The following is a 288358-nucleotide window of genomic DNA, read 5'->3' on the forward strand; positions in this document are numbered from 1 at the left end:
AGACTGTGTAATCTCGGAAAGCCCGCCGCCCGCGCTGGCCGTCTTAGTCAGGACGGCGAATTATGCGGACAAACGCCCACTCACGAAGGATACAGACACGCGCGCGCGCGGGGTACCACGAAAGTGCTCGCACAGCGCACACGCCGGACCGCGCGTGCATATAATTACGCGACCGCAGAATCAAGCTGAAATGGACGGCAGGAAAAAAATAATAAAGAAACGAAAGAACGAGGGTAAGGAAGTCTGTAAGAGAAACAGGTATACGGAAGAGGCACGCTTGAACGCTTTCGTTTGCCACGCTGGCTTACCGCGACTACACCAAGGAAATTTCTTGGCGAGTTTCATCGACCAAGGAGCAGCGCTTTGTCTCGCGTAAAGTGCGCGTTAATTATTCTCTGACGCAAGAGACTGAAAAAAAGAAAAGGAAAAGAAGCTAAAAGAAGGCAGGAAAGTGCAGACCGCTTTCCTTGGAGGTCGTGTTTGCTTTTCGCTTCAGAATAACGTACCCTCCACTTTGAAGCTGGAGGAGGACAGGACTGTGTCAGAGAGAGCGCAAGGCGCGCTCACGAGCGCGCGCCTGAAAGACCGTTTGCCGGAGCCCGGCACCGGGTTAGCGCGCAGTATTGAGCGAAGCAAACTTTATTGACAACAGCAGCTAGCCTCCTGCGCGCGTGCGCCTTGTCTTTCTTCTCGTTATTTCCTTTAACCTTTCATTTGCCGCGCTCTCTCGTGCGGCCAGCACAAACACGTAGAAGGGGTTTCGTGAGGGTGCTCAATGGAGCGTCCTCGGGTTCGTTAATTAAGGGCGCTACCGATGTAAACAAAGCCTGGTGGGCTCACTGCCGTCCGTGGCTTTTAATTGAAGGCTCTCGTCATGCGGGCCCGCTCGGCGGCGCGAGTACACCTCGCCACACAAAGCAGCGGCCCCATGCGCGGCCTCCGGGTTCGACAGCCATGAGTCGCGCCCGTTCATGCTCCCGTGTGCGTTCGTCGTCGCCGGCCAATGGCGTTCGTCGGTCGCAAAGTTCGTTCGTCGTCACCGGGGAGCCAGACGGGGCTTACGCTTCTCTGCGGCGACGCTAATGCAGCACTGCGTGGGAGAAATATGGAACCCCGCTGATCGGGAAGCGCATGTGTGTGTCGGAGATCCTCGACGTTCCAAGCTGGTCACTATACTCACGTTCTTGCCTTGCACAATGCTTGACGGCTGTCGTTATAGCTGGCTTTTCGTGTCGCAGATGAAACAGTGTAGCCATATTCTCCAGCGCTCCAACTTATACCAAGGTCTTGCTTATACTCCCTTCTTCGCATCCTTCACGGTGCCGAACGGCCGAACCCGATGATAACGGTGGTGCGAGAGCGGCCGAGTCAACGATGAAAGGCAAAAAGAACGAAAATTGAACGACAGCGTCACAAAATGCGATCCCAGTATAAAGCGTTTGCTATAGCGCAGTAATGGGGGACTCCGGATTAATTTTAAACGCCCGGGGTTCTGTAACGTGCGCCCAAGGCACGGTACATGGGCGTTTCTGCATTTCCTCTCCATCTAAATGCGGGCTCCGCAGTCGGGATTTGATCCTGCGCCCTCGGGCAACGCAACGGCAAAGCGACTACTCCACAACGGCGGCCACATTTCCCGCCATTGTCGCAATGAATGGTATGCTGATTAGGGTTTCACGCCGTCAGGACCATGCTGTGGACCTCGCCGTTCGTCGCGAGGTCCACAGGCCCGCTCGCCATCGCACCAGGGTCGTCAGTTCCGCTTTTGCAACGTCACCGCTCTCCGTCGCCAACTTACTCCGGAATCGTTCGGTAAAGTAAACGATACAGCTGCATTGACGATCTGGACCAAAAAATCACTGCCGATCGTTAATCCCACGCCCAACTTGCTTGGTGTTCACGTCGATGGCCCTGACCGTTGCTGCCGCTTATCGACCCTGGGGCTCGTATATTTGTCACAAGCCATTTTTGACATCGACACCACTTTCTAAATATAATTTCCCGAAGTGTGGAACGAAATACATGGGCGTTGCAGTTACTTTTGTGCTTGAATGCATAAAAGAGCGTTTTGTTAAAGAAGTAAGTAAACAACAGCGCATCTTTCGGGCAAGTTTGATGGCGCATATCTCCAAATGGGCGTCATTCTGAAAATTCATTCCAAGTGGATACGCCTTGCAATCTCACCGGCTACAATTCGTAAATTGCAATATGTGCCGTGAAGTAATTAATTCGAAAGATAATTAGTAGATTTTGGGAAATTAGCTGAATATGTGTTTAGATTTCTTCTGTAAGTAATGTACGCCTCTCTGAATAATCCAGCTCAAGGTCTAGAATTATGTTATCCTGTAAGAGGCTCTCTTTAAAAATTCCACAGAACTTAAAATTGATTACCCTAATTCGATGTCAGGAATGTCGATGTCGATGTGGCGGTTTCTCAATCACATTCTAAACAACATACTCTTGGTCTTACTAGCGTAGAATAATCTTTCTTTATTTAAAACGCGGCGCATGATGACAGGAACACCATATGTATCAGTCTTCTTTTTTTTTTTTGTTGCCCACACCAAATGAAAAAAAAAAATGCCTGTGGCAGATAGCACAATTTTAGCTATTCAGCTAATTCACACAATGAGGCGGGCATTACTACTACACGAAATCAAGATGTTTATTTGAACATTTAGGATAATGAGAGTAATTAGCTTAATAATTAATTACCTCATGGCACATATTCTAATCTAAGAATTATAGCCGGCGAGTTCGCAAGGCGTATCCGCTTGGAACTCAAAGTGTCCGACGAAATGCATTGAGGTTCCAGCTACTTTTGTCCGTCTGTGCATAACACAGTGTTTTCATAAAAGTTTATGTGGAGCAACAGTGCATATTCATGGCAAGTTTGACGGCGCATATATCGAAACCTGTGTCATCCTCAGGATTTGTTCTAAGTCGATATGCCTTGGCAAACTCACGGGCTGCAATTCGTATATTGAAGTATGTGTCGTAAAGTAATCAATATAAAAAAGTTAATTAATGTAATGATGCCAATCATTCGATTAAGCGTTTTTATTTCTCGTAGAAGCAATGGCCGCCTCATCGAGTGATTTAGCTCAAGGGTTAAAATTGGGCTATATACAACAGGCATGTTTTTTAAATTTGGTGAACATAATAATAATAATAATAATAATAATAATAATAATAATAATAATAATAATAATAATAATAATAATAATAATAATAATAATAATAATAATAATAATAATTACAACAGGCAGCGCGACACTGCAGCATGCTCATTAACGCGGAGCCGAGGCATGCTTCAGGGTCAGTTGAATACATTCGGCGCGGCCCAGAAAGTTATCGTTGTGGTACAATATAAAATTTTTATCTGAAAGAATGCCAATAAATTAGCAATGTTTCAGTCCTCTTCTACCAGGCGGGGCTTCATGAGCTCTAATAGTCGAGTTTCCGGCGATGACTGAAGCAGTCACGCATAGCACTACGTGTAGTCAATCAATAAACTCAGCCGAGCAAAGTAGAAAAAAATTCGTGAGGCCGCAACATTCATATGGGGACGGATAACCAGAGAAGCTGTTTAGGCTGCATACATGGGCTGCATGTATGGGCTGCAAACATTATGAAATCATAATTTTTTTTTTAATACGGCACCGCTCTACGCCGACACACGGTCACCGCCCTTCCCATGCGTACGCCGTAACCGCTGCTGCAGCCGCACCGGCACCTCCGACGCACGTGACGTTATAACCACCGAAGCACAGGCCACGTGCGAAGGCGCCGTCGCCACACTCTTTCCCCCTCTTCCCTGCTCATCTCCATTTCTGTCCACGCGCCATGTCCCCGATACAGACGTAAGCCACCCAGGGTACCTCCCCTGGGAACGCATGCGGTTGATGCATACGGGGGCTAGAGGTAAACAGCGTCGCGAAAAAAAAAAAAAAAGCCCCAAGTTTACCGCGCGCCGGTATCGAGCCATTGAGCACACGTCCGTCTTATAAGCAAATTCGATCTCCGTTCATCGAGAGCAGTCGCTCCCGGCCGTACAAAACGTTTTTGGTAACCCGCACATCAATATCTATCATTGCACACATCATTTCGTAGCTGCGCTGTGAGGATAGCAATTATGGAAAAATTTTTGGGCCGTTTCAAGACGGTTGGTTAAAAACGAGCTCGAAGCGGAGTTTTTTCAAGCTTGCAAACTCCCTAGAATATATAGTCACCCTGGAAATACTCACTGGTACAGTAGTTTTGCAGAAAATCGACCTTGAGTACGCAATATGTCCTCCAAATTTCAGCAGATTCTATAAGCTCTCATTCTGCAAACTTCGCGTGCAGTTTGGAACGAGTGTTCTGTCACGGAAAGCAGTACCGCTCATTTAGGATGCAGGGCCAGGCTTAGCTCTATGATCTTTTTTTTTCCGGTCATCTTTAAATGATGGCCTTCTTGATGAATAATTAGCAAAAGAAAAAGAAAAATAGAGAAACGGCTGTTTCTCATAGAAACATGCTCCTCTTTGCACTCAGACACGTCGTAGGGGCGCAGTGCCTGGCATTCTGCTCCTTCGCACGAGGTGTCATGGGTTTGATTGCCGGCTACGGCAATCGCATTTCGATGGGGGCAAATTGCATAAACGCTCGAGTACTCATATTTAGGTGCGCGTGAACGAACCCCTACTATGGCGTCACTCATAGCCCCAGTGTTGCTTTGGGACGTTAAATCAATCAATCAATCAATCAATCAATCAATCAATCAATCAATCAATCAATCAATCAATCAATCAATCAATCAATCAATCAATCAATCAATCAATCAATATAATTAATCAATCAATCAATCGTACTTCCACTCATGACCTCTAAGGGGCGCTAGTTGTTGGTGTCCAGAATTCCTGTGCTTGACTATGCCGTAAGTTGTCTCCTTTATTCAAAGTGCCCGTTCAAACGGCACAAGCCCTGCATGTCCGCACATTCTGAAGCACAAGGCGAATCTGTTCGTTGAAAAAGAGTGACTCATCAGCTTCTTAAAATCATCCATAGTGCAGTAAGACATTCAAAAGTTGCTTAAGACGTGGTACATGCTCCACAAGCCTAAATAAGAGCAAAATGACCTCTTGAACTTTGACTTCTTGTACACAGCCAGGCCCGAATAACTGGCTGGTTTTCAAACGAGCCCCATGTCACAGAAGATCGTACAGGGGTTTAAAAGAGCAATCTTAAGCTTGAAAAATTCCCCCGTCTATATGAACGTTGCAGTTTAGTTCATCAAGTTCGCGTCCTACGGCTCGTTTACGGGTCGTTTACGGCTCGCTTACGGCATGGTCCCGAGTCAGCGATAGCTCCGTCTCCACCATGTTCTTCGTAAGAGCTGCGTGTACCTGATTTCCTCGTAGGTATGCCGTTGTTGCGGCGATTTCGGCGTCGGGACCCTTGTGAACCAACTTACGTGATCTATTTCGCTATTCACGTATTATTGGAGTTTCGTCACCATCGCTCTCGTATCACCCAGCAATTGCTGTGCGCCCGTTTGTGGCCGCAGATATGGTAACGAAAAAACTACTTACGCCGTGTTTTTTTTTTCTTTTTTTATCTCTCGTTGTGAACACATTTATGTGGTCAGATTTGTCATGAGCGAAAATGTGCTAATGAACGCTGCGTATACGGCCCTAGATGTCCACGTCCCAAATCCTGCTTCATTTATGTGGAGATGCAAGCGCAAATTAGCAATGGCAGTTCGGGGACAAAAAGCTTAAAGAAAAGAAGAGCAAGGAAAATATACGCACCATCGGATCTTGCTCACATGTGAACGACCGATAAGTGATTGGGTTTTGTTTGAAACTGAGGTTATATTTCTGCTTATTTCCTTTCTGTTTATTCTTGGGAGAAATGAGAGAACCTTCTTTGTATACGGACAACATCTGGCGTTACGCAAGCGATGTGGTGTTACGTAAAGGCGTTTTGCCTTCATGTGCCGTCTCAGTGCTTTCATCTCCCCTTCGTCTGGCTTTTCTCAGAGCCTCGCTTTTCAAGCGGAAGGCTCGTTATGCTAAGGGGTTTTCACGGCATGTCTCGTTCGTTTGACGGCGAGCGCTCTGACGCGTGAAGCTCTCTATCACAATGTGCTCTGCGCTGTCCCCTCGTTGCTCCATTATTTGCTCGGGCTTTTACGCATCCATTCTTTCTTTTCTTTTGTTCGTTCTTTCGCGATACTCTCGCAGTATTTTCTCGGTTGACTTGCGTAGAGAGGCTGACGTCTCTCTCCTCCGCATCGCTTCGTGTCTTTTACTTTCTCGCTTCCTGCAGCGCCGTCGCAAGCCGCCGACGCGCGTACTGTCCCTGGGAAATGACCTCATTACAAAGGCGTTAGCGCCCCAGCCGATACTTGTGTTGGCGCGCAGGCTTCTTTAGTGCGATCGAAGCTCGTACACGAAGAGGCAAAAGGCGAACTGCACCTGATGGTTGTCATCAGACGAAATCATCGCGCCGTGGCTAAAGTGAAACGAATGCGCACCGGGCGCACTCTGGAGAACGAAAAAAAGAAAAGGAACACGACGCTGTCCGTAACGCTCAATGGAGCAATGAGAGCGTTGAAAGCACCCGCCCAGCTGTAAACATTGTCGCGGCTGAGGCGTCTCTGCGAGACTGGGGATGGAGTCAAAAGCGTGGGCCTCAATATCTCCCTGAGGGACTAGAGCTCGCTAGCAAACGATCGCTGCCATGCAAGGAGACTCAGAAGAAAAAAAGGGGGGGGGGCGGGGGGCGGAGACGGGACGTTTTTGCATTCTGTGTCGATTGAAATGCGACCGCTATACGGCTGGGAATTGAACCCGTTACCTCGTTGTCGGCAGTAGTAGGCTGTGTAATAGGAACAAAGGATCGCCGTGGGCATTCCTTAAAAAAAAAAAAAAAGACAGGGTGATTCGTGAGTGACTGCAAATCTCATTTTTCCAGACGCTCAGTACACGAGGAAACCGTGGGCAGGCGGCTTATGCACACCAGTTCAACGCATTTATATTAACGTCCCTGCCTTTCCCTTATTACCTCTCTCTCTCCAATTCGCAGAACACAGCCCACACACACACACACACACACACACACACACACACACACACACACACACACACACACATATATATATATATATATATATATATATATGTTGCTGTCAGATCATCTTTGTTTGGGTCGAGCAGCGATAATAACAGCACACGTGTACTTTCCACGACACGTCGAAAGCTCCCGGCGATTATTAAGATAACAACATCCATCCAACGTGCTATCCGGAGGGGTGAGCCCGAAACGAACCGCTTCTTTCCCGCCAAGACTTTTCGATGGCCCTGCTATACCGGGGGCGCTAATGACTAAAACACCTCGATCTACGCAAAGACAACTGCCGGCAGCGCTTCCTGTATGTACCACGTCCGCCGCCAAGGTCTGTGAGTGGTGGCGCTGGCTAACACTCCCAGGGTTCTACTAGGACACATAAATACCCGAGAAAGTGGATGGGGAAACAGCGCCGCGGTAGCTCAATTGGTAGAACATCGCACGCGAAATGCGAAGGTTGTGGGTTCGGTTCCCACCTGCGGCAAGTTGTTTTTTCATCCACTTTAATTTCCATTAATTTATCGTTTCATTATTTCATTTATTAAGCACAAGTAATTTTCCCTATGTTGTCCTTGGTGTCAGTGTTTGTCGGCTTCTTATGATATATATATATATATATATATATATATATAAAGTTCCCTACCGAGGACTCAGCTAGCTAACCGCGCACTTGGTTAGAGAACTAACTCTGGTCGACAGCGGCCCGCGGATGTGCCACTGTGGACGCATTCTAAAGATCTAAGGCGATCCCGAAGATAATGTAGTCTAAAATTTTGAGTCCATACCGAAGATAGTGCAGTAAAAATATTTGAGAGTGCGACGATCCTCCTACTTTTCTCAAATGTGGGATGACGTGTAGCTCTTAGCACTGACTGCGCCCCTATCTCATTCCCGAGTCGCCCAAGAAGGCTGTGTTTCATCTACTTCAAATAGAAGTTTATTCGCCTTACCACTTTTCCCTTTGCGTGAAGAGGAGGAGAAGAACCCGGCAACTGCGAAAGCAGTTATCGTCGAAGCCGTATCATATTGAAGGGCACGTGTGGGTGCAAACGTGCACGCCGATTGAGAACGGAGAACGATACGTACGAGGCCGGTATACGTACGAGGCCCGACCAACTGCTTCTGGTCCAAACCAGGGGGCGCGCTGAAGTTATCTTGAAATGGCATAGCTCGGCAGCGAGATGAAAACCTTTCGCTACTTTTTGAAGATCCACGGGCTTTAGTGCGCATGAGCGCTTAGTCACACGGTAGTCACAAGACGCCGTATGTACCTTGCTGGAAACATCTCATTTTGACACCTCTTATGATGTTTTACGACTCCCTAATTGAAATCTTGACAATTACAGCATCAATCAAAAGTTCGTTAATTAATTATAATGGACTAATAGGATATCAGTCTCTAACAATATACTTACTGACGTTTTTTCAACTGGACTACGAACCACATGCACCTACCTGCACGTGCACGTTGTTACGGTTCACTTTGAGGAGCAATGAATGGAGCGAATGCCAAACGCATGGGACACGGCGTGCCGAACCGTCACGCTCGTCAACATGAACACACTTGTCTGTCGTGTGTGTGTGTGTCGAAATGCGCAAATCCGACTCTCCTCGTTCGGACGCTCAATCCCTCTCCGCCAAGGGGCGGACTCCCCGCGCGCCACTCCGCCTGAGTTGCCCCGATGTGTCCTGTGTCCTGACGAGGCCCTCTGCAGTGGAAGCAGCGGAGAAGGTGAATGCCCAGATTGTGGAGAGTATAAGAAAGCCAGCAAACCACCACAATTTTCTCTGCCCTCGCGTGCAGGTGCCCGCACGCTGAACGTTATTATATATATATATATATATATATATATATATATATATATATATATATATATATATATATATATATATATATATATATATATTTTTTTTTTTTTGAGCACACCGCACACCCCTTAAACTTCTGTTGTTTGTTTTTACGTCACATCGTCTTTCCTGCAGAACCCTCTTCGATGGTCAATCTGGTTCGAGCTCCAAGCAGACGCTGTTGAAGATTCACAAACCCCGCCCCCTTAACAACATGCACCAATGATCCGTCTTCTTTTTTTTAAGCTTCGTGCTGGATAGTTGGGGCACCATGTATATGTACGTGTGCGTGCGTTTGCGCGCGCGCGTGTGTATGTTTGTGTGTTTGTGCGTGTAACTGGGGGGGGGGAGCACAGCACTAACTTTGTCTGACTAAGGTCGAATCCCATGGGCACTGACAACTGCTACAAGAATTGGGATAAAAGATATGCCAGTTCAATGTTTCTTATAACTGTCTACATCTTCTAAATTGCGCCTTGGCTATGGGAACTGCAGCTCGCGAGCTAGATAAATAGTCATAACTAATTTGTTGTCAACAGAAAGAAAAAGAAAATTCACCGACGATTACGATAATCCCTTATGCGAAATTTGAGCGCCGCTCTATTAGCCCCGAGATCTTTGAGTGGCGCCCTCTCGCGTGTGACGTCAGAGGGGGGACTTCGCTGTCGCGTCTTGCGCGCTTGCTCGCTCGCTACGTGGAGGCAGCATGAAGCTGTCGGCCGTACCAGTGTGTACGTAATGTTCTAGGGCGCCATTCCCGGCGAATTCGAGCGCAGTAGTCTTCGCCACGACGGTCAGTGTGGATTGCTCCTGGCGTCGTCTGCTAGTACTGCGTTGGCTTCTCGCCACTGCTGTGCAATTTTCAGGGCGCACTCATAAAGGTTTGTGGGCCCTTCTTTGACAATGAACTCCGGCATTTGGCGTTCAGCTACGGTGTCTGCACTGAGCGGTGTGTCCACTCGGCGCGTGCTGCGCGTTCGGTCGCCCACTCCGTTTGCCACAGACATGACGGTTTTCTTGCTGCCCAGCGAGTTAAGCATGTCATGACGCCATTCTCAGGAAACTAGGAGGTCACTGCGGTGCATTTGTGCATGCACTGCTTTAGCGGCATTGCAGCAAAATGTGATCTGGTTCGTCTGATAGAAGGACGGACAAAATTAGTGAGCAAAACAAAATTACGTAGTCTTGTGCCGCTGTACTGACCTTCGCATACGCTTTAATTAAAATGGATTACTTCCATCGTGACAAAGCTTACCCCTGCATGTTAATCGGCTCAGCGTAACCCTTTCTTTCCTTGCTCCTACCGTGGATAGCGTGTACATTCCGTGGGCTAGATTCGTCCAGCGATGAGAATTATTGTTGTCACGCAACAAAAACAGGTGACAACCTTTTTTTAGATCACCGTTTCCAATATATTTTGTTCTGTAAGCGGGTCATATGTATTTAAAACAAAAGAGAATTGATAAGTTAAGGTTTGCTGGTAATTGACTGACTAAGTCGCTGGAACCGCTAAACACACAAAGAAAGAAAAAAGAAAGGCTGGGGGAGGGCAGACGTACAAAGGCTGAATGTTCACAGGCTTTTCTGCATTTGTTAACATAGTATTTTTGTATTGTTACGCTGATAAAGTAATGTTTTACGAGTGTTTTCCGGTAGTCGGAAAACGCATTGAACAGAGATAGTATTATGCTAACCTAATCGAGCAGAAGTTTTTTCTGCATTAGGAAGTGATAATGAGATTTATTTAAAAGAAAATAGTGCAAAGCTTGCTTGACAATTGGGAACGATAGCGCGTGGTGCCCCACTAATGTTCAAGGTAAACAGCTTGTCAGCAAAATAACGAGACTTTTCTTGTGAGAAAATGTTTTACATATGCAACACCAATTAGCTGGAATTATGAGCGAACTGCGAAACTCGCATTCAACTACAACGCCGCTTAGTCAACGCGAAATTTTGCGAACGAGCTCTGCGATCGTGCTTCATTTACAAAGCTGCGTAGACATCTCATTTACTCGCTTGGTGCGGTCTTTTATGACTGAATCACGAGATCGTTTCCCTGTCCGCGAGAGATTAGTTCATACGGAAAAAAAGAATACATATATATATGAATATATATAATTCTGATATTTCACTTGCCAAAGCCATATGATTATTAGGCACGTAGGGGAGTACTGGGTATTAATTTTGACCACCCGCGGTTCATTACCGTGCACCTGAATCTAAGTACAAATGAGTGTGTTTGCATTTCACCCCCATTAAACCGCGGCCGCCGCGGAAGAGGTCGAGTGAGCGACCTGGAGTTTAGCAGCGCAACGCCATAGCCACTGTGCCATCACATCGGGCGGTTATATGGAAGATACATTTAATTTAGTTGTCCTCTTAATGCCGGTAATAATAAAAGCAAAACTAGGAATATATACAGATAATAATTCGAGAGCCCCGTGCTACGCGAGCACGCAGTCACAGTGCGAGCAAAAGCAGGAAAATGAAGCTATTCTTGCCGGAGCGTAAGAAGACAACAAAGGCGAGTCTCCCGTCTGACGTCACGAGAGTGCCGTTCGCAGCGGTGCCATCGGTCGCACACGAGGCTGAGGCGTGTTTTCATTTCGCGATATATTGGCTGGCGCCGACGATGCACGTTGCAAATGGAGCGAAGTGTGGTGCGACTGCCTCGATAATCTGGGAATCGCGTAAGCCAGCGCGTGGGTGACGCGTGGGCGCGATTCACAGCAGCCGCCACCGACAGACCTCCCAGACGACGCGTGCTAGTCTGGCGCCATCGTTGCCGCACTACGCTTTACTTCTCGTGCTTTCACCATACCCTCCTCCTCCGCTCTCCTCCTCGGGTATTTCATCCCCCGCTGTACTCCGCGTTCGCTCTATCATCCTTTGCTTTGTTCCTTCACTCGGTTACGCCGACGCTTATTGGCGGATGATCATCACTACTGTGAACAATAGGTACTTCGTTTTTCGCGGAAAATGATGCATCTTTTTTAAAAGTTTGGTGCATGACATTTGGCACACTATGTATGTATGTATGTATGTATGTATGTATGTATGTATGTATGTATGTATGTATGTATGTATGTATGTATGTATGTATGTATGTATGTATGTATGTATGTATGTATGTATGTATGTATGTATGTATGTATGTATGTATGTATGTATGTATGTATGTATGTACTACGTTGTAGTGTTTCTTTGTTGGAGTAAAGCAAATTCGCTAAGTACATCGATTTAACTCGGATACAGTTCATAGTGCAGCGCGTCGCGTGCAGGATAATCGACATTTTAAATGGGGAACATATCTGTCGTACTTAAGCCGACACAGTCCCCTGCTCGCAATTTTAATCACTGAAGCAAAAATGAACGGAGCGCTAGCCTTCCTCAACAAACGTCGCAAAATCAAGTCAGTACAGTGTTCACGGCAAAATCATCGTGCTCACGTTGTGCAGTGCTATTGCATTAACAAGACATCGTGATGAGCTATGCGTAATTTATGCACATTAAAGTACGTACCGATATGTTTTGGATAGCATTGGCTCCAACACCTGTCAAATCTGCGTGATTTTTTCCTCGTGAGCTATTCAACTGCATGCCTGTGCTTTATGCACACGCCCCTAACACCCCCAATCCCCCGCAGGAGGAGCCAGACACCACCCCAACATTTTTTCGAAACATTCTTCTCCCAGTTGTTTCTCCTGTGAAAGAGAAAGTAAGAATGGCCGAACCTGTCTTTCTTTTATGTTTTTTTATGTTGTTTATTTCTTTGACGACTCGCTCTAGCGCATTGAAATTTTTGTTAGCCGATGCTTTCATGTTAATTAATCCCATATAACACTTTTTACCACAGTACATACGCTGGAGCAGTAGGCGTACGACCTTTTACTCGGACTGAGCGACTCGGTGAAGACACAGCGCAGTCCACGATGAGGTTGATCCCACACACAAGCGAGTAAGAGGAAATAAATACGGCTAATGGCAATGTAGAAATAAGGGGAAGTACATAATAATCTCTGTGTGTATATATATATATATATATATATATATATATATATATATATATATATATATATATATATATATATATATATATATATATATACGCCCAGGGTTCTACTAGTACACATAAATGTCCAAGAAAGTGGATGGAGAAACAGCGCCGCGGTAGCTCAATTGGTAGAGCATCGCACGCGAAATGCGAAGGTTGTGGGTTCGGTTCCCACCTACGGCAAGTTGTTTTTTCGTCAACTTTAATTTCCATTAATTTATCGTTTCTTCATTCCATTTATTAAGCACAAGTAATTTCCCCTATGTATTACTTGGTGTCAGTGTTTGTTGGCTTCTCATGATAGGACTAATAAAACTCGGGCCCCTCGGTTAACCCCCTTTCTTCTCGCTCACTATATATATATATATATATATATATATATATATATATATATATATATATATATATATATATATATAGTGAGCGAGAAGAAAGGACACCGAGGAACCCAATTTTTATTAGGCTTATCATAGGAAGCCAACAAACAATGACACCAAGGACAGCATAGAGGAAACTATTCATAGTTCTTAATTGAATGAAAGAAATTATAAATAAATGAGAATGAAACTGGATAAAAAAAGTCGCAGTTTCGCTCGAAAGGCGCAGCATTGACTGCGATAGCAAGTTGTTGTACAGCTATACGAAGTAAGGATATTAGTTTTATCGGCCGTACGAACTTGTAAACAGTCATACTAACTAAATTAACAAGCATGGTGTCCTGCGCCGAAAAGCAAACATGAACACACCTCACTCGATGACCGCGGAAACTCGCTATCAAAATGCTAGAGTTAAGAAGCGCGGCAGCAGCAGCGAGTGAATTGACCTTCGCACTGCATCTCGCATCAACGCGAGCTAAACCGAGAAAATACAGCGCACGGCGGACTCTGCGCCCGTCGCAGATGAATTTCAAGATATAGCGGACCGGACGGGCGCTCGCGGTCGCCCGCGCCGCCCCCATGTTTTCGTAGCGCTCCTTCAAAACCAGAATCCAGAATCCTGGATAAAGGCTTGGTGTACAATATGTGGTGTTTTAGATACTCATGAGAAAATTGGATACTTCTTTGCATAGTGAGCTACATTGCCGCAGAGCACGCTTTACAGGAGAATATATGCTGAGTTGAGTTGAGTTGAGTAGTTGTAGGCTACTGGTGGGATTAGCCTTGCAGTTGCTGCCGGCAATTGCTCCACCGTAGCGACACTTAAAATAAATAAATCGCATAATCAGACACAGACCTCCCAATTACAAATGGTCACTCCATGGTCACTCCACATGGTCACCATGTGGAAGCCAAATCCGTGTCCTGGAGGTAATTTAACAGAAGGCGAGAAGGCGCTGCGCAAAGGTTCCTGAGTTTTAAATCCGGAGTCGGAAAATGATTAGGCAACTTGACCGCTGTGGTAGCAGCCATCTTACCAGAAATCATTTTGTCTATGACATCACCAGAAACACATCCAAGTTGTTCCCTGTATTTGTCCCAATTAACGACATGGCTAATTTTAGAGCCGCGCATATGGAAGTCGGCAGTAAACACTAAAATTGGATAGTGATCACTTCCCATGCGGTCAGGTGCAGTTGACCACTTCACGCGGACGTCAGATGAATGCAAGGTTAGGTCTATGGATCTGGATGAGGCTGGAGGCCGGAAGAAAGTCGGACTTCCGTCACTGGCCACGGACAGGTCCAAACTGTTGATAACTTCTACAAGTTTGCGTCCGCGGGAATCTGTGTTCCTGTCACCCCAGACAGAGTGATGGGCGCTGAAGTCCCCGCAGATAATTCGGGGCGCTGGGCAATGGTCACAAAGCTGCTGGAGAAACAAGTCCATTGCTACCTTCTTCCGCAGAGACACGTATACGGAGGCAACAGAAAGAGTTCGGAAGCCAAGCCGTATCCTCACAGCCGCTACCTCAATACTATCGGTGCAAAGATCGGTGACGTTAAAAGCCACATGAGGAATCTCTCTTCGTATGTAAAGGGCGGCACTTCCCGCGGGAAATGACTTTATGCTGCAATTCTTATGGGCGACATATCCAGTCAACGATCTCCCGCTTGGTAGGCCAGCCTTCGAGAGGGCTAATACTGGAACACACGTATCTTTCAGAAATAATTTAAGTTCTGCTAATCGACTTATAATCCCAGCGCAGTTCCATTGCATAACGGCACTTTTCGGTGATTTTTTGTTGCACGAGGTTGAAGAAGACTAGCCATATTATAAGGTAAAGGTCGCTGCGAAGGTGGTAATCATGGGCTCAAAGGAAAGAACGAGCTGAAGAAAGTTCTTCAGGGTTCCAGTCTCCATCGCTTGAACATACGAACGCAGGACTTCGAACAAAACTCGCAGAAGGTCGGACAGGTACTGATTTTTGAGCTCCTTATTTTGCTGTACACACTGCCTCACAACTTCAACAAGGGAAGACGACGCTGTTCGATCTTTTGTCACCTCCGCTCTGTAATTTTTGCATAGGTTTTGCTATTCATCAAGTGAGTTATTTATATCCTTGGAAGACGGCCGCATCTTTAAGGCGGTACTGTCCCTATGGGAAGAGTATGGCTGCTCCGGCGCCGGCATCTTTAAAGGGACAGCGCCATCCGAAGGAAGCCAGCGTGGCGGAGGCGGCCATGGCCTTGCAAGGTGTGGAGCTGCCAGACATCAGGGACGATAAGCAGTCCAGTGCGTCGTCATCGATCAGTGGGGGCGACACAACTATCGTCGACCCTGACGAGGAAGTGGCTGATATGGCGGAAGTGGACAGCGACGGTTTCAAGGTGGTGAGTCATCGGAAGCAAAGAACGGTCGGAATCCCAGTGATAGTTTTGCCAACAGAGAAAGGTGTTGATTTGAGAGAGCGGAACCATATCAGGCTCTTCGAAGCCATTAAAGTACTGCTGGGATCTGCCCCGATTCGCAGCCGCTTCACATCGTAAGGCGCTCTTCATTTAGATATCGCAACGGAAGAGCAAGTGGACATTCTTCTCCGGTGCTCTCAGATTGGTGACATAAGAGTTAAAGCCCGGCTGCCCCACTCCTACATGACTAACACATGTGTTATTAGGGGAGTACCAGTGTGGTATTCGGAAAGTGACCTTCTTGACTACTTGAAACCGCAAGGTGTTCTGCACGTGAAACGTCTCATGCGCCGAGTGGAGACTCAAGAAAAAGAATGGGCAGCGAAACCTACTAACTCTGTTGTGATAACGTTTGCTCCTAACACCGAGCGCCCCGAAAAAATTGACCTCGGTTTTACCAAGCATGCAGTCAAAGAATTCGTTGAACCTCCTCCCCGATGCTTTAGGTGCCAACGCTTTGGGCATGTAGCTGAAGTCTGCATCAAAGATCAACGTTGCAAACGATGCGGTGGCGCCCACGATTACAAAGCCTGCAAGGCAGATTTTGCTTGCGCTAATTGTGGTGGTGACCATCCAGCGAGTTTCGGTGGCTGCCCCTTCCGTGTAAGCGCCTTACACCGCCGAGTGTCCTTCATTAGTGGCCCCAAACCACAACCTACTGAGAAGCGGATAACTGGAAGTGACGAGTTCCCGGCGTTAGATTCGGAAGTTGAGTTCCCTGCGTTAGAGTCGGAAGTTCGTAGCGTGGTAACCAGCAACGTCAGTGAGCGACCTGAGCCTAGCAAGACGGCAAAGTCCTCTGTGGGTGAGTCGGTCGTTCGATCTGCTGCAGCAAAAAGTGTCCAAGTTTCTCAGCGACAAGACTCGACAGCCAGACAGCCAGACAGCCAGACAAGTTTCACAGCCAGACTCGACAACATGGAGGACATTCCCTCGCCTCAAAAGAGATGAAGAAACCAGCTGCAGTGGCCAAGAGTGGGTCCCAGTCCGCAACCTTTGTTGAAGTTGTGAGAATATATGTTGGCTTGGACTAGCACACGCAAGCTGCGGTATTTTCAGATCACTCATCACACTGTTTCCACAGTTTCACAGGCCTCCACAAAGGCTTGCGCCCGGCTGGACTCGCCCAATGGCGCTGTCCGCACGAAACATCGGGTGATGCGAATCGCCGAGAAGCCTGGCCACACTGTCTGCCTCGCATGGATACCAGGCCACGCTGGGGTAGCTGGCAACCGAATGGCCGACTCTCTGGCAAGGGAGACTCTTTCCTACCCTTCAGACTCGGCCATAAGTGCCTGACGACCCACATGCAATCGACCCGGACAAAGTCCTGGCAGAGGCGAAGGCGGCTCGAAGGGCTGCGCTCCGGAAGTCCCAGAAAATGTTACGTCTTTGCCCATGCTGTTTACCCATGCTGGAAGCCACATGTTTGCGACGCAGCGTCAGGGAGACAGGAGTGACACCAGTCCGCCGCCCCAGGATGCGCCTCCGGACCTGGCAATCAGACACTTGCGATTCCTGTCGAAGGAATCAGCTGCTGGATCAGCAACATATACTCTGGGGCTGCTCGGCGATCGCCTACTCTGAGGCCTAAGGATTTGGACGCCTGGCGACTGCCCACTGATTCGCCTGAGAGCCGGCGCCTCATATTCCAGTCATTATTTCAATTTCTACAAGACTCAAAAATGATCAATAATATCTGAACTGACCTCCTCTATTGCCCCTCTCGCGCCCTCATGGATCCACTTAGTGGGGGCGGAAACTTTTTATGGTTATTTTAGTAAACATTTTAACAACCACAACAGAACCAGTTTGGTCGTACTACCGAATCGTCGTACTCATGGTGAGTGGCACTGTACATACTGGCATTATCATGTGCCCTACTTTCACCCAGATGCTGAATAGGCGCGCAAGGAGAGACTTGAAGTGAAAATCACGCAGATTGACTGCAATTTTGCGTACGGAGAATTTCAGGCATATTCCTCCTAAAAGAAAATTACAAAATAGAATGAATTGCTTTAGAGGATGACAGGATTTATACAGTAAATGTGTATGCTAAACGCAGTAATTAAACAAGTTCATTGGTTATTTATGTTTGTCAGTGAAATGATAACTGTAACTTATCGTGGAAAGTATGTAGAGTCGCGTGCAATACGACTTGCTACACCCTTGTTCGTTATCGAAGGGGCTCCAGGGCTGCGCGGTGGCTTTGACATGCGAAACAGTGGTTTAATAAATACCACTAATTGAAGCTGTGTTTAGGTCTGGAACTTACCCTGTGTCTGCGCAGCCGTACAGACTTGGAGCCCGTTCGACCAGGGGCACCGGTATTGCAGGTCATATTGCCCGTGACTGTACGTATGCCCGTCTTAATTCCAATGCAAATGCGTTGTTACGCTATCTACGTAAACAATAAAAAAAAAGAAGGTGATTCAACTTCCAGTTGAAGTCAATGAAAGACAAAGACTTCCTGAGCTAGTTGGGGGTGAACTAGGGACGTGGTAATTGCGCACGGCGCTCTATCACGCTAGCCATCATATCAGAGGAGTAGGAGGAACGTCGGAGTCTTAAATGTTTTGGCTGCCCTGTCTTCGGGGTCAGCCCACAGTATTAGAGTGCACATCGTTCAGTATCGGCATTACATTACAGTATTACATTCTTAGATTTCACTACTTTCTGGATTGGCCCACATAATGACGTATGATGACATTTTAATTAACTTTAAATAGTAATTTCCTGGGTTTTACATGCCAAACTTATGATGATTGTGACACACACGGTTGTGAAGGAAAAGCGTTCGTTGCGTAATAGTGACAGCATCGCACTTCTGTGCTTGAGATCCACTGTTCGAATCCGGCCGCCAGGCAATTTTACCGATTTATTTATTTTAAATACTGTCATTTTCGCCCTAAGAGGGAACCATTCACAGCGATAGCAAGGTTTAGCGGTTGTGCTAGGAATCCTCGGACAGTGTTCAAAGTCATACGCGGGTGCGCGACATCTTGGTGCGACGCAGCACTTGTGGCGACTCCTGCTGGATAGAAGTAATAGCGCCCTGCGAGCTACGAAACGTCTGACAACACTGGCATGATGAAGAGCGCCTCCAGTGGGTTTGCACGCGTCGCACATCGACGGTGCACGAGGCGAGACCGACGGGAATCCGTCCGCGTTCGGGAGACGCACCAAGCGTCTCCACGCGCTGGCTTGTATGCGCGAAGTTTTTAAGGACGCTCTATTCTGCCTCTTGAGCAATCCTGTGTGGCGTAATGGTTAGAGAAGCCGACTTTTGCGCGCGCCTATCGAGACAAGTAGATGGAGAATTTCTCCCCATACGTGGGCCGATCCCTAAGATAGTGCAATACCGGACCGACCCGCAGTGGAAGTGAAGCAGGCTTTAAGCACTCCGCCAACTTGCAAAAATAAGTTGAATATCTTAGGTCCAAATATAACAGATACTACACTTTGACCCGCGTCGGCCATGTCTACGTTCGCACCGCCCTCTCTTTGTCGGCGTTCCATGCGCTTGCGTATCTCCTTTCCTTTTCTTCTGGTCTCCCGTGGTGGCACTCTTGTAAGCGTGCTGCCCGCCAGGACCACGAAACGGAAAGAAATGCGAACCGCCCATGTGGCCCCGATCCCGCAAACTTGAAACGTTTCACTGGAGCATCGGCCAGGGTTTTGTTGACCTGTGTTGTGTGTGACCGCTTGTGGTTTTCGAGTGACATCACAACCATTACTGAACTGCGGGACGTCGACCAACGCAGCGTCGCCTTGGCTGTGGTGAAGCTGTGTGTGCCCTCGGACTGCGGTGGGGTGCGCGTCTGTTATACGCACCGGGATTCGTTAGTAATAGGTATCGCGCCGCGTTTTGCAACAATACATGGGTATGTGTACTCCCCAGTGCCTCATCATCTTCGTTTGACGGTAATGAACAGTTCACCATTAAGGGGCCCACATACGCATGTTCACTGGTCATCCACCTTCGCAGAGTGGAATGGCACTGAATTTTTTTAAAGAACGCCAGCCTTTATATATCCAGTCCAGAAAAGGCATGCGTGCACAAATCATCTACTTACATGATCATAGTCAAAAGGCTATCTCTTTTTCTGGCAATGCAAGAGAGGGCACGCTTACACGTGATTGTGTCATCTACGTGTATACATGTAGATGACACAATGGAGTCTAGGCATGTAAATGACACAATCACGTGTAATCGTGCCCCATGTTGCGTTACCAGAAAAAGAAATAGCCTTTTGACTATGATTGTGTAATGTACATTTATTTGGTGGCACGCATGCATATATTCTGGGCTGGATATATAAAGGCTGGTGTTCTTAAAATAAAAATTGAGTTGGCAGTCTGCGCTTGTTCTGCAGTATTTCGTTCTCTGTGTGTCCTTGTTTCAGGCGCTCAGAGCTGAATTCTGGGGTTTTACGTGCCAGAACCACAATTTGATTATGAGGCACAGGCTGTTTGAGCATAGTTATAAATGTGGTAACTCAGAAAAACTTCGCGTGTAACAACAGCTCTGAAGCCTAAGAAATTCCTTTATGCAAAGCACGGAAATATCAATAAATGTCCAGTCATAAATGAAAGTCGCAGTTTCGCCCGAAATGCGACGCATCGATTGCGATAGCAAATTAATCGACAGCTATACGAAGTAAGGAGGCTAGTTTCATCGGCGGCATAAACTTGTAAACATAGGCACACTATCTAAATTAACAAGCATAGTGGCACGCGCGAACGAACAAACATGAACATATCTCACTCGATGACCGCGCAAATTCGCTATCAAAACGCTGGAGTGAGGAAGCCCGTAAGCAGGAGCGAGCGAATTGACCTTCATGCTGTCTCTCGCTTCAACGCAAACTAAGCGGCGAGAACATAGCGCACACGAAGCTATCGGCCCTCGGTGTGCCTAGAATCTTAGTATTTTGTGTCTATCGCAGATCGCTTTCAAGATAGAGGCCGCGCGGCCTTACCATACGCAGCAGCCGCCGGAGTAGAGCACTGCCGCCCTCTCTCTCCTTCCCCGGTGCTTTGCGCGTGACGAAAGGCGACGCGCTTCATACCTGCTTGTGTCATTCGCGCGAGCGAGATTGAGCCGCCATGGTCGGCTCAGCTTCGCACGCTCAACTCGCACATACAGCATACGGCGCTCGGGGACGATGTTATCGACTTTGGACTTTATACGGAACATCACGGCACCAACGACGGCAGAAGTGCGCCTGGAGTGTCAATATAATTGCTATCGCAATAATAAGTTAAAACCACGACCTCTACTCAATGTTCTTCTTCCCTCAATATGCTCAAGCCTGTTGAAGTGCAGTCCAAAAACGCGGAGTCGGCCTTTTGTGACAGAGAAGGAAATGATACCGATGAGGGTTGGTACAGTTTAACTAGCAGTAAAAATACACGAACTCGGTAATGTCTCAATAATAGAATAAGCACCAACTATCACAACTTTGTTCTCTAGCGGCGATGGCGTAACAGAACTGTTTGTTGGCCTTGTTGGTATTTGCCGACGTCTATGTTTCTTTTTTTGTATGTGTCTTAACTTGTGGCAAAAAAAAATGGTATAACAGTTAGCGACGAACATCGTTCTTACGAGCGCGAAAGAAACTTTGCGAGTGCGCGGCTCCTGCTTCATGCCCGTGTTTCGAAATGTTTTGGTTGTCTCGGGATCTCCGAGCAGTGACCGAAAGGGCCGCGGTCGACGAGGATTCTGAGCCCGAACCACGGGCGCGTGCATGCCGCGGATGGGCTCCCGGCGATCACCGAAAGCGACCGCGCGCAATCTTAACGGCCGCGCTGACACGAGCGCATGCTCGCGCCGACCCACGGGATATATACATATATACGCAGTTTGCATACGTAAAACAGCTCTTGCGACGTCGGTCGCCTTCGCGAAGCTGTTAATGGCCGCCTTTCGCCGCTGGGCCTTGTGCGAGGCGGATCGGCTGTTTATTCTCCGCTCGCCGCGGGCAGAGGCAGTCCGAAATGGCTCAACGCCGTTCCGAGCCATTAGAGGAACACAACTGCGTACCTCACTGCCGCGTTGTTCTCTTTCTTTTCCGTTTCTTTAAAGAGGAGTAAAGGGAGGGGGGAGCGAGGGGAGGGGTTACGACGACCGGCTTGCTTTGATTGCAGCCTCTTGGCGGTTTGGTGCTGCCGCGCTTTTCGCACCCTGCGTGGCACGCGCGATCGCCCACGCCGTGCTTGCTTAAGGCTCACGTAATCCTGGACGGGGCTTTTCAGACCGCATCCAGACCATCATCGCTTATGTCCGCCACGGCATTGCATTCTGTGGTACTACACTCAAGAGTATACAACGAGATTTCAGGCGTGCTTTCGTATTTACTGTTGCGATAGCCACAGAACAAGCACAGTGAAAATGAAGCATGGACAAGACACGTGAAACAAACGCTAACTTCCAACTAACGTAGGAAGCCCGCGGCGAATACAACTTTGAACACACGCGCAGCAAACTATAAAACCACCCGCAAAAATAAAATCTATGCGCCAGCTTTGCTTTACAGCTACTTTCTACTCTGCAGCTACGAATTTTGCTTCTTACCTCTGTCATCCTCCATATATATATATATATATATATATATATATATATATATATTTGGCGCGAGTGAGCCGCCCGACGTCGCTTTCTGCGGATACTAACCTCTTTCTTTTCTTGAAATCAACATAAATATGTCTCTCACCTTTTCACAGGACCACGAATGCTCCTCGTATTTGCACATTTTAATGCGACAGCGTTAAGGGCCCCGTGTCGCAAAATATCCGATGTCGGCGTCGGACGTCGCTTGGCAAAATATCATTCCAAAGCACAACCACGCGGGCCCTCCACGTGGAGCAGATGCGTTATTGAACTAATTGAATTCTTCAAAGTAGGATATGTAAGAAGTACGAGCTAAACACAACCTACAGACATGATAGCGTCGGAGTTTAATTTGAATATACCAGCAAACATTATTCGGTTACGCGGAAGCTCAAACACAAACCCCTTTACCGAGCGGCGCGGCCCTCTCTGTTCGTTGCAACGCCACCTCGCGCTCGTCTCCACGCATCCGCAAGAAAGCTGCGGTTGCCGGGAAGCGTGACAAGCAGTCAGGGAGCTTTGAAGCCTCTCTTAAAGGCGAAGCTTAAGCGTCCTCCAAATTTTCGAAGGAAATGATGGAGTAGAAAAAGCAAAACGCTATATATAAAGAAAAAAATAATCTGGATCAGGCGCGTGGTAATCGCAACATTGACGTAATGCGCGCGGTCGTATTGGACAGCATGGTGCCCTTCCGCGACGCACATATTTCCAGCTGCGCAAAAGCAACTCTGTAAGCCGCCAAATATGTGCTGTAAATAAGTCGCAAGAACGGAAAATGCCTCGAACATGAGCACTTACAATTCGTAGCAGTGTAGAGAAGCACCATGTTAAACACTTCAGCCCATTGGAGTAATAGTGTGTTGATAGCTGTGGCGTATACAGGGTGGTTAGAAAGAAGAGTGCAGAACGGAGCAGCAGCGTTCAATAATATAGTTTGAATCTGAGAGGTAGCTCTGTAGAAGCTACGCGCTTGTAGCACCCCTTGAAGTGTATGCAGCGAGAATCCTACACCCATAGCGCGCTGTTCCTGCAGCAGACAATGCAGATCCGAGCTAGTTTATAGGGACTGCTTTCTCATTAGATTCCGGTTCTATTCAAATCTTATCATCGATCGTAGTGGTAACTCTGGTAGGGCGCCATAGGCTCTCGTTAATCGCTAAGACTGAACAAATACATGCAAAAGAGTGCTATAGTTTCGACTGGTAAATTGAATCGTACTTTTCGCACCATAGTTCCTGTAACAGTATATTTTTTTCAACCACTTAATCGAGCGCTGCCTAGTTCGAACATTTTTCTTCCTAATCACCCTGCGCCCATGTGTGTGCTGATCGTACGTATACGCAGGAAGAAACAGAGGGACGTCCTTGATTTTAATGGTCAATGGCTCAAAGAATACATGAGTCACGGGGCGAATTCAGATGACAACACTTTGTGCTGTAAAAACCGGCAAAGTGACTAGAAAAAAATATAAGCCGAACAGGGCGGGGAAAACAGTCGCTCGTCTGCGCGCAGAGCGTCTTCGCATCCGCTGTGTGTCACCATACACTGACACTTGCACCAACAGGTCAACGAAGGGTCGGAGAGCAGACGCACACGGTCACTACAACAGGCGCCTCCACGCGGCAGCTCCGTAAGTGTCCGTGGTGAAGGTTTATGCTTGTGCAAGAGACATATTTACAGGCGAGTATACTCTGAAGGCGTAGCTCTTCTTTATCCTTCCACCAAAAAACAGCGATCGGTCACAGCCCTTGGACGACGGTGACCGGACATATGTTCAGGCTTATGTACAGTAACAGTTATGGACAGCATTGCGACATATCTATGCGTACATGAAACACTCAATGGTTGCGTTCCAGCGAAAGCCATGAAGAATCGACTGAAAATTGAATAAAATAATGTCAGTCGGGTAAGGAGCGATGAAAAAGTTGTTTGACAAATAAACTTTGACAAAAGATGAAGTCACTAGCATATACAGGAAATAAAAAGGAAGAGGTTTGAAGTTTTAAGGGCATTCTCACTAGCCTGACCAAGATAAAACAATGGCAACGTCACAGGGAAAGCCTTTTCGCCACATTTTTGCATGAATAAGTGTATCCTGTTCACTGGAAATGCATGAAATAGAAATCAAAGCAATGTTAACAGGATTCAATTTTCTCAGTGCGAAAACAAATTTTCAACATACTTTTGAAACTTCTTCAAAAATCGGAAAAAGCTAACGAGACTAAACTTTATCTTGACATGGCAGACGGGACAGTTACACATGTTCCTGCGCGAGTTAGGCGGTCTCGCAACCTACGCTAACAAGCAATCCCACATTACCAACAGTTTCATCTCATAGTTACTGTAGTTAACCAGCCAGGTTATGCTTTAGGCGGGCTTTCGACAGACCACAATGCTGCCGGAGGCATATGCTGCCGCCTGACTAAAATTATACAATGCGATATATTAAACCAAAAAGCTAAACATCATTACACTTAAAGGAATAAGAGTAAGAGAGCAGTCACAGCAACATATTCTGGCCTTCTTTTTTTCCCGTGGGCTTCTGGACATTGAAGAGGATTAAAGATGCAGAAAATATGCGCATATGGGTCGGCAAGCTCTCTGAACGTATGATGACACGGCTATAGCTTCGTTTCAGTTTGGTTTTGACAAAAATGGCATCCTTTGGAGTAACTACTTAAATGCATCCGTGAAATACGCCGCGACGAGCTTTCGTTCATGCAACAATATTTCTTTTTCTATTTCATATCTTTAATGATACAAGCTTGAGAATGGGACAACGTGCTGCCTCGTGACACAGTGTGGTTCGTCTTTAATGAAGCCGCCGCAGCATAATTTTCTGAACCACAGGCAGAAATCACGTTGAAAAATACCACATATGGCCCTGTATAGTGGTTTTTCATGGCTGTACCGATTGTTCACAACTGTGGACCACAAAATAATTAGTTCACTACAGTCTTTTGAGAGCAAGCACCTAACAAAAGCCCAAGACATTTCAATGCACTTCGCATCACACAACGGCGCGTGCGTTAGAAAATAAGTCCTACATTCACCGGGAATGTTGACGTCGCTTTTGCCTGTTTAATATTATAGTCAGCATAACTCTAGTGACCGGGTGGGGAAAGTAACAGCGATTAAGTAGCCAGCCAGTGTCAACCGCAAGCCGGTACACCGCGTACCGTGTTAAAATGCGGTTACACATGATACTTTTCTTCCTTAGTCAAATTTGGCCTGAGATACAGGTTCAGGATTTCTGATCCCTCCCTTGGCAGAAGGAAAATACTCACGCTTTGATAAATATATACCTATCGCTGGTTTATACCCATCGCCGGAAGGTTTGCTTCCAGTATTCACGAAGTAGGAATGTGGCTACGCGTCTTTTGACGACCACCCCCCGCATTAAAACACCGAAAAATAAAAAAAAAATTAGCCAAGTGCTTTCTTTCTCAGATAGTACCAACGTATGAGTAAGTCGAAAGCAACATACACGGGGAATGGGGCATGCTACCATGCAAGACAGTATGCACCGGAAAAGTTTTGACGGAAAACAGAAGTCGAATAGTGAAGCCCTTGCCGGCAGCCATGCGAACAGTGCCATTCATGCCCTTACAAACACTGCAGGTATTTTTCAGTCTGCTGTAAGTATGCGCCCTTTTCAAATGAACATGTTACGCGTATATCCGAGGGAATAAAAACCGCGGAATGTGTAATATTTTTTACAACCACTTGCGATTAACGTATTTGAATCGCACGTCACGTGTTAACACGACCAACGATTCAATCTCGCATTTAGGCCACACCGTTGAAATATAGCATACAATTTTGCAATTGAAACACAAACAGGTCACAATGCCGACAAAGTCCTTTTTGTTATGGCGTAACGACGCGACACGGTCATTTCTAACTTTCAGTGTTCGCTGCACGTAAGCCGCGTTATTTCTTTTTATACGTTCCCCAGCGTAGGGTAGCCAACCAGATGCCTTCCTGGTTAACATCCCTGCCTTCTTCCTTTCTTTCTTCCTCCTCCTCTTTTACGTTATTGAAGCAAGAATAGCTGATTCAGAACAAGAGTTCGAAGTTGTGGTGCTCTCGGAATCCCTTTTCGAACATCTACTGCTTTTTTTTTTCTCTTTGAGTACGTGAGATGCTATTCCAATTCTTTGTCTTTTCTAGCTTCGTTAGTGGTCGGAGCGGCGCTCCGTCTGCGTTATCGCCGGGACGTACGGACCGATAGCGAACGGTGAATGATAGGAAAGAAACAGAATCGAGCGAAAGAAATCCTTACATTACAGGGTTCATTTCGCTCGATTCAATTCCTTTCATATCACCCCCCCCCCCCCCCCCGTTCACAGTCACTGATAACGTAGGCGGAGTATGGACGTCAATTAATACAGTGACTGGTATTCAAGCTATTTTCAATTGATCTTCTTCGGCTCGGACACAGAAATGCGCACGCGCTTCCTATGGCAGCAAGTGAAACGGGAAAAAAAGGAAGAAAAAAACTACAAGAAGCCGTGCATCTCAGAAGACAAACCAATTGTAGCTGCCTCCTAGGCTGACGATGGCGTTCTCACATTTTCGCAACTCTCATAATTAGGCGCTGTTCACGGCTTGTCACTATGAAATCCTGAGGCAAGAAAAAAAAAAAGAGGTTTTCTTTCTGGAAGAAGCAGATGTACTCGGCTGGTATGCAAAATACGGAAAAAAAAGGATAGAAAGAAGGAGATAACCTCGGCAACAACTTTAATGAACATCACTCAAATTTAAGCGAAGCAGAGTTCCACAAAACAAAACACGCCGCGCTACCCGCCGCTATCCACATCATAGCCCGAGAGTATTTCCGCACCAAAAAATGTTTCCTGTTCCTGCGAATATTTTTAATCCTCATGCACCCTCCTCATCGCCACAGCTGTTTTCCCGGCGCTCGAGGCGTCGAACGCGTGACCGCTCTCAATTAAAGCTGTAAAATCAACACTTCTAAGATTATAAAGACACTTTCAACGGTAAATTCTTATAGCGCGGAGAGTCTCCCATGTGTGTTTGCGAAGTTTTAAGCAGAAATTTGTTGTTTTTTCACAGGAACAATTCTAAAGTTGATCTTCCGGCTATTTAACTGCCCTAGGGGTGCTTTAAAGGCTTTGGCGATAACTTAGAATTTTTACGGCGCTGTCACTTAATCTAAAACCCTATAATTTCTTTCAGTATGTTTATTATAATGGACAATTTGCTCCTACAAAACTTTGTCTTCATCTGCGCCGTAGTTCGTTAACTGCAAATGTTTTGGTCCCCAGGCAACAAACGAGAACCCCGACAAAAAAAAAATATCGTGTTTTACGCGCCAAAACCACTTTCTGATTATGAGGCACGCCGTACTTGGGGACTCCGGAAGTTTCGACCACCTGGGTTTCTTTAACGTGCACCTAAATCTATGTACACGGGTGTTTTCGCCCCCATCGAAATGCGGCCGCCGTGTCCGGGATTCGATCTCGTGACTTCGTGCTTAGCAGCCCAACACCATAGCCATTAAGTAACCACGGCGGGTGAACTACAACTAGCACAACTTAGATAATTTCCTACTGCACCTCCCCTAATACAAACTTTGAAATTTCTCCAGTGCATTTATCTCTAACGGACGTTTTACCGCTAGCAACTTTCATCTCGATGTGCCCGATAGCTCTGAAACACCGCACTGTTGAGAGCTTCAAAGTGTGCTGAACGAACATTTGGTAAAATTCACCACAAATTCCTTAATTATCTCACGCCTTTTTCACTTCGCCGACGCATCCATTACCAGTGACATGGCCATTATTCCCTCTAACTTTTATTGGATTGAGCTATCTCTATTTCTTGTTCTGAAATAATGTCTACCGGTATTTTACGCGCACGTTTGGATCGGAAGTTTGCGGCGGCCGCATTTCAATGGGGGCGGAATGCACCGTGCATTCGGTGCGCGTTAAAGAACCCACAGATGGTCAAAAAAAAAATAAGCAGTCCCCGACTACGGCGTGCCTCCTAATTAGATCACAGTATTGACACGTAAAACCCCAGGATTTAATTTCATAGGAAGCCGTACACCGTATCTATTTGCAAGAACAGCTTCGCTGTGAAAAAAGATAAAAAAATAAACAGAGCATTAAGAAACAAGGGCTGGCGGGTTAAGGCTGCTCCCAGCTCACTGCCTCTAATGCTGGCCTCGCTCGTTATTTTAGGCCCTTGGCCAGATGTTCAATCGAGTTTCAAGGCCATCCAGGCATTACTGAACTTTTTAACGATTACGGGCCTGGATTGCGGACTTTGAGCATGCCAAATTGCTTGCCATATGTTCTACATCTTCCTTCTATCGTCATCGTGACCCATCATGCACCTCTATCTTCCCTCTTTCTTTCCCTCTTCCCCTTCCCCCAATGCCGAGTAGCTGGCTAGAGGAATATACCTCAGGCCGACCTCTCGCATGTCGTATCATTAAACTTCTCTCTTTCTCTCTCTTGCTCGTGTAGCTGATATTGTCGACAGGGCCTAAAATCTGCAAATAATGCAGTTTCGTGAACGTATCGGGGCCACATCCGGGGAAAATACTGACTGTTCACTCACGTGCAACGTTCTTTCTCCTTTTCTGGCAGACGCTTTATGAAAGCCCCATGGGCTGCGCGCCTGTTACGAGATGGATTCGTCGAGCGAAACCATGGACTTTTCGAAGCTTTAGCAAGTCATAACGGAGCGCGTAGTTAGCCGCAGCCAGCAATAATATTTTTTTCGAGTAGACAGTGTAGAACGCTGCAGCTTTATGACGTACCGAATCGGCAGCTATGGCTTTTGCCTGTAGTGCTTGCTTCTGCTCTCTCTCTCTCTCTCTCTCTCTCTTCTTTTTACAGACGGGACGGGGCAATCAAGTTTCACGGCAGGCAACACCTATCAATTCTCGTTTGTAGGAAACCCGCCATTCTTGACGTTATCTTGGGGTAAAATGGTAACACACTACTTTGAGGACAATTATTTTGCCTTCCATGCCGCCCTTCTCTTAAAGTCTGGCTGGGTGCCAAACTCACTGCAGACCTCGAGTCTGCAGCCTCTTGCGAAGATATAGAAGGGTCGCGAGGTGAACGTGGGCAACAGCGAAAATGAAGGTGGTTTCCGGGCATTACAAAAAAGGACTATAGAGAAGTACGGGTGCCGTTGGCACAACCATTGCTCCTCGAACTTGAACGCTGTAAAATTCGTTATTACAATTTGCGCATGTCCCGGCTGTTTTAAAAATAATCTCCCTGTGAGGAGTCGAAGAGTTCGTGACAGTAAGCCAGCTTCGCAGCGCGCACTCACCTCCATATACAAGCAATTATAACTGTGACGCCATTGTCCTAACTGGTTTAATTAAATCTCAACGACTCTCCTTCAAGCTGACGACCAACACATGAATCCCTTCCCTACACAAGTCTTTAATATTTTTTTTCCATGGTGAATCTTTTACAGATTGACTCTGTGACGTTCTTCAACGTTGCTGACGGTATAGAGAAGAATGTACGATATATGACGGCCGCTTTGCTTGCTAAGTTCTCCGTGACATGTGAAGGCATAATGAATTTCTTTTATCTGATATGAACTGTATATTTGGTACAGCCTAACTCTTCATAACAGCGACATGCCTGGTCAGCTATCAAATTATTGCTATATTTTCTTCACCTCATATTCTCTGCTCTGGGGTCTCGCGCGGACGAGCAGTCAAAATATCTGTTGAAAATTTTCACTTTTTTTACCGTTCGAAAGCCGCCGCCTCGTGGTTATAGATTGCAGGGCGCTCGCCCTACACATCAACGTCGATTTCTGTCGTCTTCTGCTCTGAGATGGCCGCAACGTCGCAGACTCTGTGCCCTTCCTTTGACTTTGATTGATAAACGTGACGAGCATGCGCCCCACTTTGTGCCGGTAAAGGCAATCACACGGCATGAAGTGTACAATCATCAGAAAACGTGGATGTGTGCAATGTTTCATGCTAGCGCCTGCATAGTATAGTGCAACTGATACTCACACGTCATATTCTCTATTCTTCTGAAGATAGAACATCGCACATGTCACGTTTAACGAGTATATGCATTCACAAATTCTCTTGCATGCAGGCACTCCCCTCATCCCCGGCATGTATATAGTCATTTTTGTTATACATATACACTTTGCTGGGATGAAGCTGAACGTAACTTCACAGGGAAAGACTTTGGAGGAGAGGGGCTCTTACTTATCCTCTTTCTGAGTTGCATTCTTTGCTACGCAAACCTTCTTATAGCTCACATTTTTGAATAGTTAATGAACACTTTACCTTCGGCAAGTGTGACGCGCTTACACTAGATGAGCTAAGACTGGCGTATGCCCTGTCGCTTGGTAAGAGATGAGATCGCGACAACGTCCAACAAACGCCGCATCCTAAAACCACCAGGACATTCATGTCCCCAGATCAGAAATGCATCCGTAAGCAGCAATAGATCTCGAGGATCGCATAACGTACTTTGTTCTTTGCTTCCATTGTACTATGTAGAACGAGGCGACATACCTGTATATCATTCAGAAAGTCAAGCCGGAACACTTCTTTGGTGCGACAGATGGTGTCAGCTGTATCAAGGGCTACCGAGGCGCCATAATGTCCGGGATAGACACACGTTGCACATAAACCATGGATCCGTGTTTCCCGCTTCACTTTACGACCAGGACAAGTTGCCGAATCCAACGCATACCGGTCGACCACAATCAGTGGTGTGGCAGTGAATCACGGTGTAATAAGTGCGATTGTTATTTCATACATGACTGAGAACTTCAGTTAAATTAAACAGACGAGAGAAACACGTACACACCGGGCTTTCTAGTACCGTGCCAGTACCGTGTAAACATGGAGGAAGGAAAAAAAAAACTGAGGAGCGGTTAGAGGTCATGTTGTCGGGGCTCAATGGAGGTTTTGTTATGGTGGTGTGTGCTCTCGCGTGTACTGCCCCGTAGGTCTCGTACCGTGGCAGAGGCTTTGTGTGTGCAGGTTTGCGTTAGTCTCCGTGTTTTGTTCCGCTGTGTTATCTAGATTGTGCTCTCCCGGCTGTTGTGGCTAGATGGGACTGGAAGAAGTAAAAAGCGTGAAATGAGCGCGCATCACACCCCGTACACCATATATCATGCCTCGGACGAAGGGCGATCTGGGAATATATTTGCTGTCTTCCGTGGATTAACGCTAACGTGTCATCACAGACTGAAACCGCTGTGCTACAGACAGGAACCGTCTGTGCTCTCTTGCAGTGCATTGAGAATGCACATATTTATTTTAAGAAAAAGCGGCAAAAGTTTCTGGAGACTGGCCTCACAGTCTAATTTGCGGAGTTCATGATGAACTCCTTTCGACGATAGCGCACGAAATGACTTTGGCAACGGTATCGGCGATGGTACACCGCGATTCGATCCATTGCTCGGATCAGTACGGCTCGCACGTCTGCGCAACCCAGCGTGGTTGCGCGCTGAAGGGGACAAATGTAATGAAGAGAGGAAAATCTGCCCCGACAATATGGCGGAGTAAGGCCAATTTCCGTTATCACTGAGGGTCACGAAGTGTGACGTCAGGGCCTCTCCAACAGTTTTTCCTTCCTCCACGTGTGTGAAGGTGTTCAATTTCTTTGTGTTTTTTCGCCTTCAGCGAGTTGTTACATACGCTGTCGCTCAAAATACCTCCTTACTAGCATTAGGTATTTTGCGAAGCTGGTATTAAACTTGATAGACTACTGGACGAAGGGTTTTGGGTTCATTCGAATGGGTTACTTGAGATGAGACTGATAGGACCTAAAGCCTTCATGCCACTCTAGTTTTCTTACGCTGAGATCCTTATTCTGTTGGCTGGCACCCGTGTTTTTATCCCCCATACAGGGCTCACAGAAAATTTCCGAGAATGCCCAAGAGTATTTACCTTTAAGAAAGATATAGCGCAGTAATAATGCGAAATGGAGAACAACGACAGCAGATCACCACGCGAAGTCCGGTTAAGCACATCCGGTGTGTCCACGAGTGTCCAAGGTGTCTCACTGGCACAGTCCGCCGTTCGGGCACTGCGACAGCTCAGGCGTCCCTCCCGTGCACGGCTTCTGCGGCGGAACGGGCGAGCACTTATCGAGCCGTGCCGCTTCTTCGTCCTGAACCACGAGCTTACTCGAGGCGGCCTCAAGGTGCTGGTAGTCCGCCGCTGGAGCTGGTTTGTCTTCTCGAAGTTCGATGCTCCAGAACGGCAGGCCGGCTCTTGACCGCCGCCTAAGCCGGTACCGGTACCAGGTGGCGCCGCCGGCCACAACCAGCAGGAAGCATAAGGTCGCCAGTACCGACACCAGTGCCACTGCACCGGACGTCAGGCCGCTCTCTGCAAAGGCAATACGACGTAGCACAAGATCAGAAGCTGTGTGCCATCTGGCTCGCTCGCACACGCAGTGCACCCTACCCGATATCCTTGTTTGCTTGCCAAAGCAATTACATGATCTGCAAAGGTCAGCAACAAACTCTCCTAACGTTTCCAACACAATCAATCAATCAATCAATCAATCAATCAATCAATCAATCAATCAATCAATCAATCAATCAATCAATCAATCAATCAATCCCCATTAAAAGACCCAAATACCCCATACCATAATCCTATATGGTCATACGGGTTTGTATGGGAACGTACGGGTTTTCATACAGGTATAAACCTGTATGATCATCTAGATTTATGGATGCAGGGCATGCGACACCACCATCGCTTTTTTTTATTATTTTATTCGAAACGGACGTAGAAAAAATGTGGGGCGTGAAATGACGTGGCGTTAGCTACCAGCTACAAACAAAATAAATATTTACTTTCTGTAAATGCAATAAAGTTAGATCGAACTAGAACCAGTCGGTCAAAAACCATACAGTATGGATTAAATTTAACCAAGATCGTGTTTAGTAATACTTACAAAGTCACGATGCTGAGTACAAGCAGAGTACAGCTAGAGCCGAGTGAGAGCTGGCTGCGTTTTGCGTTGACACATTCATCTGTCACTGCGGTTCTATAGCTATATCGTAGCCCACAACCAAGAACAGGCACAAAGAAGTGCAAGCATATAAATCACTACTGAAATAATGATCGGTTACGTAAGGTGCGGTCAGCGCCTCTGATAGCTTTACATTTATGGAACTAACTTCGGTAAAATGCTATTCTTGCCGGTGAATCTTGGGGCTTGTTTTGAGACGTCACCAAGTTCGACGCCTAAGAGAAGTGGCACCCAATCAGCTATGAGCGATTGTACGTGTACGTGTAGAGGTAGAGAGGTGGGTGCTGGAGGCTGCAAGGGCACGAAGTTTGGGCCTAGGGATGAGGCGTGGGGGTAGGGTATGGCGCTGTCAGATGTGGCCGAGGGGGCCTCCTATACAGAGAGGCAGCGTAACGAGACAGGGTGCCGCATCATGAGCCCGGTCCCTCTGCTGGGCCCCGGGGCAGCTGCGCCTAATGCTCGCCACGATTTGCACAAATGGTCGCGAGGGGCGGCCCGGTGGGGCTTCACACGCAGGCGCGCCCGCGTGTTTCGGGCGCAGATGACGCACTTTCTGTTGCTGCTGCCGCAGCCTAGGCGCGGGTTCTGCCGCGGCCCCATGTTTATGCCGCAGGGCCAGATTCATTCGCGCCACCAAGCGACACAGCCAGCGAGAGGGCCGCTCCTGCTGCTCCCGCGGGCATCGCCAACTTAATTGGCTCGGAGATGAAAAAGATGTGCCGGCCGCACAACATACTACACACCGACCGCTTTCTTACGACGACGAGTCTCTCGGGCCGCGGCCGCCTCACAAAGAAAAAATCAGCAGCACCGACACAGCGAGCTGGCTCGAAAAACATTGCCAGGACCACGGCTCGGTCGCACACTGCGCTCGCTCGTTGTGATCAGAACCGCGGGGACCACCGGCCGTGCTTGCCATCGCACTGCGCACTTCTGGACGACCGAACGGTGTCGCTGTGTGGCAGCAGCAAATTTCTATGAAGTGTGTATTACCTTCCCTGGGACATGAAGAAAGACGACGGGGGCCTTATCGACTGCACTGCCATCGCAGGCACCATTGCTGCTGGCATTCAAGTACGGCGTCCTTCTTTCATCATACACGACTGCGGGGACGGCAGGTTGGACGTGCTGGGAACGGCGGTTTCCAAGCGGCCATTGCTTCCGCCCTGCTGCGGGATGCGGTCAATTCACGATACTCGCAATGTTCTCACGCAATGTGGACTCTGCACCGCGCGGTGTGGTCGATTTTTAAACGTGCTATGGTCTACATTATTGAATAGCCCAAAGAATAGTATCCACAGAGCTGTTCGGAGGATAGAAAAGTTCGTAACTCACCGGTGCTCATTCTATGAATAACTATGATAGTCGATGGTACGACACCCACGGCGTTCTCAGGAACCTCGACCACATTAAAAATTAAGGATACGAAGAAAAAAAGCTGGTGAGGTGCAGCGTTTCGAGCTTTTTAGCCAGGACAATGCTGAATTATTAGTATAAAGCTATGACACGAGAGTAAGCTTTCCAATGTTAGCCCATCCGGGGAGCTGTCTTTTTAACCATCTGGTGCGGTTTAGGATTATCTACGGGCTAAGGCAACAAGGCGGGAAGCACTCTGCTTTCCGCTACTTGATTAAACGCACGTGGTTGTATACTATGCAGAAACGCAACACACAGCAGCAGGAAACACGCGCGAGAAGTGAGATGTCGTTATACTGAGACGCTAATATTTGCTGATTAACTTTCGAACTTAGCAATTATGGCACATCTTTAAATTAGTAACGTGAAAATGATCGTATCTGAAAACAACTCCATCTTGCTTGAATTTTCTAGAACGGTTGCGTTTCGATATATTTATGCACAAATTTGACACTCATGTACTGCAATTTTGCCTTCAGAGGCGGGAGTCTCACCACAGACAAACCCCGCTGATGACGTAGCAGATTTAGTATAGCACGCTAGCATAGAATCTGGCCGGACTTGATAACAGCGGCGTCCGTGCTTTCGGCTGGCAAAGAGAAAAGAAAAAGTGCCGATTTTCTCTTTCCCGCTCGATAAGTCATATGAGGAGCTTGTCTTTTTGTCAAGGCTCCCGCATTTGAACGTCAAGAGTCCCACAAGAAATATTTTTAAACACAACCGCTCTGGAAGGATAAAGAAAAATGGAATTGTCTTCGAATACGATAATCTTGCCAGGGTGCAATTTACAACACACTGGATTCGTTCTGTGGCTGCATCGGTTGTGATTAGGAGTTGTCTTCACAAGGCTGACACTTTACTCTAATTGGAATTACCGAAAGTAGTGCGTGGGATGTCTGCGTCTGCAAAGAGAAGATCGAACATTTTTTGTGCCACTGTGCTCGATTTTAAACGCAAAGACAATGACTCTCAAAAGCATTGTGGTGACTGGATGATGGGCCGCCGTTCGTGCAGGCGCTTCTTGAACGACGTTCGCAGTCTCGAGTCGGCCCACAAGGCAGTGAAGGCACTTCTGTGCTTCTTGAAGCCGCCTGGTCTGTGCGAACGCCCTTGACTGTGTGGCGCCTTCTGCTCACCCTCACTCATTCACTGCCTTATTTTTCATCTCATCTTTGTATTCCTTGTTCTCCCCAACGTATAGGGTTGCCAACAAGACGCTTTTATGGTTACCATGCCTGCTTTCTCCCGTTCTCCTCTGGTTTCAACTGAGCACTAACGAATTTATTTTCAGCCTTTTTCAAACAATTTATTGCATTATCATTCATAAAGTTAAACGAACACCGTGTTTCGAGGCGATAATGAATTGGTTCTTGTGTGAGAGTTTTACGCTTGAACTACTGTGTTGCGGGTGCAATCTATTCGTGGGCTCTGAAGAGTGCCAAGGCCGCGGTGGTACCCGCGCTCAACGTCGCCATTTCAGTGGAAACAAATCCGTGTGGCAAGGTGGGCATTGGTCTTGACTTCCTGCCCATCGTAATCATCATAATCTTTTATACAAAAAGAATAACAACCATTCCACTCTGTGAAGATAGAATGGCAGCTAAAGCCGACAACAGTCAAAGCTCTCAAACTAAAATCAAAGTGCTTTCACTGCCATTCCAGCTTCAGAGAGTGGAAACGTTGTCATTTCTTCCGTTGCGAGTCTGGCGTCGTTGCTCGTTGGGAGGTGCCGGGGCTCGCGATTGTCGTTGTTGTTCAGCTACGCGGGAACGTTCTTCGTCGGTGGTCGTTTCGCGCCGGCGCCGTTTACATCTTCGTTGCTGTTCCCTCCGGCACACCTCGTACGCATGTTGTTCTTCGGGTGCAGGAACTATACGTGCCCGCCACATCGATAACGCAGTTTTTTTTAGCACCGATATCTCTCCTGCTTATATATTGCGGTAACCTAGACGTTACGCTATCGTTCACGGCGAGCGTTCTAATCTGTTCCGCATTTTGACATCTGCGCCGTCGCACGGCACCCGTATGGGTTTGTTAGAAATCGCTAAGTCCGTTTCTGTTGCCGAACGCCGAAAAAAAAAATACGGAAGGTTAGTCATATACGCAATAAAAGGTTGTTTTGATGCGGTGAGGGCCTTTCAATACTAATTTGAGCCGGTGATGAGTGTGCGCTAAATTACAGTTCATGCTGCGGCAGAGTTATGGCAGCGGGAGCTCGCGCTAATGCACCCCCCGCCCCCTCTACGTGCGACTATTTTTCTCGTTCCCCCCTTTTCCATGAAAGTGCGCTATCCTGGCACAGCGAAGAAAGTACTCCTCCGCCCGGCCGCTTCGTTTAAGCAGGAGCTCCTCGGAATCGAGCCGCTGTCGGGTTTTCTCGCTGTGCCGTATTGTACAGATTAGAGCAACACCCAAGGAAGGGAAGTCGCAAGCACGTGCAGCAGCAGCATCGATTAGAAGGCGACGCACGCCTTCAGCAGTTCTTGGGGGATGGCGTTGACTGACTCGCAACATCCGATCCTGCCCTAAGCGCAGCCGGCGGTGGTGGCGATAAGGGGAGTGGGGGGGGGGGGGGCAAAAACGCGCCCGGCGTTTGTTGCGTCCGATCTGTCGTCGTCCGCGCTCGCCCCTGCTGCTCATTGTTCGCTCGCCCATCGCCCGGCTCAGCGCCCGCCGTCTTTATCCACCACCTCCCGAGAAATCAGGGGAGGAGGAAGGGGATCGCTGGGGGAGCAAGTTTCTTTCGGGACATCTCTCTCGGCGGGTGCGCCGCCTTTGGAGGCGCGCGCGGGGGAGATAGCGGTGCCTCCGGGCCCCGCTATAAATACCGCCGCCACTTTAATCTCTGGGCCGCATCTGAGGCAGGGCCAAAAAGCCCGATCGATCACAGCCGGCACAATCAACTGCGCGCCCACCGCTGTTGCCGCCGCTACGAGGCACACACGGCCTAAGCGGCCCTGAATGGGCTCCCTACTCTTGCGATCCTCTGCCCCCGCCGCATGCCCTTCTCCGGCCGCCAACGCCGAGCTCAATGGCCCACCTGCTGTGGGCGCGCGGGACTCGGGATCAGTACGCCGTTTCTTTGCGCAGAGCCGCTGTGTTTCTTTGAAGGAACTGTTCGCCCACGGCTCTCCTAACCGCGGGATTACTGATGGTCCGTATACAGAGCAGTGGCGTTTAATCACGCGCACGAGGGTGCGCACGGTAAATTTCATGTTGTCGCTGTATGCCCTATGTACGAGTTCTAATTTTTCCCTGTTGCTCAGGAACGAGCAGGGCAAGACGAAAAAGTCTGCGTTGCTCGCCTTCGCTCAGAAATGAGTGCCCAACAGACCGCCTACAACGTCTGAAACAGACGTGTGGCAGGCAGGTGGTGTATACTTGCTTTTAAACTTCCCTTCCACAACTTGGGGCGCGGCAATCTGTTAATATTTCGGCTGCGTGAAACTATTCCGTGCGCCGTTATCGCCTAAAGCATTAGCGCTGTATATACCCACGGGCGTCGCCGCCATCAATCATCGGCCCTGACTTCTGCTGTCGGCAGCTGTTCACACTCTCCTCCCGCATCGATTTCAATTCGGCCTCCTCCTTGGTCGCAATTTTCTCGCTAAAGCCCAGCCATGAACGCAGGTCGAAACAGGAAATTACGACCCGCGCAGTGCCGCTCCTGTCGAATCGAACCTGGCGTAATCGAAACCGTGCACCAGTCACTACGTCCGAGTGCGATCGCCCGCCATTTCTCTGCCGAGATTACGGAGGCGTTGATCCCGGCGTGAACAAATAGGAGCTGCCTCCACGGTGGCTGGCCAGACGCGGGGTGATTACTTCGACGTGCGCAGAGCCTGAACGGCTCGCGCGCACCTTTGCCCGGGAAAAAGACGCCGAGAGTTTCAACTTGCCCCGTGCTTTGCAGCGGAAGCTGTTTAGTTGGCAATTGTAAAAAGCTTCGACCTCGCGATATGCCGAGCTGTTGCCCAATTTATTCGGCCGTTATCTGTCGATGAGATGCCGTAGTTCAACGTTTAATCGCAAAAAGCGTTCGCCCGTTGCTACGTTGATGGTTTGTTCTCGATTTATTGTCGTGCTGATTCATAGCGCCCGTCGTGGTACGAAATGCGCACAGCGCTTGCCGACAGAGAGAGAGAATAAAAGGCAGAGAAAGGGTAGGGAGGTTAACCAGAGGTAGTTCCGGTTGGCTACCCTGCACGGGGGAAGGGTTAAGGGGGATAAAAAGAGAAAGAGAGTGGAGGGGGGAGATAGAGAGAAAGAGAGACGAGCACGAACAAAGCGCGTGCACTATAGAGCGGTAGGGGACGGCGTTCTTAAAATCTATCGTGAAGCCCCGTAGACCACAGGAACTTTAATAACGCGAGTAAGGCCTTCAACGCGGATGTTCTTTCGGAGCACTGGCCTAAAGCTTTGAGTTCTGATAGTGGACGATTGTCTAACTGGTCCAGTACTCTGCACATCACTTGTCTCTGGGCACTATATCGCGGGCAGACACAGATAATATGTGCAAGCGCCTCATCGATGTTGCGTGTGTCGCGCGTAGGGCTGATGGCCATTCCAATGAGGAAAGCATATGAGTTCGTAAAGGCAACGCCTAGCCACAGACGGCATAGCATGGTCTGTTCACGTCGTGGTAACCCAGGCGGGAGGTGCATCCGTATGTCCGGAGACAACGAACGCAAACCACACATGGTGAAAACTTTCCAGTCTCACAGGGGCAAAGTACAATCACGGGACATCAATCGCAGCCTAGCCGCAGCGTCTGTTCGCGAAAGCGGAATGAAGACTCGTTGACCACTTTCATGTGCAGATCGGGCGGCTTCGTCGGCGTGGTCATACCCGCTGATGTTTACAGGGAATCTCCATGTCCGACCGGAGCTGTTGTTGAAAAGCCGCGGAGGGGCTTCTGTGGTATAAGCCAACGTAGTGCGAAATGGGTACGCGAGATGTCGCCCTCCACACCTGTTAACCGGCGCGTGCACGTTACGGCAGCCTGGGGCGTTGGCTCGGATCGGGCTCCCACGGAATCGCTCGGAAACTTTGGACAGAGGAGACACCTGGTGTTGCAGACGCCGCAGGCGTTTACCACCAGACTGAGCAGACACTCACGCACGTGAGGGGCGGTGCACAGCAGAACATCTTAGCAGCCTTTCGCGCTGCTTCAACGACGCATTAACAGCCCGTGCGCTGCGGTCAGGGTCGACCCTAAGCGCTGGCTACCGTAGGAACCCATTTGGGGGCATGAAATTCGTGTGACGGAGTCTCTCATCAAACGCTTCTGCATTCGATGCAGGGCTTTTGTTAAGCGAATCCAATGTTCTTGCCTTCCTATATCTGTGAGAAAGGAATGTCGAAATTTTGGAAATTGCACAATCCGTATTCGATTCCGCTCTAACAGGATTTTGTTATTGTTATATCCAACGTTCGGATGATTGCAATTTGCGGTGCATTTGTACTTTGGTGTTGTGAATGATCTGTATATTGTACCTTTTTTTGTACGCTTCCTTAATGCCGCTAATTTATGTCTAACACGTTAAAGCAACGGCTCACATGTTGGATTCTCTAGATATCGCCTGCAGTTTTCCATAGCCTATTAGTCAGGGCCGCAGACCCTATAAAGCGCTCAGCGGCGTTTTGTCTACGGCCCATAACATTATTCGTGTTGAAATGAAGGTAAATTAATAAATAACAAGAAAACGCGCTGGTGAGAAAAAAAAAATAAATCAAAAAGTTTATTAGCCTTGCAAAGTTATGTAAGCAGATACTACCACTTAGGTCCTTTCACTTCTGCATGCTATTCTCTAACGTTTAAGTCAGTTACAAGCACGTTGTTCAGTCACAGACAAGGTATAATCATCTCCATCAGCTTAATTAAACCGAGCGCAGGACAATCGCCTCTTCCAGAGATCTCGAACTACCCTTATGCTGTGTCAACTGAAACCACCATAAAAAATAGCCTAATAGCCTCAGTCCCTCTAATTCTCCGTTGCCCCCAAGTGCGTTTTCCTTTCCTTGGCGCCAATTCTTTCAATGTATAGTTTACTGCTGGCTATCTCTTCTGCGCACTACACAACCTGCCCAACTGTAACCAACGATGTGTGTGCCGTGTTATGTGCCCTCTATCTCTTCTCCCCATCTTTCATCCCCCCCATCCCGCTCCCATGTGTAGGGTAGCAAACCGGTTAGGCAAAACTGGTTAACCTCCCTGCCTTCCTTCTCCACTTTTTCCTTCCTTCCTTCCTTCGATCTCAATGGACTCATCCTCTCTCGTCGGGTCACTATAATATATACTGCTGCTTCTGATTGTTAACGTTCATGTTTCTGGAACGCGTGCACGCTAGAGCTTCTAGCACTCTTCGTTTGAGGTTACTTAAGCGAAACAGCCGCAGTACCTTTTCAACTGTCACTGACCGGCTGGGTTGCGAGCAGCATTTTACTATACGTTTTGGAACAGTGCGTGGGTGATTTCACAGAGTAACGGGAAGATTTTCAATCGCTGAAATCGCAATTGGGCTCCAAAATGAACTGGCGCCTACAATCGATATAAGGGCTTCTAGATGATTCGGGAAACCAAGAGCTACCCACATAACTTTGGCAAACAGCCGAAGAAACGCAGAAACGTGATAGCAGCGACGGGAAATATGACGGAAGCGCTTTTGTGATGCTTCAAATATCGAGCTGGAGAGCTGCTGTGGTCATGGTCTGTGCAACGAGCTACTGCATGTGCCAATAAGAAAAAAGGAAACAACTTTGTACGGCCGACATTTGACGGAACCCGAGTGGAAGTCGCAATGATGGTAGAAGCATTCAGCGCTAAGATCTGAGAAGCCCGTTTTCGCTGCCGCCAGGTCTTATCGAAGCGGACGGCTTGCTTTCCGCTTCCGGCCATCCTTTTATTTGGGCTGAACGAGACGGAGGGCACCGGGGCTTCGGGAAGACCGGGAGATGCCCGACTCGCATGCGTCCGAACATACGCGGAGCCCTTGAGGAAAGAGGCGTAAGTCGTCAAAAAGCCGTGTCGCGAGCACATGTTCAAATGCGGAGTGCTCGAAAGCCCTTCGTTTGAGCGAGCGAGCGAGAGAGATATCAACTTTATTTACAAAGCAAGCGAGAACTGAGTGAAAGACAAGATGACAGATGGGCGTCCAAAAACAAAAAAAAAGAAAGGATGTATGCTTGAAACACGATGTAATTCGTGCCATAAGAATACAAGTAGAAATATACGTCATATAAGATATAGTATAATTATCGTGATACCAGGTCATAACGTGCGCGCTTATAGCGAATTATGCCCTGCACCTATCGACGTAGAATGCATTATTGTTTATATCGAACGGGGGATCGAATACTCTATCACGTTCTGAGCACATTCTGTTACTATCCAAACAAGCCTGCCTGCGTCTCTACCAGCAGTGTTTGCTCATTAACATCGATATTTGAGCGCGACCGAAGAAACCTTGCTCAGTCGCTACCAACAACGTGTTTGGTCTCATACTTTTTTCGAGCGCAGTTCGTTCACGCCATTGTCTGCACACGCAGTGATTTGGTAGACTGGAGAGAGGGGAAAAAAAAGAAAAGAAAGTCAGGGAGGTTGCACTCGGTTTTCTACTCTATATTTGAGAAGGGGAAAACAAGGAGAAAAGGAAAATGGAAAAGGAGGAGGAAAGGAGAAACAAATGATGCGCGTTCACCGCGCATCCAAAGGCGGTCGCAGAGCTCAAACGTCTTCAAGAAGTGCAGCAGCGCGCTTGTGGCCCGCTGCGCAGAGGACGGTCACTGGCGGATACTCATCACTCTGTAGATTAAAGAAAGTCATCCGTGGGCTGTAGGGAAGTGTGCGATATTTTAGCCCATTCAATGCAAGGATCACTGCGCAAAAGAAGAGTAACCTTAAAGAAAAAAAGAAATAAAGAACACAGTATCAGGTTATATTCAAACGTGGCACCATCTTTCTACCTCAACAAAGGGAGAGCTTAGCTGGTGCCAGATCATAAGAACAAATTATGCAGGAACCATGGAAGATTATTGTCGAAGTAAGTGAAGCTGCTAGCTCTTCCCCTTTAGGATAAAGCAGCTTCACGTGCTGTGTCACTCTTGACTGATCGATGAACCGCTCCATTTGTAGGGAATCTTTGTAAGGTTACACAACGCGTCAAACAAGACTTCTGGCCCCTGATTGAGGCACGTCCCTTCTCCCGCGACTGAGCGCATGCATGCAGATATGCATCCGCACCGCCAGGGATGACATCATGACTGACGCAAATATTAAGTCGGCGCCGGGCCCTACACATATGCAAGCCTGTTCTCCATCTCACTCCTCTCAGAGCCCCCTCTCGATAGCCCTCAACTTCTGCACTACAGCCCTTTTCTCTCTTATGAGTCCTAGCACCATAGCATCAAAACTCACCCCGCTCTGCAAAGAAAGCTTCCATTTGTAATCAGATTACGTCAGACTGTGATCGCAACACCGTAATGAATAAGACGCTTGCCTTCGATGGTTGCTGCGGTAACTCTTGCGTATTGTTAGGATTTGGGGCTCAATCCGACCGTTCGTGACCAGTTGTCAAGATTGGAGTCGGGCATGAATTAGAAGGTAGCTGGCCCATGTTCTCATCAAGAACGAGGAATATGAGTTTATTTACAGTATCTACATCAGTCTAGCATGACTGCGAGAGAAGGTACATCAGTCTAACATGACTGTGAGAGAAAGTTCATCAGTCTAACCTTACTGCTTGAGAAAGTGAACTGAGCAGCCGCACAACAGCGGTTTATGAACACACGGTCCTCCCCCGATAACCCAGGTGACGGAAACGGCCGACCAATCATCGTGAACAAGCCGCCTGTCTGCGGGACGGTTTACACACACACACTCACACACACTCACACACACTCTTCCTTGCGCGAGTTCCCGTCAGGAAAGGTGCCTTTTATTCCCCGTGCTGACCTCTGCAGCGCGGCCGGGCGCCCATTGTCTTGCGTCTTGGACGGCACGTGGGAAGGAGCCTCGAACTAGGTTCCCGCGAGCACTCCCCCGCTCGCGGCAGGCCAGGGCGGCGGTGGCGGCTCAGTAACAATAGTTGGTCCGCTGATCGCATTCAGTCACAACGGCGACGAGGCTAGGGCGTAATGGTGGCGTTCCAGCAAAAGTTGCCGCCACTGTCGCAACTGGCTGGCAAAACTTGCACCTCAACTGGGCCGTTCTTAACAGTATGTGACTATTGCTAATTTTTTCATACAGGACAGGGGTACACAAGAAGATGGAGACTTTAGGTCATCGTCGGAATTCGGACAAGTCCCCTTGTCAAAACTTTGACTGCAGAGGCATCCCTTGTTCGTCCGCTTATTGCTGGTGTTTTTTTACACCAAATCAGCTGCTACCTAACTCCCAATGCACAGGTGTTCTTTATGGGCTGGTTCAAATATATAGAAGTACTTACGAAATCGAGCAATTTTTTTTTATTCAGCCAGGAGTTCGTTAGAAGCCGCTTCGACTGCATGAGAATCTGTTGAGCTAAATTGCTTTCGCTACAAAAACGCTGAGACAAAAACTAAGCTCTCCGACATAAAGCGAAAACCTGCGCAGCTGATAGTAAGAATGTACAATAAAGTTATTTGTATTAAAGAAGTATAAAAAAAAACGCGTGTGTATGGAGCAAGGCAGTTGTTTTTACACTCTCAAGCTCGATGGAAACGGGTAAGCTGGACCGGGTCACTCACGAGCGGGATTGGTTTTTCCACTTTTTCGCTCTTCAGGCAGGAGTACATGGTCCAGAAAACGGTCTCAGAAAGATGGCACTGGCTCACGTAGTCGCAATTTCCCGCACAAGAAAGCCGCATGCATCTACGGCCAGGACACTATGTGGCGATTCTCGCAATTGTGCTGCGTTCACCGCAGACAAAAGCTTTCGGACCTGCGACGGCCACCGAGCTGCCTAAAATTGCCGAGCACGCCACGCGGGAGAACGGAGAGCGCGAGCGGTACTCTCTTGAGCAAACATGGCTGCTTCTGCGCGCAGCGGGAAGCAACGCTCGCAGAACGTGCCCCGCATTCTCATCGGCTTGCTGCCGGCGGCAGTGACGCGGCCTAACTCGTGGCTGGCCGCTGTTACCGGTGAATTCGTCTCCGATTAGACCGCGCATTTCTTAGGCAGCATGGAAAATGAGGTGCCGACAGCTCGACATCGTGACTCGATGGCTCTCGCCGCTCTTCAAGAACCATCCTGATGCGGTGAACAGATGTGTCGAAGCGAACGCGCGCACTCCGCCGAACTCAAAACGTCTCCTGTGTCGTTCAAACGTGAATTGTAATTCTTGCGGGGGAAAAAAAAAATAAGGAAAGGACAACATGGCGGCAGTTGCATGTGCCAACCCTTTGTTTATGTTTGAGTTCAAATGGCAATGCTGGTTTTTGAACATCCCGACATTTGCCCACTTAAATGAACGTTCACTATTTGGCACGAGCGTCGCTTGTCAGGCTTGTGGCCATAGATTAACACTTTTGATTAAAGCCTGCATCAGCTCTCGTAGCCTTCCCCCTCCTGTCGCTATCGCTATATATATCTCTGTGAGTAACGCAATGACGCTCTGTGTCTCACGTTTACGGTTAAAAGAGTGCTTGAGCCGACGAAGCATCTGAGGCACCCATCATCGTACGGACGTGCACCAGGCACGGACGGGACAGCACAGCGCCTCTATCGCGCAACAGGGCACGCCATCCGTGTTCGCCGCACGGCCTGCGCGGCGTCCAGCTATGCCGCCTATGGCAGCGCCCTTTCATTCCGCGGTGCCCACGGGTCGCCGCCACCTTTCCCGTCATCGGGTCGCGCAGCGGGGCAATTTTCTCGGACCACGCGCGCTCACGTCAGCTGGGAAGCAAGAAAAACGAGCCGTGGCGAGGGAGAAGTCGTTTGCCCGTGAATTTGCATGAGAAGCGGCGTAAGTGTAATCGATGCTCCCCACCATCGGGTGCGGCTCATCCTGGCCTCGTATTTGCATGATAAGCGCTCGCTTGCGATGGGGACTCGGCGGCGCGGCCGACGCGGTGCCGCGCACGTGACTGCTGAGGCCCAGAAACAATGGCCATTTTCTCATAGTTTTGTTGCTCTTCGCCTCTTAAACTGCCGCCTTTCTCGGCGACTCAAACCGGAGCGCGCTCTCTATAAAAGCGCAAAGCACCAAGCAAGCTAGTCTCGGAGCTCTTTGGACGCACCTATTGGTATGCTGCTGGTTGCTCATGCTGGCGCAGTATACAGTGAGAGGTAGCGTTCCCTGCAGCACTGCTATTCGCAGCCAAACGTTGTTTTCTTGATTTCATCTGTAAACTCTCGCCATTCGGTAACGTTGATGTCAGTAGACATGACCACACCACTCCCCCCTCTTCTCTCTCTCTCTCTGTCTCTCTCTCTCTCGCTCACACACACACACACACACACACACACACACACAAACACACACACCTCTTTTTTTCTGTTGCCACGTACGCACACACGAAAATACGCAATGGCTGCGGCCGTTTTCAGGCCTCGAATGGTCGGTTTGAGCAGAACGGGCGCGCGTGGGTTTCTTGAAGAGCCTTAAAGAACGAGTATGCGGCTGAATAGACAAATAAGAGTGAAATTCGCCCTACCTCCGCGAAAAGATTTAGTGCTCTGTTTCTGTGTTGCTTTTTTTTGTGCTTGAAAACCATTACCACGACAGATTACATATTTTTAGCAGATTGCATAGATTATAAATGATGATGACGTATTGGCGTCCCCTTTGAAACAGGGTGGTGACAAATAGTCACCTAGCCTGCATGAGTTACTCAGGTATGCTATACATGCTTTTCATTCTAGCATTTTTGTATACATCTTTTTTATCTTTTTTCTCTTACTCAAAACTTGTCTATCTACCATGTACCGCTACCTTTGCCTGTAACGGATACGGGCATATCAATCTCTTCCCCGCTTTTTTTCTACCAATACTTTAAACGTCTCTTGCTTATCTCGACTGCTGACCGGTTGATGTTTCTGTACACTTTAAATCCAAGGGTTTCTGGAAGGTGTACGTTAGTTACGGGTCTCACTGGATGAATCCCTTCGCATTACATTAGGGTGTGCTGAGTGGTCTCGGGATTTTCGCTGCAGCACACCCATGCCTCATCTAGTTGCGAACATTTGTTCCGGTATCTTTTGTCCTTAGGCAACTAGCTCGAGCCTCAAATAGCAAAGCACGTCCCTTCGTGTTATCGTATAGATTTTCTCTTCTAATTTCTTTCTTTGTATTCTTGTAAATTTCCATGGTGATTTTTGTTGCCATCCTTTTCATCCTATTAACTGTCTTTGTTGTAGGAAACCGTCTAGAGAGCGTCTTACAGCAAATATTTCTTTTTTCCAGATCGGTTCCTCATTAAAGGATATAGAAGAAATTAAAATGTCGCGTTGCCATGGCGCTAGGAGGCGTGCTTAAAAGCCACATTGTCCTACTCATTCGACTAGCATCCATAAACAGCTTCTACCGCCCCCACTCCCACCTGCTTTCTCCTATTCCAGAGCTGAGAAACCACGTCACATTGACGTCGCGAGCCCCGCCCTCTTTTTCCTTTCCTCTTCATGTGTTTGCCGAGCGGCGCATTCCCAGTGGCGGCATTGCGCATTCTGCATTGGACGCTTCACTGAGGTCACGTGTCATAATTGGTATAAAATTATGGGGTTTTACGTGCCAAAACCACTTTCTGATTATGAGGCACGCTGTAGTGGAGGACTCCGGAAATTTCGACCACCTGGGGTTCTTTCACGTGCACCTAAATCTAAGTACACGGGTGTTTTCGCATTTCGCCCCCATCGAAATGCGGCCGCCGTGGCCGGGATTCGATCCCGCGACCTCGTGCTCAGCAGCCCAACACCATAGCCACTGAACAACCACGGCGGGTATTATAATTGGTATATTGCGCTAGGTGAGTGTTACGTAGCGGCATTTGTGCGCGTCACTTCGACTCTGGCTCTCTCGAGAGGAAGGGCGCGCGGGTTGAAAACGGGCAACGCGACATTTTAATTTCTCCTACATCCTTTCATGAGGAACCGATCTCGAAAAGTAAAAAAAAAAAAAAAATTTGCGGTACGCCGCTCGACTAGACGGTGACCTACAACAGAGACAGTTAATAGGATGAAAAGTATGGCAACAAAAATCACCATGGGTTTGAAATGTCAGTTGTTTACGCGCTGTGTAGGCGCTTGATACTTTACAGTCGCGATTTACACCGTGTGATCTAAACACTTGCCGTGCGTGTATGTTTGTAATGCCTGAACCTGGTTAGGGGCCCTTTCAATAACGAACGATCGAGTGGGTCTGCGGAGGCGACGTGCAACGTGTATGCACGTCGCCTCCGCAGAGCCGTGCATACACGTGCACGTGCGGGTCGTCTACAGTCGACCTGCGCGTGCCTCGCGATCAGACCTTGCGAATGCGGGCAGGCAACTTGTATTTGTTCTTACAACTTTGCTATAAAGGCCGCCATAGGGCTATCCTGATTCTTATTGATGCTATTGGACGAAAGCTTATAAATACCACACAAAATAGTTAGAAACATGGAATAGCAATTGTCTCCTGAAGGGCACGCATGACCAACTGGTAAAGAAAATAAGTGAGGAAAAGAAAGATGAGGAAGACACTGCGCAACATAGTCGTTTCACCGCCCCCATTCATGGCCGACCCCCAGAGTGGGCTGCGCCGTTTCCCTAAGCAACAAGAATATCGCATAGCGAATGGCAAAGTTCACAAGGAGATGAAATTTGAAGTTCGATAGGCAAGAACACGTGATGAACAGTGGTAGAACTAGGAATGCTGATGGGCAGCGGCGGCAGCGGCGGCGGCGGCAGCGGCAAAATCCTCTTTTCTATCAATATCACAGCACACATAGACGGAGGGAAGTGCTGCGGTCACAGGTCTATTCACGTGGGTGAGAAAAAAAAACTTTCAGAGCTCTCTAAGCCTCGTAGTGACTTGAAGCTTGGTCTTTTTGGTATAACGAGTCAGTGAGCGAAGATCGTGGCAGACCATGCTGCCGAAGCTTTCTCAGCAGCACATAGCGCGGACTAATGAGAGTTGATCAATGTAAATGCACATCTTGAAGCGTTTCGCTGCTTTTTCCACTAGGCGGACAAGAAAGGTTCGGCACATGCGCCCTTGCTGGTGTACGGGACGTGCAACATCAACGCACACTACGCATAACTTAAGCAGAAGGTTTATAGCGCGGCGGGTTAAACCATAACCACATTAAGTGACCCGTGTCTCTCGCTTAAATGATAAATAAAAAAAGAATTTGCGTTTGTCCTTGCTTTGTTCTTGCTCAAATTTCGCATTAAAATCCCATTATATATATGTTCGGGATCGTCCAAGGTAACACTTGGCACTGTTACTTGCCTGTTCTTATTTATTTTTCCTGTAATAGAAAAATAATCCGAATTCGCCTTTGGTCACATCGCAACCCACCGCAATTAGTAAGAGCTAAGTTTGAAGGGCTCGGCGTTGCCTTGTCGTACTGCGGACGCGTGAAACGACTATGCTCGCGGACAACTGCCAGTGGCAATGAAAGGAAAGTTACGCAGGCAAAGCGCACACAAGCGAGAGCGCTTCAGAAAGATGTCCCGCATTCTCATCCACGTTAGCCTAAAACGGAAAAGCGGAAACGTAAACGTCTTACTCACAACAGCAAAATAAGACGAAATAGAGTGCTAAATTTGACCTATTTTAGGATATATCTTTTTCGTGTTTAAACAAATACGAAGCCGTCGCATGTGGAAGCTACGCTGATTCAGTGTCTGCTCCAGGAAAATAAAAGCGCTGTCATACGCTGCCCGAATACTTGGCGCAGCGACACATGTGTAGAAGCTCCGCCATTGCAGCTATTCCTTTATTACCACAGAAAGTTGCCCGCAAGTATAGGTAATACCAAAGTTGCGATGTTGTAGATTTCACTCACTACGAGGAGCGCGGACGAATGTAACTTCGCGTCTTTTTTTCCTTGACGAACAGGTCAAGTAACCGCCAAGCGTTGCATTCAACGATCCGGACTATGAAATGCGATCTCACTGTGAAACTTGAGCAAAAATGAAAGCAGGTGTAAGCGCAAAATGTTTTTTTTTTCAGTTTTAAAGAAAAAAAAAGAAACTTAGGTTACTGTATTTATCTACACGGTGCAAACCCCACGCGGCACGGTCATCTGGGCGTGAAAATTGTAGGACTATTCTGCAAGTGTGCACGAGGTACGCAACGTTCGGACGCGAGCCACCAAAATAAAGAGAGAGAGAAACAGAGAAAAAGAAAAGCATCTTTGGACGTACGTTTTTTTTTTATTGTGTCCGTTCCTTCTAACACTCTGCTTATAATAACCGCCCTGTTCCATGTTCCATTGACATCTTCTGCTCGTTCATTTGTCGGCGTAGAGCCGCGCAGCCTAATTTAGCTGCGAATCCGTCACAGCTTGCCCACCTTTCAGTCCTTCTTCAAGAGAGAGTGCTTCTTGGTGTGTGCTCTGCGAATTTAAAGCTAACCATATCCTTCATTACTCGTGAGGCTACCTTCTTTACCAAACCTAGAGTGATATATATATATATATATATATATATATATATATATATATATATATATATATATATATATATATATATATATATATATATATTAGGCGCAGCGATATTGTCACATTTGACGGTCATTACCACGCAGCGAAGCACAAAGAAGGAAGAAACGCAGAAAAAACTAAACTAAATATGTAGCGAATGCACAATGGAGCACATACGAAGGCTTTACTATTCTAGTAGAGCGGCAAGTTGGGCTATTTGGTGGAAGTTCATCTTCTAATAAAGCGGGTACTGCGCTACAAACACACGGACAACAGAAGCAGAAGCGGAGGGGACGCGTGCCCTTTCCACTTCTACTTCTGCAGTCCGTGTGCTTATAGCGCAGTACCTCTTATTACAAGATTTACTATTCTCAAAGGAGCCAGGACACCATTGGACATTTATAAAATCTGTATTTCAGCGAAATGGGATCCATCTGCAGCGGCAGTCCTGATTGTGCGAGAGGACTTGCTTTTCAATACAACGCGCGCCCAAGACCGCAGGCGAAGTGTGTCGCGAAGAATGTTCGCATCAATAGTGGCCTATTAGTAAGCCCAAGGGCGCTCGTAGCATGACAAAGAGAAATTAGACAAGGGAACAACATTGCGTGGGCCCCATTGCCAGACCCTCGGCCTCCAAAGCTGTTCAAAGAATTGCTTGTGCATTTCGCCCTGATACAGACACCAACAGGCATGAGCGAATACCTGCGCTCTGAGAAGTGTTAACGCGCAAGAGCGGTATGCGGCATCAAGGGACAAATCACATTTGCCGTGACGACAGTGTAACTGAGACACAACTCAACTTACCATGATGCCGTGTAAACTCTTGGTTTCTTTCTTTGCTTGAGCGAAAAGAATATTTTCCGCGAGGCATGCCGTTCTCATAAATGTTCTTCCAGTGCATCGTAAAGACATAAATAGAGCGACTAAACTCCCATGGCTCGCTGTTGAAGTTGGACGGAGCTGCTGCCAATAAGGAACGCACATGGCTGCTTGGGTGTATTCATGTGCGCGTTGTCGATGGCGTTCCAAGTGTTTGCTCACGGTACTTGGATAAATAAATAGTATTCGCTTTGATATATATACCGGCGTTATACGCTGCTGTAAGTGAGAAGTTTGTAATATTTATGCTGAATGACAGCCCAATGTTAGCATACTTAGCAGGAGCCGACGAAATCTGAGCTCGTGTTCACTTAACAATTCTCTTAAGCTAGTGCTCTCTTACGCAAGTGACAGCGGTTAACCCGCTGATTGCCGCCATGAGGGGTGGGTGTACCAACGCCGGTCAATAAAGAAACGCTCTTACGGAAGTGAAGTTCTGTAAATGGGGACCCTTAATATTTGAATATCTGGATACGACCATGAAAACACACCAGTACGAGAGAACTGCCTCGTAGGAACGTCGCGATTCCATGTTGGCGCGTCGGAGTACGTTTGAAGAAGTTATAATTCAAGCTGCAATTTTAAACACGAGCTCAGTTACCCTCTCACTGTTTGCGGTAGCGATACGACGAGAGAAAAACAAAAGAGCAGGAACGACGGTGAACTCGTGGTGAAGGGCGGGTGGCAAGAATGGCGCCGGGTGCTTCTCGTCTCATACAGATTCTCGTCTCATACATACAGATAATAAAATAACAGGACTGTAGTAATAAGTTGGTGCCATTCTTCGAATAGGGAATGAAATATACTTCGTATTCTGAAACTTCTGTGCCTATTCCTGACTGATCATAATAAAAAAAAAGGATTTTCTTTTCTTCTGTAACTCCACTTTAATGAGAAAGTAGCAGGCCTTAATCAGGTTTAGTGCGCAGTAGGCAGCGCTCTAATATGTTTTCGAGTTGTGCTGCCCTAATCACTGTGAAGAGTATGAACATACACTTACTAAGAGCTTTGGGGATATGCTCCAGTGCGGCAGGACACAGACGGCGCAGCCTCGTTGCACCGCGTAGCTTTGGCAGCTACGAACTATGGGAGGGATGCTACTCAGGTGGGAGTGTAGCAATCGCGCAGTAATGTTTATGAGTTCTGTCATTGTCCCTCGAAAAGCTTAAGCTTACATGAGTGCGCGCTGTTAAGTCAGCATTCACAAGCGAGAGTGGGGCTCTAAGAACTGGCGCGAACCGTCTTTTAACGCGAGAGAGAGAGAGAGAGAGAGAGAGAGAGAGAGAGAGAGAGAGAGGAGAATTCAGGAAAGGCAGGGATGTTAACCAGTCAATAGTCTGGTTGGCTACCCTACACTGGGGGATGGGAGAAGGGGAAGAGAAAGAAGGGAGAGAGAAGGTGTAGATACGCGTACGGACAGCACTTCAGTTAGAGTCGCTCGAGCAAACCAGACGTTCTGAGAAAACACAAAAGTGCCTTCACTGCCTTCTGAGCCGATGATCGGTCGGGACGGTGCTCTAATATGGTCTGTTCACTCAGAGGACGATCGTCTAGTTTCCTCAATGTGTTGGACAAAGACTGTCTTTGTGCTTGAAATTGTGGACAATGGCACAATAAGTGGTCAATGTTCTCCTCGCATCCGCAAACAAGGCGGCCCGCGAATGCTATAACAATTAGTGTGCACGAATGGTTTACGTTTCAGCTCCCGATTCTTCGAAGCAAAGCGGAGGCTTCCACGTAATAATGTACCCGGCAGGGATGCTGTCGGTGGTGCTGTGAAAACTGTGCAGCACCGACGTCTCGAACGGCAGATTACTGCGAATGAGGCAACCGACGAAAGGACGCCGTGCTGCACCTTAGCTTACGGTAAATGCTTTAGCCTTAGAGCCAGGAGGTAACATGAGTGCAAAAGCTGTCCAAAAGAAGGAAGAAAAAGAAGGAAAAAAAAGAAAAACTTTCTTGATGGCCCGCACTGCAACTTTATTTAGGCTATCATTATCATGACCATTCTATGTCCATTGCCCTACGAAGGCCTTTCCCAGCAATCTCCAAATGCCCCTGCCTTGCGCCACCTGAGTCCATGCTACGCCTGCAAATTTCCCAATTTCATCACCCCACCATAATCTCTGCCGTCCTCAACGTATGCAGTCGTTTATCCGAGATGGAAGTCACGATCAGCTCACGTGCAAAATCGTGGAACTTATCCATCACCTGAGAAAAAAGAAGCTATGTTATCTCTTTTAAATGAATATCAGGCCATTGCGGTATCACTTGAAACGATGATGCAGATTAGGCAGCTCGGACATCAAACCAAGGAGACCGCTGCGTCCCCATTCCTCTCTCGAGGACAGACGCATTGAGACAGCTTCGCATTCTAGCACGCACACTCTCCTTAGCTGAGAGGAATACCGCGTATACAAGGTGCACCAAACTGCAGACTAAACCCTTCGCTGCAGGACTGCACCGACGCGAAGTGTCTCTTCTGTGTCGATTATGGTTGGGAGTTGTCTTCACGAAAGCTTATTCAGCACTAATTAGGATGGCTGACAGCCCTGCATGTGATGTCTGCGGCTGCGAGAACATTGACCACCTATTGTGCCACTGTCCTCAATTTCAAGCACAAACACAATCTATGTCAAACGCATTCCGGGAACTTGATCGTCCTTCGAGTAACCAGACAATACCAGAACACCGTGTTCACCGATCATCGGCTCAGAAGGCAGTGAAGGCCCTTTTGTGCTTTCTGAGAACGTTTGGCTTGTGCGAGCAGCTTTGATTCCGTAGTGCTGTATGTGCACGTCTCTCTACCCCCTCCCTCCCTCCTTTCTATTCCCTTTCTTCCTTCCCCCAGCGCAGGGTAGCCAACAGGACTCTTGACTAGTTAACATCTCTGCCTTGCTTTCTCTCTCCCTCTCTTTCTCTACTGCCCTTTCCTTCACTTGGCACCCATTCTGCAACTCTAAAAGACCGCCATTTATCTGCCATACGCATTATGTGGCTTGCCCAGCACCATTTTTTTCTCGTATTGTCAGCCAGAATATCGGCTACCCCCGTTTATTATCTGATCCATACTGTTGTCTTCCTGTCTCTTAACGCTACGCCTAATTTTTTTTTGTTCCAGCACTCGTCATGTTCAATCGCTTCTCGTCATGTACGCATGCCAATCTTACGGCCTGTCTACACGGACATCTTTCGTCAAAAGTTTGCAAGACCACGGCGTGCTTCACCAGAGTTGTTGCTGGGTATTTTTGTGCGATTCCTGCGGCAGCAATACTGCAATATGAAACATGGGATGGTATGAAGTAGAAATTCTTTTCACTCTCTTCTATGTGTTTCTGATGATCCGCCATTCACGGCCGGCCGACCCCAGTTATAACGATGAACGATGGCAGGGATCCAAACGGAATAGCATTGTAATAGAATTGCTACATTATCTTGACCATGGTTATAGTGCTGATGAAGACGAAACACAAACACCAAGAGTACTAGGCGGTTTGCGTTTGTGTGTAGTCGTCCTCAGTGCTGTAACATGTTTCATGACGCAGCTCACCCAACTTTCAGCAATAATGGCAATCCTGGAGCTACAAGGCTTGAATGGAATGTTCCTCTGTATATCCGAAAACTTGGAGCATCACGGTTGCTACTGAAGGCCTGCCAGATTATCCGACGACATCTATGGTCATGACAGACGTGGGAGAAAGGGTGTACATTCGTTCTTTAATTAAGGTGAACGAGTTTTCTTTAAAGCCGTTCTCATCCACCCCTAAAACTTGGTGAAAAAAACAAATTCCGCAGGTAGCGTACGCTGCTGCCAACATCTGAGCAAAATTTTGCATTCGTGAGCGGCGCGCGGGCTGACGAGCCGAGCGCGAGGTCAACATTTTTCTCAAACACACTTTTTTCATGAGAACTCTTCTCCTCCTTCGTTTTCAGGCTGCCGGCCGCTGCCATATTTCGTCATACAGCAGATTTCCATACACGGCTGCTATTTAGCTGACATCAAAAAGCATGAGCCGACTATCGTCTGCCCATGCTCGGCCGAGCCCGACCGCTTAGAAATGAAACATTGACCCCACTGAGTATAGGTACCTTAGCCATCGCGTCTCGCTTATTTCGATTAATCCGCCGACGCGTACGCTGTGAGTGTCGCGCCTCGCCATGAATGTCAGTTAGCACCTACAGGGGACGCGCGTCTGTGCGCGCTCACTTCCAGCCGCTCCTGGCTACAGACATGCTACGCACTGAGCTTGGTATCCGTACAAGACAAAGCCGGTACGCACCACGTAGCACGGCAAGGCTGGAGCATGCGAGCGCGCACTCCAACCGTACCGTGCACTTACAGTTACGTGTAGCTAGCTGTGTCTGCTGCGTAGCGTAAATACTGCGGCAACTGAAGGGTGCCGTTCCGAGCCATCACCCGTGACGACGCAGGCGGGACATCGCCACTCTATAGCCACCGGCGTTGCGGTAACAGTGAATGCGAAAGGTAAATATTGAGCGCTTGAAGTATCGACGCTCGTACAAGGTCTTCTTGAAAAATTACTTCGGTAATATATTCCCGGAAGGTACCACAATCGTTTCAAGGGGTTTTAAGGCTTCAAAGAAATGTGGTTTATGGCCCTTTTAAGTACGCGTCTTCGTACAATAAGCTCTATACTGGGCTCGAACTGCTTTTATATTTATTTAAAAATACGAATAACGTCGTTGGTGAACCGAGACGTACGCAGTAATTAATTACCGTACTCAAATCATTTTCACGTGAACTGGAGTTTCCTCATTATCCGCCTTAGCTTTGGGTGTAACGTTCAGAGCCAGCGTCGTCAAATAGAGTTTTGCCGAATAGAAAGCGGGTAAACTTCGTAATTTGGGGCCATTAATGCAGAAACAGGACACTGAATATGCCGTCAAGGTGGATCGTTCACTGTTGGCATACAAACTGCGAAGTTGGCTGAAAAGGTTGCTGTTAACGGCCTGTCGCATTCAAGATGGTATTTCCTGCAGACCATAGAAGTCAAAGTGTTACAGGCGATGGCGTTAAGCACCGTCGCAAGTGCTTTCGTTCACCACGCCGCCGCATGCCGTTCGTCATATTGCTAGGGTGCTACTGCCGTCATCATCAGCTTTTAATATGCGGGGCGCATACTAGACGCTTTTTCGTGAGGCATAACATTTTCTTCGTATTCAAGCATCCGATATCCTGGCGGTGCAATTTGTGTCGGAACCAGCAGTACTTAGGCTTGATTCTGTCACTCGCCGTGGTTGCTTAGCGGCTTTCGTGCTGCGCTACTAAGCACGAGGTCGCGGGATCAAAACCCGACCACGGCGGCCGCATCTCGATGGGGGCTACATGCAAAAACACCACACTTGTGTACTTAGATTTAGGCGCGCGTCAAATAAGCCTAGGTGGTCACAATTATAGCAGAGTCCCCCACTACAGCGTGCCTCACAATCAGATGGCGATTTTGGCACGTAAAACCCCGTAACTTAATTTTATGATGATTCTCACTCACGCACTTTGTTCTATTTGTTTCTTACCTACTTGAACCGACTTACAGTTAATACGGTAACATTCGTGCTCCAAAAACTTCCAGTATAGCCAGTTCAAAACTGTTTAAGGCTAGTAGCGCAGCTCAGGACGAGCAAAAAAGGAAAGAGGTAGGGGTAATCAAAGAGAGCGGAAACAGGGTGAGCTGTTTTCCGCTCCCTTTGATTACCCCTACCTCTTTCCTTTTTTGCTCGTCCTGAGCTGCGCTACTAGCCTTAAACAGTTATGACATACCAACTCGCCCAAACTGCCACGCTTTTAACCAGTTCAAGGACATGAATAGTCAAAGCGGGCTTCACTGCAAGAAGAGTTTTGTTGTGGAGAAGCTAATGTTGAGAAACGATTTTAAAGCGAAGTTGTATTTGCCTATCTCCCTGCGATGTGGCGTGTCTTCCTCGTCGTCAGCTGTCTCGCTGATTAGAAGTTCTCTGGAATACCATCACTTTCGGGAACTTTCGCACCATACACTTCGGCGTACGCGGCTGCCAAGCTCGCTATCTTCGCACAGTGACAGGAACGCTTTCGGCTCCAGTGCCGAGTCACGATAAATCTTGCGAAGCAGATAGTATTGCCGAAACTGATCGTCCGAGAATACCGCCGCTGAATAAAACTTACCTTTGCTCTGCAATGCACGCCAAGGTGGCAAATGACCGTTACGGGGCGAGTTCGTCTCCGAAATCCGCTGCGCTGTTCTTACTGTTATGCACCCTTTTGGCTGGCTGACTTACCAAATTATGCACCCGACTCCCACAGTGCGTGGGATCTGCATTAACTTTTCTATGGTGTCGCGCCTTCACGGCGCGTCGCAACTACCGTATACACTACCGCACGTACGATAGTTCGAAGTGTGCGTCGCGCACGTACCCGAGCTCTTTTGAGCGACCGGTGGCAGACTGTTCTGGACGAGGTGGCAGTCCCGGCAGCCCGGATTGTCGGGCTCGCGGGCGCACATGGCGAAGCTGAGGCAACTGATGGGTTCGCAGCGCTCGCCCTTCCAGTGGTAGCCCGCCGCGCAGGCCGAGCACAGGGGACCCCGGTGGCCCGGCAGGCAGGAGCGACAGGAGACGCTCTCGCTTCCAGTACCCGCCTCGCACTCTCCCGTAGATGTGGCGTTGCTGCAGGGGCAGGCGGCACACCGCTTGCCCACCCGGAAGAAGCCGCTGGCGCACGACTCGCACCAGCGGCCCACGTAGCTCGGGAAGCAGCTGCACGCCACGTCCTGCAGCGCCGACCGCGTGCACGCCACCATGCCTTCCTCGCTGCAGTTGCACTCTGCGCGGGGGAGAAAAAAAAAGAGGGAACTGTTGTAACCATCAGATTACGGCTAGAGAGAGGCGCTCGCTCGCCTGTGCACATCCATTCTCCGCCTTTCCGTACACTGCCCGTTTTTTGAAAAGCATGCAAGCCCCAAAGCAGCTTAAATCTATAGCGTGCTGAAAGACCTTTATAGGTAACAGTTTCAGCTTAGCAGAGTCGTGTTACCGCCCTTGCCACCTGCCAGCTGTGCGGTCTAAGCCACGCCACTTCATACATGCGTGGCACAGATCACTATGCTAGAGCAAAGCTGACATGTGGCTGAGATGGTAGCGGTGCTACTCCAATGCCGTGGTGATCTCCGCAACGTTACAACGCGCTTGCCGCCAGTGTCAACTTCATGAAAGTTGATTTTCTACGTAATGTATAAATTTCACTCCTGTAGGCTTCATGGCCGCCGCAAAATATGATGCGGTACATACACGGTACTACTGATTTCTGAAAGCGGCTCTTACTGTGCTATTTGTACTTTTTACCCCACAAGACATCCCGCACAAGAGCATGCTCAGTGGAGATGTCAATTTGACGCGGGTAGCTTCGTTACCTTAAGTACCAGGGTCCTCGTAGGCACACACACACAAAAAAAAAGTTATTACGCTAAACCTGTAAGAGCAGATGCCAGCCAATCGCGATGTCGGACATATTATTAGCGAAGGCCGCCATGCGTGCCAATGACAAGCACTACTGACTAAAAAAAAAGTTTGCGAGATTAGTGTCGGTTTTGTGACAGATAGGTGTCGCAGTTCCTGGGGAAAATTTTGACTGTGGATGACATGCATTGAAGCCGACACAAGTTTTTTTCAGTAAACGAATTTGTGTTGTCCGAAGCAAGATAAACGGACCCCTGGGAGCGTGTGGTCGAAATGCAGCGTCGCGACCCTTAGCGCGGTGCAGTGCGCATGTTCGTCCTGTATTACTCACTGGTATGAGCGTTCGCGCTGTTCGAAGCTTCGCGCTATCGTTTTGTGAGATGCGCCTCGGAGAACACGGGCTGACATGACGCGTCCGCTGACACAAAGCGGCCGCCGCAGAGGGCCATGACTCGGCCATACTTGGTGGGAACCAGTGGCTCGCGCAGTTCAGAAAGCGAGAATCATCCGGAGAAAAAATGAAAGGACACCTAAGCACTTATGAGTTGTGAATGCGAAAGCATCAATGTCCATTTTAACGCCGCTGAGCGGTCCTCCGAGTTTCGCCTTGCGAGTACCGTAACATAGTGCTACGTGCTGCCTGAGCCAGCAGGCAGAAGCAGCCTGCGAAGCCAACGCCGCTTGCCACCAACGTCCTGCGCGACCGACGAGAGATCGAGGAAGCAGCAGGGGCCACCAAGGCCGGCAGGCGCGCGCAGTAGCTAATCCCAGTGGGGGCGACCGAGAGAGATATGAACCGCGCGCCGGCTTCCGAGAGCGAGGGTGACGTGCATGGCGTCGCGGCGATGCCCTATGCCTTCATTCAACACGTGGCGCGCGCAAAATGTTTCCTTTCGCCCGCTCTGCTCCGTCAAGGCGCGCTCGTGACGTGGCGTCGCAGCCAATTGGAATTTAGGTGCCGTTTCGCCGCTACAGACGACAGACGCCGGCTTTTTCGCTCCATGGGCCATTCGATGCCTGCGCATCAAAAAAAAAAAAAGAGAGAGCAATTACGCTGGCGAGAAGTTTAGGACGGGAATGCTCATTGCGAGTGGAGGTCCCGACAACAGACGAGCACGAGCGCTACGGCCACAGATGTCGCGGTGATGCATTTCGGCACATGTTCGGCACGTGCTCACAAGGGCCTGTTCATTTGTTCACAATAGTACAAGTGTAGAACAAGGGATCGTCCACAGTTTCTAGAGCACTCGAGTGGCGTTCAACGGTTGAAATAAAGCTATATTTGAGCTTCTTTGTCCTTGGGCTAATGCCTGGACATGGAAAATAGATTCTCTAGCGTGATGTCGACAACACAGACGCTGTTCTTGAAGTTCATGTTTCTTTTTTTCTTGCTGTGCAGCGCTGGCGTGCTCGTGCAGTACAATCAGAAGTGCACATCCTCAGGAAACGCTGGATAAGAAAAACATATAAAGTTCTCTTTTCCCGCAACTGCTTGACGACGTACCAAAGTTCATTGCAAAGGAAGTACAATTGCAGAAAAAGGTGATGGTAGTGCCTATTCTGCCAGCTTGCGTATGACAGCCAAGCGGCACGTCGTATGGTCTTCTCCAAACTTTCCACAAATAGAACCAGCAGGCTGGCAGGCGTTAAAGCACTGATTTTATGTCAACATGTAAACATGTTAGAGCGGAGAACTAGGGCGCATATGGCTCGCTGTCTTCTCCTTTCCGACGACTTATATATAATTTTTTTCCCGGTAACATGACTGGCTAAGCCTAAGCGAAGTTGTGGTGTGCCCTGCAGTTTACTTAGAGCAGTACAGCTTTTCCACTGAAGGCAAGTGGCAGCTCCCACACAAAATATTTTCTGTGGAAATACTGGCTATTGAAATCTACCTAACCACCGGGATGATTCATTGAATATTTATTTATTTATTTATTTTATTTATTATGACTTGGAAATGCTGGTAATATATACAGTTTGTCGCTACCTTCTCCCAACGTGATATTGTTAAATGAGTAACGATAAGTGAAGAGAAACATGTTAGATATTTAGCAGTTCGCAGCCAAATGCAGTGCAGTCAATTGCAATTAGAAAGGCAGGAAATAAAATTAAATCGCCTCGAGGTGGCGGACTCAACTCTCGGCCGAAACGGATGCATTCATATGAGAGTCGAATGCCAAAGCACCCGCGCCCTTACAGTTAAGTGCACGTTTGAGAACTGGGATTAATTTCCTTTCCTGTGGTGAAAGCCCGGGCTCAAAATAATTCAAAAGCCGTCTACTACGGTGTGTCTCCTAGCTCACTTTATACGTATGTTTATTGATGCGAAAGCATTATATGTCCAATGAGACAGAAAATACGGCGTGATCAAGCGATGGTTGGGAAAATACAGCCGACGGCGCAAAGTGTACGAACACGTCAAGAAAAGAAAAGCTCGGATTGACGTCGTATTTCTCACGCAGGTTCCCCTAAACAAGGTAAACCAAATGGCTTTGAAGGGAAAATTTGGCACATTTGTATCTGGCTGTGAATCGAACCCGGTCCTCCGGGGAGCGAGACGAGCACGCTGCCCAGACGCCACGGAGGCTCCGCGGTTCTGTTTGACTAAAGGTGTGCCTATAGTAGGATACAACTTAAAAAAAAAAAAAGAGCAGCAGTTGGCAACCAAGGCACACGGACCACGAGGGGGTTGTTACTCGGCCAGCCAACCACAGAAGCAAACAAAATCGTCGTGATGCGACCATTTCAAAATGGCGTCGCACTTGATAGCTGATGCCTGCTGTTCTTGAAGAGTCTTTTCATCGGTGGAAGCGATGAGGTGTGCACCAGACATGGACAAGTTTATGGAGTCTGAGCATTTCACTCTTCAAAAGTCCGCGGTACAGTTCATTTCGCTGCTGACCACGTTTTACTCCTGAAACTTCATTGCCAAAGAAGTGAAACTTGACAAGAAATAGTTGCAGCGAAGCAATGCGTTTTATTTCAGCTCAATAAAGAATTAGGCTTTCACCGTTCCACTATAATAGACGAGTAACAACGTACAAAATTACGCGCTTATAAATTTATTTTTGTGGTTACCGTCTTATTTAGGTAACAGGGAAAGGTTGAAGTACGAACTATTTGTAGCCTCGCGGAGGAACAGTGGCTGGCGATTATGAAGGCGTGGGCGGGGTTTCACTGCAGACTTGAGTTGTGTCCGACTATTGTGCGTGCGTCATTGCACACGTCACGTCGCAGCCACCTCGTTGCGACGTTAGAATAAGGTGACTTAGGGTGGGGTAAAGTGAATTAAGGCGAAGTAAAGTCAATTAAGGTGAAGTAAAGGTATTTAAGGTGAATTACAGTGGAATAAGGTTGGTACAAATTAGAGCAAGGTGGGTTAAGGTAGAGTTGTGAAGGACACGTGGCAACGTATGACGTTACGTATCATGGACGTAACTAATTAATTAGAGAAGTCAAAAAGCTTTCACATTCAAATCACGTAAGGGTACATTAGTGACTTTCACTTTTTTTTTTTGATCCTCTGCTCGATCTGCTAAGCATACCAAAAGCTATGACGCAGAGTGTCCCCTTGACAGGTTTAAGAAAATTTTGTGCATTTGAATATAGACGGAGTACTACCGGCCCGTTCAAGCGCAAGTTCGATTTATGCCGCAGAATTACTTTCCACTATTCTCAGCATACAGAAAACTTTGGATATGCACCGCCGTACGTGCATGCAGTTCGACTGTTAAGATTGTGGTCGCGCGTTCAATTACGGCATAAATGGTTGTCATTGAGATTTCGGCTCAGTTTAAAAAGCGCGGAGAAAAAAAAATCATGTCATCTAAACATAGGGGCAACGAGGGATGTCCTTGCGTGGCTTTAGGAATGCGTAAGCACGCACTAACAAACTATACGAGGAACTGCTCTTGAAACTGAATATAACCAGTGTTTGTCGGCCTTGCACGCTGTTAAATTACCACGTGGGAACTACGTTTGCACGGCGCGCCTCGGCCACCATGTCTGGCGGCAGCGGAGCTGCCGGACGCTTGGCGAAAGACAATAATTCGATCATCGGCTAAGGGCGAGAAGCACCCGAAACGCGTCGAGGCGGCCACGCGACGCCCCATTGAGCCTTCATGGCGTCATTCCGCGACTCGCCGCGGGCAATGGCCCGGTGATTATTGCTTTTCCGGACGAACCATGCCGGGGCTGCGGCTATCGAACGTGGCGTTGGACGAACAGCGGTGGAAGCTGCTGCTCCTGTGCGAAAGGTATACGAGGAAAAAACTGGTCGAATGCATGTTTTAGAATACGTATTTTAGAATACATAACACTAGCATACATGAAATAATGATTTATAGCATTATTTGAAATGCTTCCGAATTAAAACAAACAAACGAAAACGTGAATGGTATGCAGAAAAATGAGAGAAAAAGAAAAGCTGGGAACGCTTTACACCCAATCGGTGCCTCGTGCTTCTGTCATTCGTGAGGAACTCAGCTTCGGAAGTGAAGAATGCTGCGCCGGCCTGGAGAACGTTCTGTATAGAGCCGCTACATCGCGCCATATCTGCGCCCCCAACTCATGACGACTGTATGGCGTCTGCTTCGCCGTGACGGAAAATGCACACCTCTCGTCGCGATGCTGTCGCATTCGTTCTGCGGGCGCTCTATCGAGAGTTACAGGTACGGCTGGTGTCACAAGTCTACGGACTACGAAATGCGCGGAAATGTTGAATACTATAGTACACGTAAGAAATCTGGGCCCGTATTCAGAAACGTCTCCTACGCAAGAGTTGTTCGTAACAGCAAATTTTAGCCAGTCATGATGCTGCACATTTTATCAGCGAAGGCGGCTGGCTAATAGCAAAGAGCGCTTACGAACGAAAAGCTTTGTCAATTCGTCCCCCTGGGCACGCAGCCTGGGCTGCGTGCCCAGGCTGCGGAAACATTCAACTTTTTCTCGCACATTGTGATGCGGAAACATTTGACGCCGGAGGTACTGTTGTGCAAGTAGTCATTGTTAATCATCCTTATCGTGGCCAGAACCCCCCACTATATATAACACCACCACCGACAACAACAACAAGTGCACGAGACACTATAGAACGTAATTGGCTCGTGGTTCCGTGAAGTGTCGTTGTTTACACGGCCACTCGCCGAGGCATTGAATTCAGAAATAAACAAGAGGTAAACGAGGAGCGGAAGAAATAAGCAAGTAGTCACTGGTAATGAGTGCGAAGCACCATTTAGGTAACATTTATTTTTAAGAAATGAAATAAAATTTGAAGGTAGGTCTCTTTGGTGCTGGCTACCACAAAATTTCAAGTACCCTACTCGGAAAAGAAGAAAAAATCAAGGAAGAGTAATACGAACGTAACGACAAACACTGCGCACTCTATCAATAGAGTCACAAACATGCAAGCAATGTCAATACTGTTACTACAAGCATCATGCAGCACTGGAATCACGGTGTAGTTTTTTGCTATAAGGCAGCACATTATCTAATATGGAGAATCCAACACAACTCGTACACAGTATATGCGGCATTCAAACTTTCACATAAACTTAATAAGCGGGAAAAAAAACTCGGAATCAGCGCTCAGAAATACAACAGGCAACTAATACTCTGGTAGTCAGGGGCAGTCCATACAGGAGGACCCCACTGTCTACTATGGAGTCACGAAGGCCACTGATGGCCCACCTCTGTCTGTCAGGGCACGACCACAATCCAAGCACTTTGCTCACTGATAAAGGGCGTCTGTCAAGAGGAAGACCATAATCGGCAGCATACAGTGCGTTTACGTGTTTTCCGTTCCCTCTGCCACTGTAGTGATACGTCTCGGTAGAGGGCGTGCTGAGCGTAGACGGTTATCTCCGTTTGTGCACAACACTTCTAAGACAACAATTTCTTCGACGATGCAAGAGGTGCGGAGAGGCAGTACGCTCCTCGAACAAGTATGTCTGAAACGAGAGATACACGAACAGATCGTGTTTCTGTAACTCGGAGTATTTTTGTACCTTGTATAAGTGCCGGTTATTAATGCAACGAAAAGTAAGCTGGAGAAATGGATAGACTCCTTTCTGAAACAGTGTGCCGACGCGTAACCGTCTATTTTAGGAAACACTAAGCGGGAACAGTCGTGAATCTCACAAGTACTGCTTTTGTTTTTTAGCCTCGAATTGTTTCACTGGTGCGCGCGCAACTGGTTTCGTGGGCCGCTCAGATTTTCTTTGTTTTTCCCAATACACGGTGCCTGTGAATTTTCCTACCTTCTTGGGAAAGATGGTTTCGGTGTCCTGAGCTCCGCTTTTTGGCTGACGAGATTCAACGCTAAGCGACTTCGCACCTAACTTCGTACAAAGATATCACTCGTTGCGTAAAAAGAAAGAAACAAGTAGTAGAAGAAGAACCGCCTTCATGGCAGGAAAATTCTGAAAGCCCACAGTTATCCAGTGCATCGTACGTATTTTTTTTATTATGCACCGAGCGCAGACCACGGAACGTCGCACGTTGTATGCTCTTGGGAAGAGATTTACGCGTCATCTTTCCGGTCTTAAGTGCGCTATAAAGCGCAACGCGAGCCTTTTCCTCGGGAGTGCGCGCTGGCCTCCTCGGCTCCGACCGAGAGGTCTTTCTCGGCACAGGTATGCGCAGTATACAGCGCTGGCACGAAAGAGTGGCAGCCTTTTTCGTGTCATTGGCGCGCCTTCAACGACTTACCCGTAGCCGGCAAATGCGTTGAGAATGGAGCAAGGACGAGAACGGCACTCGCCCAGGCTTAACCTGCGTGCCCCCCAGGGAATGAGGAAAGAGAAGGAGGGAGGAGGGGGGGGGGGGGCTCTCGAGATGCTGGCTCCTTCCGGCGCTCGCCCGATCGGCCCCCAGTGGCAGCGGAATTTCCTCGCTTGCGCTGCTCATGTGTCCGCGCCTGATCCCAGCTTGCGACGCGAGTCAGGTGTGACTATCACCACCTTAAGATCATCGATACTATATATAGGTAGGTTACCACCAAGCGCTCCCTACTCAAATAAACGGTGAATGAATACTAAAATATACTGAGAGGCGACTCCTATGGAAGACCTCTTGTTGTCTCACGCTCGATCCTCTGCATTTCTGCGCTTCTTAATCACCGTAATACTTTTCGTACGCGTTTGGTATCGGGGACTCGGAGTCACGTCTTTCGGGATGTAGGCTACCGTACGTGCGCTAGTTTTACGGCGGAGCTGTTATACGCTAGGTTCCCGAGGTTTGTGTGCGTAGGCATAAAACATGGTGGCCACCCCACAGCTAAAAGTGCTAAAGCATAAAGCAAAAGCGTATCGCCGGGCATGCCCCAGCTGCGTTTAATCGCGAGAAGTGTCAAAACGTATTATGATAAAAAAATATCGTAATAAAGAAAGTAAAACTAGAATAGGCACTGTTTAGTATGGGCTGCGGTTTGACGTCACGGACTCTATAGGCAAAACACGTAATCTTATCTCAGTTACCTTGCACCCATGCAATGGGTGGAAAGGAGGACTGCGCAAGAACAGCGCGCCTAATAAGAACACCATCGTGAACAGAAGCGGGAATGTTCGAGGCGACGGCGGGCGGCACGTAATACGGACGAAAATCGTGCCGCAAACGCCAAGCGTATGCACCTCTGGTTGCATCACACCTACCGACTCCACGCCCATCGTAATTGTGGGTGATTTCAACATAGACGTGTCTCGGCCAGACGGAAAGTGTTGGTGGCGTTTCTCTTGGAAAGGTTCGGCATACAATGTTGCACGAACACCAGTGTGCCCACGACGCGTCATCGGTCGTGTATAGACCTCACGTTGGCCGAGAACCTTTCCAGTGTCGCCACAGAGCCACTGGCCGTATATCATAGCGATCATAAAGCGATAGTCACCTTGGTGACCACACAATAAATCCAGAAAAGGAAACATAAGAAGATTCAAAATTTAAAAAAAGCAGTGAGTATGCAATTTAATAAAACAACGAAAAATCATGAAAAAAAAACGAAATTCGTTGTGGTATGTGTTTCATTTTCAATCAACGTATTTATTATCAACATATTTATGACCATATCTACAGCTCCGCTGGTCATCCACCTTCACGGAATGGAATGGCTCTGAATTTTTCGCTCGTGCAGTGAATCAGAATGGGTTGGTGAGAGCGTGGGGCGAAAAGGATGACGAAATAGAAATGTGTATGCATAAGCGACGGGGGGGGGGGGGGGGGGGGGGGGTAGAATGAGCGCTGCAGCTTTGAGTTTTCGAAAGCTAGATTTATATTCTCAGGTGTTGCGACTGGGCCAGAAAGAAACACAAACTAGAAAAAAAAGAAAATAAAGGAAGTAAATAAAGGATAACACAAATTGTGATCTCCACACTCGCCGCTTTGCGCGACAATATCGGTTTCAATCCCGAGAAGCTATCGAAAGACTAATATAGTGAAACCGCATCCCATTTTCATGCAATCACGCTCAAAATGCGTTGGTTGTCGATAGCCCTTTTGCAGTTCACGCTTCATTTTGGCCTGATTGTATATAAACTGCACCAGGCTCGATCTAACGCGCGTTCAGTGATGCGCTTTCACCAACTCGCCCAGGAGAGATAAGTATACAGGGCATGGGAAAAATATAGATGCCCACACAAGAGGTGTTGCCTTGAATGTGGTTTTCCAGTAACGCTTCCACGTGTCTGCCGCTTATGAAACGATCGAGCCCGCAGGTTTTTAGGTTGGGGTTGGGAAAACAGGAGCATCTAGGATGAAAAGCTATAACACACATGTGTAACAGAAATTTAGTACTTCTATTAATTCAGGTCCTCGTACTCTCTTGTCATTTTGTAACGTCCCTTACTCAGTGCTCCACCTAAAGGCCTCTAAGGTACGTTGAATGAATGAATGAATGAATGAATGAATGAATGAATGAATGAATGAATGAATGAATGAATGAATGGGCTGAAATGCACAATCCGGCGTAGTGCTTACATAGAGTCATCCTCCATCTAAGCGCTCGTTTTGGTCGGCTAGTCCAGCTGATAATTATGATGATTTATTGGCATCCCCTCTGAAAGGCGCCGGGGACGAATCGTCACCTAGCCTGCTTGAGTTACTCAGGTATGTTATCAATGCTTCTCCCCCTTCTAGCATTCTTGTATACAGCTCTTTAACCTTCTCTATCTACCTTGTACCGCTGCTTATACGTGTAAGGGATCCGGTCGTATCAGTCCCTTGCCTGCTTCTTTTTTTCCCACCAATACTCTAAACATCTCTTCCTTATATCGACTGCTGACTGGTTGATACTTCCGTCTACATAAAATACAAGCGCTTCTGGAAGTTGTACGCTACGTACTGGCATCGCTGGGTGAATTCCTTCGTATTCCATCAGGATGTGCTGAGTGGTCTCAGGATTTTCGCTGCAGCATGCAATTGCCTCATGTAATTGCGAATAATTGCTGTGGTACATTTTTGTCCTTAGGCAATCAGCTCGAGCCTCAAATAGCAAGGCACTTCCCTTCATGTTATCGTACAGATAACACGAAGGTACTTTAGTGAGCGCCACTTTAACAAGCTGTTCGAATAAATTTTGGCAGCACAGAGCATCGTCGAAACGCGTGTTGCAATTTGCCGAAATAACTTCCATTGAAACAAACTTGCGAGTGTAGTAAGGCACTATTTTCAGTTTTGCCATGGCGTATCACGGAAGATTGCTACATTGCATGCCACATTAGCGCACCTTAATTATAACATCATGTATGACTGTAATATATAGAAAAGGTACGAAACATACAAAACTACGCCGAATTAGGAACAAGAACAACAAAATTTGAAACGACGACCCTTAATCATGTAGGCACCAAGCTTCTGCTACTCGAATTAATTTTGGTGTCGATCAGCTCCACCGCTTTTATTATTATTATTATTATTATTATTATTATTATTATTATTATTATTATTATTATTATTATTATTATTATTATTATTATTATTATTATTATTCCGCGTGATATTCTCTGCAATTTACTGAAGCAAAGTTTACTGATCTATATGCGCACATTCCCGAAGCCAGTCTAGCGTTGCCCCGGCAGTCAGGTCACGTGAGGACCACAATTGGAAAGAAAACGGTTGCAGTGTTGGGTAATGTGCAACTCAGTGATAGACAACGATACTTGGCGCATGTTACGCGTACACCCTCTGCCGTACCACAGTTTGTCAAAAGCATTCGATGGGGCCAGTGGCGTAGCCAGAATTTTTTTTTTTTCGGAGTGCGGCGGCGGGGGGGGGGGGGGTGCTGACCGGGGGCAGGGAGGAGGAAGAAAGGGGAGGTGGGATGGGAAGGCCGCATTCAAACACAGAAATTTCAGGAAAAGGGGGTGAAAGGGGGTGAGGGGATCGCACACGCCCGGTGTGTCACTCCCTGGTTACGCCAGTGGATGGGGCTCGAAAATAGATCGGCATTCGCTACCTATTTTTTTTTCCTCTCGTGTCTTGCGAAGGCTTCCTTGCTGCCGCTAGCTTCGCTTCACTTCCGTCACCTCGGTGCGAGTTCATTATTGTATCGTGCAATGTAGCGAGCATTGCAATCACTGCATGGTGCTACTCTTAATCCCGCTTTGTCAATGTATATTAATCTTCGCGAGGTACTTATGCACGCATGCAACCTTGATTTGATTTGATTTTTATTCAGAATACCCCTAAAGGCCCTCTCGCAGGAGGGTATTACATAGAGGGGCGGGGGGGGGGGGCAGTAACGCCTACAGATGTGACAAATGATTAATAAGTCGAAACAAAGGTGGGAATTGATTTTAATTGCATACCTAGTGCATACCCGGCACTAACTGATGTTAGTGCCAGGTATGCATTCGAAGGCACTCTCCCCAATATAGCATGAGCACGGAGTTTGATAGCAGATCTTGCCTTCGTGGGGTCATTGGGTCCATAGATAAGAGAGCCACTAGTTAGCTCGTCTGCAGATGCTTTTTGTACTATACTCATGGAATAAAACGTATCAATTTAGAAGAACCTAATGCGCGTACTTTCACCGCCTCCAGTTCATGTGATATCAGCGTAACTCTGTCTCGTACACATATATCGGACTCCGCATCACCTTTAGCGATCAGGGGCCGCATTCGCAAAGCGTTTCGTTCGCAAGCGCTTTTCGCCCGTGGTCATCCGCCTTCGCTAATGCGTAATATGCCCAGCCTCAGGATTGGTTGGAATTTGCCATTCATAGCAATTACAACGGAACAGCTTTTTGTAAATACGGCCCGAGATACGTACTGACGTGCCATGGCACTCCTGAGTAATGGCCGATATGGTGTGCTATACCTTGACGTTTCCCTGACGCGTTTATTCCTGTGAGTGCATGCATGCCATTTATCTACTGTGCAGTGAACACTGCGAAGGAAAAGAAAAAAAATATTGGTGACAGTATTCAAGGCACAAATTTTAGAATGCCCCCAGTTCGGACAACAGCTCAGCTCAAAATTGCCCTTCAGTATTGTTTTTTCAAATCATATCAAATCAGGTTTATTCATTACAAAAAAGGAAACGGTTACATTTTTGTTTTACAGACGAGGGTCCCGAAGTCGAAGACTGTAACCGGGACCCTCACGTATCATTGTATCATTGGTACAATTCAATTATAGTTATCGATAGTGGGCAGCTGCTCAAACAGCAATTAACGGCAACACCGCAAGTGCAGCTGTAAATTCTCTTTACCAGCTATCGTTGCAGCATCAATCAATCAATGGATCAATCAATCGATCAATGAAAACACAAGAAACAAACAAAGAGAGAGACGCTCAGCCAGTATCACTGAAACATGGCGGAAACATATTTTTGCGCACGTGCTGGTGGGCGAGTTGGTTACGCATGATTACAAAGACGGCGCCAAATAAAACAACAGACGAAGTAAGGAGACACGAAACAACCACGTAGGCGCATATTTATGAATGGCGCAAAAGAGCCGTTTCGTTCGTCCATCGACCCGCCGTGGTAGCTTAGTGGCTTTGGCGCTGCACTGCTAAGCACTAAGTCGCGTGATCAAATCCTGGCCGTGGCGGCAGCATTTCGAGGAGCGTGAAACTAAGGAAAAAAAAAGACGCCTGTGTACCGGGCATTGGGTGCACGTTAGAGAACCCCAGGTGGTTCAAATTAATCAGAAGTACCCCCAATACGGCGGGTCTATCGTGGTTTTGGCACGTAAAACCCCAGAATTTAAATTTTCTTTCGTCCATCCTGTGTATTTTGCGCCGTTCAGCGATAAATGTGCATCAGCACCAACTCACCCATTTTTCTGTATTACCGCGCTTCGGAAACTTCGACAAAGAGGTAGTGCATGTGCGTGCTCTAGTCTCGGCTGGCAAGCAGGTTCTGTACAAGAGAGCGTACTCACGGATCTTATTGTCCAGGTAGGAGTCGTCGCCGACAGGCAGTTCGGCGACGGGCAGTGCGGTGCGGACGGCGAGCTTGGGTGCGGCTGCCGTCTGCACGTTGGGGTAGACGGCCGACAGGACCACGGCGTACTCGGTACCCTCACGCAGCCGCGTCACCAGCTTGGACTGGATCACCGCCGGCAGCATCAGCGCCTTCTCCTCGCCTGCGCCACAAAGACGGGGTGCGTGTATGCACAACAACTCTTCTGCCCCCTGGCAAGAAACAGCGCTTGTCTGCTAGACCTGGTCCAAAGGGATAATCGTGAAAGCTCACACAGGACTGTCTTTATATTGCATTAGTGGACTGGTTTACCGCTGCACTTACCGCTAAAATGTATTAATGTGCAGCATTGTTCTCCTAGTGCAGCCTATTTTTTTTGCGGGCGGCCAGGTTATCTCACCGTTTCGGTGCGCCGATCCCGGTCATAGTGCAGTCTAAAGTTATGTACCACAGCCGCGAATGGGCATGTGCACAGGTACGTGTACTGAAGCCACTGGGTGTGCATGTGCCACTGGATATGTACAATTGGGTATGTGCAATTGGGTTTTAGTTTGCTTTCAATCTTATATCTCGCCATTAGAAACATTCTGTATTACTTATTGGAAATATAAACACTACATCATCTAATCTCTACACAGCCGTTCACTACTCGACAGTTACGTTGTTCATACAAGCGTTCTCTACAAACCGTCAATTCTTCGTATTACGTAGGTGTAAACTACAGTTGAGTCTGCCGAATTGTTGTTTATGAAGAAAACAAAAAGAAAACAAAGTACAGCAGTATTGTTTGGCGCCATTTCATCGTAAGGTCACTACTCAATATATAGATATTGCGCCATGAAAAGCGCAAGAATTGAACTGAAGGCTTACAGGGCATACAGGTGTACAGTGTGAACGAAGGCAATACTAGCGTCACGTTGTTCGCCACGTCTATAGTTGTCGCTCGGGTAGTGAGATGAACTGAGCTTATGATATTGTCGCGAGGAGGAAAGAATGCCCGCTATTGTATTTCCGGCTCAGCACCAATTAGTATAACTACGCTTACATTGCTACAAACGTACAGCGTCCGGAACGATCAAAATATTTCTAGGCCGTGATTTTTCCTTAAATCGGCGGGATTTCCCAAACTGTCGCTGCCGATGGAAGCCAGTTGAATGCGTCACTCGTAACATGGTTCGGCATTTCGAAGCGTCGGCCCTGAAACTCTGCATTTTTATGAACTGCGACTCCGCGGACGAAGTATTAATGGCGGAGTTTTGTCGCTGCAGGCTTCTTTCGCGTTTTCTTTCCAAGCACCGGGATGAGGAAACAAAGCGCAAAAGCGTGAAGATTTATCCTCCCAACAGCGGGCCCGCCGAACCCATTTCCCGTAATGGAAGGAGGCGAGGACGAGCGTACAAGCAAACATGCGCCGCCCGCGCGGCGAGGCGCGACACAAGAGGGGAAAACACGAACGTGTGTTGCTTTCCCATGCAGAGGGCATCCTCGAGCGCAAGTGATGGAGGTTGCGGCATCCCGAGATTAGAGTGGAAAGACGAGAAAGAGGAGCGCTCCGAGAGGCGAGCAAGCAGCCGCTCTTTCCAAAATATGAGGCGCCAGCGCGAACAAGAGCAGATAAGGCGCTTTGGAAGAACGGGCCGGCGTAAGCGCCTAAGAAAGTGAAGGGAAAAAAATAAAAATAAAGGCGACCTCTTAAGCCCGCTTCATCGAACGGCTTTCGCGAACGCAGTGGCTCCGCGCGGACTCTTGGACGGAAGTAGGGGACACAGAGGAAGGGACACTTGAGAGCGAAAGCGAGTATATATATATATATATATATATATATGCTAAAGAAGTATTCGTGGCGAGCGGTGTTGTAGGACGCTGCTCTCGCAGCGACATACGGAATACCTGTCTCCCTATTTTCTCACGCTTCTTGTAAGAACAACCCCTTTATGGCAGAATAAGGGCAGTTCACAAAAACCCAAGGGGCACCCGCACTTACTGCACGTATCTTGCATTTCTTTTTCCTTGTGAAACCCGCTTCTGTCTGTTCCCCGCAGACTCCTTTTCGTTTTCCTGTTGGCCACGCTTCATCGTTTTCTCTTTCTTTACCCTCTTCTCCTTAGTGTACTAGAACAAGCCACCCGTGGCAAACTTCTATTATTCTGCCATATACACCTACAAATCTTTCCGGCCGCTATATTTTATTGCCACTCCCTTTCTTCTCTTCCTTCCCCCTTTCCGCTCTCCAGTGCATGATTCCCCGGCGCGCCGGCTGCGGCAGGCTGTGCAGCGCGCTCCAAGTGTGAGCGCGCGCGCTTGTTTGCTCGGCCTCGCGGGCGGCGGGCAGTGGCCGGATTTTCCTATCTCGGATCTCGCAAGAGCCCGAGTCGCAACCGGTACGGAGAATTCGTGTCAGATGTTTATGGCCCCCGAAATCGGTTGAACACTCCCCGCCTCTGCCCTCCCTGCACGGTGGCTACACCCGGCCGCGCGCGCAGCGCCCATCAAAGCCTCCCCAAAGGCGCCGCCACGGAAGCTTCGATTGAAGCCGTGTGCCGATATCCGCTTTGGTCGGTCTCTGGAACCCCCGAGTTCCGAGGCTGCTCCGCTATAGCGCTGAAGCGGGTCGGAAAGAAGGGGAAGCGGGTACTCGACACACTTCCTGTGCGAGAGGTGGCGACCTGGCTGCACCTCGGCTGCCGCTATATAGTGAGCAACGAGGCCGTGGTTGCAGCCACCGCTTACGGAGCGAAAATTCTTTCCGCGCAAGAAGGGTTCGGCCGTGAGGCACCAATTCGCAAACCGAATTGCTGGGGTGCCCTAAGAAGAAGCGTTACAATGACGAATGCCAATGTATTACTGGAATGTGACTCGCGACGCTCCGGGATAAGCGTGACCCAGTAGACCACCCTGTCCAATGTTTTTGTTAAAAATTACCTTTCTTTAAAAATCGAATCAAGGAAGTTCAGCAGAGACGCTTTTCTGTGGGCTCTAATGCGATTAATGTTGTCAGTTATGAGTCATATAAATGAAAATGTAAACCAGTGTAACATACACTATGGAACACACTGTAGCGCGCACACACACGCATGTATGTATGTATGTATGTATGTATGTATGTATGTATGTATGTATGTATGTATGTATGTATGTATGTATGTATGTATGTATGTATGTATGTATGTATGTATGTATGTATGTATGTATGTATGTATGTATGTATGTATGTATGTATGTATGTATGTATGTATGTATGTATGTATGTATGTATGTATGTATGTATGTACGTCTAAATGGGGTGGAAACAGCGGAAAAACGACGACACGTAGAAGAAGAAACATACATCACAGGCGCTGACTGACAACTGATGGTTTATTGCAGTGGAGCAAAAAAAGAAAGCAAGAGGGAAGGAAGGAGAACAACGAACTCGTGATCAGCAAGCCGTTGTCGCGCGTTAAAATAGATGGGGTGAGAGAGCATCCGACTAAAGAAGTACATCTAAAACAAAGTAAAAGAAGTAAGCTTAGAAACACGTGTACTGATTTCTTATACACTTTCAAGGTATCTATACTGCGTTCCATATACATAGCAGTCAACGCTGTAGAAGCTACGCAAGAGGTTCGGTCAAGAAAAGTTATCACTCCACGCGTTCCGTCTATGCTTCGCTGGGCGTTCCACGCTTCGCTGCGCGCCAACAGCGTTCTCTCGCACCATCATGCACGTGAGGATCCTCGCGACGCCTAACATCATGCGTGGGTAAGCTAATGAAGCGCATCGTGCTAGACTTCTTAGTCACCTTGAGCAATCACAACACCTACCCCATAATTTGATTGGATATAGACATCACTTATCTTCTCAAGACGTTCTGCTGCAGCTACACGAAGAAATCACGAAGGAAACAAGCAGCGCTCAACTTAAAGCTATTCTTGCCATAGGCCTCAAGAAAGCTTTTGACTATGTTGACCACGATGCTATGCAGCAAGAGCTCGAAGCTACTGGCTGCGGAACCAAGCTTTATAACTACATTAGGGACTACTTACAGAGTCGCACGTACACGCTACGAGTAGGCGACATCACCTCACAACAGTATCCCCATCCGCAGAGAGGTATCCCGCAGGGTTCCGTGATTTCGCCCACACTCTTTAATCTTGCCATGTGCGTAGTCCATAGAGCACTACGAGACATCCCCGACATCAAATATGCGACCTACGCAGATGATATCACCATCCGGATCAACACGGCTTCGCCAGGACATATCCAAGAAACTCTCCAACAGGCTATGAACAGGGTGCATGAGGCTGCTCAAACTATTGGCCTTAGATGTGCGCCGCAAAATCTGAGTTGCTACTGGTCCATCACGAAAGATGGAGACCGCCCACTATACAAATTGTAAACGAAGGCGTGCCGATTTCTCAACCAAAATGTATTAAGATCCTCGGTCTCCATATCCAGAAAGATGGAGGTCCCGCTGCGACGGTGCATCACCTGCTCAGGCAAGGAGAACAGGTGCTGCACATGATGCGTAGGGTCTCCAACCGAGCAAACGGAGTGAAAGAGGCGGATATGCTTCAACTAAGAAACGCACTAATTATGTCGCGCCTGCGCTATCACCTGCCCTATACCAATCTCCGTCAGCAAGATATCAATCGCCTTGATGCGCTCATCCGGAAGGCGACAAAGCTGGCCATCGGCATCCCGTTTAGTGCCAGCACTAAGCTCCTCCTAGATATCGGTTGCCATAACACGGTGGTGGAACTAGTCAGCATTCATCGCCGTCGCCAAGAACTGCGTTTGCAGCGCACGTGTGAAGGCACGCACATCCTCCATAGAATCGGTAATCATCCAGAAGCTGCGGCCCTTCTGAACATGCGCCCACTACCCCCGAAACAACGCGAACGCCTAACCATAGCTCCACTGCCACGCCATATGAATCCAGAATGAGGTATGGAGAGGCGACGACAGCGAGTTGCCTACTTCAAGAGGTACACGGCAAGACACCCTGACGGCATATACTTCTACGCTGATGCTAGCGTTGGTGCACGGGGCTCCGCTATAGCAGTCGTGAATAACGACCTCCAAACTGTACATACTGAGTTACTCCCAGAGACAGATCCGACCTTAGTGGAACTGACAGCCATCGCCACCGGGATCAAACACATGCCCCTTAGTAACTCAGCCTACCCAAGGAAGGAAGGAAATCAACTTTATTCAGGTCCTGCAGGCCACGAGAGCTTCGGGCTCTCATGGAGTGGGCGTCTCCCACGACGGAACCGGGAGGTTGAGTTTCCTGGCGGCGTCGTGGACCTGCTGGACGGCCCAGAGTTGGGGAGCGAGTTCTTCGCTCCGGATTGCCTCTTCAAACTTGCGCTTGTCCTGTTCGTAGTTTACGTGAGCTTGCGAGCACGGCCAGAGTAAATGATAAACGTTAAGGGATGTATTGCAATTGGTGCAATAAGACTTGTCGTAGAGCTCAGGCATGTAATGGTGTAATCTGTTTTGAGTGGGGTATGTGTCTGTTTGTAGCATTCTGAGTGTAACTGCTTGAGCTCGAGTGAGCGTGCGGTGTGGCGTGCTATAGCTATATTGTCTGCGTTGTAGGTAGTAGTGTTTAGTGACTTCGTTGTATGTAGTGGGCGCGTCCTTATTCTCCGAGTGGTCGGGTGAAGCCGCGCGGTCTGTAAGCGCGCGCGCAGCCTCGTGTGCCGCCTCGTTAAGGTTGGGGACGTAGCCTACCCAAGAATCATATTTACCGACTCCATGGCGGCTTGCAGGAAATTGTTGCACAACGATCTCCCGACCCACATTTCGAAGTTTATTCAAAAGCACCTTCAGGGTCCTCTGGAAATAATCTGGATATCTGGTCATGATGGGCTGCCGGGAAATGAAAGAGCTAATCAGCTCGCCTACGAGACTTTGAACCAGGCACCCTGCATTCCGCGACCAGCCCAGACGAAAAGGTGCGCTCCCCTGCTTCTGCGGCCATATCAAGAGGCAAGACGCAAGTTCCCCAAGCTCAGCAAAGTGCTCACCCGTGAGCACTTTGCCCAAACTGAAACACTCCCTACGCCAGCGCGAATGCACCTCCTCCGCGGCCTCTTACCAGAAGATCCCCCACCCTGCCGATACTGTGGCGAACACCCGAACACATCCCATATCCTCTGGTCCTGTGGACCACCCCCACCTCCCCTTCCTGCCCCCACGAATATTTCCCCTAAACCCCATGCCGGGTGGCTGACAGAAGCAGCCAGCGCCGACGACCAACGGTACCTTGCGGCGTTTATCAGTGCTGCACTGAAGAATTGCGCAAGCGAGGCTATGGACTGAGGGCCTTTCCACCATACCAACCAACATGAAAATAAATTTCTCTCTCTCTCTCTCTCGCGACGGGTTGCAAATAAGAAACCCGTAAAGAACAAAAAAAATGAAAATGACATAAAACAACGCATTAGCAGCCGTATACCAGTGTGTTTGTTTTTAAGAATTAAGTCTTGCTTCATTCAATACTGAGCCTATATAAAAAACATTTGCGCACAATTGCGGTAAAAAAAAAAGATCGACTTATATCTAAGTGCGAATGCAGCCAGTGCATTACGTCTCTCTCGCTTCTACAGCGATGACTGCTATGTATGGAACGGAGTTTATACTTCCTTATATATTCCCTAGCGCAGCGGTGCCCACCGCGCGTTTGACAAGCTTTGAGTGGGTTGAAGTGAAAGGGAGCAGGCCCTTTGAGGTGCGAGGTGCATAGTGCCAGCAAATGTGGTCGTCCAGGAAAGCAAGGCTGATGCGCAGACTGCGAAACTCAGGGTACCCTGAAAACTTGCTACGAGGCCTAGCCGAAAAGTTGCTCTCTCAGCTTCACCGGGAGCCACTTTAGTCCACTCTAATTCTCCCTTTTCGTCATTATTTTCTACATTTCAAGTTCAATCACAACTAATTACCCCTGTGCTTTCCTTGGCTTCATTGCCTGTTGGCTTTATGTATTCGTGGTTGTATTGAGACATCTATGGAAGATGCATATCCTGGTAACATGGAATAGTACGCAGCAGGACAGTTAAGCTTTTGTGGCCTCAAAACATGCTACAGCCTTCCTCGGTCGTCGTCTAACTCCTCCTCTTTTCGTCTCCGTGACACGAGGAATAGAAGGAGGCGCGTGCCGACACTTATGATGCGCGCCTTCCTCTCAACCAGACGTAGCAGAAACCGCAAGCAACTAAGAAACGCCGAAACAACGCAAAGAGCGAATAATAGTGTTCCGCAGAATAAAAAAAAGTAAGGAATTTAACTACAGGGGTATTTGCTAGAAGTATTTCCTTTCGAGCAAGTGCGATCCAAAACGCGTTAAATGCGTAGACACGAAATTAACCGGCACCTTGGAGGCTGCCTGCACCTGCGCGCGCTCTGTGTCTATAGCGGGCAGGGACCACGTTAACAAGAAGAGTAGGACGCAGAGTTCTGGCGAGGTGGAGCACGCCGGTTGTGTAGCGGCAGCGCCCTCGGATGCGGCTCATTAGGGCCAATCGCGCGGCGTGCGCGGGCGGTCGTCCGAAAAAGGGCCATTCGTCAAGCGGCCGTCGCGAGTGGCGGCGCTTCGGGAAGCCCCTAATCGAGGCCCCCGTGCGCGCGCCACAATAAACCCTCGGCTCCGCGGCTCAATGGATCCGGCGCGGCTCTCTTTCTCGGCTCGGCGTGTGTGTTGTCTGCACGGAGGGGACGGGGGGCGTCACCGGTTCAGCCAGGACAACGACGGCGCCAGCAGCGCTCCATCCGCGAAAGTCCTGCTCGCGCTTCCCGCGCGCACGTCAGGCTGTTACGAGGACGAGACGTGGGCTCCTATAGCGTGCAAATATATATATATATATAAACACGAGCACTTCGCGCCGGGCGTTTCCTCCACCAATATACTCGCAGTTTCATCTGGCCCATGCTACCTTTCCCCATTCTAAGACGACTGCACGTAAAAGAAAGTACGGGGATATCAGTTTCTAGGGGGGGGGGAGGGGGGGAGGAAAAAAAAAGAAACACGTTCGGCCACAGAGTTAGCAAAGACTCGCGGCATCCAAGCTTTTGAGAAAGAATGGCGACAGCCGATAGAAACCCGCGTTTCCTATGCTAAATGTGTTTGCGCGAGCATTCCACTGTTAGTGCCCCTTATACCGTTTTTTGCTCCTTCATACTATCGTGCCGAGAAATGTTCATTAACTCGTATTCCCTCTATCAATTTTTTCAGGTTCATTATTCGTCACACGAGGAATCGCGTTGGCCAAACAAAAGAAATTTGCCTTCTCACGCACGTAACGTCCCAGGGTTTGCAACGCCAGGTTCTATGGTTCTTCGTTTTTCACTCCCGAATAGCGTTTCAACGCATGAGGCGCCAGACTTCTCTGCGAAGCGTGGGAAAAATAGCGCGTCCGTCGCATATATGTCTTTCTACTGTCGCCACATACAGCGTCCCAGAGCTAGTAATTCTACAGACTCTAGTCCACCGTGCGCAGAGAGCGCATCTAATTGTCACTACATAACGTCCTCTCACTGTGCTGTCACTTCAAGGTAACATTCCCGTTCCTCCCGTTTTGAATGCGAATCATTCTTTGCTTTATTCCAGGCACATTGCAGATGGGAGGTAGCTAGGTAGGTACGTTTCTCTGTCGGTTCATTTCGGACCTCTGTAAAAAAAAAAAAAATACTACCGGCAGTAGAATCGAACCTCTGCCGACGAGCACATCAGCTAATGCCCTAAACACTAGGCCATGATAGCTTTTTTTTTATTTATTGCCTGACACATAACAATACAGAACTCGGTTGGTGTTAATACACAATAGGAGCAAACACATCCTACATACTTTGTTTTTCCCAACAACGATTACTGCATGGAATTTGTTATCAGGAGATTTGGCTGGCCGCAAGACTGTTGATTAATTTTGTGAAGCTTTGTGCACCTCGCATTCAGGCCGACGAAGGCGCTGTGCGTGATTTATTCAAATAAAGAAAAAGGATTACACAATATGAAACTATGGAGATTTGAAAAATCTTATCTACAGCTAAACCTTGCCTCGGCTGACATCATATTACAACTTTTCTAATGTTGTCACAACCATAAAAAGCCAACAGACGATGACACCAAGGAAATTACAAAGGAAATTATTTGTAATTCTGAATTGAAGTGAACGAATGATAAATAAGTGGAAATGAAATTGGATAAGAAAACCTGGCCACAGGTGGTATACCAACCCACGTCTTCGCAATACCCGTGCCATCCTAATACCAATTAATCCACCGCGGCAGCGTTCACCCACCCACTTTCTGTAATATTTATGTATGAATGCTATAGAACTAACCCTTGGAGTGTTAGCCACCGCGACCACTCCCGGCCATAGCGGTGGATTTAGAACATCCTATCAACTTCAAGCGTCACGTAGTATACGTGAACTTTTTTTGGGTCATGGAAATTGGTCAATAAACCCTCACATGCTACCTGTAGGTATCAAAAGTGCCGGATTCGATCGAGGCCCTCGCTATGCGATGAATGAGAAGAAATTTAGGAAATCTAGGGGCCCGAGTTTCATTAATTTCATCTCTGCTTTCCTTGGTGTCATTGTCTGTTTTCATTGTCGGCGACGATGGTTACGAGGTGGAGCCAGAGTGGCGCGCGTGGTCTGTTTGGAAACAAAGCGCTTCATGAGCGGAGGTTGTCTGCGGCGGCCGCTGCCAATCGCGCCCACGCATCACCCGCGCGCTGCCTCTCGCGATCTCCCGATTAGCGAGGCACTCGCACCACACTTGGCTCCGTTTGCAACGTGCCACACGAGAAAGATTGTCCGCGCCAGCCAATATATCGCGAAATGAAGACACCTACATAGCTGCCCTCAAATTTCTCATGAGAGAGTATCGTAAGTCGGTGAATTTATTTTCTCGCTATTATAATGTTGTCAGTGATGTCACGATATCCAACCACTGTGGCGTGCATTGAAGCTTATTTTGGGCTTGCCCAAAATCACTCAAACTTTCTCTAAAACATCGCCTCGCCGAGCAAGCGTCATTGTATGCATGTCGTATTGTCATTCTGCACAGCCATATGCCATGCAGGGCCATAAGCATGATAAAATCGAAAGGGTGCATCATCAGATGGAACGGATAAGAAACGTATTCCGTGTGGGTCAATCGGAAGATATTTTTGAGAGTACGTTGGAGCATGTTTCAGAGATAGTGTGTGGCTTTTGCACGAAAGGAGTATGCGTGAGGTGGTGGCCTAGTCTTGACTGTTGGGACTAGGCCACTATCGCGCTCACACTCCTGTCGTGCCAAAGCCGCCTAGCTCTTTGAGACGCTTGACGCGTCACTATTTTATACATAGTAGTCAATGCTGTGGAAGAAAATTTATCACTCCGCGTGTTCCGTCTATGCTTCGCTGGACGTTCCATGCTTCGCTGCGCGCCAACAGCGTTCCCTCGCGCGATCATGCACGTGAGGCTCCTCGCGACGGGTTGCAAATAAAAAAACCCGTAAATAACAACAAAAATGAAAATTACCTAGAGCAACGCATTAGCAGCCGTGTACCACAGTGTGTTTGTTTCTAAGGATTAAGTCTTGTTTCATTCAATACTGAGCCTATACATAAAAAAAAAACATTTGCGCACAATTGCGGTCAAAAAGAAAACAACGAACCAAGTGTGAATGCAGCCATTGCAAGAAATCTTTCTAGCTTCTACAGCGTTGACTGCTATGTGTAGAACGGAGTATAGCTCTCTGAGACGCTTGCCGCGTGCGTTACGGGCCAGTTTCTCGTGCTCTTTCCTCGTGATAGCTCGAGCTTCGAGACGCGTTTCTAGACCCCCCATGTCTTTGGGATGGGCTCAATTTCCCCGGTACTTTTTCCTAGCAGCTATAGCGCTGCGTAGTAACTGTGCGACCTCGTCACGCGCTCATGATCCACCCACCTTCATCACGTTTTAGCATTTCTCCGTCGCTATACAAATGCCACCGTCGTTTTAATATAGAGCACATGACATAGACATATGTATGCATGACCGTATAGATATATATTACGAAATAACGACGGAAAGGAATCGGGCCACATTCCGCATTGTCGCCGTGTGCCATGCTTCACTAAGCATGACCGCGAGTGGTAGCGAAGCAGCTATAGGGATCTGCTAGAGCCTTCTACGGGGTAGATGCGTCAGTAAAATTTCTCACTGTGAGTTTAAACGCGGAGACTGATGATTCGTGGGGGTCAATAGAAGTCCATGACGTGTTATATATATATTTTTCGATGATTTTCCCTACCGAATCCTTCTTTCTTCTTCGGGTCTCGTGTGCTCGTATGGTGACGCCAGCGCTCCCGAATGTGAGAGAGTAAAACATCTTTATTAATAACATTTGAATGGCGAGAGCAGTGTGGGAGGAACCCTCAGTCCAGGGTCCCTAAGATGATTCCGGCGATGTTTCGAGCCCGTTGTATCACAGCTCGGAGGACCTCGGGAGGTCCGTCGCGGAGGGCATCGTCCCACAACCCGAATGTGACAGCGCCACTATGGCCAGGTGGAGCATATTCGCTGTGTTCGCTTCCTGGCGCGTTGCCCGATCGAAGTCGTGTGCGGCGGCTATCGCTGTGTGATAACAGCGTTGTGAAACGAGCACGGCATGCGTTTCTTTTTTTTTTTTTCGACTACGGAAGGATAAGGAACGTTTATGAGTACTTAAAACGAAGCAGTTTGGTAGGGAACGGCGGGTAGGGAACAGATTTTTTGCCGGCACTCACCGGAGTGGCGCTGCATGTACGATTTGAAACGGCAGCACATAAGATGTGTTTCATCGGCTATGCAGGGCGGTGGGTGCGTTGCATCTATATTCCGTATCGCCCTGAAGAAGTGGAGAGGGCACGTGACGCAGAACAGAAGAAGGCGCCCAGGTGAGGCGGATGCACCGGACTGCATGCTGAGAGACGCTCCGGCGAAATTCGGCGAGACGCGGGGCGGCCATGCTTTGGGCACGCCACGACGAGCAGCTGCAGAGCTGTGCAACAGTATACTTCTTTGGTAGGTGCGGCGGACACGTCACCCAGGAAGTAACTGACTGCTCAAGAGCGCGAAACTAGTAACGCACAAAATGCGGCGGTTACGAGGAAGCGTCATTCGAGGAATACCTACAAGCTCCTGGTGGCGGTGCGGGCGATATTTGTGACACCTCTGGTGTAGTTCATCTTGGAGGTGTTGTAATTGTTTATTAAAAATGATGTTGGCCTGGGAAAACCGGTCATCAAAGGAATTTTTTTTTTCGATGTAGAAACACGGGAAAGCAACCTATGTCAGAGCCGCCTATCACGAAATCTCAAATCCGTTACCCAAGCATCAATAAAAAAGGAAAAGACAGAAGAAAATATCAAAAAGCACTATACGCACACGAACACAAGCGCACCAAGAATGTCTCTGACAGCGTGTCAACATGTGAACGTCCATTCACAGCGCAAGTTGAAGGTTGACGATGGGTTCCAAAAATAACAGTGCGATGCGCATTGTAGATGTGCCGAAACCTTTATATTATACCTCATGCATCTCATGCATGTTGCACCTTCTCGTGGACGCCTCATGCACTCGTCTCGCTATCGTTATCTTTGCCGGCGCATGCATGCCGCTGGCACGTCTGCATATAAGGAGCAAGCCTGCGTGTCTCTAGGGGTTGTTGCTAAGATGTGAGTGAGACGTGTGATGTTCACGTGTCTGACCTGTCCTGCTTCACGCTACAGACGAGAAACAGCAAGTTGTACCCGACAACGGTTAGTGTGGCTTCTTTGAGGAATGAAGCGATAATACGAACACCGGGTAGGCTGAGTAGAACTTGTTGCTGGGCGAGTTGTCTTTTCGTACTCTTCCTTCTCAAGTCTTTATTTTCCTTTTTTGGCGCAACAATGTATTCTTCCGGGTAGGCTATTGCGAATTCCGTGGGCTGGTTTTTAATTTCAATAGGTATGTCAATGTTTGAAAGGAAGTCGGAATAATTAGTTCCCGAATAGAAGCAGTTACTGGGGCACGGAAAAACTCGCTCATCTAAAAGCTAATAAAAGGTATTCACAAAGCCTGAGGTATTCACAAAGCCTGTCCTGTGACTGGCGCAACATGGCCTTAGTCGCTTTTGCGCCATTAAACTCAAATTAACTAACAAAGCCTCCTTACACGCACTTACGCATGCATCAGTTTGGTTTCTCGATATTCGTCGGCCATGACATTTCGCAAGGCACACTCTTTCAGCGCGATATCTAATTGACCACGCGAGCTAAAACACTATTTTTTTCACCCTAAAGCCTCCTGCAGGCCTAGTTATACGCGACTATAGTAATTGTACTTATCGCATAGCCAATACGGCTCTTCCCCCGCCAAAACGGCCACACGGTCACGACTCATCGTTAAATGGATTAATTTCGCGGATACTAATCCAGGTCGATGTGGACTCACTTCCGCGCGCGTGCGACAGCGAGTGTGGAAACACCACTAGTGGGCTCGCCTACGCATGCACATTGGTTACAAAAAAATGCCCGCAATTGCCGTCGCCGCAGCCCCCCGAAAACCCAGACCCACGCGCAAATGTATTCCGGAAACGCCCGGCGAGCCATTTGTGACTCGGCAGCGACGCGCGAACGCAACCCAGCCTAGATGCCATTATTCATCACCTTGTGATGGGTGGATTGTCCCGCCCCGCTGAGCGTAATCGCCATTTCTGCAACTTACAGAAGCCGTTGGGTTTACAGAAAAATGAGAAGAAAAAAAAAGTCCCTCACATAAAAGCACGGGAACTAGATGATTTAGTCCGATACTAAATCTGCTGATGTAGAATCCAGGAAATTAATGCTGATACGCATAGCAGCTGCGTAATGATGTAATTTGCGCCCATATACGTATTTAACTTATTCACTCACTACAATATTCAACAAGTCTCACTTGGTGTTTGTGGAAAATTTTCATTAAACTTGGAACTACTTGGCATAACAAAGATTATAGAACAACCCTTGGCGGGTAGCCTGCTGCGAGTGCTGTTTCTACGAAATCGACAACGTACCTGCGAAATAGGGTGTGTCCGTGAGTCTCAAGCGGCTGTTAATTAGTGAAATTACTGTTCGTGTGCCTCGGAGTACGTTGACGGGCCGCATCCTAACGTTGCCTTTCTTGAATTGATCGTGTGGCTGATGAGCCAGCTCTCTGTAGCTTGCTAACGCTATTCGACATGATGATGTGGCTTGATGCATGGAATAACGATATGCGTAGTTGCTGACGTACTTAATTCTTTTTAATCAGAATAAGGCCTGTAGATTCCACTTCCGACACGCCTAAAGGGTTGTCCATGCGCGTTCGTACATGGAGCACGCAGTTCCCTGTAAAGCATGGTTGAGGCTGGCTTCACCACATTAAGAGGCTTTTGGAATTATTATGCAATGCAACAGAATGCTTCGGATTCCTTTACTCCTACTTTGAAGCGTCGTTGTGTACAGGGTCGTTCAAAATATGTGCGAACACGGCGAAGCGTGGCCGCGCTCCGCGGAGCGTCAGCGCATCCGGCGCAGTCGCGCATCGAAACAATGTGTCGCAGGCGCACAGGAGACTGGAGGTGGTGCTTCGTGTCGTCTGCTACAGCGCGGAAGCGCACCGTGCTTGCTTTGCTGGGAAGCGCACCTGTGTGCTGGCAGCGCCCAGATGAGCCGAGATGGCATTGTCGCATTTTACTGACTGCAGCGCATTTTTCAGTCCTATGGAAGGGTATCAACTTGCAGAGGGAGCTAGCTTGGGCACAGCAATCTCTTATCCGCTGGCGCTGCTGATAAGCTGCTGCAAATAAGTGCCAAGCTAAGCAACTGCTCTGTACTAGTGAATGATTCTCGGATGATTTGTGAAAGCACGATCCACAGCGCATTCTTTATGTTCATCGGCTGACAAACGTCAAGCTATCAGTTTTAAAAGTAGTGATGTCACTTTTTTTCTTTTCTTGCTTATTTCTTATGCTGCCTCAGTAGTAAAAGCGGTGTAACAGCAGAAGGTTTGTCATTTTTCGCCGAACCTTGGGAGAGCAAGCGATGTCTCGTGATCCGGAGAGCGAAAGATGGCGAATTGTAGCGCTAAGCGTACAAGCATACTCTCTGAGGAGGATATTCTTTCGACCATGAACCGGATCGTTCAGGCATACCGAAAGGAGCGAAGAATCAAGGATCATCCGCGGACAGGCTGTCCCAAAGTCACCAATGAAGACGACGACATGAACATCGTTGCGGCCGCTGTGGGTAAGCCCACTGCCAGTGCGACTGAAATTAAGAACACTGTCGGGCTTCTGGGTGTGTCGAACGCAACAGTGAAGCGTCGCCTGCGCGCGGCTGGCCTCAAGTCAAGAATAGCTGCACAGAAGCCACTTGTGAGCGAGAAGAACAAGGAGAAGCGCCTGGCATTTGCCCGAAATCATAAGCAATGGACAAAGGAGAACTGGGGCAAGGTCGTCTTTACTCACGAATCGGCTTTCACGACCAGGTGGGACCAGCGTCAGCGAGTCTGGTGGCCTGAAAACTGCCGGTAAGTGTAATCATTTAAGCAATTGTATCTTAAAATGAAGGATCATTTGAGGCACTAGTATTTACTGTTATTAAGATTTAAACGTTAAAATGCTTCTTCTAACGCGTATCAAGAATAATTTTTGCAGTGGCCTGACAACTGTAGTTTTGTAAAGCGCGTACATTAAGCAAAATGTCATGTTAAACTTTGACAAAGATAAAGAAATTCTCTAAAATAACGGCACAGCTATAATCAGTGACGAACGCTGCAACCATAGTAAGTGGAGTTTCAGAGTTTGTGTCAGTTATGGCTGAAATCTATTAAGATCGAATGTTTTAAGCTGGCGCGTACATTTAAATCGCGCAGAACATCTTGTTCATCAAGAAATATGTGGATTGGGAGAAAGTGACAGTAGCATCGATTAATATTAGGAATGCATTAGTGGCAAAGGAGGCTGCTATTGCCCTAGCGTGCGTCAGTACCAAAGCCAAGATCATCTTGTCTGACAGCAAGACAGCTGTTCCCAACTATTGTAAGGGGGTGGTCTCCAGTCAAGCCGCCAAATTACTAAGAAGATACCCCTCAAGCAGAGAGGTCTCCCTCATATGGGTTCCTGCTCATGAGGGCATTCCGGGGAATGAGGCTGCTCACAGCCTCGCTCGAGAATTGTACATCCGAGCTGCTCTGGAAGTGCCCCTGAGTGGACATAAAGACCTTTTCATGACGTATTAAGAAATAACCGAATTGGATAGGAGAACACTCTCACTTCCGGATAGGTCACTCACTCCAAAGGAGTGCAGGGACTGGAGGAGGCTTCAGGTCAACAGATTCTTTCCGTACTCTATACCGCACGATGAAGACAGTGGGGAGCCTGAGCTCTGCAGTAGCTGCTACAGAATGACTTCACAAAATCACTTAATTTGGGAGTGTCAAGATTCTCCTGGGGCTAAATCACAAAGCATCCAAGACCTTACCACCTGGGAAGAGCTGAACCGGAGCCACGATCCGGATCAGCAAAGACTCATTATGCGTCAGGCGGAGACAGCTTACTACAAGATTGTCTCCGCGGTCTCCGGTGCTGCGAGCCGGCTCGGAGGCACCCCCTCCTAATTGCTGCGCCCCGACCGTGAGACTCCATTATGACGGAAATAAAGTTCATTCATTCATTCATTCATCAAGAAATAGGTGCCGATAGAGAGCCAATTTTTACACTTCGGCATACGTAGGAATCATGCTTTGCCTGAGTCTCGGAATATTTGATGATCTCTCAAAACAATTGAATTCATAAAGGAATGGCCTCGTTCACAATCTTTTGTATTATTGTGTTAAGTGGCCCGGTAATGACCGCTAGACAATCCTAAAAGATAGTAATTGATATTTTTATTTCTTCTAGCTTGCCGGTTGCACCCGCATTTTTTACCAACGCTAACAATTTTTTTTTCGTTTTCTGCAGGTATATGCCTAAGTACATGCAGCAAGTCGCTGCCAGCGGCCGGTCCGCTGTGAATGTTTGGGGCGCTGTGACCGCCGAAGGCCTGGGACCCCTCGTTCGCCTAGATAGCCGCTTCAATGGAGAGACCTACTGCTCAATCCTGGACGATGTGCTCTTCCCATACCTTCTAGGAGGAGCTTTTCCGGACAGCGACTTCATTCTGCAGCATGACAACTCCCCAATACAGAAATCGAAAAGAGTTGCTGCGTTTCTTGAGCTCCGCGACATCGTAGCGCTGGAATGGCCGGCTCAGTCCCCTGACCTAAATGTTATTGAGAATGTTTGGGGCATCATGAAGAGAGGTATGACCGGCTGACAGCTGCACGGCCTCTCATCGGACGCACTATGGATTGTTGTTCAAGCGGAGTGGGAGCGGCTGAGGTCCAATGCGAGCCTTTGTAAGTCCCTATACAGGTCAGAACAGGATGAAAGCCGTCATAAACGCAGGAGGCGAACCGACCTGCTACTGTCCTTGGTCATGGAACTCGTTGAAGAGCAGCAAATACGAGAAAATAAAACTCCACGCCTGAGCACACCCTCAACAGACTGGGTGGATAATGAATTTTATTTCCTACAATCAGTTTTGCGTTCTCAATTAGATGCTTTATCTTGATGTGAAACTTTTTTTGTCCATGAAATAATACCTGATGTGCGGGGTTGCAATTTTCCCGCCAGTTGTCGATTCTGATAGATGGTTGCTTGTTTCATCACGTTGGCGATTTTTAAACGCGTACTGTATTCCTACCATGTGTAAAATGCCTGTAGAGGAGCACCGACACCTTCGGCGTCTATAGCAGGATACAACCTAAACTTTTGACGCGCTGTGAACGCAACTGTGTACAAACTGAATGCGCACATTTTTCTGGGAGTGTGAGGCACCGTAGGAGTTTTTTCTGTCTCATGACGAAAGTAGTAAATAATATTTCGGGACACACTGCGTAGGGTTCAGGGTAAACTAAGTGAAAAGGAAAGATGGCAGCAGAAAGTCAAAGGGAACCGGTGCAATGCTTGAGCGGGAGCCCTGGTTTGCTTTGCAAAGTAGGCCTGTGAGTAGGGTTTTTCGTCGTTTACACCTTTATGCAGCAATATTCTGCCAAGTAAGAGAGAGCATCGTTTTTGTAATACGATGTGTAATGAGCTTCTTTGGAATTGCAATTCATTTCACTCTCTTTCGATTGTTTACTTAATAATTCTTGGCGTTTGGGAGTTCCATTTCTATGTGTTCTGGCATTTTGTACGTTATCACATCCCCGCAAAATATTAGCAGCTGGTATTTTAATCCGCAAAACTAAGAAATTTCGTTGTTGAGAATTAAAAAAAATACTTCTTTTCGACGCGATGAACTTGACAGTGAAAGGGTGCAAGAAAATACAGCTAACAGCATATAGAAGTGGGCCGTGTGCCATGAGCAATCACAATAGTAAATGAAATAAGCTTTTTATGTTTGACAACAACAATGACCGCAGAGACACTGAAATTTTAAAGCTAATTATTTCGCCTCAGATTTTTCTGTTGTGAATGAATTATGTGTGCCGATCTTGAATGTGATTCCAGCTAAAGCCTTCAACCAACCTAGGTGCAAACGCTTCATTTTGTCGCTTTCATTCCTAGAGCCATTTATTATGAGGTCTCTGGCCCCAAGTATCCTGCTGCAAGGAGCGTTTAACTGGCATAGAGCCCAAGCGCCGCGTTCTATTTATTGCCACCGTCGCCACCTGAGACTTTTCGACTGGAAGCCTATAGCAAATGTGCTCCCTGCAACAAATATTTGTTCCTGATTAGGCCCTTTCCTCGCGGTTACATACGGTTGTTTCCTTGGTGTTACGCTACGGTACACCACGTTCGGAGAAAGCGAGGCCGCAGAAAGCGTCAGCGGCGACAGGAAAAACATGTGAGTGGCGAGGCAGCAGAGAAGACATAATTCTAATAAGGCATTTCATTGGTAAGATCAGGGTCCTTTGACTTATGGCATGAGCTTCCAACCAAATACTTTGTTGTTCAGCCTTCTTATTGATGCAAGTAAGGATATTTGGAGTAAAGGAAAAGTCACAGGATTATACAAATTTACCTTGATACCTTTCAAAAAAAATCGTACAAGATTCGGTGATTTCTTTCATTTCTATAGTAATATTCCAAGTACATCAAGCAATCTGCGGTCTCTTTCGGCCTAGACTGATCATGGACCAAGAAGAGCAAGCCTGAAGCCAACTCCGTGCACACGCTTTAGCAGCTTTTTCTGCAAAACATCTCATTCGACTTAGGAAGAATGCACAGAAAACAAAGCTGTGCTCCGTTACCCCACGCCGCCTGCAGAGTGCGGTCAAGTGCTGAGAATGTCTCGCTGCGCCTGCTCTGTGAGGAGCGCCTGACTTCAGAGTCGGGGTAACCAAGTTCGATCTCGGCCACTGCTGTCCTGTTTTGATGGAGGCGAAAGGAAAGATGGTCATTTAATGCGCTATATCCGTGCATGGTAAGAATCCCCGGGGGTCGAAATGATCCAGATCCCTCTACTACGTCGGCATCTCCCATAGCGTGAGTCGCTTTTGAGCATTTAACAGCATAAACCAATCCAGACTAGAGCTGAGAAATTTGTAACAACACCTGCATTTAACCGAGAACGCTGCACTGCGAACGCACGCTGCTGAGTTGCTGTATGCGGAACCATCAACAACGCGCTGCAGTTAGTAAAATGCGACAATGCCATCTCGGCGCGTCTGGGCGCTACCAGCACACAGTTAGGTGCGCTTCTCAGCAAAGCAAGCACGGTGCGCTTCCGCGCTGTAGCAGACGACACGAAGCACCGCCTCCAGTCTCCTGTGCGCCTGCGACACATTGTTTCGATGCGCGACCGCACCGGATGCGCTGACGCTCCGCAGAGCGCGGCCACGCTTCGCCGTGTTCGCACATATTTTGAACGACCCTGTACATTGGGGCACAGACGATCAGCGCATCGCGGGTAATAAATTAATACGAGAGAAAAATATGAACCAAATCAGAGGAGCAATGCGATGCGTGAGAAGGCGATCTTACCGAAGGCAGCCTTGCCGGTGGGTGCGTAGGTGAGCATGTACCCTTGCAGCTTGACGTGCTTGTTGGGGTTTGGTCGGGGCGGCTTCCAGCGCAACGTGAACGAGTGCTCGGCAATGGTGTCGATGGTCACCTCGCGCGGGGGACCCAGTGGCCACTGTTGCTCCGTCGTCTCTTCTGCGCATGAGTAGAGAGAAGGAAACGAGGAGAGATAAGGAACACACACACAACTATATGAACTGACAACTGAAGGAAACTCGCGGAACTATACATGCGCACGGTCCGCTCATAAGGAGATGAGCTCACCCGCGGAGCATTGCTTAAAGCATCTGATAAGTTTATGGAAAGCGTGGAGGCACAGATATGACATTTTGCCGAGGTACGAGATAGCTAGTTGGTGCGACTGCAGCGGTGCCCGAAGAAATGAGAGTGAATTATATTCACGGTGAAATGAAAGCAACGGAAATGTCATTAGCCAGAGGAACGCTTGCTTAGAGTGTAATCAATGTGATTATGACCGTCTGTGACCGTATTCGACATACGACACTTAGTAGAAAGCACTTCTTGGGAAAGGCTTAGCGCCCCGCGTACTGCGTGCCAACTCAGTCGTCATTGATCATGATGCTCTGTCACGCAGCGCTCGGTGACTTAATGCGGGGCTGGCAAGCGTTGTTCTTAAAATGACTGCGAGAAGTTTTGCTTACGTTCTGTTGCGCTCGGGTATACACAATTACAACGGCCGCATCACTCACGGTGGGGGTGCAGAATGACATGTTTCACATGATGAGACAGCTTTTTCGCGGTGCCGATCGATGACGGTACGTGCGACCCGTACGTGATGTGAAGGATACCGTTCAATACGTCATATCGGTCTCGCAGTAAGTATATGCGTGCGCGGCGCACCTCGGTTTAGCGTTTTCACTATGATGACGCATGGCAGCAGCTCACACAGCATGTCAAAACTTTATCAAGAGCGATATCTCAATTTTCTACGTTATTAGCGATTTCAATTGCATTAAGGTTGACTGTAACGTTCAGCGGCACAAGTCTAGCTAATAATTTCACAACCCTCTGTACATTGCGTTCCTGGTCAGATTTGCTGGTTTCTACAGTGTACCTGATAGGAATTCTCGAAGGTGTACATGTCTCGCTGGTATGCGTAATTTGACGCAGGTTGATCATGGCCAGGAATATTTACAGCTTGCATGCGTCTATAGAGCTGGGCTTTCATATACTCTGCTCATTAGTCTAATAAAAGCAACAATGAGAAAACTGCATTTTCGTGTTTATTCGAACGCAGGGTAATAAAACTGCGACGTAGACACATGTTATAAACGCGAAAGAGCGCCGTCTGCACCAGTGACGAAACGCGAAAAATGAAAAGAACGGGAATAGAAGCCTTATATTACACCGTGCCCGCAATCGCCGCCAGGTGCTGGTTCGCTTGGGCGCCCTGTATGCACAGCGGTAAACATGTTTTGAAGGCCTTTGAGATCCTCTTCGCAAGAAATATTGTTGAATGATGTACGCGTACCACAAGAAAAAAAAAAAAACAGACGGACAAATTGAAGGTGGGCGACGGAGGTTCTCATCCTATATAATCAGAAGAAAAAAATGTTTTTCGTAAGGGTGTTTTCTGAAAGGGCAGCATTCGGCTGCACGAGTCACCCATGGTTATACGGTCCACCTGATAACAACGAGGTCGCCGCAGGGACAGACAATCCCAGGTATGACGTAAATAAGGGGAATTTTTTAGTCGCAGTAGTGGTTGTTCATTTTAAAAAAATATGAAGAAGAGTACAGAGCAGAAAAGTAGAACTGGCCGCACTCTAACTGAATAACTGCATCTGCTTACACCTGTACGGTAGTCTGCAGGGGGGGGGGGGGGGGGGGCAGGAGGGAGGATAGAGTAGGACGAAGGAAAATATTTCCATAATTTACAATGTGGCAAAAACGAATACAAAAATAACTTAAATAAATAAAAAGAAGGTGGACACTGATTCGGTGGCCGTAATTTAAGTGCAGCCCTGGCCACACAAATTTTTCGCAACGCCTGTCATCAAACAGAAGTATTACGTTCAATATACTGAAATAAACGTTGAAAGCAACATTCTAAACAGGAAACTTTGATTGTACAGCTGATCAAACTGGCATTTTACTGCAGCACAAGCATGTACAGATTACACATCGTACAAAGTTAACTCTCAAGTGGAGTGCGCTGCCTTAACATAATAGAAGAACACAGAAACAAATGTAGCTGGCGGCATAGCAGAGCTCACTTGGCAGCGCACGCACAAACGCACGTGACGGAGAGCATGCTCTCTTTAAGAAGCACCACCAAGCCTTTTCCTCTGACCTCCTCTGTTATAATGGCTACCTGGAAGAGCAAGTGATTCCTTTCATTTTTCGAGATTGAATAAAACAAACAAACAAAAGAAACGAGAAACTAAGATGCAGCGAATAAATCTCACGGAGAACGAGTCAAGTAACCCGCTCGGGGTAGATATTGCATTATGCAAAAAAGAAGTGAGGCGTGCGGACAGGACACAAGAGTAGAAAAGTGGACAACACGAACGCCGGCGTTCGTGTTGTCCACTTCTCTACTCTTGTGTCCTGTCTGCAAGCCTCACTTCTTTTTTGCATAATGAATCCTTACCAACTAGCTCAGCTTTCTGTCGTTCTAAGCTAGATTTTGCAGTTCAACTTTGTTGGAAGAGAAAGAGGACTGCAACTTCGTAGGCACGTAGCGCCATTTCTTGCAAGTCATGGATGCATTTTTCGGTCATCTGGTTCTTGGTGTTGCAAGAGTAAGTCGCGCGGCTGTATAGGCGTACATTTGCTGTTACGGCAGTGCACTTCACCTAACACGCACATGAATTTGGCGCAAAGGCACCAATTCTTGGGAAATAACTACGAGCGATAGTTTATTCTCTGAAGTGCCACGTTATAGTGCGTGCATCTTTGATCGATTATTCCATCGAAAAGAGCGCAGTACGCCTCCACACGCTTAGCTCGTACACCGGTTTCGCTCGCGATAGGTAGCGCCCTCCGAGTTATAGTTATTCGAGATTTCACGAGACACGACAGGCTGCACCCCCGCTGGATATCAAATTTCGACAAGGAAGGCACGATGACAAGCGTACGCGTGTCGTAGAAAATAGCTTTGCTGCTTGGTTAATAAATCTCGGAGGACCGAGGGTATTCCTACGCGACTCGGCCACCTAGCCGCCTCCTCCCTTCGGGAGAGCGCGCTGACACGCGTGCGCTGAGCACCCGGTCAACAACGACGGCCATCTGTGTAGAGCAGGAGACGTTAGCAATGTAAATGGCATGAAAGCAAGCAGACGCGTGGCGCGACAGCAGAACGCGTTTTCCCTTTCTTTCCGCTCCCTCACTCCCTTCGCCGCGCTCTTTTGTCCTAATCTGGGAGCCGTACTCTACGACCCAAACCCCACTGAACCGCTCACCCTCCCACCGTTCGCTTTTCGCAGAGAGCGCGTGCGGGCGGCCCCTCGGGGAACAGCAGCAGCCGTTGTACGCGTCAGTCCGCCATCTGTGCGCCAGCGCCAGTTGTACTATACACCCCCCTTCCTCCGTCATCCCTCCACACCTCTCCCCCTATTCCCTAAAGCAAGCTTTGGGAGAGGGCGCGCCCATCACCTGGCGCCACGCCTGCTTTTTGGCACTCGCTCCAACCCGTCGGCTCGAGACCAGCGGTCCTCGCGATCGGCTCACTTCTGAGCAGCGTATACCCGAGACCAAGCCCCGGACGCAGTGCACCCCCACGCGACGCTTGGCACCATGCGTTTGTGCGAGTCCGGCGGTTCTCCACCTCGGCTTTGAGGGAACGCGAGCAGTTTCGGCGTCCAGAATTGCTCGCGCGCCACCTCCGTCCAAGTTGCTGAAGAATAATAAATAAGAGAAATGAAATTCTAGTGCTTTGCGAACCACGATCTGATTATGAGGCACACCACTGTGAGGGACTGCGAAATAATGTTGACCCTCCGGGATTCTTTAACGTGAATTAATCTAGGTCCACTAGCGTTCTTGCAGTTTGCGCAGTCGAAATGCGGCCGCCGCGGCCGGAGTCCAAACCGCGACCTCGAGCTCAGCAGCGCAACGCCATAGCTATACTGGGCTACCACGGCGGGTATAAGTTGATGGATAGCAAGCACGTGGAGAAGACATGCAAAGGAAGCCATGAGGACCAATCTTTACTTGAGCATTTATTTAGGTTTCTATTCATTTTCGAGATGACAGGAAAGGCAATGAAAATGAAAGAAACATATCTCAACAATGTGATTTGAAACCTACAAACTTCATGCTTATAGCAACAGCATGGCGCTGGTCATACTTGGAACACTGACAACTTAAAGCTGGGATCGACCTGTTCGTGATTGATCAGTAAGTGCAATGATAAGCGCTAAAGTCAGCGCGGCAGCCTTTTGTCTTCTGTAAATATAAATGCGCCACTAATCACGCATAAAGAGTGAACGAGGTGTAATGACGGGAGCCTCGAGGCCTCGAAATGTGTTTGCACAGCCAGAAAGAAAAATCTGGCTGTGTAACGAAATCAAAAATCTGGTTCCACAATGAAAGAGCGCTAACCTTGTTTGTATACGGCAAGCGATCAGGCTGCCCAACCAGGCATCTGAACAATACAATAGAGGTTAAGCTTTCAACCAGACACACAATTGAAACGAGCCTCACGTTGTTCGAACGTGTCAGACACTTGTCGCTTACATTGGGCTCCCGCATTCCGACACCGGAATTCAAAAGTGACATAGCTTCCAATTTAGCCGCTGACAGCTCTTTTCTCTTGCAGAGCAGTCCTGGAATGAGTTCTATAATCCGTCACTTCAACCAAACTTCCATGTTGCAGAACACCAGCGACCGAATTCAGTGAGCATTCTTTCGTAAGTGCTCTTTGCCATTGGATGGCCGCCTTCGGTAATGATCAGAGCAGCATCACGATTGGCTGGAATTTCCCCTTAGTAACAATTCCAGAGTAAGAGCTTTTTGTGAATATGGGCCCTGTCCCCGTATGCTGGGCCTACGCCTCGCAAAGATAAGCATATTTTCGTGCAGGCTGGTGAGTACAACAATTTCAAGCAATTTCGTAAAGCTAACTTAATTCATTGAACATGTTTTCATTGTGCTAAAACTTTTAAATGATGCTCTGGTATAAATTTAAATACGTTTATTAAAAGTTTTCGGGAAAAGGCGCCTCGTTCGTAAGGTGTTTTTGTGTTACATACACACAGACAAACATACACTGCGTAACGCCCTGTAATAATGGCTCCGCCATAAAAAGTCCCAGAGGCAAATGCCAAGTTAGCTGAAGGGAGTTTCCCGACGCACACTGTGTTCGCGGGCTATTGTACGAAGATTACGCTCAACCGGCTGTCACAAAAAAAAAAAAATGTATTCGGCTTCATTTTCTACGCGGTTGATCGCGCTCTTCGCTAGAGGCGGCCGCACAGCGCGGCGTCCCCATGCAGAGCGCGTCGCAACAGTGACGTCACGACGAGGCTTAGCACCCGCGAGCAGCTGCAGGCAACTGGCAAGCCCCTTGTACCTATATACGTCCTTCCCCACGTCCCGCTGTCCCACGCACATAGACGTTTGCCCTCACAGGAAAGGGTACAGAAGCGCATGCGCGCAAGCGTCAGCGCGGTCCTTTGTGCGCCAACGTCAACATGCGCCGAGACACGACCAACCCCATCGCCGGTCCTGGGCCGCAAATATTAGCCGAGTGGGTTCGGGTTCTGCCCGTGTCCCGGGCGGGGTTGGGCCTCTCGGTTATTGTAAGGGGCTGGCCGCCACTGCCGAGAATGAAAACGTTGCTGTAGTCGGACATCCGCGTCCGTGGACGGCTCCGCATTCGGGGGCAGCAGTCGAGGCTCGCGTTCTCTCGAGCAGCTAGCCTCGCCTCACGCCCCTAGTGTCCATGTATATGAGCATACGTGGGGATACTACTACACGCCCCGAGCGCTGGTTTCTCCTGCTGGTCGGATTGTGGCGCGCATTTGGCGGGCTCGCTCTCCGGTGGGCGGAGCGTCTACTTGCGAGTATTGCGGCTTTTGGGGTGAAGTTTCAGTTTCAGGCATAAAACTTACTCTATGCCTTTAGGTGACCACCGCCCTCCGAGCGACAGAGAAAAAGAATAAGAACATGACAAGAACACTAAACAAAGTTTGAGAGAACGAACACGAAGCAGAGATCTTCTGCCATGCACAGTTCAAAAACTGCACTTCGAATCCAAGGAATCCCGTTAGTCACATCAGAAGGGTTACTTGACTGGAGCACACCAGTGTGCGACAAAACCAAAATATTCTTCGATGTGTTGTCGCATCGTAGGCTAAAAAAGTACGCAATACAGCAAGCCTGGCGGAAATAGGTATCTATTGGAAATGCTCTTCATTTTACTTGCCAAATGTGTTTTTTCTATTTACCGTGTTTTTATTTTTCGTTTCTCGTTGTGATGCTCAAAGGGAATGGCGAATTGAGCTTAATTTGTTTTCTTTCCCACAGTTAAAGTGATAAGAGGCGGACAGAACCTCACTATTTTGGCGAGAAGGCGTGCCCGGATTCGGAGTGGTACCTACAATGGGTATAATCCAAATTGATATGATTATTGAGCACTGCGGTGACACAATATCCACCGTGGGGAGCCGTTCCAAGGTTAATGTCTCTCAAGCCGTGTAACAAGGAGGTTTTCAATGACCTCTTCATTATCCACACCAAATAAATAAATAAATAAATAAATAAATAAATAAATAAATAAATAAATAAATAAATAAATAAATAGAGAGTTTGGACAACGCTGTATCATAGTGATAAACAACACAGGTGTAGGATTTTTCACTATTAAAGAAACGCGTCCTCAATTGACGATTATTAGAATGACTAAAAACGCGTCCAGGCGTTGCTGAAAAACGACCGGCTCTGATTGAAGCTCATGGTTAAAGGCGCCAAAGGCGGGCACAAGCACAAACGCGCTGTAAGCCATGACTCTGTTCCCATTGGACCAGTTCTCCATACTTTTTCTGATTGAAGTGTCGAGACGCAGACGGGATTCCCACGTTAACGATAAATGATGTAAGGTCGCTCCATGGTCACTTGATTTTGCAGTTAGCTCCTACTGAATTTTCGGAGTGAGGCAAGTTTTCCGACTCAAATGTGGTGACGCGTTCAAGTATTTGAGGCCATTCATTTTGATTTGAGACTAGTGACAGCCAGAAAAGCTTAAAAAGCCTACCGCAAGTCCATTATTTATCTTCTTTTTCCTAGGCGGTAACGTATGCGGCTCTCTCTCTCTCTTTGACGTTCTTCATCGTTTCTGGCCGCGTACACGCTTCTGCGCCTTGCTCAGGTGTCTCTCGCTGAAAGCGATATATCCTGCGCGGAAGCTCGTGGTCGTGCGTCTGGCCGCGCAGTACGGTGCCGTTCGGAGCACTTGGGTCGGCCGCACGCGCCTCCGGTCTTCCATGCAGCAGCAGCAACAGCAGCACTCGGAGCCCATCTGAGCCTCCTGCGAGGTGCTCCTGCGAGGCTGGGCCTCCTGCGAGGTGCTCGTGCTAATTTCGCCTCAGCGCCGCGCTGGCTGCCTGCAGCGATGGCCGTGACATATACGGCGCCGGTGAGCCGTGAAATGAGACGCTCCCGATGACCCGAGCCGGCCGCTGCCATTCCTGCACCGTCCCGATCGCGTAAAAACAGCCCTCGCCCATTTCCGCCTGCTCCCTCTGTCGCGGAGCCGCTTCACTCCTGAATATCTGATGCGCACTCGCAAGCCACACTTTTATACACGCACACAAATGCTGCGCGCACACGGAAAGAAGGGCTGTGCGCATGGAAACCCTACCGAGCCTTTGAGATGATCTGTGGTCGTATAATAACTTCCAGGAGCCGGTGAACGGCCAAGATTTTGCATAGGTTTAAGCTAGCAAAGGACACGCGTACACAAAGTCCTACGGGCAGCGTTGTGCGGATGTACAGGCGCCGACAAAAGTGGTATACTCCACGCAGATTGCTACTGCAGCGGCGTCGCTCGGCATTTTGGCGAGCTGAAGCGCGAAACATTGACACGAGTCAAGCGACATGCTTGCAGATAATAAAGGGCACCCATTGGCTGTCTCGATCCCAGATGCTGCCTGTAGACGGGGTTGCGATGCAGTTTGCCGTAGAATTACTGTATGTGCTACCGCAGGTAGCAGAGTTGCGCGTCTGTTTTATCACGCCGCTAGCGCCTCTATTGGCAGAACGTCATCACGTGGTAGCCAAGCAACCGTGCATTGCGGAGAAGCAGATGTTCAGGCCAATTTTTGTATTTCCCGCGCCGCTGCTGCAGCGAACTGGATTGACACAAGTTATCGCCAGTCAAATTCAAATCCAATCCGGCCGATCTTGCCGTTCGCTGTCCACGTGCGTGCTAGCTGCGTAGCAACAACGCAACGTGCGCAGCGCATCTCACGTTTGTTTCGTCGGCCTGCCTCGTGATACCTTACTGCAGTAATTGTTTTTCTTCCTTTGTAAAACTAGTGAAGGGTGTTCAGGTAAAGACACCTGAACAAATTTTCAGCCAACTGCCTATTGCGTCAAGTGTGTATGAGATGAAATTGCTTGACTAACAGCTACGTGCTTTTTGGGCTGTGCTAAAGAAATTCACAGCTGGAATATTAAAAGCTACTGTAGGTCTGGATTTTTTTAAATAATGGAAGCACGTAGAGTTATACAGAAGATTTAGCTGGAATTACCAGTTTTCTGCATGTGATGCACCACACTGCTTTCACAGAAGTGTCGTAAAAAGCCAGCTCACATTTTCATGATTATGCACTGCTTGGGTTGTTTCTGAATATGAAAGAGGTTACTACTAAGTAAAGATATTTAATCTACTACAGCTTATGTGAACCAGGATGCAAGATGAATGAATGTCGTCATTTAACATACGGTAAGGGCCTAACTGTGTTTTGAATTATTCCCTATAATGTAGCTATGTCAATCCTGTGAGAAAAACTTTCGCTTCACTCCCACAGAAGGCTACTTTTGGAATCCCTGCAGTGAAAAGGCACATAATGAAATCACACTTGCAGGTGTAGCTGATATCCATTGCTTGCTGGTAGATGGACATGTTCCTACACAAGATCTAATGGGGTACCAGAGTCGAAATAGCAATGGTTGGTCATTTATTCACCTGTAATATTTTAGACTGGCTACATGTTGAGAGCTATGGCACATAAGCAAGTATGAGCCTCATTATATTTAGTACAGTTCCCTTTGTAAAAGAGCACCACTTGGTAAAGCTCACTATATCAAAATATTTGCACGCGCATATACTAGTGTTTGTTTTTTTCTCTGAAATTCGCATTGTGATTTTATTGCCAAAAAAAGAGGTAGTTGCGGCTCGGTGCTTTTTGTTACTGTTTTCAATGCTAAAAGAGCACTGCACTGCTCTTAGTAGCGTATTTATCTCTGTTGAAACAAAACCTGAGTGCCAAGCAGTATTCAAGCGAAGGAAAGTTATTAAAGTATCTGATTGTTTACCTCAATTATTAAAGTTTGTCCAGTTTTTAATACGCTATCTTATTTCGAACCTTATACTACCTTGTGAAGTGGCTTTTTCGCACGAAAATTTTGTAGGATTTCCGGAATCTATAAAATAACATCACCATATTCCCTAAGTTTATTCGGTGCGATCTAATCGTTACCGTCCCGGTTCACGAATGCTGCATCTGATCGGCGTATATAGAATACGCAATCTATTCTAGATACGCGAGTGCCCATACGTTATTAGGGCGGAGGAAGTGCACAGGTGAATGCAACTCCAAAAAAAGCTAATATACGCGCTGCATCTTACGCCGCGCGCTAAAAAAGGGCAGCGCCTTTTTCTTCACAATCTAATCAAGTCAGCTGTTTCGATGCGCTTTGTTTGCGATTTGGCGGAAAAGCGGTGCACAAGCGATGCAAAAGCGCCCACGGTCGATCGACGATACGCTAGGCATGTCGCCTGCAAAAACGGAGTGCGGCTTCGCCGCATAGACTTGGTTGCTTCTCAGGCAAGATGGCGGACCTACGCGCAACTCTGCTACCTACGGTAGCATATACAGTAACTCTAGTTTGCCGTTGCTCCGGCTCCCGCTGCGTGGAGTATACCACTTTTGCCGGCGCCTGTACACTGCATATGATGCTCGCCGTAGCGTAGCTAAGCGAACATCTCCAGCTTCCATTAGGAAATATACCTCGCTATTTCCCGACCGTACCCCAGTTGCGAATGTTTGGTCAAATATACCGTGTCACACAATCTGCAGAGGTGTCGGCTGAATGACTTATGCACTTTTCTGAGTCGCCGCGCCTCATAAATGTCCGGACGAGCACGACTGGAGACGCGCTACAGGCGCAAGTGTATCGAGGGTGGAGTCTGGCCGGCAGCCATAGTTATCAATTCTTTTTCACCTCAAAGCTACGCAGGCGCTTCTTCGTGTAATATCTATACGTTTGTGCTAGCACAGTTGTTATAAGCTGTCGCCATAGTTTTATCTCGTTCATGATCACGAAGTATTTTCCGCCAAGGTATGGACACCACTCCACGATCAGCTCTTAGAATGTTCTCGTCTGCCACTTTTCTATATTACTTCTTTGTATTCTAATTTCACAAAATCTACGCTATTGCTAGCAACCACTGCCGTGATTGGCACGAAAAAGAAAATGAGCGAATAAGCATAGGCCATATTATATCTCTCTCTATATATATACCACCACTTGCACATCACCGGTGAAGAGCGGACGCAAGTAATATAATTTTATGGGGTTTTACGTGCCAAAACCACTTTCTGATTATGAGGCACGCCGTAGTGGGAGACTCCGGAAATTTCGACCACCTGGGGTTTTTTAACGTGCACCTAAATCTAAGTACACGGGTGTTTTCGCATTTTCGCCCCCATCGAAATGCGGCCGCCGTGGCCGGGATTCGATCCCGCGACCTCGTGCTCAGCAGCCTAACACCATAGCCACTGAGCAACCACGGCGGGTGCAAGTAATATAGGCATATACGCAGAAACCTTGATTCTGTCGTCACTCCAAATGGCCAAGTAACTATTTCCCTACCTGGTGTAGTCTCTTCTCATAAGTTAGGACCGTTGTAGGACTTCGTCTTTTGAATTCGCAGTGAAGCATACAAAACGAAAGGATGTTCAACAGGATGCACTGAAGAGATGAATGCTCACGCACGCATTCACTAACGTGGCGGCTCGGTGGAGCTGAATGAAAGCCCAACGCATACACCGCTTCTTTACTTCACCTCCGCCTTCCTCCTGCTTTGTGAGCGTGTATACGAATCCTTGCATAGGGAGGTTCTTCTCTCAACCACGGCGCTTGCGTGCGATTGCTCCCCTGGGAAGAGGGTGTTGGGGAAGCGGCCGCCGTTCCCGCTGCATGAGTCGGCGCCGTTAGCACACACACACAAGGAGCGACCACAAAGAGACTGGGAACGCGCCTACTCCTTTTCACAAGCTGTGGGCGGGGTTTCGCGCACGGAGGGAAGTGTGCCGTCGACCAGGGAACTCGTTCTCCCCGCGAGGTTGAAAAGAAACGATACCGGAATGATGCAACCCTGCAAGCGGCAACATTCGCTAAATAATAGAATGAAGGACGGCGCAGCTAGGTAGCGTTCGCTTGTGACGACTAAAGAAGGGAAAGAATTTCCCCGCAGGACGTCTGCAACTTCATGCGTATTAATGAAGTGCCAGACCACGAGACTTGCTTGGTTTATAATGACCTCTGGAGAAGACATAGGTAGCCTTCATTTGGCGCCCGTGATTCCCTAAGCTATCGTGAAGCGATATCCAATCAAGGCGCACCCCTATAGCCAATTTCGACAGCGCTACCCTGATCAGTGTTGTGCGGGTAAGAGACCAAAGACAATTGTGGGCCATGTGCATCACCGCCAAAGCCATTTCGCACGACAAAAGCAGCACGAGGTTCTGCTACCAGGAGCGTTGCTCAGCACTCAGCGTTCTGCGTAAAGGTTTGCCTATTTTTCACCCGCCCTTTTGTGTATAAGTATGCGACATAACACAACGATATACGACGCTGAACCAACAAGTTTCCGCAATGTTCTGAAACTCGAAGACACTTAGCGTTGGAAAGTTTGAGAGAAGGGGTGGAAAATGTTGTGATGTTGTTTTTTTTTTTTTTTTTTTTAACGACAGTGCACTCATCGACGTACAACAGCGCGGTCCGGTCGCTCAGCTGTTATAAAAACGGCATCGGATCCAGAAAAACAGGGTTTCTTTCGAAAGGAGTATGTGCGCAGGAGCACAAATAGCTTCTATTGCCCGATACAGAAAATAAAATTGTTTGAGGCACTCACAGAACCGTCTCGTAATCAAAAGACCACGGATTGCGTATTTCTGTCTTCCGCTTTTCTACAATACAGCCCTTATGGCGAGCTCAAGGGATCACGGCAAGGCTATATCAAACGCCAAAGTAAGCATTTCTCTTTGTGCTGACACAGATAATCAGGAAGGCTTATCTATCGAATCTACCTCTCAAAATTGAGCCAGATTTTTCAAACCTTGACTCCCCAGTAGTGCTAACAGCTAGACGCCTTACTCGCTTGGTTGCCTTAGAGTGGAACTTGCAATTTCTATAAGGTCTCTGTTACCTTACATTGTGTCCTATAATAATCTAACTTTGAAAAATTCCCATTTCCATTCACGATAAACTTGCTTATAAGCACTCTGCCATCGGTCCTAGGCGTCCTCTCAAATCGGGATCATTTATGATTAAGTTTGACAACCTGTTCTTTTTTATTTAATGCAGGTACCTGCATTAATGCTGTGGTGCTTTCGTCCTTAACAACTATTGACGATCCATCGATAATATATCTTTCAGCATGCCCCATTATGTCAATCAAAAGTTGCATTTGCATTTTTTTAGCTTGTTTCTTTTTTTATTTTATTTTATTATTCGCAACCCCTCAGACTTCTACTCTGCCTCTGTAATAGTTCCGGCTTCACATGTTTTAATTATCAGCAAAAAAGTGGAAAAATACTTATCGAGAAAGCGGTAAGGCAAGGAGGCACAATCTCGCCAATGATATTCACTGCATTCTTAGAAGAAATATTCAAGATGCTAGACTGGGAAGGATTAGGAGCGACGATCAACGGCGAATATCTGAATAACCTTCAGTTTGCCTATGAGATCGTCCTGTTCAGCAATGCTGGGGACACATTACAAGAATTGATTGAGGATCTTAAGCAAAAAAGTATAAGAGTAGGTTAAAAATTAATAGGCAGAAGACAAAGGCAATGTTGAATAACTTGTCGAGTGAACAAGAATTCATGATCGGCAGTTAGCCTGTAGCATGTGTGAAGGAGTAAGCTTATCTAGGTCATTTACTCACAGGGAACTCTGATCATGAGAAGGAAAGTTACAGAAGAATGAAAATGGGTCTGAGCGCATACGGCTGACATTACCAAATCATGACCGGAAGCTTACCGCTGCCGCTGAAAAGGAAATTGTACAAGCATTCGATTCTCCCAGTACTACAATATGGGGCAGAAACTTGAAGGTTAACAATGGAGCTGGAGAACAGTTTAAGGACCGCTAAAACAAGTGATAGAACGCAAAAAGTCGCAGTTTCGCCCGAAAGGCGAAGCACCGATTGCTATAGCAAATTAGTAAATAGCTATACGAAGTAAGGGTAGTAGTTCTATCGGTCGTATAAACCAGTAAACATTCACTTACTAATTAAATTAATAACGGCATAATGTGTTCGTGAAATTGACGTGCGTGCATCTTTCGCTTCAACTCGAACGAAACGTCGAAAGCGCAGCGCATACGAAGCTACCGGTACTATACGCCCACACTGCAAACATCACAGATCGCATCATGGATTCCTACCAACTAGCCCGCCAACGTGTTTTACCTAATTAACAAGCACAGTGTCACGTAAGCACATGTAAACATGAACACAACAAACTTGTTAACATTCGCTTACTAATTAGCAATGATCCAATGTGTAAGCGCGACTGAACGAGGACGTAGAAGTAAACACACAGAGACAGCACTGTTTCTGTGTGTTCAGTCGCGCTTACACATTCTATATAATGGATTCAAACCAACTAGCCCGCCAACTTGTTTTAACTAAATTAACAAGTACGGTGTCACGCGGGCACAGGTAAACATGAACACATCTCGCTCGATGAGCGCGGAAACTCGCTGTCAAAAAGCTGGAGTGAGGAATCACGGCAGCAGCAGCGATCGAATTGACCTTCGTGCATCTCTCGCTTCAACGCAAACGAAACGTCGAAAGCAGAGCGCATATGAAGCTATCTGCACTACGCGCCTTCTGCAAATATCGCGGATATCTTTAAAGATGAGGCCTGCGCGGGCGTGCACTTTGGCCATGTCCCAAATCGCTTTCAACATACGGCGCCCGCACGGCTGCGCCGTAAGCAGCAGCCGCCAGAAAAGAACGCGCCCCCTCTTTCGCCTCACCTCTGTGCCTCGTGCGCGACAAGAGAGGGAGCGCTTCCGGTCCGCCTTCCTCGCTCGCCGGCTGAACATCGCAAGTTTTCGCTCGCACATGCAGCGTGCGGCGCGTGGTCAAGATTTTAACGCGACATCGTCAAGGAGCCCGTGTCGCAGAAAATCCTGTGTTGGCGGGATTTTGGAACCACGCATACCCAGGTCTTCAATGTGACGCCTAGAATTGACTGAGCTAATTGAATTTCTCAAGCTAAAATACTTGGAAAAATCGTAAAATACGACGTACACAACCTGCAGACATGCTTTGGCTCTCGGATTGTAATTTGGATATACGAGAAAACATAATTCGGTTACGTGAAAACTCAAACCCCTTCTCCAGTGTTGCTACAATGCATAGGCCTCAGACGGCGTCCGCCATTTGCGGACGCCGGCGCGTAAATATCTCAAAATCCACGGAGCGGCGCACCCGACTCCCGCTTCCTTGAAACACTTCCAGATGGCGCTCGCTTCCGCCGCATCGCCGCCCATGCAAGAGGCCGCGTTTCTATCAGAAAACCCATCTTCGTGCACAGCGTTCGTCGCGAGCGTTTCCCGGTAAACATTACGGTTACACACGCTGCATTTGGCGGGAAGCGTGAGAAGATGTCAGGGAACTTTGAATGCTATCGCATTCCATTGTTAAAGGCGAAGCTTAAGCGTCCTCCAAATTTTTATAGCTCTTGTACTTTATACAGAGCCTCACGGCGACGGCGACGGTACCTATGCGCCTGGAGTGTCCATATAATTGCTATCACAATAATTTGTTAGACCATACGTTACTAGACATGAAGAGAGCTGTGTGCCCTTACAAAAATGACTTTAGACTGTCTATAGAAAGTCTATAGACTTTTCATAGACGACCTTTCCTTTCTATAGATTTGGACTTTTGTTGATATAAAGTCTATAGACTGTCTATAGACGAAAGTCGATAAAGTTTCTATTTCTTTTTGTCTATTCGGAGTCTATAGACGGTCTATAGAAAAAAGTCGATAAGGTGTTTGTTTCCTTTTTGTCTGCTTCCCCTCTATAGAATGCCTACAGACGAAAGTCGACACAGTCTCTATCTATTTTTGTCCATACTTTGTCTTTAGACTTTCTATAGACGAAAGTCGATAGGGTTTCTATTTCTTTTTGTCTATTCGCAGTCTATAGACGGTCTATAGAAAAAAGTCGATAAGGTGTTTGTTTCCTTTTTGTCTGCTTCCCCTCTATAGAATGCCTACAGACGAAAGTCGACACAGTCTCTATCTATTTTCGTCCATACTTTGTCTTTAGACTTTCTATAGACGAAAGTCGATAGGGTTTCTATTTCTTTTTGTCTATTCGCAGTCTATAGACGGTCTATAGAAAAAAGTCGATAAGGTGTTTGTTTCCTTTTTATCTGCTTCCCCTCTATAGAATACCTACAGACGAAAGTGGATACAGTCTCTATCTATGTTTGTCCATACTTTGTCTATAGACTTTCTATAGACGAAAGTCGATAGGGTTTCTATTTCTTTTTGTCTACTCGCAGTCTATAGACGGTCTATAGAAAAAAGTCGATAAGGTGTTTGTTTCTTTTTTGTCTGCTTCCCCTCTATAGAATACCTACAGACGAAAGTAGACACAGTCTCTATCTATCTTTGTCCATACTTTGTCTATAGACTTTCTATAGACGAAAGTCGATAGGGTTTCTATTTATTTTTGTCTATTCGCAGTCTATAGACGGTCTATAGAAAAAAGTCGATAAGGTGTTTGTTTCCTTTTTATCTGCTTCCCCTCTATAGAATACCTACAGACGAAAGTGGATACAGTCTCTATCTATTTTTGTCCATACTTTGTCTATAGACTTTCTATAGACGAAAGTCGATAGGGTTTCTATTTCTTTTTGTCTACTCTCAGTCTATAGACGGTCTATAGAAAAAAGTCGATAAGGTGTTTGTGTCTTTTTTGCCTACTTCCCCTTTATGGACTACCTATAGACGAAAGTGGATACAGTCTCTATCTATTTTTGTCCATACTTTGTCTATAGACTTTCTATAGACGAAAGTCGATAAGGTTTCTATTTCTTTTTGTCTACTCGCCGTCTATAGACGGTCTATAGAAAAAGTCGATAAGGTGTTTGTTTCTTTTTGTCTATTTCCCCTCTATGGACTACTTTTAGACGAACGTCGATACAGTGTCTATTTATTTTTGTCCATATACTTTGTATATAGACTTTCTGTAGACGAAAGTCGATAAGATTTCTATTTCTTTTTGTCTACTCGCAGTCTATAGACGGTCTATAGAAAAAATTCGATAGGGAGTTTGTTTCTTCTTTGTCTACTTCCCCTCTATATGGGCTACCTGTAGACGAAAGCCGATACAGTTTCTATTTATTTTTGTCCATACTTTGTCTGTTGACTCTCTATATTATGGACAATAGTCGACAAGGTTTCTATTTTTTTCTCTACTCCTGGTGTATTGAATGTCTATAGAAGAAAGTCGATAATATGTAATTCCGAGTTCCCATACACCCCGCCCTCTGCGAACGCGATGATATGGCACTGGTTCATGCACGACGGCACCGCAACCCTGGCGCGGCGGGCAAACCGTGCAGACTGCTAGTCTGCGTTCGGTGAAGCTGCACCGAACGAGGATCGCGGCGGAGCAGGCACCGTCCGAGTCACCAAGGTCTTCCAGGCACCCGAAGGCCCTAAACCTGGCTGCTTCCCGGACGTACACTTCGCGAAGACCAGGTGGTGTAGGTCAGATGGTGAAGATGTGGCAAAGGGGGTGAATAAGTGGCGAAAGCCCGCAGACCAGGTGGTGAATTCACCACCTCTGAGTTGTCGTGGTCTTGCATGTCTATAGATTAACAATAGACAAACATCGTTAATCTGGGCCCAACCCGTGTACGCTGTAACCATGCGCAGGTACCGGTGGATAATACATAGCTGCATTTGATATAAGCCACTAAAGTTGTATACTGCTGAGATTGCTATAGAGCCTATTTGTAGACTTTAGTATACACATAGTGTATACCTCCGCATTTGTTGACCACATATGATCTACGTAGTCACTCTCGGCAATCCCAAGACAGTCTTCACAGTTGTCGCATCACTTTTGCGGCAGTAGAATAACGGAAGCAAAACGCCGATCCAATTGTTAAAATATATGTTATGAACGTCAGCTTCAGATATAAGTGGATTCGAAACAGGCATCAAGCTAACAGCAAGGACACTCGTAATGTTTGTAGCTGACAACGCGGACTTTGTGAATGTGCCATGAACCGATGTCGCGCATGTGGTGTTCGCGTTGTGTGTCGTCCGATTCTCGGATACTTTTCACATTGTCTTCATATCTCGGCTGCGTCACTAACATCGGGCGACTTTTGTTGCCTAATATCCTGCACTATAAACTCATCAACGTTTCTCATTCACTTAAAATAGGTGCCAAATTCTCTGAGCCCACCCAGTATTTCGCCGGCGGTATGCCTGCGCAGCCACGCATATGAGTACCTCAATGCTGTACTGATTGCTTTGACCTATCATCGGAACAGAAAATTAGCACTAACATACGTGCGGGCATCACATTTAGCGGTACGCTGGAAGATATGCTACAAATACGCTGTATTACTCATCGACGCTGACAATAATGCGTCTAAAACGTCTGAAGGGCACCGTAACGGCTTTTACAAACAGCGCATTCATGTTAGCGTTCCAGTCTGATACGATAGCCCACAGCGTTTGTCTTACAACCTGCCAGCGCATATCCTTCGTCCACGAAAAAAATGCATAACGGTAAAGAAAAGCCACCCGTTCCGGCGCGCATGGCGCGCAGAGAGAGAGAAAGAGACAAAGAAAAAAATGAAGGAGGAAAAGGCGCTCACACTCCTCCGAGCGCGCACGCCCTCCGCGCGGAGCTCCTGCGCATGCTCGGAGTTCTTGCGCATGCGCGGCGGTGCGCCGTCTCAACGAGCGCGCCAGGCACGTAAACGGTTGTGCCGGTGTGCGGTGTCTCCCTGAACGTTGGTGTCTGTGTATGCGTGTCTTCTTTGTGGAATCACAAGTCAACTACATTGAATGGTAAGCTTTATCAAAGACGTTTTGCGTCAATACCTCATGATTATGTGAGCGCATTTCGTAGCGCGAACCGGCTGCACGTAGCGCAGGCGACTCGGGTATAGTGTCGGTTTGTCGTTGACATGGTTTGATAACGCGCTCCTGTTCTCGCTTCTACTATACGGAATGTTTTAAGGCGAGCGATCGCTCGTGCTTGTTGATTTTATCATTATAGCTTAGGTGCGTAAAAAAGGAAGTACACCATGTTTTAACTTGATACTGAGCTACCACTAAGCGGATTGTGTGTGTTGGGCAGCCAGTGTGGTAGATCTCATTTAGTGGCGCTTGATCCGGCCGCGATGAATGCTGCACCGTATGTGTAGCGAAATTCTCGTGACACGCTTTACGCATATATCTCGAAATTGTGTTAGCATCAAGAATTTTCAAACAGACAGGCATAGTTGAATAACTGCTAGCGTACTCGGATGAAAGGCCGTGTTTGCGGGGCATGCATCAGCAGTGTGTGCGCTGCCGTTTTCGCATAGTTTAAAAGTAGCAGTATTTTTAAGGTTCCTGGCAACCAATCTAAATAATTTTGGGAAGTTACAGCAAGCAAAGCACGAGACTTGAAGAAATATCTAGTAGAAATCTCTAGATTCACCCAATCTATTTATATGCAACCACAAACGCTTTTGGAGCATGAAACCTGCGATAAGCTTAGTCACTTGCAGCTCCGCAACTTAGCCGAAAAAATTAGAGAACAATAAATTAGTCGCTCCGGGAACACCTTTACACGTTTCAAACTGAAGGCATTGCGTTTGACGGTAGTTGGAAGATTTGTTTTGTCTCTTTTTTAAACAATTTAGCAGCAGAAGTTATCTTTCGAGCTATATGAAAAGCGTTAAGCGGCTTCCGATGCTTCGGCGTTCTGTGGTTTACGTGCTCTTAATCACAAGGCAGCTGCTGGCGCAGATTCGCATTGTGCTAATCGTGCATGGTATGAAGCCATTGTCGTGCGTAATAAGTGTTCCGGTTTTCATTACTGTTGCATGTAGCGCCGTCGTCTTGGACAGACTGCATACAATATGCGCTGTACAAAAGAAAAAAAGAGCCAGATTATTAATTTGGTGGTCTTTTCTAAGTAGATAACGCACAGATTATGCAAATAATTCAGTGGGCATTGCATTTGTTCTACCCTTATCAACACACCTAAGAGATCGTAACATGTTTTAGTTGATAAGTAACCTGATCAGTACGCCCCCATTCATGTGCAGTCTACTGAAAGTGTGGCAAATGTATTCATCTCGAAGTATGAGAAAAGAGACATTGCAGACTGTTCTAAGCGGAAGTAAATTGCAAATCTTAACGTGATTGTTCAAAACTGCAGTCAGTATGCTGAGCATGTTCGTTCGGCACGGGCATATTGTATTAACACCTGAAAAATGTGCACAGTCCAGCCGGGTATCTTTGTTTCAACAAGTATTATTATAGGAATCGTTTGGGATTCTCGCATTTCTTTTATTTTTATAAGTACACTGTGTGTCACATGAACCTGTCCTAAAACGAAACGGACCGTTGCTGGCACCGGCGACCATTACGGTTGCCTAACTGCTTATCATACTGTAGTATAACGAAACATCATAATGGTACTGATTAATATTCCCATGTAGTCTTTAGTCAGAGGTAAACAAAGTTAACTAGAGGCATAAGTGATGAGAGCAAATTATATTGAAAACTACTAGTGAAGCGTAAAAATAACTAATTGTATAACTCATTGTATAGTTTTTCCTCACATTGTTGCATTTGCTTTACGTGTGTCTCTGTGTCTTCCGTGCTGTACTCGTGTGGCCATCAATTACGAACTTGCCGAAGCCCTTGTCAGCTTTATTAATCAAGGGATTCAAGTCAGTTGAATCTAACACTGCATGTCAAGTGACTGACGTGTTATTCGTTTTATCTAAATATTATGGACTGGCAGTACTTGGCAAGCATTAAACCACAATATTTTTTTTATTACACTTAAGCTGCAGGCGTCATAGATTGCCAGAAAATTTTCATGAGAACAGCCAGGGAAGGCTTGGAAAAAGATCGGGAAATTTTAAAATGGCCACATAGGTATGCTGTCTTGTTATATGTCATACAAAGTTTCCAGAGAATCTCTCAGTTAAATATATTTTTAAAACGTTTCACCTGATAAAAATTGAAGGAAATTGGTTCCATTTATTGAAAAATAAAAGAAAGTCAAGCTTACTGACAAGGCATTTCTTACTCAATATGTGTTTTTTTTGCGTTAACTAAACGTCCTGAACCTCGATAGCCTAGAAAAAATTTTCATCTTTCAAAGCACCTTAAATAATTTACTGTAATAGAATTCATTCGAACTATACTATCAGTTCTGTTTCCTAGGAGGTGCATATCTGTCGTGCCATGACACAAAGTGCTCGTGTGGTATTTCGGGTGCTCATGTGGTATACCTAACTTGGAAACCTGTTAGCACGCCCAAGAGGCCTCATTACCTGTAACAAATTAAGTGACCATATCGATACAATCAGCCCATCTGCCTTCCGTTGAAGTTATGGCCAATCACCCATTCATTTAAAAGTATGAGAAAGACATTTAAATGTGTATTAAGCAAAATAAATTACAATCTTAGGCATGATACTGTGAATATTCCAGTCACGTCTTCTGAAAATATCCCTCTGCACGGGCATACTTAACTACCAGCCAAAAAAAATGTACAGACAGCCCAACTGGGTAATGTTTCAGCAATAAATATAGAGACCATTTGGGATAAGTACAATAATGCATCATATATGAACGTGTCATAAAAGGGAACATACTGTTGCTGGCACGAGCAGCAGTTGTGACTGTTTAATTGTTCACCATACCATGCAATAAAACATTCTATAAAGGTGCTGATTTGTATTGACAAGCAGCCATTAGTCATAGTTAAACCGCATTAAGTATTGACTTCGATGGTTTGAGCAAATATATTAAGCTGCTTAATGAAGACACAAAGAATATACACTTGTTATTTTTGCCTCATATTGCTGCATCTACTTATTTGCAGCATACACCACCTTTGGGACTAATGACACAAAGGTCAAGGCCAGCCTGGCGACCATGCTTGCCAAGGAGTAGTGTAAATATTTAATCTGTTTCCATAATAGCATACGACATGAATTTAAGGAATTCATCTATTATATCGAGCAATAAAAACGGTGAATGCATTGCTGGCGCATTTGTTTTATTTTTCGCACTGCATGATTCAGCACTATATAAATTCTTTCTGTTTGTGCAACATATATGAAAGTACAGCTGGTTCAGAAGCATTATTAATCTATTAACGGTAATGCATAAGTGCAGATGAAAAGGAACAGGTGCACATGCATAAATACATTCAAAACATTTTGCTACCGCATGTAAACAAAAATGTAAACTAACTTGTAGATAGCCGCCATGGAGTTATGGCCTTATACACTCTTTGTAGACTTGTCTATAAGATGTCTGTGTATATAGAGTGCCTATAGATTAAAAAAAAATCATATTTGTTAACAAATGTCTGCAGAATGTCATAGAAAAAAAGTGTATCGGACTATAAAGTTCTGTTTTTGTAGACTGAAGTCTATAGAATGTCTATAGACTATCTATATACATTTGTATATAGACATTCCATAGACTTCAGTCTACAAAAGTAGAACTGTATATATAGTTCTACTTTTGTAGACTGAAGTGTATAAAATGTCTACGGACAAATCTCATCTGTAGACATTCTATAGACTTCATTCTACAAAAGTAGAACTGTAAGCCTATACACTTGTCCATAGACAGTCTATAGACAGTCTATAGACTCAGACTTCTTATAGACTAGTCTATAAAAAGTGTATGGCCATAAGTCTCTAGACTGTCTATAGGCAGTGTATAGACAGTCTATAGACTCAGACTTTTTATAGACTAGTCTATAAAAAGTGTATGGCCATAAGTCTATAGACCGTCTATAAACAGTCTATAGACTCAGACTTCTTATAGACTAGTCTATAAAAAGTGTATGGCCATAAGTCTATAGACAGTCTATAGACAATCTATAGACTCAGACTTTTTATAGACTAGTCTATAAAAAGTATGGCCATAAGTCTATAGACTGTCTATAGACTGTGTATAGACAGTCTATAGACTCAGACTTTTTATAGACTAGTCTATAAAAAGTGTATGGCCATAAGTCTATAGACTGTCTATAGACTAGTCTAAAGAAATGTCTATAGACAGTCTATAGACTCAGACTTTTTATAGACTAGTCTATAAAAAGTGTATGGCCATAAATCTATAGACTGTCTATAGACTAGTCTAAAGAAATGTCTATAGACAGTCTATAGACTTCATAGACAAATGTCTATAGACTGTCTATGGACTTTCTATAAAAATTTTTGTAAGGGTGGATTAGAGAGCAAACGTGAGTAGTGGAAGTTGAAATCAGGATAAAAAATTGGAGCTGGGCAAAGCACGCAATTCGTAAAGCTGATAATCAGTGGACCATTAGAAATACAAGGTGGTTGCTAGTATAAAGGAAGCGCGTCGAGGACGGGAGAAAATCAGGTGGGGCTATAAAATCACGGTATTTGCAGGCACAGCGAGAGCAGGTCAGGGGTATAGTGAGAGATTGCTGGGAGAGGCCTTCGTCCTGCAGTGAACATAAAAATAGGCTGATGACGTTTTACAACATCCAAAACTTGTCCGGAATTTTAACACGCTGTAGCTCTTTGGCCAGAGTTGACTTCGTACTGTGAAGCCACATTTTCATGTTTACAGAACGGTGTCTGTCGCCCCTTGGATACCACCACCCCCACCTTTTCCTCGTACTGTAAGTGTACTATATGTGCAGTGACGCTTCTGAACAAAGTGCGTCAGCATTATCGATCAAAAACTTGAACCGATTTGATCCGAAACCCGCTAGAATGTTAAACCGCTATGTGCATTGTGTACTGTACTGTACATGATCCTGACGTGCACTTGAACGCGTCTTCTTTCGAGGCTGGTAAATTTATGGAAACGTTCACGCTGATCATTGTGGTGAGGTTGACTGATTAGCCTTGACTTCTGTGGGCTACTACTTAGGCTATGACAGACAGCGTAGTTGGAGGTTCCAGGCCCTTTTGTCACCAGCCTATGATTTATTGCATTACCGATCTCCAAAATTGAAGTATACGCGGCTTTGTGCATTTTGCCTCTGTCGGAATGCGGTCGCCTGAACCTGAGGAGAGGCCAAGAAGGGGAGAAGTCAAGAAGGAGGAAAAGTCAAGAAGGAGCAATGAACGCTAATACGATGCCAAAGTGCGATAGGCAGCGAAACTTGCACGTGCGGGTGTTACGTATTGACATTTTCTGTCATAATTTGGGAGTGTCAGTAGCCACGGCCTATTTCGGTATTCCTGTTTTAGGGCTGCTTTCATAGCTCTCCGTGGCCTTGACAGGGGTCCTATGCGAAGGGAACCTGCGTTTCGTCCTCGGTTGGCGCTCGACGGCATTGTCGACCAGCCCCTTAGACTGTACCGGCTGCCGAAGGAGCTGACATTGAGCCTATATGCGCGGCATTAGAACCGCACCTGTAACCCTGTGCAGCGTGATCACATATCATCCTGATGGACGTGCGGGTGCTGGGCACTTTGCCTTTAGGTCACATGAGCTATATATTAGGCAGCTCTTTTTCTATTCCTGTAATTAGTATAGAAATAGAGGCATTTAGTCGCAGTGCAAGATGGTGGTGGTGATGGTGGTGATGCTGCTACAGGCAGGGTTCGCCTGGCACACCTGGCCGGAAATTGCTCCACCTGAGCGTCTTTTCCTACGCCAAATACGCCACAACGTGTCTGTCAGCCCTGTGCCTAGCATAAATGTGAGAAGAATTCGTCACACTTCCACTGTCATTTTGTTCACGGCTGTGCGGGGTACGGACGAGCATGGTTGCGCTATACGGCGCTGTAGCAGGCGCCCGCAAAGGAAGCTGTCGAATAGGGGTGTGCAGTGATTTGGCCGTAAGAACATAGCCTCAACTACACATGAATGATGTGCGATTATGCTATGAATTGACCACGCTTCTTTCATTTCTTGTCGCTTCATCCGAGCTTTGCTTCCTCCCCGCTCTCATACGACACCGTAAGTTAAATGCGCTGACACATCGGTTGCAACCTTATCTTAGCGTAAGAACATTTTGGCTCAGAAATTACGTACGAATTTGAGTGAATTCCGCCTCAGGGGCTGAATTCACAAAGCTTTTCTTTCGTAAGTGCTGTTTTTGATTGGCTGATCGCCTTCGCTAATAATATGTCCTACATCACTATTTGCTCGCATGAACGCTTTTAGCGTAAAAACGTTTTGTGAATACGGGCCCTGTTCTATAGTCTTTTGTGAATACGCGCCCAGTTTCACACCATGGCTGCCACGTAAAGGAACGGGGCAAGGCCCGTGAAGAAGTTTCATATGTTACTGCGCGGGTCACCCAAATCAGCATGCTACTGACTGCACTTGTACCACGGTTTCTCAAAGCCCAAGGTCACAGCTCCGTGTTACGCATAGTGTGACACTGCGGAGGTGACTACATTTTAACTCGCAACACTTTCCCCTTCAAACAGCGAAAAAAAAAAAAAGAAAGCAGGGGTAATATTCGGTCACGACGCTTTTTGCTTTTACATTCGTTTTGGCCTTCGTCAATGGTTCACACGAAGCCCCGACCGTGCCATCGCTGGAATCGGCTACTCAGTGGGACGGGTGACACGAAAATAATATTCATTACAAAGTATTGACTCGTAGGACGCGTTCATCGCCCGCATTCTTTCACGCGGTGGCTTCTCCAGCAACATGAAAACGAATCAACCACACGTACTGCGTGCACAGCACGACGCTGCTAGTGTTCGCCCATTTGCGCGCAGTGGCTGGCGATGCTGCGCACGGTCGAGTAGGCGCAGGTCGATACGCTGGAGCGGGGCGCACGTGCTCCAGCCAGCCGGTTCGACAGCGCCTGCCAACGCAACTTTTGTTTAAAACTCTCGAGATTCCATCGCAAATGAGTTAATCGAACGCAGCACGCCAACGCAGCCTCGGATTCCAGGCGCGCGCTCATTTACGTGACCGTCGGCGTGCCTTGCTGCTGAACTCGAGGAGAGAGGAGGCAGAGGGGGGAAGGGAGATCGGATGTTTTCTCTTGGAGCGGAGAGTCAGAAGCAAAGTATCGACCGTGATTAAGCTGCTGGTGCCGCGTGCTGCCGTTGATGATCGCGTATAGTCCTCTCGTCGGATCCTCGGTGCATGAAGCTCTACTTTCCTCCCCAAACCACACCCTTGCGTTTCGCCCACTTTCCTTTCAGCCTCTCTTACCAGTTATGTTCTTCGCCCTCTCTCTTTTATTATACGCAAAGCTCAACGGTGAACACGCCGCCATGTATATAGGATGTCTGGCGCAGGAATTTCCCCGATTTTACCCTCAACAGGCCCCTCAAGCTTCTGCCCAAAGCGCAGAATTCCATGGGACCGCGGATTCCTATTTACTTTATACGGAGAACTCCTTACACCGAGGGACTCTTCTGCGGCGGCGTCCGCATGCGCCTAAAAATGACGCGTTCTGCTATCTTTTGTGTTTCGTAAACCGCTGACGCTGATGCTTGAAATGCGGCGCGCACTAACGACCGTTACAGAGTCATATCGCGCACCGCGTACGAGAGAAAGAGCAGCCGGCGTCTGTTTTATGGGTGGTCTTAACGGTAACGACGTACGATTCATATACGATGCGCCCTTTTTTTCACGGGCTCGCGCGTTAGCCGGCCACGGGCCAAGGGTAACGGGGCCCGGGGGACAGTTGCATGGATGGAGCCGACGCCGCGCCGCAAAGAAAGCCCCTGGGCTAAACAGTCCACACGAGGAGCCTCACCAGCGGAATGAAGGCCGGTGTGCAACACGAGCGTATGTAGGTTGAATTTCGGGGCGAAATAGAACGGTGCGCGAATGCAAACGGCGAGCGCAATGGGAGCCTCGTACGGGAAGTAAATGTGTAGATGGTGAACGCCCCGTGATTGCCTGGCGATAATGTATAGGAGGTGAGAAGAGGGATGAAAGCTAAATACCATTGAGCTTCTTATTGCCGAAACTTTGCTGCGGTTCGCGACTGGCCATCACCACGACGATTGGGCAGGTATCGTACTGGTCGCTGACATAAGTGGCTGGCGCCAGAACGCCAGCGAAGGAGTGACCGGCATTGCATAGGAGAAATCTTTATGTCCTGGAGCCGAATTCAACAAGCTTTTTCTTGGGTAGTACTCTTTGCTGCAGGCCAGCCGCCTTCACTAATAAATGCCCAGCATCACCGTTGGCTGGCATCTGCTTTTACAAATACTCCTTGCGTAAGAGCTTTTCTGTGAATATGTGCCATCAACTTATCCCAGTTCGATAGTAAGGTAGAGGAGAATCACGGTGTCATCGCAGCTCAGAGCGAATGACAATACGTGTTGTCGGGGGAGTTTGTTCATGGTACGCAGTAATGTAAAAGAGCGCTAAAAAGAAAATGCATGAACAGAACAGGAACAGGTAGTGCTTATGCTGTTCTGTATAATTATTTATATTTGCTGCATCTTTATATATCCTGTGTCAAAGTGAATGAACTCGTCAAGAGTGAAAATCCCTCGCTTGGAAGTACATCAAGCTTGTTTAAACCTACAAAGTTTATCACAGACCGGTTTTTTTACTGGATCTCCCACTAAGTACACGTCAAAATCAACGAAGGAAATTACGTCATCCTTGGTATACTGCTGATTCAGAAAAAAAAACAAAAACAAAGGCATTTTGTAACGAAACGAGCGTTTGCTATAGTGCTGGTCAGCAAATGTAGAGGATGAATACCTCAGAAACTTTAACACATAATAATTGTTGAGGATGAGCCAAGAATCGGGTGGTGTGAGCATGGAGAATTTGACGGGTCTTTCGTTGACATTGTATGTATGGAACTTATAAGAAAGAAGGAATAACACGAAATTTTGGAACAGTCAGAGCGGAAGGAGCAGAAAGAGAGAAAAAAAAATTCTGGGGATCTAACGCACATGCTGGAAAATTACTCGTTGCAAAATTTACAAGAATGTGTCCTCCTTATATATCTTCCTTTTCTGTAGCTCGCCTTGGTACCAGGTCTATTCTTAGTGTCCACGGTTCCTTTATGGTCGGCCAGGTGCTATTAGTGTTTTTGACACACGAGCGTGTATATTTTTGTCCTAGACGTCTTAAAAAATTCCTGTGGGAATCTGTAACAGAACTTCCGCCGATATTTACCGCGTTCCTTTAGATTGGCACATTGGAATTATCACGTTGTGTCCCACTAATACCCATAAAGTGCGTAGAAGTGCGCGTGTGCTTCTACACATAATGTACATAGAAGCACTCGATTAAGAAGAATATGTGTTGTAGGTCCTCTTTTATATTACGCACAGGGCACATTGGCCATCTTAACACTGCCCGCGACCGCCGCATCCACGTGACAATAGGTTATGTCGTAGTTGGGTACGATGTGATGCTACAGCAGCATATCCAAATTGAACATTACCTACATGCCGCAGTGGATGCGCTAACACTCAATTTAACATACATTACTTTCCCATCTTATTTTCTCCCTCTCTAACACTGAATCGCAAGCTTGTCGTGCAGCCCAGTGGCCCTATATTAGTCGGCAGTTGAGGACATGGAAGGTGGTGATTCATGTGTGGGTATTTCAAGGAGAGCAATTTCCGGGTAATCCATAAAAATAACCAATCAACTCGATGGCTGTTTAAAACATGACTGATCGAGGCTGTGTGCGTTTCGGCCAGCTCTATCACGGTGAGTGAGATCCGGCCGAGCTTCGCCGAAATTATAGTTCCCCTTGATGGGCTCTCGGCAGATGAAGTGGATATTGCAAAGCCATCGGTGTACATGTGTCGGCGAGCTCTATGACAGCTTGAGACGTATGTTGGAAAGTAAAACGCCGGTTCGTGTGTGTTTGGCTCTTGGTACAGTCGTACAGTGAGAATACAGAGGCAGACAATGTACGACCCAAGAAACGATGCAGTACGGCTCTGGTAGAGGAGAAAGCATGTTTGCGCAGCTCAGAAGCACAAGTGAGAGTGAGAGATGATCACTTGTCAAATGCCGTACACGCGTGTGTAGGACTGGCCGGGACACTGTCAGTGCACTTATAAAAAGAAGGACTTTAGTTGGAACTATTTCTGAAAGCGCCAGCCAATTGTGACGCTGGACATGTCATTAGTGAAGGTAGATGGCCAGCGGCAAGCGGCATTTGCTAACGAGAAGTTTTGTGAATTCGGCCCATGACTTAAAGCGGGGCCGAGGCATGTAGTCGATACTCTCGCGTCCATCTCGTTCAAGAACTTTATATTTGCTAGGAAGGCGGCATGTAGGACAGCAAGAGTGCTGCGTCTAATATCTTTACAAGGTGTACCATAAAGTCTAAGAAATTAATATAGGGAGAATACGTCTGCATACGTGCAAATCACTAGGCATATGTGACCAAAAGAACCAAATGTTCGTTTTCTTCAGAGGTATATACGGCTACTTGGTAGTCTGTATATCTAAGGTAAACGTGAATACGAACCGGAAGTGTTGAGAAGACAATAAATATAATATTAAGAGACTGAGGTCGACCAAATGTTATGCCAATCCACCGACCCAATGCGAGAGAGAAGAGGTCAACGAATGATCAGGACTATACGCGTACATGAAACAGCGATGAAGAGCACATATGGTACTCGCAATATTACGCGACGATATAAGGACTGATATAACTTTAGCCTTGCGGACTTTCTTTCCCGATCTCATTATTTTTGCGCCTTTTGCGGTTGCGCGCATGCGTCTGTCGGACGGCTGTATTTAACAACCCCGATCCAATGGTATACAGGTGCATGGTGCAAGACTTCAGGGCCTGTGTATTTAATTAAGACAACTAAAGATGGAATTGTTTATGTCAACCTGGTTTAATGAACATAGTAAGGAATTGATTCTTTAAGAAGTGGACCCTCAACTGAAATACTGGCTGGATGTAGAACTTTCGTAAAGTATCGAGACACTAATTCATCGACTGTGCCTTGGGTATGTTTGTTTGCATATACCAAACATTTTCTATATCGAATAAAACAGGCTTCTTCCACGGCTTGCTCCTTCGGCCACGATGATGAGGATGGTCGCCACCTACTCCTCGAATGTCCCAGAGACGCGAAGTAAGGGCGCCAGCTAGAACCTTTCTCACTCGCAAAATTGCTGGGCCCATGGCCATCGAAAATAATACAGCGAAAAGCATTGAATGCACTAGAACATCTTTTCGAAGATGCAGTACTGAATATCAATACTGCACTGAATACTGAATATAACAAGTACTGAATCTCGCACTGAACATACACATAATGCAACTCCAACTTGCTTTCATAGTTTGTAATTATTAGCGCTTGTAAATTACGTGTCATACTCTTTTGTATTCTGTGTTGAAACTCACACTTGATTGTTGCCTGTGCGTTTATTATTGTAACTCTGTAATCTCTCATCCGTTCATATGCTCATAACAGCCTACATCGCGGCCGCTTGTGTGACTTTGTTTGTGACTTTGTTTACAAACTCATTGTGGTGCGACTTACTTTTGCCTTTTATACGTTCGTAGATTTTCAGGACTGTGCGCCGTGGATTTCAGACCCTGTGACGTCGTTTCTTTTCATTTTCCTACTACATGTTCTTTTTTAATATATTATTATTTCTGCTATGAGAAAAGGAGTAGCCGTCACCATTAATGGGTGACTACATCTTTTTCTTTTATTTTCATAATCAATTAAAAAAATCCAAAGTTTGCCTCTCCAGTCATTTCCGATTAACTGCAAGTTCGAAACGGAGCGCTTTGCTTCCACTTTCATTTCTCTGTTACTGCTCATCGTCTCAGGATACGAGGGCACGTTCGCTGTGAAGCTCAGGAATTCGATAGTTCGAGCGGGTATTGCAGTCGGAATACCTGTGCAAGAAAGAGCTTAACCGATCATCACGGCGCGTACGGCGTCCCGGGTGGGCACGCTGCTCTCCTGCCGCTCTGCGGACGCGTGCTATCAACGGCGACCTCGGCGGACCGTGCTTTTATCGATTGGTGTTTACACTCTCGAGGCTCTAAGGAGGAGTACCGAAAGGCGATTTAACGGTCGGGAAGGTCTCAGATTAATTTTGCCACACAGGGTTCACCAACGTGCGCCGCTATCTCGGCAGACAGTGCACACATTCTTGCACACTGATGCCTGGCTGTCTTTCCTCCCTTTTTGATCCTCTCTCTCTTGCACACTGGAACACGGTAGGCGTGGGTGAGAATTGAACTCGCGACTTCTCGCCGTTCAGCAGCCGTGAAATGTGCCATAGCGGCAAAGCCACCTGTGCTCATGCATGCGCAGTTCCTGCGGATGCGACGGCGCTACGATAGCCGCACGGTTCAGGCTTGTGAACGAGAGGTGTTGCGCAGCGCGAAGCGTCGATCCACGGCTTCGCTTTAGCCGAGGGCGTCGGCGTGCTGCTGCGAACGCTTCTCGAACGCAACAAGCGCCCGCAGCACGGGCGGCGCGCGAGAAAGAACGGCAGAGGGGGAAGGAAGGAGCGGTGCGAAGCGAGCCGACAAACGAAGCGCGTATTAACAACGCCGCTAATGAACCGAGCCGGTCGGTGGGAAGAGCCCCGTTGTTGGGGCGCCGGGCCGTAATCTACACGAGTCGCCCGGGGCGGCCACAATCAATCAAATTCGGACGAGTGGTCTGCCAAACAGCGCCCGGAAAGAGAACGCGATGCTGGTATAGCGCGCGTCCGGCGCGCGGGCTGCTTGGCGGTGTGGGGGGCGTTGTTTGCAACGCTGCCCCAGGTGCGCACGAATTGCGGCTATAACGCTTACTTGATCTCCGCTTTTTTTGTGTGTGTGTTACCTCGCAGCCAATCAGTCTGTCGTTATTAAAATGCGTTCGTTATAGCCACCACAAATTAGTGAAGTGTTCTTCGTAAACGCGGAGCTCGTGAAACAAACACGCAAAGCGTAGCCTTGTTTTAATAAACGAGAGTGAGGCCGCACTCTTAATGTTTCTTTTTTCCCGCATTTCAGTAACAGAAAATACCGTGTATTGAACACGCTGCGCCCCATGCCTTCGATGCAGAAACGAGAATATTTATCGTCGCAATACTCCGGCAAACTGGGCGGAAAATGGGGTCTCGGCAACCGGCGGAAGTTTAGTTGGAGAAACAAATACCTGCGCGCTCGGGGGATGACGCACAAGGCGTGGCGAGGCGTGTCTGCCGAACCGCGAAGAGAAATTTCAGTTTGCGGATAAGTCGACCGGCGACGTCGTTCGCTCCCGAAACGTAGAAAAAGGAACTCCTCTGGCACCCGAATTGGGGAAACAGTGTATACGGACTATTGAATTCACTCGAGTGCCGATGTGACTGCGTCAGCGCTGTCGGAAAAGTTATTACTGTGCCATAACGCATGTGTAGGCAGACGTTCGGCTGCATCTATATTAAGAACTCGTCGTTCTCTTCGGCTCCAACGAATAGGCGGGATTATAGAAACGGTTGGTTTGGTGCGACTCGCATAGAGGGTTGCGTGGGGGGCAGGTTTTTGCAGCCGCAATAAAACTGAGTTTGTTTAACGCATCCTTGAGCTTTACGGCTGCAGCCTCTCTTCAAGGCAGATAAATTGAGCTAGAAAATCTCTGCATCTAGTTTACTGCGTGTTCTGCGCTGCATGCGCTGCATTGTTGAATTTCGCAGTGGTTATAAGGGCTCTCCTTGGCTAATGTTACGACCGCTCGCAACTAATGCACCGAGAACACAGGTGTAATACGATGCGTGCCCACTGCTGTCGTTTTGAAGGGCATGCGGCCGTCGATTATGTCCCCGCTTCACGTGCTTCTACCATTAACAACCGCATCCAACATGCCGCTCACAACCTTGGTTACTGCAAGCGGGCGTAATCAAAACGTGGAACGGTGGTTCAAACGAAGCATAAACAAGGAAAATTCTAGCTATTAGAGCGAGTAGAAATGGCACGCCGCTCGCTGCATACATGCGGGAAGACCGAGTGGCAATTCATTCAACATTCACCAGCGACCCATGAGAATCCGTGCGTGAATACCCATATATGTACACGTGTTGGTGTCAGCGTTCATCTATTCGCATTTCATTTGCCTTTGAGGAGAGCCTTGCGAGAACACTGGGGAATCGCGATCCCCACTTGCGAAAGTAAGGCCCGTACTCGCAAAACTTCTCGTATGCAAATGCAGTTTACGTTTGGCCCTGCCGCCTCGATGGTCCTTTCAACACGCCTTTCGCTAGCATGGGTGGCGGCTTTCCGAACATCGTCGATTAGGGCAGAAAAGTTTAGTTTATGCGGTACGAAAAACTTTATGAACCTTGGCACGTATTCACGATTACGTACGTTAGGCCATTGCGTGAGAATAGACGCCGGCAAATGCTGACATTGAAAATACAATCAGCGAAGACTGCCGGCCAGTCAGTAACTGTACGAACGAAAGGCTTCATGACTTCGGGCCCCGTGGTCTAATTCAAAAATCTGTTAATTTGCATGAGGGGTTAGCCACTGGCTTCCCGCGTTCGCTAGTTTTGAGCTTGTGCGCACGCATTGGTCTATATACGTGCATACGAACTGCTTTGGGAATAAAGGCCCTTGGATCATATTCACGAGGTCTGCTAATGTCGAACGGTTACTACGAAAGAAAAAAAAACTTTGTGAATTTGGCCCGTGAGCCAAGATTTAATACGCTTCTTGCTCGTAGGAAAGGATGGGAGTTGGGGCAAAGTGATTATACTGAAGTAATCCATGTGTATAGCAGCACTGACTACCATGAATTGCCGACGCGAGAGCGGCTGACACTCAAAAGCTCCGTTTCTGTTGAAAATCATTTGCTATAGTTGAACGAATCACAAATATGATTTCGTGACCCTGAACACTGATCTTCGTTCTTGCTCAAGAGAAAGAGAGAGATAGAGAATACAGAGAAAGGCAGGGAGGTTAACCAGAGGTAGTGCCGGTTGGCTACCCTGTACGGGGGGTAGCCAACCGGAACTACCGCTAGTAGTTCCGGTTGCTCAAATTGCTCAAATTCTTGCTCAAATTGCATAATGAGTCACTTCCTCCTGGTTGGTCTTGAATCTGTGAGCTTTCATTAGACGCTCTCAGGGGCACGGTTATAGTTTGGTTTCGCGATGTAAGTTCGGCAAGAACAAGCGCTGATCGGGGCGCTAAGAGGAAAGGGGCAAAAACAGGCTCAGTCGGCTCAAAGGGCATAAGTTTTTCTGTTGGGTACTGTAAGCGCCAGCGGGCCATGATTTGAGGGATCTCCATATGTGTCTGGATCGGTCAAGCCGCGTGCAGAAAGTACGAGTAGGTTGATTCAGCCTCAGGCTCCCTGGCAAGAAGGTAGATTCAGCAGTTCACAGCGAGAAATGGAAAAAAAACGTGACATTTAATTTGTTTGACTGCCCGTTGCCTCAACCTCGAATACGACTACCCTTGAGATGTCGGTCCTCCAGAAACGAGCCCACGGAAACGCTCTCTGGCCGGAGCTGCCACAGCTCGACTGCAGAGTTTGGGCAAAAGAGTACTGTTGTGCCACACTATGGTTACTGCGAGTCCAGATAGTTTGACTTAAAAGAATCCAGAGGAACGGACGGCGCCAACGCAGAAACTGCACACGGAGACGGTGACCACGCCTACTGTCGAGCGGACGGCCGAAGCGGCGAAATACACTGTGCCGTGCTGAAGTGTGCGTACGTGTCGATCATGGAAAACAGCCCAAGCGTGCGAAAGCATTGAACAGTGATTTCGGTCTCGCCAACCGGTATTGAGCGAGCGGACCGGGTAGCGCGCCTGTGGCTACAGTATGACTCACCACGGCGGGAAGGCGCACCTGAGTCAGCAGCGACCGGTCGCCGGCTGCTTTTACGACCGGCGCGCGCGCGACCGCGGTCCGCCACCGAACAGAGAACAGCAAGCTATCTCTTTACAGCCGGCCGCCTGGCGACGTTCGATCGAATACAAAGAGGGAAGTCTGTTTATGCCAACCACTCCGGTGAGCCGCGAGAGGGAAAAGTAAAATGGAACGGGATCGGAGAGTCGAATATACACAAAGGCGTACGCGGAAAGGTTCGGGAAAAGCTCAGCTGCCCGAGAAGCTCAGATGGCTTTCCTTTCCCTTGCGACGATGCAAAGGCAGGCACGGACGCTGAATTTTTATTTCAAGGCACGGTACAAACACCACGGCGATTGGAAAAGAGACAGTCGCAGGCAGCGCGCGAAGCAACTGCATCGACGATATATTCACTAACTGCCATGTACAGATCTTCGTATAGAAATACCACACGTTTTTCCGAACCGCCATTATATAGACAAAGAGAGGAATGAAAAACGAAGGAAGACAAAGCAATAAAAAACGACGCAATTTTGGAGATCAAGGAGAAACATATTCGGGGGCTGCTGCTGACCGTTGGAGCGGACTGCCTTCACGCGAATAGGCAAGACAGCGTGAGCACTCATAAACAAAAGTATTCGGGGCGCACGAAGTTTCTACCACGCAAGTGATTCCGCAATGAGAAGCTTCCACGTACGCGGCCGCCACTCTATGGCTTTACCTTTTGGATCACGGACGACACCTCACCAGGTCTGGCCATCTTGAGCGGACAAACGCAGTGCGTACGATGCGCGCTAACAATCGTGTCTGCTAAGTATTACACAGCTGCGCGCCGCGGAAAGAGCTTAAATTTCATATCAAACGCCGTTTTCCCTTCTTCTCGCGCGCGCCACGCTCCCAGCCGGAGAGTTGACGTATATGCGCAAGTGCACCTACGTACTATAGGCTGTGAAGTCGCTCATAGCGACATGTGACCTCGAGAATTATTCGAGGCAACATCTGTTATTTGTGTAATCTGTTGCTTCAGTAGACGAAATAAAGCTTATAGAAATAATAAAACCCATAAACCTAATGTCTACGTGTTTGTGCTTTACTTCGCACCCTAGCAAGAGAGATGTACTTCCGTTTCGTCTGTTTGTTGCCACGTCGTTCAGTCACGCGCGCTGACACCGAAACTATGCCATTCTCTACCGTGTTCCTGTGATCCGCTTATGTCTGTCTCAGTGTTCGTGTAGCACTGACTTGTACCGCTAGTCAGGTGTTCTCGTGCACGGCGCGCAAGGTCGTGCGATGCGCGAAACGAGGCAAACGCAACGGCTTGCGCGCGACACCACCAGCAAAAATGACAGGCAAAAAAAAAAAAATACAGAAGGCGGGGCCTGTGACGTATACGTCACGCGATCGTCGAGCTCCGGTATGGCAACACGCAGGGAAAGAATTTTGCTTGCGGAGGCTAGACGGGGCAAGTGGAGAGAGTGTCTATGTTGGCAGTGTCACTCGCCTCCTGAAATCATGGGATCACAGCGCTGAAAATATTGATATCTCGGCTATTAACGAACCAATTAGGAAAATTCTAGCAGTAGAACGCTTTCTAGAGGGCATGTAACAACTTCCAGCGTAAAACCAAAATTTTCTATGTGGCTGGTGAGGGGCCTTTAACTCAATGCTGCGGTACCTGCGTCGCACATAGCTGCATTCGTTTATTAGATGTCCTATCGTTCATTTTCTTACTCCATATGCATTTCAGCAAATGCCCACAATAATAAAGAAAGAGAAATATATAGCAACACTGAGCTGCTGCCTGCATACCACACCATGGTGCATCCACCGGTCTCAGCGGAACGAACAGTACACGTCATGTTAAATATGTACAGGGCGTCCCAACTATCATGCACCAAGATTTAAAGATATGCGAATGCCATGTAGCTGGACAGAACCAAGGTAAAGTTGCTCGCCGTGTGCAGCAGATACTCAGATTATTTTTTGCATTCTCTCTAATTACATATTTCTCTTAATTATTAATCAACTTCTCAAGTATTATAATTAAATGAAAAGGGCCAATGAAAAGATCGTAGAGCAACATTAAAAACTCCCGACACAGCTTTCTGTTGCTCGATGCACACTACGTAAAAGTGTTTTGCCGAGCACGAAATAAGCCCGCGAATACACGCAAAGTTCCTCGAGCGGCCAGTCGCGCGGCAATTGTGCGTGTATCTTGGTGCTTGGGACACCCTGTATGAGCCTTCCATCGAGCACTCACAAACGCCGATAGTTTTTTGCCGATATCGTCTCGTGCACCATCGAGGTGCGACGCCTGCACCGTCGCTGCCGGCGTTCCTCATCGCGACAGCGTCGTGACACGCCTGCTATCGGCCGGGGCGCTGTTGCTGCTGCACACCAGCAGTCGTGTCGCGCATTGTGTCGCGCCATGTTGCCTCTGCGCATTGTGCGAACGCCGTGCGAGGAGCTCGAGAGTAACGCTAAGTATCTTGTCGTCGCTTTGAATGCTTGATCTTCGGGCGGAAGTTTCGATTTTTTTTTTTCACTTGTGGACCCTCCCTCGGTACGCTTATGCTCGTGGTTGTACAGTCAGGGGTTTGTAGACATGAACAAGAGGCTGATATTCAGCGTAGTATTGACGCCCATTCAAATGTGATCCTCAACAACGACACTACGGAACCAAGCGTTCTGCGTATAGTACTCTTTCTGAAAGTTGGGCTAGTTGGTCTTAATTCATCTGTGAAAGCGCGAAACGAGGCAAGAACGCCAAAGAAGCAAGACAAGAAGCAAGCGTAACTCGGCCCTCCGAAATATTTGTGATGAAACAACGCACATTTATGCACACAACCTAGTCAACCTAAACACTCATGGCCCTACTGTTCAGTTAGACACACACACATCCACACACTCTATAGCTATCACGATGTATTTAGAATAATTGGCGCTGCGTTATAAATAAAAAAATAAAGCTAAACAGACCACGATGCCGCTGCTGAACTAATGTGGAAACTGCTGCAACGCCTGTCCGCTAAAACAATATTCAGAAATATCAATTCTCTTTATGTCTCCGTGGTCCTTATCTCCCTTCGTGCTGCGTTTCACAAATTATATTTTTGGCGCCACAACATACGATTAAATATGTAAAAAACTGCAGAAATAGGACCCCAAGTTCTCGGACACACACACACACACACACACACACACACACACACACACACACACACACACACACACACACACACACACACACACACACACACACACACACACACACACACACACACACACACACACACGCGCACACACACGCACACACACACACACACACACGCACACACACACGCACACGCACACACACACGCACACGCACGCACACACGCACACACACGCACACACACACACAGACACACGGCGGTCGGACAAGGACACCGGCGGCATTTCTACAGCGTCTCTGTCGCATAGCATGCAGGCTACCCGCGACAGCTACCACACAGCGAAGACTTCGCGAGGGCACGCGACAATGCTCACCATGGCGAAATAGGTGATATCTTAAACATGGCTGCCATCACGTGTTTCCGGCTGCACAATCACTTCTGGTGCAGGCAGTTTGCGAAAGCAGTCTTGGAAACGTGCTTCTGGTACTCAGAGGCGATCGCCGCTCCGGTGTTGATTAGGACCCCGCCTATTTGTCGACGCGGTGACGTCATGGAAGTAGCACGTTCGTAATTCGCGTACGTGCGCGACGTATGAACCACGTGATATACCGTGATGCAGGTGGTGGAAGCGGAAAGTGCATCGCAGTGCCGTAACGTCACGAGAGAGATGTGCTGCACCGGTGACGTAATGCGGCGCGTCAACTATACATGTCAACATTGTATCGAAATATGCGTAATATGCGTAGCCATGGCGCTGTTGCTGTATTTGTGCACGGTACCAAGAGCTCCTCAGAATTTTAAGGTGATAGTTTTCTTTGCCTACTACCCCTAGGCTTCCTTCTCCGGTCTGGTAGCGGGAGGTGACATCACCAGTGGGTAGTGGGAGGGATCGTGGAAAAGGTGTCAGATTTCATGAGAGCTTCCAGATTTCTTGCTGTCCTGGCAGTTCGTAATGCACTAAACAACATCATTATTTAGGTAGCAAAGGTAGCAAAACATTTAAAGATATATTTTCATATCTATACTAGGCACAGCTGGTCGCAACCAAGACTATTAATTTAATTAGTTAATTGAAAGCAAGCTATTGAGAGAACACTAACCGCCGAAGCACTTTGCTTATACGAGGCGGTTGAAGCAGTATCATTCAATATTCAATAACATTGTTACTGTCTTTAGAAGTGGCCGACTTTTAGTTAATTAAAGCTTAAAGATTCAATATCAGGCATACATCTCACACGTATGCCAAGACAGCTCTAGATCAAACCCTGAAGGCACCATTTGGTCGAAGCCGATGCATTACACTACAAATGATGTCGTGACAAGGCCTCCCTTTAATTGCTGTGAGTGCAGCGGCATAGAAAAAATAGTTTTCATGCCGTTTGGCGAGTGTTGGATTCAGTAGAAATTTGGATATCATGCCACACAGAACAAAATCTACTTTGTCGTGGTCGACGAACGAAAAAGCAAACATACGAAAAAGAAAAGCAACAGTCGTGCAGTGTGTCAGCGTCGCATCTAACAGTTACGACCGGAGGACTTGTAGGCACCGACATGGCTTCACCGCTGCGTGGCGCGTACAAATTATAGGCATTGCATGGATGAATCTGCCGGATGGAATCGATCGCTTGCACACGGGCGACAAGGCATGAGGGAATGGGGAAGGGGGGGGGGGGGGTAGCGCATCCTGCACGTCCCCGACCGTGGCAGCGGAGCCTACTGATAGTGGCCATGGTTTCCGCTGCGGAAGCGCGGCTATGACAGCTCAGCGCGTATCGTCCATGCAAGCCTGCGTTTTCCCAGGCGTCGTCGCCCCGGGGGTGAGTCACACGGCGGCGGTATTTTCCGCGCCGAGAGGCGCCTCCCATCCTCCCTACATCTGGGTAGGGACGAACCCCGCTTCGCATTCATTTGTTTACGTATGTAACTGATCTCTCGGTGTAGTGGCACTGCTTTAGGCACGCACACGACAAGCACGAAAGGGGCTGGTTAGGCTTCAGCAGGGAGGGCTTGGTGAAAGGATGTGTGTGTGTGTGTGTGTGTGTGTGTGTGTGTGTGTGTGTGTGTGTGTGTGTGTGTGTGTGTGTGTGTGTGAGAGAGAGATAGAGAGAGAGAGAGAGATCAACGTATAACATTCTACATACTGTAATGGCAGCGATTGGGTTGAGCGGTGAACGGGCATGTGTCCGCCTCCCTGGGCCTGGGGTCATGACGTAGTTTTGGTGGACACGCGATCCAAAGTTTGGTATCAGCAGAGAGCTCTCATTTCGATGTGGGCGAAGGAACTTCAATGAAATTTGAATAATATCAGATGAGCGTAATCAATTCGAAGCCCTCCAGCATGGCCTCCTTCTGGTCGGCAACATTACGACAAAATTCATTAAAGGCGATCTGCAGATGCTTGCAAGTTGAGAGCTACGATTCACCGCTACGATTCACCGCCATTGAAACTCGATTCAAATTGAGGTGGCACTTTGAGTATCATGTTACAGAGCTGAACTTAGCAAATATAATTCCGAGCCCTCCGTTATTTTGACCCGCCGTGGTTGCTCAGTGGCTATGGTGTTGGGCTGCTGAGCACGAGGTCGCGGGATCGAATCCCGGCCACGGCGGCCGCATTTCGATGGGGGCGAAATGCGAAAACACCCGTGTGCTCAGATTTAGGTGCACGTTAAAGAACCCCAGGTGGTCAAAATTTCCGGAGTCCTCCACTACGGCGTGCCTAATAATCAGAAAGTGGTTTTGGCACGTAAAACCCCAAATATTATTATTTATCCGTTATTTTGGCCCTTGCAGTACCTTTGGGACATCAATAACACTAAAAAAATGTCATGAAATACCCGTCACTATGATAGTTCCGAAAGTTCGCAGGTCTCTGTAATGCACTACGGACTAATCCTAAGGAAACTAAGGCGAAGGAGACAGAAAAAGAGCAGATTCAACGCTCATATAGGAAACTTATGTGAAGCGGTGGTTAAATGCCATGTAATTAAATGCAATACGCACAACTGCGTTTATCTTCATCCAATGCAACGTGAAATCTCCTGCAACGTTTATGTTGTTGCACTGCACAGGGGACAACTTAAATCTTATGTAATGATTATGTCTATACGCTACACCTTTGACAGGCTATGCCGGAATACGAGCTCCAAATTAGGCGGATGCACAGAGTGAAACATTGACGCAGCGATTCTGTACCTCTTGTGTCAATTTGGCACGTACGCATTACGGAAGTTTCACAAAGAATGGGCACATACCCAGGTAAAGACCGTTAAGACTACGAACATTCTTGCAAGGATGGCAGTTCATTACATTAAATCGGTTCGAAAAAGGGACGAATAGTTCTTATAAACGAAGAGCTTGGCAACGACTCCAAAATTTTTTTTTCAGACAGGGACAAAATCCAAGCTAAATTCACGTCCCATGTAGCAAAATCATATCATGAGAAGCCAACAAACACTGACACCAAGGACAACATAAGGGAAATTACTTGTTCCTAATAAATGAAATAAAGAAACGATAAATTAATGGAAATTAAAGTGGATGAAAAAACAACTTGCCGCAGGTGGGAACCGAACCCACAACCTTCGCATTTCGCGTGCTATGATCTACCAATTGAGCTACCACGGCTCCGTTTTCCCGTCCACTTTCTTGGGTATTTCTGTGTCCTAGTAGAACCCCCGCTCTTATCCTTTATATATATATATATATATATATATATATATATATATATATATATATATATATATATATATATATATATATATATATATATATATATATATATATATATATATATATATATATATATATTGCACTTAAAGAAACTTCGTGTGACTTCAAAGAATTCAGCGCTGAAGTGATGACATTATATGAGTATATAAAAGACTTCATAGTAGGAGACAGTTCCATTTTACAGCCTGAGTCCTCTCGGTGGTGTAATCTTCCTTCGTCTGACTGTCGCATACTTGGCTATCACTAATAATGCTTTGCCTATCCGGCGAAACTGCAGCTTCTCTTTCTTTTTTTTTTTGTGAGTCCGAGTAAAAGCGCTGCTGCGCATGACTGCTGTTGATTCTGATTTCGAGTGAAACCGGCTTGGCCTCATTTCGGTTACTGAGTGAATTATACATGCAGTGTTCCCTGATTATCATGCACCAAGACTTAAAGGAAGAGCAGTTACGTTACTCGAAGAAAACCTAGTCCATATTGTTTCCAGTACGGTGGAGCTGCCAGTAATTATTTCGTTAGTGATATTTAATTCAGTAATTGCGATTAATTATGTAACTTGAGAAGTACTGTCCTAATTTTCTAGGTGTCAATGAGGCATTTGTAGGCACTCCAAGTGACATCTAACTGAGGTTTTTTCAGCGGCATACTAATTGCGTACAATCTTTTCCGACTGGCAAAGAAACCTCACGAAATATGAAAAGTACCACGTGAGTGCGCTCCCACCCGCATCACAAAGCAGTGCCCTCAAATAAGCTGATTGAAAGCAACTGCATTGCCTGTCGCGAACCCGAAGAGGCAGCGCATCACCTTGACAATGGTACGGAAGAAGCACCAACATCAGGTTTCGCGGCTTCGCAGCTATTCCTTCCTCTCATTTCTACGTCACACTTATTATCCGTCTCTGAAGACCGACTGATCACATTGATAACAAAAGCCCCCTGATAACGCGGCTGCAGCGCCGCTCTGACCACGCACGAAATGCAAAAAGCAATGTAATAGGCATGGGATGTTTCAAAATCCGGGCATTGCTCGTACCGCATCGAAAGAGTACGCGCGAAGCTATATTTCGCGCCAGAAACTTGCTTCTCACCAAAGCTAAATTAAAGCGACCGTTTAAAAAAAATTAATTTATGAGGTCTTATGTGCCAAAAGCACGATCTGACTATGAGACACGCCGTAGTAGGGGATTCCGGAAATTTGAGCCACCTGGGGTTCTTTAACGTGCTGCTAAATCTAAGTACACGGGTGTTCTCGCATTTCGCCCCCATGGAAATGCCGCCGCCGTTGCTTGGATTCGATCCCGCGACCTCGTGCTTTGCAGCCCAAGACCATGGCCACTAAGCAACCAAGGCGGGTGAAGAGAACGTTTGATTTTCCATGAAAGTGTATACGTGCTGCAAAACAGGTTCATATAAAAAAATAAAAACGAAATAAACAGACCGGGAAGTGACAAACGTGTAGAAAAAAGGCAAAACCGATGCGTTCAAGAAAGTAAATATACTACTTATAAATGAGCCGAATTCGTAGTCAGGATGTCTGGGGAAAAAAAAAGACCCATCAGATTTCAGTGTGCCCTTATTATCTATCAATTCGTAAACTCCGTTGAACACCAGCCTAGAGGACGTGTTCAAATAGGTCTGCTTCTGCAGCTACGCAGTACTGTGTCCATTTTATCGCATCTTCAGTGGTTTGCTTGATGACCGACGCCGGAATTCTACTGCGGATATCCGTTATCCTTGCCTTGAACTAACCTGACGTCCGTCCCGATCATCTTTCACATAACTCCAAAGAAAGAAATCGAGCGGAGAGAGGTCAGCTGACCTATCCAAACAATTTACACGACCGTGCCTTCCAATCAATTGCGCATGAAAAGTCTCATCCCGCTAATTTCGTGCTCGGCTGCTGCTGTGTGCTGGTGCTCCATCTTGCTGATACCACAGAAGTGGAAGATGTGACAGCGAGACTTTGCTGAGAAACTTATCCATCCCTCCTTCAAGGATTTCGTCCACGTAATGCTGTCCAGTCAGTGTGTGATCGAAGAAGATGGGATCAATTATAGCACCGGCGTAAATTCCGCACCACATATTGGACAACCACTGGTACTGGTGCCGAGTGCGCTTTACCCAGTGTGGATTGGAGTCACTCAAAATAGTGTGCATTATGCAAATTTCCCTGATCAGTTCTGCAAAAATTGGCTCCATCTGTGCACGTGATGTTGCTCAAAAAGTCCGTTGACTCATTGGCGGCTTTTGTGAGGACCCCAATTCGACAAAGCTAGACGATTCTACAGGTTCTACAAGCGTTGGTTCTGGTTAAGTTAGTACGGGTGGGAAGGCGTAATTTAGAATCAAACTGATGTCTTGAAAATTGGTATCTGGGCGGTCACGTCCCACAAGCTAGCATGAGGGTTTGAGGCCATAAATGGTAGAACATCCGTGCGTATACTCTAGGACTCAAAGATGGAGTCCCCCGCCGCTGTTTCTTGAAGCTGCCGGTTTGTCTCAGGTTTTCATAATTTCTGATGATAGTTGATGCCCCCTCCCCCTCCCCCCCCGTAGTAGGCGCCTATATGTTCAACGCACTGTTCATCGGCAAGAGCAGACCGTCGCTACAGGAATTAAAATGGAAGAGGCAGCTATTCTGCTGAAACTTCACGAAAGATCGAGCAAAGTGCCTTCGTTTTGTAAGAAAGGGTTTCCTCGGATGGCTTACAGTGAATTCAAATGGCAGATTCGGAGTGCTTGCGGCTCCAAATTTTCCGATTCCTTTGGGGAGCAATGGCAGATTGAGGGCGGATCTCTAGACGAAATCACTCCTTGGAGTAGTCCGAACCACTCCTCCAGAATCAGCTGAAGAGGCCGGAACGCTGCATGACGTGCTTCTTTCGCACAGGATTTTTTTCTCTCTCTCAGCTCGTCTGGTAGCGTAGCAGACGTTCCGGTTGCAGTTGCGTTTGTGGACGACGTAGCTGCGCCTCGGGGCGGGCAATCATTTCGGTTCAACGCACGGACACTCGCTTTCATATCGCATAATGCCGCGACATCCTCACAACCATATTTCTTCAAAGAGCGTAGGTTAGGGCGTGTTGGTATTCCATAACTGAGGTTTTTTAGCGCACGAAAAGGGACGAAAGACAGTGGCAAGACAACCACTGGTACCGGTTTTCTTCCGCACTCTTGTCACCATACTACGAAGCCGCTCGCAGAAATGGTGTAGTTTTGTACAGTAAATGAACACCACAGCTTCGCACGTGTTTCATATATGGAACTGACCATATATATATGGTTAGTTCCCAGATAAGAGTTACCAAGGGACCGTAAATGGTTCTCGGGACGCATGGTATGCTTGTTCTTCACCCTCCGGTTTGGAGTCTTTGCTCGACGCCAGAACAAGGCACTCGTTCACACTGCCGGTGAGCAGTTATATGAATCTGCCATTGGAATTCACCATAGGTGAAGTGCCTTATGGAGCGTTTCCATAGCTGAAGATACAAGGACGCGTATTGAGAAAAATAAAGAAAAAAGGGGGGGGGGAGGATGTATGTGTAATTGGGGTGAGGAACAAGCCATCACTTCTGTGATCGTCTGGTTATTACGCCGATCGCTGTCATGAGTAGCAGGTGTCCGAGAGATAGAGAGAGAGAGCGAGAGAGAGAGAAGGGAGGACGGAAAGGCAGGGAGGTTAACCAGACTGAGTCCAGTTTGCTACCCTACACGTGGGGAGGGGAATGGAGAGTGAAAGAGAGAGAGAGAGAACTTAGGTGTAGGATGCCTATAGTCGGGCACTCTAGTCTGTTGCCCTCAGGTAGCGAAAAAGCGCTCGAACTGTTTTCTGGGCTAATGAACTGTGAGGCCAGGCTCCCAAGATCTTCTCTTCCCTAAATGGCCTGTCATCCAGTCTATTTAAGAGGAAGCTTTAGCTCGGGCCCAACTCCGACGCGGCCTATTCAAATACATGTAAAACGCAAAAACGTTTTTATGAGATAACCCCTGGACCGATTTTGATGAAATTTGTCGCATTTGAAAGGGAAAGTTAAATTCCAGTGACTGTTGGAAGCGGAATTTCGATTTAGGGCTTGAATTTTCTTAAAACGATTTTCAAATATTTGACCGTCAGAAATAAATAAAATCACGAAGTTTACAAATTCATAGCTTTGCATCAAGAACTGATATCGCGGTTCTGTAAACGACATTCATTAGATCATTCAAAGCGGACAAATTCAATATGTCATTTTACATCTTACGTGAATTTGTTACGTTGGTTACAACGGTTTTGCAAAAGTTGTATTTCCCTATGATTAATTTTTTTTATATTCATGTGTAACATATCAATTTTGTCCGCTTTAGATGTACTATCAGATGCAATTCACAGAATTGTATTATCATTTTTAGTGGTTAAGTTACAGAGTTGTAAACTTGATAGTTTCGTTTTCTGAAAATTTCCGATTTTTGCCAATTTTTAATAAAAAATTGACAATCTAACTCAAAAATTCGAAACCAAGAGTCACTAGATTTTAAGTTTGTCTTTTAAATGCAACAAACCTCGTCAAATTTGGTGCAGTGGTTGCCGAGAAAAACGAATTCTCCTTTTACATGTATTTAGATAGGAGCACTCGAGCTAAAGCTTCCTCTTAAGGCACACTGGAGAGTCTCACGTTGATTATCGAAGCGAGAACAGTGGCACAGAAGGTGTCCGAGAACCGAATAGTGAACAAACGTTCTGACGAAAGAGGGTCCGTATTCACAAGAAATTTAAGTTGTTATTGCAGAACTGTTTGTAAGGGCAGATGCTAGCCAACAATCACGTTCGAGATATTAGCGATGGCGGCTGGCTAACAGCTAACAGCTGTTAGGAACAAAAAGCTTTGTCAGTTCGAGCGAAGCTAACCTCATGAATAACCTACGTTCAAATAACCATCGGCAAGCAAGAACAATTCGTAATATTGCGCTATACGGCCAATAATGACAGCTGGCAAGATGACGAAGTCGTCCTGCCAATGACAAAAACACAAAGCTTCTCGTTGGTAAGAGCGTTTGCCGTTAACCGGCCGCCTTCGTTATGATATAACCATAATCAGGGTTCGCTAGCTTCAGCACTTACGTACAGTTCTAGCGCCAACCTTTCCTTCTTAAGACCGGACAAGAAAGATTTGCAAACCTGGGGCCGTAATCACGAAATGATATTTAGCGGCATAGCGGATCCTAAGAAGAAGGCTGCAGCTAATCATGATTGCGAACGTTTTGTTTACGAGAGCGACCGGCCAGAAAAACAAAAAAAAAACAGTCGTAGTTTCGCCCGAAAGGCGAAGCATCAGTTGAGATAGCAAATCAGTGGACAGCTATACGAAGTAAGGATAGTAGTTTTATCGCCCGTCTAAACTTGTAAACATAGGCATACTAACAAAATTAACTAGCATGGTGCCAAGCGCGCACAAGCAAACGTGAGCACATCTCACTCTATGACCACGGAAACTTGCTCTCGAAATGCTGGACTGAGGAAGCGCGGCAGCAGCAGCGAAAGAATTGACCTTCGCGCTGCCTGTCGCATTAACACACTCTGTCCCCGTCGCAGATGGCTTTCAGGATACAGCGGCCCGGGCGGGTGCGCGAGGCCGCCCGGGCCGCCCGGAGTAGAACGCGCCCGCCCTCCTCCGGCCTCCCCCCGGAGCCTTGCGCACGACGGAGGACGGCACGCTTCCTCTCCGCTTTCCTGCATTGCATGCGAGAGGTTGAGCCACGATCGCCGGGTCACTATCGCACGCTTTAACTCGCACATACAGCATACGGCGTGCGGCGACGATTTTATCCCCCTTGGACTTTATATGGAGCCTGACGGCGACGGCGACGCCTACGGCAGAAGTGCGCCTGGAGTGTCCATATAATTACTATCGCAATAAAACAGTTCTTATGAATGAAACGCTTGGTGAAGTCGGCCACTCGGCCCGCATGCGCAAATCCGTCCATTCGCTAGAGCTGGTCGTGGAAACCGGCACCGGTCAATTGTGAGAGCGAAAACAGTAAGAGCAACAGAGCAATCTCGAACCTCGCTTAGGTACCTACGAAAAAAATTTCGAGCTCATTGTCTCATCCGCAGAAGTGAAGGCTGTAATCGATCCCATCGCAGTTTACGCTTATCGTGCTCTTGCCCGAGTGCGACAACGCATTAGGAAATGCTTGCATATTTAAAGGTATATAAGCAGGGCAAGGTCTGGCATTGTTTTGGATGGCTAAAAGCAGTCAGCTTGCGGCGGTAGTGCCTCTTTTTTGTAGGGGGAAGTATGAATTCAGCGCATAAATGCGCTCAGCACACGTTGAGGTGGTGAGGTTTATAAAAACATACATACATACATACATACATACATACATACATACATACATACATACATACATACATACATACATACATACATACATACATACATACATACATACATACATACATACATACATACATACATACATACATACATACATACATACAGACAGACAGACAGACAGACAGACAGACAGACAGACAGACAGACAGACAGACAGACAGAGCTATGCTAACGTAGAGTAGCCTCTCCGCAATGAACTGAGAGCACGCGTCGGAGCGTCATTTCTGGTCTCGCAAGGGAAAGAGAGAGAGGGAGCGAAGGAAAGAGGACGATAAACGAGCCCCAAGAACGTTCTACCCCAGCAAAGTGACGAGGTCAGCCGAATCGGACTCCTGTTGCACGCCCGTGGCGTCGCTCGTGAATGGGCGAGGCCTGCGAATGGCGGGGAAGAAGCCCTGGCGCGGTGACACGCGCGCAGGCTGAACAGAGGAGGGACAAGCGGCCCGCTAATCTGCGGCAGCGTGCATCCGCAGCGCGCGGAAAGGAAAAGGGCCATCACGTCTCACTTTATGGCTCCATTTCGCGCGGAGGCGGCATGCGCTGCGGCCCAACGTGACTGGGCGCCCAAAGAGCCGCGACTTGCGAGGCGACGGCGCATTTTGGCAGCGCCCACGCCTCCTGCTGCTTGTGCCACGGCTCGGTTTAGCAAAGAAATGGAAAAATAAACAAGCAGAAGGAAAGAGCGGCCGCCGGTGGACACGCGCTGGCTTTCTTTGGACTTACGCAAGCCGCCGCTAACAACGTGGCGCTCTTTTGAGTGGACTGCTCGATTGTCTCCAGGGCCCCGGCGACTCCACAGTAAAACGCTTCCTTTGCAATTAAATACTTTCCTACGTCCACGATACTTCTCTCAGATACAGTACTCCTATGTCCACGATACTGTATAAGCATTGTGGAGCGTGTACATCTAGCAATCACGGTTTTTTTTCACGACGCCGGCAAATGCATCGACAAGACATGATCTTGCAGTGTTAACAGCGCTACATTGCGATTATCGCAAACGTTGTATACTAGTTAACAAGAATAAACACATCAGACTGAGATGAACTACTCACAGTTTCTAAAAGCGAGGGCTATCCACTAATCTGAACAGCCCCCTTGTATCCTGACGCCTTGGCAACGCCTAAAGACACACCCAAAATCAAGCTGCCATTAAAAAAAAAAACAACAAAAAAATTTCTTCGCTCACTCTTTGAGGTCAAAATGTGGACACGAGGTAACGCGAAAGCTCGTTGCGGTATATAATGCTTTTTTTTTTAACGGAAGGTATAGTTGACGGGCTGACAGTAAATTCATGGAGAAGTGAGCGGAAACTACGCTGTCAGGTTCGTCACTGATGTAAGCTTCACGGCCATGCATTTCCCAGTTACTGTTCCCGTTACTGCACACGTTGCGGCCACAGAGTTACGCCACACACTCCTTGGTTATGTTTCTATGCTATTGTGCCACCTCGATACGTGCTGTAGGTTTGACGGCGCTCACGGAAACTGTTCGAAAGGAGTCTGGCTCAAAAAGCATTGGCCTAAATATGGACTAATGATGTTAGCAGCGTGGTCGAAGGAGTGTGTTCCGTCTTTCACCGTGCCGTCTTAACGAAAGACGCCACACTACGAAAAACTGTAACTGTTTAACTGTGGATTTCTCCCTTCGTGCTAAATTTCTTTTGGGGGCTTTACCTTCTCAGTACGCCACAGTCGCTTAAGGTAAAACTGCTGTGGCATAATTACCAGCAAACAAAACTGATCGAAATGGATTATATTGGTAACAAGACAATTCATTCATTCATTAATTCATGTTTTAGACCGAAATTATAGCTTTGATGTCGGAATATTTCGCCCGTTAGATGCGTGCGTGAGTGGCCATATAGTCGCCATGATTGCAACTTCCCGTCCTTTAGTTACTGCGGCAGTATGCGTGGCACTTTCCGTCTTGAGGCGGAAAAAACAAGGTGTCCCACATAGTGGTGACAAAGTCGGTACAGGCGCATGTTACGCGTATACAATGACTACCATCGCCTTCACGGCATCGAAGAAAAAAAAAAAGCAATTCCGAGAGGTTCGAGCACCGGCGTCATAATATGCCCACCGCCTGATGGTTCATCGACGACCTTGACCAGACGTATCCATCTTAATCGACGGCTGCCGCGGAGCGAAAATAAACGAAGAGGACCCTGTTCACACAAAGTATGCGTCTGTATGCTCATTGTTCGAGGAGGTGCAAAGTGCTCAACACCCTCTTCCACGGGGCATGGCCAGTGCCCGGAGCTCAGAGAAGGGACTGGTTCTCGTTTTACTGTAACGCCAACACGAAACTCAAGCAGTAGCGAACGGGAAATGAAAGTGTGCAGATTGCAGACCCTACGTCTCTTATTAGGTACGGCTCATGCGAACCGACACAAGCTACAAATAAGAGCACAACAACAAACTGCATTGCTAAAATCAGTTGCAGAGTTAGCAAACAAAATTGTGTTGTAGCTGCTTGTTTACTTGCGGCCACTCTGTACAACAGTCTTAAACGGTGGTATATATATCGAACAGTTTATCTGAACAACAAACCCTGCCAACAAAACAATGGCATAAAAAAAAATATTTAAAAGAAATCGGAGGGAAACGAGGGTGCGCGGTGGGCTCGTTTTGTTCGACTACCCGAATAGGCAAACGTTGCTGGAGCCAAGGAAGGTACGCCTGAGGATGAGTGGTGAGGGAGCGCAATAATTTACATCTTAATCTGCTTTCTCGATATATGGACTAGAAGGGTATTAAGAGGCAACGCGCAAGCGGCTAGGTGTAAACCTACAGCCCAGCATGTACCGGATGTATAATATAATTTTAAAGAAGCATATGAAATGTCATAAAACTTCATGTAAACAGACGAGCTAAGTTTTCAGCTTTTGTACGACTGACCTCAATTTGCAGTCTTCCATCAGTTGCGTGACGTCTTATTCAGCTTGCTTTTGAAAGTTGCCCTCGCAGTGACAAATGGGGCAGTCTGCATGGCAGTTTCCTGATATGGCAGGTGACAGCCGACGAAAACAGAGAACCAGTGCGTCATGTATAAAAAAAAAAAGAGCGAATACATACTAGGTGAAGGTGCCGGGTAGCGCATTCGTAGAAACGACGAAAACAATGAAGGAGCACAAGGAATTAACTTTTCTGAAAAAAAGCAAGACTCTCAGTTAAGCGGGGCCCACGAACTCGCTCTGGAACCTTTGTGCATGGTGATTAATTCCAAAGTGGGTCGCCAGCCGGGCGTGGTTCCCGACTCTGCCGCCGTGCGCACACCGGAGACGCCTGCGCTACACGGGCCCCGTCCGTCCCAAGGGAGCAGGAAGAGAAAAGGCTGGCGTCAGCCTCTTGCCCTCGCTCCGGTCACGTTCAAGCGGGCATGCACGCTTTCCCCTTCACTCGTCGCCTCGTCGGACGCCTCCGGCCGGCCACGGGAGGCGCGCAGTGCCGTACGTGCACCGCTTGCGAAGCACGCTAGCCAGCACTGCTGACTGCGTCAAGCCACCGCCTGGCGCTGCCGCTGTCGCCTCGGCGCTTAAGGCGCCTAGACGCTATTGGGCTGTTGCCACACCGTCACCAATGGGGCGGAGCTCCTCCTCCGCTTTGCTCTCCTCACTTTGCCCTAATTGTTTGCTCACTTCTAAAACTCTGGTGTGCACACGTGAGCAAGTCCTTGTACGGGTGTTCGTGTCCGAGCTTGCAAGTCTTTATTTGTCAACATTGCACGCGTGCGATTGTGTGTGTGAATCTGTTTTTGGGCGCGCGCGTGTGTGTGGGGGGGGGGGGGGATGATAGAGTCTGTGTGCATGTACACTTACAGCTGTTGAACGTGCATGTGTGTTTGTTGCGGGCGCACGTGTTTCTTTCTGTCTGCGTGTATGAGTGCTAGTGCTTGCAGAATGTTTGTCTCACTTGCTTGCTCGACATCTTATTCTACGTGCTCCGAATAGTCCAAACGTACACTGTTGCCAGGTTTCTCGCCTTTATGCTTCCGCTGCTGTCGCGCCATACAACTAGACGTTGAACGTTCGTCAGTAACAGAATGATCTTGGTTTCACCTCATCGTAGCTGTGTAAGTAATTATGAAAATTATAAATACATCAGCTTTTCTGTTATTTGATTTAAACCAATGACTCGTTTGTGCTAGCGAATGCCGTCTTCGACGCCACTTCGCCCATTAGCGATTGGCAGAATTAGAGATGAAAATTAATGATATGAAGTCAGCGCCTTTCTAAGCCACGGACTAAAGAACAAGAGAGGGACAAGCAGAAGAATGGTAAACACTCGCTATAAACGTAGGTTAATTGAAGAACAAAAACCCTGCTATAATAGGAAACGGTGAGAACAAAACGATGTCCACCATTTACTCCAGAGTTCGCTTGGTGCAGTCCCCGTAAATGTGCGCTTTTGTGCACATACTATGGAGCCAAAATAGAAATATAACCGATACGCGATGACACATGCTGAACGTACAAAAATGATAAAACAGATACGTTTCATTTCAACCATGAGCGCTGTTTTTATTTATTTATTATTTTTTGCGGCAAAGTAGAGAAAAGCGAGAGGTTTCCATGGCAGCATTACGTTGAATGTTTAAGCTCATGGTTTGTGTAGCTAGAGTAATGACGCACACGATGAGCGGTCACGAATAACGGAACTTTCCTAGTCACCTAACGGGCGAACGGAAAGCGTGCTCGTACGATTTATTCAGGTTGAAGGTTTAGTATGTTGGCACATTCTGTACAGGCTGTTGGAAATGATATTACGTTACAAATACGAGGCCTAGAAATGCATTTTAGTTCCAAGTAGTAAACATTTTAAACACTGCATTCTTTATAGCAAAAGCAAAACAGTATTGCCCGTCTCTGCGACCGAATACCAGGCAACTGACGATCCAGAGAGATTTCTCTGTTTCATTGTAGAAAGTCTACCTTTCTTCTGATCAGGCGCCGCTTTTCTTTTCTTCTTGCTTGCCACTTTGTTGGCATGAGGGTTACACACACACACACACACACACACACACACACACACACACACACACACACACACACACACACACACACACACACACACACACACACACACACACACACACACACACACACACACACACAAACACAAACACACACACACACACACACACACACACACACACACACACACACGTATGCACGCACACGTATGCACGCACATACACACGTACACATACACGTACGTACGCGCACGCACACACACACACGTACGCACGCACGCGCACACACACGCGGAAGCGCTTAGAAGCCATTTACACGTAGTTTCGTTGTCCTTGCTGCAAATTCCTAAAGCAGTTCCTGCGCCCACGTTAGCAAGAAACCTGTATTGGATCGCACGAATCAGGGGCCGAATTCACAAAGCTCTTCGTTCGTAAGTGCTGTTTTTCATTGGCTGATCGCCTTCACTAATAATATGTCCCACAACACTACTGGCTGTCACGAACGCTTTTAGCGTAAGAACGGTAAGTGAATACGGGACCAGAATCGCCGCATTTAACTAAGGTCACGATCTAATACAACCGATTGAAGGTAACGCTCAAGAAAAATAATAGTGATCGGCGAAAGGCGGTCTACGAAGGAATCGATAGCGGAAACACTTTCCGGCGAAGCCGAGTATGCAGATGCAGTAGATATAAATTTTCACAAGGAGCAGGTCAGAAAGCAAGCACCAGGAAAGGTTGGTCGTTCCGAGGTTTATGAGCTACAAACGACGGAGAAAGTTTTTTTAATCCAAGGAGCGCAACATTTGTGTGTTATTCACTACATCGAATTGTATCAATACCCCGTCTCTCTGGGCTAAACGTAAGCCAAAGCTACAGCGCGGCGTTGCCTTTCACTTTTTCCCTCCTTTATTACTCCGGCAATTGTCGAAGCACGCAAGAGCAAAAAATAGTAATAGAAGAAGGAAAAAGGAAAGAAAGTGAAATAAAAAAATAAAAGAAATGGGATGGCGTAAAGGTCAGAAGATGATGGTAAAAGCAGCATGCGTGCACACATATCTACATAAGTGTAAAATCAAAAGAAATAATAAAACGACAAGAGTTGAAACGAAAAGTCCCGGCAGCGCCGCCTTCTTTCGGCCGGGCAGCTTCCAATTAGGCCGCCTCAGAGGTGAAGTCAGCCGTCACCATCGACGCGGTGGAGACGCGCGCTCCGCGGCAGGTTCGTTTGCTTTTTCAGCGTGTTCATTTTGTGGGGCTTCCCGCTTCCGTGCACCGCTGCGCAAGAGGGGAGCGGGGAGAAGGAGCCGACCGCGACGAAAACCCAGAAAAAGGAGGCGGAGGAGGATTGCGCCGCAGTATGGATAAGGAAAGAAAAATAGAAAGCAGTTATAATGCGTTCAGTACACGTACAAGGCAAGAATACAAGACGTCCAGAAGGCAACTGTCATTTTACGTTGACGACGAGGCTTTGGTGGACGCTGCTTTACGTGCTCGTTGTCTTTGCTCTCTCTCTCTCTCTCGCTCTCTATAATTTTTGAAAAGCGTGTTTTCAAAAGAAAAGAAGACTGCGAGTGATGTAGTGCGCGTGTGTGCGATAATTTTTTTAGTGCGACAAGATCACACACACACACAAAGAAAAAATAAGTGGGGGGGGGGGGCAGAGAATTAAAGAGGGATGTGAAATGATGGCATGGCGAAGTAATATATTGCATTGGTTCTGAGTCGTCTCACGGTATATGACTGTGGATTCTTGATTTGGTTGCTCCTTTGCGTGTGAGGTATAGGCGTATTTGAACTCGACGTTCCAACCCCCTTAATATTTCCTTCCCTACAGATCTTCCCTCTTTCGGCGTTCGTCCATTTTTGTTAGCAGCACCTAGAAGGAAGTTGCTACCAATCGGGCAATATACAATAATTCATATGCAGCATTTGCCATAGCAAAATAGCACTAAGGATGTATATCAAAACTGAGCGCAATAAAAAAGAAAAAAAAAAGGAAAGGAAAGTAAACGACCGGAGTACTAAAAAAGCAATTGTCGCGTCCTGTGAAGCGTGCTTCTTTGCAAGCGCATAGTTTTTGCGGCGAAACAAAGCGTGAATAGAAGGGGCTGTTGTGCAGATATCGAGCGCGCTCACGCAACGAGGGGACTTGAGCGTTGAGGTCGCCACGCAGAAGAGAAAAAAGAAAGACAAAAGAAGCGATTAAGCGAGTAGCAAGTAGCGGGTACGTGCTCCGTGAATGCACTCGAAGGCTTCGATGCAGCTCTATACACGCACGCACGCAGTTACTTCACTCACTCACTCACTCACTGACTCTCGCTCGCTCACTTTTAGCCTCACGGTGTTGTCAACGACTACGTCACTTAAAACTGTCCTTTTTCACTTCAGCGTGAAATCAACATCTCGAGTTGTTGACTAAAACGTATATGACGTTCAACGTGGGAAGTTCTTGACTGAACAGAAACTTTATGTAGCAGGAAGTGGTGCGTCATTCGCCCTTTTCTCCTGGCCACTTCAGGCGCGCTCTGTCGCCACTAGCCCGTGCCGAAAGTTGATTACAATATGAAGTGGCATCTCACATTTCGGTTCTTTCCGGTCGCATATCTTAGCTTGCCAGCACACAAATGCAAGCGACATTTTGTTCCCGCACCATCACTGGATATTCTTAGAAGGGAAGTGCCTCGGTTCCTCTTTAAGTTCCTCAGTGATACAGAGCTGAGGTGTGAATGGTGAGCCGTGTGTGCGGACTAGCAGAGCGAGTTAGGATGGATGACTTGAGACATGTTGCACCCCGGTTCAAGTCTGCCTTCGCTATTTGTCTTTCCTGCATGTGTTGCGACGGGTTTCAGGCTCTGCAGAACTTGGTAAGCGGCGTTGGGGCGAAACGATTGCCGGCAGTTTTAATGCGAAAGCACTATATGCCCCATTACGCGAAAATCCGGCGTTGTGAACAGGCAACATGACCAAAAGATGGTACCAAAATGGCAGAGGGCGCGAAGAGTAAAAACACGTCAAAAAATGCTCGGATTCACGTCAAGTTGGTCAGGCAGGTTTCTGTTAACAAAGTAAATTAATGCCTTCGAAAGGAAAATGAGGTAAATTGCGGCCTCGACGGTACTCGAACCCGGGCCTCGGTGGTGCGAGACGAGCACGCTTCTCCGACGCCACAGTGGCTCCATGGTTATGATTGACTAACGTTGTGCCTAGTGAGCGCGTCCTTGCATACGTCACGTCACTGCCTCCCACGTGTCACTTGCTCTTCGGATTTCATCGGTGCTGTGTCTACGGCCATGACCTTTGAAGCGTCTACCTCAGCGGCAGCTGTGAAACATGGTCGCCCACAGAAGCGCGCCTAAAAAGGCGAGGCAAGGGAACACAAAAGAAGACGACATAGTCCCGACAGACCTACCATCAGGCATACAATAAAATTCATTGTTCTGCAGCAAAATGGTGCGAATGTTTCCAGCCTGTGGCCAACGTACGTACATACGTGCGTGCGTGCGTGCGTGCGTACACACACACACACACACACACACACGCACACGCACACGCACACGCACACACACACACACACACACACACACACACACACACACACACACACACACACACACACAGACACACACACTGATTCAGCAGAAAGAACTTTAATGCATGTCGAAAACATCAATCAAAAACATTTCACCTAAGCGATTATAATGCTTTCGCATTCCCACATTTAAGCAGTCTGAAGGGTCTCTGTCGAATTTTTTTTCAAGGCTAGTTCAGTCAGTAGTTGGCAACACCCATTCACTTCCTCTCAACAAAACATACTTCGCCACAGACATATCCACAACTCCCTTAGGTCTGCAATGACGAACGAGGCCTATGAAAGAAAATTCTGGCATTCTGAATAAATATTACCTACAACTTTGGGCGAAATAATTTTGCAGAAGAATTCTCCGTGGAGCACCGCTTCAGGTCATTATTGTTCAGAGCTCGTGTGAACAAACTTATCGTGGATGGTAAAAATCGATTTGCTATCATTGCAAACGAGCGTCGACTCCACTTGTAGGTGACACCGCACTCAGGGAACTTTTCTGGAAAGGGATATCAAACAGGCTGACTTCCAATCTGTTTCTTCGCTTTAGTGCACATGATGTGAAAATCCTTTAACAAGTACCCACATTAACAAGCCTGCAGATGACATTCACTGTTGCATTCGTTGTCATTGTTTTGTAAATATCGGTGTTCACCAGACTTGAAGTGCGTCTTTTTGATCACTGAAGTCGAGTTTTCAAGAAAACATTTAAAGCATCCGGTACTTTTATAAGCATGTGGGTGCCAAATTTGACCCCAAAAAGTGCGAATTAAATAACGCAACAAAAAGTGTTAGTGAATGGGATATAGTTCACTTCGCTATATTGGAAAAAATAGCGACCATTTTCAGTGCTGATAGGTAGAAACTACGGTTTCACCATCCTTCGCAACAACATGCTCAGTGCTTGAAACAACCACGAAGAAAATTATTTCAATAAGAAAATTCTTAAATGCTGGTTATGATATAGCTTTATTTAAAAAGAGATGGCTAATCACCCTATGTTTTTAAATAAAACCAGCAGCATGACGCGTCAGTGCAGCTAAGAGAGAAACTGTCTCGATACTTAGCGCTCATCGGCATTGTTCCTTCATCGGTATTAAGGGCACGGTTTGCGCTAGTTATACTCGAATAAAAGAGCACGGAAAAGTTTTCATTGGCGGGAAACACAGGAAGTTTGCTCGATATGATGAAAGCTCCGCTATTAGGTTGCGCGAGTACAATAGGGCTCAACAATTGCTCCTGACGCTATCGGCACCGCGCGCGATGCCGAAGGCCTCGAGCAAGAAAAGGGGAAAAAAGAGAGAGAAAAAAAGCGACAATTCGGGAAGAGCAGCCCAGCGGGCGATAGCAAAGCACGAGCGCGTATCTCGAGTGCCAATTCAACCCGCAGCCGAACAATGGGCAATCTACTTCCTTCTCGAGCAGCGCGAAGCAGCAGCACACGATTCTGGAAAGGGAGAGGGGGTGGCACGCGCGCACTCATCGCTGGCGCTCGATACCGCGGAATGGAGTTCATTATTCTTGAAGTAGTTACGGCGCTGAGAAAGCGGCCCTAATTAACCGTTTAGCATGGCCTCGCACAGTTGGCTTCGTGCGGACTCGAATGAATCGACAGCATGAGAATAAAATAAATCTGTGTGTGTGTGTGGGGGGGGGGGGGGGGGAGGAGTGGCGGGGGATTGCGGGCGCGGTGTGACAGTCTCCGTGCAACTGAGCCTGCGACGGTATAAGGTTGAAAGAATGGCTCTACGAGCAATGTGCGTGGAAAACCAGATCCCTCTCTTGAACTCCCTCTTTCACCGAGACAAGATGCTTGTCGTCGTCAAGACGGGCAGCATCCTTCTATTTAAATTTCACTCAGTTACCCGACGTTTTCTTACCCGGATCTCTTACGCGCTTCGTCTTCTCTTGACTTTTTCGAGCGCTATGGCTGAAAGAGGCCGGTGTTCTGCGTGTGGCAGGACGCAAACACGATAGCGAAACAATGCGAAGTCAGTGTGAATCACAGTACACAGTCCTAATCATTCACAACCCCGCACGCACAACTCGCAAAATTGGCTAGAGAAGACAGAAAGACAGAATAACAATGCCAGTAGAAACATTTTTGTGGGTGCGAAAGCTGGTCTACCGAGCACAGGATGTCGTACTTAGAGAAATTGCAACAATTCAAATTTCCGCGCATAGTTAGTTAGGCTGAGTGGAATAACGTCGTGGCTGCTGCCGATCGATGTTTCGACAACAGTCACGACGATCCTTAACGCATATTGAGGTTCACTGAGCAGTGACAAGTTCCTTGAATCGTCGGTACTATGTATTTACATTACATAATAAGTAACAAATGGAAACACTCAAAGCTAAAATTTAATTTAGCTTCAAGCGCTCCATATTGTAGATCAAGTAAAGCGCTCCTCTTTAGCTGGACGATGAAATTAAAGAATGCGGAACATTATTGGCTATTTCTTTTTCACGAAGAAAAAAATTAACTTAGAGAAGGAAAGTGACCAAACTTAGGCGCTGCATGGTTTCGTAATGACGCAGAATCGAAAAAGTCGTTAAGACCGAGGTAAACGGAACTAGAAAAAAAAAAAAAAGAAGACACGCTTGCTTTCGGGAAAAATTACCCTCGCTAAGGTGGACATCCCGCTAGCTAATGCTGCGACACAATAACAATGTGCAGATGAGCAGCATTGAAATAACATAATTTAATATTTTGTATATCCAACCGTCATGGTTTTATTTAAAAAACGCTGTCAATTACTAATGACCGAAGGTGCCACACGATTCACAAGCTGACTCTAGGTTATTGCACACGGAATTTTAAGCAGAGCGAGCCTGTTTAACTCTCACAATCTTGATGTGTGCAAAATATAAATAGAAGAAAGCAGCACATTCACGCTTAGGCCTCTACAATAAATTAAAAATAAGCTTTCAGCTTCTGTTCTAGCATAGTATGCTCTTATAATTCGCCACAAGGGCAACCAGCTGCACTCAAAATTGCTCAGTTTATATGTTTAGTTGTTTTTCCGTTTTCCTACATTTCATTGTGCAAGTTGGGTGCCGTAAGCGTCCTGGATACCTCTTTTGGCAACGTCTGCATATCGATTCAAAGAAGTAAAAAAAAATATGAAAGCAGCATTAAAAAGACCTGAGGACATCCAAGCACTTGTTACGGGTCGTCAATGCGAAAGCATTAGAATCTAATTGAACGCTTCTGAGCGGTCCTTCGATTTATAAACTCGCGGGCAAGCCAGCGCGTTCACACGCTTGGCCAACGCCTCCTAGATAGCACAAGCCCGGTTCACTTCGATCCATGACGTCATGCTACCATGTCCGACTCCCACAGAATCTAACGGGGACGATACAGAGTAAGCCGCGGGGATCTTGACGACACCGTTTTTGTCCCGAATGGAAATTTCGGTCGAAACAGCATGATTTATTAAAGCAGAGTGCACAGACCTGCTATGCAGGAGGCGCTGGTTTAGCCCAGCGGGTAGGACAGTCGGCCTCTGAGCATGGGGTCGTAAGTTCAAAACTCGCCACCGCCAACGTTTTACAGAGAAGCTGTATATAGCTACCCTCCGGGCGGTTGTCGACGTCCGTCCGTCTACGCGTCGCGTCGACACGAAAAAAATTTCGTCCAGAGGGCTCGCGAGAGGGCCGTTAGGTTTTACCTGATGGTCCCCTAGTGGAACTAGCTAGGTGGCGCTGAGTTTAATCACGTATATAGTGGTCCAAATAAAGTCGTTTCACTCACTCACTGCAGTTTATCCCGAATGCTCTGTAGCTCTCGATCTAATACGCAAGTATCATGAAAAAAATTATGCTAAAATCGGCCGCTAAGACGACTCTATCGTTACGCCGAGTTTCATTTACATGTAACATTAATTAGTTCACAGTGAAGTTGTAAACATTACAGAATTCCCGTCTGCTGTCAATACATGGCCGTCTATGGAGGGAGTATGGTTACAGAAAACGGCCCTAACTCTTGTTTTATCAATACTATCCCGAAACAAATTATATGACAATTAGCCGCTGAGACGACTCTAACATTACACCGAGTTTCATCTATTTTTTGCAATCACGTACTTCACAGTGAAGTTGTACATATTGTGGAATTCCCGTCTGCCTTGCGACAGTACTTGCACACGTCACTACTTCATAAAAAAATAAGAATAAATCACTCCGCAGTCAAAAAATGTATTCGTTGTCTGTGTCCCTCAATAATAATAATAATAATAATAATAATAATAATAATAATAATAATAATAATAATAATAATAATTATTATTATTATTATTATTATTATTATTATTATTATTATTATTATTATTATTATTATTATTATTATTATTATTATTATTATTGCCATCTTACAATAATCGTACATCAGAAGGCAGGCCCGTCAAAGCCAAGGAAGTGGCTTGCGTGACTTGGCCCGACATGTCGGCAAACAAAGTCAAAATGGCAACATGCACAGAAATGAAAAGCTGGTGAAGTTTATCACACAAAAATGAAACAGAAACTCAGCTGAAATCGGTGACAAAAGAAATACAAGAAACAAGAAAAGAGAACATGTAGTATTATACATATCTTACAGTGCCTTCAACATTTTTTTTCAAATTTCGTTTCGAAGTTGCAGTAAATATATGATCAGGTAGGTGATTGAATAATCTTGGGACATAAGCATGCCTAATAATAATAATAATAATAATAATAATAATAATAATAATAAATTAATAATAATAATACATAGATACGTCCATTGAGGTAAAACACACCACAGCTTCGCTGCTCGTCCTTCTTCGCAGAGTAGAAAGGCTTATGAATTTTTTTCCTTTCGAATTTATTATGTATTTTATACATTAATATTCTTTATAGCGATTACCGAGGCGATGTTAGAGCGCAGGTTAAACCTTGCGCGTGCCAGAACTGTGCGGATAACACAGGCTCCCGAGGGGGAGAGCGAGGGTGACGTGGCGTCGTGGCGATGCCCTCTCCACTCACACAACACCTGGCGCGGCAGTAGTTGTTCCCTTTGGCCCGCTCTGCTCCGTCGAGGAGCGCACGTGACGTGACGTCGCAGCCAATGGGAATTGAGTGCCGCTTCGCTGCTACAGACGGCGGCTTTTTCGCTCAATGGGCCATTTGATGCGAAAGCATCAAATGTACAAAGGGCCCGCATCAGTGGCGCAGAAATTTGGCGCCGTATAGTAACGAGCAAAGAGGGAGGAGAATTAGCGCGCGGGCAGCGGACTGTAATTGACGTCGACCAGGAGGCGCTTGCACACACCGGCCCGCTCCTGGAGTCTTATCGGCGACCAGGAGGCCCGGTGCAAGCACACGGACGGAAAAGCAAAGGCCGAGGAGGGAGATGCCAGGTGGGCGCGCGCACTTTGCCAAATGAAAGCTCCCATCGGCGCGACGGCGGCCCAAATTTGCCTACGGGCCGGCGCACGCCTTTCCCTTTCTCTCTCTCGCACTCGTGACAAACGAGCAGATGCCCGGCAGGCGCGCCTCCCCTAGTAGCATGCAACTGCGCTCTCAGGAGCTCGAGAGGAAGGGGACGGAAAACGTACTGAGGAGATATTCGCGATAAAAAAGAAAACGTCCGGAACGAAACATCCCTCGAAAAAGAACTCGACAGATGCGGAAGGCGGTCGAGGATGGGGGAAAGGAAAAGACAGGTTGCCGAGAAAGGGACAAGCGGTGGAAGTGGAAAACGTGCTTCGTGTTACTTATCATAAAACAGCGCAAACAGGAAAACAAGTGGACACAGGGGGAAAATCAAACAAGCAAGAACAACCGCAGCAACAAAAAAAGAAAAAGTAGGGGCGAGGGCACCAGACGCCCTCTGTATTTATTGTTTTAACGGCGACGCTCGGAGGCAAAGAAAGCGGCCGCGGTGGGTTGAAGCAAGAAAAGAGAGAGGGCGAGAAAGAAAGAAATTTTGCTGCCTGTGACATGCACAAATACAGATATGAATTCCTGGCGCGCTTCCAGGTCCGCCGCGTTCCCTCGAGACACGCTCTCCCGGAGAGAACAATCGCGCACCTTGCCTCATCGTACGCTCGGGGCAGGAGTCGACCATGCAGCGGCGTCGGGGCGCTGAAGGTACAGCGCCAGTGGGGAGCAAGATGCGCTGCGTTTGTATCTCTGTCTTTCGAAAACAGGGATAGCCACGAAAAAAAAACAACGTATATAGCGATGAAGCGAGTAAAGGAAGACGCGGGAATAAAAAGGAGCGGCACGCCGATGTTAGTTTCAGAGAGAGAACGAAACAAAGCACAGGGAGAAGAAGGATAAGAGAAAAAAAGGAAAGAAAGAATGAGGAAAGAAAGAAGCGACATTGCACGAAGTGCACCCGGAGCGTGTAAACAGCTGAGCGGTGGCGCCGCCGGCGCGACGCCGAAGGACAGGTGCCGAAGAGCGGCGCGGCGGCGAAGAGCGCGCGGAGCTCCGTCCCGATCAGGAGCCCATCGGCGGCGGAGTTGCGCTCCAAGGAACACCGTTTTCTACAGGACGCCGCTGGTACCAGCTCATCAGACATGCGCATATCGTGCCCACACTGCCGGCTCAATGTGCAGACCTTCCCTTGCCATACATCACCGGGACACATCCCTATGTAGATTGGCCGAGCGCGCGCAGCCCGCATCCACAACGCCGCCGACCCCGAATAAAGCCCTCGCGCTTCGCTCGCTCGAGGCTCTTCAGTCTCCGAAGGTGCGGCGACGGCACTTTCCGAAAATGTGGTGCGACCCACGCAAAGGTAGCGCGGAGGCAGCCTCCGGCGACATTGACGTGTAGCGCGGAGAGGGAGAGAAAGGAAACCAGGCGGCTAAAGGACTTCAATCCTATGCGTTGATCTGTAGTTGCGAGGACCTTGAGTACACTGAACCTCGCATGATGGTGTGTTTAGACATTTTTCACTCGGCGGTTTCTTTGCGGTGACAGGGTGCGTGGGGATAGTGGATCTTTGTTGACTACACCACTACGAGCGCGTGTACGCACTGCGAAAAACATTAAAGCCACACTGCACCAGAACGCAGCTCATTCCTCATCCTCTCGTGCTGCTTCGACAACGGTCCGAATAATGACTCAGACTGTCGTGCTTAGCGTTAAAACATTCGGTGTGCCTGAAGTAACTCAGGAATGCTGCCTAATGGCGCATAAACAGCCACTCCCAGGATAACATTGATGAGGAAGAAGAAGAAGAAGTGTATCTGTTCGGTCGCTGTTTTTGTGCGGTGCTCTGAGTTTTCTGGTTTTTGGACATTTACGGCTACCATTGACGACGATTGATTAACAAGACGTCGGGCGAAGATTCAACGAGCCAGGCGCCTTACAGGTACGACATTTCTTTTTTGAGGACCTGGCTATTACCCTGCCGCTACGGTGGTCGGAAGCCGAGAACATCGTCACGAGCCTTATGCTCGTCCAAACGTAACAAGCCATATGAATGGTGCTACGGGCCGTAATGAAAAGCCTGGGGCCTTGCAAGCGTCACAAAGCTTCATAAAGCCGGCACGTTTGGTTCTCCACAACTCGGAATCAACTTCAGCGAATTCAGGAATAATGGCTGACGGTGAAGCCGAGAGCAAGAAGCCTCGCCTAGAAGACAGCAAGTACGATGACACAACATTGAATTATGAGCTAAGTGATGAAGAAGAGATGAGTCAAGATGCACCATTTACTTTGGTCACGTACAAGAAAAAGCGAGCCGAAGGCATTCCGGTTGTCTTTCGCCCAACAAGTGAAGGTACTACTTTTTGGAAAGTAAACCCAAACCGAGTGTCTGCCGAAATAGTTTCCGCTGCCAAAGAAAAAGTACAGTCTTTCAGGACGAACAGAGATGGAAGTTCAGTGTCAGCGTTGCTTCCTTAGCGTCGGCGAAACGCCTTTTGATGCTCTCAAGTGTAGGCGGCCTGGAAGTCAAGCCCTTCATCCCCGAGTCATACAGGCGAAACTTTGGGAAAGTAAAACATGTGCCTCTGCAGTATACAGACGAACAACTCCTAGACTTTTTGAAAGACGCAGGAGTTATATCGGCACGCAGACAGATAAGATATTCCCGCCAAGAAGATGGAGCAGTACAGTCACGTCCACTTCACACGGTAATTCTGACTTTCAGAGACGATCGCCCTATTCCAGGAAGAATTTACTTGGGTTTCACCAGTCACTCTGTCGAGGAATGCCTAGGGCCAGCACTTCGCTGCTATAACTGCCAGAGATTTGGGCACATGGCGAAAACCTGCCGCAGCACACGTCGATGCAAAATCTGCTCAGAAGATCATGACCACAAGGAGTGCAAGTCACTTCTTCAACCTAAATGTGCAAACTGTGCGGGGAACCATGCCGCCTCCTTCTCAGGCTGCCCTCAGAAAAAAGCAGCGGCACAAATGCGTCGACATGAACTAATCCATGGAAGACAACCGCGACGCAATGAACCCGCCCCAAACCTTGAGATTGTTCATCCAGTGCCAGATCACCCACCTCAGCGGGCACCGGAACCACCACAGCCAAGAGCATCAACAAGCCCATTCCTCCTCTAGAGAACAACCAACAGTGCAAACAAGAGACCAATCAAGAGGATCACAGTCAAGTGCCCAGTCTTATGCATCAGTGCTACGGAAACCCAGACGAAAACAGGCAGAAAGTAATACACAAGAAAGCTCCAGTACTCGCACACATTTCTCTCAGCGACCTTACTCATCTACTGCAGAAGTAACACCAGCTAATAGCGAACATACCACAGCATCGGTGACACAACTGATTTTGCCAATGCTTTTCGCAGCTCTTAAAGCAATCCTGTCTGCTCTGCCGGAAGCAAACAACCTACCAGAAGTGAAAGCCTTGTTGCCTCTAGAAGCACTATTGTGTCAACAATCCGGGCCGAAACTGCGGCAGGCAGAGCACGAATAACCGTTACAAAAATGTCTCCATATTTCAGTGGAATGCCAACAGTCTTCGAAGGAAGTGTGCTGACTTTCGTAAACTGCTTGTGCAATGCAACTTCCCAATACTTTGCATTCAAGAGGCGGGAATCAATGACGACTTTCGCCGCTCAAATTATGTGATATACAAGACTTCTCGTCAAGGTGCTGTTAGCAGAGTGCTCCTGTGCGTCAGAAAGGACCTACCATCTTATCAAATTCAGTCCAGTGATTCAGACTTCCCGGAATTCATCGCATGTAAAGTATCCTTTGGCAAGCTCTGTATAACAGTGATTAATCTATATCTACAACCTTCGAACCGGATTTCAGTAGAAGCGCTAGTGGATATCTTCAATATAGCTCATTCTAATGTATTTATATGTGGCGACTTCAATGCACACAACACCATCTGGGGCAGTGATCATTGTGATGCACGGGGTAACATTATTGAGTGCGCCATAGATAAATGCAACTTGACTGTTTTAAACGATGGGTCGCCAACATTCCTTCGTGGATATAATTACTCAAGCTGCATAGATGTTACCCTGTGTTCACATGATCTAGTGAATGGTGTGGGATGGACAACAGATATGGAAACGCGCGGAAGTGATCATTTTCCCATCCTTGTTGACCACCCTAGCATGCACTGTGATATCAGGCGTTACAGCAGACTAACCAACTGGCAAGCTTTTCGGTACCGCCTAACGGATCAAATTAATCAACATGCAACAGTGGAAAAATTTACAGAATTTTTGCAGGACAATATGAACATATGCACAAAGAAGGTCCCAATTCCAAAAGATTATGCTGCAGTTGACGGAGAATATGAACACCTAAGAGCCATCCGACGTCGATCCGAAAGAGCTTACCGACGGAGCGGAAGTTTAGAAGCATACAGAAACGCTCAGAAAATACACAATGTAATGCGCAGACGAATGGAAAATTTAGGCAAACGGCGCTGGCGCGATTTCTGTGGCACGCTGTCTCCTCACACCGCTGTCCCACGAATTTTTCTAGTAATTCGTTCTTTAGGCGGACCTGTAACACAGAGCTTCCCATTTCGTGCTCTCGCTGTAGCTCGGGACACGTGTGAAATAATAGTTGCAGATGAATTTTGTGAGCTTACTTCCAGACCTGCTTTTTCATCGCAATGTGCAGAATTTGATGTTTCAGTAGTGTTGGCTAAGCGAAAAATTACTGCTTGCTACTGGGCCCAACATCCTCAATTAGATCATACTTTCACATTAAGCGAGCTTCAATGTGCAATTGCATCATGTCGCCAAAAGTCCGCTGCTGGGCCAGACGGCATTACGTACAATATGCTAAGAAACCTCGGACCGACAGGTACAAATGCTCTCTCAGACATCTATAATAACTTATGGATAGAGGAAACTGTACCTGACTCTTGGAAAGTCGCTCGAGTCATACCAATTTTAAAACCTGGTAAGACGCCCTTGTGCCTGGAATCCTTCCGCCCTGTTAGTTTGACAAGTTGTTTATGCAAAGTAATGGAGAAAATGATTGACGCGCGACTTCAATGGTGGTGTAATGAAACGAATGTGCTGTCCAACTACTTAGTATGTTTTAGAAAACATAGATGCACAATGGATGCACTATTAGATATAGTAACCGGTGTGGAGCACGAGCGTGCACGCGGGAACATGACTATAGCAGTATTCCTAGACATCAAGAGGGCATTTGACACTGTTAGTCACGTTCATGTTTTGCTAAGCATCTTGGAACGTGGTCTGTCTGGCAGGTCCTTGCGATGGATGTGTGAATTTCTATCAGGTCGCAAAATATTTGTTCAGACGGGTGAAGGGAAGAGTGCTGAACATGTTATCAAACAGGGAGTACCACAGGGAAGCGTACTCAGCCCCTTCCTTTTTAACTGCGTCATGGCTGATTTAACAAGAAGGCTGCCATCACAGTTAAAGTTTTCACTGTATGCAGATGATGTGTGTATTTGGACATCTGGGTCTAATGCTCAACTACTTCAAATGGCATTGCAAGACGGCATACATATAATCAACAAATTTTTGAAAGAGAGAGGAATGGTACTATCACACGCAAAGACAGCTGTATTACCCTTCACTCGAAGGCAGTTAAAAAATTTCACTCTTAATCTGGAAGGACACCCTCTAATGATTGTCACACAGCATCGATTTCTAGGCATAATACTTGATAGGCAGCTATCCTGGGCACCCCACATAAGAAAACTCGAAAACTAGGTCAATGCCATAGTGACTGTACTTCGCAGACTTGCAGGCACATCATGGGGCGGATCAGTATCGTCCATGCTGACTGTTCACAATGCATTAATACGACAAAAAGTTGCGTATTCCGCGCCCATCTTACACGGACTTTCCCACACGTCAGAAGAGCGACTTCAAAGATTTTTAGCTAGAGGACTACGCCTATGCCTAGGAGTTCCACGAGCGACTTCTAGTTCTCTTGTAATAGCTGAGGCTCGCCAATCACCATTTCCAGTTATGCGAACTACAGAAACATGCCGGCATTATTTCCGTTTTCAAACCCAGCATAAGAACCACCCATTGGCTCTAGAGATAATGAAACGAGATAGAAGTTATGTTCATGTAGAAATTCAAGAAAATCTTCACATATTGCCAAGAAATGAATTTTGGAACTCAGACATCGAATATCCTCCATGGCTGTTTACAGTTCCAAAAATCGAATTGTCAGTAGATGGGATATTTAGCAAAAGAGACATGTTCATTCGAGCTGCTCAACAACTAGCGCTGTACCAGATATATATGCGGTATTCAGGATACACACACGTCTATACAGATGGCTCCAGTACAGCAACCTCTTCAACTTCATCATTCATTACACAGCACCTCAACAAACAAGAATCATTTAAGTTATCTCGTGCGACTTCGTCCACAACGGCTGAACTGTTCGCAATCCTATGTGCGATAAAATTTATATTGTCAGTAAGAGATGCGGGAGATAACAAAAGCGTCTGGCCTTCTCTCCTGAGCCGTACGACCAGAAAGCGATGAAGTTAGGGGGAGGGATTGTGGGGGTGGTGGGGCAGTGACAGTGTTTCTTGTCGAAGATAGGTCAAACTGCGCGCAAAACATGTACATTGGAGCCATATATAGGAAGGTGTCAAACGGCGACAAAATGTGGGTGTTTCAGCTGAGTGCATTTCCAACTTAATCCAATCTTTGGAGCCGTATATTCTGAGCCGGCAGCGGACAAGCTGAACGAAAGCCTCGCTCCACTCCCGAGCTTGCCGAGAGAAACGCGGTTTAGCACGTCATGACGTCTCTCACAATCCGTAGGTGGTGGTGGTGTTACAGCAGGCGGGTTTAGCCTGGCATACATAGCCGGCAATTATTCCACCTGAGTCTCCTATGAGTGTCACTTTGTGTGTCACCAGGTGTCGAAGAGCCCCGTGTCACGCATGAAGGCAATCAACAGTCGTTGCGCCTTCTTCCTGATTGTCACAGGCCCTCCGGGGAAAACGACGTCTTCAAAGGTCGTGTGCGAAAAACCATTCTTTTGCAGGCTGTCGATCATCGCTTTTCTTTCTGTTTCGAATTTCAGGCATATCCAAATGAAATGTTCGATGTCGGCGATATCACCACAGAAGGCACAGAACGGGGAAGGGCATCGTCCAGTCTTGAATAACCAAGCCAGAGTGTACGGGGAGTCGGTTCGGATGCAGTACAACAGAGTTGCTTCTTCCCGAGTAAGTCCATGGGTCACACAGGCCAGGTGCGGAGTCTGGTGGATCGCCCTAAAGTGAATGCGGATTGCATTCTTAGGGTTCTGAAATATAATTGGCGCTCTTACTTTTGGTACACATGTCAGTGCCAGGCGTGCAAGGGCGTCAGCTTTTTCATTTCCTTCAATTCCTACGTGAGATGGGATCCATTGAAATTTTACGCTAAATCCCTTGCTGATTAGAACTCTGGTCAGTGCCAGAGATCGCCTTGTAAACATGTCTCGAGATAGGCCACGGTGTAATTGTTGTAACGATGATTTTGAGTCCGTCAGCACCACGACGTCACGTGCGGAATAAGTGCGTAGTTTTTGCAAGGCCGCTGTAATGGCGGCACTTACTGCTGTTGTAGACGAAAATACGCGATCCAGGCGGCCAGACCATGACAGATCAAGGGAGGGTATGCAGAATGCCGCTGCGCAGCTGCCTGTCTTTGTACACATCGACCGGTCTGTGTAAACTTGTAAGTGGCTTTGAAACGCTGTGCTCAAGTGGTCTAGCACACGAAACTTTGCTACTACTTCGGTACACTGAGGCTGCACGTAACGTCGGAAAAAGATCATGGCGGGTCCACGTGGCGCTGAACACCTTTTGATGTTTAATATTGGAGTGGCCTCACAATCCGCCGACAGGCGAAACACGCTTCGATTATATACTTTGCTCCAAATATTTGTATAGAAACCGAAGAAATTCGTGCGTCTGTCGGCTGTAGTGCTGAGTCCATGCATACTACAGACGTAGTACGATTTAGAGCTATCTGAACTTTTACTTAACCGCGATCGTACTTTCTCTGCCGTATCCGCACGCGAACTTTGGAACAGATAAGAGACAGTCTTCTTTTCCGTCTTTCTTTGAGCTTCTGGTGGTTGGGAACAACTGGGGATAAATTCCCCCCTACGTTTGCCGGACACGCCCAAGTAGTCATCGAATAGCAACCGTACGCCAGTCGCAAGATCCCATATAGGAGAGCATTATCCCACGTACCAGGTCGTGCGCTCAGTCCTATACCGACGGCTGAGTGCCCGGGCGGGGCGCCAGCCAGGTGAACGCAGTGCGGCGCCCGCCTGACGCGCCGTCGCGCCTGGCCGCTCCCCGCCCTGCGGACCGCAGCACGCACGGGCGGCGTGCGCGCGCCCTCGTAGCGCTTCGCGGTGTGACCGGCCCCCTCGAGCGCAGCCCTATGCACGCCTGTTTCAAGGAGCAAACACTGGAGCTGATCTGGAAACAAAAAACTCATACATTTTGGATCCCTTGAAATTTCACTTTCGCGGCTAGTAGCGCTGCAAGGCCTGTGGTATCACCACTATTACGGTTTGACTTGGTGGATTTCGAGCGGGATATAGATTTACATTAAAGATAAGCAGAAAAAAGAAAAGAAAAGAGAAAAGATGTTGAGCTTGGCGTATCTTGAAGCAGGCACCAGCTAGAAGGTTGAGTGTTCCAATGTAGGCGAAAGGATAAGGGGGAAACGCTATAGGAAAGGGTTGTTTAGTGGCAGAACTGAGGAGAGACAGCTCTTTCACAAGAAGTTACGCATCTTGGTAAGTAGGTTAGTACACAAACTGAGTGCTTTCTTTTTCTTTTCTTTTTATACCATACAGACGTAAGCAAAAAAAAAAAAAGAAAAGATTACGACCATGACGAATAGTACAATTTTGCTTCTCCAGGCGGATTACTCTTACATTACTTGATATCTAATTGTCAAATTTTTCCAAAGAAGGAAAAACGTATAAGCTGCGTTTTTTATGCTTAATATAAATGATGACATTGCGAGGTTTTCCAGGGACCGCATGAAACCGCCAAGCCCGCGTCGCATGCAGCTCTGAAACCGCAGTAGCAGCTATCGCTGTAAAAAGTTGAATTGCCAGCGGAAGATGGTGACGTTTCTTCAAGGATGCTTGACGCTGCAGAACAGTTGGACTGTGACAGTGGTCGCAGGCTAGCAGAAAAGGGGAGCAAAGTTTCGCCGTTATAAATGCGCTACCGCAAAGAGGCCAGCTCGAGAGATGGAGAGACGGCCAGCCAGCTCTCCCGCGGGAGATACGGGGATGTGGGGGATGTCGGGCGTATATAAACGTAGCGCCTTCGCCGCCACCGCCACGAGTCGATCTAATCCATCACAATCGAAGCGTGGCGTCAAAAGGGTCGGCGTCAGGATTGGGAGCGCTGCTGCCCGAAGTGGCTCCTGCCGCTGACAGGAGCGGCCGACGCCAGGGCTGTGCCCCCTAGTCTGCTTGGGCTGGTACACCAGTGCAGGGGTGCGGTTGGGAGGAGGCAGGGCACGTTCTCCCTTTTTCTCGTCTCTTCTGTTGCTGTAACGGCGCTCTCGCTCATTCTCTGATGGGCTAAGCGAGACGCCTTGGCACTTCCCGCGGCGTTCGGAAAGAGAAATTTGACCGCGAAAGGTATGGCAAAACGAAGAGCTATTTGGAAGATTGTCAGATTTAGTACCCGGAAACTGGTGCCCACCAATTCAACACTGTCGGCTTTCCATCGCTCGTGGTACGCTCATTCTTTAAGTAGTCACCAGCCTGGATGAATGTCAAATTCACTTCATTTTAGCAAGTTATCTTTTTACCTTAACAACTACAGCAACATCACGGTGCCCACTGTTAAATAAAGAGTTGGCCACGGGGGGCGTTAAAACGTAAAGCTTTTCCAATGTGTTTTTATTCCATTCATGTAACCAGCTCTCCACAATTAGTCAAACATTTTTCGGGCTACTCCCGCTTCGCTTGTCATGTCAAGCGACCTCACGAAAGCCGCGAAAACGGGCCATCTGCATGACACGTGCACAAAGATCATGCATGATTAGACCGAACAAAAGAAAAACATTTATTTCCTATTCGACGCCTTTTTTTGGCATTAGCCATCGTTATTGGTTAAAAATATTGGGCCCACTTCGCCTTTCTGTCAGCCGACATCACAAAACCGCGAAAACTTGCCACGTCAATGTGACGTGTACGCATTAAGGATGCATGAATATGCCGAAGAAAACTTAATCTCTTTTTTTTTTGGAATAGCCAGAGACTGCCCCGTTCCGAAAGGAATAGAAAACGTCTGCCTACAGATTGCTTTGGAACTTGCTGCCCGGAGCTGCTGGGGAAACGGATTTATTCGCGTATAATAAACAATTTTACGTGTCAGTATAACGTTGTCGAGCCCTTTCGACACGTATACGACATTCATTTACCAACTCGTCTTCGCTAAAGATCCATGTCAACGACGTATTTACCCTTCCGTTGCACGCCGCTGCGATTTCCACCAGCCGCCGCAAGCTAAGCAAGGGGGAGCGGACCAATCGCAGACGCCGGCACCACCGTCTTCATCCGTTTATCTATATACTTCCACTGCGCTCGCTCAGCACCGTCGAAACCCTCTTCATTTCTGAGCCTTCCTCCCCGCTGCTTGTCAGCCAATGAGATAAGAAAAACCCGTCGAAATGGGCAATGCGATTCGCATAGAAATCAAGCAAAGGAGACCTCCTGTAAATAAGCAGAGCGTTTCATTGGGTGGTTCAAACAACGCTGCGGGTCTGCGCCCGATGTTTTCGTCGGCGCTTACGCAAATTTGACGTCCCGAGATTCCAATAAAGACAGATTGAAAAAGTTTTACGTTATAGGTATACCGATGTTTCTTTTGCTTTCCTTCCTTTTCTTTAGCAGAATTTGCTATAATAGCAAAAAGAGCTACGACCGGAATAACGTAGGATTAATTTCCAACGCTATTCCTCCTGTGCTCCGTCAGTGGTCCAAGCCGCGATCCGCTCGCGCGTTATCCCCGGGATCGGTCAGCCGTGGACGGTGAATTGTACAGGAATAGGATCGAGCAAGAGAGAGAGAGAGAGAGAGAGATGAATGAGATACGAAAGGCAGGGAGGTTAACCGGAATGTAGATATCCAGTTTGCTACCCTGCACTGGGAAAGTGGTAAGGAGATCGACACAGAATGTGAAAGAACAGGAATCCCTACATTATCCCGGCTCATGTCACGAGTGCTTTATTAAATACTTACAAAGAAATGTATGTAGTAAGTGCAAATGATTCATCGAGCACTATACCTTCTGCTACATCTTAATGAAGGACTCTAGTCTTACTCTTGCACAAACTTACCTCATTGCACTATTAGATATATAGTAAAAAAACAAATTAAAAGATGGTTTCGGTCGACAATGCGTATGGATGAAACTTAGGGTACCCAACGCCTGTGTTTCAAAACGATAGTATTATTGCGATAGCAATTATACGGACGCTCGAGGCGCATTTCCGCCGCCGCTGCCGCCGTCGTGCTGTCCCGATATCGATGGTGCGTGCGCGGCTCGCGCACGGAAGGTTGTAGGGCCTTCATATTGGCGGTGCGTGCTTGGCTGTTTGGCTGCACAAATGACGAAGAGAAGCGGACGCAGCTTCAGCGCTTCGCTCAATCGGCTCAGCGGCGAAGCGAGGGCAGCGTTCCGCCTTCCGCTCATGGCACGAGCGTTGTGAGCGCGCGAACGCTAAGCACACGCCAGCGTTCCCTGTTGAGCTCGTCTGTGCAGAGCGGCGCGGTAGTAGACGTCAAGTTCACGTGATGTCATTTTCTGAGCGTTAAAGACGCTTTTGTGTTGCACGCATCGAGCAACAGAAAGCTGTATCGGGAGTTTTTCATGTTGCTCTACAATTTTCCCCTAGGCATTTTTTATCTCATTATAATATTTGAGGAGTTAATTAATTAATTAAGACTAGTTATCTAAATAGGCGGAATGAGAAGAATAGATTAGAGTATCTCCAAGCGACGGCAAACAACGTTACCTTGCTTCCGTCCAGCTACGTCGCATTCGCATATTTTTAAATCTTGGTGCACGATAATTGGGACACCCTGTATATTTATGCCATGAAAAAAAGATGTTACCTGCCGACTTTAAACTTTACGAAAGATAGAGAGAGAGAGACATAGGAAAGAGGAAAGGCAGGGAGGTTAACCAGAGGGGAAGATCCGGTTTTCTACCCTACGCTGGGGAGAGAGGGGAGGTAAAGTGGTAACAAAGTAGAGATAAAGAAAGAAAGGAGCGTAGACATGCAATAATAGTTGGTCACTGTCGCCGCATACTAACACCGCACAGCACAGTAGCACTTGCAACACCATAAACATCTGTTAACATTACGAAAATTCGCGAGTCACCTACGTACCCGCCGCGCCATACCAGTGGCTATGGCGCTGCGCTACTGTGCTCGAGGTAGCGGGTTCGTTGCTGGCAGTGGCTGCAGCATTTGGATGGAGCGAAGTGCAAAATCGCTCTTGTACTTGAATTACAGGCGCACGTTAAAGAACCTCAGGGGGTCGAAATGAATCTGCAGTCCCCTACTGTATACGCAGTGCCTCATAATCGGGTCGTGGTTTAAGTTCAATTTTTGTACCATACACATGTTCACGGTATTCATATCAGGTCGTCTGCTACACGTGCGTCGCCTCGTAATTTATACGCAAAATATTTCTTGTGAAAGAACCCTTCACACACGGTAATGCAGCATTGTTTTCCGTGTCGAGTCGGGTTAAAAATTAACTTATGGGGTTTTACGTGCCAAAACCACTTTCTGATTATGAGGCCCGCCGTAGTGGGGGACTCCGGAAATTTCGGCCACCTGGGGTTCTTTAACGTGCACCTAAATCTAAGTACACGGGCGTTTTCGCATTTTGCCCCCATCGAAATGCGGCTTTGCCAAGCTTAATGGCGACATTTTCTTTATTTATAGTATTTGCCAAACGTCGGATATAGTAATATCTTATGTCTGACATCGCACTATATACAGCGACAAGCCACCGCGTTGGACAAATTCATCCTGCTAATATAGCTGAACAAACCTTTAAGCAGTCAAATCGGTCGTAATTAAGGACACGAAGACAGAAAAAAATTGGAGGACGCTTAAGCTTCGCCTTCAAGAGTGGAACGCGATAGCGTTATCGCACCCCGTTCGCATCGCCCACTCATTCGCTCGGCATGCTCTTGAGTCGGCCCCAATGCGCTCAAACGAGACGAAGGGGAGAAGCGGGCGAGTGGCGCGCCACCTGTAGGGGCAGCGCCGTACATTGCGAAGAGAGGGTCTTCTGTTTGCCGCAAGATGGCTCTGCGTGTGCGCCAAGCGCAGAAGAAATGTAGCGGAAACGCACTTCGCTACTCGTTTAACTGCGACTTCTGTAATTTACATGCTCATAATTACCGATATACACCGCAGTATAACTTCTTACGGCGCGCTTCTAAGGCAACACCGCATTCACTAGAGGCGCTTTTGTCGCGGACAGGCCGCCATTGGAATATGAACCTGGCAACGTTTAACGCTAGAACGTTATCTAGTGAGGCGAGTCTAGCAGTGCTATTGGAGGAATTAGAGGGCGGTAAATGGGATATAATAGGGCTCAGTGAAGTTAGGAGGCCAAAAGAAGCATATACAGTGCTAAAAAGCGGGCACGTCCTGTGCTACCGGGGCTTAGCTGAGAGACGAGAACTAGGAGTCGGATTCCTGATAAATAAGAACATAGCTGGTAACATACAGGAATTCTATAGCATTAACGAGAGGGTGGCAGGTCTTCTTGTGAAACGTAATAAGAGGTACAAAATGAAGGTTGTACAGGTCTACGCCCCTACATCCAGTCATGATGACCAGGAAGTCGAAAGCTTCTATGAAGACGTGGAATCGGCGATGGGTAAAGTCAAAACAAAATACACTATACTGATGGGCGACTTCAATGCCAAAGTAGGCAAGAAGCAGGCTGGAGACAAGGCAGTGGGGGAATATGGAATAGGCACTAGGAATAGCAGGGGAGAGTTATTAGTACAGTTTGCGGAACAGAATAATATGCGGATAATGAATACCTTCTTCCGCAAGCGGGTTAGCCGAAAGTGGACGTGGAGGAGCCCGAACGGCGAAACTAGAAATGAAATAGACTTCATACTCTGCGTTAACGCTGGCATCATACAAGATGTGGACGTGCTCAGCAAGGTGCGCTACAGTGACCATAGGATGGTAAGAACTCGAATAAGCCTAGACCTGAGGAGGGAACGGAAGAAACTGGTACATAACAAGCCGATCAATGAGTTAGCGGTAAGAGGGAAAATAGAGGAATTCCAGATCAAGCTACAGAACAGGTATTCGGCTTTGACTCAGGAAGAGGACCTTAGTGTTGAAGCAATGAACGACAATCTTGTGGGCATCATTAAAGAGTGTGCAATAGAAGTCGGTGGTAACCCCGTTAGACAGGATACCAGTAAGCTATCGCAGGAGACGAAAGATATGATCAAGAAACGCCAATGTATGAAAGCCTCTAACCCTACAGCTAGAATAGAACTGGCAGAACTCTCGAAGTTAATCAACAAGCGTAAGACAGCTGACATAAGGAAGCATAATATGGATAGAATTGAACATGCTCTCAGGAACGGAGGAAGCCTAAAAGCAGTGAAGAAGAAACTAGGAATTGGCAAGAATCAGATGTATGCGTTAAGAGAAAAAGCAGGCAATATCATTACTAATATGGATGAGATAGTTCAAGTGGCTGAGGAGTTCTATAGAGATTTATACAGCACCAGTGGCACCCAGGAGGATAATGGAAGAGAGAATAGTCTAGAGGAATTTGAAATCCCTCTGGTAACACCGGAAGAAGTAAAGAAAGCCTTGGGAGCTATGCAAAGGGGGAAGGCAGCTGGGGAGGATCAGGTAACAGCAGATTTGTTGAAGTATGGTGGGCAGATTGTTCTAGAGAAACTGGCCACACTGTATACGCAATGCCTCATGACTTCGAGCGTACCGGAATCTCGGAAAAACGCTAACATAATCCTGATCCATAAGAAAGGGGACGCCAAAGACTTGAAAAATTATAGACCGATCAGTTTACTGTCCGTTGCCTACAAAGTATTTACTAAGGTAATTGCAAATAGAATCAGGAACACCTTAGACTTCCGTCAACCAAAGGACCAGGCAGGATTCCGTAAAGGTTACTCAACAATAGACTATATTCACACTATCAATCAGGTGATAGAAAAATATGCGGAATAAAACCAACCTTTATATATAGCTTTCATTGATTACGAGAAAGCGTTTAATTCAGTAGAAACCTCAGCAGTCATGGAGGCACTGCGGAATCAGGGTGTAGACGAGCCGTTTGTAAAAATACTGAAAGACATCTATAGTAGCTCCACAGCCACCGTAGTCCTCCATAAGGAAAGCAACAAAATCCTAATAAAGAAAGGCGTCAGGCAGGGAGATACGATCTCTCCGATGCTATTCACAGCGTGTTTACAGGAGGTATTCAGAGACCTCGATTGGGAAGAATTTGGGATAAGAGTTATATGGAGAATACCTTAGTAACTTGCGATTCGCTGATGATATTGCCTTGCTTAGTAACTCAGGGGACCAACTGCAATGCATGCTCACTGACCTGGAGAGGCAAAGCCGAAGGGTGGGTCTAAAAATTAATCTGCAGAAAACTAAAGTAATGTTTAACAGTCTCGGAAGGGAACAGCGGTTTACAATAGGTAGTGAGGCACTGGAAGTGGTAAGGGAATACATCTACTTAGGACAGGTAGTGACTGCAGATCCAGATCATGAGACTGAAATAATCAGAAGAATAAGAATGGGCTGGGGTGCGTTTGGCAGGCATTCTCAGATCATGAACAGCAGGTTGCCATTATCCCTCAAGAGAAAAGTTTATAACAGCTGTGTCTTACCAGTACTCACGTACGGGGCAGAAACCTGGAGGCTTACGAAAAGGGTTCTACTTAAATTGAGGACGACGCAACAAGCTATGGAAAGAATGATAGGTGTAACGTTAAGGGATAAGAAAAGAGCAGATTGGGTGAGGGAACAAACGCGAGTTAATGATATCTTAGTTGGGATAAAGAAAAAGAAATGGACATGGGCAGGACATGTAATGAGAAGGGAAGATAACCGATGGTCATTAAGAGTTACGGAATGGATTCCAAGGGAAGGAAAGCGTAGCAGAGGGCGGCAGAAAGTTAGGTGGGTGGATGAGATTAAGAGGTTTGCAGGGACAACATGGCCACAATTAGCACATGACCGGGGTACTTGGAGAAGTATGGGAAAGGCCTTTGCCCTGCAGTGGGCATAACCAGGATGATGATGATGAGGATGATGATGATGATGATGAATCATCGAACTCATGGCTGAGTGGTAGCGTCTCGATCTCACACACCGGAGACCCTGGTTCGATTCCGACGCAGCCCATCTTGCAAGTTGTTTCTATTTATAAATTGCCTTCCGGTATTTTTCGCTGACGGCCAACGCCGCCGACGCCGACGACACTGGCTTTTCTGCGACACGAGCTCCTTAACGCTGTCGCGTTAAAATACACAATAGCAACGTCGGTTTCAGACAAGGTTTGTTTCCCGCTTGGCTGCCCCCGCGAAGAGCACGGCGTGCCATCATCGCGTGATTGTACCTGGAACTCCACGCCGACGGTAGCGCCGCCCTTTCCTGGGAAGAAGATCGAGGCGAAAATTCTAACAGGCGTCTTCTTTTTACGCGTGATAGTTCTGAAACGAGGCACTCCTAAGGGCCCAATAGAGTTTCAAAGTGCAATTATCAAAATTTGTTTGGCAATTATCCCATAACGTGCCTCATTCTCCGCTCACTGTCTCAAAATTTCACACACCACACACACACACACACGCGCATATATATATATATATATATATATATATATATATATATATATATATATATATATATATATATATATATATATATATGTATGTAACAACGCAGGAGGTAAAAAGTAACCATAAACACGAAAGCAGAGTGAAATACTCTGTTTAATAATTTATCAAACAACTTCGGATATTTCAACTAAATGTGTGTCCTGTACTGGAGGAAGTAGAAAGCCTCCGTTCGGTGCTGCCGTTCCGATGAGTGGACTTTCGTGTTGGACATATTAAAGCAATCGTACAGCAATGTCTCAAGAGGGGCTCTTTCATCCCTACGACGTGGTATGACAAATAACAGAGCGATGGCCATTGAAAAAAGTTTCAGGCATGCAATCTTCTAGTGGTTTGATGTTCGGTGGAACTCACTGGTCAGTGTCGCAGGTGAGAAAGTCTGTCGTACTATGCGAAGATGTCTTGACGGAAGTTATAATGTCGCAATGAACGCAACCTGAGAAGCCATGCAGCAATCACTCTCTGCGGTAGCGCAGTGGTTATGGCATCTTGGTGCCAAACATAGGGTCGCGCGTCCAATCCTCGGCTCTAGCGGCCACAGTTTGATGGGAGGGAAATGCACACTTTCGTTTATACATTGCGCGCACGTTAAAAACCCTGGGTGGTTTAATTGGTCAATCAATTAATCAATCAATCAATCAATCAATCAATCAATCAATCACTCAATCAATCAATTCCACCTTTCAGTCCACCAAACAACGGTATCAGGTCAACGTCGTGTTTTCGTAGTGCGATAGCACACCGGAAGTAGGCACCGTGGGGAGTGTCTGTTGTACGCATTGTGCATGAGCAGTTAATGCGGAAGCGGATCTGGACGAGCCGACATATACAGCCTGCGGGGCTACTCGCAAGGAGCGAAAGCAGTCAGGTTCTGGAGCAACGGCGGTCGCGCGAGGCGCTTTGTAGCGAGCGCCCATGCTTCCTTGTCTAGCGCACGAACAGAGACACAAGCGCGGCAGCGACGGAATGGGTATACGATGTACATTGTCATGATCGAACTGTCAGGTGTGAGAAGCATTCAAACGGGCTTCTCCACGACAACATAACTGCCCCCTTCCGAATCGACGCCACCTCATTCTCCACGAGCTGACACCAAGGATGGGCAAAAGGGAAAGACAGGCTCCGCTTTTACCTGAGCTAACACAAAAGGTTAGAAGTCGAAAGGGAACGTCAAGACGACGTCACCCTTTTTCTCCGAGCTGAAACCAAGGATGGGCAAAAGAGAAAGACAGGCTCCGGAAAAAGACGGCGACGACGACAGGACCACCAGAGGTTATTTAAAGCCGTGCAGGCCAACGTGTTAATAGACCACTCGAGAGTCAGATGAGAGTCATATACATCTACCAATAAAATAAATACAATGTTTTCGATATTTATTCATCCTCACGAGGCCCGGCTTAGTCGTCGTTTCCTGATTCCTGCGCTGAAGGCCCGCCTCACCCGGTCGAGATCATATCAATATCAACCGACAGCTGGACTGCTTGAGCTGTGCCAGGCTGCACCAGGGAGATACTTGGTAGACTTTGTGTGGGCGTTGTCACTGGGACGGCGGTTCTGTTCCTGGACATTGTGCTCTCGGCAGCAGTGGACTGCAGTGCCCATGGACGCAACAAGACTTGTCCGGAAAAGCTGCGTGATTTCGGCACCGCTGTGATGACCGCAGCGCGAGCACCGTCGGCGGTGCTCGTGAGGTCCCCAACGCGTCGTGAAGTGTAAGTGCCGCTAGATTTACCGCCGAGTGTTTGCCGCGAAACTGGTTAGACGGGAAGGACGTTTGCCGGAGCTTGATGCTTTTGAGAAGAGGTTTATTTGCGGCTCCTTATGCTAAAGCACAGCGACAGGAAACGGCGAGACAGCCCGAAGAACTGTCCAAAAAGACGCCAGCAATCAACAGCGCGAGCCGAGCCGAGCCGAGCCGCGCGTTGGCGATACGGCTGTGCCTCGAGACGCGTCGTCTTCTTCACAATTTCCCCCCGACAAAAAGAGCCGTCCTGGCGCCTTAAGAATCGGGAGGCAGAGGGTCGTGGTAGGGCTTGAGACGCGAGCCGTGGACAATGTCACGTCCACGCCGGCGCAAGTCGTCAGGTGGTGACAGTGGCTCAATTAGAAAATTCACCGGGGACGTTTGCTCCAAGACTCGGCAAGGCCCTTCGAATTTTGGGACGAGTTTTGAGAAAAGCCCCGGCGTTTTGAAAGGGACAGACAGCCACACAAGAACGCCTGGAGCGAAGGTGGTGTTTATTTTAGTGTTGTTGGCCCCTGGATCAGTCTGAGTCCCGCTCATTTCACATCAGTATTCTTCTCGTGTCGCGCGTGTTTTGCTGCGTAGAGCTTCGTTGTTGTAGCGCCAGCGCAGCGGTTATATTCTCTCGCCTACCTTTGAAGCATGCTTCTTGAGCAAAGAAAGTGGTTTCGTATGCAGTGGCTCGGTGTATTTCCCGTTGGTTGGCCCACAGACTCCCCACAGAGGTGAACGCGCGTTCCCTTTATCAGCACGTGTGCCGAACATGAATGAAATCTTCTTATGCTCCTTTCTCACTGCGTCTCTCCCAGAGACTGCAATGATAAAACAACGAGAATACATTACGGGACGCGACTTTATTTTTTTCCATCGTATTCTGCAGGCATATGCAATATAAATACGAGCCGCGCTACGGGTACACAGAGCTTTCCGTATGACATTGTTATCGGGCGGCACTTCCCTCGTCTGAGCATGGTGTTTAGGGTAACCTATAGCAGCCTTTTGTGGGGGAAGAGCACACTCTGCAATACGCAAGCCTATTTTTGGCAGGCTCGCAACGAGTACCCAGACTTGTCAACTGCGTGGCAACAGATATACACCAGTAAATTACGCTTACGGTCACGTTATATACTCTACCTGATCGCTCTCTGCCGTAATCACTGCCCATCTGTAAGACAAGTCCGTCGAAATTGCATTTTAAGTAAGGAAAGAAAAGATATTCAACGGGGCCGGCTGTCCCTTCTCGTGTCGTTAACATAGACACTCCTTGTAGTTTTGGAACTCGGAATAGCCTGCTTCTCGGGTGTCTGTCGGTACAAACGAAACTGGGGAAACAGAACTTCTCGAACTACACGCTATAACATAGCACTTTCAAGAATGAAAGGCACTGAAAATGACGAAAGAAAGCAGAAATAAAATTGCAGGAAGTACATAACAAAACGTTCTTCACCAAAAAAGAAAAAAATTAGAAAAAAAAACACGGATTAAGCATTGACTGGTGTACGGGCTGAAACCAATAGCAAATAATTCTCTTTTCTCTTCCCAAAAAGTTCAAGTTCCAGTTTTCTTTTTCATGAAAAAACGAGAGTTTCTTAGAGCTGACGACATGCGTTGACGTGCCGCAGCGTAGCGAGGGTTTCTACTCGGGGCGTCGCACGCGCGGTGCGGCAACCGAGCGAGGAAACGGGACGCAGTGCCCGCGCGCACGCCATTCTGGCGGCACAAATAGGGCGACGGGGCCAAGAAGCGTGGGAGAAAAATGTCGTGTTCCTGCCGCCGTTGCCACCGCTTGCCCAGTTTCGCCGCCGCTGACCTCCTCGCGACAAAGGAACAGCAGCACACGCTGGGGGTAAGGGGGGGGGGGGGCGGTCACCTCTCCTCAAGGGCTGTTGAAGCCCGGGCGCGCGCGCATCGATCTTGGTTCGCGTCGACCTGCAGCCGCGCACCCACGCCCCATTCTTGGCAGCCGCCGACCACGACGACAGGCTGCTGCTGTTGGGCCGTCTGCCTGGTGCGAGAATAACGGGCGAATGGACAAGCGAATAAAAACAGAGAGGGCTACCCGGTTCTCGGCTTTCGCTCTTGCCACAGACGTCACCACCTACATACGTACAAGGCGCCTATAGCATCGTCACTTTCCAACAGGTCCACCACAGAGTGACACGTCAATGAAAACGCATGGACGAAAGAAACCCGAACAGAACAACTCAAGCTTGAAAAGCCGCAACCAGGAAATTGTTGCGTAAAGGAGGCTCATTCTGTCGCGTTTTCTCTCTCTCTCTCTCTCTCTCTCTCTCTATATATATATATATATATATATATATATATATATATATATATATATGGCTGAGGAAATCACGCTGGCCCCGCTAGTAAAATGAAGAAAAAGAGTACGACGTACGTTTGGGAGGGGGGGGGGGGGATAAGCACAGTATATTTGACTGACGTTCCGGCTGGTGGACCAGCCTTTGTCAAAGTATACATGCTGGAGTACACAGCTTGCAGAAAACAGTATATTGGCCAAACAGAAACCTCGTTTCGAATACGCTTTAATAACCACAGATCGCATGCCAATACTCTTCCTAACCTTCCATTATCGAGGCATATTCGCTTACCAGGGCATTCTTTCGAAAAACACAGGGCCACTATATTTGAATCAGGCTTTCATTCCCATCACGATCGCGAAGTCTGCGAGTCTTACCTAATCTATAAGTTTAACACCGTGTCATCTGGCATTAGCGAAAGCACAGGCACACTAACCAGCGTGCCAACTAAGCATCCTGGACATTAGCCGTGACGCCTTATGTATGCTATGAGACACAGATTTCTTTCAAGAACCCTCTATTATAATTGTGTTTTTTTTTTCGCTGTTGCGTCAATTCTGTGTCACATAATGTCCATAGTCTGCACACGACACTGTATTCCACCGTACGCATGCCAATAAAAGCCCTGGTCATTCATCCTGCTCGCTATGACGACTACTGAGCAGTGCGCTTCACCTGCACCCTGAATGTACTATCGTGCGGTGCCTTATTATCTCCATGTTTCTTCTTACTATATTATGTTTCATTGTTACATTGTAATATTGAGTAAACGAACGACTCATTTCTGCACTGTGCGCCACGTGTGTGGTATCGCTATCGCCAGTGGTATCGCTATATTTATGTAGTTTTTTCTTGTTGTTATTATTGCGTACAACTTTATCTGATGTATCATGGGTTTATAAGGAAGCCCAAATGCATGTACATGTTACTTTGACAAAGGCCGGTCCACCAGCCGAAACGTCAGTCAAATATACTGCGCTTATTCCAACGTACGTCGTACTGTTTTTCTTCACACACACACACACACACACACACACACACACACACACACACACACACACACACACACACACACACACACACACACACACACACACACACACACACATATATATATATATATATATATATATATATATATATATATATATATATATATTGCGTTTTACGTTTAAATAATGGTCCGATCGATGCTCCAGCAACATGATCGCTGGCATCGTCCAGCCGTAAGCGGTGAGAGAGAGAGAGAAAGGCAAAGGAAAGACAGGGAGGTTAACCAGAGATTATCTCCGGTTGGCTACCCTGTACCGGAGGAGGGGCAAAGGGATGCCATAGCCTAGAGAGAGGCAAAAATAATGAAGAAAAATATATAATCGAGCAAAAAGAATAAACACATTATGCCGGCCCGTTCTACTTTGAATAATAAGGCAGCAATTGAAGGGTACACATTCACCGCTGTGTGGTACGGTGTGCTCAGAACAGCCACACCGCATAGTGCCGAACAAATGGCTGACGCGCAAATTGTATATTCACGTCTCCTGATCTTGTATTTAAATTCTCGCCAAGAAAAACTTTCTTTCTTGCAAATGTTTCACGTCTTGATTTTATAGATAGTCGTCGTGTGTGAAAGAAGAGAATGAGGTCATCGTCTCGCACAAGGAGAGCAACATCCTTTCAGGCACGACATCGTTGTGTGTCAGGAAGACCGAATTGTGTAGAGGCGACGGTTGGCATTGTCTTCAACGAACGAGTACTCCGAGCCTCACACAAACCGCACATATCGAGTGTAGTGTGTGCAGTCGGCAGCCAGCGCGTGGTCAATACGCCCGCCGATACCGTTGTTGCCGTCGTCTGTACTTCGATTCTGGCGCAGCAGAGGCGGCCGTCACAGCGTTCATCTTGTGCCGCGACAATGCACTGTTCTCGGTGACCGGTGACCTTAAGATAGACATCGAATAAATTAATTTCTTCCGCACCTTCCTCGTTGCGGAGTTCCTCTGTCGCGTCCGACGTAGATGCAACAAACAACGCGCAGCGCCCGCGAATAACGACTGTGTGACCACGTACTTCTTGGTACACCGAGCACTCGCGGCGATGGTGACGGCAACTAATACTTAATTCAGTGTGCACGCGTGTGTACAGTCATCACTTGTCTGTGCCGCTCAGAGACGCGTGGTCGTGCCCGAATAAGAAACGATCGGTTGGAGCAATAACAGGCCTAGCTGAGGTAAATCTAGCCAGAAAAAACAATTAACGCCTACTGCACCACCGCAATTAAACATACCTGCAATCGTTCATCTAATGGAAAGTGTCCCTTAGTACTGCCCGACGCTAGTATCGTACCACTAGCTTGTCGTACGCGTGCCTTCCGGGGTGTGTGAGGCCAAATATTTGTCTCCTTATATACCAGGCACCATGAGATGCTGAAAAAGGCTTCTGAGCAATAATAACAGCAGCCCACGAAAGTTCACAAATGCTAGTCTCATGATATTCACACTAAAATATTATCTTGGGTGAATTAGTTTATGAAGAGAGAGAGAAACAGTAGTCATCAGGGAAAGGCAGGGAGGATAACCAGTCTGGGCCCGGTAGGCTACCCTGCACTGGGGAAGGGGACTGAAAGAAGAAGAGAAAGAGAGTAGTTTACACTTCGCACAGTTACGCAGACAAGCGTTTATCCCTGAGTTAGTCACAGGCGGTCATAGGAGTTTCTTTTACAAACACCTACTCATTGCTAATTGGGATGGCGGACAGTGCCAATTGCAGCACATGTGGTGTTGAGGAAACCACAAAACCTTTCCTATGCGACTGCCCGACATCAGAAGATGTGAGTAGTGCCATTCGGACAGCTTTGGGGCACTTGGACGACAGGCCTTTTTTACAGAGGAGAAAATTGTTGGCCCGTGGCCTCGTTCGTCTGCTATGTGCAAGGCCACAAAGGCGCTGCGGCGTTTCTTACTTTATAAAGAAGAGGAATGAAACAACAGCGAAAAAAACGAGAACATTGGCGAGTTCACTGACTTAATTTGTTAAAAGACAGCGAGTTCATCCTTTATGCGTTACAAAAAACCACACGCACACACACACACACACACGGGCGCGCACACGCGCACACACACACGCGCACGCGCACGCACGCGCACGCACACGCACGCGCACGCACGCACGCACGCGTAGACACACGCAGAAGCACTTACTAACATTTGATTAGTAACACCCTTATGTGACCACGTTCTAACGTAAAACGCATCAACGGTATGTAACATAAAATAAATAGGTCGACAAGCTCATTGCCACTAGCCGTTGTTGCTTAGTGGCTATGGTGTTAATTGGGCTGCTAAACAAGAGGTCGCGGGATCGAATCCCAGCCACAGCGACCACATGTCGATTGGGGCGAAACACCCGTGTACTTAGATTTAGGTGCACGTTAAGGAACCCCTGGTTGTCCAAATTATTCCGCAGTCCCCAGTGCGGCGTGCCTCATGATAAGATCGTGGTTTTGGTACGCAAGACCCAATAATTTAAAAAAAAAGCCCATTGCTTAAAAAAGGATGAAGTACGTTAAAGTTGGTAACATGTACACTCAGCAATCTTTCACAACACTATTACCAAAGTCACGCGTGATTGCACAAAACACAAGTCTTCGCAAACGTCATCACATGACATCATACGTCGTCACAGCGAGCAACAGCACAGCAACTTCGCAATATTACAGGACGGTTCGAGTGCAGCGTACTGTTCTTTGCAGGTATCATTTCAAGGGCACCAGTTGGAACAATGACCACTTGAGTGTTTCACTCAAGCACGAAATGCGTATTATCTTTGTCGAACCATATGTGTACCATTGGTTTAGGAAAATGGCACATAACTGTGAACTCAGCGTTATGAACGAAATGTAACGTAAAGAAAAATGATTTTTCTCGTGTGTGTGTGTGTGTACTACATCTACTGTTCATGGAAGGGCTACGAATAGTGCGAAAGGAGGCGTCGCGCTGTCTTCTCGCGTTTTTTTTTTCTTTTTTTTTTTACGAGAGCGCGAACTCATGGATATGTGGTAACGCATTTTGTGTGAACAGCAGCTCCAAGGCACAGCAATTGTCGGTGCTGACTTTCATGCTAACACCGCGTGTAGCAATGCCACCACCACCACCACCAGCATCAGCAAACGGGTAAACAAAACTCAAGAGAGAGATATATAGAGATAAAAAAAAGGAAAGGAAAGACAGGGAGGCTAGCCAGTGTAAGTACCGGCTGGTTACCCTGTGCAGTGGAAAGCGGTAGAGGGAATAAAAGGTGATTGAAGAAACAAATAAAAAATAAAGTGAGAAAAATTCACACAATAACGCCATGTTACGCGCTACAACTTTCAAAATCGGTCTCACAATTCACAAGCCCTTAAAAACTTGAGCAGAGCACTTAAAGCCTTGAGTACCGAAACCCGTCTGGACCAGTATTCTAGAACTTTTTCCTTTGTCAAGGAGCGATCGTCCAGTTTTTCGAGCGCGGTCGCGAGGCCTTTCCTTACCACATTGTAACGGGGACAGTCACAGAGGAGGTGCTTGATCGTCTCCTCGCAGCCACAGTTGTCGCAAGCAGGACTGTCGCCCATTGCAATGCAGAAGGAATAGGCGTCGTTCGTGAATGCCCCGCCGAGCCACAGGTGCCACAGAAGTGTTGCTTCCGCTCGTGGTATACCTGGTGGAAGACGAACTTGCACACCTGGATCCAATCTGTGGAGACGTGCGTTGGTGAACTCATTGGTGTTCCACAGAGTCTGTGCAAACTCACGTGCGATGGAGCGAAGCCTTGTGGCTGCATCTCTTCTCGACACGGGTGTTGATATAATATGGGCACCGTCGTGGGCCGATCGGGCAGCGTCATCCGCACGGTGATTTCTAGAAATTTCACAGCGACACGGTATCCACTGGTAGGTGCTGTGCCCCTTGTCGAATGCATGATGGTAGAGTTGTCAGATGCCTGCGACTAATTGCACGTTAGATCCCTGGTTGAAAGGGTACAGCAAACAATGGAGAGCTGTATTCGAGTCACAAAAGATGGACCATGCCTGTGATGATTCATGACTAATAAACTCCGAAGCAGCACGGATGGCAGCAAGTTCTGCAGCCGTCGATGATGTAATGTGAGACGTCTTGAATGGGATGATGATAGATTTCGCGGGAATTAACACTACTCCAGCAGAACTTTTGGGGGATACAGAACTGTCTGTGTAAACGTGGATAAGTTCTCTACTTCTAATTCAGGAGTGAAAGCACGGTTTGTTTGAGCCCGAAACATCTCCGTTTTCTTTTTGATGCCGGGAATGACAAGAAGGGCTTGGAGTGGATGCAGGCACCACAGTGGTAGAGATGGTCGTGTTGCATGCGTTAAGTTCGACGGTAAAGTTCTACGGTTGGCAGCGATGTCAACCGAAGGCAATCAGATTGGCGATGCGGGCTTGCTGGTTGTTCATTCTGAAACAGGCGATTTGTAGCCCACACAGGGAATAACGACACGAAAATGCACAAAGAATTCACACACGTAGTGCCAGGTGTGTGTATTCTTTGTGCCTTCTCGTGCCCTTGTTCCCTGTCCGTGCTACAAAACGCTCGTTTCAGGAAAAACTGAAGGCTTTTTTTTTCTCTGTATGTTGATACTTTGCCAAAGATCATCATCATCATCAGCATCAGCATCATCATCATCATCAGCATCATCATCCTATTTTATGTCCACTGCAGGACGAAGGCCTCTCCCCGCGATCTCCAATTACCCCTGTCCTGCGCCAGCCGATTCCAACTAGCAGCCGCAAATTTCCTGATTTCGTCGCCGTACCTAGTCTTCTGTCGTCCTCTACTGCGCTTCCCTTCTCTTGGTACCCATTCTGTTACCCTAATGGTCCAACGGTTATCTAATCTGCGCATTACATGACCTGCCCAGCGCCATTTTTTTCTCTTAATGTCTGTTTGAATATTGTCTATACTCGTTTGCTCTCTGATCCAAACCGCTCTCTTTCTGTCTCTTAAAGTTATGCCTAGCATTCTTCGTTCCATTGCTCTTTGCACAGTCCTCAGTTTGTTCTCAAGTTTCTTTGTCAGTCTCCAAGTCTCTGCCCCATATGTCAGCACTGGTAAAATGTACTGATTGTATACGTTCCTTTTCAATGATAACGGTAAGCTTCCAATCAGGAGCTCACGATGTCTGCCGTATGCAATCCAACCCATTTTTATTCTATGAATTTCCTTCTCATGGTAAGCGTTCCCTGTGATTAGTTGACCTAGGTAAACGTACTCCTTCACAGACTCTATAGGCTGACTGGCGATCCTGAATTCTTGCTCTTTGCCGAGTTCTTCATCATTGTCTTTGTCTTCTGCATATTAATCTTCAGCCCTACTCTAACACTATCCCTGTTAAGGTCCTCAATCATTTGTTGTGACTCGTCTTCAGTGTTGCTGAATAGAACAATTTCATCGGCAAACCGAAGGTTGCTGAGGTATCCGCCGTCGACCCTTACTCTCAAACCTTCGCAGTTTAAAAGCTTGGATATTCTTCCAAGCACGCAGTGAATAGCATTGGAGAGATTGTGTCTCCTTGTCTGACTTTTTTCTTTATAGGTATCCTCCTGCTTTTGTTGTGTAGAATTAAGGTGGCTGTGGAATCTCTGTAGATATTTTCCAAGGTATTTACGTAAGCGGTCTGCACACCTTGATTACGCAATGCCTCTATAACTGCTGGTATCTCTATTGAAAGAAATTCTTTTTCGTAATCTATGACAGCCATATAAAAAGACTTATTGTACTCTGCAGATTTCTCGATAACCTGATTAATGACATGGATGTGATCACTTACATGTCAAGAAGAACATACACAGAAATGACTAATACGTTGATTATTAAGTCAAACGTGAAAATTTGACGTGACCGAAGAGAACAATATGGAACCAATTACACTCTAATAACAGTATTCTCTTAGTATGTGCAAGACGATTTAATGTACGTGTATAAGACAGCTTTACACGATCGCACCCACCATCTCGGGCTAGCAGTTTTGTATTCCCAGAGCGGTGTGAACCTTTCTGATCTCTCCCGCTAAAATGGGTGCAGTGGACGTAAAATTAGTGCTGCTAATACACTTTTTGTTTGCTAACTTACAATACCTGAAATGTCGTCAAGCCGGAAAGCCTATAGCATCTACATTTACCTTGCATCTTCTTTCGTTTGCACCAATCCCTTGCCGCCACTGACCACTGTGACCAAAAAATTTCGTAGCTACCCACGAGATTGTTTCAGTGTCAAATTCACACTTACAACACTCCATAGCACCATGACTTTGTGTTGCTTCGTCCACATTGACTCATACATCCAGGTCTATAGTACAAATGCTGCACTTGAACATTTCTGGCTTATATACATATTTTCTGTTTGAAAACACGCGACAAGAATCAAGGTGGCTGCGCCGCCGAACCATGTACACTCTTCGGTCGTAAATTTTATGAACGTCTGTATATGGGCGCGAGCGCGTATGTGTGTGTGCGTGTGCACTTTTCGCTCTCTCTCTCTCTTCCAACGTGCATGTGATTTTTATTGAGATAGCAATTATATGGACATTCCAGGCGCCTTTCTGCTGTCGTGTTCGCCGTCGCCGTAATGTTCCGTTTAAAGTCCACGGGCAATAACATCGTCGCCACGCACCGTATGCTGTACATGCGAGTGAAAGCGTGCGAGGGTGAGCCTACGATGGCGACTCATTCTCGCGCGCGCAAGGGAGGAAAGCGCGGAGGAAGGGCGCCGTCTTCAGTTCCGCCTTCAGCCGTCTTCAGCAGTACTAAGATATACGTTTTCTATTGCAAATCCTCAGCGAGCGACAGACCTAGCTGGTGAAGACTTTAAAGGAACATTAAAAAGAAAATTGACTTTACCTATATCAGTAAATTATCACCTTTCTGCAATACCAAAAGTCCCACTCTTTCTGCGAGAAGAGGCGTCGTTAGCCAGAAAAGGCGCAGGAATGGAAAGACAGGTGGCGACGTCGCCTTGAATTTCGCACACGAGCTCTCCATGACGTGATCAATTTTGACGGTGTCTGCAAGACCCAAAGCAATTGTTTATCCTCAAAGATGGACTGGATTGTGTTCTAACGGAGCTACAAATATAACATGGCAAGCCTCTGGAACATTTACTGTGCCGACGCGGTTCAAGTATGCAAAAATAGAATGTGCGGCGTAACACTGGTGCACCGGCGCAGTGTGTTGGTGTAAAAAAAAAAAACACTAATTTTCTATCTTCGCTTTCTCTTAGAATACTAATAAACTTATCACCAAATTAACGAACATAAAGCTTTCGGAAGAACACTTCATTAGTTTAAACTGATTCAGTGTTTCCCTTTATGGCCCTTTTAAATACAGCATGTGGCACGTGTGGCATTTTTACTGCCACAATTTACAGCTATACATCCATGCAGAGGCATAACGTGCAACGTAAGAATAAAAAAAAACAAATATCTGTGGTTAGGGAATAAAGAGTAACGCATTACTGCGGACGCGAACGTTCGTAGACAAGGTCACTCCGTTGTACACGAAAAAAAAGGAGTAAAAAATGGGGGTGGGGGGGAGTCCTTCGTCTGGCTGCCTGCTCTCGTCCACTCGGCGGCTTCTCTAGGTGAACTGAGGCGAGAATAGAACCTCGCCGCTAACGGGCGTGTGTCGTCATATTTCAGCTTTAGGTCAGATTTCGCGCTGCTGAAAAAAAGTGCGGAAAAGGGCGCCCCCGAGCACTTGAGCGGGAGCGCACGCATCTCTCGGCGCTTTCGCGGGCGCCGATGGTCAGCCTCGTGGGGCAATTTTATTCATGCAGGCAGCCCCGTCTGCGCCGAGCAACGCACCATTGCCGCTCGTGGGAAGGCAGGGGGGATGGAAACGGGTGCGCGCGCGCGCGGCCGCAGCGCCGAGAGCGGCCGCTCTCGTTCTCCCAGAGCGGCTGCATTCGAAGGAAATCAGCGGCAGTGATGAACATGCGTTCCGAAAAGCCGGTCTCGGCTGCAGCCCGCCAGAGGGTCCGCGGTGAGCGCATACACACGCACACTGTAGGGAAATCGAGGCTGCTCAGGGAAAATGAGGCACAGGAAAAGAAGCGAAGGAGAAACGGAAAGGGCCGTCGCAGGTTGGTCGGCCGCGTTGGCCTCTCTGCCCCCTCACTGGTGGACTTTTTCTTGTTTTTTTTTTTTCGTTACCACCACTCACGTGCCGGATTTCTTTATTTTCGCTTGGCTTCATTCGTTCGCTCGCTCCCATTCACTTTCTCGCCACGCCGTCCTTTTCCTTTCGATGAGGCAAGTTTTCTTCTTCTCGGTGGGCTGCCCGATGTTCTTGCTTTGGGAACGTCGCATCGATTTCCGAAAGGCGGCCCTCCGGTTTGCTCGCACGGGAGAAGCGCGATCATTTACCTTGCCTCCGTGTCTCGCCGGCCGGCAGCTCGCTGTGGCAGTTCGCCATTTCTTTGCCATCTCGGCCGCGAAACATTTGGCCCGACTCAAACGAGAGGCCCGCCACTTTCCACCCTTCCTCCTCCTCGTATACACGCCACCCTCTGCGCGCCATCTTTCTTCATGCGCGCACTTCAAACTCCTTCAGCGCCGTGGATCCGCCGCTCTGACTCGCTCTAGCGACGAAGCGACAGCCGCGACCGGCGGGGAATTCGTCGCGCGCGCACTGATACGACGTCGGCCGGAGAACCAAACACGGATCAAAGGAACACCAGTTCCTCGTTTCTCTCTTGTTATTTAGAACTCTTCTTCTCGTTTTTTTTTTCGGTGCCACTTACTTTTAATCTGTCAACATTCGCAATCTTTCTTGCTTTCCACTCCCGAGGCTAAAGCACGCCGCCCGCTCGTCGTCTGCTATAGCGACCTGGAGTTCAAAGAGGCATCTTCCGCAGTGTCTCGCTTCCGTGTAAGGCGGACAATTTGGGAAGCGTTTCGGTGACACTTCCAAAACGCGAGAGGCAGGGCATCAGAGACGACAAAAAGAGAGACTAAATAAATAAACGACAAGCTAGTTGATTATTTCGCGCTATATTTTTCATTCATGAGACGCCGGGCGATGTCGTATCGGACATGCAGTAGAAAGTGGGCTCGCTAAAGCTCGGGAAAATAAGGCAGACGAAACAGCGAGAACTCGAGAAGCGGGATCTGCTGATTTTTGAGCAAGTCGGCCCGTCAGCGACGAACTTGAGAGGTGTGAGAGGCAGCAGAAGGCGCCGGCGTGGCTCTTTTTCTCTTGTTTTCTCTCTCTCTTTCTTTTCCTTCTCGTTCGACTTGAAGTTTTTGAATTCGTGTGCTTCTCTTCTTTTATTCCTCGAGGCCATGTTCGAGGATTTCCCCGGTGGGAACATCTTCGGGCCCAAAGTGGGGTGCCGCGCTTGCTTGTTTTCGCGTCTCTTTACGAATCGATAGTTTTGCTCAACAGCTCACTCACTTTCCGGGCTCTCTTTCTGGGCTATTTTGTCTGCGATGCAGCCGGCGCGATGACCTACCCTGCATGCTTACCGTACCATCGCGAGAATTTCTATTGTTTTTTTTTTCCATACGCCTTTATTTACCGGATTCACCGAGAGGAGCTCCTGTTTGTTCGCTTGCCAACCCTTCTATATTGTGTTTGCTCGCTCGCTTTATGCATATATGCTTGCTTATCTGACCCTCACTACTCGTCTAATGCTATCGACGCTTGCAGAGAGGAATTTTGAAGTTTCGACGCAGCATAAGTTGGCTCCACAAACAATAAAAGGCCTCCCTCCACGTTCTCCTCAGCTAACATCAATCAATTCGAAACGTAGAAAAACGAAAATAGCAAGGTTCTCGTGATGCGGCAAGCTTGCGACACTTCCGTAATTTTCTCGGAGCGCTAGATAGCAATCTGTGTCACTCGCGGTGAATGAAAAAAAAAGAACACAACAAACAGAAGTATACGAGAAAGGTTAATTGTATGTATAAAAAGCAATTAAACTTTAAATAGAGAGATAAGGCGATAGGTCGAAGGATCGAAAGCAGAGAAATAGCGACGGCCATTCTATAACGCAAGCAACGGAAGGACGTTCGCCCAGGGTATCTCGATATACGAGGCGAAGCGGTTGTGAAAGGCTCAGAGGACACGTGGCCCGGTGTTTTAATGGCTACTGCGTTCTGCTTCTGAGCGGAGAGTCGTGGGCTCGGTTCCAAGCCTCGGCGACTCGTCGCTCTTCAGCAAAGAAGGAAAAAAAAGAAGCGCCCTTGTGCTTTGAGGTTTTCTGGGGTTAAATTTATGCTAAAGATCGTCAGAAGTATTCCCGAGCCCTCCTTTATCCGGCGTGCTTCACAGTCCACATGTATAACATTGAAGAGGTAAACTCTATAAACGAACGGGTTCGATAGCATCCCCAGTGAGCAAAGTTCACTGTACTCTATCATCTGTGCTCCCTTTCTCTCTCTCAATCAATCCCCTTCTCTTACTCAACGCGGATTAGCAGGTCAGTGATACTTCGGCGCACCTGTTACATTAACTTTTTCTCACTCTCTCTCTTTTCCGTATACAGCCATTTAATCTTAGGCCGATCGTATTTCCGACCCACACGCAACGCAGTATTGCTTTCTAAATCTAAATACAATTTCCTTGTGCTCTACGAAGGTACTATAAAATAATCGGAATGAGTTAAACAGAATCGTCGGGACCCGTTATGGTCATTAGAAGATGTTACCAGCAGGCCCAGTGCGCACCAAGTACCTGTGGAACGCGCCATTTCAACAGCCGAAGTGAAGTTCCTTGCGCTGGACTGCGTGAGCGCATCAAAGGCGCATGCAAGTTACAGGCGGGTCAGCGTTGTAGGATTCGGAGGGTCATGGCCTCAGAGTCTGGCGTCAACTGCGGGTCGCTCTTTAACCTACCCTGCCGGTGTGCCTCGTAACGGGTAGCTGGCCTACGCTACCGGGACGTCACACGGAGGCTAAGCGGACCCACGCCATCGTCCGAGCTTACTTGACGAAGGTTGCTTCTTTAGTGAAGAGTACGAGGTCGAGAGGATGAAGAAATGGAACAGTGGTGTATATTTACATTGGAAAGGCAAACTTGTTTACATAAAATAAAGGGTACTTGTACTTGCCGGAGGACGGAGCGCAGTACATCGTTCTCGTAGCATGAGCTACAGGTCGGACCAGACCACATCTTTCCGAGCGCTTATCAGACCGCACTAGCACACACAAAGTACATCAAACGTGTCCGCTTTTAACCCCTCTGTCCTCCCTTAATCCCTCGGCCAGGGAAATCCGCGGTCACACCATCTTTGAATAAGAATCTGCAGCAAACTGAGGACGCAATGCACAACCATTTCCAGCCGCCCCACAAAACTGCACATCAACCCTGTGTGGTCCAAGGACACTTACTCGCGATGAAGCTACCCTACTGAGTCGAGCTAGAACTAGCTCCTCCGACATCCAGGATTGGCTATTTAATACTGGACGATGCGCGTCCTCGCTTCGTGCTTTATGTAGGGACATCGGGGGCATGCAACGCTTCGTCTGGTTATTCCCGCAGTTCGACGAGGAAATAAATGCGCTGCTTCACAGGTTACAAAAAAAAAAAAAAATGTTTTCCACACGCGAGCTTTGAAAACGTATTGCTGCCTGAAGGGCCCGAAGTAACGAGGAAGTGGGTTCTACGACTGCTGATTGTCTATCTCTGGGAAACAGAGTTGATCAACGTTTGGTGACACGACTAGCTAAAAGCGTAGGAGAGGCTGAGACGGAAGATTCGCCGACCAAGAATGCCAGGCTAACCGTCCTACTGCCACACCACCACCACCATTACGACTAGGGTATTACAGTATACCGGGTGTTCAGACGAAGAATTGAACTAATATTTAAAAATAGCCGTTTTGAAATAAAAGGGTAGCTCCTTTGGAGACATGCTGTCAGTGGTGGGGACCATGGGGTGACGGTTTATACGCGGTAATTAGTCGCTAAGGAACAAAAATGAAATATTTAACTTCTAAACTTTTAGTTTCTGAGGGCTCATTGTAATAGGGATATTAAAGCGAGTTCTCAATCCATCCGTACAAGCCAATCAGCGATTGGAACTGGAAAATGCGATTACCCGCGGAATTGCGGCACGACGAAATTTGACTGTCAGAGCGCGCGAAACCTAAACTGGGAGGTTGTAGCGAGCGCAAAAAAAAAATGCCTCGAGCGGACGTTCTGCTTCTAGCAGCGGGCAGCCAGCGCGCGCGGCGACGACAAGGCGCACGGAGCAGCTGCGCGCAGGCTGAGCCGTGCTCTTCACCCGGGCTGAACCGAACCCCATAGGTCTTATGATTGCATTGTGCACCTTGTTGTTGTTTTTTAGGTATCTTTCTTTTTTTTGCTCAACAGTTTGGCTAACGTTAGCTGGTACACAGAGCATATCATCAGTGGCAACACACCGCACGCGAGGTAACCTTGCTTGAGGGACAAACATCGTTGTCTTTCAATTCGTTCAAGCTACTTATTCCCCCACTCATGACAAGGCTGTCAAGGCTGACATGTCAAGGCTGGTGGTCGTAATTAAATAACTAAAAGCATTACAACAACAGCCAACTCAACATGCCGTGGTAGTGCAGCGGCTACAGCGCTGTGCTGCTGCGCTCGAGGTCACGGGTTCGATGCCAGCCGCGGTGGCTGTATTACCATGGGGGCGGAATACAAGAACGCTCGTGCATCGATGCATTGTGTGCACGTGATTCTGGCGCTTCACATCACACAATTAAATTAATTTATTTAGCCTACTCAAGGTTGCACCCGACTGAGCTTTCCACGCGCGCGTAATTTAGTTGATACGTGGCAGCGTGATCCGTATAGACGCCTATCATAAAGTAGAAAGCAGCCACCGTGGCGACCCGCCGTGGTTGCTTAATGGCTATGGTGTTGGGCTACTAAACACGAGGTCGCGGGATCGAAACCCGGCCGCATTTCTATGGGGGCGAAGACGCCCGTCTGTTTATATTGAAGGGCATGTTGAAGAACCCCAGGTGGCTCAAATTTCCGGCATGCCTCATAATCAGATCACGGTTTCGGCACGTAAAACCCCGTAATTTAATTTTTTTTACAGAGCCACCGTCGCTTCAAGAGGCCTGTAGAACAAACTGAAGAAGGCGACATAGTTATTCACCGAGACTGACTTCAATGCCAGCCCGTACATAAGTGGAGCGCCGCATAGCACGCACTCTACGCGCACTGCGCCGTTAAGAGCGTTTCTCGGTCGCCGACGTATAGTGTTTGCTGACGAAGACAGTGAACAGGAAGGCGGAGAAAAGAGCGCAGGAGGTGTTCCTTCATTGGTATGCGCGTCCGGGCCCGTGCCGCCTTCAGACTCGCAGCTCAAACGCTCGCCGAGCTCATCCCCGTAAAGGAAGGGCTCTGCTATGCAAATTAGCTTTTATTTTACCGTAGCCTGGAGCAACTACTGCGGGCAAGGATCGACGCGCACGTAGAAAGAAGAAACTGGCCCGCCGTTCAAGTCAGGGTTGTTTTTGTTTGGCAAGCATGCTGCCGCAGAGGCAAACAAATGGCGAGGAAGCACGTCGGCGTAAGCGCGCGAAGGAGTGACGGCTAACATATGCATTACGGTCTGGTAAGGGGCTCCCGCAAAACACCGCTAAGTTAAATTAAGTGTCATTAAAGTGGGCCGCGTTAGCTTTTTGTTTTCATTACTTCTTTTATATTGCTTCTTCATATCGGGCAGGAAATTCAAATTTGAGAAGTGATACGACAGGAAGCCAGCAGGAAAGGAAGAGAGAGAGGGGAGAGAGAGGGATTGGAGAAAGAAAGTTTTAACAGGTAGAGATTGGCAAACTGAGGCAAACCTTGTTTCAGTCTGTGCTAATCTCCGGCCTCAGATGCTGGCAGCGGAGGGACTGGCAAAAGAAAAGGGCACCTTGAGAAAGAAAACGAAAGTGCCAGCGCCAAGCGCAACATCCATCGTTACGTTGCCGCGCGCACGTCGCACCTGCGGACCTGCGGCGTTTTATAGCCGCGTGCATAACCGCGTTAGCGCGCAGGTGATAAACGATGCTTCCGATGCCGTGCTATCATTTTGTGTTTGCGTGTGAGCGGGCGAGCGAGCACGCGGGCAGCCGAGCCGGGCTTTCGGCGCAAGGGCGCGAGAGGAAAAGCGGCTGCCTTGCGCGCCGACTGGCGCAAAGCAAATTTCATAAGCCACGTGCTTTGTCCCCCCTTTAGCCCCGGTGCCTTTCTGTTCATTTTCTTATTTTACCGCGCCCCGTTCCCCCGCCTTCACCATCTGCTTTTGATTTTTTTTTTTTCGTGCGGTGCAGGCTTGGTATATTTTCAACCTTCACACCCAACACTTCGGCTTTGTATCGGCTCAACTAAGTTACGTGTACGATAAAAGTGAAAAGCGAAACTTCCTTCTCACCGAGCTTCTAAGAAACACCTTTAGTCGCTTCGCGAACGCGTGCCACTTTGGCACCGAAAGAAGCTACGTCGGTGCGACGCGGTACCCGGGTGAAGAGCGAGAAGGAAGCTCCCGTGTTTTGATCGAGGCGCGAAGGCGAGCGTTTTTGTTGCGCGACGCGCCCGCGGTGCGCGACAGGAGGCACCGCCTGTTGAAGCTGCGCCGTCCGAAGCCGACGACGTGCCGGCGCGCCTTTCCCCCCCGGCAGCGTCGGCGTGCGCACGCACACCGATGAGCCCGGAACTGAGAGAGCGGTTCGCTCCGGGCTTTTTCAACTACAGTCGCTCCTCTGTTGTATATGTGAAGACGTGTTCTTTTACCTACGTTATCTTCTCTGTTGCCCTCTCTCTCCACGCGTTCTGCCTCCCTTACACCCCTGTCCTCCCACTGTACTGACCGCCGTGTTCAGGTGGCAGCAGACTGTGCCAGGCAGTTACATTGCGGTCCGCAGCAATTTACTCCCCTTTATTTTTCTTTGTTTATTTTATTAAACGACTACTACTACGCCGCGCCCTGCTCGCTTTCCGCAGACGCCTTTATTGGCTGACGGGGGTAGGAGAAAGAAAGGGCACCCGGCGTACGTTTGCTCTTTCCTTTTTTGTTTGACAGCTTTATGCAAATTTGGCACCCTTTATGATCTAGCATCAAAGCACCGCGCGCTGGTTGCGTGGCTGTGGCGATCAACTGCTGAGCAAGAGGTCGCGAGCTGGATTTCCGGCCGCGCACTCAAATGGGGACGCAGAAATCGCCTTGTCCTTAAAGGCACCGCGTGGTCAAAATTAACGCGGAGCACCCCTCCCCCGCTATTTCGGCGTCTCTTATAGCCCCATATAACTTTGGAACATGAAAACTCATTGAGTAAGCACTGATCACAGAAGAAAGGGTGAATTATACAGTTAAATAGTGAGTAATTTTTTTCGATGCTTCATTCATACGCTCTTGCGCCGAGTTTGTTATGGAGATTAGATGTCTGTCACACACGTACAGATAAGCTCCAATAAACAGCGCCCAGCGTTCACAGGAGCAGGTCGCGGATACGACTTAAACTTCTCCCGAAGCAGAAAAATTAAACTGAAAAATTTTTTATTCTCTTCCCTCAATTGTATTAAGCGGTCTCTTCTTACCGATACCAAATCCCGTCAATTATGCCTCACTATGGTGCTCAAATTTCCTAATACGTTCTACCTCTTCCTCGGTTTCTTTAAGCAAGCAGGGAATAAGAGCCACTTCGAACTACTTATTTCATACATATTCTAGCCGCGCGAATATTTAATCCGTTTATCTTTGTGATTTGCATCTCCAAGTACGGCAAGTGCGCGTAAAAAGAAAGGAGCAGCTGCTGCTAATCCGGACAGCCTGTAAAGCGGCGGGCAATTTTTACTCCCATCTTTGGTTATGAATAATCAAATACTCTTTCCATGCGAATGTTATTCCTCGAGAAGTTTCTCGATTTGTCAGAGGATGTTCAGCGCAGGTATGATAGCGCGTGAGTGCAGTTGTGGTTTATGTATATATATCTCTCTCTAGGTCCGCGGACAGCGTCATCACGAAAGCGCAGTAAAAAGTGAAAGCGTAAGCTCATAATATTCAATGTTTACCTCGACGGCTCCCTGTTAATCCGGCGGCTCACGCTTCTCTTCGTTTTTCCCAAAGCAGCATTTTTTTAAAGGTGCCGTGTGCCTTTTAGTTTTTTTTTTTTAGTATTGTTCGTTCTCTTTGCCTGAAAACGCCCAGGAAGGGTGTACCCTCTTTAACGCTGAAATGTTTGCCCTTGCAGGCAAGATAAATTATATTTTAGCGTTATTACTTTCATTGTAGTGTAATTGATATTTTTTTGGGGGGGAGGGGGGATATTATGAACGACTTCGAAACGGCACGTACAAAAAAAAAAAACGAAAATAGTTCCTGTAGCTGCGCTTGCAAGGAGGAAACGCTTAGTATTTATTGTTATGTTCCACGCAAGCGCAAAACTGAAATGACTTTATTACATTGTTAAGCTATAATTATTTGTTGCCTGACCGCGGCCTGAGCTCAATAGCTAGTAATAGCTTTATCAGTAAGTGCGATGTCTTTTCTGAACGTGAATTTTTGTTTCAGTTTACGGCAACGTCATCATAACAAGTGTATATGATCCCTAAGGTTATCTATGACGCAGTAGTGTTTCAAGTTTCAGAAATACGTTCACCACGGTGTACTTTAGTTTTTCCATGTAGAAATTACTCGTTATGACAAGGCCACATGACCTGCATGCGATCAACTATGGAATCACACTTCTGCTGTTAGCTTTAGGATTCGTTGCAGCGGATTCTTTATGACAGCATGGTTACACGACGAATGCAGAGCCATGCTCTTTGCTGCAGCGTTTCGATAACACAGAGGCGACTGCTGGCGCGCTGCTTGTCAAGGTGCAGGTGCTCCGTGCGCTCCGAAAGCTACACGAGGCATTTGTCGTGCACCCACTTACGCCGTGACAAACAGCGGACGCATTCGTGTTCTTTGCCGGTGGCGTTTGTCGCTGGAGACGGCTGTTGAGCCGTACTCTATTCTAAACGGAAATACAGGCATATGTAGACAATGATTATTTGTCACATGAGCATTTATCATGCGGTTGCTAACATATTTTTTTTTTACAGCGAAGCTGTGTATATGGCTAGGTTCTTGTTTATGGCTGGTTCGCGGCACTGAACTATTTCTATCTCGGCTATTAATGAGCCGATTTGAAAACATTTCGCGGCAGAACGTTCCCTAGAGGACACGTGACAACTTCCCGTGTATAACCGAAATTTGCTATGGGGCCTGGTGAGGGGCACTTTAACGGCTATGCGCATGTACGCAGATGAATCCGGCGCAGAGTTTGCCACTGAGCGCTCGACACGTAGCAAAGAGCTGAACAGCAGGGGCGAAACGCGCGCTGAAGCCGTCAAGCGCTATCAGCGTGTACCACGCCTCGCAGCAGCGACGAAGAGACGTTGGTAAAATGCTACGCAGTTTGGAACTGAGTGGCGCGAAGTAAGACTTTGGAGGAAATTTGAATGTTTTGCTTCAGTAAAAATCACTCGGGCCGCGTAACACATTTGAGAGCGTCCTCAACGTTTTGCCCACGCCTCTACTTGCCTCTCAACCATCGGCGAGTAGCTTACGCTATACCTTGAAACCAAATGAAACTAGGAATCAAGAGACAATAATTTGACTTCTAAGAGGCGCTACATGAATGCTATATGGCTTCTTTGTACGCATTTTGTGGCCTCTTTAAAGCCTAACTTATGTGTTGTCACCTTCCTTTTCGAGATTTGTACACTATTACACCCCCGTGAATGCCAGCAGTACGGTCCAGCTGACTCGACCTTCACGCTGTGCACGCATTGCTACGTCTACGCGAACATTCGCTATGGTCATTCGCCCAAGGTCAACACCGGCGCCACATCCAGGGACACGGGATCACTTCAAGTGGATATGTATCAAAAACGAAAACTCCGTTAGGTATAACGAAGGTGTTTCGGTGTTTACGGCAGAGCGATGCGGCAAAACCTTTCTTTTTTGAGGGAGAGAGAGAGCGAGAGAGAGATGTGGGTGGGGAACCACTGTGCTACTGCCCTTGTGGCGCCTTTGCGGAGTTTTCGTCGAGATAACTAAACTACAATACGTGCGATTATATTTCTCTGCATTGTGCTTGTTGCTCTGAAAATAGCTAGGGCGCTGGAACACCTCCAGTGTTCGGCTAAGGTTGTATATCTACTGCCGTTCCACGGTTCCGTGTACGATGTGCAACTTGTATACATTCTAGAGAACTTGCATGAAAGTTGAGCTACGAGCTGACGCAGAATTTGCTGCCCGTATTCCATTGTTTCACAGTGACATAATTACAGTCTATTTATGTAATCGGTCGTAGTAATGACCCGGATAATACATAGACACAAAGCATTGGGTCTCGGAGAGTTGAATGTCAAATATACCGGTTGTCTTCTTTTTTAAGTCATTTTTTTAAATGCGTGGAGTATATAGCGCAATTCGGCTGGTTCAGGCATATTTCTTGGAGAGGTGGGAGTTACATGCGCGAGAATTCATAATTTCCGGGTACCAATAGAAAAAAATCACTAATTCTTTAATCATTCACTTTATAGGGCAGGTGTTTCAATTGTGAAACTGAAGGCGAGCAATAGGGAAGTCATGCCTTGTTACCCGAAATCCTAAGAAGACCAGAGCTACTTTCCAGGCATCCATCCCAAAACTCAGCAAGTAAACGCACTCGCGTTACAGCTACGGTCAACGCAAACTGCCTATCGCTTGCTTTTTTGGTAAGCTGCTAACTGGAACGCAAATGTGTGTCGCAGCACATTTTAAGATCGGATATCTCAAATGGAGTGCTGTTAGCTTACGACATCTGCTAAGTGAACATGGTTTCACAACGGTTCGACTTCAATTTCACAATTGCAACATAACTGGACGTTGGAATTTGTCGCGCAAGTATCGCCCGCCTCTTCAGGTAATCTACCTGAACTTACCGAACTGCGCGGTCTGTCACAGGCGAATGAAAAATTATATATGTGTGGCGCCTTACATTTCTAGGCGGTTGCAACTTTGGTTCTAGCCCATCGTGTGACGTAAAAGAAACATTGCGCGCCTCAAGTAGCACGCCAGAGCACATTTCTTGCACCGGCGATCACGGAGCACCCTCAGACTCCACATCGCAACGAAAATCACCCAGTTTATCAACTTACCGCAAAGCTAGGACCGCTTCGCGAAACTTCGTTACGAACATGGTATGGCTTATGGAAACGAAGCTTCATTCTATAATGTGTCGCGGTTATTGGTTGCACTGTCGTAGCTCTCCAAGTTGAAAACGAGGAGGCTCCGGTAACGCTAGACGATAGCCCTCTGGAAAAAAAGGGCGTCAAAATACAATGGGTGATTGTTCTTACAATTTCGTATAGCTTTGTTTTAAGGCGTAGTAAAGATTAGGTGATTATTTCTCGGCGACAGATCATTCGCGCAGGCAAACATGAGAAATTGCAGGGTATTCACTGATGAACTCTTCAATAAGTAATGCACCGAAATAACTTTTGAGCAAATAATTGAACGAATATTTTACAAACGCGTAGCTAAAGCTATAGTCAATGTCAAAGGCATGTCCGCTCAGTAGGCATCCTGAGACAAGTAATGCCACCAACTTGCGGAAAAATGCGTTGACGCTGCTGTTTTCCAGAAAGCCATGCTTTCGCACCCCGGAACAGAACTGTGTGGAGCACCTGCTTATTTCGAGACACGTTTCATGGGACGAAATATTGGGTTCGCAAAGCATAATTAGCGGATAATTATTCTGCTACAAAATTATCGGTGGACCAAATTCACAAAGCTTTTCGTTCGTAAGTGCGCTTTGCGATTGGACGCCGGCTTTCGATAATAATACGTACATCGCGAATGGCTGGCCCCCACTTTATATTATTATTATTATTATTATTATTATTATTATTATTATTATTATTATTATTATTATTATTATTATTATTATTATTATTATTATTATTATTATTATTATTATTATATGCTAATTTAGCAGCAGATAATATATACTTCCATGCAGATTAAATAATCTGCCGCAAGGACTTTGTTGTTTTTCTACGAATAGCGTTACTCGTGACAGAGTACACGCGGAAATAAGCGAGAAGTGTTCAATAGAGCACTAACCGGTGAATATTTGTCATCCTTTTCCACTGAAGATATCGAAAAGCAAAGCGTTTCCGTTATTATTAGCGTTTTCTTTGTCCAAAAAAAAAAAAAGAAGACAAAAAAAATTGAGGAAAGCTCATCGAAGAGCAGTGTTTTGAGCACGCTACAGGGGACGATTGCGCCGCAGGCCGTCTTTGTTTAGCCTCTGCGCGATCGGCGGCGTATCCTGTCAGCAAGAAAGATGTGCAAGGGGCTGACGCGTTCTCGAGAGCTATTGTCCGCGGCGCATTTATGGTCGTGTGACAGCGTGTCAGCGAAGCTTTCGGTCGCACGTCCTTTGTGCTGTCATTTTATCCCCGTCCATTGTCATTCAAATGCGAGCAGCTCGCCTTTACCAACGGCTGCTAGTTGCGCAATTGTCGACATTGTTCGCGTTTTCCTTCCAGAATAATTCTTTTCGCGTCTCCATTAAGAAACGCGCGGAATCCACGCGTATACTCTCATGCGGCGCTTCCGGACTTAATTTCTGTTCAATCGTAGCCATTCCATGGCTGAGAGATCTTCGCTGCTTGTTAGGCTCATAAGAAAACAGTTAGCGACACTTGCACTTAATGCAAGACCGTCGCTGCGAGTGCCAAAGCTTCGAGATCAGGACACACTCACTTTCTGTCTATGTAGTATAGGAACGCTCCTGGTTAAAACGAAATCGCCGTTTGAAGTCCGCGCCCGCATGAAAAAACAAATTGGGTAGATTTTATCTGGCTGTCTGATAACCACTTCCCGGCCGCGGCGGCCGCATTTCGATGGGGGCGAAATGCGAAAACGCCCGTGTACTTAGACTTAGGTGCACGTTAAAGAACCCCAGGTGGTCGAAATTTCCGGAGTCCCCCACTACGGCGTGCCTCATAATCAGAAAGTGGTTTTGGCACGTTAAACCCCATATATTATTATTATTATTATTATTATTATTATTATTATTATTATTATTATTATTATTATTATTATTATTATTATTATAACCATTTCCATCGACCTCTTTAATAACAAAATGATCAGGCAGTTTGTATCGGGGACGCAGCCGCAGTGACGTATACGTGAAACGTCTTGTGCGCGCTGCTGAGGGTGTATGGGCACTAGGATGCAGAAATGACGTAACCGAATACACAAGTAACATTTTACGATACAGCTAGGAGGGTCCTACAGTTCGTTCTTGCAACCATCTCGCGCTACTATTAAGTAGCGGGCTCGCTGCGGCCAGAGGTGACGGGCGCGGATCGGCATCCCTCTGTCTTGCGGCCCGAATACCTTCGTGCCATTTCTGGACTGTGCTTGTGGAACGCGGGGTGCTATAGTCGAGAAAATGTCGAATTTTGGCTACAAATTGCACACTCGTAAGCACTATGAATTCTCCTGAGCACAGATTTGAGTTTGATGGATAATAATAACTATGGCAGAGTGAGCTTTCTGAAACGCCGATCATTCCCCGCTTGGATCGACAAACGTGCTGCCGAGCTACGCCTCTGCAAACGCCGAGCAAGAGGATAAAAAAGCGACCCTTCCCTATGCTGACCGAAATGGCGCTACACGTCGAAAGTAATGAAGAAAATGCAAGCTACGCATAGAATCACAACCAGCCTTGTAGCTTGACTCCAAGTATAGGCCTCCACGTCTTATAGACTAACGTAACGCGCACACTGTTTTGCTTTTTCACGGAGACAGTTTCACGGTTCACGTGGCTCGGTGCAAGACGTGCATGCTGTAATCGAAATTTCTTGAATATTGTCGCCGATTGTACAGCGAAAGGGCCTTGTCTAATCAGATTGAGCAGGCAACGCGAACAGCTAGTGCTGCAGATTCCGGAATGAATGCGTGCAGAAGTGATTGCTGCTTTACACGACGCGACCCGCGTGTGCAGATTTGACGAGAAACGACCGCGCTCGTCGCTACTGTTGTGGATTGACTGTTGATCGCTATCTTTCCTGGGAACCAAGTTAGCCGCACAAATTCTTAGCTTCCTGTCTGGCAGCGTTTTATTTTTCACCGTCACTGCAACATGACAGTATACACAGATAGTGCGACTTCAGTACGCGGCGTCCGTTATGGCTCGTGCACTAAAGTGCACTAACTGCCGTCGCAGATAATTTAAGAGCCCGATTGACAAGACTTACTTTTTTTTGTAAATGCCGCCCACGATTGGTGACCGCAACGATTGGCCACCGCTGTGGTCAATATTTTGAGTGACGAACGACTGAATATGTCGACCAATGAGGAAGCGCTCATACACGAGAGAAACTGTGCATATGGGCGGGGATATATATATATATATATATATATATATATATATACCGCACAAGTTTATTTTATTCCTGAAATTAGGTGGCTATTTTAATCGTTCCCTGTCTGCACGGTGTACATTGTTAAAAGGAAGAAAAAAAAATAAAAGTCTCTTTCTTCCAGAAAGAGAATTTTCTTTCTCCTCTATTGCGGCAAGAAATATCTTTATCCGCCTTCGGACATAGAATGCATAAACAAAAATAGGGACGGGGGTACGAGCGGGGATTAAAGAGGAACGGGAAGGGGGGGAGGGGCTTCTTCACCGGCTCCTTCAACGTACGGACTACGTTTACAGCTGCATTAAGTCACTGCGCCTCAGTCAGTGTACCCGCCAATGAAGCATGAAAAGCAAGCCAAGACAAAATATTACGAGATTACAATAATGCACGCGTTGGCCAGACGCGTGTTAGCGAATACACCGTGCTCACTGCGACATGTCGAATGCATTTCTTTCTTTCAACTTGTTATTTTTTTTCGCCACAAAGCTTCTTTCGGTCGCTGCGAGAAGCGGCACCCACGAAGGCGTCCTCGCAGCGAAAGCGTCAACCAGGCTCGGTATCTGTCGCGCGCAGACGCGCCGCGCTTTTGGCGAGCAGCTTGCGCACTTGGCGCCCCGTACGCGGCGAGCACGCAAAGCCGCGCATTATTCGACTGCAATAACAATAATAATAATAAATACCTTGGAGCGGCCTCAAATGATGCCGTTTGTGTGCAAAGCGTCGACCCGAGAAAGGAAAACGACTCGGCGGCGAGCAAGCTACGTGTCTCTCGCCCTTTCCGTTGCTTTAGATATATCTGCATCGGCGCAAGAAACCAATAAAAGAAAGAAGCAAAAGAAGGTCGTGCGTAAAGGGCGTGCGAGTGTCCGCGGGGGAATGGACAGTGGGTAGCATTAAAAAACAACAAATGAGTGAAAATGTGGAAGAGGCCTTGTAGGCACAAAATTAGGAGGGCACGAAAATCGGAAGAGACGGAGGTCAAGTATATAGCCGCAAGCTAATCGCGGCCAGCCAATCGCAAACATGCCGCAGGGCTAATCGCCGGGCTCGTGCCGCGAGAGAATTTATACTACCTCGCGGCCCGTTAGCCAAGATGGGAAAGGGGGAGGTCGAAGAGGCAAAGGATGAATATTTGAGAGGCCACGGAGCGTGCTTTACATAGTGAAGGGAGGGGGGAGAAGGGGTGTGGCATGCTATATATTCGGCCTCCGCGCAGAAGAAAGAGAAAAGAAAGGAAGAAAAAAATGGCGAGCGGTAAAGTACTTTTCGTTTGTCCGCTCAAGTGAAAGCAATGCGGTGGGCGAGAAGTCATCGCGATGAACGAAGGAAGGGGGCGGGGGGAGCGCCCGCTCTGGAATGCAAAGTCCGGGGCCGGTTCTCCGGGAAAACCGAGTCGACATGTTCGCACCGCGTCGTCGTTGAACGTCACAGGGGCGCGCACAAAGAAAAAAGAAGCGGCCGACAAACTTATTCCAGAAAAGTAGGCCCACTTGGTAAATCTTATACCCTTCCACCCTGTTCTCTTCGCCGCTCATCCTTCGCTATGTGCGCCGCCTGCAATGCGCGATTCTCATCCGGTGTTTTCTCTTTGCTTGCCATTTTCTCTCTCTCTCTCTCTCTCTCTCTCGTTTACCTTCTCGGCGGGCTCTTCTCCAGCCTGAAAAATTGAGGAATTCTTCAGATACCGCTGCGGAACTTTTATCTCTTGGCGCGGATTTACCGTTCGCCTGTCGTTTTCTGTTTCTTCTTCTTGGTCTTCTTTTTACCCTACAGCTTCAAAGCGCCTTCATCTTCTCGCTCTTTCGTCTTCCTTTCGACCAATGTTTATTCGGTGCTGACAAGTATCTTCTTTGGGTCAGCGATCTGCTCGGAAAAGGAAAGAAAGGAACTCTTCCGTACTCCTTCAAAATGACGATCGGCAAATGGTTTGCCCAGAAGATTATACGGACAAAAACCACCGCCATTCCTAATTCAGCCCGCAGTCATCACTAAGTCGAGGGAGAACCGTGCACATATAATTTTCGATACGCGAAGAAAACACACTACTGGCGCTGCTGCAGAGAGGGGAGAATGATCACATGGTTTCATTTTTGAGTGGGAACCCCGCCCGGAAAACGCCCTTTAAAATACGCATGTGCTATCACGCGAGTAATTAAATGGTTCAAAGGGCCTATTTGATTTGAAAACGTGGTCACTTTTTTTTTTTCAATGACCGAATAGATTGAAGCGCACACTGAATGAATTTGGACCGATTAGTTGTATGCAGTGCTTCTTTCGAAATTTCGGCGCGGAGGAAGTAATGCGTATGTATATCCGCAATGAATTCTTAGAATAACGTGTCGCATTGCTGATTGTGTTGGTCGACGCCAAATTTGCGATACACCCGAAAGTGAAATACCGCGGTAATTTACATTATTAAAAATATCGAATAGATTGCTGACCCTACACCATTGTCGCACCACCTTATATCTCCAGGCGCTGTATGTCGCTTCTTACAAAAACTTCTGAACAAACGCACAACCGCCTTTATGCTTGCGACGACAAACAGGACCTCATCGAAGGCAGTCCTGATATCATTTATGTTCGTCTACCCGAGATTGATCTTTCGACGTTATCCGAAATAATGCAGTATATGTGGTCACATGTAATAAAAACGGTCTAAAGAAGTGTCAACCTTCATTTCGATGTCGACTGCATCCCGCGCCAGCGCATAATGAATGTTCTAAAGTAGGCAAGGACAAGGATGTCTGGACTACGACTTTGCTGAAAATCACCACTACAGTGCCCGCAAGCAGATATTCTATTTCACAAGGCTGCTTTTCATTGGCCAACGTCCGGACACCCGCCACTCTTGCCAACAACTGCAGCGATTACAAGACGATCGCTTTAGCCGCGGACAATTACGGGCGGGACTTACAGAAAAACATTTGAGGTGGGCTGTTAAACCTCTCGTCATGCTTGTCGGTAAGCAAAGAGAAGTTTTGTGATCATGGGCCTAGATGCGATGTACACCACATTTACGCGGAAGCTGTCATTGATCGATGGCGCAGGGATTGTACAACTATACCAGCTCACAAACGTTTTCTTTTTTTTTGTTCTATTCTTCGCAATTGTGGTAGACTATATATATGCTGACTGAAAAAATAAAAACACTTGGTTGCTAGTGAGCGCTGTGATCTGCGAGCTCTTCGTCCCGTCGTTTAGCGTGGTTTTCTGCTCAAAAACAACGATTGAATTTCGACGTCTGGGCCGGGATCCGGCCCACCAAGAGCTCAATTTATACATTTTCTCTGTAAGGGTGACGTATTTCTCTCTCTCTCTCTCTACACACACACACACATATTATATATATATATATATATATATCATTCCTAGGGCTAGGTCTAGGAAACATAGTAAATATAAATACCCAAGTTAGCGGACAGTTTGGTAGCCATCGCCGCAGCACAATTGGTAGTGCAACGCACGCGTAATGCGGAGGTTGTGGGTTCGGTTCCCACCGGCGACACGTTATCTTTTCGTCCACTTTCACTTCCCTTTCTTTATTATCTTTTACATTTCAACTTCAGCCATAGCTAATTTACCCGATGCTTGCATTGGCTTCATTGTCTGCTGGCTTTATAAAGTCATGATTATACATGTATATATATATATATATATATATAGGCCAGAGAGAGGTTCACAAGCCTCTCTCTACGGTGCGTAGCCTCCTTTCTCGTCCAAAAGACCGTGTTCCTGTCGAAAAGGCGTAGAGCACTGTGTACTAGGTTACCTGCATCCTACGCCCCGAACAGATCAAAAGGTCCCGTAAAGAATGCGTCAACACAAGAATGACTTTCGCCGTCTAAACAGAGAACGCAATGCTGTGGCAGAACACTGCGAACTTTTTGATCACCAAGTTGGCCCCGACCGCGCTGTCGTCTTGGAGAGCGAAAACAGTGACCGGCGGCGGCTCTTTCTGGAATCCTGGCACATCCAGAAGATGCCGGGTATCATCAATCGTTCGTCAGGAACACTTCCCGCTGTTTACTCTCAAGGTCTGCTAAAAGGGTCAGCGCGCCTGTCAAGGGCAATCAAATTTCGATGTGCACTTAAATTTAGGTGCACATTAAAGAACCCCAGGCGGTCATAATTAAGCCGGAGTCAGCCACTAAGGCGCGCCTCATAATCGGATCGTGGTTTTGGCACGTAAAATCCCATAATGTAATTTAATTTTTTATCCTCCCCTGTCGTCGCACTACAAAAAAAAAAAGAAAATTTTTGCTCTTTGCAAGCCAAAAACACAGTGTGATCATGATGCAACCCGTAATGGGGAATCCTAGATTAATTTTGATAACCATAGCTTCTTTAACGCGCACCTAAATCTAAGTACACGAGCCTCTTCGAACACATGTGCCTACGGCATTGAGAGCTCTTGAAAGCTGGTCACGGCAGTCTACCGCGCTGCTTTGGCGCTTGGGATTTGTGCGGAGCATTGCGCACCACAGACTCTAGAGTTGAGGCGTCTGTGCATTTATTTCGGACACGAGGCAATACTGTACCGAATGATGGCGACATTTTCTCCAATGCAGTGAACTTATACTTGAGAATATTAAAATTACCCGAAATTTCTTTGTTCCACAAAGGAACGATTTAAAGATTGGCATAAAAGGAGGAACGCACGTTTAATTCTGATTCACCCCGACGCATATGAGGTTCACCACGCAGAATGGCGGCCAGCGACACGGCAGGGTGACTTTCCGCCTCCTCGCCGCGATTGTAGTGCCGGGCACGTGGACGCCTCATCATTCCTGGGGCCGCGCCCTGTCCGTTCGGGACAAAAGGCGTCTGCCGCGCGCAAGCGTGAGCGAGCGTAGCGTCGCGCTGTCGCACTCGGTCGCCAAGACGGCGCGCGCAGCAGGAGCCGCGCTGCCGCCAGCGTAGCGCACCGAGCCGCGTACTGTGTGTGTCGCTTCCGGCAAGCGCATTCATACTGCGTGTAAACAATCGGGGCTCCAGCTAGAACCGAGTCGCCGCTGAAAAAACGGAAGAAAGGGGACGTCGCGCCCGTGTCGCTGGCGGCAGCCTCGGTTCACGCCCGGCTGCGTCGCAAAGCTCCGGAGAAGTGAATGCAAGGGCGCCACCGGACGGAAGCTGTGTGCGCCCAACAAAGAAATGCAGCGGTGGCCGCACTCGGGGAAAAAGGGCTCACCGGCATTGCCAAAGTGTGCTACAACAGAGAGGCCGCGGCTGTCCCGCGGTTCGCAGCGCATGTGTGCACGTCCTCTGAGCGCTGGCGCACTCCTGACCGGAGGCAAGAATGTCAAAGTTGAACCGTGAGGCGAACATGCTCTGTTGGGTCTGGACGGGAACGCGTATATCGGTGGGAGAATATATACTCTAAAAACTGTGTACCCGCGTCTCACAACTGAACTCGGTGACATCGACTCGCAAAGGTGCTCGTTGCAGAATGAAGCTGAGGAAGAAGGCAGTCAGTGAAGAACATTTCAACTCTATCGTATACAAGTCAGGGATAAAATGAACAGTTAGCACGCTTTCGCTCGCCGGGCCACAGTGGCAGTCGATACTTTATGTTCCGAAACGGCCGATGCATTGCTATAATGAAAAGACGAAGGAAGATAAAACCGGTAATCTCTCACGTCCTTTAAATAAACAAATGACCAAAGCAGGGTGAATAAATATAGCCAAGATACATCGCCCGCTAGAATAGTCTCTGCGCGAAACGACTGCTCAATCTAGCAAATGAGCGCCACAACAGAATTTTTGTGGGCCGCCTTGCGTACCAGCATATGCTTATAAAAATTTGACATAACCCTTGGCGACAGAGCGTGCGCGTACTGCACTGACCATTCTTCAAATAACGGTCAGATTCTTCAAATCAGACCAGGAATGTGAAGGACGAAGTTGCCCCATATGTATTGACTTGAAAAGTACTTTAAACATATCTGGACCTAACAAATATGTGAACGCATACATATTGTTGAATTCCAGAGATCACTGATAAATACATCGAGTTAGTTATTTTTACACCGCTGCTTGTAAGTGACTTGCCGGTTTCGTTCAGAAATTTGAGCCTTATACGGGAGAACGAAGATGGGTTTCACTGGTTGTTGTAACACGTGGCGCTATTTATTTGGAGCGGTGCGTGCTTTTGCAATCTCGCTGGACCATTTCCTTTTCCGGCACAAAGCGAGGCACGTTAAAATGCTTTTCTTGTCGCGAAAGCTGCAAGGATAGAGGGCATAAAAAAAAAAGTTCGCGAAGAATCCACTGAGAGAACGTTGTTTCCGGAACTGCCTCTCAGGCCGGACCTTCTTCCACCGCGTACGCGCACGGCAACTGAACCGGCATATCATTGCCGACGGTGTCGTCGACTGCTATACCCGGGAACAAACAAAGCGGCACGGGGTATTGAAACCCCGACCGAGGTAAGGCCGATTTGGGGCACGCGGCCTTGCGGCGGCGACAGTGGAAGGCACTCACAGTTCATGCATACTCGATGAGAGCGCGATGAGGGGCCGCGCACACCGGCTGGGACTCCGAGGCCGCGTTAAATAGGAAGCAGACAACGGGATGCCCAGTGCGACGAGCCGCGGTCTTCGTGTACTGGCAACAGTTCGACACTATAGGGAGTGCGCGTGCGCGCCAGGAACGACGCACACGGAACCGCAGTTGCGGTTTGCCGACAGCGCCCGAAAGATGCGCCGGGAAGCGGTAATTTATCTTCGAATATTATGAAGGATACTATCAAAGCGTACGGACAGAAGTGAGCCACAACGGCGGGTTTTACGAATATTTCGCTAAAGGGCCAGTGTTCCGCGGCGCAAGTTGACATTTCGTCACTTATCCGTCGCCGCTTTCCTAGTGACTTAGACCGCGACGCCATTATTTCTGGCGTGCACTAAACGAGTGGCACGAACAGCACCACGCCTCCTCCCCTCCGCTCTTCGCGAAGGGCTGCACGAGCCAGTCATTACTGTGGCCACCGCCGAATATAGCTAGAGCAAATTATTGAAGATACACGGCAGAAGGTGAGCAAAACGAGAACAAGGTGAAAGCAGGAGCCAACGTTTCGACAGGTGGACTTGTCCTCTTCAAGGCGACATGCCTTGAAGGCAGGAGGTGCGGTTCAAGAAGTCAGTGTGTAACCATTCTGGCCATTATACCTAATAGCGGTGGCATGCAGCACTTGGATAACGGTGCAGCAGACTATACCCGCAGAGCGTGGTGCCATCCGTTGTAGATAACATGACATCTTACAGAGGTGATTGCAGTTTTTCACGCTACAAAGTCAGGCGCATCTTCGACCCAAAGTCGTCGCTTGGCTACAAGGGCCATCACAAACTGGAAGGGATATATCGAGCTATGTCGTGATGCCGTCATAATATATTGAAACAGCATACGGCGTGGCTCGATTATACCTTTGTTAGGGGAGGGAGAGGAAGGGTGGGGCCTGTCGGAAGGAGGGGGAGCGCAGAACAAACATAGGGGTATCTTGCTGGCGATAGCGATGACTGCAACGTTTGTAATTGTTTAAAGAGGTGAAAATTGCCGGAGAGCTATCGCGTGATAATGCGCATAAGCTCAGCTTGACAAAGAGACATCATACTCTACTTCCGGAACGCTTTAATTGTTCCCAGGTCATTTTCCTTCAAGAATGGCAACGCACGCCACCATTCCTGGCAGCTAGAATAAACGCAACGTCAGAGCAAACGCTGCAGCGTCGCGTGATCAAGTAGACGGCACATCTTTCGAAAGATGTGCTGTCTATTTGAACGCAGCCGCCACAACGACATATAGAAAAATATTTGACTCTGAGTGCTCGCCTTGTTACATTTAGTTGCCACTATATTATGAAGCGTCTCTGCCCTTGCGATATTCCTAGAGAACTCGCTGTGCTTAAGTGACTGTCTTGTCTTGATTAACAATGCCCAAGTAATGTGCGGAGTGACTACCGTTTACGATGGGGGCAGTAAGGTGCCAATGTTATTTTCTTCGAAACCTTGACAACATAGCAGAAGCAAATCCTTCAGTATACTCTTTGTGAACCAAATAGTCTCCTTGTGCAGCAATACAACGCTTTCAGTGTATCTGCCATTTTTCAAATATTAACTGTATGTATGTATGTATGTATGTATGTATGTATGTATGTATGTATGTATGTATGTATGTATGTATGTATGTATGTATGTATGTATGTATGTATGTATGTATGTATGTATGTATGTATGTATGTATGTATGTATGTATGTATGTATGTATGTATGTATTGTAGCGAAGTGACGCAGCCGTAAGATATCAGACGCATCAACTCACCAGGGAGACGGAGAATGGGGATGAGCTCCGGCAGGGGAAGTCCAAATCCGCAGGTACGACGACGAGAGTAGCATTTGAACTAGATTTATTCTCTTGGTATTTACCTTAAGTTTAAACTGTACAAAATATATACAAGCAAAACGATGTCATACCCGTCGTCGTCGGCCTGCCTGACCGGCCTGGTGAAGATGCGCCGTCTGCTGCTGTCTACTTGCTCACTCAAAACTACCCCAAACTATTCCTTAAATAAGTTTCCCCAGCATCCAAGAGACACTTTTCTCCACCAATGGGCTACTTCGTTACTCCGACCAATTAGGCAAGCCGACATCATCCAATAAGCGGCAGAGTTCAAGGGGTCAAGAAATGGTCGCGTCAACACTCCGTACACAAAAGCACTCTGACCATAACTAATTTGCCTTTGACAGCCGAGCGTGAGAAGACGACGCGACATGTGCAGGTGTGACGTCAGGTGCGGCGGGGGCGGCGGCCGCGCGGCAGCACTGTCCGCGGCGCCGTCGAGGTACAAAGGTTTGCCCCGCGTCAAGGACCCCACAAAATTCCCCGAAAGACAGCAAAGAAGGCCGCGTTACATTGTCTTCGCGACAGTATGTATGTATGTATGTATGTATGTATGTATGTATGTATGTATGTATGTATGTATGTATGTATGTATGTATGTATGTATGTATGTATGTATGTATGTATGTATGTATGTATGTATGTATGTATGTATGTATGTATGTATGTATGTATGTATGTATGTATGTATACACGCAGGATTATGTGAAGCAGGCCTAATCTCCTTCATCACGTCGAGTGTCAGCTTTTGAAACATTTTGGGATTCAACCCAAAAGCCATTTACTTCGAACAGCGTCATGCTGTCTATTTCGAGAAGGGAATAGAAAACAACGACATTCAATTCGACATTCGGAAAAGGGGAATGGAGTAGCGTAAATGTGGTTGGCTTCATCGCATCCCGAGCAGACCGTGCATATCAGGAGGATCGGTTGCTACTCCTCGGACCTCGCCCATTTCAACGAGCACCCCTCCCCCCCCCCCCCCCGGGGAGGGGGGGAGTCTAAAAGCACAGACTGCGAGTATGGACGCGAACCAGGCACCACCAGAATTTATAGTCGTTGCGGGCAGGTCGCATCGTTAGACCGGACGGCAAGCGCCCTCAAGTCGCCGCGACGAGCGTGGGAGACCGCAGGTGTTATATGTCGCTCTCAGGTTCATTGCAGCTGGGTGCTCCGACTGTACACTTGTGGAATTACAGCCTCCCTATAGACGCTATGCTTCAGCCTCGTTACACCTGTAGTCCACTCGAAAATCAGAAGCACATATAGGAATGAAAAGTTTCCTCCTTTTGAGACAGCTAGCTGGTTCACATCACTCATGCTCTCCTGCAGCGTCATCTATTTTCGAAGACAAACGGTCAGAACGCTCCCCAGAGAGAGCGATAGTGCTAATTTATTAGAGGAAAGGCAGAGATGTCGGCCTGAGATAGTACGCTCCGTCGAGTTATAGAGCGTATTGCCATAGCTAAGCATGTTACAGAGTTCTGCCGGAGCGTCAAATGCTCCCTGAACCACATTCCTGGTTTCAAGGCCTACAGGCGCAGATAAAGAGGTTTGCAGATACGATAAATTTTGTCTGCAAAGACTTCATTATACCTATGGCTATAACAATATTCTATGCACGGAAAGCTCCATCGGCGAATACTATAGAACACACTACAGGCTTCTAATTCCTCCCGAGTGCCTATAACAATGTATTCGCCACTTTATTGCGTTCTTCTCCGCATACCATATGGGCAATCCGTAAAAGGAACAAAAAAATATAGCAGAGAGAACGAGTCAATCTGTCCACTTCGTCAAGGCAGCAAAAGCTGCGGGAGAGGGATCCCTCGCTGTATACTGGACACGCACGCTGTTCGTCGCCGGGTCTTTGGGGACCGCAGCGTGCCGCTGTATACTATAGGCGCGAAGAAGCAGTGACACTGGAGCTGCGGCTGCAGTGGCCGAGCGCGTCGCCCACTTAGGCCGCCCTAAACCCAATTTGGGGCGCGCACAGTGGTGGCCGCGGCGCAACTCAGTTAGGAGCGCTCCGGCGGTGTTTCGCCTGTACCGACCGCGCCGCCGGATCGAATTATCGCGCCGGTTCGGCTTCCCGAGCGGCCAAACGGCCGCTCTAAACACGGTGGCCACAGCGCGGCACACTGCACACCTATAGCGGCGCGGCCGTGTTCGTTCAAGAGAGACGACGCGCTCTCCTGAATGGGCGATTATCGATCCCGCCGCCGCTTCCAGCTGTTCTGAGCGCGCGCTGCACTTTCCCGGCGCCAGCGCCCTCGCGCTGAGCGTGTACGCGCACACACACGCGCCCCGTCCGGCCGCCAACTGTCGCCCGACGCACCCCGTCATGTATACGCAGTACGCGTACAGGCGCTTCAGCGGTTGCCCGCACGCGAACGAGTGCATGGCAGTCGATATGATCTTCACCGCTATGGGCCCACGCATATAGAGCACACGACGATCGCGAGCTGCGACTCGCTCTTGCCTCCATGCGGTGGCTTAGATGTATTTTGTCGATTGGATGGCCTCAGCCGGGCTCGCGGCTAGATGCGCTCACCTTTTCGCACACCCCGTGTATAAGCGAGTTTTATTGTCCCTTTTCCTCTTTTCCTATTCGAACGTTGCTCTTTCGTACTGAATACAAACAATACTGCGTAGGAGGCGATGAGAAAAAAGCGTAAAAAACGCCAGTAACGGCGCATTTTGCACGTCACTGCCGGCTGTCTCACAGCCTGTCAAGGCTGTCAACGCCACGCCTGTCCCCCTTATTTACGCATCCACCCCCCAACCGCCCCATCCTTTTATTCCTCTCTTTCACTCCACGTGACCCAGACTGTACCGCGTCTGTTCACGTGCCTTCGCAATCGACAGCGCCTTGCCAAGGGGCTTATATACTTGGTCGTCGCTCGCTTTCCCGAGATCGCCTACCCCCTCCTTGTCCCGGGCTGCATATCAAGCTCTCCGTGCATTGTCTGCGCTGGACCGTCACGCGGTTGGCTCTTGTTTGATTCGCAGTCTGCACGAAGCTAACAAAAGGCGATCAGGTGATCCTCGTTAGAAACGCTAAAGTCCGCTTTCTTATACAGTCTAGCGTACTTCGTGTAGTTCACGTAGCTCTCTTCGCGAGACAGATCGTGACTCGTCAAAACTGCTAACCAGGCTGACGACTGTCGCGACATTAATTACAATTATAATATGGGGTTTTACGTGCCAAAACCAATTTCTGATTATGAGGCACGCCGTAGTGGAGGACTCCGGAAATTTCGACCACCTGGGGTTCTTTAACGTGCACCTAAATCTAAGAACCACGGGTGTTTTCGCATTTCGCCCTCATCGAAATGCGGCTGCCGTGGCCGAGGTTCAATCCCGCGACCTCGCGCTCAGCAGCCCAACACCATAGCCACTGATCAACCATGGCGGGTCGACTGTCGCAACATGCTATTTAATATGAAAGGCGAATGATGAGGTCAGAGAGTCGTATGAGTATAAGATAAACACGCAACTAATCACCAACCGGCATCTACATACTTCAGAGTTATTTCGAATGACTAGCTTGTGGTCATCATATCTAGATCAATATCGTAAAACAGCTTTTCCCCCTGCTGAAATTGCCCATTGTGACAATTACCCGCTTTAGGCTTACCGTAGGTGGGCTGCAATGCGAACCAATGAACAAGGGCCTAAATAATTGAAAGCACTTGAAGTGCGCGCTGTCGTGTACGCCGATAATAAAAATCACTGCTACTCTGGCGCCGAATTAGCACAGCTGTTATTTAGAACTGCTCTCTTTCGTTGATAATAGTCCATCCACTATCATGTTTGACCACATTCTGTTGTTTTTACCATAGTGTCGAACAGAAATATTTTCGGGTTCGGTTCAGGTTCAGCTCCGGAGCGAAAATAATGTCGGTTTGTATCGGTTCAGAGCATCCTGAACCGGTTATTTCGGGTTCAAATTGGTTCGAAGAAAAAAAGAAACACATTCGCATGCCTCCGGTTGAAAAACGCGCAATGGTAGAGAGAAAAGCAGTTCCCTTGGTTATAGTGTGTAAGACCGTTTTCTTTTGCACTGGCATTAACCTGAAATCGTTATTGCAAATATGATGCACGATATACATTTCTATCTCGGGGTCGGAATTTGTTCAATTAGTGATCTTTGTGGTGCCCTGTGTGGGCTATGCAGTGGTTTAACCCAATACCAGTCTCTCAAATTTTCTCCTTCATTGGATTCTTGAAGTCGCCCGCGCACATTATCAATACTGCGCAAAACTATTATTTATTCTGCTGTTAACTAGCCATGTATTACGCAGTCATTTTACCTTTATAAGGCACCCGGTTATAAGAGAACATGTAATATCATAGTAAAACGGGCTGCTGATCTTGTTCGTAGATAGCTGAAAACCGGACACCAAAATAGTTCGAACAGAAAATAACGCCGAGAAGAAGAAGAAGAAAATAAACTTTATTAAAAAGAATGGCCCCGCAGTTTTGGTTGTAGTGGCCTCAGGTGGCGGCTCGAAGTCCTTGGACTCGGCGGCATCTTCGGCTTGCCGGACGGCCCAGAGTCGGTCTTTCAGCTCCGGACTTTTGAGAGCCGCCTCCTAGCGGAGAAGCTCCCCGGCGGCCCCCGCAGCCGGGGCGGTGTCGGGAGGGAGCGAGGCTTCCCGTACGCTGGTATAACGGCCGCGGTTGTGGACGCGTCGCGAACGGCGGCAGTTTCGGTACCGTTGTTGCCGGCACGTTCCCAGCGCATGTGTCGCAGCGTCGCTCTGTGTCCGCACGCTTTCCACGCATCGCAATTTGCAATTGCACGTTTTACACGCCATCCTGTGTAACGGTGGTGTAAGACGGCCGGGCTAGCGTAGGTGTGTGTTTGCAGTAAGCGTAGATTTTTATTTTTTTGTTGGCATTTGAGGGCGACGCTACATAAAGGAACAGTGGGCTCGCAAAACTGGGGTAGAAAACTTGGCATTACTTTTGTGGAAGTATAGGAAGCATAATTTTTCTCTGCTGATGGTGACTCTTGCACGACGCGCCCAGCCCGAAATAATATGAGAGCCTCGCGTGCTCTTGCTTTCTGATCCGAGCGGCTGGTTGCAGAAATGACAACCACCTGTCGTCGGCGTATTCCCGTGTTGACACACCAGGCTGTAAGGGTAGCTTCAAAAGTCTACGAATAATAATTTTCCATAGTAGAGGACTTATTATGATGAGCCCTCGGCACTTCCAATTGAAGGTGGAGTTTATGTCTTGCTGGCGCTAGAGCAGTAAACGACAGTTCGGTGTTTGAGGAAATATTTTCCTAACTGATGGTTAATGTTCTTAGAGAAGTTATGAGATTTGAAAAACTGTAATACTGCGGGATGCGAAACGCTGTGCAGAAGGGTTTTCGATTTCTCCAATGGTGAAAGGCATGTCGTTAGTCGGATTGTAGTCAGCCATTAATTACAGGAGCCGAGTGCAATAATCACCGTCATTGGATCTACAGAAATGTGTGCGGTTAACAACTTAGCGAGGTGTAAAACACTTGTTATGAAACTAACACCCGGAAATGGAACGATGGGAGTTGCTGCGTGGCATGCTGTCTGCCAAATGAGATTTGGAATGGAAGGCGGAATATATTTCACTGTCCTAACGATGTGCGAAGCTACTTGGAGGCCGATGTTATAACAAAATCAATGTGCACTTTATAAGTGGCAAAAGCGTAGTGAAAGTTTCCGAGCTGGGATTTTGTTATTTTTCAAAAACGCCTACGCTTTGGAGATGCGTTTACGTTCCATCGCCAAATCTGGTGTCCACCAGGAATGGCTTCCGCCCGCCTGGTCGCAGAACAACTTGTTGTAACTGAGTTTTACGCAAGCGTTTGAATAAAATTAATATAGAATTTCATGAAAAGCTTTAGAGCTTCTTTTCAATGAAGGGGAGTTTATCGAACCTATTGGGAAACAATTATATTTACACAGCTATTCCATAATTCTTTGTTTTCCAAATTTTGTAAGGCATTTTAGTTGAGGCTTGTTTTGACTGAAAAGAGAGACTTGAATATACTGCATCAAGACGGCAAGTTTGGCCAGTTGGTTGGGATTCATAGTAAGGTTCGTTAAAGCGCAACACAAGACAAAGACAAAAGGAGGTATAAAACAACGACACGGCGCTGAATGTTTTGATAGTAAGAGTTTTGGAATCGCTAATGAACCAGTCGTAGACATACGAGGCGATAGCAAGAGATGCTAACATGCTATCCATCTAGCTGGGGGCAACGTGCGATTGAAATGTATGTTGGGATGTAAGGTTGTTGAATACTACGAGATCATCGGCAGATGCGAATTATGAAGACTATGCATCACGCGTATATCCGTCAATTGGGCCTCCAAAGTTAGAGTGCCGCATTAAAGTCGCCGGCTATGTTTACAAAAGAGCGCATGAGGTGAATGATGCAAACTTTAATTTCGTCGTGCAGTGGTTCGAGTGGAGCATGAGGCGGTGTATGAACTGCGATGACGGCAAATGTAAAACCAGGAGTCGCGCACTTCGCCGCTACTACGTATCCTGAGGTGCGAAATGTAATACGTCGTAGCCATTAACGGGTGCTAGTAGGTGCCGACAATACGTATTGTTGAGTCAGCCAATGAGATCGCACTGGCGAGCAACGTGACTGTTGCAGAGGTAACACTCCGTGCGCTGCGACAAATTGACACAAGAGTCGTCGACTACTCTCGCCAGCGCAGCGACCTGCACAGTTGTCGAATTTCAGCAAAAATTACCCTTGGCTGAATCTATGTTCAAACCGGTTCGGAACGGTTCCTCCAAAAGTTTCTTGCTGGGGTTTGGATCCAAGATGGCGGATAACACATCGGTTTGCTTCGGTTCCAGTTTTTCGGTTCAATTCCGGTTCGGTTCGACACCCCTGTTTTTACGAATCCATCTAGTATACCAACTGTTTTGTGAATACAGGCCCTGGTTTTCATTATTTCCCCTAGGACACTCTTTACCATTGATGTATGTTTCACACTGAACTTCCTTCGTGATATACGTACACAAAGTACGCTCAAGTCCTCGCTTATCTTATTGGTACAAGGAGACAAATGAAACGTTTGTTAAGTGCAACTACACTTCAATTACAATGCAGAAAACAAACTTGTGCTTTTTGGGGGAAATTTGGTTTCTTCTGAGATAGTAAAAGAGAAAAACGACAGACGCTCGCGCGGCCTGAACGGGAAGCTTTCCCTGCAGCATTTGTTTCCGGCTTTCTGCGAAGATACTAAGCAGGCACCGAGTGAATGATGCGCCTGCTGCCAAAGAACTGCTACAGAAAGATTTGTGTGCTACACATCTGTGGGGATGAAAAATGCCCTTGTAACGCGCGGTGCTTCAGAGAAGCCATTACGGAGCCTCGATCTTGCCACACTCAACCAGCAGTATCTCTTCATCCAACATACGCAACATTTAAAGTCCGTTTTCGCAGACAGTCGTCATGCACGAATGCAATGCAGCGTCATTTACAGCGCCTTCTGCTTAGAAAGAAGAAAACCTCGTCAATTGTCCGAGCTGTTTTCAGTAAATTAATTCGTCAAGATGGCTCGTACAAGTCGAAACACAGCACGCGGTGAAACGACCGCGCCATTGAAGCATGCTTTCTGATCTGCGCCATCGCCTCTTCAAATCGACTCGGTAGCGCCATTTCTGCCTAACATATACGGGCCTGTATTCACAAAAAGTACTTACGCTAGAACTGTTCGTAAGAGCGAAGTCAAGTCAATATTGATGACGGGCATATTATTATTGAAGGCTTCGGGCCAATGGGAAACGGCACTTTCGAACGAACAGTTTTGTGAATACGCCTTAAGCTTCGTGCGGCGAATCTGGGCCCGTATTCACAAAAATTTCTTACCCTCAAATTTTTCGAAAGAGAAGAAAGTAGCCACTCTTGATGCTGGACATATCATTAGCGAAGGCGGCCGGCCAATGGAAAAAAGCGTTCACAATCTTAAAGCTTTATGAATTTGGCCCTTTGCGACGAGTTCACAAAGCTTTTTTGTTCGTAAGTGCTGTTTGGCATCGGTTGGCAGCCTCCACAAATAACATGTCAGACTTCACGATTGCCTTGCATCTCCTCTTACAAATTGGTCTGGCGTAAAGACTATAGGGCCGAATTCAAAAGGATTTTTGTTTCTAAATGTTCTTTGCCATTGGCAGTCCGCCTTCGCTAATAATATGTCCGACATCAGGATTGGTTAAAGCTCTTTTCTTACGAACAATTCAAGCGTAAGAGCTTTTTGTGAATACGGGCCTTTGTGAATGTGGGCCCGCATTGCAGCAAACAAAGGACCCATATTCACAAACTTTTTTTTTTCGCTAAAACTATTCGTAAGGTCAGATGTTGAGCAATCTTGATGTCGGTCATATAATTAGAGAAAGAGGCAGTACAATGACAAGGAACACTTACAAAGCTTCGTGAAATCGGCCTCAGGACTGTCATGGTACAAAGAATCGCTGTATGCCCATATTCCTTCACTCTCACCATTGTCCTCTCTCCATCTACCTTCTTGTTCTCTCTTCCTCTTTCTATTCGCCCTTTCCCTTACCCCCAGTGTAGGGTAGCAAATCGGACGCTCGTCTGGTTGACCTCCCTGCCTTATCTCTCCTTGCTCTCTCTCTCTCTTCATTCTCGCGGCGTTCATTAATTGGAGTTCATGACAGCTGCTAGGGACAGTATTTTTCTATCTGTGTCGCTTTCGAAGGCGCAGTAGCATCTGGGCGAAAGTGAGAGAGGCAAAACAAGCAAGGCGTCACCTGGCAGGGTTGCCTTTTTCCAAACACATAAAAAGTATCATCGAAACTCCAGAATGCCGACAAAACTAGCCAACCTCGAGCAGAGTTGAGAAACGTTGCCAGAATAGTTGTGAAGCTGTGACTCGATATGCCCACGAAACGAAACCATACGATATAGTACGCCGTCACCATAGACAAAACAGTACATGCTATTTTTAAAGCGCAAAGCATGGCTATTTTGGCAAAATATAATTACTGATGAAAGTTTGAGGCACTAGTATACGTTATACGTCCCGTTAAATTGAAAAGTTGGAAATGTTGAGCACACGTACGTCCCAATCGCGACATTGAAGCCGAGTTGTAATGAAGTAATATCAATTTAGCAGATATCCTGAGCTTAGCATCAGTTTCGATATATATATATATATATATATATATATATATATATATATATATATATATATATATATATATATATATATATATATATATATATATCGAAAATGATGCTAAGCTATATATATATATATATATATATATATATATATGTGTGTGTGTGTGTGTGTGTGTGTGTGTGTGTGTGTGTGTGTGTGTGTGTGTGTGTGTGTGTGTGTGTGTGTCTCGTCCTCCTGAACAAACGAAAGTGCGCAAATCTAGAATATTTTAGACGATCATCAAAAGCTCCGGCATATTGAGTTAATCACTGAGCGTGCGTACACCTAGAGCGACATATCGTTGCTCATGCTTAGCTTTCTCTTGAGCAATCTTAAAAATTCATCACATTCACATCTCCATGGACGGCTGCTCTTTGCCAAGTGAGCGATACGTGCTCGATACAAACGGCGATTCGGGAGGAGGCGGAGGAAAGAAAGGGAGAAAGCAGGGATGTTAAGCAGAAAAAAATCGCAGTTTCGCCCCCAGAAGGCGAAGCATCGACTTCGATAGCGAATTAGTAGGCATCTATACGGAGTAAGGATAGTAGTCTTATCGACCGCATAAACTTGTAAACATTCACTTACTAAATAAATTAACAAATGCGGTGTCACGCGCGCACAGGCAAACATGAACACATCTCACTCGATGACCATGGAATGTCGCTGTCGAAACGCTGCAGCGGCCAGCGAATTGGCTCTGTGAACTTTGCCTACATCGTAGATCACTTTGAATATGAGGCCCGCGCGACCGCGCCATACGCAGCAGCCGCGGGAGTAGAATGCCCCCCCCCCCGTCCCTTCCCCTCCCCCTGGTGCCTTGTGCTCGACGGAATACGGTACGCTTTATGCCCGCCTTCCTCCCTTGTGCGTGCGAGATTCAGCCGCGATCGTCGGGTGACCCTCGCAAGTTTCCCTCGCACATACAGTATACGGCGCGCGGGGACGATGTTATTGTGCTTCGACTTCATAATACGGAACACCAGGGCGACGGCGACGATGACGACAGAAATGCGCCTGGGGTGTCCATATAATTGCTGTTGTAATATCTGGTTGGCTACCCTATGCGGAGGGATGACAAAAGGGGGAATAGAAAGATGAGAGAGAGAGAGAGAGAGAGAGAGAGAGAGAGAGAGAGAGAGAGAGAGAGAGAGAGAGAGAAAGACATGGCGAATTCGCGCACGCGCACGGAAAACACCACTCAAAGCATCAAAAATTGTAATAGAAGCATTGTGTTGATGTCAGTTTACCCCCGGCGTGCGATCTTCAATAATAACTATTGAAACGGCGCAAAAGGGAAGAGCCGTGTCTTTCGTTCCTTTTGCGCTGTTTGAAAAAATGAACGTTAAGCAGCTCGCCCGATTGCACACCTTGTTAGACATCTTTCAATACTTTCAATACGAAACGGTAGCTGAAATTCATGACCAGGAGAGGGACAACCTTCGCTAAAACGCAGCTGATTCGTCAAAAGGAAATATTTACGTCCGAAGGATAGGTTTGCTGAAAGTTCATCGCAACAATGTCACGCTGGCGAGTACATATTTTAATATCGTTTGAGGACAACGGAATGGACGAGTTCATACCGCAGATAGAGTTAACCAGTACATTTATCATGCATGCACGCCGGACATGAATGAAATAACTGTCTAATAGTAAATCAGTGTTTATGACAGATGAGGATTCGTCCTTCTTAGCTCACTCGCTGGCTAAGTAAGACTAGTTAATAAGGACGCGCTGACTGGCGTGTTGATAAGGGGAGAAACAAAAAATGCCCAGTCCGCATCAAGCTCTACTCTCTGGTAATCCACTAAGGTGTCTACTTGGGCCTGTTGGTAGGCCATGAGTATACAGTGTTGCACATAAAGGACATGAACACAAGAAAGAACGATGGGACACACAAGACGATGGGACACACAAGGTACCTTTTGAGTCCCATCGTTCTTTCTTGTGTCAGTGTCCTTTATGAGCAACACTGCACATACATCTGGTAATAGTTAATTCCGAACCCAGGCCTTCCACTACGCGTAGGCCTTCTGTAGCTACCAAAACCAGGTGACATCTAATCTTGCATGACGGTTGCTCTGCTATCCTTAGCAATTCAATTTTTGCGAGCACCGTGAAGTCGAGTTAGTTCGTTGTGTCGTAATGTACAGAGAAAATGTCATTCCTGATTTATTTGCTCGGAAAAAGAGAGAGAGATAAAAAAAGAAAAGGCCACTGAAATAGAGAAAACGCGAAATTAAGAAACACACTATAATGCAATGCAAGGACACTGGCGTGAGCCAATCGCTGTCGCAATATTTATTGCGCTATGCTAGCATTCACGCGACAGAGCCACACGCACACAGACATGCGCGATCGCGATCGCACAAAGTGATAAAAACAAACAAAACACCGAGCGCACGACGACGACGATGCCATTCATTGTTCTTTCTTGCCTGTTTTCTAATTATTTTTGTTTTACGGCAGGTGGCTGTTCATAATCGGTACTTGCGTAGAGTGTTTACATACGGGTCGCGACTTTGCCTCCCCTGTCGTTTGCTCACTCGTATTCTATCGCAAGATCATGCCGCCGGCGAATAGCGAAAATCATCTCAAGCGACGCTAGCTGCTTCGACGAACCCCAGGAAACACGCCATGATTTCCCAACGGGCAATGTCATCGCCGAAACGTGGGTAGTATCAACTCGGCGTCCACGCGTGCGCTCCCCGTGAATTTCGCTGCACCGACGCCGAAAGTACTTAATGAAAAGAGGGACCTCCGCCTCGATCGCAGTCTTCGGTATACCGTGCCCCGTCCCGCAGAAAGCAAAGCTCGTTAGCCTCTGCCGCCGCTTCCGAAATCGGCCGACTGGAAAGAACTCGAGCGTGACAGTCAGCCGGCAACTTGTAGAAGGCGCTGTGCTTTATCCGCGTCTGCGACTACATGAGAAAAAGAATCTGTTACGCTCCGTGGACGTCACTGAATTAGACGAGCGCCGTCTTTTCATCAGCGCTTTTTACCTCCCGGCAGTGTCCTTTAGAAGGAAGATCGCGCGCTCTTGAGCACTATAAACAAATCTTGTCTGTTCGCGTGTTGTTCGCCTTTGGTTCTGATGTGATTGTATTCTCGTCAATATTGCCGCCGCATGTTCGGCTCGTTATAACTAGTTCTTCAATCTAACCACAGAGACATAACGGGTGCAATACTCACAATACTCACAACACCGCGAGACGCGCCGAACGCGTTCGCGCACAATGTTTGGCGAAGTTGCGGCGTTCGCTTTGAACTAAAAGCGAAGGCTACAACCTGGCCGGCACCGTGTCACAGGGTCAGCTATGTTGGAGAAGCAGCCACTCACTCGAGTCGAGCTCGTTGATCTCCTTGGCACGGACAGGGGAGGCGGCGAAGCCCAGGGAGAGCCAAGCGCAGAGCGCACGCCACAGGGCGCCGGAACACAACATCGCCTGGAGACGACGCTGCAACACCGAGCAGCACTCTTCCCGCCTTTCACACGCTCATTGCCACCACCACTCACTTAGTGCAGCGACGCTGCATCACCGCTTTCTGCCGTCCGAGCGTCGCGGCGGTGGGACTCGAGTCTGGCTCACGCCGAGCTGCGCATCCGCCGATACTCGGTGGAGGAGACACACTGGGCTGACCCGACGCCGCCGACGCTCTGGCGGCTCTGACTCATTGCGCTTCGCCCCGCGGCTGCTGCGCGCTCCGCTCTAGCGGCTCGAGCGGCGTCGTCTGCAGCACCCAGCGCCACGCTCCCGCCAGGGGGCGGCGCCGCGGAAAAAGTCCCTTAGGTGCGCGCAGGTCGACAGCCACCTCGCTGGTCGTTTCAGCTGTGGTCGTGTCGGTAGCAGCAGGTCGTATCTGCATCATCCGAAGCCCGAGCACGACTTGAGCGGGATGCGCTCTGCGAAGGAATAAAACAACCGGGCCCCCATTAGAAAAGAGAGAGAGAGAGTTCTTACGCTATAATTATCCTTCTATCGTTCCAGCTAATCGTGCTGTTGGACATATCAACAAATGTGGCCGGCCAGTAGACCACAGCATTTGCGAAGCAAAAAGTTGATAGGCTCGGCCCTATGTGCGAATCTACAGAGATTTTTGTTCGTTTTAACAGCCTTTCACTGATCCACCTAAGCAGGCAGAATTAAAGAAGTAGGCAGAAAGAAAAATATTGGAGGAATAGAGCATCACTTAATCCAGGCATAATCTGCCTTAATTATGCATAGTCAGAACTCGATGTATTAGCGACATGTGAACGTTCACTCACAGTGTGCGTTACCAGAACTGCCACTATCTGTACAGCCACGGCATGAAAACGAAAACAGAAAAGAACCTTGCACTCAGCGAGGAGCAAAACACACTAAAAAAAAAAGGTTAATGAAAGTTCACATAAGATAGAGAGGTGAAAGAAACGAGAAAGGCAAGGAGGTTAATGGGAACGGAAAATATGGTTTGCTACCCGGCATCCGGGTACAGGGAGGGGGAAGTATAAGGATAAGAAGAAAGTATATATATATATATATATATATATATATATATATATATATATATATATATATATATATATATATATGGAGAGAGAGAGAGAGAGAGAGAGAGAGAGAGAGAGAGAGAGCACAATCACATGATCACAGCCGGTTGCTATTGTTACGTGGGACTTCCACATATTCTACGTGAGAAGACGCAGACGCGACACTATATAAAAAACAGGCTGATGATGACGATGATGATATTTACAGATCGATACGCTGCCCTTGGCCAAAAATCAACAGTGCGCGCTAGCTGCAAATCATCGTCGTCGTCTTCGCACCACTGGCCTCTTCGTCCTTATACATCGGGAATACTGCTCCGTAGCCCTATCACCGCATGCTATGGCAGCACATGGCCATGTGTAGCACAATGAGCATCAATGAAGTAGTTAAGAGAGCGTATCCGTTCACAACACTGTTTCACCAACATGTTTTGTATCTTCTAGTGTGCCGCAAGGTTCAGTACTTGGGCCTTTGCTATTTCTTATTTATATTAAGCATCTACTGAATAATTTAAACATCTAACGTCCGGCTTTCTGCTGATGACTGTGTTATTTATCGTGAAATAACTAACCCAGGCGATTCCCTCTCACTTCAATCAGACCTTGACATCTATTCGTGATGTAATCAACAGCTACTCAAACAAAATGTCAATAAATGTAAAATTATGACATTTTTCTCTCGATAGGGCTGTTTCTACATTTTCTTACAAAATTAACAACTCTATTCTTTTCTCTGTCACGTCCGTATAGATATTTAGGTGTTCTCTGTCACGTCCGTAAAGATAATCTGCCATGGCAAACTCACATCGAATGCGTGACTAATTCTGCTAACCGAACAACATTCTGCGGCACAATTTTTTTCGCGCCGCCACTTCCCTCAAACTCATATTGTATAAAACATTTCTGAGATCAAAGTTAGAGTATGCTTCATCAATTCGGGATCCGTCTACAACGCAGCTAACATACTTACACGAAGATATTCAATACCGGTCCGCACATTTTATTGTGTGTAATTGTTTCCGCAGTGCAAGCATATCAGCCATACAAACAGCCACACTTATCACCAAGATGGAAACTCGCCTGGATTTCTCTCTTTCATAAAATTTATTTCTGTAATCCTGAATTGAAACATGGCGTTCTCATACAACCTGTTTACGCATCGCCGCGAGTCGACCACAACGTGAAAATACAAGTGCAAACTTGCTGCACAAACCTTTTCTACCATTCATTTCTGCTCAAGACAGTATCTGAATGGCATCACCTCCCTGCCTCGGTCACCAGCAATCCTGATCATTCATCTTTTTAAGGTGCCTTATCTAACGTCGTATCACGTCGTATGCATAAACCACTGCTCTCTGTAATGTCATTAGGCATTGAGAGTATTTTGAATGAATGAATGAATGAATGAATGAATGAATGAATGAATGAATGAATGAATGAATGAATGAATTGCGCTGAGTGTTATACTGAAGGACATAAGGGACAAGACGCGGATGTTCATCAGTGTAACACTAAGAGAAATACAATCATGAACGTCCACCAACTAGCCCCATTCATTGCGTTACTGAATGAATGAATGAATGAATGAATGAATGAATGAATGAATGAATGAATGAATGAATACTAAAGCCGTTTGGGCAGGTCTAGAAGCACAGTAAGCAGGGCGAGTCGGTATGATTGCATCATGAAGACCGGCGCACAAACCCACGGTCACTGTTGTCCTCTTTTCTCTGTTCGTGTGTTTGGGCGCCGGTTGTCATGATTTGCAGGTCTGTTGTCCTTAAAAGGCGTAGCAGTGCCTTCGTCAGGCTTTGCTGCGATGGCTTCTGAGGTTCACATTCCAAAACGGTTTGGTCTGATGGCGATATATGATCAAAGCCAGTTAGCTCAAATAAACGTGCACGAAGTCAGATAGTGAGCACATTCACGATCGATCGCCTTTCAAAGAGGCTGCGTAAGCCATTATCTATTAGAAAGTCCCCAAATGCTGTGACAGCGTGTATTTTTTGGGGACCAGGGACCAAGAACCTCGTCCCAAGATAAAGGACGCCCATATTGCCGGTTTGAGCGGCTACGCAGGTTCTCTCGCAGGTTCTTCACACTTGTTCTTTCTTGGAGCCATCACATTGATCACATCACAGCTAAAGCATGCCGTGTTCTAGGTTTCCTGCGCAGATATCCAAAAAAGTTGCCACTGGAAACAAAGGTTTCATTGTACAAATCAATTGTCCGATCAGTTCTGGATTAGGCTTGTGCTGGTGTGGGATCCGTGGTCGGCATGTGGCGTGAACAGTTTAGAAAGAATTCGAAGCATAGTCGTTCGTTTTGTTTATTCAAATTACACCAGGAATTTCAGTGTTTCAAGAGCAAAAGAAAGCCTCGGTTGGGAGCCACTACAGCAACGCAAGAAATATCTCAGGAGGAAGAGGAATAAACTTTTATTCTACAACCAGCACTTTATGATGGCCGGGCCTAAGCCTCCCATAAATGAAACTCTTTCACAACATATTCCACTCTCGAACAGGTATAGATCCCGGGAAATATTTTTCCAAGCCTGATTACGTTTCTCAATGGCTGGACCATGAAAATAATGTTAAAGAAATAGCCTGGAAAACTCGTTTAAAATGTCATTTTCCCCCAGAACCATAAGCCAATGGAACAACCTACCATCCGATATCGCAACGATTCTCTCAAACGACGTATTTTCAAACTCTATACGCCCACTGAAGTAAGATAGTGTTTTTGTGTGTATTTACGAGTATGAAAGTGTTCCGGGTACATGTTTCGTTTTGTCTGCTTTATTTATTGGTTCTTTGTTTCCTCCTCCCCCCCGCTGTAATGCCTTCGGGCGCTGTGGGTGTTGTGATAAATAAAAAAAAAAACATGTATTACGGCCAATCGATGAGTGATGTTCCCGAGACGCATGCAGAGTGTTGCAGTGGTTGCTAGCAGCGTACGACTTCTTCTTAGAAGACGGGTCAGAAGAAGTAAGACCACCATCAGGAGTAGTTGATGTATGAGGCTATCAAAGGTGATGTCAGTGTGGTGGTATATGCTAAAGCGGCAAATAGGGTCAATCTTGAGAGGCAAAATTCGTAAAGTTTTTCATTCGTATAAGCGCTGTTTGCATACTTGACTTGAAGAGCAAAAAAAAAAAAGAAAACGAAAGAAAACACGGGGACAGATGAAAGACCAGACAGGATGAGCACTCATCCTGTATTGTCTTCCTTTCAGCTGTCCCTGTGTTTGTTTGTTTTTTCGCTTCAATTCAAGTATGCATTCTCACGAACACGCCCAAATTACAGCTCTTATAAGCGCTGTTTGCCACTGGCCGGCCACCATCGCTAATCATATGTTTGACATCACGATTGGTCTTGCGAACCATTCAAGTGCAATAATTTTTTGTTTGTTTGTTTGTGAATACAGGCGGATGTTTATTTGTCTCAAATACTCAATTACTTTGTCGCAACTACCATGTTAAATGCAGCAGCATTTGCTTTTAAGCCTCACTACTGAGGCAACGAGCGCAACTAGTCTGGGCCTGAGGCCAAGTTTTCTTCAGTGCCCTTATTAATGCACAAAAAAGCAAATAAGGGCGCACTTCATCCTTTGGGAAGAGGCTAGCTGTGCTCCTAGAGAGGATATGGCTGCTGTACGCAAATTCGAAAGTCCTAAGAAGCGAGAACACCAACTCTAGGAAATGAATAGTTGCCCGCAGAAGGGGGTAAGGAAAAAAAAGGGGCTTATGTGCAACAGCTGCTGGACAAGAAAGTCAGGCCATTTCTCCCCTCAGCCTACGTTGCTGGTGCATGAGGGTAGGGGGTGGGGGATGTAGTAGTGGCAGAACGAAAAGAAGAATATAGAAATGACAGACGGCAAATAGCTTCTGCGGAAGCCTCCAAGGTAGAGGAAAGTCCATGAAAGGAATAATTGTCATCCACCCGTCTGTAGCGTGAATCCTTGGTAACGTCGTGCTTTAGTCGGGTGTATGACAATGTTAAGTAAATTTAAATTCTGAAAGTTTACATGCCAAAACCACGATATGATCGTCAAGCACACCGTATTGGGGGACTCTGGATTAATTTAGACTACCTGGGGTTCTGTAAAGTGCACCAAATGCACGGTACACGAGCGTTCTTGCATTTCGCCCCCGTAGAAATAGAAATGCCGCTGCCACAGCCGAGATTTGATCCCGCGCCCTTAAGCTTAGCGGCGCAATGCAAAAGTCACTACCCCACCACGGTTGGTTGACAACAATTTTCTCTTTAAGAAACGACCAGCACAACACATGTACTCGTACACTAGCACAGGCACGTTTCCAAGAGGCTCGGGGCCCGACATAGGGCGACATGCTGTCTTGTCCGAAGTGTGAACACAAAGAAACAAACAATAACAAAAACAAGCGTTTATTCCAGTGTAGTCTATACACAACCGGCCATAATATAGTCCTCATCCTCTTTGTTCAGAACAGCACTTTGCCTTGATATCCATACCTTGGCCGACAAAGTGCACCACGCTATATTTCAGTGGCTTCCAAGATACTGCGGCGTCATAGATAGAGCCGTTCGGTGAGCAAAAAGGAATCGACGCCGTTATCATGGTCAGATGCCGCTAGAAAACTTCGAATGCTTGCGCACGCGAGAGAGAGAGAGTTAGAAGCTTTAATGATATGCTGGAGAGGTTAGCCTGGCGTTTCGCCTGGCGTGCTGCTCCAAGTTCTGGGTGTTGATTATGATATGCACAGTGATAAACACTGAAACAGCACATTCAGTTACACACATACACATACAGGTACCACAATACAGTGATATCTGCAAAATTTCGTGAAGGCTTGTGGCCCGCAAGAACATCAGCAGCATTTTCGTGGTTCGTAACGCGCAAGTGGTGCTTTGCCAAGGGCCGAGAATGTGCCGCGCCTCCGAGCTCTAGTCCCGCCGAGTCAAATATTGTCCCTCTGACGCGTAGCGGCAGCAGTCGCGCACATGATGTTGCAGGTCGTCAGGGGCGTTACACACAAAGCACATTGGCAAGTTTGTCAGTTGAATTTTGCCCTTGAAGTAGTTCGTGTACGCCACGTTGAGTCCGATACAGTGGAGGCATGTCTGGTCTTACCTACTGAGGCCTCGCGGCATACAAAAGTCACACGATGGATCGATTTTATATAGGGCTCCGTACTGATGGCTTGCATCTGTCCAGAGGGATCACTGGAAACGCCAAGGTTGTGCAGATACCAGTGTCACCGCGTCTTTTCTCGAGACAGGTATCTGGGACATTTATTTCGAAGTGTCGTGTCCAGCTTTGGCAGTATAGTAAGCCTGGACGCTGCCTTGTATTCCGCAGTGAGCTGGTAACCCCTGCAGCACAATAGTGTGATGCAGTTAGCAGGCTTTATTGCATAGGCGTCACATGTCCATGACGAGTGCTTCCTGCGTATAGTGCTTAGCTATAATGTATAGCTTTCCCTGAAAAGGCCATGTATAGCGCATCCTTTGCTGGAACTGTCTGCCTCTTTTCTAGTATAAGGAGAGCTAGAAAAGAAAGAAAAATGTAGAATGTTGTGGGAACACATCTTGTCGGCCCCGTGCAAAGAAAACAGTATGCAGTGACGGTACTGATTAAGAAAGTTCAAGTGACAAAGAACAAAGCAAGCACACGGATAAATGCACAGAGTAAGACATCGTTCGTCACTCAAAAATGCCTTTCATACGCGTACCACGCACGGGGTCAATGCTGGGGGAAATTCAGCAGTAAAAACAAACTCTAGCCGTGGCTGACGTATGCGGCAGGAAGTGTTACCAAAGTCGCTTACCGTTACCGAAGTAGGATTCGCTGGTGGCGCTGTATATTATGACTTCTGGGGCCGAGTCCATTAAGGTTTTCTTTCGTAAATACCCTTTTCCAGTAGCTAGCCGCCTTCGCTAATAATATGACCAGCATTATTATTGCCCGAAAGTTGCTCTCACAAACACTTCTGGAATAATAGCCTTTTGTGAAAATGGGCCCTGGTGGCGCTCGAGACATCTACTAGGCATTTTGATGATTTTGAGCGGTGGACGGTTAAAAATCATTTATCGGGGCGTGCTTTATGCTGTAGTGAGCATAAATTCGGAAGCTACTTCGTATTCAGAAATAAACACGATATTCACTGTACGAACAAGTGAGTCAGAGTGGCGCATTGTAGATCCGGCAACACTTCTTGAATCAGGTATATAAACATTTTCTAAACGCAAGTCAGTGCGGTGTTTGAGAAGTGATTCATATATTATTATCTTTCAGAGTATATAAAATGCAGATATAAGTGTAACTCAGGCTTTCCTGCAGTTGCTTTAAATAACGGCCAATTTTCAATCGTGCTGATGACGCAAAGGCGCGTCGAGAAAACACAGCGTCGACTGAAGTAAGCAAGTCACTAGGAATGCTATTATTCTTCATATGAGCTTGCTCCTTTAAAGCTAAGCAATATCGTTCTATCGAAAACTACAACACACAATTTCAATTTTGCGCTCCTGGTCGATTATTTTAAGAGCACATCCCAGCAAATCGTAATGTCGCTTTATAGAAGGCGGCCGGCCAATTGCGCACAGCACCTCCTAACTAGAAGTTCTTGCGAATTCGGCCCCCGGTCTTTAGCGATTGTTGTCTGGACGAGTTACGCTGCCTCCTTCATTGTGCGAGGCGGTAACCAAGATACAGTTCCGTTGACCGCTTTGCACACATTGCCTACTCTGCATGGCGCGTGTGCACCAATTTTTATGCAAGCATCTAAAATAATGTGGACGTATACGCTGAGGTGTCATTGTTGGTTATACTATAGGTCGTTCATTCCAGATGCTCACCGCGAAATCGTTGGCATTCTTGCATGCGGTTATGAACGATTTCAATGAACTGCGCTTCAACCTCCTCGAATGTCATGATGCGCGCGAAATTTATACGATGCTTGTGGCAGTGATATAACAAACTCTACAACGAGTGCCGCAGGACGCAGGGCTCCGTCAAGCGCGCTTGCGCATAGGACTGCAAGCGTCTGTGCACCCGCTCAGAGTTTCAGTGTACAAGTTCTGGCCAGGGGGGTCTAGTTACTAAAAAAAATTGACACCAGCGGCACGACAGACTAAACGACGAGAAGGCGTGCCTGCATTAGCGCCCGTTGACACACAGAGCCAGACCGATTACATGGCCCGCAGTGAGTGCGGAATCGCATTCGCTTCCCCGTTCGAGCATGTCGCTGCCCAGCCGTGTAGGAAAAATATACCTCCCACAGAAGGAGGACATTTGTGCCTCGCCCGGCCATGAAAGGAGGTGTTTAAAAAAATGGCAATATAAAGCCCTGAAGATTGCTTTCAATACCAGCTATGCTGTGCGTTACGGCGTTGCTGTCAGGCGAAGAAATGTTAGCGCTGTCTCTGTGTTACTGCTCCATATGCGGGATCAGTAACACACGACAGCATCGGAACTTAGCGGGTCCTGCACGTGCAAACAGGAAGTGACTGAATGGGCATCACGTTATCTATGAAAAACAACTTTAAAAAGAGACATTGCGACACGGTGAAGTATGGTGGGCGAAATATTTAGGGCAACATCAAGCTCCGATGCAGATTCGAGCTCATATGGTGTGAAATAAAGAAGTGGGAACACTGTGGATCGTTTAAAAGTCAAGGTTAAATCGTTTAAAAGGCAAAAGTGCTCAATTCTTGCTGCAGGAAATCGATAACGTTTTGAGAAGCATGACGTAATAGTGTGTTGTCAATAAAGGTGGCCAGCCACCTAGTATATGTTTCAGGAATAAATTTCGCCAATACTTCAACAGCGAAACATTTGCATCGCTTCGGCGCATTTGTCTCAGTAATTGGAAATATTTTTTATTGACCCTCACTTTTCAGCTTCAGGCTAAACTTCATCCAATCGGTTCAGTAAGCGTCCTGAATAAAATAAGTGATCCTTAAATGGACACCAATGGAAAATGCCGATTCAAAATAAGATTAAGAGTATTGCAGATCTAAGCAACTCTTAGTGCTTTGAGGATGTGCATAGACACAAAGACACAAAAGTGGGCGGTCCAAGCGTCTTGAAAAAGAAACGTACGTTCTTGAGTAGGCAGAGAGAGAGAGAGAGAGAGAGAGAGAGAACGCAAAATGACACTAGATGCGGCACCATCTTTCTTCCCAATCTGACGCTCTGCATCTCGATGATGAGCGCATCCAGCGGCTGCTTGCAAGGAAAAGACGTCGCGGTAATTGCTTCGTCTAAATGCAGCCTTCCTCGGCTGGGGAAAGGGCCCGACCAACTGAGCGACACGAAGCTCACGAGCGTCATGTGTCTCCGCGTGGCAGCACTGTGGGGTCTCACACGTGCTTTTGGGTCAAAGAAACGACAACACAGTAGTGAAGACAATCACAACTGCATTTATTGCACCTTTATATACTAACGCCTGCTAGCCGACTCACAACACATGGAACATGCCGATGGGCGCGCGACAAATTTAGGAAGTCCGACTCACTGCGACTGGATAGCGAGCGAATATGTTCGCCCCCATGCTGGACACCAACGCCTGGTCGCTCGCGTGTACGGTCACGCGAATGGTGGCGCGTTCGAACGATCATGTTCGTCTGTTCCGGTGTAGGCCTCGCGAGATCGTCTCGCAGAAGTATGTATCGGCGCACGCGCGGAACGTCCGCGCCGCTTGCCGATCCCGTATGAGGCCTGCAAGTATGGTGTAATGGAATAGGGTACTGTGTCGTTCGGCGGCGAAAACATGCTTACTTTTGCGATGACAGCCGGGGTTGCTGGAGCACGCCAGTCTTCTTCAACGCCACCTGTCGCTGCAGCTTGTAGTCATTGCTTGCAAGAGGGAAAATAATTGTGCAACACAGGGCCTCCGGGATTGGCAGTTATGGTGGTCGCGGAGGGAATGTATGTACGTACGGAGCTCGCTGATTGCTTGTTGTGGTTCTTCCTGACGCGTTCGCAGATTATTTATGTGCACGGGAAGCGCTGTATTTCTGAATATCGGTGTGTGTATGTGCGTCCACATTTGTTTGTTTGTTTTCTTCAGTGAAACCTGGCAACCGCCTTTCTGGCTGGTGCATCATGAAAGGAATCCCATGCAACCCACCAGGCACAGTGCAGGTGCTCCTTCCGGGCTTCTCATCGTCGTGTGTTTCGAAATACTAAACACATATGCGTGCTTACCGAACGGAACGAGTAGACGAGTGTTCCTTTGTCTTCTGCAACCGAAACGCTGAGCAGACGATCAGGAACACTGCATGATCTCTGGTTGGAAACGTGCAAGTTTAGACGCCGTTTTGATATATCCTAACAGCTTGTAGTGTTTATTTTTTGTTCATTATGTTAATTTAAATTGTTTTGAGAGCGTTAGTTCATAAATGCAGAAAGTTTTGCACAACATGTTTAAATTTTGCGCGCTAGGCATGCCGGTCGATCGCAGCGCCTTACTGGTGGCGTCCATCGCAGAAACGTCCACTGTTCTGCTATTGTTGTGCTGTAAGGGCGACACACTGCCCCATTCCAGTACACCATACTGCAAGCAGACCAACCGCCGCCGTAAAGCCACGCGACGAAGTCTGATTACAGGAGACGGGAGCTATTCGGGAAAAACAACATCAGGGGACGCGGGACAGTCGCGCATGCTCGCAGCACATGTGAACTTAACCTCCGTAGATCTATATGCCTTACTGAATGAAGAACTCGCAGTTAGATGCATTCGTTGGGTTTGTGTTTGTACGGAGACATTTTGCTTCGTACCTTATTTTCTTTTCACGTTTCTACCCTTTCCCCAGTGCAGAGTAGCCAAGCGAACATTTTTACGTTTGAATCTCTGTCTTCCATCTCTTTTTCCCTCTCTCTTTCTCTACTTATGTGGTGTTTGCTATACGATGGCAAATAACCCAAATAATGAAAGAACCAGTGGTTATATATGACCTTCACATACTTGCGGCTTACAAACAAACAAACAAACTAACAAACAAACAAAGAAACAAACAAACAAACACTTAATGCGAATGAAAGAAAATCAGAAAAGAAATAGCGTGAATGTATTATAGGGCTTGTGGCGTTGAAAAATAAAAATACAGGATATATGTAGCAATCCTTAATGATGTTATCAGGACTTAAGGTCAATTTCACGAGGCTTTTCTTTAGTGAGGACTGCTTCTCATTGACAGGACGCCGTTGCTAACTGATACCTTCGGTGTTACGATTAATGGAGATGATCGAGTTATAACGAAATGTTACAGCATATGAAATGCCTTGAGAATATGGGCCTAGGTTCACGCGTGAGCCCGCATGAAACCTGGAAGTTTGCACTTAACTTGCGACTTCCTCCTTAAGTAAGTATCCCCTTCACTTCCAACAAACGCTTAGAGAGTTGACAGAGTAATATCTGGTGTATACCCCGATGAATGACTTCAAAGTCGCTTTATTTTCAGTGTCAATTAGCTGCAGTTTTTAAAGCGAAGCTTTCTTAGTCTCGTGCTTTGATTTTCCCACTGCTGCTGATGTCTAGAATACCGCGTCTGGGGGTGGTTCAGAGCGTGCGTATACATGACAGGAGCGCAGCTGAGAGGAAAGTCTGCGCGAGAAACTCGTTTCGGCCTTTGCAGCACGTCGAATGTGCACAATGCCCTGTGGAGCTCTCTGGGAGTCGTTACATTAGCCTCTTGAGTAATTATACGCACAGGTACAGAGGGAAGCTAGAACCCCCATTCTCTACCCATTTTCTGAGTTCTACTGCGCCGGTAGAAACGGCGCAGTCACGAAATGAGTGAATAACAGCCTTGCCACTGTTCACTCGAAATTCCCATACAAAAGGGGGGAGGTCGGGTACGTAAAAGGCGACGTGAGAGGGTGAAGAAACGCTAGCATTATCGACACGACAGCGGTTGTGGGCACACTGGATAAATTTAAGTTCAAGGTATCACACGGTAGGTTTCTGCCATTACTGAAAAATTAACGCCACGCAAATTTGTACACCGGATGGCTTACGCAGTGCGTGAAGAAGCAGAGCAGCGTTAAAGCACATCGTAGGGTCTAGGCGACACTACGGAAGCGATCACACGTCAAATTGTTACGTCTCAACACCACAAATGCGTTAATTAGACGTTTGCCTCGAGGCAAAACACCCACTAATCCATGAGCGCGTAACCAGACGTCAACGCAGCGTAGACACCGATTGCTGACGGGTTCACAAAAGGCCCCTAACCTCACCACTACCTGACAGGCCTGAACTAATGATGAGGGAGGCCAACATCAAATGCTATCGAACAACGACGGCAACCTTGGATTGGCAGTTTGCTATCCTTGCGTATATACCATACCATCGGGATTCGAAGGTGTGGTTACTGCGGAGCGTTGCGATAACATGGGCGTGGTATCGCAACGGATTTGACGATTATGATTTGCTGCTAGACAGTCTTCAGATTTCCTAGTCGACTCGCCTAGGGAAGACGACGGTATTAAAAGCAGATACTTTTCGTGCAGTAAGAGAGAGGGTCCTGATGTGAACTCGGACGTTTAATTTGCTCCTGCATGGAGTGGGATTCCGTAACTGTACCCGTGTAACTAAGCTAATAAACATTTTCCCTTCATTTCAACTACCTGACGTATTCGTCGATGGGCTTGGTGGATTCCTTGCCCTAACACCACCCAAAGCCACAACAAAATCAACACTTCTGTGCCCGCCGCGGTAGCTTTGCGGCTGTCTCAATGCTCGAGTTTGCGGGTTTGATCCCGACCGCCGCAGCCGCGTTTGGACGGTGGCGAAATAAACGTTCAAGAACATCGAGATGTAAAAATTAATCCTGAGGCCGCCACTACGGTGAGCCTCACTATCTGATTGTGGTTTTGGCACGGAGGGCTGCATAATTCAATTAAAGTTTCATACTTGTGCCACGATACGATGTGCCATGTAAGTCAATAAATATGCTCAACCCTCTCAGAGGTTGTGAATAATATGACGCACAACAACGCCTCAAGCAAATACCTCCCCCCTGTGTGTTCTGCGTACTACGCAGACAAACAGTAGTGGTGCACGCAAGGTAATCTTTAACATCAACTAAACGCTGTCGTGTTGGACTAAACGTTGAAGAAGTTAAAAATTCGCGTCAACATCACCACTAATTATTGTCAATCAAAGCAAACAGCACAGAAAGCTTCGCTTACATCGACTCACAGTGCGTGGGATCCGCATGATATTTATAAATTAAATGTGTAACCATTTCTACGCCTACCCAACGAGAAAACCCGTGCATCCGTCCATCTATCAAGTTGATGAATGGCTATAAAGAAAATAATGCATAAAACAAACTAAATTCGAAAGGAAGAAAGCATGGTAGTGAATTCAGAAACTTTGACCCCACGCTCAGGAGCCGAGTGTCTCACCCACTACAGGCTGTAGGTGCTACAAAACAAATGTCCAAGGAGAACAGTATCTATGAAGGCTTTATTGAAATATTTGGTGATGGTTGAATAAAAGACATCTCTAGGACCACGTGTTGAGCCGACTTGGAGCATTGCAGACATAAGGAAATTTCGCATTTTGTGAAAGTTAATGCCAAAGACGCCACATCCCTGCTGCGTTTCGGCGGTCGCGGGGCCCGCCTTCCGTTGGGGCATTCTTTCACTGTCCTGAACGCCACAGATATATGGGGGCTCATGCGCTTCATCTCGCGCAACACAGGCAGATAAGCAGTCAATGAGTTGATGAGGATGATAAGGAGTGATGAGGAGTTATATATATATGGGTCTCATCGTGGTTGGCAATGGTTCGACGCGGATAGATAAGGTGCTAAATAGCGATAAGGACTTATAAAGGTCGGAGCAATTCCGATAAGTTTAATAAGCACCGATAAGGGTTGCTAAGGGCCGGATCAAGTTTTATAAGGCCGATAATTACCGATAAGAGTTTATAAGGGTGGGATTATGCCCTGTAAGGTTCATAAGGACATATAAGGGTTGATAAGGATCGGATCAATTGCAATAAGGTTGACACCCACCGATATAGCTGATAAAAACCGATAAGGATTGATAAGGGTAGGATCTAGTTCGATAAGATTGATAACGACCGATAAGGGTTGATAAGGGTTTATACTGGCCGGATCGAGTTTGATAATATTGATAATGACACCGGACTACTTGGAGATGGGCAAGTGGCACAATGTTTACGGATACTTAGACAACTCCTAGAAGAGTTCCTGCGTGAATTTTTTCTCACGAAACAAGAAGCAATGTAGGTAAAATTTCATTGGACTAGCTCAGGCGATAAGTAGTCACTGATGCGTGGATATGTCGCCGACTGACTTGGATAGTCGCGGATCTGAACACTGCATTTTAACTATACAGACCCTTCTCGTTATTCAGAGGTTGAAGCACCAAGTGCGCCATAGTGTCAAGGTAAAAACAGATGCGTGTTTTTATTGAAAACGGTGGGGGAGGGAGGAAGGGCGTATGTATGTAACCGTTGGAGCCACGTGTTGACGAGAGTAAGCCATCGCACTCGATTTTCTTTTGTATCTTACGACGTCCACAACGTGACAGGCGCGCATGCCCTGACACGCACGTCGTGAAGCCGGCGCTCTTCGCGCGCCCGTGATGCCAGCACGCTGGTTGCGGGCGCCCGCCCCGTTCACGAAGCACGCGGGCGCAGGGGACGAGGCAGCGGTGCGTGCGGTGTCTTATTCAATAAAGGGGCGAAATTAATATGTCGGAGCCCTTGTCGTCCCCGTCATCTTTGGCAACTTCTTGCGCGCGTTGGCGCTCACCTCGCGCGCGCACGCGCGTGACCCGGGGAGGCCGAGACCGTGCCTCTGCCCGCGCGCCTGTTTTCTTTCCTCTGGCGAGAGCAGCAGCAGCGAGCTGATTTGATTGCCCCACTGGCGGAGTGACAGGAATCGCGTTTAATTCAATTACGACCCCGAGCGCCCGCAGCGTCGCTCTCCCGTCGCCGCGCGCGAGCACCCAAATCTTCTGCACGCATCCTTGCTTTTGTCTCCGTGTCGCTGCTGCTGCGCGTGCGGCCCCTTCACATTCCGTATCAAAGCCTAATTAGGTGTTGTCTGTCTCGGGGCCGAAACAAGTTTTGCATGCGTAACAAGAGCAAGCGTCGCGTCTCTTGCCGCCTTGCCCACGATCCTTTTCTTTCTTCGCGATACTCAATTGGTGCCTGCCTGCAGATAACGCCCTCTAGGGAAACAATCCTCCAATCGAACGAGCACAGACGCTTGTCGCGCGCTTATAGACTTTCCTCGCAGCCCGCTCTGTTCGAGCGAGTCCGTTAGCCTCGCGATGCGCTCTACTTCGTTTGCTGCCCCGGGTGAGGCCGCCGCGAGTGTTGCGTGGAGAGTATTTAAGTGGCCTTGCGCACGAAGGAATAGGTATAACAACAAAGTAAAGGCATGCATGGGTGCCGGGACATAAAGAAATAGTATTCTGCGTAAAATCGTGACCTCTCTGTGCGCTAATTCAGAATATGTGCTACATTAGGACGCTATGGGCAACCCGCGCTGAAACTTCGCCTGACAACACCGACGTCGTAACAAACCACCTATAGCGAGCGGAGGAAACAGCTTTCAGTAGAACATGCTACGATTTCGCCCCGGCAAATCTTCCGCTTATCTTGAGGCATATTTGTCAAGATTCTGACTGGACTTGCAGCAACGTGTTAGAATGTAGGTGCGAATGCGCTCCTAGTAATCTGCATGGCCACACACAGAGCTCCACTGAACGAATATGGCTAAAGGCAAACGTTGGCGCATGTGCGCATCTGTTATCGTTTAAAATACAGTGTCCTTTTTTTCAGCCTCCGTACAGAACGGCGTCAGCATATGTTACTTCTGCACTCAAGCTACCGTAACGCGTCCTGGCCAGCGCTGGTTCCCCATAGCAAGTCAGTTATAATGTAAGTAAGTTACTGAGAATTTCGTGCCTACAAAAAATATATTTTCTGAATGTTTGTTGTTATTTAGTTTTTCAGGCCGAATCAAAATATAATTGAGCGGGTGTTTATTAGGTATACTTGATTGTGCCGCGAAATACATTTCATGAAAATGGGACAGAAAAAAAAAGAAGAAAGTAAAGCGCCAAAGTACCAGCTGTTTAATGACAGGCCCCTGAGCACCAATCTAAGCACCAACTTGCTCAAGAAGACGTTTGTTTGGGATAAAACGGGTAGATTAATTGTCACAGAGCAGCTGCCCACTTGTCTGTTATTGCATTCCTACCGGTATCATTGTAGCATCCAGAATTCCTTTGTTTTCCTTTGTTTAACTTTCTTTAAATATGAGACTGGTCAGCCAACTAACCTAAATACGCACTTTTCTAAACTACAGTAAATCTAAATGTTTCAATAAGACCTCAATCACGCTATAATGCACTGCGGGCCAGATTACGGGCTAGAAATGCAGTCACCTTGGTCCACTCAGCCTCAGTGCACCTGTGATTCTCTTGCGTTAGTAAACAGTTAGTGAAAAGTTGGTAACAGTCTTAGGTGTAGTGACTGCTGTACTTTCTTTTTGTGCAAGCCGCTTTTTTCGGAGTAGGTCACTGTAGGCGCGAAATGTGAGGAGATCATGGTGAAATAGGAACATTGGACAGGCCTCTTCTGTAGAACATTGGCTGCACGTTATTAAGATTAGCCAGATAATTGGACGTACAAAATCAAAAAGCTGTCGCTCTAGGACTGCCGATAACAGGTCTCTCCAGGTAGCGTTAGGCGCTTTGAAGTAACGTTGCCCGGGTGTCCCGTCGATTCGCATTAAATGTAGTCGGAGGCGGTATTTACTGCGAATTCAAACGTGAAGCTCGAATTGTTGCACTTCACACTGACTGCAAGACGCCAATGGATGCTTAGCATGAACAGTGAAGGTGAGACTATTGCGAACAGCCACAAGTGCTCTGCTAGCGACTACTACAGTCGACGTGAGCCTGATCGTAGATCCAAAGGCACATCCGGCAAGTCGAATGCCGATGCGCACTCGCGACTCTGAGTTGCTAATCACTAGAAAGCGGCGCTACAGTAAAACAACGGTAAATGATAGTCGAAGAGGCAGCCGCGGCGGCTGAAGTCAATCTAGTGAAAAATGCTGGCCGTGTTACGAATGATCCGCGAGCTTGGTGGTAAAGCGTCTCGCGCCATTTTGCCAGAAGAGGGCAAATAAAATTAAACAACGTCTAGATGGCTTGGTCATCGGCGACGATGCTGGGGCGAGCAAGAAGGCAAGCAGTGCCGATAAGCGCGGAAAGGAGACATTGCATAGCTGTCTGTTCTTTTTTTACATCGTGAAAGATAACACTGCGCAGTTGCACGGCCCCTTCAGTTACACATTCTGATAGATTGTCGATAAATGTGTGAAATTAGCATAATTTTGGTCAAGGTGCAGGATGCTCCATTGAAAGCAAGTAAAGGTGGTAGAATGAATCTTTGTGGTTTTTGTGGCGAGTCATCATAATTGGAGTACTTAAAATACCTAAATATTGTGCAGTCAGTCATGCTACCTTTCTTCGTAAATTATATTTAAGCACACGCTCAGAAAACATGCACAAGATAATTATTGGTTGCGAGCATTACCAGAAAGAAAAAGAGATCTGTTTCAATTGCTAGCAAACGCCCCACGTCAAACTTCTCGTCAGCAACCGTGTAGTGTCTTCCCCAAAGCGCTCGTCTGTGGCGCTATATTTTGCTCAGAAGTAAAATGGAGGTACTTTAGGCAAGCAGAATGTTTAGTTTACTAGAAGTTCAAAAGTTCCTGGTCAATTCTTTGCCATGACTACACAGAAAAGGCAAAAAGAAGTCGTGTCCACTAATGTGTACGCCATGACTGAAGGGGATAGAAAGGTCGAGTGAATGCAGATGATGGTGCGTGAAATCGGGTGCATCACTTATGCAATGTCAAATGGTCTGCACTATCAGAATAATATAGGCATATGCATCGTGTGTTTTTTTTTTAGAAAATACATATTTTTCTTAAAAAGCCTATGACCGTGAGACACCTGTCGTTTTCGCATACGAGTTCTGCGGCGAGGCGGAAATACTTTGACGCTGCTTCAGTTACTCTGAAAATACTAATTAAACACTGTTAATTACCTTCCTTATTATTATATTGACGTCAGTTGTTTGTATTGAAAATTTGTCGGGCGTCACAATTTATGACATGACCTTTCTTTAGAAATCCGAAAACATCGCGCGTAATCTCACGCAAGAAATCGCACGAAACTGAAGGTCAAATCCAGGCAATTGATATCGAGACTGAGCGCATCCCGCTGTGCGTCAGACGGCAACGCCCCGTGGGGCGGAGTTTGAATGACAGCATGCCGCGGAAAATCCTTACCCAACGTGCTTGCCAGGCAAAGCGTGGCGCATCTGTAGCTGCCGCGGCTTGCCTAGACGTTCAAACTTCCTCGCGTTTGTCGTCACGGGTCTGATATGATAACGGAGTCGCCTTTTCTGCGCTCCCGCGGCGCTCATTTTCACTATTCCCGGGATTTACCGTTGCAGTTCGATGATAAATATCTCGAATAAGGTGCGACTTTCAAGATATTAAAAAAAATGAAGGTGAATTGAAATGTGACTACCTTCAAATTCGCCATTTAAGCCACTACCCTAAATGTGCTCATAAAAAAGTTAATTAACAAGTGCTTGTGAATTAGCCTTTAGAAGCTCACGTTATTAGTGGCAAAGTATGTCAACCTCGCCTAGGAACTCCTCTGCAAGAACGTCACGTTCGCTGCGATTATAGGCTTCTTATTTTAAAAATCTGTATTGTCTAAAAAAAATCACCCCGTATCGATATGGGCCATAGACGTCCCCGTTTGCACCTTATATCAACATTCTATTACCATTTCTCTTTCTTTTTTTTTTCATCCTCTTCCATTCACCTGTCATATTCTTCAGAGTGGACACAGTACGGAAATATTCCGTACTCGTATATGCCTCGACTCCGGCTACGGCGCTGCGCTTACAATGCACACGTCCACAATCCATTTGCCGGAACTCGCGGCCATGGGCGAGCACGATAACATCGAGGACACTTGTCCGCAGATACATGATTATCTTCGTCCCGAAGGTGAGCTGCACCAACAGCTAGCAAATGCAAAATATAGGTAGCAACTTTAAAGAAGTAAAACGTGAACCAACTCGCCGAATGAGGAGAATATTTCTTAAGCCCCTAAAACGGGTGTGTCTCGTCTCGCAGGACCCGTGAAGTGCTAGTCCACTTACCGGGGACATTTCCATCGAAGTGGCCCTTCGAATTGCGCAGTCTTCTTTTTCAACGTAATTTGGTTCTTCCGCGAAGAACCTCGTTTGCGTAGTAGTCGTAATACAACTTATACTCCCGGTGCACGTACGGCATCGGGGCCCTCGTTCTTTTGGTTATTTTGCCCCGGAAATACGAGCGAGTGCTGCGGTCATTACTACAGGCAACCGTCGCTCTCTCTCTCTCTCTCGAAACTAATTGCAAAGAGCCTCAGATTGATCTATGTTTGGTCGATACAAGCTCCTTTATCTCGGCACGTGGCCTAATGGTTTTGTTTTGTCCTAATTTGATGCCTCTTCCATCTTTTTAAAAATTTTGCTGGCTGCAACCACTCCTTATTCAGCCTATATACTAGACATACGCATTAGTTCAGCGAAAAAAAAAAAAACTTCCTTGTTCTGTCTGCATCAATTAGGGCGTTGTTCGCCGAGACGTCTTATTCAGAAAATGGTATCGGATGAATACCTTTTTCTGGATGCACGAATACGAGAATTTCTTGCGCTCTATACTTGCGCCCTTATTCATCATTACTGAAGTTTTGGCAGGCGTGCGCTTCTTTGCATGGGGACTACATAAGCACGAAGATGGTGGATATTTATTTTACTTTGTTACGCGCATAGCTTCCTTTGGGTTCCCTCGCCCGTTTTCGTGGTGGTCGCATTTTCACCGCCGATACAAAGGCGCCGATGCAAAGGACACGTTTCCTTGTGCGAGCGTCCTTGTGCGCCCGTGTTGCGGGGCGCTCTCGTGGCCGAATGCCAACCATGTATGTTATAGCCCTTTGCGATCCACGGCCGCGAGACCTTTAGAGGGGGGGGGGGGGGGGTCTGAATGCTTAGATGCTGTGCAATGCGCTCAGGAAGGACATCCTTCCTGTTCTCTCGTGGCCCTCTTCCCTCGTGGCGGCTGCTTTACGGGAGAGGATTCCGAAGGCGGGAGAGGAGGATGGAAGTCGCCTTCCACGCAGGCGCTAGCGCAGCTGGGGAGAAACCATACAAGACGAACCTGTACTTACATATGTTAAGCCACGTAGAGATGTGGCATAACATAGGTGTTAAGCCACATAGAGCACCGGAACATCTACAGATGTTCCGGTTAACGGATCTGTTCTATACGGAATTACGCAGTGAAACAAGAACTACGTAACTATCGTTACTAAAACGAATTTACGCCTTCGAGCACATCATTACTTTCATAAAGCGAATAGCTTTCCCAGGGGTTGATAAAACGCTAAAAAATTTTGCATCCGGTCAATGCAAACCAGAAAATAAGAAAGGATAAAGCATGAAAGTCTTGTCGCAGCAATATAATTCGCATATTAGTTTTTATCAGTGTTATTAGCAGTGCTTCCAAATTACCTTCCTGTGACCTGATAAGCGTCCATGTTGTTTTATGTGACCACTGGACGCGATGATGATGATGAAAAACTTTATTTATCCCTCTTTAAAGGGAAGGGGGCAATGGAGTAGAGGGTGGGAGGAGGAACTACTTGAAGTAGGCCTCCTTTATCCTCTCAGCCCACTCCAGGATGGCCTCCTGAAGATCGGGCCTGGAGCTGCGCAAGGCAGCCTCCCACTGCTCCTCACTAGATATTAATTTCTTGAGGAAAGGGGGAAGGGGGTGCTTAGGGCACCCCCACATGATGTGGTTTAAGTCTGCTCTGGGAGAGATACAGAATTTACAAGAGGGAGAAAGGTAAATGGCGGGATGAATGCGGTGGAGGAGGTCAGGGGACGGAAAGGTGCGAGTCTGCAGCTGTCGCCACAGAACTTCACACCTACGCGGGGATTTGCCCATGAGTGGCGGAAAGGTTAAGCGGTCTAATCGGTAGTGTGTGCAGATGTCGTGGTAAGTAATAAGTCGATCCCGCGCTGTAAACGGCGCCTCCTCCGTGGCGAGGTCCGACACATCTGATGCCTGAGCCCGGACTGTAAATCCTCGGGCACTGGCATGAGCCGCCTCGCTTCCGGCAAGGCCCGCATGCGCGGGAGTCCAGATTAATGCCACAGTTTGATGGAAAGGATGGGCCAAGAGGAGAGAAAGGGCTAGCTTAGAGACCCTACCCGCTCCGAAGTTATGTATGGCTGATTTGGAGTCGCTAACGATAACTGATGAATTTGAAATTGTGAGGGCCAGGGCTATGGCCGCTTCCTCCGCCTCCTCCGAGGAAGAGCCAGGAAACTGGACGCGAGACTTTCTTGTGAGTGCCCGCCACCAAGGCCAGAATGGATGGGTCCATGCTATATGGCAGAGAGCGAGTACGCTGGGCCGACGAAACCGGATGGTCGAAAAAAAAAAAACACGCTGACGAAGCTGCCCGAGGCGAGTACGACGATTCGACGGTGGCGACATCTGCGACGGGGCCAATTGCAAGCGTTTGAGAGTATGACCACAATAAAAGTGCACCGCGAGACAAATTAGGCGCCTGCTAACTGTAAGGAACATTTTGGGACGTAATAAAATTATCACCGAGACTACTAAGTGTTTCGACAACTTTCCTGTTGTCGATGGGCTGCGCATGGGGCTGCGCCATTACGTACATAAAGTAGTTCGGATATGTATCTTTCCGCAAGGGACCCTTACCAAAAGGACATACTCTTATGTCGTGTTTCCCCTTGTGTGAACGCTTCTCCGGTTAGATGTCCCTTAGTTTAAAGGACTTTTAAAAGGCCCTTCGACAGGTCTTATTGCAATTTTTCATTATACTCTGGAAGTTCTAAAACGCCGTCTAGGGATCGTTTCGCAGAAATAATTCTTTAAATCGGTTCATAATTGGAGGAGGTAGAAGAGATTGAATGCCCTGATACTGTACCGCCATGAGGCGAGCGCAACTGCCAACAGACACTATCTTCCTCTGCCTGGAGGAGCGTCCTTAAGCGATGTTCTTTTCCAGCCTTTTCCAATACAGAAGTCGAGAGGCCACGTCGGGTTAACGTGACGTTCTTCTCGTTTATTACGTAACGAGGGTCTCGAATCCGGCAGCGTTGATGTCTTCAGGCAACATGTGCGGGTTTATTGGCCGGTTGCCTCCCCCCAAAAGATCACGTTCTCGTGACGCCTGCGGCAGAAATGATGTTCCACATCCGCCGCCAAGGTCTATGAGGGGTGGCGCTGGCTAACACTCCCAGTGTTCTACTAGGAAACATAAATACCCAAGAAAGTGGATGGGGACACGGCGCCGCGGTAGCTCAATTGGTAGAGCATCGCACGCGAGATGCGAAGGCTGTGGGATCGTTTCCCTCCTGCGGCAAGTTGTTCTTTCATCCGCTTTAATTTCCATTAATTTATCGTTTCTTTATTTCATTTATTAGGCACAAGTAATTTAACCTGTGTTGTCCTTGGTGTCAGTGTTTGTTGGCTTCTGATGATATGACTAAAAAGATTGGGCCTCTCGGTTAACCCCCTTTCTTCGCGCATAGTTATAAGCAATTTAAACGCTGACGGAAATCGTCAGCACTAGTCTTTCGGCAGTATAGCAAGAGCAGAGTCATCGCGCGCTGCTCGCTGGTATTAGAGAGAGAGCAAGGACAGGACAGGCAGGGAGGCCGACCAGACGAGCACTCGGTTTGCAACCCTACACTGGGTGTGGGGGAAAGGGGAATAGAAAGAGGGAGAGTGTGAGCACTGAGTGGACGCGGGAGGACGCACCGGGACACTACAGCCGGTGCACTTCAAGTTCAAGTGGTGTTCTAGTGCACTAATCTCTTTTCGGTGCCAGTGACGGGTGTGGCCACGCGGTCCGAGTATCTCTGACTCGGAGAACGGTCTTGAGGCCAATCTGTTTAAAGTTGTCTTCAGAAAGAGGCCTTGTACGTTGTAGCGAGGGCAGGTGCACAATAGGTGGTCGATGGTGTCCTCGCACGTACAGGAGTCGCACATCGGGCTCTCGGCCATTCCGATACGATAGGAGTATAAGCGCTCGTGAACGCCACAAGCGGTACAGCAAGGTCGTTTCGCCGTGGGAAAGGCTATATATGGCAGTTGTCGCCGTAGCATGGGGTCTAGTTTATGCAATGGGCAATCGAAGGTACTTGAACTCCAGAAATCTTGCGAATTTTTGCGCGCAAGCAGGCGAACTTCATTGGCAGCGTCCAACCTCGCAAAAGGTATTGGACGCGTCTGGGTGTCTTCGTGGGCAGACCGGGCGGCCCTGTCAGCAAAATTGTTGCTGACGGTGCCAAAGTGAGAAGGAGTTCATTGAAAGGTACTGTTGTGCCTTGTTTCCAGAGCATAGTGCTGTACTTCCCTGATGTCGCTTTTGATCTGCTCGTAAGGTTTGGGATGTAATGCAGACTTTATGCTGCGAAGAGCTGCCAAAATACAAACAGTTTCTCTGTCGGCTCTTCAGTGACGTACGTCATAGCGGCATGGATAGCTTCAAGTTCTGCCGACGTAGATGTAGTCATGTGGGACAAATTGAATTGATGGTGACCTGCTTAGTTGGAACGACGAATGCGGCAGTTGAGCTGGTAGGTGAGGTCGAACCGTATATATATATATATATATATATATATATATACACGCGGTCATGATACGTCTGGTGCAGTAATAGGAGTGTCACTTGCTTCAGAACCACCGATGGATGATTGGCCTTCTTTGGGCTTCCGTGAATTCACTTGAGGCTGTTGCAGGCACCACAGGGGAGATGACGGCTTCGCCGCCGGTGTACAAGGTGATGGTATGCATTCATGATGAACGCTAATCACTCTCTAAAAGGTCGCTTGAGGTGTCTCGGCTGGTGAGGAGGCAAAGTGATAGTCGGGGATCCTTGACAGATGGCGAATGTGCGCTCTGAGGGAGTCGACAGCTACATGTGTCTAGATCATGTGGTGTCCCGCGACAGCTACGTCGGGATTCGGCGGACGTATCGATCCCGTATTCATTAGTGGAATTGTCAGCATGAAAGCCGTTGGGTGCGCGTCTTGCTTTACTGTCCGCAGACAGATATTATGCGCGCTCACGCAAGGATCATAAACCGTGGTCACACGATAATCTGTAAATAAAGACCTGCACATGGTACGTACCATTAAAAAAGTTATGGGGTTTTACTTGCGAAAACCACGTTCTGACTATGAGGCACGCCGTAGTGCAGGACTCCGCAAATTTCGACCACCTGAGGTTCTTTAACGGGTTTTTTCGCATTTCACCCCCATCTATATGCGGCCTCCGTGGCCAGGATACGATCCCGCGACCTCATGCTTAGCAGCCCAACACTATAGCCACTGAGCAACTACGGCGGGTCGTACGTACCATATGTTGTGTTTTAGTGCACCGCCCTCCAAAACTAATTCTGAATTCCAATGGCAGATCTGTAGCGCTCCCGGATCAAAAGTTTCTGTTATTTTTGAAGCAAGTCTTTTCCAAAGGCAAATCGAGTGCTGATGATCCGAGATCACCCCGCGTAGTAGTTCAGACAGCTCCGCGAAAATCAGTGGATTCGACCGGAAGTCTAATTGACGTAGTTCCTTCGGTAGTCGCTGACCTGGTCGTCTGTGTCGCAGACGACATAAAAAAGACAGCGCAGGTGATGCCACACGACACGCGAGTGATTTCTTATCCTTCGATAGCAACGCATGGAAATTCAATTAAGCTGTTCGGGAAAAAGAAAACATTACCGCGATACTAATGGCATACTTTTCCTTCTTGAGCAAATTGCGGCTCGCAAAACAGCTTGCAAGTACGTGCGTTAGACGATCTGTTCCGTTCACTGAAGCAAGTCCAAACTAGTGAACTTTACAGCGGAGGTCGCTGCTTAGATGAGAAGGTAAGCGGGGCATAATGCAAACATTCTCGGAGTTTTCATTTCTGGTTTTACGCATCTAACTAACTGAAGTTCCGCGCGCAAACATACGCAGCGAGAGTGCGGCAGAAACCTTTGTCATTCGAAAAACGGAGAAGTGCCACTTCGGCGCGAGCAATGCCGGTACTCTATAGCATGTCCCCTGCTTGCTCTGGTTGGAGCGCGAATGTTTCAAACGAGGATTCGGAACGAGCTAAAGGCCTCCGCCGGAGGACGGCGCTCTGTGGCACAGCTTGTGGACCGCTCGTGCTTGCAGCCCAACACCATAGCCACTAAGCAACCGCGGCGGGTAAATGTAATGTTCCAGAAGGCATTCGAGGTGAGTGAGGATCATCCTTTCCGTGCATCAACTTGCCAACGCAGCTGGCGAGAGTAATACGCCGATATGATGTTAGTTCTAGGGAAGACTTTCCTTGTTTTAGGATGGGGACAAGACGGCTATGCTTCCGCTCAGAAGGAACAACACCGACACTTCATGAAGCGTTCGAATTAAGCAAAAGAACGCTTCGCTTACACCAGCATACGTCATGGATCTGTTCTGCCTAACCTTTAATGAACGTTGTAACAACAAACACACAAAAAAAACAGCAAATAAATTCTGGGGTTTTACGTATCAAAATCATGTTCTCATTATGAGCCATGTCGTGTTGGCGAACTTCGGATTGATCTGACCACGAGGGGTGCTTTAACGTGCGCCCAAATCTAAGTACATAAGCGTTTCTGAGCCGGGACTCTGAGCTCAGCAGCGCAACGGCCCAGCCACTGGCCTGCCACGGCGGGTTGTAAAGTGGTACCACGACCCGAGTTCACCAAAATTCACTGCCCGTATTCACAAAAGTTTTTCTTGTGTAAGAACTGTTCGTAATAACCATGCAGTATCAGCCAATCGTTATTTCTTATTTCTGGTATATTATTAGCGGAAGCAGCTTACCAAGGTTAAATGGTGTACTTATAAACCCAAAGTTTTGTTAATTCACCTGCGGCTCACCTGCGCGGCGTGCAAGCTTCAGATATATTTTTGTGGTGCCGAGCGAAGCGTGACTGGCTCAACACTGTTCGAAAACGACGACAAAAGGCTCTTGGTTTGCAGAAACTGAGTGAAAAGGTGTGCAATTTACAGAAGTAAAAATATATGCAAAACACACCCCTGATGTCTGTCCATTTAGGCGAAGCTTTTTAAGATATTTAGACGACCCTTTAGAGAACCGCCACAGTGGCTTGCGACTTTGGTGTTGCACCATTAACCACGATGTCGCGGGACCGAATCCCGGCCGCGGTGGCCTCAAATTGATGGGGCCGAAATGCAAAACACATCCTAGTCCCATGCATTGGGGGCACGTTATAGATCTCCTGGTGGTCAAAATTAATCCGCAGTGCCCCACTACGGCCTGCCTCATGAACAAGTCGTGATTTGGGCACGTAAAAATCCAGAATTAAATTCGATGTTTTGGAGAACGGTACATTGAAAGACAACACATGGTATCTACAGGCGGGGGACAAAATATTACGGCATGTTCGAACGTGTGCCCAAATGCATTCTTGCGCCCTTTAACAAAGCAAGCGTCTTCTGTCGAGACATGGCATTGCGCATGCGCGTCTCTTCATGCTCATGTGCCTGTCCATACGCTGCCTGACATTTTTCCCGGCCTGTTGTAATGATCGCGATGATTGCAGAAGATTACGCTAGAAGAACGCTGTTCTTTTCGGTCAATGGAGAGTGCAGTAACAACCTCACAACAATTGAAAAAAAAAATGATTAAATGAAAATACAGCGAGCAACTTTTTAGTCAAACGCCACAGTTGGCCGGGGCTGATTAGATATTCCTCAGAGTGAAGAGTGCAGAAAAGGTCACGATATTTGGCTCCTAACTGTACACTATATGAGAAGATACAAGACTATATTCTGGCTCGATTTCCACGAACGACGCGTTGTGACATCATTATGCACCTGCGCATTCGAAAGCAGTTAGAAGCGGACATCGAACTGGGGGAAGACGCTACGCAAATTTGGCTTGATTACGTTTTTCGCCACCACTAACGTAAGAATTAAGACTTATTTTCACGATGAGACAGACATCGAATCACATGACTGAGTGTGACTAGTCCGTGAACCAATAACCGCAGTGGCGAACGCAGCCGAAATGGTGCCAGAATAAAATCAAGCGATTCATGCTTGCCTTACGGCCGATATTTTCGACCAGCGGCAGTTTAAAATGCTCGGCTGAAAAATTCAACGACGATTACGATACATCCTAATGCTAAATTTTAGCGCAGCTGTATGCTTGGTTTCATTTCGCGATATATTGGTTTGCGTGGACAATCTGTCTCGTGCGGCAAGTCGCAAACGGAGCGATGTGTGGCACGACTACCTGGCTAAGGTATTTGGCTTGCAGTAGCAAACGACAACGACTTGCAGCAAGGATGGCTGAAGCTCGCGCTCGAATTTCCATTTGTTCAGGTGCCAGACTGCTGCTTCAGTGGTGACAGCTGCAAGAAAGGTACAGGCCTCTATGACAGTGGACATGTACGCAATGTTACCGGAGTTTGGGACAAACCAGTCCGCAAAGGTGCCGGATGCGTCCAGGAAAGAAGCGCGACGAAGCCCAGTTGTACGAAGTGCACCTTTCGTTAACTAACCCCTTCGTTTTTTGAAGAATTCGATGTCTAAAAAAAAGTAAATTATGGGGTTTTACGTGCCAAAACCACTTTCTCATTGTAAGGCATGCCGTTTTGGCGTACTACCACCTAGGCTTATTTAACGTGCGCCTAAATCTAAGTACACGGGTGTTTTCGCATTTCGCCTTAGGTTCACGTTTGTAGCGTGAACGTTCAACATTCTGTAGTAGCGTGACCTTCAGTGACCGGCCCTACTGTGTGTGATCTGTACTGTGTCCTAACGCTTCTTCCTTCGAAGATGGGAAGTGGCGGGTTCAAACACCTTGTAGTGTATATTGCGAACCGACTACCAGTGAAACGGTGATTGCGTGCAGCTATACTTGGCGTCTCATCGTGGAGCGCACAATTAGCCGCGTAGCAAACTAGCCATGGATGTGATTGATAATTGTGGAGGCTGTTCAATGCGGCGTCACTTTAATTCCGGCTGCAGAGTCGAAACTCGGCCGAACAACGTGCTAGTGCACTGTGTTCTACTTTAGTCTTTAGATTTGTCCTGTGGCTCTTCCTTTCGTCTTTCCTCCCTTCGTTCCTGTCTCCCATTTCTGTGTTGCTGTCACCTCCCTTCAGAAGAGTAGGCAGGCGTTGTGCCCCTTCCGGTGGCAGTTGCCAGCCTGCTCCTCGCTTTCCCTTTCCTGTTAACTGTATATATGTGTATATGTGTTCAAAACAAATAATAATAATAATAATCGAAATGCGGCCGCCGTGGCCTGGATTCGATCTCGCGACCTCGTGGTTAGCAGCCCAACACCATAGCCACTAAGCAACCACGGCGGGTAATGCGATGTCTCAATCAAATTTTTTTAATTCTGTCCTTGCCGCAATACTGTTTCAGTACCTCAATGATGGGCACACTTTGTTGGTGCAGAGTATATCTCAAATGACTCCGCACGGCGTGATGCCGGCACACATTGCAGTGATCTCGCTACGGACATTCTTGAAAAGGTCGTCGTACAGCAGATGCCTAGATCTGAATTTGGTGTCCCGATGTCTTACTTCAAGCGTCTGCTGGTTTACTTACTTGGAAGCCCGTGCAAGTGACCATATTCCTACTTCCGTTGCCATCAAAGGTCTAAGCAGTACGTCCTCCCCTATGGTCTCTCAAACAATTGATTAGTCCGCATTTCAAGCCTTTGTGAACGCCGAATGCAAGGGGGCCCTTGTTCGTAGCATAGAACTTGTGATTGTGGACGCAATGCATGCTGAAACGCGCTGCTTTTCATGGTCAGATACTCGCACGGACATTGACATTAAATTGGAAAGGCGTCGTGCAGTGCGTGGGCGCGCTGTGAAGAGGTATAGACGCATAAAATAGGTTCTAGACCTCAGGTACGTCAGGCGCATGTACACAAAAATTTGTCGCCGCTTGGACAAATTAGACAACGAACGATGAAAATAATTCTGTAACTCGATGTACTCCCGCGAAGCACTCTCTCGCGTATGGCGAACTCTCCAAGGTGCTACTAAAGGATCTAAAATTGTACGAAGTTCCCGTCATGCAAGATTTGACAATAGACGAACCTTTCTCTGTGGAAGAACTGGAGACTGTTCTTCGCCCGGGTCCAACAATACACCATGTGCTGCTCTACGCCACCTTGACCACGAAGCACCAGAAATCCTGCTGCGTCATCTCAATGTTCCAGGGAGTGATGGTGTTCCCCTCTCTGAGTGGAAGCGTAGCCGTCTTGTCCCAATCATAAAACAAGGAAAGTGTCCCCTTGAACTAAAATCATATCGGCCTATTGCTCTCGCCTGCTGTGCTGGCAAGTTGATGCACGCAAAGGATGATCCTCACGCGCCTCGAGTGAGGATCTTCCGCAATATTCTCAGTCTCAACAGCAATATGCGAATCAGTTGCTTTCGCGCAAAAATTGATGGCTGGATACCTGTTGTCGATTAATGGCCAGCCTTTCTTGTACAAGAGAACCCATCGATCTTCAGGGATCATTCTCGACCGCGACCTCTCCTGGAGGCCCCATGTACCCTACCTAAGGAAAATAGCTTTTCAAGGCCGTCGCTGAAAAAACATAGGGACCGTCGGTGTGTTCTATACTTCAACTCTACAAAGCTCTCTGCATGGGTTTCTTGCGTTACAGCACTACGGTGCCGTCAAGCATCCGGAGGACAAATATCAGAGTGCTTGAGAGTATGCAAGCTCAAGTGCTTAGAGCCTGTCTTGGACTATCGCGATGCGCTTCAACAGCCGCAACAATTGCCATCGCGAGGGAACATCCTATCAGCACGCATATTGCCATAGACACCCTTAAAAATAAGTTTCGTCACCTTTCCCGACTCCAGTCTGAAGGCCTTGCTTATGTCTCGGAAAGTAGACCAGATGCAACTTCTTCGGGCACTGTAGCCTCCTACCGATCAACTCTTCCATCCGATTTCACCCCTACAGCAAGATCACCTAGGCCTCGGTGGTGTCTCCGGCAGCCACACGTGCGGCTTTCCATTCCAGGAGTTGGAAAGAAGTCCGACTTGCCAACTTGTGCCCTAAATCAAGCCGCTATACATCTACTGCATGATTCCTATTCCAATCGAGTCTTCGACTCTAACCAGCTCTAGTGGCGCGGTAGTTATTCCGTCGACATCAATCTGCAAGAAGTTCAAGATTAGCCACGTTGAAGATCAACCTTGTCGCCTTCCGTAGCATAGTGCTTTATGTGCAGAAACAATCACCAAATCACTGGGCTATATTCTGTGACTCGAGGGCAGCCCTGCAATCACTTTTATCAGCTCTTCGACTCAGCCCACATGAGTAATTGGTAGCAGAGATACGATTACAGGGTGCTACCAAAGGATCTGCAATTGTATGAAGTTCTTTTCATGCACGGTTCGGCAATGAATGAACCTTTATTTCATGGAAGAAGTGGAAGCTGCTCTAGTCATTTGCAGGCGTTCCTGCTAGGCACGTTAAGAAATAATCTTCGACACCTTTCCTGACGACGCTCTCAACGCCTTGCTTCTGTCTCGGAAAGTAGACCAGACGTAACTTTTCGCGCATTGTAGCCTCCTTCTGATCATTCCATTCGATTTCACGCCTGCAGCAAGATAACCTTGTCGTTTGTGGTGTCTCCGGCAGCCACAAGTGCGGAATTCTATACCAGGAGTCAGAAAGAAGTCCTCTTCTCAGAAGTGAGCCATCAGTGTTATCAGATCTGCACCGTAGCCCACATGAACTATTGGTAGCAGAGATACAATTACACTACCATCAAGCGGTAGACACAGGCCACGACATTAGATTTCAGTGGCTGCCTGGACACTGCAAAATTACTGGCAACGAAATTGCTGACAAAGCTGCCAGCGAAGCACATGGTGAATGTAAAAGCGCCTCTATACCCTTGTCGAAAATGGATGCAGAATGGCACCTCAGCGGTCTTGTCCATATTATTGCTCTAAGAAAAAGGAATACACTGGAGTTCACCAACAGGCGTCTATATGCCATGGACCCACATATGAAGTTAGAACTTTTACTGATTTTAACGGACGGGTAGAAACGTTACTGTGCCACCAGCAAGTATGAGTTTCTTTCACAAACGCCTACTCATTTTAATTTGAACCGAGGACAGTGGCAATTGCAGCACATGTGGCGTCGAAGAAACGACCGAATATTTCTTATGAGACTGCCCCACATACGAAGATGAGAGGATAGCCCTTCGGACAGCTTTGGGGCACTTAGACGACGGGCCTTACACAGAGGAGATATTGGGCCCGCGGTTTCATGCGTCTGCTATGTACAGGGCCCCAGAAGCGCTGCTACGCTTCTTCAAATGCACCAGCCTGTATGACCGCCTGTAACTGACTCAGCGATGAACGCTTGTGTAACAGTGCAAAGTGTGAACTTCTCCCTTCCTTCTCATCGTTCACTTCTATTTCCCCCTTTCCCAGTGCAGGGTAGCCTACCGGGCTTAGCCTGGTCAACCTCCCTGCCTTTCCCTGATCACTTCTCTCTCTTTCTCTCTCTCTTGATACCGATGAATACAAATGACATTGCCGAATAAATGTTGTCGAAGTCGCCTTGAGAAGAGTAGTTACACATTTGCTAATGCAACCATGTACACTAGTGAACGACGTCATCAAGTGCACGGGTGAATAAAAGCGCGAATTAACGCTGCACCGCCCTTGCTATTCCGCTGCGTACGTAAAAGAACTGTGCTTTCCGATGTAGTTTTCATAATCTGAAATTCCCTTAGTGGCCTGCTTGGAAACATAAAAAGCTAAAATCTTACTAATTTCTGAGTATTGTGTGTTTTAGAGTGCTGCTGAATCAATATATATATATATATATATATATATATATATATATATATATATATATTACGTGGCTTCTTAATTCCGTGTTCCATAGCTGCCTTTCCCTTGTGACTTCTTTCTTTCTTTATTTTCTCTCTCTCTCTCTCTCTCTCTCTCTCTCTCTCTCTATATATATATATATATATATATATATATATATATATATATATATATATATATATATATATATATATATATATATATATATATATATATATATATATATATATAGAAATAGAGAGAGAAAGAATAAAGAAGGAACGAAAGAAAGAAAGAAGTCACAAGGGAAAGGCTGCTAGGGTAAACGGAATTAAGAAGCAACGTAATACATTTAGCGGTTAAGCAGCGCCGGCCAAAGTAGATGGTTGCTGGCGGCAACGCCGGGTTTAGTTCCTTGCAGCGTACGGATTGCAGTCCGACGCCACAAAATATAAGACAGAATTCTATTGTGTAAAAAATGCACACGCCAAAATGCAATATGATTGGTTAGTCTGCCCAAGGAGCATGAACGTGCAACGACTTCACAAACGTGACGCGAATTTTTCAGCGATAATCAAGCAGCAGTACCATATGCAGCAGCTAACAGCAATACTCGCCCTGAAATTTATCTCTTTGCTAACACATTTCCCAAGCAACCACAATATCGAAGACGTAGCTATCGATAGAACTGCCCTAATATGAGTGCACAAAAGCTTCTATAGGCCAGGAACCACTTCGGCGTGGTCAAAGAAAGCCGGCGCTACCAACCGTATAACGCCGCCATACTTGGTCTTTGGTTACAAACGCGGTGGCCTGAAAGCTTTCGGACACATTTTAGATCAACGATTACGTTACTGGAATAGAAAGAAAAACACAAGGGTTTGTATTCGCAATCGAATTCTTGCTCTATGAACTGTTCGTGGCAGATTCTAGCCAATCAGATGTGAGAGCACACTATTGGCGAAGGCGCTCAATTAATGGCCAATAGCACTTAGGCATGAAAAACATGGTGAATTTCGCCCATGATGCTATAGCCCCGCAATAGTTTATCCTTACCCTCTCCAGATATAAATTGCATGCTCTTTATTAACCGGTGGCAGTATGCCTTAGACAGAAACTGCACCCAAATGCTGTCATTAGGAAACCCCGCCAGATCCGTATGGGAAGGAATTATCATGACGTGCTTCTTCCTGCACAGAAAAATAAATGTGGAAGGAAAAGGTAAGGCACAGAGCAGCGAAAGCCATGATATTCTATCTTAGTTTAATCTCCGCCACACGTTGTTGCCGCTCTCTGGAAATAATAAGAAATATGTCTTTTCTCTTGCTCGTACTCGGCAGTTTTTTGGAAAGATCTCCTTTCAGAATAAGTCTCAAATTTTGCGGCAGATTAAGGTGGGGCCTTCTCCTCTTCACGCTCTTTTCAATTACCAGCTTTTTAATCTCTCGGATCCCCGTCACCGCTGTGTGAGTATTGCCTCTAATTAAGAAATCCGAACGAACTCAACGAATATTAAAAACATAACGGACGACTTATTCGGAGGATGCATTTTAGTTTTTCCAACCGAAAGAACGACTCTCTCCTCGGCGTCATTATAAGTAATGTAAACAGCGAATGCGCCATAAATATAGACGAGCAAAGTAAAAAAGAATTGTGCTAGCCAAATAAAGCGAAGGCCTCTATTGCAAATATTAGTTATCTAAAACAAGCACAGAAACAAGCGGTAGTGCGCACGCACGCACGCACGCACACCGAAATCGTTCTTTCTGAGAAACCCGTACATGTTTTCTTTGTAGCTTCGTGCTACATTCGGGTGGGTAACAATCTTTGTTTTGTTTTTTACCTTTAATGATACTTCCTCCACCTCGCAGGATTCCGCAGAACTGATTTACCTTAGTTAAAAGCTCAAATCCATGTTTACTCCGTCCGTCCTTTCCGTTACGCTGCTTATTGTGTTACCGTCACTGTCTTAGTCTCACCTTCACCGCGAAGCAAGAAAAACAATACAATGACGAACATTGCTGGGGACCAAAATCCTGATCTGACAGCAATGTGCACTTGGATTCCGGACGCACTAGTCACCACGCTGCCGCGCAACAGCCGCGTTTGGCAATACCTGCGGTGTTTGGCGCACAGCGCAGACTCAGAGTGTGGTGGTGCCTGAGTGTGTGTGTATTTCGGAGGCTGCAGGAGACGATGCTGTAGCAGGCGAAGACGAATTTGTGCGCATAGCGATGAAGTCGTTCTCGAGGTGATAAATAATTTGTTCGCCGTGAAAAAGGCCTCTAGTCACATTTAATAAGCTGAGGCTTCACATTCTGTTATGTCACGTTCACGTTGTCAGCTCCGGTACTATTAGTTTTTTTATTTTCGTAAGAGCAGCTCGTAAGAGCTGTTCGTAAGGGCCGGCAACCTTCGCTAATAATGTGTCCAACATTATGATTGGCTGGTATCTCCTCTTATGAAGAATTTTAGAGTTAGGAATTTTTTTCTGAGTATAGACCGAAGTACCGAAAATGCAAAGGTTTGCATTCGCAAGAACTATTCGCCCCTATAGAGGGCGAATAGTTCTGGCCAACGACTATAGGCAGCAGCCTTAGCTATGCACATTATGTTTGATATCACATTAGCTGTCGGCTGTTTATACGAACCGCTCTAGCGTACTTGCTCTTTTGTGAATATGGCTCCTGGGACCGTATTCAGAAAAAGATCTTAAGCTAGAATTGTTCGTAAGAGAAATTCCGGCCAGTCCTGATGCTGGAGATACTATTAGGGAAGGCGGCCGACCAATGGCAAATAGTGCTTGGGAAGGAAAAGCTTAGCGAATTTCTGATTACAGGGGCCGAATGGCCCCTGTATTTTTCAAGGCCTGAGCGCACATCCTGTAATTGAGGGAGCTCAGTTTTGTTAGGGTTGGCGTCTGACACCACGTGGCGACAGGTCATTCACCCTACTCCCTGAGGCGGAGCCCACGGGCGACCTCATCTCCTTCGCCTTCTCTTGGCCGGACCCAACGGCGCCGGAGAGGTCATTCACCCTACCTCCTGAGCCGGAGCCCACGGGCGACCTCATCCCCTTCCCCTCCTCTCATGGTCGTGGCATAGTGTGTGCTTACCTCATCCCCTTTACCTTCTCTTGGCCGGACCCCATGGCGCCGGAGAGGTCATTCACCCGACCTTCTCCCCGGATTCGTCGAAAAGAGGATCGACTTCTCCTCCCCGTGCTCGGTATTGCAGGAGGAGGGGCCCTCTCTCCGTGCCTGTCACGTGTCATCGACGGAAGCAAGATCCCGCCCACACTTGTAGAGAGCCTATTTAAGGGGCTCCGAAATGTACTTTTGAGAGACTTCATACTTGATACTTCTTACTTCATGCTCTTCTTATTTTCTTTCAACTACCTTTGAATAAACAGTGCAAGTTTCGCACTAGCAAATCGTCTCGCCCCTGCTTGGTCGCCATGATCTACCGGACGCCTGCAGCCCGCCGACAACGCCACGATACCCAAAAAGTAATGTCGGTCGAGCTTCGATAGGCAGGCGCCGCTACTTCTCGGCAGCAGTACGGTACGCTACCCTGGAGTACGCAACAGTTTACGCATAGCACGCTAAAAGAACAAGGAAAAAATTGTCGCATACACCCGTGCTGAGAGTATCTCACCTTTCTTGCTAATATTATTATCGAGGCGCACTCAAGCAGCGACCACGTGCCATACACTGCGGGAATTTTCGCCTGCGTTACAAGCGCTGGTGGTTGCTTAGCAGAAGGACATGATATTGTATCTCTTGCGCGGAACGATACGTCGAAACCCTCGAAAAAAGAATGCTGTCACACCAACGTCCGGCGAGACGCACTACAAAACGGGGCAGGAGACCTACTAAAAAAATTCTGTGCCATTCAACCCTGTGAAGGTAGATGACCAGCGAAGCTGTGTATGTGGGTGCCTTAATGGCGAACTGTTCAATGCGGCGCGTCAAACGCCGTATGCAAATGGAAGGCGAGTGGACCAAAAATAGGTTAGTCACTCCACAGAGGATGATGAGGCAGCGGGGGGTATGCATACCCATGTACTGCTGCAGAACGCGGCAGGACACCTTTTACTAACGAATCCCGGTGCGTATAACAGACACGCATCTCACCGCACTCCGATTGCACACACTGCTTCACCATAGCCAAGGCGATCGTGCTTTGTCGGAGTCCCGCAGCGCAGTAATGGTTGGGAGGCCACTCGAAAACCACAAGCGGTCACGCACAACACAGGCCACACCAAATTCGTTCCCCACAAACTCCCTCTGAAAGCTGGCCGTTGCTCCGGGGAAACGTTGAAAGTTTGCGGGATCGGGGCGAAATGGACGATTCGCATTTGTTTCCGCCACGCGGTACTGGCGGGCAGCACGCTTACGGGACCGCCACCACGGGAGAGCGGAAGGAAAGGAGACACACAAGCGCTTGGAACGCCGACAAAGAGAGGCCGGTGCGAACGCAGGCATGGTCGCGACGCGGGTCAAAGTGTAGCATCTGTTCTTATCAGCTTAATATCTGATACGGGTTGTATGTGTACCTTATTTTTGCAAGGTGGTGGAGTGTTTAAAGCCTGCTTCACCTCCGCAGCGGGTCGGCCCGGTATTGCACTATCTTCGGGATCGGTCCCCGTATGAGAAAACATTTTTCATCTACATGGCTCGATAGACGCACGCAATGTTTCCCAGAACCCAGCCACATACAGCTTTGCTGTAAAACGTATGTAAAAAACTGGAGAACGGTAAGCGCAAACACAAGTTTGGTTTGTGAATTACACTGCACATACTGAGTAACATAATATAGCTCTCTTCGGTTTTGCTTTTGTTTATGAAGGAATGTTATGATGCGCATCTAGAAGCAACCAAGACAACTAATAAATAAAGAGAAGAAACAAAACGAGACAAACGTGTACGAGAGGGGAGGATAACTTTTGAGTGCAACTATTTTTTCTTTCTTGGCACTGACGATGAGATTGTTGGGAGAGGCACACACTGGGCATTTCTCGCAGGCAAGCGGCTATGCTAGTGTGGTCGCGGTTACTAACTCAACTTCGCAAATCCGTTCTTTCGGAATGCAGCACAAGGTTTTCTACATGACCGTGCACAAACATCTCTCCACAAAGAAAGTGCGCATAATCTCTTGATAATTCTTTTTGATGACAACTGATGTTTTTTATTTTTGCAGGATGTTGACTGAATATAGTCGTCAAGTACGGATGGCCACAACAGAAAGTGTTGCGGAATGGCGCGCACTTTGAAATTCGCGCTGGCGATGTCTCGCATGTTTCGTATTGGACATTTGACAAAACAGCCAGAACGCAGATACTTAGGGAGTCACTTTGCAAATAGTTAGGAGGGGTGCGACTGCCGTGATTTTCCTGCATTTCACCATAGCAGCTCTCTAGTCATCGATCCCAGTCAGAAAAAAAAAGAAAGAAAAAAGGCAGGCAGACACCTTCTTTAACCCGCGAAGTACTCGTAGGAGGTAGCGCGGCGGTGGTGCAGCTTTGAACAGAAACACATTGAGACGTATGAAAAATACATGACACGTATGTCTACACACATACGTGCTACATACTTTCTACATAAAAGTGTTTTCAGATGGTGGTTTTGGCACGTAAAACCCTATAATTTTTTCTTTAAAAGTGTTTTTTCCTAGCGTGAACGAAGCCTGCGAATACACGCAAAATGCTTCGAGCGGCCAGTCGCGCGGAAATTTTGCATGTATACGCGGCCTTCTTTCACGCTCCGAAAAAGTTTTATGTAGCACACTCTGAGCAACAGAAATCTGTATCGCAAGCTTTCATGTTGCTCTAGAATTTTCTAATTGACGCTTTTCATCTAGTTATAATATTTGAGAAGTTGATTAAATAATTAAGACTCATTATGTAGTTATGCGGAATGCAAAAGATAATCTGAGTGTCTCCAAGTGACGGCAATCAAATTACCTTGGTTCTGTCCAGCTACGTGGCGTTTGCATATTTTTAAATCTTGATGCATGATAATTGGGACACCCTGTGTAGTTCCTGCGTTATATTCTTTTTTCAAAAGTATGCAAAAAAGATACATCGAATTAGGCAGCAGAAAGCCCTACTTACAGTAGAAAACCGTACTTAGGCCGTTGCTCTTGGCTGCTTCACTACTTACTTAATATTAAGCCCGTTGAGTTGCTCTGAATAATTCCGCGCTTAATGGCAAGAGAAACTGTTGCTCGTGAGAAGTTGATTGCCTGAGGATACCAGCGGTGTCAACAAACGATGCAAATTATGCACTTATGATCGCTCTACGCGTGTTAAAATGAGGAGTCGGCGCACCACAAGCGTCGTTTAGGTGCACAATACGCAGAGCCTAACATAGACAATATTGTGGTCGTAGTTTGCCTCGTATTTGGTTTAGTTATATCGGTGATTATCCCGCTGCCGAGGTTATACTTACCGTGAAAATTAAGCGATCATGGCAGTTTCACGTACTTAGAGTTTTACGAGGGTGGCTTCATCATTCACCTTTTGAGTGTCCACAATTCCTCCTAACGACTGCGTAGAGATATAAAAAAGAAATAACAAAAAAACGCCGAAGATATGTGATTCTGTAAGGTTCACATAGCTCGTTCATTCACGTGCCATCCTCCTTCTTCGTCCATGTTCTTGGTTCCGCCCCTGTATATTTGTTAAAACTCGAAGGATCGCTTAAATAATAAGTTTCTCGTCCTCAATATAAGCTCTCACGCAGCGACAAGCAGTTACATAAAGCTGGGCTGGAAGACAATTACACAAAATGCTTTCAAGCCACGCGCTTGAGAAGCATCTTGGCTGTACACTACCATTCCGTATGGTTCGGACCACATTATGTGTGTATGTGCAACCGCGCTTCACAAATATTACAGTAAAAACTTATTTCGTGCCCAGCTCTGATTAGACACGCCTTAATTATTCATACTCAACGAGCACGTCATTTTCAATTGCGGAAACCAACCAAACCAATCTCGTAACCGTGTATGACCAGCCTGTGTCGAAATTCCTGACCTCGCTGGATGGTGGCTGTTCTGACCGCCGCCAGCTGTTAGTATCGTCCTTTTACTTTAGGCGTGATTGCCCATATGCTATGTAAGGTCAGGCGTTTCCAGCTCAACTTTTTTTTAATTTCAGCATTTTTGGCCCTATTTTTTGAACAACTGAATGGTAATATCCATATAAAAGTGTTTGCTCTTTTGACAACTTTAGACACATTTTGACTCCTATATTTACGTTTGGTGTCCGCGCAAAATTTATTGCAACGATAAACGTTGCAACGATGATGGTTTCAGGTTACGTCGTTACGATGCATATGCATACTGAGTGGATGTTTTCAAAATGTGGCTACAAGCACAGTCAAGCGTCATGGTGTTGACTACAGGAAGGACACCAGAAAGCTGCGGTGTTTTACCGTCTCACTTAACCATGGTTCGCTCGACTGTTATGTTAAGCACAAAGAGTTCATTACTGGAGTCTGAGAGACATAAATGACCGACCATTCCGTGGCATATTTGAATATCGCTCACACGCTGTAGCCAATTTAGGAACATAAAATTCTCAAAGATAAGTCGACACTTTTTTTATGATGCAGTTTATTCTTCGATAGTGACCTTGGACTAATACAATAACTAGTTGGCTGTATTTTTAAACTTTTTTCTTTCGCCTGCGTTTCCAGGCGGCATAATTTGGAAATGAAATATGTAGGCATAGAGTCCCGTTTTGTGCATATGGCGTCCTCGCGAATTATAAAATGCATTGTCCAAGATCCATCGCTTGTGATCCGTCGAGGATCCTTCGTCAGTTCTCAATTTCACGCCTCTAAGCACACTTTCGCGAGCTGTCAGTGTCCCAGGACACGTCCAAAGTAGATGACAGGCCTCCACTGCAGACAACAGGAGCTGAGCACTTCGAATATTGGACATTTTCTTCATGTAGTTGATGCCAGGTACAGCTAATGGCTGGTGTAAGAACGACCCAGGCTACAGAAGACTACGGAGAGAGAATTGTTCCATGCGATCAAGATTGTGCGTAAGAGAGGCGGCATGAGGGGGGATGAGAGCTCGCGTGTCCCGCCGGAGGACAGCTTTTCGGGCAATGAGGACCGAGCGGGGGCCAAAGGGAAGAAAAATATGAAACGTTACAGGTAACGAGAAAAAGTAAGCATTTTTTTTAACTACTTACCGCACACACTTCAAGAGCTCTATGGCCGTGCAGAGCTAACTAAAGAGTTGGCTTTTTCACATGTAGAGTTCATGCGGGGAGAAGCCCACTTCACAGTTTCATTTAGTTTAACAGGCGTGGGCATGTAAAACTGGGAAGAACTTTGTTCATGCAAAGACTAACCTTTCCATAACTGAAATCAGTGCTGCCATAAATAAATAATAAGTACAGTCACATAAACAGGTATCCAACTTTCAGGCTCTCTAAATGTTTGAAACTGCGTCGAATTGCTTGCACAATCTGAATATCGGGTGCCTCCGTGCGCTAACACAATCTGAATGAAGCCTTGCAACGCACTGTAACGGGCGTGCCGTATCCTGAACGATCGTGGAGGTCCAGGTGGACAGTTGAGAGGGATAGTCACGGCGAAATCTTGGCGCCGTGGAAACGGCGAGAGAAAGCGCGATCGTGTAATAACAGTTTGTTTGTGGGTGAAAACAATGAAGTGCTCAATTTTTGTGGCCTGTCTTCTTCCACCGCACACTTGATGATGCGATCAGCGCATTTATACATATTTCTTGACATTCTGCTGACTCTGACTGTCAAAAAAAATAGCTCTCATTATCAGCGAAACAATATAAATGTCGCCTAACAATGTCGCCTAACAAACGTATATTTGGAATTTGGAGCTGCACCTGATAGAGTGAGAGAAACTTTTTTTAAATTCTTATTTTTTTGTTATGACGAACATACCGTTCGTGAACGTTTTAATTGTGACAAATATTCTTTGTTAGAAGGGGTTGGATGACTGCGTGTAACTTTAGGTGATTTTTTTTTTCAAATATACAACTATCAAATTGGTCAGCCTGCTAACATTTCGGCCGTTTCAGATTATTGAATTTTATTAAGATCCTTATAGAGAGTAACAAATGATCAATCTCATATGTGCCAAATATAAACCATACTGCGTCTATCTCGACGCGCTCAAGCAACATAATATGCATTTTTTATGTTCAGCACCCTCCAGACGATAAGGCCATCCTCAAACACAGTAGTATGATCCCAAATTTTCAATACGTGCAAATGAAGTATTTAAGTGTATGAAGCTAGATTTAGGGCAAGAAAAGTTCGAAAGCAGGAATCTCGATTTCAACCTGGCTCACTCCACTCTTTAAGCTATACAGAGAGTTAAGCAATCCTCTCTGCATTGAGGTCTCTATCTTTACAGATATTTCTACGTCGACAGGTAATTCTAAGCGACTCCCAATATCGCTGTAAGGTGTGGCGCAATCGCCCATTGTCTGTTTACTTTTCGTCTGGCGTTATACCAACCAAAGGCATGTGCATGCCTCACGGGACCCGGTTCGCTTTCAGTATTGCACTACAGGGACGCAGCAGTGGTGTAAAGATAGCTTGGGCCAATGGCAAGGCTCATGCCTGACATCAGGTACAGAGAGGGATGTCAGAAGAAAGCAAGGGAGAACCGAAGAAGTGTGGCCTCTCTCGCTGCCTGCCAGGCCACCTTTTGAGCTGTCTATTTAATCGGGGACATTGCCCTAAGCAATATGTTCGTTCTTTCCTGCTGTAGACGAGGCGCGAAAGCTTCGTATGCTGTAGCCGCGGACAAGGTCCGTGGGAGTTGCTCTAGATTGCCTGACACCCGCTAGATTTTGTATCATCCTTCGTTGTATGCTCTTTACCCATATACAGTTTGTTCACTTTGTATAGTGGACTTGCCTCGATTTTTTTATAAAAGAAGAACAGCGGAGATACCGGAAGCGGGAACTTAAATTTACTATCACTATTTTCACTAAAAACACATCAGATTCTTGCTTAGCAGCTGATGATTTGGTGTAAGTTGAAAATGTTAAACCATACCAAAAGCGCAGCATCCCGATGTTCTACTCCAGAGGCACCTAATTGAGTGTGGAATTGGAAGAAATAACGCTGTTCATGCTATATAATAGCATGCGGAATGCATAAAGATGACGACACTTCGCCTCTAAGGGCGTTTCATTGCAAACGGAACCTTTGGAAAAGTCATGAGTGATATATGTTTTTTTAAAATTAAATTTACTTAAGGAGAGATGGGTGCCTCCGTGTGCCGCCGGCTACTCCTCTTCTCTAACGTGATAGTTATCGTCGGAAAGTTGTCAACAATCACCAAATTGGACTAATAAAGACATGAACGAACATTCACGTACTAAGTCTCAGTACTGCAATATAAATAAAGGTTCGCTCAACAGAAGAGTTCACATAGCATAAATACTCATAAAACCAAGATATTCCCACAGAAGGTGTTGGGCACTTGAATGCCGCACTCCACATGCAACAAATACAAATGCTACATGAACACGAAGACACAATGAACATGTCATTAAGCGTGCCTGTTAATAATAACATTGCGCGCAATAACTATTGTATGACAGTAGGTTTGTGATATTTTTGATTCCTCCGAAAATTCTACTAAGGCGCGCGCAGCGATGGTTTGAAGTGTTTTTGTTGGGCACTTACCTAAAATTTTTCCTAGGGATAGTTGTCATCTTTCCAAGCCATGTAGTATTTTCGAAAGGTTTTTGCGGGGAGCATCGTGATTTTTACGGTGTAGAAGAAGGCGTTCTGTGTCTTCTTCACACTCTTCACATGAGCATGCCGCACTGTTAGCTTTTCTTATCCTATACAGGAAGCTTTCAGTATTGGCAGTGCCTAGTCGAAGCCTATGAACTGTTGTTTCAACAGACCGAATAAATTTAAACGGAATATCGAATTCTATTCCAGGATCTATATTATATAATTGAGAGTTCTGCGCATCATTTATGAACCAAGTTTCCTTGGACAATCTACCGCATAGTTTGTTCAATAGACATCACGCATCTCTCGCCGCTAGAGAAAATACTGATAATTCATTCTCTTGATGTTCTGCACGTGCCATGTGATCAGCTCTTACATTTCCTATGATTTCACAGTGAGTTGGAATTTACTGGAAGGTTATGTCGCGTTGTAGATCTTTCGCTATGGCGTATGTCTTCTCTAGTTTGTATATCAATGCGCGGTTTGCTTTCCTTATGCTGATTTCATTTAAGCACAGCAATGAGGCTTGCGAGTCACTCAGAATTACGCAGCGAAGTGGCTCAGACTGCTGACATGTAACGTAAAGCAGAAAGTATTGCGTAAAGTTCTGCCGTTGTGGACGTTGTAAGTTGGTAAAGCTTATAAGCTCTTTTCTCTTGGTATGCATATATATATATATATATATATATATATATATATATATATATATATATATATCTATATATATATATATATATATATATAAAACGCAGATGTAGGACTTTGTTTCCAGCACGATCCATGGGCATACACGTGAATGCGATCTACGTACTTACTGTAAATATGTGATAAAGTTAATTGCTTTATCGCAACTACGGGTATATTTCATTTGCGACCTACTCCAGAAATTGAAGTGACTATTTCTGGAATTGCTAGTCGCCATGGGGGATGAGTTGCGCAAGTAGGCCAGTACTCGTAAGCAGGCAGTAAGTTTTTGCACCACCGTATTTCTTCATATATGCGTGCAGCGGTTCTGTCTTAGAGGTCTTGGCATAGTGGATGATTAGCGCGTTGTGTAGCCAAACGAAAAACGTGACGACAAGTATCGATAAATCTTAGTGCATGAAAAGTTGGTTGGGGGGACCCAGCAACTACCGAAACACTTGCAGATGCACGCGGAACACCAAGACATATGCGAAGGCTTTTGGCCAGCACTATTTAAATTGTTTCCTCTAGATTACAGGATATTCCATGCAGCACAGGAGCAGAGTATGCTGTTCTTTGTCTAATGATTGCCGAGTGAATGCGCAGTAAGGAAGAGGTTGAACTACCCTATCTCACTCCAGCAAAGCGACGAATAATGTTGATTAGGGAGCTGACTTTCTTCTTTAATGCTTTTATTTTGGGAGCCCATGATAGCTGTCTGTCTATGGTAATACCCAAGAACTTGCGTTGTCGCACAAGTTGCAGACGCTGAGAGTCTAAAACGAGCTATATAGAATCTCTTGAGGCATTTTCTTGTAAAAGGAAGTACAGCAGTTTTCTCCTGTGAAATAATGATACTTCTGTTTTTAAAAAAATCATTAATTAGCTTTAGGACAGCTAGTAACCTTTGCAGAACGGCTTGAGTACTCGAGTCAGGTGCGCATATGCACAAGTCGTGTGCATGTAGTGAATAATTCAAGGTAGTAAGCAGGATATGGGGTAATTCAGCCATAACACAGCAAAATAGAAATTGACTAAGTACACTACCCTGCGGAACGCCTTGATTCGCTTTTTTCTCTGTGCTTTTGCCATCAGCAGTTTCAGTAAAGATTATCCTGTGTTTTAAGAAATATGCAATCCATCTCAATGTTCAGCCAACTATGCCCAACTAAATCAAACCATGTAGTACGTGAGTGTGACTGGCTGAGTCAAATGCACGCTTTATGTCTAGAAACACTGCAATGGTGATTCTCCCACAGCTACTGTCATGACCTACGTATGTAACAAGATTTAAAATAGCATCTATCATACTCCGGCGCCTGCGGAAGCCCGCCATATTTTCGGGTAGTGCTTTTATGCATTCTGTCCACCACTGCAGCCTAGCGTCTATCATCTGTTCCATAAGTTTACACAGACAATTTGTCAAACACACAGAGCGAGAAGAATCTAGCGATAAAGGAGTTTTACCCGGTTTTAGTATCGGAACACCTAGTGCAATTTTCCAGGAAGGAGAAAGAGATTCCGATATCCACGCATCGTTCAGTAATATTAACAAAATTTTTGTGGCCAGAGGACCCAGGTTTTTCAGTGCAGCCTATGTGACCCCGTCACGTCCAGCCGCTGTCCTCTGGCGGCACGATACGAGTGCGTTGTTTAATTTTTCTAGTGAAAACAGATGATCTACGTCATGATGATGGCTATTGATAGATAAATTGATCGATGATTTTACTTCGGCAGAATTACTATATTCAGGTGTGTTTACTGCTGCACTTTGGCGTGTAATAAACTTACAGAACTCACTTGAAACGGCCGTTTCCGGTACTTTCTGCTTTCTGGACTCTGAATGGTTGTTGGTGCGTTACTGGCCCTTCCGATGAGTGCAGAACATTCCTTGATTTTGATTTAGGTGTGAGGGGAGTAAGTGTAGTGCAGAATTCCTGCCAGCCCTTTGTACCTAGGCGCTCCAGCTGCCGACCCGTACGATCACGCATCTTTTGACATTCTCGGTAATCTTCAATAAGGCCTGTGCGTCGGTATTTCCTTTCAGCTCTGCAGCGTATAGCTCTGAGCCTTTGGCATTCAGAGTCTACACCAACGTAACCTTCAGCAATCTTAACAAACTTTGAACAAAGGTTTAATTTCTCTTCTACAAGCGATAATAGACTGTCTGTATCACTGACCGCATCAGCTTGACTTGTAATGTGACATCGAAATGCCTGCCCATTTGTTATCTTTCCAGAACACCGATAAGTCAAAAATTGTAGTTTGGAATGCTATATTAGTATATGAAAATGATCACTACCCCTTGTTTCAATGTCTCTTCTTCATGTTGCTATACATGCAATATCGTTTGAGTAGAACGTGAGGTCCAGACAACTGGGGTAATTAAAGCTCCGTAGGAACGTCACTGAGCCGTCATTCAACAAACACAGAGCACTCTTCTGATAAGTTTGTTGATGATGCGTAATATTCCACATTACCTAGGAGATATATAAATATGAGGTTCAATTCACCGAACAAGGTCAGCTGCGCTGCAGAAAATTTGGCGCCACATCCACAAAGAACTGGTTATATCATCTTCCACGAAAATTCTTTGGCGCTGAAAGTGCTGTATACTTGGGGCTTTAGCTCGTGAAATTTTTTTTATATTTCTTCTTTTTTGGCTCGCGAAGTTTGCCAGGCTTTTCTGTGCCTTTTTTGTTCTTTTTTCACACGTACGTCAGAAGAAATAATCAGCCAAAAACTCCTGCAGGCGACAACATCTCCTAAAAAACGTCTAATAAAAGGGGGATGCGAAGAAACAAAACGATATACAAAGAAAGTACCGCGAGTTCACGCGCGTTAATTTATGACGCTCTCTGGGGGCCTTAATGATCGCTTCACCTCTTCACCTCTGAAGTCATCTTGACAGCTTCTGCATGATGTCGTTAGCGCAGAGGGAATAAGAGAGTGAGAGAACAATATAGGGGACAGTCTGGTGGGTGTTTCCTACGAGCAACGTGAGACTATCCACTGGTCAACGTTTGCTGGGCAGTGGTGTTGTATGTTTTTTTATTAGTTCCCATCTTGTATTGGATTGTTCTCGTTTTTTTTTCGAACACTGAACTGCCCCTCCTTCGCCCAACCCCAGCTTTTTTTCTCTTCTTTTTACCGAAGCCACCTCGTTAATTCTCAATGAGGAAAGTAACGAAAGGAAGGAGGCAATTTTTTGCTTCGCTAGGGCAGTGCCTCTTTGGCCCGTGGAGTGTCTTTCATTCTTACTGTGAGCTACAGTTAAATTCCAGAGCTACAGTCGGAACGACAAAAGTAGAACACGCAAAGGCAAGATTTTGCCCTAAAATTTATCTCAGTTATCTTCCCTTTTCTACAGGGGCATTCGCCGTTGCTCTAGCAGGGGATTAAAGCTGTTCATGAAGTTTGCCAAAATACTGCTGAGCTGCGTGATCATGGCTTTTTCAATATTTTAATGTTTCCTAAAAGGACTACTACTTGAAAGCAGTTTTTTGTATTTAGGATAATAAAGAATTATGCGCAGCTCTGCTATCGGAAACACCAGAGACCAGCGGAGCTGGAGGAAGTTAATGTTGAATTCCAATGGCGGAGACGGAGCAAGTTTTTCTGCTCGTTTCGGAGCAAGTTTGTTCCAATGACAGAGTGAGGGCAGGAATAAGGTGTTCCAATGAGAGAGTCGGAGGGGATTCAGAGCGGGAGTCACTCCGTGGAGCAGAAAAAGATGCTCCGCCAAAATCGGCGGAGTGGACCGGAACTCTGCGTGACGTATTTCTTTACCACGTTTGTCTGCTGGGAGGCGCCACCGGTCACGACTCGCGAGGAAGCAAAAGCTGCTGCACGCTTGGCGAGATATCCATTCCGCAATTAAAAAAAACAAAAAAAAAAAACAGGTGAACGGCGCTGAAGAGACAAGTGACCGGTGTGGCGGTGCTGGGAGCAAACAGCGGAAGGAAATGACAACACGCAAGGTATCCTGGGTAACTCGTGACAGAACAACCGCTTCCGCCTTGCTCCGGCGGCGCATGTTGTGTTCCACTCGCGGATCTGGAGGCGTTGCTCTACGCGAGAGTCGAGTGCTCGCTCGCGGAGTCCGTCGGCTGCTCCGACTCCGCCATTGGAATTCAACATAAGGCTTCAGAAAATCCATGCCGTCTTCCTCGGGGGGGGGGAGGAGGAGGGGGTTCGGTTGGGACGGCGTGTCATTTGAGACGCCCACCGCAACATAAGCGATTTGTTGAGAAGCCACATGTGTCGGTGTCGTGTGCCAGACGCTGCAGCGACGCGACGCGGCATCAACGGCCATGCCTTAGCTCTGATGTATGCTACCTACGACGCACGCCGTGTACCTAGTAGCTTCTTGAAATCCGCTGAAGCGAGCGCGCGGATTTTTATCAGAGAGCAATGACGTCATCCCACCATTGTCCCCACCACGCCGCTCCTGCTACCCCGCTAGCCTCCACCCACCCTCGCCGCGTCGCTACGCTGCGCGATGCTATTTTTATACTCTGGTTTCACTCTCTCTCAGTTCTCTCTCCCCAGTTCGGCGAAACTGAGGACGTCAAGAGAAACCCAGCGAAGTTGTAACAGCTACATTGTAAAACAAGGACACCGGTGGCACGAAATAGTAGTTATGATTGGTCTTTGCGTTGGGACGCGGGTTGTGGTTAGGAACTGTACTATTAACGCTTCGCGAAGTTTTCTTAAGGTTTTCGCGGCAGGGTAATGTCACGTCTAACGTGTGATTCTCAGTTAACCAACCGGGCAATGAAAGGGCGTCTTGGCAGTAATGGATAGAAAACTGTTGCGACTATGTTATCACAAGTGCTAAACGAACGTTCTGTAAGGGCTGATTTGTCTTCATCGCCTTTGATTTCATTGCGGAATCCAGCGTATTACTGAAACTCGCAACCAACACTTAACCCATGATGCTCGCCAGTCGCAAACAGTTTTGATAACTAGTAGATCTCAGTAGCTGATAATCTTAAAAAGGTTTATGTGGAATATTGATATTTATGGTTGTTCCATCTGAGAATCTACGCACCTGAAAAGACTCGAGTAAATATCCAAAGAGGGCACGTGTTCGTGTTATAGGAACCTAAGTTGAGAAAGGTAATAGTTGCAATCGGCCCCATGGACTACATTTACAGAGCAATTAGCGCAACAATGGCAGCTTCGAAACTTCATTGTCGTGCCTTGTAAGACTCCTCCTGACACCACCGTGTAGTTATCGGCAGCGAAACATCCCGCATTAGCCTGTACGCGGTAATTGGCGACGAGATGCCCCATCACTGTTGATGGAGCAGTGATTCTTGCCATCGCCCATTGCAGCTATTTAGGGTGTGTACATCGACCGGTGCTTGCCATTTTCAACGCATGCCTTTTTATTTATGAACCAAGCTTCGCAGCTTCGTACATGTATACAACACCCAGCACAATAGCCTAGAGCGCGGGAGTGATGCGCTCAGAACTGCGTTGGCGCAGTCCATAACGCTCGTTCCAGATAATCAGATACCGTACTCGCAAAGCTTTTCATTCGTAAGTGCCCCTTTCCTTTGACCGGCCACCTTCCTTAATTATATGTCCACAGCACCAGTATTGGCTAGAATTTGCTCTGATGGACAATTCTAGCTTAAAAGCTTTTTTTCGTGTGCGTGCGTGTGTGGCGCGCGCGCGCGCGTGTGTGTGTGTACGTGCGTGCGTGCGTGCGTGTGTGTGTGTGTGTGTGTGTGTGTGTGTGTGTGTGTGTGTGTGTGTGTGTGTGTGTGTGCGTGCGTGTGCGCGTGCGCGTGCGTGCGAGTGTGCGCGTGTGTACGTGCGTGCGTACATGTGCGCGCGTGCGTGTGTGTGTGTGTGTATGTGTGCGTGTGCGCGTGCGTGTGTGCGTGTGTGTGTGTGTGTGTGTGTGTGTGTGTGTGAGAGAGAGAGAGAACAAAGGCTGGTATAAACTGGGCCGGTATAATCTAACGATTCCTCTTGCTTGCTTTCCATTCCTTTGATCATCCAACGTACACGATCGGCTGATCCTGGTGATAAAGTGGGCGGAGTGTTGCTTGTACCACTGACTTTGTGAAGGCGTTCTGAGATTTTATATTACCAGGGGCAGAATTCACAAAGGTTTTCATTTTGCCATTGACCGGCCGGCCTTCGATAATATCTCCGGTTGTCCAGCTTCGTGGTTGAATGGAATTTGCTTTTACGAACTATTCTAACGTAACAGCTTTTTGTGAACGCGGGTTCCGTATTCAGAAAGCTTTTTATTCGTAAGTGCTCTTTGCCATTAACCAGTGACCTTTGCTAATGGTATGGGTCAAAATCAAGATTGGCTGGCATTTCCTCCTACGAAAGAATTCTACCTTAAGAATTTCTTATGAATGCGGACTCAGGACCCGGTTCCACAAAAAAATACCAATGCGATAATTCTTCGCTAGGGCAAATTTTTAGCAAATGCTCATGTTCCGATGTTCGACATAGGATTATCAGCGAAACGGCCGATGAATGGATAAGATCACTTACGAACGAAAAGCTTTGTGAATTCGGCCCTAGCCGCCGTGGTTGCTCAGTTGCTGTGGTGTTGGGCTGCTGAGCACGAGATCGCGAGATCGAATCCCGGCTGCGGCGGCCGCATTTCGATGGATACGAAATGCAAAAACACCCGTGTAGTTACATTTAGGTGCACGTTAATGAACCCCAGGTGGTCGAAATTTCCGGAGCCCTCCACTACGGGGTGCCTCATAATCAGAAAGTGGTACTGGCATGTTAAAGCAAAAAAAAAATCGGCCCTAATATACCATATAATATTATACATAATATACCGGGTGTTCAAAATTAAGCGTTATGGTTTTCTTAAAATTAGGCACTGGGAGGCAGGCGAAGACAACCTGTGGAAATAAGTTATGTGGCCAGGGTGACACAAAGTGAAACGATAATTATTGTTGTCAGCCGCAGAATTAACTAAAATTGAATAATTAACGTTTTGTTGATTGCAGTAGGTTGGTATGTTTGTATTGAAAAGTCAGAGGCAGTCGTGTTTCTACACAGTTTCACTTGGAAGAATTCTAGCATGTCTGTGCTCCGAGATATCCGACTCCAAGTTTTAATTGTAGTTCGCATGATTACAAGATATGATCCATAGGGTGTAATTTTGTTTAAGAGTGTACAGTTGTCACACGGTGCATTTTTGGCTGGCGATTGAGCCAGGTCTGCATCGAATTTATGGATGATTGATTCCACCCTGCCGCGAAAGAAACAAATGTCATGCTGGTGGTTTGCGGCCAAAGAACCGTGCCCACCAACCGAAACGTGATACTAGCATAGAGAAAGGATTCAACAAGGACGGACACTTCAATAGAGCCCAGCTGCCGACTTGACTGCAGCGCGCCAAGCCGCCGACATTAATACCTGAACGACACTTCAATTTTCGGTTTTGGGCGCGCGCGTTTTGCACGCTAGCTGGAACGTGTTACGCCGGCTGCGCTGATCGGCGCGGCATTTTTTCCCTCTCCTGCTCAACCGCGCGCGGTCTTGGTGTGGAATCGTTTATTGCGAACTATCTTTACAAGCCACCATCGAATATGTGCTATGTGCAATTTCATAAAGAAGACGCAAGACGCTTTGTGAAATAAGGAAATGTTTTTGTTAAATGTATTTAAGGAGAGGTTGGCGCCTATGTGTGGCGCCGGCTACTCCTCTTCTCTTACACGATAGTTATCGTCGGAAAGTTGTCAACAATAACCAAACTGGACTAATAAACACATGAACGAACATCCACGTACTAAGTCTCAGTAATGCAATATAAATAAATGTTCGCTCAACAGAAGAGTTCACATAGCAATAATAATCACAAAACCAAGATGCTCACAAAGAAGGTACTGGGCACTTGAACGCCGCACTCTAAATGCAACAAATACAACTGCTACATGAACACGAAGACACAATGAACATGTAATTAAAAGTACCTGTTAATAATAACAATGCGCGCAATAACTATTGTATGACTTCGTATTTTTGTGGGGAAAACACGGGGAATACGGGAGATGAACATTCAAGACGATGAGCCTTGATAAGGCTCATCGTCTTGGCTTCTTGAAGGCTCGATGCCTTGAAGAACACAAGTCCCCTTGTCGAAACGTTGGCTCCTGCTTTCACCTTGTTCTCGATTTGCTCATCGTCTAGTATTTTTGTGATATTTTTGATTCCTCCAAAAGTTGTACTAAGGCACGTGCAGCGATGGTTTGAAATGTTTTTTGAGCATGGGACTAAAACTCTTCCTAAGGATAGTGGCCGTCAATCCAAACCATGTAGTTTTGTCGAGAGGTTCTTGCCAGGAGCATCGTAATTTTTACAGTCTACAAGAAAGTGCTCTATGTCTTCTTCAGCCTCTTCATATGAGCATGTAGCACCGTTAGTTTTCCTTATCCTATACAGGAAGCTTTCAGTATGGGCAGTGCCTAGTCGAAGCCTATTAACTGTTCTTTCGACAGATCTACAAAATTTAAACTGAATATTGAATTCTATTTCAGGATCTATATTATATAATTGAGAATTCTGCGCACCATTTATGAACCAAGTTTCCTTTAACAATCTACCACATAGTTTGTTCAATAGATATCACGCATCTCTCGCCGCTAGAGGAAACAGTAACAATTCATTCTCTTGATGTGCTGCAGGTGCCATGTGATCAGCTGTTGCATTTCCTATGATTTCACAGTGACTTGGAATCCACTGGAAAGTTATGTCGTGTTGTAGATCTTTCGCTATGGCGTATGTCTTCTGTATTTCGTATGTCAATGTGCTGTGTGGTTTTTTTATGCTTATTTCACTTAAGCACAACAATGACGCTTGTGAGTCACTCATAATTACTTATCGAAGTGGTTCTGACTGCTCGATCTACGCACTTAGTGTAAAGATGTGATAAAGTTAATTGCTTTATCGCAACAACAGGCATATGAGATTTGCGACCTACTCCAGGAATTGAAGTGACTATTTCGGGAATTGCTAGTCGCCATGGGGGATGAGTTCCGCAAGTAGGCCAGTATTTGTAAATAGGCAGTAAGTTTTTGCACCGCCGTATTTCTTCATATATGCGTGCAGCGGTTATGTCATGAAGGTTTTGACATAGTGGATGATTAGCGTGTGGTGTAGCCAAACGAAAAACGTGACGATAAGTTTCGGTAAATCTTAGTGCAGGAAAAGTTATTCGGGGGGGGGGGGCGCAGCAACTACAAAAACACTGGCAGATGCATGCGGAACACCAAGACATATGCGAAGGCTTTTGGCCAGCAATATTTAAATTGTTTCCTCTAGATTACAGGATATTCCATGTAGCACAGGAGCAGAGCATCCTATTCTTTGTCAAATGATAGCCGAGGGAATGCGCAGTAAGGAAGAGGTTGAACTACCCTATCTCACTCCAGCAAATCGACGAATAATGTTGATTAGGGAACTGGCTTTCTTTTTTAATGCTTTTATTTGGGGAGCCCATGATAGCTGTCTGTCTATGATAACACCCAAGAACTTGCGTTGTCGCACAATTTGCAGACGCTGAGAGTCTAGCCCAAGCTAGAATCTCTTGCATTTTCTTGTAAAAGGAAGTACAGCAGTTTTCTCCTGTGAAATAATGATACTTCTGTTTTTCAAAAAATCATTAATTAGTTTTAGGGCAGCTTGTAACTTTTGCAGAACGGCTTGAACTCAAGTCAGGTGCGCATATGCACAAGTCGTCTGCATATAGTGAATAATTCAAGGCAGTAAGCAGGATATGAGGTAATTCAGCCATAACACAGTAAAATAGAAATTGACTGAGTACAACACCCTGCGGAACGCCTTGATTCGCTTTTTTCTCTGTGCTTTTGTCATCAGCAGTTTCAGTAACATTTTCCTGCCTCTTAAGAAATATGCAATCCTTCGCAATGTTTGGCCACCTATGCCCAACTGAATTAACGCATGTAGTACGTGAGTGTGGCTGGCTGAGTCAAATGCACGCTTTATGTCTAGAAACACTGCAATGGTGATTCTTCCACAGCTCCTCTCATGACCTACGTATGTAACAAGATCTAAAATAGCATCTATTGTACTTCGGCGCCTGCGGAATCCCGCCATATTTTCGGGTAGTGCTTTTATGCATTCTGTCCACCACTGCAGCCTAGCGTCTATCATCTTTTCCATAAGTTTACATAGACAATTTGTCAAACACACTGAGCGAAAAGAATCTAGCGATAAAGGAGTTTTACCCGGCTTTAGTATCGGAACACCTCGTCCAATTTTCCAGAAAAGAGGAAGACATTCCAATAGCCACGCATCGTTCAGTAATTTTAACCAAGTTTTTGAGGCCACAGGACTCAGATTTTTTAATGCAGGATATGTGACCCCGTCAGGTCCAGCCGATGTCCTCTGGTGGCACGATACAAGTGCGTTCTTTAATTCTTCTAGTGAAAACGGCTGATCTACGTCATGATGATGGCGATTGATAGATAAATTGCTCGATGCTTTGAATTCTTCGACAGAGTTACTGTAGGCAGGTGTGTTTATTGCTGCACTTGGGCGTGTAATAAGCTGGCAGAGGAGATGTTTGTTCTGCTCTATATAAATGCTCGTTCCGCGATTTTTGTGCATTTATCCAACGTTGTGGCACCACGCAAGCAGCATTAGTTCCCGTATGAAGTTCCAACGGATGACGTCAGCAGAAAAAAGTAAAATACAAGCATGTGTCATTTTGGTATTAACTACTTATAGGAATAATGCATGTAGAGGCGAAACGTGACAAGGTTGTGAATGGGCGGCATTACAAACAAAAGCTATTCGCTTTTATATACATGGCATAGAAAATACCCCACTAATTCCAAAAAATGCAGTACATAAGATATCACGAAAACATCTGATTTCCAAGCATTCCTCCATTCTCAGGCCTCATTTCCTGCACTTTAGAACCCAAATACACGGGCGACTGTGCGTTTCCAAAACTTGGCTTCAACTGACGCGATAGTACGCTACGTATACACTCTCAAAACAGATTCACCCTTTGTGGTGTGTATTTGCCACACAACGATAATCATCATCTGTCTTACTTGCGTTTCCTTTCTTGAAAACGCTGCGCTCGCTACTTTCCTGTCGAGAATGATCTGTCATGCTGATAACGCGCCTGCCGTTCGTGACTTGGAAGCACCGGGCTCGCAGCGTTAAAGAAATGCGTGCAAGACATGTGACGGTTATTAGAGAGTTTTAGCAGAGCGTTTACGGTCCGCTCCGCTCAGACCGGCCTATCACAACAATTGGCACGCAGCCGCTCAGCAAAATGCTACCGGGAACTCTGACGCGCGTGCGCACAGCACATATAGCATCAGCGGAACGTGGGACGCTGACCACGTTCCGCTAGGAACCTGATTTAGCGGTGCGTCAGGGAGTGTGTAGTTGCTTTCGTAATCGTTTTACCGCCAAGCTTAGAGCACGTCAGTGACGTCTGGGAGACGCGCTTGTTAGATAAGCGAAATCAATGCATTCTATGCAGCCACCGGTGCGCGTGAAACGTGTGCTGAGCGGAGCGCAAGCAAGCGCTCTGCTAAAACTGTCTATTGTTGTGCGGCAAAATATGACCCAAAGGGTGTAATTTTCTTTAATAGTGCACACTCTTGTCCGCATTTCCTTTCTTTAGCGCTGCGAACCCGGTACTTCCAAGTCACAAACGGCATGCGCGTTATCAGCACGACACAGCATTGTCGACAGGAAAGTAGCAAGTGCAGCGTTTTCTAGAATGGAAACGCAAGGAATACATATGGCGATTATTGTTGCGTGGCAAGATGCGACCTAAAAAAATTTAATTTTCTTGAAGAGTGTACACAGAGGTAGTTACAACGCAGGCGCTCAACCAGACCATGCTAGACGCTCGCAGAATTCCTTCTGCTAGCCCTCAAGATAAACGCGTGGGTGCAAAGCCTGTTTTCAGTAATTCAGAAGACAGAATTTTGGAGTTACAAGTTCCTGGTGCACTCTTAAACAAATGTATATACCCTTTGAGGTGTATATTTGCCGCAACAGAACCACCCTTAAAAAGGTTGCACCCTTTGGGGTGTATATTTGTCCCACAACAATAATCATCATCGGCCTTGCTTGTGTTTCCTTTCTTGAAAACTCGGCGCTCACTACTTTTTTTGTCGAGAATGTTGTGTCACACTGATAAAGCGCAAGCCGTTCGTGACTGCACACTACACTCTTAGAAAATTTTACACCCTTTGGAGCGTATCTTGTCCCACAACAATAATCGTGATCTGTCTTTCCCGCGTTTCCTTTCTTTAACGCTGCGAGCCCGGTACTTCCCAGTCACGAACGGCATGCGCGTTATCAGTGTGACGCAGCATTCTCGACAGGAAAGTAGCGAGCGCCGAGTTTTCAGGAAAGGAAACGCAAGCAAGGCAGATGACGATTATTGTTGTGGGACAAATATACACCCCAAAGGGTGCAACCGTTTTAAGAGTGTAAGAAACGTTTACACCCTTTGAGTCGTATCTTGCCACACAACAATAGATGTCATCTGCCTTGCCCGCATTTCCTTTCTTTAACGCTGCGAGCCCGGTACTTCCCAGTAACGAACGGCATGCGCGTTATCAGCATGACATATCACTGCCGACAGGAAAGTAGCGGGCGCGGCGTTTTGAAGAAAGGAAACGCAAGCAAAGCAGATGGTTATTGTTGTGTGGCAGATATACACCCCAAAGGACGTAAACTTTTTCTTTTAGAGTGAACAATCTTCATCTGCCTTGCTTGTGTTTCTTCTCATGAAAACTCGGCGCTCGCTACTTTCTTATCGAGAATGCTGTGTCAAGCTGACAATGCGCAAACTGTTCGTGACTAGGAAGTACCAGGCTCGCAGCGTTAAAGAAAGAAATGCGCAAGACGGATGACGATTATTGTTTGGGGACAAAATACAACCAAAAGGGTGTAAGCTTTTTAAAGAATGAATAATCGTCATTTGTCTTGCTTGCGTTACCTTGAAAAGCTGCGCTCGCTACTTTTCTATCGAGAATGCTCTGTCATGCTGATAACGCGCATGCCGTTCGTGACTTGTAAGTACTGGGCTCGTAGCGTGAAAGAAAGGAAAGGTGCACAAGACAGATGGCGATTATTGTTTTGTGGCAAGATACTACCAAAAGGGTCTAAATTTGTTCAAGAGTGTGTTTGAGCTCCTTGGCGCTATCTCTTCCGCGTTCCGCCGGCGCAAGCAACACACTCCCGTGTTGTCATTCTTGGCAATAGCTCGTCGCGTTTTCGACAAGCGTGAGTACTGAAAGAAGGTATCTGTTGTTGCGGGGCCATAAAAAGTGTCGCAAACTTTTCCGAGTAGTGGCTCTTGTGCGGAACCCCGTTTTCGACTGCTCTCATTTTACGAGTATTTTTGCGTGTTTTCGGGAGACGCCGCTCCCGAGACCTTCGGCGACGGAAGCGGAGTCCGCTAGACGCCCGGAGAAGACAGACGTCACAGCGTCAAGCGCTCCTAGGAAGCGCAACCAACTCATGAGCGACACAGGCAGCGAGGACACCATGCTGTACTACTCTGCTTCAGACGAGGATCTATCGGATGACGGTGATTACTTGACAGCTGCGATGCAAAGAGGAACGAGGAGAATTCGCACTACTTCCTCGTCCTCGTCTTTAACGAGGACGTCCTGCTTCCTACTCGTCACTACTTCCTCGTCTTTAACAAGGACGACGGCGATGGCCAAGAACAATGACACGGTTCATACCATCCTCTTCTTTCCCCAGACGCCGACCGACAACCTGATTCGGCTAAACAGGCAAGCCATATCTGTCACATTGGAGGCTCTTGTTCCGAATGAGATTACAGACATCAGAATCAACAACCGTAAGAATATTCTCGTGGTCGATGTCAGGGACAGAGCAGCGCTGGATATCTTGAGCACAGTCAAAGTGCTCGGAAAGATTAATGTTCGCACCATAATACCACAGGACAGCGATACTTCATCAGGTGTGATTTATGATGTCGACGAGTCAATCAACGACAACGATCTGCCTATATTGGTTAAACCCGCCACAGCAGATGTCACTATTATTGAACTTCGTCGCCTAGGAGAATCACGTTGTGTGAGGATAACTTTCAAGGGAGGAATCTTGCCGTCACACGTGAAAGTTGAATTTTTGCGTCATCCAGTGCGGCCGTTTGTTCCACGACCACTTCAGTACGGTAATTGTTTGAAAATAGGGCATGTCAGCGGCATATGCGAAAATTCGACCGTGTGCCTAAATGCTCTGAGCAGCACAGCGCTGATGATTGCCGTGCGACTGATTTCAAGTGTGCGAATTGCTTTGGTCCTCATGAAGCATCGTCGAAAGACTGCCCCAGACACAAGACAGAGCTGAAAGTCGTGAACCAAATGGTGAGAGACAACTCAACGCACAGAGAAGCAGCCGCAAAAGTGCGACGGCGTCGTGCCCACCGCAGACGGTCTTCGTCCACTAGAAATACTGCGACGGTCGTAAGAAAGACGCTACTTCCAACAGCTGGTGCTCCGAATACGCTCACCCACACTAGCAACACGGGGTCTGGTGACGCATTGAATACGTCTTCTGCAAGCGCCTGGCCTGCGCTTCCGACATTGAGTCCTCCAGCAGAACAAAGATCGACGGTGGACTAACAACGCACCCATGATGGCACAGGTCGCGTGCGAGGACAAGACAAGCAAGTAATATCTATAATCAAGTCTCTAATGAAAGTCATTCGCGTGTTGATAAATGACATACAGCCGCCATCTGCTCGGGGTGCACTGCAAGTGCTAGACGGTCTGGATCCGCTTCTTGCGAGCCTCGAATAGCAAGCACAATGGCTCTACCGCGTCAGGCGTTCTTCAGACAAGTCAAGGATGCGTCTACTATCCAGTGGAATGCCCGTGGACTGAAATCTCGTATTGCTGGTTTTCGCCATTACATTTTCACCAGTCGATTCCCCATTGTTGTCATATGTGAACCGAACCTACAGAAACCCGTCCGGATCTCAGGCTATGAACCTTATGTGTCATCGACTTGTAATGAAATTAGCAAGGTGATCGTCTACACACGGTGTGAACTGACTTACATTGTTCATCCAGCACTGCCACATGACAGTAATCAGTATGTATGTTTGACCGTGAAAAAGCGCAAACTTTCAATTACTCTAGTGGGCCCTTACCTTTCTCCATCAGGTCGTTTCGACAGACAGAGACTGAGTGGCATTATAGATGCGACTCCTGGTTCATGGATTGTTGGGGACATTAACGCACATCATTCACTTTGGGGAAGCGTCAAGGTAAATTCCAAAGGAAGAAACCTCGTTTCCTTTGCCTGTGACCATGAAGTTTGCTGTCTAAACGATGGCAGGCCCACGTTTCTGCGCGGCCGGACGTACAGTAGTTGTTTAGACTTGGCTTTTGTTTCGCGATGCCTCACTCACTGCGTCCATTGGTTCACAGATATGGAAACTCACGGAAGCTACCACATTCCTACCTACCTGAAGATAAAAGGCCTAACAAAATCCGTTCCATCAAAATTTAAACAAATAATAGACTGGCCCGTGTTCGAATCATTTATGGAAGATGCGTGCCAAGGAGGCTTTTCGTCCACACTAGAAATTCAGATCGCCAAGGCTGTGCAGGATGCTATGCATTCATTTCGGCCATTGGAGAAATACACTGATTTTGATGCGGAAATACAGAGCCTCCGTGCAATTCGACGGCGAGCGGAGCGACGGTACAGACGGACTAAATTGGTTAGCGACCTTAGAGAGGCCAGACGTATTCAGAAGAAAATTCAACGTCGTCTTGCTGTGCTGCAAAATCAACGCTGGAAATCTATTTGTGAGTCTCTCGATCCACGTAAACCTCTGTCAGTTGCCTGGAGAACAGACCCCGGACTTCGAACAGCTCCTCAACAACGCCGGCCATTTCAATCTGTAGCCCTCCATCTAGGACGCCAAGAAGTCGACGTAGTCGAAGATTACTGCGCAAGGATCGCGGGTCAGGCGTTCACCCATTCACCTTGCTCACCCATTCCTATTATTGTCCCCCCTTGCTCCCGAGATCCTCGTATGGACGCTCCTTTCTCCATCGAAGAACTGGAGGCCACATCTGCTGGGTGCAACGACCTTCGTCACCAGGACCCGATGACATCACATACTCTGTGCTTGCAAAACTTGGTCAAGAGGCCAGAGATGCACTTCTTGGCCTATACAATGCATCGTGGCGTGACGGCCTGATCCCTACCACGTGGAAATCCAGTCGCCTTGTTCCACTCCTCAAGCCTGGAAAGTCTCCATTGGAATTGTTATCTTATCGTCCGATAGCACTGGTCAGCTGTGTCGGCAAGGTAATGGAGAGAATGATCCTTACACGTCTTAGAATGGTACTTGGAATTTTTTAACGTCTATCCAGAGGTAATGGCTGGCTTTCGACGCGGACGCTCGTCAATAGATAGCGTTATTGACCTCGTAAAATATGTACAGCACCAGAAACATCTGAAGCGAATCACTGCGGCCTTATTTCTTGCTGTTAAAGGTGCGTATGACAATGTCCATCACCATGCGATTCTGGACGTTTTAGAAGCTGTAGGGATTGGTGGACACGCCTTTCGCTCGATACGCAGCTATTCGAATGGAAGATCTTTCTTTACTATGACTGAAGAAGGACCAGCGCCGCCTAGCTATACCAGTCGTGGTGTACCGCAAGGCGGAGTACACTGCCCGACCCTGTTCAACCTGGTGCTCGTTGGTCTCGCCGATTCGTTACCGCAAACCGTTCAGCTCCCCGTGTATGCAGACGACATTTGCATATGGGCTTCAGGAGTGACACGTCTACAAGTCCGCGCACGACTTCAGAAGGCTCCAACGGCCGCGTCAACATACCTAACAAGGCAAGGCCTGGAGCTTTCCCCTGACAAATGTGCACTCGTTTCCTTTACTCGCAAAGCAATGGCCCCGTATGCTTTGCGGATTAAGGACCAAACTGTACGATACAGACGAACGCACCGCTTTCTTGGCGTCATCATTGATAGGGACTTGGAGCCCTCACGTCTCGTACATGGCAAAGCGTTTGGCCGCCATCGTGGATCTTCTTGCATTTCTCGGCAGGAAGTCCAGGGGCGCAACAGTACCATCAATGTTGCAACTATATAAAGCACTATTTTTGGGCTTCCTGCGGTACAGCTTACCTGTACTAAGAAATATTTGCGCTACAAATATCCGCAAACTTCAGAGTGTGCAAGCACAAGCACTCAGAACCTGTCTCTGTCTCCCCAAAACTAGATCATGATTGCGACAGTGGCCATTGCCGGAGACACTCCTTTGATCGTCTATATAAATACAGATGTCCTGAGAGCCCATATCCGCCACCTGACTCGGATTCCCTCATACCATCTTGCCTGCTTGCCAGCAAAAAGGCCACATTTAACCTTTGCCAAAAGTGTTGTAAGACATCAGTCTTACTTGCCATCGGAATTTACGCCTGCTACACGATTATCAAATCCATTGTGGTGTCTGCACCGGCCGCAAGTGCAATTGACAATTCCAGGAATAAGAAAGAAAGCTGGAGCACCGTTGCAAGCTTTGAAACAAGCAACTTTGGAACACATTCACTACGTACACAGATTCTGGCAACATGTCTACACAGATGGTTCCGTAAAACTCAACAGCTCAGCTGCTGCAGTCATCATCCCGGCAAAATATGAAGAGATCAAATTAAAAAATTCATGTGTGACCACACCAACAAGTGCTGAACTTGCGGCACTACGTGCTGCACTTGATGTCATTAATCAGGAACCACAGCAACAATGGACAGTCTTTAGTGACTCCAAGGCAGACCTTCAGTGCATACAAAGCCCAATGCGTCACGGACCCAATGAACTGGCCTCGAAAATTCGACACATGTGTCATCGTAGCCATGACAAGGGACACAAGATAACCTTTCAATGGCTTCCAGGACATTGCAGCATCAGCGGGAATGACCACGCCGACGAAGCCACCCGATCTGCACATGAAAGTGGTCAACGTGTCTAGATTCCGCTTTCGCGAACAGACGTTGCGGCTGGGCTGCGACTGATGTCCCGTGAATGTACTTTGCCTGTGTGGGACTCGTACGCTTTCACCTTGTGTCGCTTGGGTTCGTTGTCTCCGGATATACGGATGCACCCACCGCCTGGGTTACCACGACGTGAACAAACCATGCTGTACCGTCTGTGGCTAGGCGTTGCATTTACGAACTCGTATGCTTTCCTTATCGAAATGACCAACAACCCCACGTGCGCCACATGCAACATCGATGAGATTCTCGCACATATTATCTGTGTCTGCCCGCGATATAGTGCCCAGAGACAAGTGCTGTGCAGAGTACTGGACCAGTTGGACAATCGCCCACTATCAGAATTGAAAGCTTTAGGTCAGTACTCCCTCAGAACATCCACGCTAAAGGCGTTACTCGGGCTACTAAGGTTCCTGTGGCCTGCGGGGCTTCATGATAGCCTGTAAGAACGCAACCCCCTACCGCTCTCTAGTGTACGCGGTTTGTTCGTGCTCGTCTCTATTTCTCTCTATCTCCCCCTTCCGCTCTCTTTCTCTTTTTATCACCCTTCACCCTCCCCCCCCCGCGCAGGGTAGCCAACCGGAACTGCCTCTGGTTAACCTCCCTGCCTTTCTATGCATCCTTTTCTATCTCTCTCTCTTATCCCAAGATTCAATACACGCCAAACTAACTTTGTCACCCCGGCCGAGCTGCCTTTCGCTGCGTCACGACAGGCGCGGCGAGGGTGCCTCAAAATCATCCCAAGATCCAACAAAATTAAATGCAATATTGTTCAGAGTCGGAGAAAGCGTCACGAATTTGTTCCAGTAAGACTCTGCACATGCAACAGTAGCTGCGTCACACGGCCGGACAGCTTTTCGCTAACTGCGTCACAACACTAGGCGCAGCGAGCGCGCCCAAAAACTACCGAAATTAGTTACAATAATGTGGGACTCACAGAAACCATCGCAACGACCTCCCAGCACGAGTCATTAACTCAACTGCTCCAGGACGGCTGAGCTGTATGTCGCTAACTGCGTCACAAGTGTAAGTTCCGTGCCGTAAGCATAATTGCTTGAAATGCATCGCAGACTGTCAAACAAAATTTCTCACCTTGCCGTAGCTCGATAGCGCACTTGTGCCGTGTCGAAGTGCAGAAGGAACGAAAAAATACGCCAGGAGAGCAACAAACCAGGCTAAAAAACAAACAGGCAGACGGGTCACCGAACAGGCCAACGCTCACATGCGCGCCGGCCTGGCTAGCTTCGGAGGCGTGTCTGACGCATGATGCATACATCCGGCGCGTCATTGGCCTGTCGCTAGGTAACGCTAGAAAAGTAAGTCGCAAAGGATAACTTAATTTATACGCAGATATTTTTAGTTTTTGCCGGAAAAGAATTAAAAAAATAAAATAACACAATATCTATTAACTTGATTTCACATCCTTTTTTTCCCGATCCTCGCGGCAGTAAACGGTCGACATTAATAACCGCGCGTGGCGTATTTCCTGTTGCCAGTTTTCGCCAAGTGTCCCCACTTGTTGAAATCCTTTCGCTATGATACTAGACGCGCGTGGCTGCCGGCACTTCCTGCGCCAACAAGAAGTGCCGGCGGACACGTCAATCGTTAAACCAATCCAACCAATCGTCAAAACGATTGTACCGGCCGCATCTCCAGTGGTGGGCCTTGCGCCCAATATACGTAGCTTTGGATTATTGGTTCCGCACATTCCGTCCCAGCAACAACGATGGGAAGACCACGAGTATTGCGTATTCCTGAGGAAGAAGCTGCCTACCGCGAGCGTCCGCGAGGGGCGGCAACTTGCACGCGAAAAAAAAAAAAAAGCACGGCAAAACACAGACAGAAACCTCACTCGCAAGAAAAAAAGCACACCGAGAGAACCACATACAAAAAATCACTTCTAAAGCATTCTCACCACGCGAAGCACGCAAAAGCGAAAATGAGGTGAAATAATGGTGAAACAAAAGATTTACAATATAGACTGCTTGCGAAGTTAGACTTGCATGGTGTAACGCTCGGTGTAACGCAGCTTCGCTGTTCGACCATCTTCACGGATTGGAAGGGGCGGTGATTTTTTTGTTTTGCAGGCTTTCTTTAATGCTTGAAAAATACCTTTATATATATCACATATGCAGCAACAGAAAGATGGATCGAAGAATTTTTCAGGATGGCTTACATATCTCCGGTTGATAATTTTGCTGTGATTATAATATTTCAGAAGTTAATTAATTAAGAATAACTAATTAGGTAATTAGGCAACCTACAAAATATAGTCCTCCCTGCTCCAAGCAACGGCAGACCCCATTACCTCGGTTCAGTCATGCTGCGTGACACTCGCATATTGTCGCACAAGTTACGCGGGGCACCCAGTATACTTATAGCAGTAGCGACTAGGAGATCATCACTAAGAGTGAGAAGCATAAAGATAACACCAAACACCGCAACAGCATCAGCCGCAAGAACAAATATAACGAGAAGCTACCAAGACAGAAGAAAGTCTGGCAGACTAAGGGCATGGGTTGCAAGACAGGTACCCTTTTGGTTCTTGGAGATGGCTTTTTGCTCTTTTCGTTTGTGCTCGTAAACAGAGCACGCGGGGTCTTGCCGCCCGCCTTGCGCAGCCCGCGGCGCCATTTCGGGTCAACTTGCCTCCCGCCGAGAGGAGCTGGCGAGATTCGATGCCGCTATCGGAATGCGTACCTACGTGTACCTGGCACCTTGGCCGTTTCCTCGCCCATCTTTTTTCCCTTCATCGTTTTGCTCTTCTCGCTTGCTTTCAAGCTTCCTTACTCCATTTCTTTTTCCCTTTCCGTCTTCCCGATCCACGTTCATCCAATCAGTGTAATGCTGGTAAGGAGGCTTTCTTCATCCTAGAAACAGGAGTGCCTTCATTAACTCGCAATGCTCGCAGAGGATTCCAGCAGCTGATGTTCCGAATTCTCCGCACGAGCGGCCTATCCCTTTATACTTTACTTTTTACTTTGCTTTTCATTCCGGCCATCACGTCGCCCGACGTTAAATTACGGCCATTTCGCTTCTTTCCACCTTTCATTCTGGCATCTCACGCCGACGTTTTGCCGAGGTTTAAAAGCCTTCCTCCGAATGGCTTTTCCCAGTCAAACACGATTCGTGTTCCTGGCTCCTAAATAGGAAGCAGAACGAAAGGGTGCCGCGAAGGCTGGAACTTATAACAAAGGAATCGAAGGAAAAAGAATGTACTCATCGGCCACGTATCGTGCCAATGAGACAGGCTCGAGCAAAGAGGCGGCAGAAGAAATCAAGCGGCAAATACGAAGGAGGGTTTTCTCGAGTGTAAAGCACTCCGAAAATGAGCAGAGTTTAGTTTTTGACATTAGTATAGCACTCACGTTTTTTTTCTTCCCCACCTCCGTCCTGCTCCTCAACCTGACAAACCCCACCTCATCGCTCCCACTGCCCCCTACCCCTCCTTTTTTTCCTGCCTTCCCGCGGTCGCCCAGTTGACCGTAGTCCGGGAAAGAGCAATGAACGAGCCCGTTCTTCGCCCTCGGTTCTCGCGATCCTCGAGCGTGCGTCTAACCACGGCTCATCTAATGAGCCGGCTGCACTAATTGAGGTAGCACTCGGTTAGCGTGCACCGGCGTTTGTTCGCGACAAGCCGGCAAGGTGTTGCCGACTCGAAGCGTACATCAGCAGCTGTGCATACGCAGGCATCTTCCGCCGGGGAACGCGAGCTGCCGGTGAAGAAACCTGAGGCGCACGCTCTCGGGCTGCGCTTCGCATGCGGGAGGGATGCCAGAGGGAAAGCAAGGATACAGAAAGAAGGTCGGGGGAAAAGGAGAGTGGGCGACCTTTGCAACAAGTCCAGCCTGTTTCCGAGCGTGATACTCGTTGTGGCGCGGTCGGCGGCAGCTGGGATTGCGGCTGGCGAGAAGCCCAGTGGTGCGTCGACGCACACGAGCCGGCCGTTATAATTACGCGGGGAAAACAGACGCGAGATGCGGTGCGCGAGATAGGATGCCGACGGGCATGTGCCCCGCGTGTTCAAAACCTCGAGGCAGCGGCACGTAGAGCCGCGCTCGAGGGATGCGGAGGGTGAGGGCTGCGAGCGCTGACAACGCTGAAGATGCAAGCGCAGGCGTCTGCCTAACGTTGTTGCCATGGCGCCCAGCAGCCGTATCCCAGGATGAAAAGAGCCGTCATCACTTGGCTTCGCCACGTAGAGCTCGGCATCGACTCGACAGTCACGTCGAAATGACGACAGTGCCACGAACCTTGCATTTTTCTGTACCTACAAATGGAAGCAGAACATTTTGTGACCTGTCATGACGTCGAAAAATAGACATTGTTACGTTTGCTGTTAGAAGCAGGCCTTGTCCGTTTCACTGGAGCCTGTGAACACTTCCATCCGCGTCCAGCCATCCTTGTCCTTTTCTATGTTAATGATCACGATGCGAAAAACAAACAAACAATAAAGTCGTTTCGCGCTCTTGGGAACCTGTTAATCCCTTACAAATTTTTTTATAGAAAGTCTATAGACAATCTATAGACATTTGTCTATGAAGTATATAGACTATCTATAGGTGTTTCTTTAGACTAGTCTGACAAACAAACAATAAAGTCGTTTGGCGCTCTTGGGAACCTGTTAATCCCTTACAAATTTTTTTATAGAAAGTCTATAGACAATCTATAGACATTTGTCTATGAAGTATATAGACTATCTATAGGTGTTTCTTTAGACTAGTCTGTAGACTTATGGCCATACACTTTTTATATACTAGTCTATAAAAAGTCTGGGTCTATAGACTGCCTAAGACTTTCTATAGATTAATGAAAACACGTTTGCAGACTAATGTCTGCAGAATGTCTATCGACAAAAGTGCTTATATAGTTGTACTTTTGTAGACTGCAGTCTATAGAATGTCTGTAGATAATTATCTATAGACCGTCTATGGAGAAATGTCTATAGACCGTCTATAGACATTTATTTAGACTAGTCTACAGACAGTCTATAGACTTATGGTCATACACCTTTTATAGTCTTGTCTATAAAATGTCGGAGTCTACAGACACTCTATAGACTGTTTATAGACTAATGAAAATTCACGTTTCTAGACAAATGTCTGCAGAATGTTTATAGACAAAAGTGTATGGGGTTATACAGCTCTACTTTTGTAGACTGAAGTTTATGGAATGTCTATAGACAAATGTCTATAGATAGTCTAAAGACATTTACTTATAGTAATTTTATGGACTTCAGTCTGCAAAAATAGAACTCTATACAGCAGTTCTACTTTTGTAGACTGAAATCTATAAAATGTCTATAAGCAAATGTCTATAGACTATATATAGATATTTGTCTATAGACATTCCATAGACTTCAGTCTACAAAAATAGAACTGTATACAGCAGTTCTACTTTTGCAGACTGAAATTTATAAAATGGCTGTAAGCAAATGTCTATAGACTATCTATAGAGATTTGTCTATAGACATCCAATAGACTTCAGTCTGTAAAAATAGAGCTATATAAAGTTTTACTTCTGCAGACTGAAGTCCAAAAAAATGTCTATAAGCAAATGTCTATAGACTATATATAGACATTCTCTATAGACATTCTATAGACTTAAGTCTACAAAAGTTGAACTGCATGTTCCTATACACTTTTCCCTATAGACATTCTGCAGATATTTGTCTACAAACATGAATTTTCATTATTCTATAGACAGTTTATAGAGTGTCTATAGACTCACACATTTTTAGACTAGTCTACAGAAAGTGTAAGCTTATTAGTCCATACACTGTCTGCAGACAATTCCTGCAGATCAGTCTATAGCTAATCCATAGACTTTAGCCTTACACAATTTGTCGATTATTGTCAATACAGGGTGTCCGAGCTAACATAAATTCAGTGAAGCTGTTCAACGAAGAATAATGTAAAAATAGACGGTGCAGTAACATCCGAATTTAAGACTTATGGTGTTCAGCCGTCAGAGATGACCCTGTAGATATTTTTATAATAGTATATCTTTCACCCTGTTCTTTTTAAATCTTGTATTTTCATTGCCCAGATTGGCTAGAATAGCCGGGATCGACACCCTATATACTAGCTATATAAACCATACATTTTGCCAAATACGTTTCGAATATATATAAGCACTGGGTACTGGGGTTGTCAATGAGCAGTCTATTGTAAATGTCTACAAATATGTACTGCATCCAGCATGCATATTGGAACATACCCAGAGAACTGTACATAGCAAATCATGCATGCGGATGGAAGCAGTCAAAAAATCTCAAATGCGTGTAGCCGTGAGTCTTTATGCAAGACTGCATGAGTATTCGTGCACGAGCGCATTTAAGAAATATTGCAGTTGCATGCAATGCATCCGGTTGAATGAAATCTGCTAGCTATCTGCTGTCTACAAGTTAGTTTACATTTCTGTTTACAAATGGCGGCAAAAACTTTTTGGATGTATATTATGTATGTTCACGTGTTGCTTCTTATCCCCACTTATGCATTAATGTCGATAGCTTAATAATGCTCCTGAACCAGCTGCACTCTCATATGTTGCATAAACAAAAAAAAATTGAAGGAATTCTTTAGTGCTGAATCATGCAATGCAAGAAAGAAAACAAGTGCACCGGCATTGAACTAACTCTTATTGTGCCATATATTAATTTTCTTAAAATGCACGTCTCGCGCTATGATCGAAAGAGACTATTTACAGATTTGCAGACTACTTCACCTTGGCAAGCAAGGCCGCCAGGCCGGCCTTGACCTTCGTCTCATATGTTCCAAAAATGCTGCAAGTGTGTGCTGCAAATAAGTAGATGCAACAATGTGAGGCAAAAATAACAATTGTGTATTCTTTGTATGTTCATTAAGCAGCTTCATATATTTACTCAAACCATTTAGGTCAATACTCAGTGCGGTTTAAGTATGAGTAATGGCTGCTAGTGAATGCAAATCAGTACTATTACGCAATGTTTCATTTTATGGCATGATGAACAATTAAATAATCCCAACTGCTACTGGTGCTACAGCAACAGTATGTTGCTTTTAAGACAAGTTCATATATGATACATCATTGTAATTATCCCGAATGATCTCTATATCAATTGCTGAAACAAGGTTACCGAGCTGAACTGTCTTTGCATTTTTTGGCTGGTAATTAAATATGCCCGCGCAGAGGGACATGCTCAGAAGAGTGACTGGAGTATTGACAGTATCACGCCAAATATTGTAATTTATTTTCCTTAATACACATTTAAATGTATTTCTCATAATCTTAAATGAATGGGTCATTGGCCATAACTTCAACAGAAGGCAGATGGATTGATTGTATTGATATGGTCACTTAGTTTCTTACAGGAAATGAGGCCTCTTGGGCATGCTAACATGTTTGCAAGTTAGGTATACCACATGGTCACACGAAATACCACGCGAGCACTTTGTGTCATGGCACGACAAATATGCACCTCCTGGGAAACAAAACTGAAACTATAGTTAGAATGAATGCTATCACAGTAAATTATTTATGGTGCTCTGAAAGATGAAAATTTTTTCTAGGGTTTCGAGGTTCAGGACTGTTAAACAGAGAGATTCTCTGAAAACTTTGTATGAAATATAACAAGACAGCATGCCTATGTGGTCATATTAAAATTCCCCGATCTTTTTCCCAAACCATCCTTGGCTGTTTTCATGAAAATTCTCTGGCAATCTATGACGCCCGCAGCTTAATTGCAATAAAAAATATTGTGGTTTATAGCTTGCCAAGTACTGCCACTCCATAATATTTAGATAAAATGAATAGCACGTCAGTCACTTGACATGCAGTATTAGATTCAACTGAATTGAATCCCTTGTTTAATAAAGCTGACAAGGGCTTGAACAAGTTCGTCATTGATGGCCGCACGAGCACAGCACTGAAGACAAGGACACAGAGAAACACTCGTAAAGCAAATGCAACAATGTGACGGAAAACTATTCAATGAGTTATTTTTACGGTTCAATAGTAGTTTTATATATAATTTGCTCTCATCACTTATGTCTCTAGTTAACTTGGTTTACCTCTGACTAAAGACTACATGGCAATATGAATCAGTACCATTATGATGTTTCGTTATGTTACAGTATGATGAGCAGTTAGATAACCGTAATGGTCTGCGGTGCCAGCAACGGT

The 288358-nt window shown here is 47.1% G+C and overlaps 1 protein-coding gene and 2 pseudogenes across 2 annotated transcripts; 1 reads left to right on the plus strand and 2 right to left on the minus strand.

Moving 5' to 3' along the window:
* Positions 1-19191: 19191 nt before the first annotated feature.
* Positions 19192-19343, minus strand: LOC142568091 (U2 spliceosomal RNA; annotated as a pseudogene).
* Positions 19344-23833: 4490 nt separating this feature from the next.
* LOC142582624 (uncharacterized) lies at positions 23834-218841 on the minus strand. Of its 2 annotated transcripts, XM_075692541.1 has the most exons (6): positions 218487-218841; positions 91306-91479; positions 71234-71437; positions 57815-58222; positions 32642-32845; positions 23834-32576 (listed from the first exon to the last, which is right to left on the minus strand). In XM_075692541.1, exons 1-6 carry the CDS (start codon positions 218587-218589, stop codon positions 32551-32553), a joined length of 1119 nt encoding a protein of 372 aa, XP_075548656.1. In that variant the 5' UTR covers positions 218590-218841; the 3' UTR covers positions 23834-32550. The 2 variants fall into 2 exon arrangements, with proteins under 2 accessions (XP_075548656.1, XP_075548648.1); XM_075692533.1 differs by having other exon boundaries at positions 23834-32845.
* Positions 218842-255175: 36334 nt separating this feature from the next.
* Positions 255176-255344, plus strand: LOC142567750 (U2 spliceosomal RNA; annotated as a pseudogene).
* Positions 255345-288358: the final 33014 nt, after the last annotated feature.

This window comes from Dermacentor variabilis, chromosome 1 (assembly GCF_050947875.1).
Source record: "Dermacentor variabilis isolate Ectoservices chromosome 1, ASM5094787v1, whole genome shotgun sequence".
Taxonomy (NCBI): domain Eukaryota; kingdom Metazoa; phylum Arthropoda; class Arachnida; order Ixodida; family Ixodidae; genus Dermacentor; species Dermacentor variabilis.

Excerpts from the sequence above, each read along its gene's own strand:
- LOC142582624 (XM_075692533.1), bottom strand. The coding sequence starts at position 218,589 with ATGTTGTGTTCCGGCGCCCTGTGGCGTGCGCTCTGCGCTTGGCTCTCC. Across the intron at positions 71,438-91,305 it reads CACCGGCAAGGCTGCCTTCG|GCGAGGAGAAGGCGCTGATG; the intron begins GTAAGATCGCCT and ends TTTGTGGCGCAG. Across the intron at positions 58,223-71,233 it reads CTACCTGGACAATAAGATCC|AGTGCAACTGCAGCGAGGAA; the intron begins GTGAGTACGCTC and ends TCCCCCGCGCAG.